This window comes from Leptodactylus fuscus, chromosome 10, assembly GCF_031893055.1.
Source record: "Leptodactylus fuscus isolate aLepFus1 chromosome 10, aLepFus1.hap2, whole genome shotgun sequence".
NCBI lineage: Eukaryota > Metazoa > Chordata > Amphibia > Anura > Leptodactylidae > Leptodactylus > Leptodactylus fuscus.
In genome coordinates, this window is record NC_134274.1 from 7,030,953 (window position 1) to 7,319,310 (window position 288,358).

General features: G+C 44.7%; 8 protein-coding genes and 1 long non-coding RNA gene across 11 annotated transcripts; 6 read left to right on the plus strand and 3 right to left on the minus strand.

Moving 5' to 3' along the window:
* The first annotated feature begins 7,070 nt into the window (after positions 1–7,070).
* On the plus strand, positions 7,071–10,757 carry TAPBPL (TAP binding protein like). The gene is made up of 6 exons (XM_075258610.1): positions 7,071–7,286; positions 7,792–8,019; positions 8,339–8,551; positions 8,794–9,099; positions 9,648–9,947; positions 10,361–10,757. Exons 1-6 carry the CDS (start codon positions 7,244–7,246, stop codon positions 10,480–10,482), a joined length of 1,212 nt encoding a protein of 403 aa, XP_075114711.1. The 5' UTR covers positions 7,071–7,243; the 3' UTR covers positions 10,483–10,757.
* Positions 10,758–17,830: 7,073 nt separating this feature from the next.
* Positions 17,831–20,377, minus strand: MRPL51 (mitochondrial ribosomal protein L51). The gene is given in 6 exon segments (XM_075258618.1): positions 17,831–18,000; positions 18,002–18,063; positions 18,417–18,521; positions 18,735–18,807; positions 18,883–18,909; positions 20,302–20,377. Coding segments are annotated over 4 exon segments (375 nt in total). The 5' UTR covers positions 18,883–18,909; positions 20,302–20,377; the 3' UTR covers positions 17,831–17,865.
* An 8,439-nt stretch (positions 20,378–28,816) lies between these two features.
* TNFRSF1A (TNF receptor superfamily member 1A) lies at positions 28,817–46,234 on the minus strand. Of its 2 annotated transcripts, XM_075288008.1 has the most exons (10): positions 45,956–46,234; positions 44,010–44,217; positions 38,337–38,465; positions 32,724–32,870; positions 32,505–32,586; positions 31,923–31,981; positions 30,807–30,962; positions 30,232–30,257; positions 29,899–30,061; positions 28,817–29,284 (listed from the first exon to the last, which is right to left on the minus strand). In XM_075288008.1, exons 1-10 carry the CDS (start codon positions 45,974–45,976, stop codon positions 28,998–29,000), a joined length of 1,278 nt encoding a protein of 425 aa, XP_075144109.1. In that variant the 5' UTR covers positions 45,977–46,234; the 3' UTR covers positions 28,817–28,997. The 2 variants fall into 2 exon arrangements, with proteins under 2 accessions (XP_075144109.1, XP_075144110.1); XM_075288009.1 differs by lacking the exons at positions 44,010–44,217; positions 45,956–46,234 and adding an exon at positions 40,028–40,338.
* A 9,088-nt stretch (positions 46,235–55,322) lies between these two features.
* Positions 55,323–122,201, minus strand: SCNN1A (sodium channel epithelial 1 subunit alpha). The gene is made up of 14 exons (XM_075258400.1): positions 122,190–122,201; positions 92,729–92,799; positions 86,513–86,821; positions 86,059–86,320; positions 82,693–82,883; positions 82,008–82,114; positions 71,876–72,039; positions 71,386–71,484; positions 69,239–69,356; positions 68,509–68,587; positions 64,224–64,281; positions 62,147–62,190; positions 60,162–60,237; positions 55,323–55,753 (listed from the first exon to the last, which is right to left on the minus strand). Exons 3-14 carry the CDS (start codon positions 86,818–86,820, stop codon positions 55,358–55,360), a joined length of 1,902 nt encoding a protein of 633 aa, XP_075114501.1. The 5' UTR covers position 86,821; positions 92,729–92,799; positions 122,190–122,201; the 3' UTR covers positions 55,323–55,357.
* On the plus strand, positions 105,039–134,576 carry LTBR (lymphotoxin beta receptor). The gene is made up of 8 exons (XM_075258401.1): positions 105,039–105,315; positions 121,869–121,950; positions 124,065–124,184; positions 124,677–124,850; positions 126,392–126,490; positions 126,936–126,955; positions 127,577–127,613; positions 131,397–134,576. Exons 1-8 carry the CDS (start codon positions 105,247–105,249, stop codon positions 131,558–131,560), a joined length of 765 nt encoding a protein of 254 aa, XP_075114502.1. The 5' UTR covers positions 105,039–105,246; the 3' UTR covers positions 131,561–134,576.
* Positions 134,577–158,174: 23,598 nt separating this feature from the next.
* Positions 158,175–191,338, plus strand: LOC142219303 (C-type lectin domain family 2 member D-like). Of its 2 annotated transcripts, XR_012717547.1 has the most exons (7): positions 158,175–158,243; positions 168,561–168,645; positions 169,506–169,595; positions 170,052–170,233; positions 170,638–170,744; positions 171,937–172,155; positions 190,478–191,338. XR_012717547.1 is itself a non-coding variant. In XM_075288257.1 (6 exons), the coding sequence occupies exons 1-6, from the start codon at positions 158,208–158,210 to the stop codon at positions 172,064–172,066; spliced, it is 630 nt and encodes a 209-aa protein (XP_075144358.1). In that variant the 5' UTR covers positions 158,175–158,207; the 3' UTR covers positions 172,067–173,956. The 2 variants fall into 2 exon arrangements, 1 of the variants encoding a protein (XP_075144358.1); XM_075288257.1 differs by lacking the exon at positions 190,478–191,338 and having other exon boundaries at positions 171,937–173,956.
* Positions 183,274–190,479, plus strand: LOC142219304 (C-type lectin domain family 2 member D-like). Its single transcript, XM_075288258.1, has 6 exons — positions 183,274–183,316; positions 186,075–186,141; positions 186,239–186,319; positions 186,902–187,077; positions 187,166–187,272; positions 190,272–190,479. The coding sequence occupies exons 1-6, from the start codon at positions 183,293–183,295 to the stop codon at positions 190,399–190,401; spliced, it is 585 nt and encodes a 194-aa protein (XP_075144359.1). The 5' UTR covers positions 183,274–183,292; the 3' UTR covers positions 190,402–190,479.
* An 8,971-nt stretch (positions 191,339–200,309) lies between the features above and the next one.
* Positions 200,310–208,461, plus strand: LOC142219286 (C-type lectin domain family 2 member B-like). The gene is made up of 6 exons (XM_075288235.1): positions 200,310–200,407; positions 201,167–201,223; positions 201,801–201,875; positions 204,223–204,377; positions 206,564–206,673; positions 207,324–208,461. The coding sequence occupies exons 1-6, from the start codon at positions 200,347–200,349 to the stop codon at positions 207,442–207,444; spliced, it is 579 nt and encodes a 192-aa protein (XP_075144336.1). The 5' UTR covers positions 200,310–200,346; the 3' UTR covers positions 207,445–208,461.
* Positions 208,462–242,088: 33,627 nt separating this feature from the next.
* Positions 242,089–248,167, plus strand: LOC142182839 (uncharacterized). The gene is made up of 3 exons (XR_012711751.1): positions 242,089–242,261; positions 242,441–242,497; positions 248,091–248,167. It is a non-coding gene; the product is annotated as an uncharacterized LOC142182839 (long non-coding RNA).
* The last annotated feature ends 40,191 nt before the right edge of the window (positions 248,168–288,358 follow it).

The following is a 288,358-nucleotide window of genomic DNA, read 5'->3' on the forward strand; positions in this document are numbered from 1 at the left end:
TCCTTATCAGAACAGGGAAGCATTGGGTCGGTGTTTGAATAAGATAACGTCTTCATGTGACTTTCTTCCAAGGAGTCATCGTAGGTTCTTTACAAAGGTCATTCCCTTCTGCTCCAGTCACTTCTGTATCCTTGGTATACATTGTTGGCCAAAAGTATTGGCGCCCCTGCACCTCTGTCAGATAATCCTCGCTGTCCCCCAGATAATGATTACAAGCACAAACTCTTTGGTAATATCTTCAGTTATTTTGCTTGCAATGAAAAAACACAAAAGAGAATGAAAAAAAAAGTCACATCATTGATCATTTTACACAAAACTCCAGAACTGGTGCAGACAGAAGTATTGGCGCCCTCAGCCTAATACTTGGCAGCACAACCTTTAGACACAATAACTGCGCACAACCGCTTCCACTAACCAGCAATGAGTTTCTTACAAGGCTCTGCTGGAATCTTAGACCCTTCTTCTTTGGCTCCTGCTCGCGGTCCCCCCTGAGATGTGAAGGGGGCCTTCTCCAAACTGCCACCAAGAGATCTCTCCCCCTCCCCCACAGGTGTTCTATGGGATTCAGGGCTGGACTCATTGCTGCCACTTTACAAGTCTCCAGGGCTTTCTCTCACCACCATTTTCTAGTGCTGACCTGAAGTGTGTTTTGGGTCCTTGTCCTGCTGGAAGAGCCCTGACCTCTGAGGGAGACCCGGCTTTCTCACACTGGGCCCTACATGATGCTGCACAATGTGTTGGTCGTCTTCAGACTTCATAATGCCATGCACACGGTCAAGCAGTCCAGTGCCAGAGGTAGCAAAGCAACCCCAAACATCAGGGACCTCCGCCATGTCTGACTGTAGGGGGCGTCTTCTTCTCTTTTTCCCTGTAATCTCTATGTTGAGGCCTTTTCCTACTTTTGTCTCCTCTGACCAGAGAACATTCTTCCAGAACGTTTTTGGCTTTCTCAGATAAGTTTTGGCAAACTCCAGCCTGGCTTCTGTCTCTGGGTAAGAAGTGGGGTCTTCCTGGGTCTCCTCCCATACAGTCCCTTCTCATTCAGACGCTGACACTGGATAGTACGGGGGTGACACTGTTGTACCCTCGGACTGCAGGGCAGCTTGGACTTGTTTGGATATTAGTCGAGGTTCTTTATCCGCCATCTGCACAATCTTGCGGTGAAATCTCTCGTCAATGTTTCTTTTGCGTCCACATCTAGGGAGGTTAGCCACAGTGCCATGGGCTTTACACTTCTGGATGACACTGCGCACGGTAGACACAGGAACATTCAGGTCTTTGGAGATGGACTTGTAGCCTTGAGATTGCTCAGGCTTCCTCACAATTTTGCTTCTCAAGTCCTCAGACAGTTCTTTGGTCTTCTTTCTTTCCTCCATGCTCAATGTGGTCACACAAGGGCACAGGACAGAGGTGGAGTCAACTTTAATCCATTTCAACTGGCTGCAAGTGTGATTTAGTTATTGCCACCACCTGTTAGGTGCCTCAGGTAAGTAACAGGTGCTGTTAATTACACACATTAGAGAAGCATCACATGATTTCTCAAACAGTGCCAATACTTTTGTCCACCCCCTTTTTTTATGTTTGCTGTGGAATTATATCCAATTTGGCTTTTTGACAAATCTTTTTGTGGTTTTTCCATTGAAGACAAATTAAATGAAGATAATACAAAAGAATTTGTGATTGCAATTATTATCTGGAATACAACGAGTATTATCTGACAGAATTGCAGGGGTGCCAATACCTGCTACCTGGATGCCTGCGTCCACTGTTACACCTCCCAATATTTAGGGTGCTCTTTGGGAATGAGTATTCCTATGAATGTCCTGTATAAGGGAGCACTTTTTTGTGGGTTACCATACTGCGACCAGTAGCTTAGATACACCTCCTTAACAGGCTTAGATACACGAGTCCAGCAGACAGTATTGCACATTAAGCTTACATACAGCCACTCAGCAGCAGTATCACAGATAACAGGCTTAGATACCCTAGTTTAGAAGACACTATCACACAATAAGCTTAGATACACCAGTGTAGCAGAGAGTATCTAATCCTATATGTGATATGTGGGCTCAGGAGACATTATATATCTCTATATACTATATTTCCATGTTTCAGGGGTTTATCCCCCCCCCCCCCCCCCAACACACACGGTGGCCCCTCATATACTGACGCCATTATAATGTGGTTCTATATAATGGAGCAGATAACACTGATGTGCAGGGGAGGTATCACTGCCCCATATTTCCGGTATAGGTGACACTACACACCCCCATAATAGTGCAAGACATCACAAGGAGCAGCGCTGAGGAGAAGGTTGAGGAAGGATTTGGCGCCATCTGCTGGATAAATGTGAGTTATCACCTTGTCAGTAAAAAGACCGCTCACACAGCTGAAGCCTTGTTACAATGTATCAGTATAATCTGCAACGAACCATCAGGACCAGATCAGGCTGAGGTTTCAGTACCCGAATATAATCAAGATGATGTGGATTCTTCACCCTCACATGAACTGCTGACTTCTTGGGTTGGGTGTCTGTCCCTGCTGATGACTCTCTGCACAGCATTAGGAAGATCTGAACATGGAATTCGCTGCAGGACAGAAGGAACATTCCTCAATGATAGTTTATTATGAATGGCTGGAGATAAAAACCGGTTCTAGAGAGAAGAGCTGCCGGCAGAACATTGGGACTATCACCCCCAACGTGTCACTTAGTAAGAGCTTGTCTACAGATATATAGCAGTGCACACCCACTGGATACATGATGGCCTAATCTGCTGATGTAGTGTGTGTGTGTGTGGGGGGTCTTTCGACTCTTCACTAATGGCAGATGTTACACCAGATAAGGATCAGGCACCTATATGGTCTACATGATATTTTAGGAAATGAGATTAGCACTCACTGTGGTAGAGCTGAACTTTTTAGCCCACTTGGCCACCAACCAGAATGTGACCCATGCCACAATTTATTAAAGAGTTCTCTGATGTTGACAATCTTTACTTGTTAGAAGATCCATTGATGGTAAATTGATCACAAAATGTTACAGTGACTATGGGAAAACCTGGAAGTAAATATCGAATGTCCCTGCAGCGCCTCCGCAGGGTGAATAAAGCATTACACAGTTCAAATGGGTTGTGTGGGTAAAGCAGGACAGGACCAGTCCTCCAAGGAAGAAGATGTTCTTTGATAGCCTGTCCTGAAGATTGGTCTGAGACTGACCAATGAGACACCCGCCGCCCAGCGGAATGAAGGGGGACAGGGGGCGCTCCTTGCTGCAGCTCCATTCTATTTGTTAGAACTGGAAGACCCCTTTAAGGTCCAGGGTCAGAACCTACATTTAGGTTTTCGAATCCAAGTGAAGCACGTCTTTTATTTTTGGCCAGTCATCAACTAAGGACATCCAACGGGACAACAATTCACAAAATAATTGGTGACTAAAGTAAAATATTTGAATTTGATCTAAAATTCCAATGACGTCCCCAACTCTCATTATTTGGTGTCTTCCTCATCTGCTATTCTGGATTTGCGATGTTGGGCTGATCCACCAAGTAGTAGAGGACCCTCCAGTAGGCCCCAATAATGGTCCAGCAGAAGGCCTTTATATCTAGCATTGGGCAGGAAGTGTTGTCATGAGGGCAGCGGAGATCGGCTGTAGGTTATGGAACATGAAATTAAAAATCAACGATGTCACCATATGGGAATATTTGGAAAAGTGTTTAATGTTGTTATAGGCGTTCCGTCACAAAAATGATTTATCCCCTTATTCGTTGAGGGTCCGACTGCTTGCCCTGGCTCCATTCACTTCAAAGGGAGTGGACCAGAAGAATGGAGACAAGGTCACCACTAGGGGGAGCTAATGGACATATTCATCATAGAGTTCACTGGGATATCCCAAACCCAGGAAGAGACTACTGTAGACAACTGTAACAAACCCTCATCTGTAAGACGTATTAGGCCTGTAAACTAGAATATAAGACAATGTTTGAAAAGTTTACAAAATAGCAAAATGTATCAATGAATGTTATATAGACCTCATTTACATAAATCCTGTGTAATATATGCGAGATCAGCGAGATGTCTTGTAAATCACACCATGTCACCGTATACTGTCACCTATAGATAATATCTAAATGACTCACGTCACAAAGTGGAAAATGCCTACAGCTCCCTGTAGCCGAATATACGTTCTGTAAGGGAGGAAATCCCCACATTGTAAAATCTAACTTTCATTTTCTAAATCTATCACCAGGGTTTCCAGTAACAGCAGCCATGTCATACGGAGTGTGGCCTGGAAAACATGGGGAATTCTCCAGTGCTACGGGACATAACTGCTATAATACTGCCCCCTATGTAGAACAGTATAATTACTATAATACTGCCCCCTATGTACAAGAATATAACTGCTATAATACTGCTCCTATGTACAAGAATATAACTACTATAATACTACTCCTATGTACAAGAATATAACTACTATAATACTACCTCCTATTTACAAGAATATAACTACTATAATACTGCCTCCTATGTACAAGAATACAACTACTATAATACTGCTCCTATGTACAAGAATATAACTACTATAATACTGCCCCCTATGTACAAGAATATAACTACTATATTACTACTACTATGTACAAGAATATAACTACTATAATACTACTCCTATGTACAAGAATATAACTACTATAATACTGCTCCTATGTACAAGAATATAACTACTATAATACTACTCCTATGTACAAGAATATAACTACTATAATACTACTCCTATGTACAAGAATATAACTACTATAATACTACTCCTATGTACAAGAATATAACTACTATAATACTACTCCTATGTGCAAGAATATAACTACTATAATACTACTCCTATGTACAAGAATATAACTACTATAATACTACTCCTATGTACAAGAATATAACTACTATAATACTACTCCTATGTACAAGAATATAACTACTATAATACTACTCCTATGTGCAAGAATATAACTACTATAATACTACTCCTATGTACAAGAATATAACTACTATAATACTACTCCTATGTACAAGTATATAACTACTATAATACTACTCCTATGTACAAGAATATAACTACTATAATACTACCTCCTATGTACAAGAATATAACTACTATAATACTGCCTCCTATGTACAAGAATGCAACTACTATAATACTACTCCTATGTACAAGAATATAACTACTATAATACTACCTCCTATGTACAAGAATATAACTGCTATAATACTGCTCCTATGTACAAGAATATAACTACTATAATACTACCTCCTATGTACAAGAATATAACTACTATAATACTACTCCTATGTACAAGAATATAACTACTATAATACTACTCCTATGTACAAGAATATAACTACTATAATACTGCCCCTATGTACAAGAATACAACTACTATAATACTACTCCTATGTACAAGAATATAACTACTATAATACTGCCTCCTATGTACAAGAATATAACTACTATAATACTGCTCCTATGTACAAGAATATAACTACTATAATACTGCCCCCTATGTACAAGAATATAACTACTATATTACTACTACTATGTACAAGAATATAACTACTATAATACTACTCCTATGTACAAGAATATAACTACTATAATACTGCTCCTATGTACAAGAATATAACTACTATAATACTACTCCTATGTACAAGAATATAACTACTATAATACTACTCCTATGTACAAGAATATAACTACTATAATACTACTCCTATGTACAAGAATATAACTACTATAATACTACCTCCTATGTACAAGAATATAACTACTATAATACTACTCCTATGTACAAGAATATATCTACTATAATACTACTCCTATGTACAAGAATATAACTACTATAATACTACCTCCTATGTACAAGAATATAACTACTATAATACTGCTCCTATGTACAAGAATATAACTACTATAATACTACTCCTATGTACAAGAATATAACTACTATAATACTACTCCTATGTACAAGAATATAACTACTATAATACTACTCCTATGTACAAGAATATAACTACTATAATACTACTCCTATGTACAAGAATATAACTACTATAATACTACTCCTATGTACAAGAATATAACTACTATAATACTACTCCTATGTACTAGAATATAACTACTATAATACTACCTCCTATGTACAAGAATATAACTACTATAATACTACTTCCTATGTACAAGAATATAACTACTATAATACTACCTCCTATGTACAAGAATATAACTACTATAATACTACTCCTATGTACAAGAATATAACTACTATAATACTACTCCTATGTACAAGAATATAACTACTATAATACTACTCCTATGTACAAGAATATAACTACTATAATACTACCTTCCATGTACAAGAATATAACTACTATAATACTGCCACCTATGTACAAGAATATAACTACTATAATACTGCCTCCTATGTACAAGAATATAACTACTATAATACTACTCCTATGTACAAGAATATAACTACTATAATACTACTCCTATGTACAAGAATATAACTACTATAATACTACTCCTATGTACAAGAATATAACTACTATAATACTGCTCCTATGTACAAGAATATAACTACTATAATACTACCTCCTATGTACAAGAATATAACTACTATAATACTGCTCCTATGTACAAGAATATAACTACTATAATACTACTCCTATGTACAAGAATATAACTGCTATAATACTACCTCCTATGTACAAGAATATAACTACTATAATACTACTCCTATGTACAAGAATATAACTACTATAATAGTACTCCTATGTACAAGAATATAACTACTATAATACTACTCCTATGTACAAGAATATAACTACTATAATACTGATCCTTTGAACTGTATTTTCTGTCCCTTTAAGAACCGCAGATTATTTCGCCCCTTTCCTCACAGTCTGTATATTATACCGCTCTTGCTGGCTTCTCTTCGGTATTATATACTGTAGCGTCATGTGATATCTTTCAAACTGAAAGTGAAAACTAAGCCTGTGAATTTGCCGTTCCCATCTGCAGACTGCTGTGTTTTGTGCTGTGTTGTGTATTTTATGTGTATATTCGGTGCAGCACTCGGTGTGTGTTGTGTATTCTTTATAGACATACATGTGGTGTGTAACTTGCTGCTGTGACTTTGTGTTGGTTTCTTGTTGTGAGTGATCTATAGGGCGGTATATTACTACGGGAAGGATTATCGATATGGAGGGACATTTATATCTGGAATTGATCCTGACTCTACACGGTGAGAAAAATTGCGGGGAAGGGGTTAGTTTACGGGGTGGGTGTATCCTGTTAGAAAAAGATGACTATGGCGATATTATGTTGTGCTCTTAAAGGGACACTAAACCTAAAATCTAATGCAGAGTAGACTATGAGCTATTGCTCTCTGTTATCAGCCGTTTCAGACAAAGGGGAAGCTGATTGTTTATTTTCAGTGCCATAACTGACAGGAAGTGTAACCTCGCCTCCGCCATTACTATGTGTCACATCTCCCGGGCTGACAACCTATAGTCGATCCTATTATACACCAGGACTGTTATAAGTTGCTGACATTAGGTGTACTGGCCCTTTAATAATTTACGCCATTACCTTTTATCACAATACGTCGTGGATTAATCACTTGGAATTAGCCCCATTACCCATGCTTAAGCTTTGAAAGCGGCTTTGGATGTGACTAGAGTATAAGATCATATTAGGAATAGATAACACTACTCACTAGTAACCTGGACAATGACTTTCTTTTTTAGGTATCATGGTGTGGGGTGCGGCTGTGCCCCAGACGCATCATACGGTAGACATTGTGCTCCCCTGTGACTACGCGCTGCTGGATTCTGGAATGGGGGGGCTCGGGTTTACAAGACAAAAAGTGACGCTGGCCCTGAAGAATGTGACGGTGATGGGAGAAGAGCCGACAGATGCCCCTCCAGATTATCAGCCTCCTGAGACCCCTGAAATGACTATCTTCGTCGCCACAGGTCACTATAGCATGGCCAGTACCTTCAGCTGTCACTAGAGGGAGCTCACTGCTGGCAAATTCATACCATAGAGTTTAATACAATCCGTACTCATCTGTATGCAATGAGCTCCCTCTAGTGGTGACTGTCATCAAGTCAGAAACAAAAATCCTATCCAGATACGTTGTGAAATGATTGCTTAAACATGGACAGTAAAGGGTTTTGGGGGAAGGGGGTGTAATATTGAAGGTTTAAAGATAACTCATCAATATCTGAATATGATGGGGGTCCTACCTTGGCCTAAAGTATTTACCAACGTGTCCCCTCTTCCTCCCCGCAGTGGACCTCGACCCCCTCTCATTTGCGGAACGCTTGCTGCACGCGGAGTGTGATGGAGAAGAGGTTGAGTGTGAGATCTCTCCGCTCTATTCCCAGTCATTTGCCGCTCACATCCGACTACCGGAGCTCAGCATCGCCATCATGGCCAAAGCAACCTTACCCATTGAAAATCCAGAAGAGCTGGCCAATGACCTGATAGTGGTGCCAATGACAGGTATGATGGCACTGCTGGGAAACTGGTGGCCAGTTGAGGGCCTGCACTAGGTCAATGGCCCCGTATAGTTATTTGACCTCAACGTTACTCATTACCAGGTGGCAGATGATGGTGTTGACCTCAAATGACCATGTCCCTACTGTCCTCCAGTCTCCTAGGCCCTCATGTCCTTCACCCTTGAGTCTTCATTCTTTACAGTTTCTCCACCACACCAAAACTCACATCATTGTCTCTCCCTTTAGTGGACCTTCTTGTATCGTCCTCCCCACCATCACAGAAGGCCTCGCTCTCCGAAGAAGTGACGTTAAATTGTGAAGTATGGGGTGACAAAGACGTTAATGTGGACTGGCATCTACAGAAGGATGGCACTGGGCACAGGTTAAACCTTGAGGAGTCCCGGATCACTCTACAACAGGAGACCCAGGAGAAGAAGGCAACCTCGTCTCTGTCTATACAGCAGCTCAATGTCCATGATGAGGGCACCTATATCTGTGTCGTGCTTTCAGGAAAGCACAGGGTACAGCAGATTCTCCAGCTGCAGATCCGAGGTAATTGACTATACACGGACTGGCGAGAACCATGAGGGCATTTGTGCCCGTGTCAAATATAGACATGCCAAGAGAAGGTCCACATGAGCCACAACATCCAGGAGCCATGTTTGTTTTGATCATCTTCTAGTTCTAGATACTTAGAGGGGGTTGTCATTGGGTATGTATGGTTCATGCCCAGCTACCGCCTGTCCACCGTTGTCTGGTCACCTCCTACTTGTTGGTGAATATTGTAGCTGAAGGACCAACCAAAACTGGGCCAAACTACAAACTAGTCCTCTGTCCTCATGTCCATGTGTCTCTTCAACTAACATCATTTGGGTATGTTAACAAGAAATAAGGGGCAAGTACATGGCAGCAGGACTGCAGGATTATACAGGGTTGTAGTCCGTAACCATTTTAGCATCTTTGGTGTGTAGTCCTATCATGTATGGTCCATGTATCTCCAATACTGTAACTAGGGTACATGGGCAGGCATGGTGCTCTACCAGATGCCCAGAACTCCTAAATTGGGGCCGATTTCACTGTTTTCACATGTTTCTCCTTAGAGCCTCCTCAAGTTACAGTTTCTGTGAGTGCAAACCCAAAGACCACCGTGACTTGCCGCACTGACCACTACTACCCGCTGGACGTGGAGGTGACCTGGCTTCTGAACGGATCCCCACTAACCCATATCTCCTCAATTACTTCAAGTCATCGCAAAAACCATGATGGGACCTACAGTGTGAGCAGCTTCCTTGAAGTGTCCGAACCTCAGCCCGGTGCCCTTCCTGATACCTACACGTGCGCCGTGTCACATGTCTCAGTGGCCGATCCAATAATGATTGAGGCCAAGGTTCTACCTGAACGTAAGTAAGGCCGGGGGGAGGGGGGCCATGCTGACTAAACTGGGGAAATAATCTAAATAACATGGTTGTCAGATACTGACTATGATATATACAATATTAAATGATACCCTCTCCATTGACCCCTTCACCGCTATCTTAGGTCCTCTCTGGAGGACCCGGCATGTCCACTTATTACATAGACAGTTTATTGGTGTTAGTGTAATACTTCATTTCTCCTGCGGTGGTGCTGTAGAGAAATTGAACAGCTGATCAGCGGATCAGTGGGATCGATCCCATGTGATCAGCTGTGATTGGAGGACCATTCTGCTAAAAAGAGATGGATGTAATGACTGAAGAAGAGTGAGGAATGAGTTATCTGGTGCAGATATAAGATGGAGGGTCGTAGAGTAACACTCTTGTTGTCTCTTCCACAGAAACCGATCAGACTCAAACAGGTCTGTCCATTGCCGTCCTCACTATCATCATCATCATCATCACGCTTGTTATCGTTGTACATATAAGACGTCAATGGAGAGAAAAGAAGAAAACGATGTAATGGCCGCCAGCCCATGTGAACTTATCCTATCTGTATATTTTGGGGAAAATAGGGGGTATCACCTTTAATAAGTCGTGTCTTAGGTTGGTACGTTCTGAGGACAATGAGACTGAAGATGGAGATAGTTGTGGACATCATTGGTAGGGGAGAAGTGTCTGTCCGATCACCAGAACCGGGGTGACACTAACCTATCTATCTGCAGGGCTGGGGTCACATGCTGGTTCTGGCGGCCCACTCCCTTTAAGTTGTGCTGGAAGGAGACAAGTATTCTCACAATTCCAGATGAGAAAGGAACCCTCCTAATGTCATTCTGACGTCTTTGTTATTTATCTGTTTTTGCAATTTTCTTTTATTTGTGTAGAACAACGTTATGCTTTTGGGAAACCATCAGTAAGCAGGATAAGTGCTGATCAAGGATCTTATTGTAGCCTTTGAATTTTTAATACGTAGTGTAACCCAGGAAGAAATACAGAGTCACTTTATCCCATCCCAAAATGTGAAAGTTTGGATGATTGTTCCTCAATCACGCAAAAACGGCTGAATGGATTTGAATAAAACTCGGAACATAAATAGCTTGTAACCTCGATTAAAATATAGGCTACTCTTTATCCCAGTAAATGACATGGCTTGGCGACTGTTATGAATTTATGTTCACATACTATATTACACTGCTTTTGCAGCAGCCTTATCTAAGCCGGGGCTGTTATCTCTCTGTGTAAACACTCAGCTAACCCTCAGTATTCACATATTTGCATATTATGTGATCTGCTCCAAGCAGTGCAGACAAACTGACATGGGCAAACACCTTTAATCCAAATTGGCAGTTTGTCAATTTTAGATATGTTGGAAAAAGAAAATCTAATTTGTCGCAAACAACAAGAGCTATGAAGGAGCCAGAAGTCACAGAGCTCTCCTCAAGCGGAGCTGAGGAGGATCATCGACGCCAACAACACTCTCATTATACGGCGTCCTAGCGAGCTGCTGAGATACCGGAACAATTACAGGCATGGTGCGAAGAACAACTACAGTGCAGGGGAAACTTGAGATCTGTCGAAACGCCAGAGCAGACGGATCATCAATGCCAGCAACACTCTCATTATATGGCGTCCCAGCGAGCTGCTGAGATGCCGAAACAATCACAGGCACAGTGCAAGGAACGAGTTCAGCAGCAGGACAGCTTGCGAGTTGCCAAAACGCCGGAACAGGCAAACCATCGACGGCAGCAATTTTCTGAATATAGGCGGATCATCGACGCCAACAACACGCAGACGAAGTCGCGGGCAGAGATTAGTAAAGAATGAAATCAGCAAGTCACTGGGATCAGGTAGCGTGCACCCCTGTGTTCTTAGGGAGTTAATACCTTTACTTGTATGACCAGGTTATGAGGTTTTTAATCTGAACGAGCCCAATTTTTTGCCCATCCTTAAACCCTTCTAGCCCTCCTATATACTGGTTACCAAGTGGAGGCCAGAACTGAGCCCTGTATTCACGATGGGGGGTGCAGGTCTCAATATAATATCTCCTATACTATCAGCTTGTGCAAATACCTAACTAAAAAACTTACAAAAACATCCCTATGAAACAAATCTCCCAACACAACTTGCTGATGGTTTCCAGGGAGTAACAGAAGATGTATAGATGTCGATCTTTAGTGTATATTTTTGAAAAATTAAAATATTAGTTTTTTTTTCATACATAAAATTGTCTTTATTTATTTACTTAAGTGGGAAATACTAAGATCACTGGTCACATCTTCATTTTATTATAAAGTCTTCATTTCGTTCATTGTATTTCACATGATCCTCCAGCAGGTGGCGCTGTGGTAATGGAACGTAATAGCAGGTGTCGGTTGTCAGCTGTCACGTTGGCGCCTGCTATGTCTGTGCAAATAGATTTCCCAAAAATGGGGCATAAAGCCGAGCAACTTCCTGAGCAGAGGTCAGAGGTAAGAGGAGGAGGCCTTGGCAGGTCCGGGTGTCACAGGGATCGGACTTCGCATTTCCCGGGGGACCAATAAGAGGGACGCAGAGTTTCCAGGTAAAGATGTCGCTGTCCGTCCGCTGCTCCTCAGGAGAGGTAATAGACTAGAAGGGAGACAATAACTGAACAAGTCTGTCTTAGTCAATACACATATTCCTAATGGAAGTACATCTCTCTTGTACTATTCCTCTGTTATTCCTCCATGGAAATGTATGAATAAGATGACAGAGGGTTAGCAGGCAGTCTCACGATAAAAGCACCGAATGGATAAAGTAAAAAACATGCCGACTGATAAGAAGAATGATGGCACACCGCATGTCCAGGAGGAATAACAGAGGAATGGCACTAAATGGTGTGATTTCATGGTGCTTAGTGGCGGAGTCCTACAACACGTCTGTGTAGCTAGCAGAGGAGGGGACTCTTGTACAGCAGATATTATATGTACTTATAGGGTGGTCACCCACATAGGAAGCGAGGTTGTTGCTAGTTAACTAAGACCGCCATGATTACTCACCACATATAATCACCAGCAGGGCTATACACATCAGTCCTAGGACTATCAGGACCTGGGGAGGAGAGGGTTAACAGTAGTCAAGGACTAAAGAGGACACAAACCATGACGTCAGCCATAAAGGATGTAATTGCTGCAAATAATGTGATTTGTAACTAAGGGAATGATGGTATCCATAGGACATACGTAGATGGTCCTGCAATATGGACCTATGGACCCTGGACCGTCAGAACTTTTTGGGGTACACACTATTTCAGGGGTACACACCTGGCTTTGCCTCCTTTCCATCTTCATGTAGTATTTACTGCTTTTGCATTTGACGTCCTCATGGATTTCCATTGCTGGGGTCTCGCTCTATAACTGGCCCCAGGATTCCTTGTACGATGGTCACGGCCTATCGGGGCAAACACAAAAACGACAGAGACTTTTTGGTAGACTTTAGGTCCCGGCAAGCTTTGGTCAGTCGGGTATTTTACTGAAACGTACACGTGGGCCAAGAGTGACCATATAATGTCCAGCTGTATATAGGCCTTCACTGTGACTAGGCCGGAGTGACGATATATCTGTATAATGGGGGAGGATTAGAGTTGTAGTCCTCTTGTAGTCCGCAGCAGGTTTTCTTAGACTCCCTAGTCGTCCCCTATCAGTCTCTGGCCATGTTTGCAGGTGAAGTCCATCTCTTTGTCTGCGGCCGGTTATATACACGGTGATGACATCATCCCTGAATCAGCATGGCTGTCATTAGCCAGTGTAATAAACTGCGCACTAAACGGTCCTTGAGATTTTTCAGGGTGAGTCAAGCTTCTTAGATGTCGTGGTCATTCTTGAGGGGTTACGTCTTGGTGCATTAATGGTTAATGATAGTTACAATCATAGTCCTAGAATATCTAGAACTAACAAGTGATCGTTCCTGAGATGGGACAGAGCAAGTCTCGATACAAGAGGATACAAGGTCGTCAATGAGACGACCACTGATTTCCAAATGACGAAGTCGACGTCGCTGCTCCTCATGTGAGGAAATAAACTGGAAGGGAAACAAGAAAATAGAAAAATGAAAACTAAAGAAGGTGATTATGGACATGAGAGATGCTCGGAGACACTAGGTCAGCGTCTTAAGGCTGCTGAGATTGCATAAAATGTTAAAATGACTCACTACATGTAATAAGGAGCAAAGCAATGCAAATCAGTCCCAAGAACAGCAGTATCTGCGGAGGAGAGAGAGATACATTGTATCAGCGACATGTGTGCTGCTATGAAGAAGATTCTATCTATGTCATATCTGAGATACGATTCGTTCAGCTCTGCTACATCACTTCAGGACTACAGCTTTCTTACACAACTGGTCCAGCTCTGCTACATCGCTACAGGACTACAGTGTTATTATACAGCTGGTGCAGCTCTGCTATCACAGACCTTGCTATATTTCCAACAGCATGTCCAGATCAGCTCTGCGGTGTTGTGCGCGTCTTGATTGTCAGATCCAAGATTGTCAGTGATGTCCACAGAGATAATTTTGTCGACATTTTCTTGCATAATCTTTACAACCTGCAGAACACGAAGATAGAAGTGGAGAGAGAGCTGAGATACAGATGATAGAGCTGAGATACAGCAGAGCAGGATGAGGTGATAGAGCTGAGATACAGATGATAGAGCTGAGATACAGCAGAGCAGGATGAGGTGATAGAGCTGAGATACAGATGATAGAGCTGAGATACAGCAGAGCAGGATGAGGTTAAAGAGCTGAGATACAGCCGAGCAGGATGAGGTGATAGAGCTGAGATACAGAAGAGCAGGATGAGGTGATAGAGCTGAGATACACGGAGCAGGATGAGGTGATAGAGCTGAGATACACGGAGCAGGATGAGGTGATAGAGCTGAGATACACGGAGCAGGATGAGGTGATAGAGCTGAGATACACGGAGCAGGATGAGGTGATAGAGCTGAGATACACGGAGCAGGATGAGGTGATAGAGCTGAGATACACGGAGCAGGATGAGGTGATAGAGCTGAGATACACGGAGCAGGATGAGGTGATAGAGCTGAGATACACGGAGCAGGATGAGGTGATAGAGCTGAGATACACAGAGCAGGATGAGGTGATATGACGGAGTAGGGAGGTAGCCGGTGATGTACAGGGTGGTATAGTAGAGTACGACTCTTGCATTGTAGACTTCTCTCGGGCTTCCCCTCCTCTCTGGAGCTCACTACCTCATTACATCTGACATTCTCCAAGCCTGTGAATAGTTTCTAGGGATCAGCAAACTGGTTTGCTATGAACTAATAGTAATAGTATGGCAGATGTCAAGGGGTTCATTCCTGAAAGGTAAATCTCCCTAGTTTTGCACCGGTATATTCCCCGCTCCTGTATTGGATAACCAGACATATGGAAGCTTATGGAAGGATATTGGGGTGGTCATGGCAGCCATAATAATAATGTATAGAATAAGTCACATCATCCACTTGTTCCTGTGTAAGACTCAGCCTTCGGTTGGTGACAATGTTCTGGGGATCTGTGGGGCTGGAACTGGAAGTGCTGGGGGGAGGGGCGGCAGGGGTCGACCTGGGGGATAAAGAATAGAGATGGGAGAATTCATACCAAATTCATTGTAAATTTCCAAAACACTTCTGGTCTTGGAGAATCGGAAACTTTTGGGAAGTGTGTAATATGATGTGCTGCAGCAGCTGAGGTGTGTATTATGATGTTCTGCAGCAGCTGAGGTGTGTATTATGAGGTTCTGCAGCAGCTGAGGTTTGTATTATGATTTTCTGCAGCAGCTGAGGTGTGTATTATGAGGTTCTGCAGCAGCTGAGGTGTGTATTATGATTTTCTGCAGCAGCTGAGATGTGTATTATGAGGTTCTGCAGCAGCTGAGGTTTGTATTATGATGTTCTGCAGCAGCTGAGGTGTGTATTATGAGGTGCTGCAGCAGCTGAGGTCTGTATTATGAGGTTCTGCAGCAGCTGAGGTCTGTATTATGAGGTTCTGCAGCAGCTGAGGTGTGTATTGTGAGGTTCTGCAGCAGCTGAGGTGTGCATTATGATTTTCTGCAGCAGCTGAGGTGTGTGTTATATTGTTGTGCAGCTTATGGATAGGATACACTGCAGCTGCTGAAGAACCTCTTTTAAAGACTGTGCTATATATGCCAATCAGTGGTTGCCGGAGAAGTGATCTGTGACTGATACTTGTGCGGGAGAGATAAGTGTTACGTGTGTGGCACCGCTTATCTCTATATAATCCCCATATTAATAAACCAGTGCTAACAATCCTGAATCTATAATGAAATGTACATCATATCTATCCCTGCAACACTGTAACATGGTGTCTTATATGCAAATGAATCCAATAAGTGAAAGCCCAACCCCCGGCCAATAAGGAAGGAATGACACACGACAAGCTCACACTATTGTCATCAAAGTCACCATAGCCCAGTGTAGAACTACAAGTCCCAGCATAACATAGGTAATAGGTATCACTCACATCTCCATGTCTGCAGGTGACGTCCTCTCTGTGCAGGGAGCTATATACATGGTGATGACGTCATCCCTATGAATGAATCAGGGCGGCCCCTCACTGCAGTGTCAGCGACGTCAGGGATGAGGCAGCAGCAAGGACAGTGAGGACGCCGGAAATCCATCTAATTGCAGGGTCTTACAGTGCACCCACCAATCCTTACCTCTGCAATGTAAACACATCCAAAATGTCAGGGTTCTGCAGCAGCTGAGGTGTATAATATGAGGTTCTGCAGCAGCTGAGATGTATAATATGAGGTTCTGCACTAGCTGAGGTGTGTATTGTGAGATTCTGCAGCAGCTGAGGTGTGTGTTATGATGTTCTGCAGCAGCTGAGGTGTGTGTTATGAGGTTCTGCAGCAGCTGAGGTGTGTATTATGATGTTCTGCAGCAGCTGAGGTGTGTGTTATGAGGTTCTGCAGCAGCTGAGGTGTGTATTATGATGTTCTGCAGCAGCTGTGGTGTGTATTATGATGTTCTGCAGCAGCTGTGGTGTGTTCTGCAGCAGTTGAAGTGCGTATTATGAGGTTCTGCAGCAGCTGAGGTGTATAATATAAGGTTCTGCAGCAGCTGAGGTGTATAATATGATGTTCTGCAGCAGCTGAGGTATTATGATGTTCTGCAGTAGCTGAGGTGTGTATTGTGAGGTTCTGCAGCAGCTGAGGTGTGTATTATGATGTTCTGCAGCAGCTGAGGTGTGTATTATGATGTTCTGCAGCAGCTGAGGTGTGTATTATGATGTTCTGCAGCAGCTGAGGTGTGTATTATGATGTTCTGCAGCAGCTGAGGTGCGTATTATGAGGTTCTGCAGCAGCTGAGGTGTGTATTGTGAGGTTCTGCAGCAGCTGAGGACTGTATTCAATTCCCCACTAGAGCAGGATGTTGCATTATACACTGCAGGGTTACCGGGCAGCACCAAATGTGAAGGGCAGGGGGGGGGGCATCTCTAATAAAGTGGCCATTCAGTGTGATAGGTTGCGATGGGTTAAGACAGTTTTGCTTTTAGACTATTTTAATAAATTTGCCCCAGGCTGTGCCATAACCAATACTGAATTGTAAATGGCCGCCAACAATCCCGGCCATCTAGTGATGCATTGTGTTTGTATGTTGGGTTTTGTACGGCAGGTCTCGTGTTTTCTCACGGATTTCCAATGCAGATCTGCAACTGTTCCAATACAGACATCCCCTTTAATTGGAACCTGTCGGGTACTTTGTGACCCCTGGGCAATTGGAGAGCTGAAGGCTACTGACCCCTGCCCTATGGCTTGATGGACATCTCAGTGGACACCACTGTATTTGTATTTTATGTTGAGTGACAGAACCGGACACATCACACCAGACCAAGAATTAGTGAAGAAATAGAATTTATTTGGCGCGCGGCGTCAGCGATGTTTCCCGTAGCGGTTGAACCTCCTGTACAGGAAATTGATCCTTTTGTTCAGTTTGTGTCTTTCGTCGAAGAACATGCGACTTCCGACCATCATCTTCTTCCTAATGCATCGCTGCAGCTCGTTCCCCCCGCCAGCCTCTGAGCCATGAGGGGCCGATGATCAGGTGCTTGGGGTGCGCTTTAAAGTCGCCTGTGTATAAAAAATACAGACACATTGGTCAAGATCAAGACGGAGGACATCTTCAGAGCGATGTTTAAAGTCTGACCCCCCTTCCATCCCCCCTTCTTATCCACTGCAATGAGTTACTCAGTGATACATTGTAATATTTTAGACACAAAACTTTGTAATGTATCTTACAGGAATGTTACACTTATAGTAAGGAGGGGGATGCAGCTGCAGTTTGCAGCTCTCTCTATGAATGTGACATCACATGCTGTGAGAGGGGAGAAGGAGCGGCCTACTGGCTCAGAGTACACAGCACACAGCTCTCAGAGTAGGCTATAGGTTGGCGATCACTGCTCTGAAAGCTTCACGCCACTCACCCAAAATCCCGATATTATCATAGACCCCAAACTGCGCCCTCTTCGGGTTCCAACGATCTGTATTCTTTGGCTCTGGTAAACCGGTCCGGGCAAGGCTGCAACTCCCTACAAGACAACAGGGACATGTTATAAGTGGTGACCAAATTTTAGGATGTAGAACAGAACCTAATATCTGAAAGGTGTTCCTGTAAGTGAGGGGAGCGGCGGCGGTCGTATACAGAGGGAACGTGCGCTGCTCAGGGACACATGCGGCCAATTATCCATATACAACACAGCCCCGCCCTCTTCTGGCCATTTTGGATTTTTAATAAAACTCACCTAGAGAGAAGGAGCGGGAAGCCTGAGCCACCAGGGGGCCCCTCCCCCAGAGCAGCCGCGTCACAGCCCACATCTGCAACCACACGAAGGGTTAATCCCGGTGATTGAGGACGGCAAATACTAAAGAAGATGGAACGGGAAGATTTACCTTCTTATCCCAAATGAGTGACCGGGCCTGAAAACCGAAATGGTAAAATATTAAAACACTGAAAAAATCCAACTGAGGATAAGAGTCCGTTCACACTACTGTTATATACATGCGTGCGTTACGGTCACCCGGTCACAGGATAGAAGGAAGCGTCCGCCATGTGGCTTATATTAGAGTCAATGGGATGGGACACAGGGGGAGGAGAGCAACGGACTGCAACACTCAAGAATCCAGAACCAAACACTAAAGCACGTCCATAATAAATAATCCCGACATACTGCTCTATTATTATTATCACTATTTCTGGGATGTTTTTTGACTATTTTTCCTTTATTTGCTGACTTGTTACATTTTCGTTACATTTTATTTTGATTGTTTTTGTTACTATTTTGTGTATTTTCCTCTCCTGTAATCATTCTGATGTGTTTGTGATCGCGTTTCCTCCTATTACTGCAGATCTTGGTTTTGGGGTTGTTATTGCTCTTGCACATTCACTCTTCCACAGACATGCAGGGGCACAGATTGTGGGAGAGCTGGGTATGGGCCACAATATATCCACGTGGTGACGTCACGCTCTCTTCTGCGAGAGTCTCCTCCATGTCTAATGGCGATGCCTTTCGCACGTTCCTTCCTATGTCCCCCATTACGGTACAAATCCTCCCGTCTCCGCTGTACGCAGCGCCTGCACACCGCCCGTCTGACTCTGCCAAATTTTCCCTTATTTGTTGCTGCGCTTCCTTGGCTTGGATCCTTTATTCTCTCTAGTTAGTGGCTTTATCTTTTGGGGTTGATCCGTATTATTGGTTTCATTGCAGGCGATTCCCTAATTATTCCTGTGCCCCTTCTCTAGGAGTTACGTGTGATGTCATAGGGGTCATCAATTTTATTATTCATTCATTTATATATAATGTGGCCACTTTGGCAGTACAGTCGGTGGCCCTCGCATATTATCTATCCAGGTCTCAGGGCTGCGCTCTAGGGGTGCAGAGGTGGCCGTCACTAGATCCCAAGGGGCCCCAAAGCTAAACTATGCGGCTATACACAGGGTACACGGTCACGGCCACATTACAGACTCTGCAGGGGCTTCATGTGAGGTCGTCCATTTTCATCTGACTATGTATCTGGTAATGTTTTTGGATATTCCTCCTTGTTCTTTGGTTTGGTGGTCTGCCTGTTCCCATTAATCTGGAGCATTATATTATTTATGATCCGCCCCTGGTGACTCTGTATACAGAAACAGAGTGGAACTACAAGCCCCAGCAAACATGACAGGTCACCACCTGCTGGCACTTGTAGTCCTACATTATATAACACCCGGCGGAGGCCCAGTCATGGCTGCCCATCGGGGTGAGAGGCCTCCCCGGCCGCCAGATCCGTCACACCCGCGCCCAGACATGAGCCACAAGCTGCCCCAGATACCTCCGTCTACTTCACAGGTCACCGGCTCCGCAAGGAAGTCGCCATCTTATCCTCCCAGGATGCAACGTGACCTCTAAACCACGCCCACAGCCCGGAGACGTCATGACATTGCGTCACGGCGGCCATTTTGTTGTAGACCATCAATAGAAAAGCAGCGCGGCAAATGAGAACTCTGACTCAGGTAAACCACGCCCCGTGACGCTGATTGGCTATTTGGTTTGGCTATGGCTATCCACGCCCCCTGTCATGTATTCTTGGTAGAGTAGTCACTATAATAGGTGGAGGTGTCTGTATATGTGATGTTATAGGGGGGCTCTGACCTGATCACTTTATTATAGATGGAGGATGGGGATAAAAGAAAAGGTCAGTGATAAGGGCGAGGCTGGATGTGCTGTAGGAGCCATGATGGAGAGCCCCTTGAAGAGCGCCTCTTATAATAGGACAGATTCACTTGGATTCCTGACCAAGAAACTGGTTACAAGTCTTACACATGGGTCTTCTGAATCTGTAACAGATGACTGCAAGCTCCTGACATTAGTATTGAGTAACCATAGCTGACCATTCACATAATGGAGGCAAAGAGCATCAGTCCCCTGCAGCCCATAAGCCAAACCATTGACCTCACAGCCCTGGGTATATATCTACAGACTATAGGATGGCCAGTGGCGTAACTAGGAATGGCGGGGCCCTGTGGAGAACTTTTGACATATGCCCCCCCCCCCCAACCGACGCCGAAGACCTTGACCGACCCCCTCCTCCGCACTCTATTATGTCCCTTAGTAAGACCTGCAAACAGTATTATGTCCATTAGTGTCCCCTGCACACAGTATTATCCCCCATAGTGTCCCCTGCACACAGTATTATGTCCCATAGTGGCCCCTGTACACAGTATTATGTCCCATAGTGTCCCCTGCACACAGTATTATCCCCCATAGTGTCCCCTGCACACAGTATTATGTCCCTTAGTAAGACCTGCAAACAGTATTATGTCCATTAGTGTCCCCTGCACACAGTATTATCCCCCATAGTGGCCCCTGTACACAGTATTATGTCCCATAGTGGCCCCTGCACACAGTATTATCCCCCATAGTGGCCCCTGCACAGTATTATCCCCCATAGTGGCCCCTGCACACAGTATTATCCCCCATAGTGGCCCCTGCACACAGTATTATGTCCCATAGTGGCCCCTGCACACAGTATTATCCCCCATAGTGTCCCCTGCACACAGTATTATCCCCCATAGTGGCCCCTGCACACAGTATTATCCCCCATAGTGGCCCCTGCACACAGTATTATCCCCCATAGTGGCCCCTGTACACAGTATTATGTCCCATAGTGGCCCCTGCACACAGTATTATCCCCCATAGTGGCCCCTGCACAGTATTATCCCCCATAGTGGCCCCTGCACACAGTATTATCCCCCATAGTGGCCCCTGCACACAGTATTATGTCCCATAGTGGCCCCTGCACACAGTATTATCCCCCATAGTGTCCCCTGCACACAGTATTATCCCCCATAGTGGCCCCTGCACACAGTATTATGTCCCATAGTGACCTCTGCACACAGTATTATCCCCCATAGTGGCCCCTGTACACAGTATTATCCCCCATAGTGGCCCCTGCACACTGTATTATGTCCCATAGTGGCCCCTGCAGACAGTATTATGTTCCATAGTGGCCTCTGCACACAGTATTATCCCCCATAGTGGCCTCTGCACACAGTATTATCCCCCATAGTGGCCCCTGCACACAGTATTATCCCCCATAGTGGCCCCTGCACACAGTATTATCCCCCATAGTGGCCCCTGCACACAGTATTATGCCCCATAGTGGCCCCTGCACACTGTATTATGTCCCATAGTGGCCCCTGCACACAGTATTATGCCCCATAGTGGCCCCTGTACACAGTATTATCCCCCATAGTGGCCCCTGCACACAGTATTATCCCCCATAGTGGCCCCTGCACACAGTATTATCCCCCATAGTGTCCCCTGCACACAGTATTATCCCCCATAGTGGCCCCTGCACACAGTATTATGTCCCATAGTGGCCCCTGCACACAGTATTATGCCCCATACTGGCCCCTGCACACAGTATTATGTCCCTTAGTGGCCCCTGCACACAGTATTATGTCCATTAGTGGCCCCTGCACACAGTATTGTACCCCATAGTGGCCCCTGCGCACAGTATTATGTCCCATAGTGGCCCCTGTACACAGTATTATGTCCCATAGTGGCCCCTGCACACAGTATTATCCCCCATAGTGTCCCCTGCACACAGTATTATCCCCCATAGTGGCCCCTGCACACAGTATTATGTCCCATAGTGGCCCCTGCACACAGTATTATCCCCCATAGTGTCCCCTGCACACAGTATTATCCCCCATAGTGGCCCCTGCACACAGTATTATGTCCCATAGTGGCCCCTGCACACAGTATTATGCCCCATACTGGCCCCTGCACACAGTATTATGTCCCTTAGTGGCCCCTGCACACAGTATTATGTCCATTAGTGGCCCCTGCACACAGTATTGTACCCCATAGTGGCCCCTGCACACAGTATTATGTCCCATAGTGGCCCCTGTACACAGTATTATGTCCCATAGTGGCCCCTGCACACAGTATTATCCCCCATAGTGTCCCCTGCACACAGTATTATCCCCCATAGTGGCCCCTGCACACAGTATTATGTCCCATAGTGGCCCCTGCACACAGTATTATGCCCCATAGTGTCCCCTGCACACAGTATTATCCCCCATAGTGGCCCCTGCACACAGTATTATCCCCCATAGTGGCCCCTGCACACAGTATTATGTCCCTTAGTGGCCCCTGCACACAGTATTGTACCCCATAGTGGCCCCTGCACACAGTATTGTACCCCATAGTAGCCCCTGCACACAGTATTATGTCCCATAGTGGCCCCTGCACACAGTATTATGCCCCATAGTGTCCCCTGCACACAGTATTATCCCCCATAGTGGCCCCTGCACACAGTATTATCCCCCATAGTGGCCCCTGCACACAGTATTATGTCCCTTAGTGGCCCCTGCACACAGTATTGTACCCCATAGTGGCCCCTGCACACAGTATTGTACCCCATAGTAGCCCCTGCACACAGTATTATGTCCCATAGTGGCCCCTGCACACAGTATTATCCCCCATAGTGGCCCCTGCACAGTATTATCCCCCATAGTGGCCCCTGCACACAGTATTATCCCCCATAGTGGCCCCTGCACACAGTATTATGTCCCATACTGGCCCCTGCACACAGTATTATCCCCCATAGTGGCTCCGGCACACAGTATTATGTCCCTTAGTGGCCCCTGCACACAGTATTATGTCCCTTAGTGGCCCCTGCACACAGTATTGTACCCCATAGTGGCCCCTGCACACAGTATTATGTCCCATAGTGGCCCCTGCACACAGTATTATCCCCCATAGTGGCCCCTGCACACAGTATTATGTCCCATAGTGGCCCCTGCACACAGTATTATCCCCCATAGTGGCCCCTGCACACAGTATTATGTCCCTTAGTGGCCCCTGCACACAGTATTATGTCCCTTAGTGGCCCCTGCACACAGTATTGTACCCCATAGTGGCCCCTGCACACAGTATTATGTCCCATAGTGGCCCCTGCACACAGTATTATCCCCCATAGTGGCCCCTGCACACAGTATTATGCCCCATAGTGGCCCCTGCACACTGTATTATGTCCCATAGTGGCCCCTGCACACAGTATTATGCCCAATAGTGGCCCCTGCACACAGTATTATGCCCCATAGTGGCCCCTGCACACAGTATTATGCCCCATAGTGGCCCCTGCACACAGTATTATCCCCCATAGTGGCCCCTGCACACAGTATTATGCCCCATAGTGGCCCCTGCACACAGTATTATGTCCCTTAGTGGCCCCTGCACACAGTATTGTACCCCATAGTGGCCCCTGCACACAGTATTATGTCCCACTGTGGACACCCATAAACAATTATTATACTCTGGGGTCTTTTTTGACCCCGGGGGAATAAAAAAATAAAAAATTACTGTTTCTTACCTGTCCCCGGCTCCTACGCTGTCTTCTCCGCTGCCGTCCTTCTTCTATGACGTCGGACGTCACATGACCCGGGAAGCAGGCCGGGTTCATGTGACGTCAGACAAGTAGGAAGGAGGCCTGGCAGGATCGTGGAGAGGTAAGTAAAAGTGTTTTTTACGTTCCCTTACCTCTCCCGGTCCGCTGATCATTATACTTGGGGGTCTGCAAAGACCCCTGAGTATAATGATAGTATCTGTGGGGCCCGCGGTGTCATTTACCGATCCCGGCCCAGCCAGGATTGGCAAGTAAATAGGGGCCGTAAATGGCCTATTAAAAAAATAAAAACAAAAAAAACGCAGCGGTAGTGGCTGTCACCGGGCCCTCTAATGGCCCGGGCCCTGTGGCAGCTGCCTCTGCTGCCTCTGCGGTAGTTATGGCGCTATATAAGTAAGCAAAATAATGATAATATTTAATAGTATAGAAAATCACCACTACAAAAATGTGTTGTCTTCTGAGCTTTGTTGGATCCTTCTGCAGGTGGTATATTCTAAGTGGCCACTTTATTAGAGACCCCTGCCCTAATGTTTGTCACTCCCCTATATGGACATTGGACATGTGACCCCCCCCCCCCCAGAGTGTAGCCTAGAAGAGGAGAATGTTAGGAATCGTTCTGATGAGTCGGCGAAGCACAAAAACTGCAGCCGATATAACAATGGAGTCCAAATAACTTGTCTGAACATAAAACTGACCGTTCCTTTACTGCAGCCTATAACTATAACTACAGACAGCTAGAGATAACCAAACCAAACAGGATGAACCAGATTCCACCCAGATTTTCTAAAAGTTTTTGGTTCAACCTGAAACCTTGAGGGTTTTTCACCTACAAACTGTGAAACTAATGTAAGAGTATAATAAATGCAGGCCCCAGGTGAGTGGGGACATATAAACAGTTATACCCACCTTCCCTCACCTCTCCTGGGCATCCCCGTGGTATTCAGCAGTCCCTTGGGGTCATCTTCTGGCCCCCTTGGTGATGTTACGCACCCCGGGGTCACATGGAGCACCCCAATGTTATACCGCTTTCATGCAAGGAGTCTGGAGGAAGACCTCAAGGAAGAGCTGGACGCCAGAGAGCTGAGGGAAGGTGAGTATAACTGTTTATCATATTTCCACACCCCCTCCACTTATTATACTCCGGGTCTGAAGAGACCCCACAATATAATAGTTTCACTTTCGGTTCATGATGATCTTGTTTGACCTTAAACAGATCTCTGGACCGAACCATCCGAACTTGAAATTAAACTAATCTTCAGAGGCTCGGCCATCTCTACAGACAACCAATGCCAGCACCAGGGATACAGAAAGACAAGACTGCAGGGGGCAAAAAAGTCACTGAGCTCTGGAGAAACATGGTCGGGTCAGATGGATCCAGATTTTGGTGGCACCATGCTAATGGAAGGGCAGAATGTGGTGCAACTTTCAGAAATCAATGAGCCTTTCTTGTAAGATGTCTGTAGTTCAGGCTGTAGAAAGTGAGTTATGGTGCAAGGAAGTTCTTCTGATACCGGTGTACACCACAATGAATTGCCGGTTCTGGCGGTCCAGTCCACTACTAGATGGGGTTTCTAATAAAGTGGCCATTCAGTACATTGGGAATACTCTCTGGTGGGTTCAGTCTAAATGTGCAGATTCTTAAAGTATAACTAAAGTTTCCAAAAACCTTTGACATAACATAGTGATGTGCCTGGAGTCACCAGCACCAATCAGCTCATTGCTTGAATTGTCCAACAAATTTTTATATTTCATTATTTAAAACTTTATTCATCCAGCCCTGCACTCCACAATTCTAGAATCAAAAAGTTCTTCAACGTCTTGGGTTGACTTTTTGTGACCTTTTACATTTTTCAGTGATTCACCTCACTTTTGGGTTTGCAATGAGCCCATCAGGCTGATGTTTGCCAATTTTATCAAATATGACTTTTTTAAAAAGTTGCAAAAATTGGTATAATTTCATAACATGTGGGTTAGAAGGGGGCAGGTGCAGCAGGTGAACTAGTATACAGACAACCCCTATGGGAAAAACATGTTGGAGCTGCACGGCTTCGGGCAGGTACAGGCTCAGGGGAACGGCTGGTCCTGCAGTCAGCAGATTGGTTTGGATTTGGGGACTCGGACCCACACTGATCTGCTATTATGGACCAAGCCTAAAATAGGTCACCGGTAGAAACATACTGGAAAATCTCTTTACTTAGGTGACCACTGGGATCTTTAAAGGCAACAAAATCTCTATTGTGGTGAATGGATTTTATCACGAGTGAATCCGTGCTTGGCCTTGTACCATTCGGATAAATGACGCTCACTCTTACGCTTGGACTGGTCAACCATAACAGCGGCCACTCTTCAGGCTTATCGAGGGGGATGCCATTACTTACCATTGGCCCGTAGACATATTGCAGTGCTAGTGCTCACATCAACACACTTTCGTAGGGCCAAAGGTATAATGGAGGCTGACTCGGGGTACCATGTACCTTTCATTTCCTTTGGTGTCATTAGAGTGGAATCGAACATTTGATATCATGTGACCCCCAATTGGAGATAACTATTCACCATTCATGGCAGCCCCATTGCTGTTCACCACAACCCTCTCCGTTGAGGTCTGTGGGAGTTACATAAAGCAAGTAGCGCCCACGTTTCCATTGATTTCTACGGGTACTGCTGCCTCAAATCAACTGGTGCGTGCGGGTCATGGGACCTTAGTTGTCACTGTCCCCAGAGGCGATACCCACACCTGTGTGCATTTCAACCCTTTAAAGGGACTCCACATGACCAAGGTCAGGACTTACAGAAACAGTTAGTGGTCACTGTTCTCATAGAGTTAGGTGTTGTGGAGACAGCACAGAACACCAAGCCGCACGATTTCCATAACTTTGTAGGTTACGGAAACTTTAACTTGCTGTGCTATGTTGTTTCCGTAATTCCGATTTACCTCTACGGAAATTGCCATGTGTTACGGTTCTGTGTGTATATATAAAAATAATAATGAACACAACCAGAACCGCTAAGCTGCAGAGCACTGCAGTGAGGTCCACAAGCCCAGATGGGCAGCCGTATGTCTGAATGGCTAACCACCAGTTAAACTGCACTGGCAGTGATGTTGTGTGGCATCAATGTGAACAGGCTGCAACAGACACTCTCCAGTTAACTTCACTGGGAGAGCGTGCCTGTGTATAGCAGTTGAGTGAAGTCAAATGAAGCCTTGCAAGAAGCACCTGCTAATTACAGCAGAGGAACCAGGCCCTAGCATATGCTTCACTCTGCTACACAATCAAGACTGCCGGGGGTTAACTTCACCCCTGGTCAGTCACACAACAAACTCCTAAACCTGCCAGGAGCTACACAGCAGTTAGACTAGGAATAGGTTGACTGATTCCAAACGGCTGAGCCAAGGAATTCTAACTGGATCCCTACTCAGCTCCTGCAGTTGACTGGAACCTGGCCCTAACCTCCTGTCTCAAAGTATTACAAGGCAAAGTGTGAGCACCGGGTGGGCGTCGGCTCACACTATTTAAAGGCTAGTCCCCGACCAACAGGGGCGGTGGCATGACATCACCGATCATGCTCAGTATGGCCAAAATGGGACTCTGAACAGACCCAAAATGTCTGAGCATGCTCAGTAGGGAGAGAATGGCACTTAGCCTCTGAGCGGCTCCAAAATGTCTGAGCATGCTCAGTGGGCCGAAAGCTGGACTTAGACTCCAGACACCTCACTGCACAACGCCGAGGGCGAGGTTTGGATTGGCCCACAGGTGGCGCTATGCGCTGGACGGGAAGCCTGCGGGAACCAATCCTAACACCGTGTAGAACAGATGCGTTCAGTCAACGTTTGTCTGTATCGGGGAAACAGGACTGGTCTATTTTGGGCCTACAGAAAAAAATGGCGGGTAATTGTTTAACTTTTCACCGTCATTCAGAGGCCTCCACCCTCCATGTAACATCACCCATTTATTTTATTGCGATTACCATTGGATAAAACTGGTAGAAACCTGGAGAATGTAGCTGCATATAAAAATAGACAACATCTAGAGCTTCAAAAATATCTAGAAATTCCTTTTTACAATGGTAAATCTTTAGAGGACAACCTATAAAGTAGTGGAAGATTCTCTTAGCTTCCTCCACATTGACGACATTTCCAGCCAACATTTTCGAAGGCTGTTTCAGTTTTTGGCTATCTTGAAGTCTCAAGGCTCCTCAATGGGAACTGGAATGTTTGGATATTCGGTGGAACCCAAGCGAATACTGAAAATGACAAAGTGGATTAAGGGTTGCCATCCATGTGGTCCAGGAGCTGGAGCTCCAAGTCAACATCAGACCAAGAATGTTCAGTTCGGTTCTGATCGATTGGGAATCCAGTTTGGTTCTTGTCCATTTGTGAGATCCACCCGAACAACAAGAGTATCTTGTACGTCGTCCTTTGTCTCCTTGTGACTTTGAGTTTCGCACTTCTACGACCTCAGTAGAAGTCTTCATTGAGCTTAGTAAGATTTTGGCCACAAAAATAAGAGTCTGGTGGAAATTTTTGAGATGACCATACATCAACCTATATGTCTGGTAAAGGAGCACAAATAACTGGTTGCTAGAGAATCTTATGTTGATACCTATCTATGAAGTCAAGCTTGTGCTAAAGTCTTTGGTCTCAAGTAGTCCTCAATCCTCTCTACGCATCCTCCCAAATTCATCTCTCGTAACACTTTGAACAACGAGTCCTTCACGTGTCCAGATGAAACGCCATTGTCGACCCAAAATGAGAGCATTGCGTACTGAGCTTCTTTGTAGTAATGTTTGTTGTCGTGAATACAGGTGTCGATGACATGCTCGATGACACCCAAGCGACGTATGAACTCCTTCCATCTCTCAACAGGAATACATTCAATGATTTTGTAGAGGACTTCTGTGCCTAGAGGTATAAAGAAGATGGAAAAAATTTAAGAATTTTTGGAAAGGACTAGAAATGATGTTGAGAACTGATCTACTTCTACAAAACCTTTGAGGGGTCCCATAAAAGATATATTAGAGAAACTCAATGCGTGAGCTCAGGGCTACAAAGAGCAGTTCCCAAAAATTTGGCCAAATCCTAAACATACACATTATTTTTATATATAAGGATACGTTTCCCACAGGTCCAGCAATCTTTTCTATCTTCTCTCTGAAAATACTTGAATTATATTTCTGGTTCAGTCCCCTTTCTGGTCTATTCTCTACCTTGAAAGCTTTTAGGATTTATAGATCTGCTCTAGCCCTTTTTGTAGGCCATTGTCTACCTGGATGGATGTCTCTCGTTGGACACTTTAATGGCACTTTAAGGGGTTGGATATTGACTGTCTTCCATGGAACATTGCCTGAACATGGACTCTCCTCACCAGAAGGACCTCCACGACAAGAACACTACCCTCTCAAAGCATTGTCTACCCCAAATTTTTTTTGCTCGACCTTTCCTATCCAAAGTTCTGTTCTCCGATTATGTAGGACCCGGACCCCTCCTACTATGTAGATACTTTTGTCTTTACTCACTATTTAGGCTCGGCGTGTTGGTTTGTAACATGATGTCCGGTAATGGAAGTGGAGAATTCTGAGCTCTATTTTGTTGTGTTGTTACATCTTCTACAATATAAACCGTGTGTCCCATGTGTCCTGGGAGAGTATCTAATTTACCCGGTGACATGGAGGACTCCATCTACGAAAGAAGAACAAAAAATTTTTTGATTTCTAAGTTTTAAATGCCATGTATGAACGTCACAAAAATAGCGGTACAAGGCCGAGGTCAGGGGTGGCAGAAACTAAGCAGCAAGTGTAACCAAAAGGCAAAATCGAAATATCTTATAAGGACCCGCAGGCTACACGTACCAGGGGAGTGCTCAGTGGGCCGCTTTCTGCAAAACAAAAAGAAAGCAAAAAAGTTACTAAATGCAATGTAATAAAACATCTATGACATGTCAAGAACCAATTGCAGTATCTGTAGCTACCTATGGAGGGGAAGTCACTTACATGGGACCTGAGAGCTCCATGTGGTTCCTGAGCTATCATTTGGGGGAGCACTGCATTAAAGGGATGGTCTCATGAAGGCAACGCCTCTCAACATGGGAAGAAGTGGTGATCGTCATGAGATTGACTTCTCATACTTGGCTAACAGCTAGACTTACATTTCACTACAGGGGCCTAGGCACCACTTTTCTGAAATTTACCGTTGCGTATAGAACAAACCAGTGATCTATAGAAGGATAAGACACAAGTAGAACACTACTGGTTGGCTGGGTGAGCGGTGGTTGTTGTAGCTCTTGGGGTCATGTGCCCCTCACAATAGAGACAGTGTAAGGAGTCTTAAGGGCAATGCTCCCTGGGAAAACTATGTAAATGAAGAAGAAGAAACCTGCCTCTCTAGTGCCACCTATAGGTAGCTATCAACGTCCAACCTACTGTACCTGGAACGGTGGGTGCAGCGAGAGGGCCTTTTTTCGGGCCACTTTTCTTGAAAGCGGAGATCAACTTCTGACGATGCTTGACAAGGATTACACCCACCAAAGCCAGGATGATGATCCCCATTGTCCCGGCTAGGACAGGCACAATTGGGTTGGTTTCTGAAATGGATATGAGAATATGTTTATATAATGTAACAGGTCTAATATACTGAGATAATGTCATAATATATGATATATTTATAGTGGTCAGTGTTCCATTTTTCTGATACAGAGCTCCAAATCCCCTGCATAGACGTACGGCTAAATAGTAAAATTCTGGCTACCTGCAGTTACCCCTAGGGGGAGCTGGCCACACACTGTGCTGTATATACATTATGAAATCTCAATAATAACACCATAGCAAATATATATAGACCTGACCTCCAGATCTGCTAGCTATGACTCTGCCCATGTCTCTGTGCTCCTTTATAGGCCCTGACATGGTATTATTCCACCTTGTGGCCCCCACATAATAAAAGATTCTCATTATTGCGGCCCCCACACAGTATAATGTCCCACTCATTATGGCCCCCTATTAGTATAATATTGTGCACCATATGGCCCATACAGTATCATGTCCCCTGCATGCGGCCTCCGCAGTATAATGTTCTTGCTCTTGGGGTACCCACAGTATAATGCTCACTTATTGTGGCCCATACAGAAGAGTGACCCCTCCACGTGGCCCACACAGAATAATGTCCCCCTCCCTGCTGCTCTAATATTAATTAAAAAACATCTCTCCGTTCCTCCACTGTCTACCCCCATACCTCTGCCAGGGGCTTCAGTAGTGATGTCACTATCAGCCCTGCTTGCTCCCAAGCTACTGGTAGTGGAAATAAGCTGCATGGTGAAGCAGGCAGCAGACAGCTTCCTGCTTCACCATTGTACTCAACACCTCCTCCAAACATTCCCCCCACCACCCAGGACAGTGGGACTGCACCTGAAATCCAGGACTGTCCCACTGAATCCAGGACATTTGGGAGGTATGAATGATATAATATTAGAGGCCCTTGTCAGTCCTGCTGGGGGTTGTAGTTTTGCACATCCAGACATGTCTTAGTAATAAATAGACCCATTTACCTTCTAGCTTTACGACTTTTACGGGGCACTGCTTCACACAGTCATCTCCTTTGTCGCACCTGAAATAACACGTCATCTTTACTTGCTACGATACAAACACAACAATTCCCATTCCCACACGCTATTCTTGTGTTTGGGAATTTGGAAAAACACATGTATGATTTTTTTCACCTGTCCATGTTAATTTTTTTTCTGTGGCATGTAAATGACCGGCTTCATCCTAACATTGGGAATTTTCTTGCTGCAGTACTACTTACTGTTACTAGGTGGCAGTATAAACCCAATATTTGTATCTATAGTCATAGCAGAATTTAAAGGCAATGTGAAAATAACCTTTTTCTTCACATTTATTTTCTTACTGTATTTTGGTTGTACTAGATCTTGCAATTTTCACTATGACCACTAAACCTAATAATAGACTGGCACTAGCCAATTCTGTTAAGGTATTCTTTGCCACAGTCACCATGCTGTAAAGCAGGTCACTAAATGCTGTGAACAGAGCAGAGGAGAACCTCTGGCAAGATGGCCGCCCCCATAATCATGGACAGAAAATAACCCCCGACACCTCATTGTAACACTTACTCATCACATGAGCGGCACTGATCTTCAGAGTCAAGATAAAAGTCGATGTTACATTTGCACACAGTGTTACGATCCGCTGTACCTGAAATTGTTCAGAGACAATGGTAAAAATCCTTTAATCTGTAATATGGATCTAATCTTAAAATCCTCCCCCCCCCTCCCGATCACCTAAAGTAAAAAAACAAACAATAAAAATGGAAATTTAGGTTTAATACTCACAGGGGTAGTGTTCAGTCCCGTTGTCACATCTGCTGCAATTCAGACAGGTAAATTTCCGTTCTTTACCAAACTTGTACTGACCAGCAGGACACCCACAGACGGTATCATTCTTACTGGTGCAGGGTCTTACTACAATTTGCCCAAATTCTGGAAGGAACATGATCACTCATTAATGTCAGGTCACTTTTCTTAGGGAACCTTCACACAATGTAACGCTCCGCTCATTCTAATCGTAAAAACACGTTCAGACAGAGCGTGTAAAAAGCAGCTCCCATTGACTTGATTAAGAGTCGGCATACGTGCGCTCCCCATTGAAATCAATGGGAGGCTTTTTTCCCTACGCTTTCAATGTATTACGTGCGTATGCCGGCTCCCATTCAAGTCAGTGGGAGCTGCTTTTTACGCGCTCATTCTGAACGTGTTTTTACGATCAGAATGAGCGCAGCGTTACATCGTGTGAAGGCTCCATTATGTAGATATGTTATAGACAAAGACATGGTAAAACAGTAGGTGTAGTATATAGAGGATCTGTCCTGTGTGGTGTAGTATATAGAGGATCTGTCCTGTGTGGTGTAGTATATAGAGGACCTGTCCTGTGTGGTGTAGTATATAGAGGATCTCTCCTGTGTGGTGTAGTATATAGAGGATCTGTCCTGTGTGGTGTAGTATATAGAGGACCTCTCCTGTGTGGTGTAGTATATAGAGGACCTGTCCTGTGTGGTGTAGTATATAGAGGACCTGTCCTGTGTGGTGTAGTATATAGAGGACCTGTCCTGTGTGGTGTAGTATATAGAGGACCTGTCCTGTGTGGTGTAGTATATAGAGGATCTCTCCTGTGTGGTGTAGTATATAGAGGATCTGTCCTGTGTGGTGTAGTATATAGAGGACCTCTCCTGTGTGGTGTAGTATATAGAGGATCTGTCCTGTGTGGTGTAGTATATAGAGGATCTGTCCTGTGTGGTGTAGTATATAGAGGACCTGTCCTGTGTGGTGTAGTATATAGAGGTTCTGTCCTGTGTGGTGTAGTATATAGAGGACCTCTCCTGTGTGGTGTAGTATATAGAGGATCTGTCCTGTGTGGTGTAGTATATAGAGGATCTGTCCTGTGTGGTGTAGTATATAGAGGATCTGTCCTGTGTGGTGTAGTATATAGAGGACCTGTGTGGTGTAGTATATAGAGGACCTGTCCTGTGTGGTGTAGTATATAGAGGACCTGTCCTGTGTGGTGTAGTATATAGAGGATCTGTCCTGTGTGGTGTAGTATATAGAGGACCTCTCCTGTGTGGTGTAGTATATAGAGGACCTGTCCTGTGTGATGTAGTATATAGAGGACCTGTCCTGTGTGGTGTAGTATATAGAGGATCTGTCCTGTGTGGTGTAGTATATAGAGGACCTGTCCTGTGTGGTGTAGTATATAGAGGACCTGTCCTGTGTGGTGTAGTATATAGAGGATCTGTCCTGTGTGGTGTAGTATATAGAAGGTCTCTCCTGTGTGGTGTAGTATATAGAGGATCTGTCCTGTGTGGTGTAGTATATAGAGGACCTGTCCTGTGTGGTGTAGTATATAGAGGATCTGTCCTGTGTGGTGTAGTATATAGAGGACCTGTCCTGTGTGGTGTAATATATAGAGGATCTGTCCTGTGTGGTGTAGTATATAGAGGATCTCTCCTGTGTGGTGTAGTATATAGAGGATCTGTCCTGTGTGGTGTAGTATATAGAGGACCTGTACTGTGTGGTGTAGTATATAGAGGACCTGTCCTGTGTGGTGTAGTATATAGAGGATCTGTCCTGTGTGGTGTAGTATATAGAGGATCTCTCCTGTGTGGTGTAGTATATAGAGGATCTGTCCTGTGTGGTGTAGTATATAGAGGATCTGTCCTGTGTGGTGTAGTATATAGAGGACCTGTCCTGTGTGGTGTAGTATATAGAGGACCTGTCCTGTGTGGTGTAGTATATAGAGGACCTGTCCTGTGTGGTGTAGTATATAGAAGACCTGTCCTGTGTGGTGTAGTATATAGAGGATCTGTCCTGTGTGGTGTAGTATATAGAGGATCTCTCCGGTGTGGTGTAGTATATAGAGGGTCTCTCCTGTGTGGTGTAGTATATAGAGGGTCTCTCCTGTGTGTTGTAGTATATAGAGGGTCTCTCCTGTGTGGTGTAGTATATAGAGGACCTGTCCTGTGTGGTGTAGTATATAGAGGACCTGTCCTGTGTGGTGTAGTATATAGAAGACCTGTCCTGTGTGGTGTAGTATATAGAGGACCTGTCCTGTGTGGTGTAGTATATAGAGGATCTGTCCTGTGTGGTGTAGTATATAGAGGATATGTCCTGTGTGGTGTAGTATATAGAGGACCTGTCCTGTGTGGTGTAGTATATAGAGGACCTGTCCTGTGTGGTGTAGTATATAGAGGATCTCTCCGGTGTGGTGTAGTATATAGAGGGTCTCTCCTGTGTGGTGTAGTATATAGAGGGTCTCTCCTGTGTGGTGTAGTATATAGAGGACCTGTCCTGTGTGGTGTAGTATATAGAGGATCTGTCCTGTGTGGTGTAGTATATAGAGGATTTGTCCTGTGTGGTGTAGTATATAGAGGATCTCTCCTGTGTGGTGTAGTATATAGAGGATCTGTCCTGTGTGGTGTAGTATATAGAGGACCTGTCCTGTGTGGTGTAGTATATAGAGGATCTGTCCTGTGTGGTGTAGTATATAGAGGATTTGTCCTGTGTGGTGTAGTATATAGAGGATCTCTCCTGTGTGGTGTAGTATATAGAGGATTTGTCCTGTGTGGTGTAGTATATAGAGGACCTGTCCTGTGTGGTGTAGTATATAGAGGACCTGTCCTGTGTGGTGTAGTATATAGAAGACCTGTCCTGTGTGGTGTAGTATATAGAGGACCTGTCCTGTGTGGTGTAGTATATAGAGGATCTGTCCTGTGTGGTGTAGTATATAGAGGACCTGTCCTGTGTGGTGTAGTATATAGAGGACCTGTCCTGTGTGGTGTAGTATATAGAGGATCTGTCCTGTGTGGTGTAGTATATAGAGGACCTGTCCTGTGTGGTGTAGTATATAGAAGACCTGTCCTGTGTGGTGTAGTATATAGAGGACCTGTCCTGTGTGGTGTAGTATATAGAGGATCTGTCCTGTGTGGTGTAGTATATAGAGGACCTGTCCTGTGTGGTGTAGTATATAGAGGACCTGTCCTGTGTCGTGTAGTATATAGAGGACCTGTCCTGTGTGGTGTAGTATATAGAAGACCTGTCCTGTGTGGTGTAGTATATAGAGGATCTGTCCTGTGTGGTGTAGTATATAGAGGATTTGTCCTGTGTGGTGTAGTATATAGAGGATCTCTCCTGTGTGGTGTAGTATATAGAGGATTTGTCCTGTGTGGTGTAGTATATAGAGGACCTGTCCTGTGTGGTGTAGTATATAGAGGACCTGTCCTGTGTGGTGTAGTATATAGAAGACCTGTCCTGTGTGGTGTAGTATATAGAGGACCTGTCCTGTGTGGTGTAGTATATAGAGGATCTGTCCTGTGTGGTGTAGTATATAGAGGATCTGTCCTGTGTGGTGTAGTATATAGAGGATTTGTCCTGTGTGGTGTAGTATATAGAGGATCTCTCCTGTGTGGTGTAGTATATAGAGGATCTGTCCTGTGTGGTGTAGTATATAGAGGACCTGTCCTGTGTGGTGTAGTATATAGAGGATCTGTCCTGTGTGGTGTAGTATATAGAGGATTTGTCCTGTGTGGTATAGTATATAGAGGATCTCTCCTGTGTGGTGTAGTATATAGAGGATTTGTCCTGTGTGGTGTAGTATATAGAGGACCTGTCCTGTGTGGTGTAGTATATAGAGGACCTGTCCTGTGTGGTGTAGTATATAGAAGACCTGTCCTGTGTGGTGTAGTATATAGAGGACCTGTCCTGTGTGGTGTAGTATATAGAGGATCTGTCCTGTGTGGTGTAGTATATAGAGGACCTGTCCTGTGTGGTGTAGTATATAGAGGACCTGTCCTGTGTGGTGTAGTATATAGAGGATCTGTCCTGTGTGGTGTAGTATATAGAGGACCTGTCCTGTGTGGTGTAGTATATAGAAGACCTGTCCTGTGTGGTGTAGTATATAGAGGACCTGTCCTGTGTGGTGTAGTATATAGAAGACCTGTCCTGTGTGGTGTAGTATATAGAGGACCTGTCCTGTGTGGTGTAGTATATAGAGGACCTGTCCTGTGTCGTGTAGTATATAGAGGACCTGTCCTGTGTGGTGTAGTATATAGAGGACCTGTCCTGTGTCGTGTAGTATATAGAGGACCTGTCCTGTGTGGTGTAGTATATAGAAGACCTGTCCTGTGTGGTGTAGTATATAGAGGATCTGTCCTGTGTGGTGTAGTATATAGAGGATTTGTCCTGTGTGGTGTAGTATATAGAGGATCTCTCCTGTGTGGTGTAGTATATAGAGGATTTGTCCTGTGTGGTGTAGTATATAGAGGACCTGTCCTGTGTGGTGTAGTATATAGAGGACCTGTCCTGTGTGGTGTAGTATATAGAAGACCTGTCCTGTGTGGTGTAGTATATAGAGGACCTGTCCTGTGTGGTGTAGTATATAGAGGATCTGTCCTGTGTGGTGTAGTATATAGAGGACCTGTCCTGTGTGGTGTAGTATATAGAAGACCTGTCCTGTGTGGTGTAGTATATAGAGGACCTGTCCTGTGTGGTGTAGTATATAGAGGATCTGTCCTGTGTGGTGTAGTATATAGAGGACCTGTCCTGTGTGGTGTAGTATATAGAGGACCTGTCCTGTGTCGTGTAGTATATAGAGGACCTGTCCTGTGTGGTGTAGTATATAGAGGACCTGTCCTGTACGGTGTAGTATATAGAGGATCTGTCCTGTGTGGTGTAGTATATAGAGGACCTGTCCTGTGTCGTGTAGTATATAGAGGACCTGTCCTGTGTGGTGTAGTATATAGAGGACCTGTCCTGTGTGGTGTAGTATATAGAGGATCTGTCCTGTGTGGTGTAGTATATAGAGGATCTGTCCTGTGTGGTGTAGTATATAGAGGATCTGTCCTGTGTGGTGTAGTATATAGAGGACCTGTCCTGTGTGGTGTAGTATATAGAGGACCTGTCCTGTGTGGTGTAGTATATAGAGGATCTGTCCTGTGTGGTGTAGTATATAGAGGACCTGTCCTGTGTGGTGTAGTATATAGAGGATCTGTCCTGTGTGGTGTAGTATATAGAGGACCTGTCCTGTGTGGTGTAGTATATAGAGGACCTGTCCTGTGTGGTGTAGTATATAGAGGACCTGTCCTGTGTGGTGTAGTATATAGAGGATCTGTCCTGTGTGGTGTAGTATATAGAGGACCTGTCCTGTGTGGTGTAGTATATAGAGGATCTGTCCTGTGTGGTGTAGTATATAGAGGACCTGTCCTGTGTGGTGTAGTATACAGAAGACCTGTCCTGTGCAGTGTAGTATACAGAGGACCTGTCCTGTGCGGTGTAGTATACAGAAGACCTGTCCTGTGCGGTGTAGTATACAGAGGACCTGTCCTGTGCGGTGTAGTATACAGAGGACCTGTCCTGTGCGGTGTAGTATACAGAGGACCCATACTCTCCTATACTTACGGGATAAGCAGTCTGAACATTCTGAGCAGGTTTTGAGGTTACTTGGACTCTTCTGATAGAATCCTACGTCACACGGTTTACATGTAGTTTTCATTCCAGCTTTAGAACAGTCGGTTTCCACCCTGAATCCTGTGGAGAGATCTTATAGGTTAGATGTCGGTCTGATGACGCAATCCTGTAATACACAGGTAGTCTTATATAACCTGCTCAGGAGAATCTATTAATATCTGCAGTTATATCCTGAGTGTGAATCATGACCATGACTTGTTCCCAATGACACTGCAGATCTCCTTTAGGCATAGGATATAAGGCGTATCCAGCTGATCTTAGTAGCTGTTTTCTAATTTGCATATTTGCTTATTGCTAACACTTCCTTATAACAAGAAGTTGCTCATTAATCAGTAAATGTAACATATCAGTAAGCACCTCAAAATCTCCTTCAAATTCCCCAGTGTGAACGTACCCCTAGGTTTCAGGATTCTCATCTCTTGGACAGGACAGTTACAAAGAGTGTCCCTTACTTTGGAGGACTCGTCCTGTCCTGCACAGACAGCCTACTGATTTATATGGCATGTAATACCTAATCCCCCCTGCGGGGGTGCTATAGTAAAATTCATCACTTACTGGGTTCCTCATAGATTAGAGGCGATCACTGGGGTTTCCAGTAGGGGGACACTTTCTGATCAGCTCATTGTATAGGGACCCTTCTAGTAAGTTGGGTAAGGGGTTGTCCAATGTGGAGAACCCCTTTAAAAAGGAATTATTGTCAGTCATAGGAAACCAAAGCTGGGAAGAAATAAGTAAGGACGAGAATACATGGTCAGTAAGAGACAATATCTAAACCCTGGTGGCCAATAGCTGAACATTGTGGCCGTCATTGACCCTGTAGGTGGGCCAGAGGGTGACAAGAAGGAGTTTGCATCCTCATCACAGGACAGCTCCACCCAAATACTTCATCCCTCTGCACGTATTAACGGTGCAAAAATAGTAGTGAGTGCTCCCGGCCCCTCTGCAGTGCCATATATGACCCATGATAGGTAGGGGCAAAGGTCTAACTCCTGGGCCCCAATGCAAAATGACCTACCTAGAATAGTGGCCCATTCTATGGAGCAGAGAGCCCATTGGGACCCATCAGTGTATGGATTTGCATTGGGGTTCAGAATCTAGTCTTTTTGTGAACCTCCTCCAGTTTTTAGGACAGGACCATTGTCCACCATAGTAGCCCTGTTTTTCTGTCACCCATTCACCTACACGTCTCTTCCTCTCCCTCAGTAACCATCAGAGGTCCCTCTTTTGGGTTTTAATTCCCTCCACCTGAAGAGCCCCGATCCTGTAGTTCATAGCCTGCTCAGGGGAGGAGCCAAAACTGGAGCATCTGATTGGCTGAGAGTGCTCAGATTTTTTTCATTTAAGGTCACAAAAAGTTTTAGTTTTGTGATTGGAGGATCAGGAGGGATTAATAACGGGGTGTCTGACAAATAAGAGCCCATGCTAAAATAGGGAACTACAAACAGGCAAGCTCAGGCAAGATGGCCGCCCCCATAATCATGGACAAAAAATGAAATTTAAAATTTTTACAATCGGAAAATAAAAACAAACTACAAAAAGAGTATAAATTTTACCGGTAGTAATAAAAAAAAAATTGTGACATTCCCTTTAAGGCGACCGCAGGAGATTTGAGATTCCCTGACCTGCTGTAAATGGATCCAGTGTTATATCCTGGCAGGAGCCGTTTACTCTGTAGCTCTGCCAGGTCCTAGTCGGCGACGTCCCGCTCATCTGGTTCAGGTGCGTCTTAGAGGACGGGCGTAGCCTAATATTAGGAGATCTTGGCAGGGGATCGTCTTCTCAAGCTTTAGCTCTTTCATTCATTGTCTTCTTGTTTTTATAGATTTGTGTTTGTTTTCTGTTCGTCTGCCTGGCGCGGTATCCGACGCCTCGGGGGCTACTCTCACAGGCTCCCTCCGCCCAATTCCCACCAATCTTGGCAATCCAGATGTATCCGGAGCCGGAACCAGGCATGTAAAAAAAACAACAAATTCCTCAGGTCCTCGGAGGTGCCAAGAAGATCTGTATGAGGAATATCAGGCAGCCGCGTCACACTTTCCACCCTGATAGTGCTGGTGGTTACACAGGCCCGGAGAGTCACTACTATGATGGTGCTGGTGGTTACGGGACCCAGAGAGTCACTACTATGATGGTGCTGGCTGTTACGGGGGCCCGGAGAGTCACTACTGTGATGGTGCTGGTGGTTACGGGGCCTGGAGAGTCACTACTATGATAGTGTTGGTGGTTACACAGGCCCGGAGAGTCACTACTATGATGGTGCTGGTGGTTACACAGGCCTGGAGAGTCACTACTATGATGGTGCTTGCTGTTACGGGGGCCCGTAGAGTCACTACTATGATGGTGCTGGTGGTTACACAGGCCTGGAGAGTCACTACTATGATGGTGCTTGCTGTTACGGGGGCCCGGAGAGTCACTACTATGATAGTGCTGGTGGTTACACAGGCCCGGGAGTCACTACTATGATGGTGCTGGTGGTTACACAGGCCCGGAGAGTCACTACTATGATGGTGCTGGTGGTTACACAGGCCTGGAGAGTCACTACTATGATGCTGCTGGTGGTTACACAGGCCTGGAGAGTCACTACTATGATAGTGCTGGTGGTTACACAGGCCCGGAGAGTCACTACTATGATGGTGCTGGTGGTTACACAGGCCCGGAGAGTCACTACTATGATGGTGCTTGCTGTTACGGGGGCCCGGAGAGTCACTACTATGATGGTGCTGGTGGTTACACAGGCCTGGAGAGTCACTACTATGATGGTGCTTGCTGTTACGGGGGCCCGGAGAGTCACTACTATGATGGTGCTGGTGGTTACGGGACCCGGAGAGTCACTACTATGATGGTGCTGGCTGTTACGGGGGCCCGGAGAGTCACTACTATGATGGTGCTGGCTGTTACACAGGCCTGGAGAGTCACTACTATGATAGTGCTGGTGGTTACACAGGCCCGGAGAGTCACTACTATGATGGTGCTGGTGGTTACACAGGCCTGGAGAGTCACTACTATGATGGTGCTTGCTGTTACGGGGGCCCGGAGAGTCACTACTATGATGGTGCTGGTGGTTACACAGGCCCGGGAGTCACTACTATGATGGTGCTGGTGGTTACACAGGCCCGGAGAGTCACTACTATGATGGTGCTGGTGGTTACACAGGCCCGGAGAGTCACTACTATGATGGTGCTGGTGGTTACACAGGCCCGGGAGTCACTACTATGATGGTGCTGGTGGTTACACAGGCCCGGAGAGTCACTACTATGATGGTGCTGGTGGTTACACAGGCCCGGAGAGTCACTACTATGATGGTGCTGGTGGTTACACAGGCCCGGGAGTCACTACTATGATGGTGCTGGTGGTTACACAGGCCCGGAGAGTCACTACTATGATGGTGCTTGCTGTTACGGGGGCCCGGAGAGTCACTACTATGATGGTGCTGGTGGTTACACAGGCCTGGAGAGTCACTACTATGATGGTGCTTGCTGTTACGGGGGCCCGGAGAGTCACTACTATGATGGTGCTGGCTGTTACGGGGGCCCGGGCAGTCACTTTTATAACGGCACTGTGGGTGTTATCGAGCACTGGCAGTCACTGCTATGTAGACACTGTGGTTGTTATGGGGGCGCTGCGGCTGCTGTTGTTATGGGGGTGCTGCGACTGTTAATATGGGGACACTGTTCCTGTCATTCTTTGGACCTTAGCCAGGAATTATGATGGTTATAGCCTTTAAGTGCAAAAATTCTGTCACCCGTATTGTGCCCTTTTGTTGTATGTGACACCTCAACACATCCATCTCCACCGTGACACAAAGACGCTTCTCAACCTTCAGTCCATGACTTTCATTTTACATTCTCGTCTCGGCTTTAGTCATCCTCATCTTCATCACACTGCCGACCTGGGTTAGCGGCCCATCGCTCTGCACAGAAGATGACTACAATGCTCTGAACCTCACGTATTAGCTGCTGAAGTGTGAAACCACAGACCTCAGCCTCCCCTGTGATCTTCTGTGCATGACTACTTTAATTGTGGTTGCACATCGAAGCCCATAGATTTGCAAGAGAAAATGGCATTGTGTGGGGTGTGATGATGGGGTGTGATGATGGGGGGTAGCCGAGTGAGCAGGAAGGACGTCTTACTGAAAAATGAGATCTTCTTTCTGGCCTGTTAGTAGCTGGAGAAACAATATTGTGTTGGTTCACCTAGCCTGGTTCCTCTGAGGTTCCTCATGTCCAGCTCCATGTTGAAAGCTGACCCCGAGCCGACATTCATCTGTCCAAGTGAAGTTTTGGTGTTACCATAACTGATTGGCGTACTTATAGAAAGCTGTGGTCTTATAACAAAGGTCCCTCTAGATGTTATCCACCATCCACCCCTGACAACGTCTTCCCATCTTTGTTCCCTCTTAATTCCTTGATGGATAATGGTGTCTCTGTCCAGTTTCTCCAATCCCCTGCCCAATTTTTTCCGTTCTCCTGCTTTCTGGTCTGTTGAAAGTAATAATACTGTGAAGGTCCACTTAACCGGACTCCTCTGGGGTTCCTCAGGCCCATCTCCATCTTAGTGTCTGAATCTGAGCCATCACTGTACTGGTCAAGTGAACGTTTGACGCTTTGGGTTGTATCTAGAGAAGTGAGGACCTCATAACAAATGTCCGTTTGGTTGTCTCCCAGACCAGGTCTTCCCATCTTCATTCTCTCTTGATTCCTTGATGGAAAAAAGAGCCTCTGCCCAATTTCTTCGATCCCCGGCCCAATTTTTCCAGCCCTTCATTAACATTTCAAGATGGTTCCCTCTTTCTATGGAGATGGAGAACAGGGCAGATCTCTTGTTGGTCTCGGTAGCAGACATGTTGTGGTCGTCTTGCGTGGTATGGTGGACACATGTTGAGATTCCCTTCACCCTCCCACCAATGTAATAATGGGATCCAAGGCTATTTGCTTGTGTGTCCATGATCATAATTAGTCGCAACGTAACTGGATTTTTTCCTGGTGATGTAACTTCTCCACTCCACCAAAATTTTACTGGTTGGAGTTTCCAATAGATCTTGGGGTTCCCTTGAGCTGACTTTTCTGAATTACCCAACTTTGTTGGCTCTTCTTCACTAGCATTGCATTTCCTTTGAAGATGGTGAATCCCATCGAAGAAAATTAGGCATGGGTCAAGCTCTTCTTGGTCTCGATTGTAGCTAAGGTCTTGGCTCCCGGAATGGAAGACGTCAACGCCGGTGGAGTGCACATGGTGCTGGTCCTGTGTGGACCATAGTCTACGAGATTTTCAATATCTCATGTATACAGTGCAGATTTCTGCCCCCATGAAATTTGAGTTCCTGTCCCCACTAAAATTTACAACTCACGCCAATTTTGTAGCAGATTTTTGGCCAATTTTCCGTAGGCATGGAACCAAAATTACATCTGTTAGAGAATCTTGGAAGAGATACTGACCAATACATGCAAACCAAGACAATCCCAACCTACTGGACTAAATTCTGATTGTCTTGGGTCCCTGAAAGGCTCAAATTTTACTGAAAGCTCCCTTGGGCTACCTTCCCCGTATTGTGACAACCTAGCGGCTTGGTCATCCATCCAAACATGTGCCGATACAAGTACTCACCCGCCAGACATTTGTTGCAGCAGTAATTTCTTCTCCTTGGCCTATATTCATCTTCTTTGCAGGTTACGGTTATGTTCGAGGTCTCAGATCTTTTCTGTCGGTGAGTCAATCCGGCGAATCCCACCGGTTCCCCCTTTTTTAGCAGAGCCGCCTGTATGGGAACGTCCAACGTGTGGCCTATGGTGGCCAAAAGCCAGAATACGGAGATCTGCAGAGTGGTAAGAAAAGGTCATGGTTGGTAAATCGTGAAATATTTAGTGTTGCGCTAAGGCCTCGTGTACACAACAATGACAAATGGCTGCGTGACGAAGTGTACAGAACAATGGAAGTCAATGGAAACATAAACATCTCTGTTGTTTTTATCCATTGAGTGAGATACATCTATGTATGATGTTACAATATGACCTTGCTTTTTTTTCTCAGGACAGCGCCACACCTGTCCACAGGTTATGGATGGAACTGCAGCCCAGAGACAACCCATGGACAGATGTGGTGCTGATCGTGGCAGAAAGCAGCCATGTTACAAATTGAGTCAATTCATTTGCAAAACCTCTCGAAATGTTGTATAAATGCCCACTGTGTGTATCTGTGTACATGGTCTGTCTGACTCTATGAAGCCACTGCTGCAGTGCCGCAGGGGGGGAGCCATAGTGCAGCCTCTGGTGTGTGCGACCAGTCTGTCAATCTGCTATTTCCCGTAATACAGGCGACATTCCTAATCCAGGAAACACATAGTTGTTCCTCTACTGCTGAGAGTGGCCTCACAAACTGGAATAACCTGACACGAACACGATTTAACTATTAGATGTGTACGGTAAAGATGTAGCAGAGCTGTATGTGTCATTATAGTAACTCTTGTGTATTGTCAGAGCAAAAGTCCACAGACAAATAAATGTATATGTCACAACACAGACTCGGCTCTGCTACATCGGTATGACTGTAAAGCATGCAATGGGCTTGAAAACATATAGATGTAGCAGAGCTGAATATGTCATCTGTCAGTGCATTATAATAGGTCAACATAGCTTTACTGCTGTCCTAGACGAAAGCACTGCTCATGTCGCTTATACCAAGAAGATTCAGCTCTGCTACATATGTCATTTAGGCCATGACTATGATTTTCCAAATGAGTTGCAGTTTCCATAATGAGATTTATAAATTACCGATGTAGCAGAGCTGGCCTGGTTACTTTAGTGTCATAGAGTCACCTGTAGTCATCTGGTAAGCCGCAGATAGTATATCAGGATATTACCAGAAATCGTGCAAAAACACAAACCCAGATCTGCTACATCTATAGACCACAGAGGATGTAGAAAGAAAAATACAAGTGAGATGTAGCAGAGCTGAAGGTGTTGCTTCCTGACCCTGTCACTATAGTGAATTGTCACTTGCTGTCATCTGGTAAGTGGTCAGATATTACCAGAAATTGTGTGAAAATACATACTCAGATCTAGAGATGTAGCAGAGCCGGGTTTGCTTTCTTTCTGTCAATTGCAATGTCGTCTGTATAAACCATAAAAACCTGAGCCATAACACAAACTCAGCTCTACCACATCAGTATATTATAGAGAATCCAGGGCGTACAGTGCAGATGTAGCAGAGCTGTATGTGTAACTCACCTGACAAATACTTCTAATGGCAGACTTAGATGTTCTACATTGACGGCCTCGGCTCTGCTACATCCGTATACTGAGTACTAGACCTAAATATTACCCCCCCACACCAAAGAATCGCCAAATAGTAAAGTATATTAGAGGGTAAAAGAGGAACTCCGGCACAAGGCGAGCGTATCATGTGTTATATACGGGGTAAGAGTTCGGTCCATGAGCAGGTTTTTGGGAGTTTTTTGTACCCAGGGATCCTTTCACCATCCCCATAGGCTTGTAATGTCGCCTTATGCGCCATGATACGGCGGCGATACGTAAACCCCCCCCCCCATTACTCACCGCCAGGAAGAGTCCGGTCATTTTTTCGTTATTTCCAGCGCACGGTCGGAACGGAAAAAGTAATCATTTTATCTAAGACTCCTGGACGAATACAATCCTAGGGCCACATCATACTGCGAGCTTCGGTCTCCGACAGTACGTGTCAGTGCGGTGCCTTTAACCCTTGACTATCCAGGACCCCCCCAACCTCATGTCCGATCCCAGAAGTCTGCCTGAGCCTCTCGGAGTCTCTGCCTTGTCCTGGTTCTCGCCTCTCCTCACGTCACGCTCTCTCCTCCCCGTCCTCTCGCTGGTGATCCCAGAAACAGAGAAAAAAGAGAAGTCTGCTGAGAAATCCAGGAAGTGACAAAAGTACAGAGTCACCGGGTGCGGGGGCGGAGGGGCGAGGAGCCGAGGCCAAGGGAGGATTGGTGGGGCCTCCAAAATATTGGCAGAGTCTCCAGAAAGAAGAGCCTAAAGAGAAGACGTCAAGAAACTCAAGAATTCTGTAAAAGCTTCAAGTTTATTGATGGTTAAAAATAGAAGTGCACAGGCTGCGGCCTACGAAATACGAGAGGACCTGATATATCCTGTGCAGCCCCCAAACATAATAGTCTGTCAATAGGCAGCCGTGCTTTACATAGTCAGTCATTAGTATATAGGGGGCAGCATATGACTGGCTCTATTAGGGGGCACTGTATGGCCCGCAGTACTATGGGGGCACTGTATGGCCCGCAGTACTATGGGGGCACTGTATGGCTCGCAGTACTATGGGGGCACTGTATGGCCTGCAGTACTATGGGGGCACTGTATGGCCCGCCGTGCTATGGGGGCACTGTATGGCCGCAGTACTATGGGGGCACTGTATGGCCTGCAGTGGTATGGGGGCACTGTATGGCCCGCTGTGCTATGGGGTCACTGTATGGCCCGCAGTACTATGGGGGCACTGTATGGCCCGCAGTACTATGGGGGCACTGTATGGCCCGCAGTACTATGGGGGCACTGTATGGTCCACAGTACTATGGGGGCACTGTATGGCTCACAGTACTATGGGGGCACTGTATGGCTCGCAGTACTATGGGGGCACTGTATGGCCTGCAGTACTATGGGGGCACTGTATGGCCCGCAGTACTATAGGGGCACTGTATGGCCCGCAGTACTATGGGGGCACTGTATGGCTCGCAGTACTATGGGGGCACTGTATGGCCCGCAGTACTATGGGGGCACTGTATGGTCCGCAGTACTATGGGGGCACTGTATGGCTCGCAGTACTATGGGGGCACTGTATGGCCTGCAGTACTATGGGGGCACTGTATGGTCCGCAGTACTATGGGGGCACTGTATGGCCTGCAGTACTATGGGGGCACTGTATGGTCCGCAGTGCTAAGGGGGCACTGTATGGTCCGCAGTGCTAAGGGGGCACTGTATAACCCGCAGTACTATGGGGGCACTGTATGGCTTGCAGTACTATGGGGGCACTATATGGCCTGCAGTACTATGGGGGCACTGTATAACCCGCAGTACTATGGGGGCACTGTATGGCCTGCAGTACTATGGGGGCACTGTATGGCCCGCGGTACTATGGGGGCACTGTATGGCCCGCAGTACTATGGGGGCACTGTATGGCCTGCAGTACTATGGGGGCACTGTATGGTCCACAGTACTATGGGGGCACTGTATGGCTCGCAGTACTATGGGGGCACTGTATGGCCTGCAGTACTATGGGGGCACTGTATGGCCCGCGGTACTATGGGGGCACTGTATGGTCCGCGGTACTATGGGGGCACTGTATGGCCCGCAGTACTATGGGGGCACTGTATGGTCCGCAGTGCTAAGGGGGCACTGTATGGCCCGCAGTACTATAGGGGCACTCTATGGCCCGCAGTACTATGGGGGCACTGTATGACCCGCAGCTATGGGGGCACTATATGGAGTGCAGTACTATGGGGGCACTGTATGGCCTGCAGTACTATGGGGGCACTGTATGGCCCACGGTACTATGAGGGCACTGTACGACTCGCAGTACTATGGGGGCACTGTATGGCCCGCAGTACTATGAGGGCACTGTACGACTCGCAGTACTATGGGGGCACTGTATGGCCTGCAGTACTATGAGGGCACTGTATGGCCTGCAGTACTATGAGGGCACTGTACGACTCGCAGTACTATGGGGGCACTGTATGGCCTGCAGTACTATGAGGGCACTGTACGACTCGCAGTACTATGGGGGCACTGTATGGCCTGCAGTACTATGAGGGCACTGTATGGCCTGCAGTACTATGAGGGCACTGTACGACTCGCAGTACTATGGGGGCACTGTATGGCCTGCAGTACTATGAGGGCACTGTATGGCCTGCAGTACTATGAGGGCACTGTACGACTCGCAGTACTATGGGGGCACTGTACGACTCGCAGTACTATGGGGGCACTGTATGGCCTGCAGTACTATGAGGGCACTGTATGGCCCGCAGTACTATGAGGGCACTGTACGACTCGCAGTACTATGGGGGCACTGTATGGCCTGCAGTACTATGGGGGCACTGTATGGTCCTTAGTGCTATGGGGGCACTCTGTGACTGTTAGGGGGCATTCACACGGAGTAACACTGGCGTTTACGAGTGCTCCCATTGAAGTGAATGGGAAGTGTTCAGCAGTCTGCCGTAACGCCGGTGTGTACGGCTGTGATACATGCCTGGCGTTACTCCGTGTGAATGCCCCTTAACAGTCACAGAGTGCCCGCATAGCACTAAGGACCATACAGTGCCCCCATAGTACTGCGGGCCATACAGTGCCCCCCGTGTGAATGCCCCCTTACTGGTATACAGGTAGTATTATGCCGCACTTTCATGGCATGGTTATGGATCCACCATGTGGTTGCTACTGTTATGGGGCACTTGATATGGGGAGCGCAATGTGGTTGGTACTACAATGGTTGACAGAGGCTTAAAGGGATCCCTTTTCCCTCCTGTGCCCAGTAGGCCTACATAACCACTCACATTGGCCTCAGTAGTCGCTGGCAAGGAACCGGTAACAGATCTGGGGGACGTCCCTGGTCAATGATGGGTCTCGGTGGTCATGTGAACAAAAATGGGAAAGGGTTTAGGACTGGACAAGGGAGCACCAGGGATAGGTGAGGAATATGTCTTATATGTTCTTTGTTTATATCCAACCCAGCTGTCCCTGAATTTGCTCTGAATCCTGGACAACCCCTACGAGTAAAGGCTCATGTCCGTCATTCTTGTCCCATCTTTACATTTTGGCAGTGTTTACATTTCACTTCTCTATCCGGGCCCAGACCGCCATGAAGACTTCTCCACTACACGTCTGTACACACAAGCTCCCCGTCATTCTCATCCCCTGTCAGTGCCCCTAACATAGTAATCATGTCCTCTTTTGCACCACAGCCTCCCCCACAGAATCCTACTATATCCTGTTGACCCACTTCTATTTTTTGCTATTAAAAGGTTAACTTTCTCCTTTCAGACAGTGGAAGGCTGTGTATCATAAATCTTCATTGTCTCTCTCCAGTGCACCAGAGGGCAGGGGTGATAAATGTAACCTATCACACTGTGTACTAGTTTGGAAACAATGTATCAGTCATATCCAGAGGGCTTCTTTATGGGGGTATGCCAATCTTTACAGAAATGGAGACCCTCAGCTCCTCCAGGTTCCTCTGCTCCTCCAGGTTCCTCAGCTCATCCTAAGAATTCTCTTGATATATAGAGAGGTTTTATTGATTCCAGAGGTGATTTGGTGCCCTTGGGAGTAGTACAGTCCTACAGCGTAGCCCCTCCAAGTTGTGAACTCCTGGACTACAACACCTAGAAATTTTTTTTTTTTTCTTCTCCAAAGTGATTTCTATGGTAAAGGACACAACATTTTGTCCCCGTCACTGGTCTCCACCACTTTTGTCCTTCTCTTACTTGCTATTTCCATGCAGCTCCTGCGTCCTCCACCTTCTTCGCGTCTCCCACTCACCCATCTGGGGCGACGCTTTTTGACTTGGGGGCAGTTTTGAGTCATGGAGGAGTCTTAGACCCACAGGAGTAATTCAGGTCATCCAGTTCATGATGGATCTCCTTAGTCGGGGTGGGGGTGGGGGGCAGCTTTGGCTTCTCTCCAGCGTTGGAAAGTGTTTTTGATCCACCTGTTCCGAGGAATAAGTCACATGTCGGGTCTTGCTCGGTTTTAGGATTCTAAGTTCTTGCACAATTCACAAGTATACGCAGATATTTACTACCAATCTCTTCAGGGGACCAGCCGCTGTTTTTAGTGGTTTTCTGTATAGGAAGAGACGATCAGATACGAGCTATCCTGATTTAGGATCTACCACCAACACCACATGAGAGAAACCCCGAAGATCAGAAAAAAAGAGACTGAAAATGCAAAACGCTTTATTATTCTCGTTACCTTGGAAGTCTTTGATACTAAATCTTCTATTGTGTCCGAACTCCGGAATCTTTCTGATTTCTGAAAGTCATTTCCTCCTGGTTTCAATCCAAAAGACCTTATCTTATCTTATCTTATCTTATCTTATCGTTTCTTATCTTATCGGGTTCTGTAACTTTCAAAAAAAGTGGCAATTTTTTTGTGTAACCTGTTTATTGTATGGGCCTTTAGAGTAAATGTGTCCTCTGACGTCTTATAAGAGATCGGCCGTGTTCAGGTTTGTAGAGGCACAGAAGACGTTGTATGGAACGGTCGGCACCTTCAAAGTCGTAGATCCAAGATGCCACCAGTAAACGCCTCTTGTTCTTGAGTTCTCTTTTTATAGCACAACTTTTGGACAATGATTACAGATCGGGCGCACACTTAAGATTACGGAAAACCTTGAAAAATGACATTAGAGGGGGAGTCGTGAGAAAGCTCCGGGGCCACTTCTGGTGGGAAACAAAGTGAACGAGTAAGAACTTAGATCCATGGACATGGGGAGAAATGTCCACTTGTTGGATCCCGACTTCATTGACTGATCCAGGGAGAAGCCTGTCTATTAAGCTGTCCCAGGGGTGAGAATCTGTAGAGGAGCCGGCCGGCAGACACGTCTCGCAACGCCTGATTCTTATTATTACCACGTTTTCTCTGAATTTTAGCTTTCAGAGTATGACATAGTTCTTGGTAAGGTGGCGACGTGTCCCTGCTTTGGTTAGGGCGGCATGAAACGAATGACAGGTTCTCTTTAATGAAGATCCAGCTCGTCATCTTAGAGGTTAATAAGGTTTATGTGAGCGCAACAAATATGGTTCTCGCTTTACCACCAGAGGTTTGTGGTGTCACCAAGATACGAGGGACAGCAAGAACTCGCTATGTGACATGTTCAACCACGTTTGAGGATTCTTCGGTTCCCACAGTCTCAGATGGTGCAGTACTGGACATGCTTGAAGTTTTTGGATTTTTTTTAAGTATGATTTTCACCTAGTAGAGCCATTTTGTGTAGGACTAGGTCATGGGTGTCTCATGGGGAGAGGTGGACATGAAAGCTGTCTACAAGCCCCTGAAACCAACACTCTGTTTCACTGGAGCTTTGGAATATGGGTTCTTAGAGGTTCTTAAAGGCTCATAGGTCCTGGTGCAAAAACTCAGCTTGGGCCCCCCTGTGCAACTTCTCCCCATGCCCATTAGCCATGCCCGAACATAGAGTTCAGCAGCATTCACATCCCCTTTTTTTCTAGGCTCAGACCACTATAAAGACTTATTTATAACACCTCTGTGCACTCAAGTTTCCCATTGCTCCCATCCAATCCTGCCCCACATAGTAGTCGTGCCCCTTTTTGCACCACAGCCTCCCCCCAGAGAATCCTTCCTTGCTCATAGGATGCTGATTAGCTGTTTTTTTTGCCATGAAAGGGTTATTTTCTCCTTTCTGACAGTGGAAGGCTGTGTATCATACATATTCTTACACCAGTGCACCCGAGGGCAGGGGGAATACATTTATCATGTACAGACTGGTATCAAAGGGAATCAGAGAGGAGAACAAGAAGTTTATATGACCCTAGTATGATGAGGGTGTACTGTGGACCCCCGCCTCCTGGGCCCAGTTTCAGCACCACCATTGATGATGGCTTACTCGTCCGTGGCCTGTTTTGCAGTAGGGGGAGGTTTCTGCTGCAGCAAGCAGCCTCCCAGCTAGAGAAGAAACAGTCCCCAACCCAATGAGACACCTAATGTGCTTGGAGCAGGAAGCAGTCAAGGCTCCTTTTAATAATGGGGTACAACATAATCCCCTAAATAGCAAACAGGGGTCAAGAAATCCCTCCCTGACAGCTTATAACGGACTGCTGCACAGTCTGTCCTATGACCAGGTCTCTATTCTGCTCACTTATCGGACACAGTTGCACCCGCTAAGCAATGTCAGGCTTAGCAATAACTCAGTTTGCAATATACAAGTTCTGGAAATCTTACAGTGACCCGCACAGCAGGAATATCCGCCATTTCCATATTAGCCTCACAACAAGCGGTTACATTTGTGCTGATCTGTCCGAGAGGTGAAAAGGAGGAAATGTCACTTGATTAGAAAGGAAGCCGCTCGCCCCCTCCCCCTGACCAGAGCGGGTCACAATGTACGCCAAAGGTTAAGATCCTCCGTGCCGCTACAATGTAATGTTTATGGAAGGAATTTGCTAGTCAGGATATATTCACATTAGAGCCCGGTAGGAGCCGAGAGAACATGAAGTCCTGAAAGACTAAAAATAAAAACTGCAATAAATAAAAGGAAGTGTCATTGGTCAGAAAACATGTATAGATATAAAGAGGTCGTCCTCGTAGATGTGCGGTATTATATAGTGCTGGAAAGTCAACCGGGTGCAGAATTCAGTGCGGTGTGCGGAGATATCGGCGTCATTATTGTCGGCACCAATATCTCAGCTCAGTGGGATGTGAAGAACGCCCCCTATGGAAGAATATAGAATACCGCACTTCTATGAGGGTGTGAAGGTCCTCTATAAAGAGACGTCAACACCGCAGTTTCTATCACAGTCTTTACTTGTACTTTGTAACTTTCCATTTCCTGTATTCACTGCAAAGATTCTACATAAGGGCAACTTGTAGCAAAAATCTTCATGGTATATATTCCGTATATTCTCTGCACTGGGCTAAGAGCTCCAGTAGGAGTCCAGGCGTCATGGGGCAGAGCGTTCACTGTAATCCATCGCTCTGCCTGGCCCTAAGGAGAACTGTGCAGCTATCTGATCAGGGAAGAGGAAGCTGAACTGGTGCAGGATGGTACTGGAGCCCACAGATTAACCCCTTCACTTCTCTAGACTACCAGGGACATTAGTCCCTTCACCACTCAACAATCAACAAGGATGTTAATATTATAGCCCCTTCCCTACCCTAGACCAGCAGGGATTTATCTATTAACTACATCCCTATCATAGAATAGCATAAATGTAACAACTAACACAATCACCACCACCCTAGACCACCAGGGATGTATCATAGACCAACATAAATGTAATAACACATTAACCACCACCCTAGACCACCAGGGATGTATCATAGTCCAACATAAATGTAACAACACATTCATGGCCACCCTAGACCACCAGGGATGTATCATAGACCAACATAAATGTAACAAGACATTAACCACCACCCTAGACCACCAGGGATGTATCATAATCCAACATAAATGTAACAACACATTCATGGCCACCCTAGACCACCAGGGATGTATCATAGACCAACATAAATGTAACAAGACATTAACCACCACCCTAGACCACCAGGGATGTATCATAGTCCAACATAAATGTAACAACACATTCATGGCCACCCTAGACCACCAGGGATGTATCATAGACCAACATAAATGTAACAAGACATTAACCACCACCCTAGACCACCAGGGATGTATCATAGTCCAACATAAATGTAACAACACATTCATCACCACCCTAGACCACCAGGGATCTATCTATTCACCTACATCACTATCATCGGTTACATAGAGAGATACTATAACATTAAATTACTCAAGACAAAGCTTTTTTTCCCAAATAAACGAATCCCAATTAGAAGTTTTTAATTTATATAATTTGCTCAGAAATATAAATCAAGGGAATCATTTACAGAATCAATGTCATAATTTTACTTTTCTCGTTAGGATATTATAGATTGTCCTACCACTGACCTTTATGATACATTACCCAGCCGTGTAGTAAAGGTGTGAATGGCCCCGTATATATATATATATATATACTGTATATACACAGCGTCAATGTTTTTCCTGTTTCTTTTATGTTCTAAACTCCAGGAAACTTCTCACGCTCATTGTTTTCTCTCTCTGGTCTCTTCCCGTCTCTGCAAATCTGATTCCCTTTTCCCATCCATCTGTCTGCACATTTTGTCTCCTGAGGCTGCTTTGTTGGTAGGATCTTACTAGACTGCTGCTAATGTAGAGCTAAGCACTGTCAGCCAATCAGATTTCTTCTTACATGTACGCCTCCTCCTCCCCTCTCACAGCATGCATCCTCACACACCGAGAAACACTGCAGCTTCATCTCCCTCCTCCATGTCATCTATTTACTTTTTCACTCTTAACACCTTTTTGGGTGCCTGATGAGAGTCCGGAATGTGGGGATGGTGAACTATAGGGGAAGATGTTGCTATCCATGATAACATATATGACAACATTTCATATATTCACATGGACTATTGATATTTTTCACCATTTTTGTGATTGTAGATTTAATACTATTTCCTCTACATGACTGTGGGGCGTCCATCTTTCCTGAGCTTCTCCTCTGCCATATTAACAGCATGTAATGATATGCTGTACAGCATAGTTATGGTCTGGAGTGGACAGTTTTCTAGACTTGTGACATCATCTATTGTCAGTAGTGATGTAATAATGGCTCAGTGGTGTTATCTTTTATTGTAATACTGTATGTGACGTAAATGAGGTGACTGCTGCAAAGACCTGTACAGAATTGTCAAGTATCAGTCTGTTATTAGGCTTAGTGACCAGAGTGAAAATTGCAGGATCATATATTTTTTTTAAATATAGATTTTTAAAAAAAGTAATCAAATCTTAAAAAAATATTCTTAACATAAAAACAGGTTTTCTGTTGATACGTTCCCTTTAATGATCAAAGTTTTTTCCACTTGATTGATCCCCTTTACGATAATGCAGTAAATTTATTTTTATTCTTATATAATGGATAACTTTCTGTAATACATTAGGCACACTCCTCCGCGCTATTTGCACTTGGCAGCTCTGCTATATAGTCTTGGCTTGTCTAAGTGAATTGCTTTCCGGCGACGTGATCTGAAGATAAATTTTTTCAAAAATTTGTTTTGGTCAAACTGTCAACCACAAAGTGAATTTAGGTCACGTTGTAGGACTACAGTCACCGTCTCTCTATTTTCCCACGTCCTGTTTAACCTTACAATTCTACTTGCACCCCCTGCTTTCCCCCCCTTGACTTATTCACCCCTCCATCCAACCTCTCCACGATACGAGACATGGCTACGAAGGCTGGAATTACGAGATGATCCACCTCCTATAGATCTCAAGTCCAGACTGTCGTAAGCCGGTGGAGGAGAGATATCAGCGACTACCCTAATTTGGGTCTGCGGCGGGACATTGTGTGGCATCTGGGGGTTTTGCTCTTCCCTATATGCAGAGGAGGGGTCAGGTGTCGGCGCTGTTCCGGTTTCTTCCATGGACTGACCACGTTTGGTGTAGTAACGATGAGCAAGGATGATTGCACCGATGGCGATGACATCGAAGAGCAACTCTACCATCTCCACCACGGACATCACCGAAGAGCCAAACCAAAGACTCCATTGGCTTCCCAACAACGATAAAAGCATCACCATCTGTGGGGGAAAGAAAGATGGAAGCCATTAGAATATCAAGATACTAGATGGACGTAGATTGTGTATAAATCATATGAAGATCTAGCTTTGGATTTCTGCTGGTGGATACTCCATATAGGGGAACAAGAGTCATTTCGAACTTGTTCGCTCCGAACCAAAAATCTTATATTATACTGTGGGTTCTCTTCAAGCGGAAACCCTGGGAAGGTGCAGAAACATAATAAACACTGATACTCATCGTATGACCTCTTCCAACCTCCTGGACTCAAGGCCCTGCGGAGGCCAGAAGATAACCATGAGGTTGTCCAGTCCAGTGAAGGAAGGTAAGTATCAGTGTTTTGCTCCTCTCCTGGGCCTCCACTTACTAGACTCTGGGGTCCAAAGAGTATTTCATGGATATCAAACCTGAAAAATTTTGGGTTCAGTCAAACCCAAAATTTGTGGAAATTTTTTAAAGAATTTTAAAGTGTAAAAAATTTTAAAGAATTTGCGAACCCCATTGCAAACATCTCTAGATAATACCTGTAAGGTAAGGCTACATCCAACATATTTGGACATACCCGATTTCCTGGAGAACCATTTTCAGGATCTTTGGGTGGTAACCCATTTGGCCAGTGGCATGGCAGGCATAAGCGAAGATTTTTTTGTCATGCAAAAGTCCAACTGGGCAACAGTTTTATACAATACTATCAATACCCGTGACTTCGTCCGCGGCCCCATTCCCCCTGTGCGGGAGAGACCTGCAGCATAGCCCCCGCGACCCCGGCTTCCAACCTTCCCCCCTTCTGGACCTCCAGCAGCACCACCAAATTCAATCCCCCATTCCCAAACACCCTGCCTTCCGCCCCGGACCTTCAGCAGCACCACCACCAAAATTGACTCCACCTCCCCTCCCGGACCTCTACCACCGGACCCCAGCCTCCGCCACCCAGCAGGGGACTCGCGTGCGCCTAGTGTCCTGAATGTGCTGTGCAGCACCTGCAATGATGCACGCCGCTCCACGCATAGGAGGCGGTTTAGTGTATTTCGCTCTGGGTTCCGCCTCCTCTTTACAACCCCTGGGGCCCCAGCGGACTCACCCATCCACACCACATGCTGGGCTTCACCAATGCCGGCACGTTCGGGACTTCGCATAAGCGCTGACATGTTCTTGCTTTAGCTCGGCGGCTGGCTTGAGCTGCTATAGCTCCGCCCCCTGTATCGTCCGCCCCAATAAGAGAACAGCAGGAAGGCCGTGTGGCCGGCTTGAGTCTGCACAGTTCCGCCCCCTCCATCGCTTGCTCCAATCAGATCAGTGCGCTGACCTCATCCCAGGTCCTTCAGCCTCCGCCAACCGTGATTTCGGTGCTCGCGGTTGGGCAAACCGGCAACCTACGGGGATGGTAAGGTGCCTATGTTTCCTTCTGGGCGCCATTCTAGGTATGTGCCAAATCTGACTGTAATCTGTTCGGTCGTATCACCGTGATTGAGGAACAAACATCCAAACTCACAAATATCCAAACACAAACTATTAGTAGGACTAGTAGGATTAAAAGACTCCTTACAAGTAGACCGCTTGAATTTTACTCCCCTTTTTAGGACATCTGTTCACATTAGGTAATTTTGAGGGTTCTATAGCCGCACTCCAGGACCTTTTGGCATTGCTGGTTTGCAGGTGACCGCGAGGCCAGTAATAAGGTAAATCACTGGTTACTCTTATGTGAAGCCATTGGCATCTCCGGCCTGGATTGTGGCTACTCCACTTGTGATGTTTTTGGAACCAAGAACAGTTTAGGATCGTAAAGGGTTTTCATTTCAAAAACTGCATTAAAAAACCTGATCATGTAAACCAAGACAGTCTTCGGTGATCAGGTCGTGTAGGGTTAGCACCACCCAATTTGACTGCCCTAGGCGGTAAGCTGAAGATCATAGGACAAGTCGCAATAAAACTCCCATATATCATGTAAAAAATATACGGTGACATCTCGTTCATGTCATCTCTACAGATCCTCAGGTCAGAAGTTACAAACAAACCAAAGCTTCCTGTAACCTTCCTCTGCGATCAGACCGATAATCATTAACCGGATTTTGCAACTTTTTGTAGAAAAATAAAACCTTCTTCCGTGATATTGGGTCATTTTATGAGGTTCCCTTACGTAGTGTGAACGATCTGGACTATAGAACCATCTGCATCTAGGTGGGTTCATACAAGAAGAACGTCTGTATGGATTATATGGGTACAGTAGTGGGGTCGAGCCGATCTTGAGTTTTCAGGATAGTTTTTAAAATCCGGTTTTCGATCATTTTCCAGTTGATCGTGAAATTTGCTCAATCGCCGATCGGGATCCGATCTTTCTCGATCGCTAAACCCTATTTATGATAAATACATGGATAGGGTTGAGCCGATCTTGAGATAACCTCCGACCTCGATCCCGCCGGAAAAGATCGGGATCAGAATTGCGATCATGATATTTACTCGATCGCTCTGAATCTGATCTTTTGCGATCCCGATGGCTCAACGCTATACAGTAGGCAAGTGTCTAGGGCCATATGGGTATAGGAAGTCCACCACTAGGATGAAGGGGGATGCTATACCATGTGAGGACCACATGGAGGCATGATACCCTATAGAAGCACTAAGGGGCATTATACTCTGTGGTCCCACAGAGAGACTGGCTGGGAATGGACAGGGCCAATGGGGACATGGGTGAGGTTAGCGTTGTGGCTCATCAAACACATATGTGCTGGGTTTGGTCTCTCTTTCTGTCGGACATTATAGCGATATCTTCAGTGGACTCTCGAGCTCTTCTGTCAAGGCCGGAAATCCTTATCACATGCCGATAGCGCGGTCATCACATGAGGAAAGCGAAGCTACGAAACATTAAAGCTCTGCAGCTTGTGGTTGCACAACAGTTTAATAAAAAGGAGAACCTGCCTGTAGACCGCAAACTGGTTGTGCAAGTCCAAGGCGCAGAGCTCACATCTCTTTATACGGCTATATAGGACTTTTTTTTTTTAGCACAGTACGTTCCTTATCAATGGGTCCTCTACGTTCAGTATGCTGCCCCCTGTCCTACCTCTGGGACCTAGACCTTATCTGATCCCTGACATCACCACGTATAGGAAAAGTGATCCTGCTCTCAGATAGGGCATCAGAAATCACCAGATGGGTCACTGTAAGGGATTAGTAGTATGGCCTATGTATATATTGGGCGGAGCTGCAGGGAGAGAACGAGCGAGACGGGTGTGGGATGCTGCAATATAAATAGCCAGTCGCTTCCTAGGTTCAGGGCGAGCAGGTTATACCACTTGCCATATGCAAAACATACTCAGTGTAGTATTATCTATGCAAATCCCAGGCCGGACTCTTCCCAGGGTTCTCTCTGGCCCATCTACACTTCCCACCTCTACTCTTTCCTCCTGTGTTACGACAAAAAAATTTATGCAAATAAACTGACGTCCTTACAGTTATGTCCTTAAAAGACCGGGAACTACCAAGAACAGCAAGGGCATGAGCATGTATGGATAACACAGATACAGTATGTGTTTGAAAACACCTCTTTACCCTTTTATTACCCTGTAATACTCAACTTGTAGGCTCTTGATTTTTAAGCACTCCACTTACTCTAATTTCAACCACTTACCCTCCACTTGTTCTACTTTTAACCACCTACATAAGGCAGACCATGAGATATACAAAACTGGTCCCGGACGAGCCCCCAACCACAACAAAATTGGTTTCCTCTTAGACTACAATGGAAAGTAATTCTTGTGCAGTAATTGCTCCCTCTAGCAACGTGTTCTTATGAGCAGTGTCGGATTGTTCTACGGATATGTCATAAATGTGTTTCACTGCCCCCCTATGCTGTGACCCTTTGGTGCTTCGGTGGGTCAATGAATTGTCTACAATACTATAATTTACATGTAAGAATTAGGGCCTTCATTATCTATACTCCATCAATACACATGCAATCCTTGCACTTTCGGTGATACATGGAGCAGGGCCACTTCGGAAAGTACCTTCAATTGTCTATTGTGTATAAACAAAGACAGTGTTTCCTCCAAAAATGTCTTTAATTAAGGTCAGAACAACAAGCGATGGCTCCGGTTTACATTCCTGTATCTGTATGTTGTCATACTGATCCACTTAGTTCATGAATAGAATGCCAGATTTACAGTGACGACTGACACAAACAGAAGCATATGCGTAAATTACAGAGGAGTATGCAATTTTGGTTTTGTAGAAAGCCAAGTGAAAACGCAACGCAAGTGCTGGGTCCATATGGCCAAACACAAATGCCATGTTACTGGCTGGCACAGCGCTGCCCAGCCTGTGTGCTGTATGTGCAGAGATATCCTCCCCTAGAAGTAATGCAGAGAATATTCCCTTACATAAAGTGGACTATGCATCAGTTTTATGGCCACTTACGTTAATGGTTGCAGATTCCTCGATGGTTTTGTAGTTCATCTCCTCAAAGTAAATGTTGAGTTTTGCTACTTCATTCCTGACAAAATGAATAAAGAACATTCACGCACTGCAGCAACAATTCAGAAACTTTTTTTTAATAAAGTTTTACTAACTTTTTAACAATATTTCCAGTATACCTTCATCATTTATGCATTTTTTTTTTTTAAATAGAATTATCGTGCAAAATGAACTCTGGCCACTAAGCCTAATAATAGACTAACAGTTTCCAATTCTGTAGGGGTTTTGTTTGCAGCAGTCTTCTCATTTAACCTCTATAGATAACACCACCAAGCCATCATTACATTCTCTACTTACAATAAATGAGATCTGTTATTATCTGTTCTCCTAAATCTTAGCTCACACCTGCCTGTAAGGCTACTGGCTGCAGCAGGGGCTCTCCCCCACTTCTCTACTGCAATAGTAAACCCTTAGTAAGTCATGCTCACATCATCGGGTGTAAATTTTTGTGCTGCACAGGCCAACTGAGCTGTCATCGATAGCCTAGCGTACCAGAATGACGGCCGGGAGAAGATCCTGACCCGTCTGTCCCACATTGCATACAGTTCAATAGAGCACAGTGCACAAGGCATCCTGTTTCCCTCACTGATCACATGCTCTCCAGGTTTTGTATTGTTGAGTCAGTATCGGGCTATTGTCACAGACTTTACATCTTAAAACTTCCAAAAATCTTGCCTGACCAGGTAAGAGTTAAACAAGTTGCGTAACCTTGTACCTACCCCCAAGCACTTTACCCACCTGCCCTTCCTAAAAATTTGTTTCCGTCACCCATAACACGTTTGCACAGGAGTTATCTGCGTGAACCCATGTACACCAAGGGTGGGGTTAGTTTGGCACAGCAAACAAGAGAAATCCCCCCCAGGAGAAAATGAGTAATAAATGGGTTAAAAAAATTGTCATTGCTCCAAATAACCTGAGAAACATTAACTGGTGCTAAAAGTGATTAAAGGAGTTTTCTGGTCCTGGGGGGTTCTCATGCTGATAAACGATCCTCAGGGTATGTCATCATCATTATAAGAGCTTATTCCTTCAGCACTTGGCTCCTGCACGGATCAGCTGTTGCCGAACTATACAGTGTATGGAGCCAGACGTAGGAGTCTTTCTATACAGTATAGTGACACTCCTTGAATGTGATCTGCCTGGACCGTTGTATTGGTTCCTGGAAAATCTCAGCACGTGGAACCGTAGTGGGGTCTCCATACACGCCTGCTTTCTCATTCGTGATAGGTTTATGATCTTCAAGGTTTTATGGACTTCGGAATAATCAATAAATACTTCCTCCTTCATAACATGAAGGTCTATATAACAATTATGCAGGGGCATTTTAATTTGATGATGTTACCCCAATAAGATGGACGTAACATCTCCAGAATCCTACGTGTAGAGCTGAGAAAGACTCATTCATTGCTGGTTGTTCTCAGGACTAAATATGATTCCTGATCTCTACTAGAAGACATCTTAAAAATATATTTCTTCTGCATGAAACCGTACGTTACATATACATTGAGAGTTCCATTGCTGAATGAGCCTCACTTAAGACCCGCCCATACACACAAGTGCGACCTTTTATTATGTACATGGGACATAATGATTCTTATCATTCCCTGAGGACCTGTACTGCACCAGAGGTGTCCAGCAGTGGATTTCTTCCAACTAACCACTAACATGCATGCTTGGCTGAACTGAACATGGTAGGACTGGACGTTATACTGTATCTGTCAGCCGAAACAAGCCAACAGCAGCCTAAGATGTATGATCACCGTAAGAATGCAAATATGGCAGGACCTTCTGCATTGTGAATTCTTTGGGTAAACAAGGTGCAAGTCCTGTCATTTCTCCTGCCTAGATCACTGCTTTGACCATCCAGCATGTGGCACAGTAGTGGGGTCTGCGTGCACGCCTTCCCTATCACTGTGGGGTTATCTTACCTCTTGGTTGTATTGGACTTCGACAGTGTTTGTAGCACCCAGTTCTGTAAAGGGAAACACTTTGGTTATTATAATACTAATAGAAAAGTTCTAGGATTAAAGGACAGTCAAACAGTAAATTGTATGTAAAGGATTTCTCCAGACTCCAGACCCTACAAGATTAGCTCATAGCCAAGAGCTCCAACAACACAACATATCAGGAGTCAGAAGTCTGAAAGATACCTCATGTGTAAGGAGACTTTTTGAATATCCAAAAATGGTTTTATTTATGTATTTGGCACCAAAATCTAGATGGTTGGGGTTTGTTATCCCTAGGAAGAAGGTCTTCTAGCTGTTGGCTACCTGGAGGTCGTGTGTTAGTTTACAGGAACACACTAATCACATGTCTATAGATGTGAAAGTTTGTGAGTTTGGATGTTTGTTCCTCAATCACGCAAAAACAGCTGAACGGATTTGCATGAAATTTGCCACATACATAGATAGGAACCCCGATTAAAACATAGGCTACTTTTTATCCTAGTAAATGATGTCACTACACGACCGCAGTGAAGAAATTTAGGTTCACACAAGACTAAAGGACCTGTGATGATGTCATCACAGGTCCTTGAGCCATTCTGATAGGATCATGCTAGGCAGTGGGCGGAGCTGCACGCTATTTGTGGGCGGGGCTATTGAGGATGAAGATGGACAGTGTGAAAACTGGAGTCTCATAGAAGATCAGGAGACTACAGAACGTGCAGGATGTGTGTGGGCAAGAGGAATATATAGGGTGTAGAGTTTCAGTGAGTAGGACGGGGAATGTGTTGTTCTGCCTCTGATGGGGGAGGGGGGAGAACTCTGGCACATTTCAGCAACATCCGTTCAGCCCTTTGTAACACAGAAGCTGCTCAGACAGTCACAGAACAAAACCCCTGAAATCACAATTGCCCGATGTAGCAGAGTTTAGGCAGCACTGTAGCATCCCTCTATAGGCTCTCCATATGCAAACATGTACATACAGCTGGGTATCCTACACATATGCAGCGATGTAGCAGAGTTGAGATGCAAGAGCAGGCTGATCGAACTGTGGCAAATTTCTGCAACATCCCTTCAGCCGTTTCCAACACAAAAGCTGCTCAGACACTGACATTAGAACACCCCTCTAATCCAAATGGCCAGATGTAGCAGAGCTTAGGCAGCGCTGTAGCACAGCTGAGTACGCTCTCCATATGCAGAGATGTACATACAACTGTGCTGCGCATATGCTGCGATGTAGCAGAGCCGAGCGCAGGAGCAGGCTGATCATCCACAACAGCAATTGGCTAAATATAAGCGGCTCAGCGCCAACACCAACCCGCAGACGAAGTTGCAGGCAGATGCTAGCAGGTTCATATAGGTCTGCATAGGAGCTGCAAACCTAAAACAAAGACCAGAGGCAAAATCAATTCCGCCTTTTTCTTTTGGTTAGATGACGCAGAATTGTAACATCCGCTGATATGATACATGGAATGAATGAACATTATTGGATATTGTCCGCCTCTCTTCCGCACTATCGGGTATTTTTTCCTGGCATAAATAGCTGAATAATTGCAAAAGTAACTTCATAAATTCCATCAAAACTGAAATACCATCAGATACAGCCGGGAAAGAACAAAGTGTGCTGAGTAAGATAAGCGTCAGGTCTGAGATAAGGAAGGAATTATTGGTAAGGATTTCTCACTCTGATGTCTCCACAACTCCTACACGGACTGCTACTCCTATCATGTCTAGATAACAGGTCCACATATCTTATATAGGATACATGGGGTGGATGATGTGGAACGTCCCTGTAGGGGGAACAATGTCAGAAGGATTTAGTGACACAGACGACCTGTCCTCTCTCCTCTCTATAACACCCGTCTCTCTTCTGCCCCCTAGGTCACACTTTAGTGTACTGTAGTGAAGTAATCTCATGGAGGTTCCAATGTTACTTAGTATCTGATGTGTCTGATCCTCCCTGCGATTATCTCATTGTATTTTTATGTAACACATTAAGCAGAATTAGGACAGTTTCCTTTCTTCTTTATTTAATTTCCTACGAAATCCCCAAGTGTCTCACCTCACTGACTTTACTCGGCCAACGGGAGTATCCGGCATTAAGCTGATAATCTGTGAGACTGGTAGAAAGAAAGAAAATGAGAAGATTAGAGACTTTCCCAGCAAAGACTGAAAACAAAACAGCAGAATTTATATTATAACCCATTTATTAAACGTTATGTCTATGACCACCAGCAGAATAGTGAGCGCAGCTCTGGAGTATAATACAGGATAAGTAATGTAATGTATGTACACAGTGACTGTACCAGCAGAATAGTGAGCGCAGCTCTGGAGTATAATACAGATAAGTAATGTAATGTATGTACACAGTGACTGTACCAGCAGAATAGTGAGCGCAGCTCTGGAGTATAATACAGGATAAGTAATGTAATGTATGTACACAGTGACTGCACCAGCAGAATAGTGAGCGCAGCTCTGGAGTATAATACAGGATAAGTAATGTAATGTATGTACACAGTGACTGTACCAGCAGAATAGTGAGCGCAGCTCTGGAGTATAATACAGGATAAGTAATGTATGTACACAGTGACTGCACCAGCAGAATAGTGAGCGCAGCTCTCGAGTATAATACAGGATAAGTAATGTAATGTATGTACACAGTGACTGCACCAGCAGAATAGTGAGCGCAGCTCTGGGGTATAATACAGGATAAGTAATGTAATGTATGTACACAGTGACTGCACCAGCAGAATAGTGAGCGCAGCTCTGGAGTATAATACAGGATAAGTAATGTATGTACACAGTGACTGTACCAGCAGAATAGTGAGCGCAGCTCTGGAGTATAATACAGGATAAGTAATGTAATGTATGTACTCCGTGACTGTACCAGCAGAATAGTGAGCGCAGCTCTGGAGTATAATACAGGATAAGTAATGTAATGTATGTACACAGTGACTGTACCAGCAGAATAGTGAGCGCAGCTCTGGAGTATAATACAGGATAAGTAATGTAATGTATGTACACAGTGACTGTACCAGCAGAATAGTGAGCGCAGCTCTGGAGTATAATACAGGATAAGTAATGTAATGTATGTACACAGTGACTGTACCAGCAGAATAGTGAGCGCAGCTCTGGAGTATAATACAGGATAAGTAATGTAATGTATGTACACAGTGACTGCACCAGCAGAATAGTGAGCGCAGCTCTGGAGTATAATACAGGATAAGTAATGTAATGTATGTACACAGTGACTGCACCAGCAGAATAGTGAGCGCAGCTCTGGAGTATAATACAGGATGTAACTCAGGATCAGTACACAGTGACTTACATTGTATATAGAATAATACCAGATATGCAGACACAAACTTTCCCTTTAATACACATTGATGACAGTATATAACGTTGTACCCAGCAGCAGATATACGGTATATTTTATACCCTAGAGATTCTACCACTCGGAGTTTGCCCGGGGGGGGGGGGTTGGCAGTGATCCGGTTGGTAACTCAGTGATTCATCGGTGAGGCTTTTGAAGAATTGTGTTATTTGGTCTGACCAAGCATTTCATTCTCTACACCTTCCTATCATGTGTCACCTCTGGGCTACATTGGGTGTTATTTTAATGTTATTTCTTAACAGTTTTCCTTGCTGCTCAGTCTGCGGTCCTGATCTCTCAGGAGATGTCTCAGCTACATCGTCCTCCAGGGCATTTACTTATTTGTTAAGTTACCTTGGTCAGTAAGGCCCAGTTCACATTCTGGTCCCTTCCCCACATGAAATATGCGAAGAGAAAACCAGGTAATATTCACCTAGAAAAGAACTTTCAGTGATAATATCGGATTGTAAACCTTGAGCAACACCTAGTGTCAGGCGGCTGCTGCCAAGCCAGATAACATCAGTGGTGATTGTGCAAGGAGGCGGGTTATCTTTATATTATATCCACCTGCACACGGTTCAGGATAACATGGAGGTGTAACATGTGACATATTGTACGTCCATCAAGGGGAAGGACGTAGAGGAAGGTCAGAGATTCTGCAGTTGTGGACACATAAGGAAGTAGATCTAATAAATTTTGATACTTGGGCAATACATTTATTGGCAGGGATTGTGCCGGATTAGAAAAATATGACTTTCAGCTAAAAACAGCGCCCCTCTGTCAGTATGGTTGTATTTGGTATTGCATCTCATCACAATATTGCAGTCAGCCATTAATTCATTACTTAGGCAAAGGGGATGTCCCGAGATTGACACTTATTATTATTCTTACCCAATGTAGTTGGAAAATTGCACAGCAGACAAGCCGTAAAGTGAGGAAATACTGGCATGTCAGGATTCTGTGATGTTTAGAGGCCAAAATACCATCTAAGGCTGGAAAAACTGCTAAATATACTGAAATGAAGGGGAAATAAGATGTGTCTGGTGGCGGAACAGTTGGGGGGTTCCTGCAGATTCTATATCTATTGTCTATATGAGTCCAGTACATGGGGACACACAAAACCTTGTAATATAAACATATATTTGCTGTATATCTTACATCTTATATATATCTTTGCCCTAACTGCAAAATTTAGAAAACCCACCAAAAAAAAAAATCAATCTAGAATGAAATGATAAATAGTACAGAAGAAGGAGGGGAGAGGAGGGGGATGCAGCTGAAGCTTATAGTGCAGCAGTAGGTCTCAAATATCCAAAACTTTTCAAAAAGAATTGTAGAAGTCGCCATATTCTGACACCCATAATTGGGAGGCTTCAATAGGGTCCTGGCAATGAATCACAGGCCCCGGATCTCATTCTAGAGGCCGGCGTTCCTCCCCACATTGGTATCCGCTGCCGGAATATGTCTGTCAACTTTGACCGAGACACCGCGGGCGGTGACCATAGTTAGATACCCAACGTCCGCCATAATAGTAGGGGTTAATAGAAAGGGTTGCTGTGAATAAAGCGCCTGTATTTTGGAGTGTCCGGTGCTCCTTTCGTTTCTATGGGGCTGCTGAATAATTTCAGTCCTGGATGCCCCATAGACATGATGGAGCAGCGGTCTCTTAGGTGCACCGGTCTCTTAGGTGCACCGGTACAGTTCTAAGCTACTAGACACATTATATCCCTTCTACAGACTTCTAGCTATACTTAACAGAGTTCTGTGCAGAGGAAGAGTTTAGGGTCTATGCAAACTTCCCATAAATGAGTCATAGGATAAGATTGCCCGACCCCATTGCGACACCACCAATGTCTCCGTATGGTTGAGACATCGAAGCTTCTCATTTCCTAGCAGTGAAGGTATTGCGTATGAAATGGAGAAGGAACTTGGTTAACCTACAATCGAAGTAGTCAAGGTACGTGCTCATGGACTGTCACCTATCAGTAGCAACGTCAGGGCCCCAAAATGGCTTAGAGAGTCCATAGATAGAGGTGTATTCAGAGGGGCCCCTTGTGGGTGGCAAAACCAATCTACATAATGATCAGGTCGGGTGATTTTTGCTATTCTTCTATGTATATATAATACTGCCTGACATAGAGTTTCCAAGAATACCATATAGAGAGAGTCCCTATATCATGCCCCATATGGGAAGTGCAGAGGTAGCGGATGCATTCTGATCCTGGTGGCCCTGCGCACCCATTCTGATCCTGGTGGCCCTGCGCACACATTCTGATCCTGGTGGCCCTGCGCACCCATTCTGATCCTAGTGGCCCTGCACACCCATTCTGATCCTGGTGGCCCTGCGCACCCATTCTGATCCTGGTGGCCCTGCGCACCCATTCTAATCCTGGTGGCCCTGCGCACCCATTCTGATCCTGGTGGTCCGGCGCACTATTCTGATCCTGGTGGCCCTGCGCACCCATTCTGATCCTGGTGGCCCTGCGCACACATTCTGATCCTGGTGGCCCTGCGCACACATTCTGATCCTGGTGGCCCTGCGCACCCATTCTGATCCTAGTGGCCCTGCACACCCATTCTGATCCTGGTGGCCCTGTGCATCCATTCTGATCCTGGTGGCCCTGCTCACCCATTCTGATCCTGGTGGCCCTGCGCACCCATTCTAATCCTGGTGGCCCTGCGCACCCATTCTGATCCTGGTGGCCCTGTGCACCCATTCTGATCCTGGTGGCCCTGCACACCCATTCTGATCCTGGTGGCCCTGCGCACCCATTCTGATCCTGGTGGCCCTGTGCACCCATTCTGATCCTGGTGGCCCTGCGCACCTAATGGCTTATATAGTAAAAGACATAGGTAAAATAAATGTCAGGGGCTTCAGGTTACACCCCCGAGAACAATGATGGGACTATATGCAAAATATGCAAACCCCCCGCAACTATGAGGACCACTCACACGAGGGGTTAATTCTACTTACTGACAAGGTTTACGGCACTTGGTGAAGCATCCCATCTCATTAGAACTGAATTCTTTATCCAGTTTGTAGTAACAGTGACCTGTCAGGATATTAAAAAATAGATCAATAAAAACTATTTTTATTACATGGAAAATACAACTGAGCGATCCCCTTTATCGCCCCCGCTGGTGGTAAGCGATACTGCAAGTATATTTTTTTATGACCATCTTGTTCTTGGTAGACCCGCCATGGTCAACTCTAAATTTCATGGGTTTTGATATAGGTTGTCCTAATAAGACCCATCTCCTGTCTGTCTCACTAGCCTGTGGTGCCCCAAATAATAGCCAAACTGTGCACCAAATAATGATGACCTAACTGCGCTAATACAGAGGCTTATCCTCTTCTAACCTGCTTGGTGATGGTTTCCATGCAGCCAAATGAGTTTTATATCCCAAACAAGTAACTACAACAAGTATAGAATGAATCTGTGTCACATCGGTGGAAATTTCCAGTTTCAGAGCCAATGTCTATAAAAGGGGCAGGGTCGCTTTGAATCTCAAATTTTTGACTTTGTAAATAAAAACATCCTAAGCAAAAAAAATAAAAAAAAAATCTCATCACATTTTGCGCAATTTACTGCAATAAATCTTAAATCAGGAACTGGGATTGTTTTGCAAGCGCCCTCTTGTTGTGGTGAGGGGCTATGTTCTCTATGTTCTGGTTTTGGCCCCGTACGCCGCCCTCCTCTTACCCCAGCTTATGTGCTTCTTATAATCGCAGTACTCCGCCCCTTCAGGAAGAGGATAAAAGGCGTAAGCGCAACCGCAGCGTTCCACCATGATGGCCTGAAAGCAGGAACGTACGCAGACCTAGAGCAAGAGGGGAAAGTGGCCGTTATCAGTGGGGCAGTCTTATGACAAAAAGTGCAAAGAAAAATTTCAAAAAGTTACAAATTTTTTATAGGACAAGTGCGGACCTTTGTTCTGTTCTACTTTTCAGAGATAACAATGGTTTGCGACATCGGAGAGGTTAAGCAGACCAGGGGTTCTCCGATCCTGGCATTATGTTGGTAGCTCGGCTATCGATGACCCCGGGGCCCGTGCAGTGACCACTTGGGCACAGATCGAGCGCAGTGACCTACATGTATGATAGTCTGCGGCAAGGCGCTGAAGCTGCTGGTGCCAGTAATGTATACTCATAGATGGCCGCAGGTCCTCAGTGTGCATGTAGATGTGAAGGTGCAGATGTCCAGTAAGCTATGAGTCTATAGAAGAGTGTGCATGTAGATGTGAGGGTGCAGATGTCCAGTAAGCTATGAGTCTATAGAAGAGTGTGCATGTAGATGTGAAGGTGCAGATGTCCAGTAAGCTATGAGTCTATAGAAGAGTGTGCATGTAGATGTGAGGGTGCAGATGCATGGAATGGTCACTCTGAATGCAGAAGTTTATGAACGTAGTGGAAACCCTCAAAAGTGAACTTAACGCCAAAAAGAGGAACCTGTCATCCTGCGTATATATGGGAAAGTGCACTTGTATAAACTCCGCACGATAGGGTATACGTACTCATGACGTATATACATTAAATATAGCTCCTTTGTGGGCTGTAGAACTTTCTGCTGATCTGTGCGGAACCAGCGAGTAATGTCACGTTTTCTGTAACTCTCCATGAAGCCAATATAGGTACAGTTTCATCTCCTATAGATAGTGCGCTGTGATCCCCTATAGAGCACTGTGATCCCCTATAGAGCACTGTGATCCCCTATAGTGTGCTGTGATCCCCTATAGATAGTGCGCTGTGATCCCCTATAGTGCGCTGTGATTGATTGTGATGGGACAATTCTTCATAAATCTACCCCTTTGTGTTTCAGTTCCTAGGAATCCGCTGCCTCTGCACAGAAACTGGGCCACCAGGATCAGAGTGCATCTGCTGCCTCTGCACAGAAAACTGGGCCTCCAGGATCAGGGTGCATCTGCTGTCTCTGCACAGAAAACTGGGCCACCAGGATCAGAGTGCATCCGCTGTCTCTGCACAGAAAACTGGGCCTCCAGGATCAGAGTGCATCTGCTGCCTCTGCACAGAAAACTGGGCCACCAGGATCAGGGTGCATCTGCTGTCTCTGCACAGAAAACTGGGCCACCAGGATCAGAGTGCATCTGCTGCCTCTGCACAGAAACTGGGCTGCCAGGATCAGAGTGCATCTGCTGCCTCTGCACAGAAACTGGACTACCAGGATCAGAGTGCAACCGCTGCCTCTGCACAGATAACTGGGCCACCAAGATCAGAGTGCATCTGCTGCCTCTGCACAGAAAACTGGGCCACCAGGATCAGAGTGCATCCGCTGCCTCTGCACAGAAACTGGGTCACCAGGATCAGAGTGCAACTGCTGCCTCTGCACAGATAACTGGGCCACCAGGATCAGAGTGCAACCGCTGCCTCTGCACAGATAACTGGGCCACCAAGATCTGAGTGCATCTGCTGCCTCTGCACAGAAACTGGGTCACCAGGATCAGAGTGCAACCGCTGCCTCTGCACAGATAACTGGGCCACCAAGATCTGAGTGCATCTGCTGCCTCTGCACAGAAACTGGGTCACCAGGATCAGAGTGCATCTGCTGCCTCTGCACAGATAACTGGGCCACCAGGATCAGAGTGCAACCGCTGCCTCTGCACAGAAACTGGGCAACTGGGATCAGAGTGCATCTGCTGCCTCTGCACAGATAACTGGGCCACCAGGATCAGAGTACATCCGCTGCCTCTGCACTTGAAGCAGGACACAGGGATTATCTCTTTTTGGTAATATATCATGATGAACTAACAAATAAATGATATTAGACAAAGTGGATATACATAAAATTGGAAATGTCTTTACAATCTTGATAGAATTTCCATATTATAATACCTGCTGGGTGTATTGACTGTTGAATAACCCCTTCACGTCCACATCGCTGCCGTCTTCGGAGCAGTCACTGTAGTCCCCACCAAGACGATTAATTGTTTCCTGTTGTTGATACAATAAATCTACAGTTACATCATATATGTATGATATAGATAAGATACGATAAATCTATACTGTACGGTATTCTGGCTGCTGATGGATCCATTATATGGCAGACCCAGGCTTTAATGGAGTCTTGTATCAATTTACTGAAAAACAATAGTGCAGCATACTAGACTACTTCTTATGCCATCACTGACAGAGTCTCCGGAGCACATGTGAACACTCCCTAATAATCTGGGGGCAGAGGATGGGCCGGAGTAGGACTAAGACCAGGCCCAAGTCTGACGGCCATTGCCAGACTAAGAAGATTTTACTGAAAATGAGATTTGACCTGTTAGGTTTCAGCTATTTCTTTTTATACATTGTAGATTGATTTTTGCATTTGACCTACTCTTTTCATGCCAATAGAAGTCTCCACACCAGGCTGGATGTTAAATCCGCCATCATCCATAAAAACTGGTTCATTTTGACCGTGGACCAGGACACGAGCGCCAGCTACAGTAGAGAGTAGTGGAATGTAATCGTGCTGCTCCGTGCGGAGAACAAGAGTCAGTCCTGAAACACAGATAAACACAATGAAATATACCACATATATGTCACATGTAGACTATATTATAGCAGATGTAATCTTGTACATAGGAGCAGTTTTATAGTAGTTATATTCTTGTACATAGGAGCAGTATTATAGTAGTTATATTCTTGTACATAGGAGCAGTATTATAGTAGTTATATTCTTGTACATAGCAGTAGTATTATAGTAGTTATATTCTTGTACATAGGAGTAGTATTATAGTAGTTATATTCTTGTACATAGGAGTAGTATTATAGTAGTTATATTCTTGTACATAGGAGTAGTATTATAGTAGTTATATTCTTGTACATAGGAGTAGTATTATAGTAGTTATATTCTTGTACATAGGAGGTAGTATTATAGTAGTTATATTCTTGTACATAGGAGTAGTATTATAGTTATTCTTGTACATAAGAGTAGTATTATAGTAGTTATATTCTTGTACATAGGAGTAGTATTATAGTAGTTATATTCTTGTACATAGGAGTAGTATTATAGTAGTTATATTCTTGTACATAGGAGTAGTATTATAGTAGTTATATTCTTGTACATAGGAGTAGTATTATAGTTATTCTTGTAAATAAGAGTAGTATTATAGTAGTTATATTCTTGTACATAGGAGCAGTATTATAGTAGTTATATTCTTGTACATAGGAGGTAGTATTATAGTAGTTATATTCTTGTACATAGGAGTAGTATTATTGTAGTTATATTCTTGTATGTAGGAGGTAGTATTATAGTAGTTATATTCTTGTACATAGGAGCAGTATTATAGTAGTTATATTCTTGTACATAGGAGCAGTATTATAGTAGTTATATTCTTGTACATAGGAGCAGTATTATAGTAGTTATATTCTTGTATATAGGAGTAGTATTATAGTAGTTATATTCTTGTACATAGGAGGTAGTATTATAGTAGTTATATTCTTGTACATAGGAGCAGTATTATAGTAGTTATATTCTTGTACATAGGAGCAGTATTATAGTAGTTATATTCTTGTACATAGGAGTAGTATTACAGTAGTTATATTCTTGTACATAGGAGTAGTATTACAGTAGTTATATTCTTGTACATAGGAGCAGTATTATAGTAGTTATATCCTTGTACATAGGAGCAGTATTATAGTAGTTATATTCTTGTACATAGGAGCAGTATTATAGTAGTTATATTCTTGTACATAGGAGTAGTATTACAGTAGTTATATTCTTGTACATAGGAGGTAGTATTATAGTAGTTATATTCTTGTACATAGGAGCAGTATTATAGTAGTTATATTCTTGTACATAGGAGCAGTATTATAGTAGTTATATTCTTGTACATAGGAGGTAATTTTTATTAGTAAAAACAAAACAAAAATACATTACATTCCAGCAGAATTAATAACTAATAATAATAATAATAATAATATAACATAAATCAGACATGTCTGTCAGATAACAAAAATGAGAATCACTTTAACTTAAGAGTCCATTGCTGGCAGGATAAAGAGGGGGAAAAAAAATAAATCCATAAATAAATGAACAGACTTATTTGCAGTGTTATCAGAGTATTCAGCAATCGATATATACATTTCTCCACAATTTTACATTATCAGACTTTTTTCTGACCTCCAGAGACTTTATCCACCTCAGTTCAGACATGATATATGTGACAGCGGTCATATGACGGAAGGGCTCTCTGTGTAGGGACACCTGGGTCCTTGTATGCCAGTGATAATATTTGATGACAGTAATAATAATATACAGGGTCTCCCGGTTAATGTCACCTATATTAGTTGGGATGCCATATACAATCTCGGGGTATTTGAGAGACTGTAATCGGGGAATTTTCAGCCTCCGGGATATTTCCTGCCAGATCTTTCGCCCTCCCCCGCACTCTGATATAAAATGTGCCATGGTCTCCTCCTGCTGACAACCTAATGGACATGCCCGATCTGTCACACTGAGATGTTTTAGGTTGCCTCTTACAAAAAGTTTCCCATGCAGAGATAGCCAGGCAATGTCAAAGAACTTTGCAGGGAGCCTCCGACCAGTGAGGAGCCTCAGACTATCCTGCAGGGTTATAGATGTGCAGTCCCTCAATGCTGGCTGGAGACAATAGAAGGTCTTACATACCCTGGTGTATAGATCTCTCCTGGTCTTACTCACCAGATAGGTCTTTTCAATACCCCATTTTTTCAGGCACCTTATGCCATAGTCCAGATACTGGGGGAGGTAGTCACGAGTCGATCGACCCCTCTTAAGGCTGCCGCCTCGCACCCAGGATTCTGCAAAAGGCAATATCCAGTCCCTGATACTATTTACCCACAGGGAGCTGTTATCTGAGTCCAGGCAACCAAAATTTACTTTTAGAAACATGGAGTCAAAAAACACCCTTGGATTTAACATATCCAGCCCACCCTGTCTCCTCTGTAGGTAGGTTATCCCTCTTTTTACTGGGTTCAACCTGTTCCCCCACAAAAGTTGGAAGAACAGGCTAAAGAGCCTAGTGGAGAAAGATTCTGGCAAAGGAAAGACAACAGAGACGTACAAGAAGACAGGGACCAGGTAAGTCTTCAACATTTTAACCCTTTCTCTATAGGTCAGCCTCCAGTTCTTCCATCGCTGAACCTTTGCATTTCCGGATTCCAACTTTTCTTCCCAATTTAGTCTGCAATTATCATCCCTCCCGAATTTCACCCCAAGGATCTTAATATAGGAGGAGGCCTGGGCAAACTGCGGCAGATCAAATGTAGGACCAGTATGACCCGTCCAGAGAGCTTGACTCTTCTCAAGGTTGACAAGAGACCCGGAGGCCCCTGAGTAACTTCTGATGGCCGCAGACAACATCTCCACCTCACGAGGCTCAGATATCACCACAGTCACATCATCCGCGTAGGCAACAACTCTCAGGGGCAAGCAGTGGGGGACCGGCGCCCCCTGAAAATCACACTCCTGCAGTGACCTAAGAAACGGGTCTATGGCAAACACATACAGTAATGGACTCAGTGGGCAACCTTGTCTCACCCCTGCCTCAACCCTGAAAGCATCACCCTGCCAACCATTAATCAGAGGAAAGCTCTCCGCCTCACGGTACAAAGTTCTCAGCCAATCCACAAATTGTCCCGGAATACCGTACTTTGTCAAAGTCGCCCATAGATACTCATGGTCTACTCTGTCAAAGGCCTTAGCCTGGTCAAGACTCACAACATATCTCCCACACCTCAGAGCTTTACATCTCTCAAACATCTCCCTTATCGAGATAACTGCTCCAGAGATGTTCCGCCCTTTAACTGTGCCAAACTGAGAGCCTGCCAACAGTGCCGGGGACAAACAAACTAATCTAGAGAACAGAATTTTTGCAAGAATCTTCCTATCGACATTCAAGAGGGCAATCGGCCTCCAGTTCTTGATGTCACTAGGCTCTTTACCTTTAGACAGCAGGATCAGGGAGGACACTCTCATGGATGGAGGCATCAGGTGGTTTTCTAGACTAGTTTTGTATACATCCACGAGAATTGGTGCCAAGAGGTCTCGGAATTTCTTATAGAACTCAGCTGTAATCCCATCTGGACCTGGTGCCTTCTTCAGATGTAACTTATCTATGGCCTCTTTCACCTCCTCCACTGTTAACTCTGCTGTCAAAGGAGAAAAGTCCAAATCATTAGTATCAGGACCTGGAGTTGCCTCCAAGAATTGAGCCACCTTCTCTCTATCCAAAACCTTCTTCTGAAACAAGTCAGCATAGTAAGTTCTCACCACCCCCAGGATACCCTCCCGAGACTCCTGTAAAACACCCTGGGAGTCAGTGAGACCTGTGACCGATTTATTTGCCACCCGCTCCCTGCAATTCTCAAAAGGATCCGGAGCCCCTAAGGACCCATAATCCCGTTCAAGAACCAGGGATGTATACCTGCGGTACTGATACTGACTGATCTCAGATTTCAGCCGGTCAATCTTCTGTTGGTTATCCCCGCCCGCCGAATAGAGTGACTCTAATTCTTTCCGCAGCCTGAGATACTGGCTATACTTACTCTTCCCCTTCTTAACTGACAGTCTCCTTAAGAGGGATCTGATCTCCTCCTTGACATCCTCCCACCAGTCTGCCATGTTATCATAAAACACCACTCTCTCAAGCTGGTTCTGAAATAGAGAGTGGACACAACTCCGGACACAGTCATCGTCCAAGAGGCTGGAATTGAGCTTCCATAGGCCTCTCCCAATATCAGGGCGTTTTGTGGAGCCCAAGCAAAAATACAAAGCCAGATGGTCAGAATAAGGGACTGTCTTTTCACTTTTCTCACTAACATGCTCAGCGGGACTGACCAGAGCTAAGTCTATCCGACTGCATCTACCAGCGCAGGAGTAAGTGAATTTTGGTTTCCTACCACCCTCAGTAAACACATCAGACAGACCAGCCTGGGAAATAATTCTGCTTAAGACCTTGCAGTCCCTGGTGAGAGGCCGACCAGTAGGTCTGTCACTGGATGACATGGTGGCATTGAAGTCCCCTGCCATGACTACCGGAACAGATGTAAACAAGTACTGCTTGACTTCATCAAACAGACGTGCCCTTTCCATCACCGACTGCGGTGGACCATAGATATTAATGAGTCGGAGCCTTCTGCCTCGGATGGTAACTTCTAAAACCAGGCACCTCCCCATCAGAACCTCAGTTAGTCTGTGTATGGTGACATCAGGGGTGTTAAACAGTATAGAAACCCCGGCATAAGGTTCCACAGCCAGAGACCAGAAGGACGGGCCAGATTTCCATTCTCTCTCTGCTTCTCGTATTAGTCCTAAAGTATTTAAACGGGTTTCTTGTAAGAAATAGACATCGGCATCAAGATATCTCAGATGTTCATACACTGCGTGTCTTGTCCTCCTTGCTCGGATGCTATTCACATTACTAGAGATAACTTTAAGATAGAAACCTGCCATCAGAACAACTAGGAATATGAGAAACAGAGAGATGGGCCCCATTGTCATAGGTCAGAGTCAGAGGTGTCCTGGTGACCAGCTGTTTCCATGTCTGATTCGGACTGCCCCTCATCTCGGTGGGGTCTCCTCTTAGTGGGGGGATCGCCCTCTGGCTCCTCCTCATACTCCGCCATCATTCGTGAGAGTTCTCTGTCTAGTTCTGCTTCTCCGTCTGACTCTGATAGGACACTAAATCTATTCCCCGTTGCAGTGACCTCGCCTGCACTACTTACTCTCATCTTTGTAGGCTTTTCTACTGTGGTCCACTCACCCTCAGGCTTACGGCTGGCTTTATCCTTCTTCCTCCTTTTATTATTGTTGGATGATCGGGCAGGAGAAGAGACGACCACTGAGGGTTGTACAACCTGCTCGACAACCTCCATGGTCGTCTCAATGGGACCTGACTCGGCCTGGTCTTGGGTGGTATCACCTGTATGTGGTTGAGGCTCCGCCTCCGTGACTACTGACCCTGACAATAGCGCCTCCTCCTCCTCCTGTATGTCATCAGCCGCTGCCAGCAAGTCCTCATCAGGGCTATCCTTACAGATGTTATGCCAGGCATCAGGACAATCTCTGTGGGGGTGACCGATCCTACCGCACAGGTTACACCTAATGCTTTGGCATGTGGCACTCACGTGGCCCATTTCATTACAGAGGCTACACTTTACCATGGAGCATACACTGGCCACATGGCCGGCCTTCCCACACTTGAAGCACCGGCGAGGCTGACCCGCATAGAAGCAGATCCCTTTTTCTCGGCCTATAAAGAACGAATTGGGCAGATGTTGGGTTATGTTGTTCTGCTGACGTAACTTCACCAGGACCCTCCACCCACCGGTCCAGACCCCGTCTTCATCCCTGTTCTTACTAAGATCGGACATGAGGTCACAATGCCTCCTGAGCCAGATGACTATGTCCTGAGGGGGAACGGCTTCATTCCAAAATACAATTGTGACAGAGGCTGTATCTGGCCTAGAGATGGGGATGAAACTGAACTTATCCCAACCTTCCGTATCTCTCAACCTGGTGAGATTGGCCCAGAACCGGTCCAGATCAGACATCAGCTTAAAACTAACATCGTACCCCTGGCGGTCAGGAAGGTTTATGACGGCCAGGATATCAGTCGGCACAAAGCCCATCTGGGTACATAGGAGCTCTCGGACCACAAACCTCCTATCCGGCAGATCCTCCTTGGCACCTCCGTGCCTAAACCTGACTACATTCCTCCTCCTGAAAGCCTGGCCTGTATAATTGGAGTTTGATGCAAAAGATGGAGCACCGCGGCTCCAGGCATTCCCTGAGGAGGTACGGCCGGATCCGCCATCTTGGCGTGTTTGTGGGCGCTGTGTGGGCTGCTGAGCACCTGTACCATGTGGTTCTGCTACTGTGCGAGTATCCAGAGGGGGAAAGTCCTGCACACTGGACTGTCCTGTGTCCGCCCCACCATCAACCTCTATGTCTGCAATATCACCAGACTCCAGAGACTGGACTGCAGAGGGGTCTGACGCCATAGATCGTGAAGGATCCCCCCCAGAAACACCTTCCCCTGCTGGGCCGTTATCACATACAGGAATATCCATAATATCAGGCACATTAGTCAGACAATCAGCGGCAGCAGAGTCCTGCACAGCAGAGTCCATATTAGTATTATAGTCAGCGGCAGCAGAGTCCTGCATAGCAGAGTCCATATTACCACTACAGTCAGCGGCAGCAGAGTCCTGCACAACAGAGTCCACAACCTGTAACCCCAAATATGTTACTCCCCCAGTACCTTCAGGTAAGAGTCCATAGTCCTGCTGCAATGACTTGTCTCCTGGGACTTGTGGTGTCTGCACAGCTGCTACTTCATTACCATTAGGCAGGGGTCCATGACCTGGTTGCAAAGTGCTGGTTGCTGGGACTTGTGGTGCCTTGCTGAGAACTGCTGCAGGTTTTTGCTGTTGCTGAACACTGGTCGCTTTCCCGTACAAATTCCCTTCCTTAAAAGGGAAACTTGCTGGCTGCAGAACTGGTTTTACATGGGACTGCTGGCTGCCACCTTGCAAGGGTTCAGACCCAGCTTTGGCACAAGGTGATGGTGACTTCTGGTATTCCTGGAACCGCTGCTGGTTTCTGTATGATTCTCCCACCGGTCCCATTTGCTCCAGTACAGTCTCGGTCTCCCGTACGTTCTCGGCGAGCTCTTTCGCCAGTGCGCTCAGCTTCCTGTCCAGTAACACCAGTTTCTCAGGGCATGCAGACTTTTTTAGATTATAGGCACATTCAATCTGTCTCTGCAGATATATTTTACTGGCCTTCAATGTCTCCAGTCGCTTGACCAGTGCTGGTATCTCATCTGCCAGGCGCAGTTCTGGTGCTCGCTCAGTAGCTGTGACAGTCTGTGCATTGTTGGAGAGCTTTGCAGGTTGGTTACCCCCAGTATGGCTTCTGGTTGGTGTAGCCTGTGATTTCTGACATGCTACGGCTGTTGTCACTGCCATGGGCCCACAATGTCCAGACTGGGGACTATGTCCCAGTTTATTTCCAGTGACTGTACTGCTGGTACCTTGAAGCTTCCCCGCTGGTCTCCCTTTGATCTCCTCCACTGCCTTCACTACATTTTTGTAGTTACCGCTTCCAGATCTTGTCCGCTCAGACCGTACCAATACAGACTGCTGCATGTTCTCCTGCATGGTCTGCTTCTCCAGGGATGTTCTCCTCTGTCTGCAGGAGGGTGGGGTGGACTGGACACCTGCAACCTGCAATGGAGTCTGCACAGGCTGCAAAGTTTGCTCCTTACATTCAACCATTTTGCTTGGTTGTTGCACCGTACTACTGCTTGCTTCCGTTACTTCTTCCTTTACAACTTTCTTCCCATCTTGGCTTGCTGCACTAGGACTGCTGACACACTGGACACGATTCCCATTACTGGGGACTTTAGGATTTCCATCCATTTTTTTAGTTGTCTGGGAATTGCTTCCCAGAGAAGGCCTTGGAGCCTGGGCCTTGGCAGGGGAACTTCCCCACCCAGGGTGGCCCCGCCCTGGGCTATCTCCAGACATCAGGAGCCTCAGGAGAGCTACAAAAACACGTCCTCACAGCTAGGAGGTAGTATTATAGTAGTTATATTCTTGTACATAGGAGTAGTATTATAGTAGTTATATTCTTGTACATAGGAGTAGTATTATAGTAGCTATATTCTTGTACATAGGAGCAGTATTATAGTAGTTATATTCTTGTAGATAGGAGCAGTATTATAGTAGTTATATTCTTGTACTTCGGAGTAGTATTATAGTAGTTATATTCTTGTACATAGGAGCAGTATTATAGTAGTTATATTCTTGTACATAGGAGGTAGTATTATAGTAGTTATATTCTTGTACATAGGAGTAGTATTATAGTAGTTATATTCTTGTACATAGGAGTAGTATTATAGTAGTTATATTCTTGTACATAGGAGGTAGTATTATAGTAGTTATATTCTTGTACATAGGAGTAGTATTATAGTAGTTATATTCTTGTACATAGGAGTAGTATTATAGTAGTTATATTCTTGTACATAGGAGTAGTATTATAGTAGTTATATTCTTGTACATAGGAGCAGTATTATAGTAGTTATATTCTTGTACATAGGAGTAGTATTATAGTAGTTATATTCTTGTACATAGGAGCAGTATTATAGTAGTTATATTCTTGTACATAGGAGTAGTATTATAGTAGTTATATTCTTGTACATAGGAGTAGTATTATAGTAGCTATATTCTTGTACATAGGAGCAGTATTATAGCAGTTATATTCTTGTACATAGGAGCAGTATTATAGTAGTTATATTCTTGTACATAGGAGTAGTATTATAGTAGCTATATTCTTGTACATAGGAGCAGTATTATAGTAGTTATATTCTTGTAGATAGGAGCAGTATTATAGTAGTTATATTCTTGTACTTCGGAGTAGTATTATAGTAGTTATATTCTTGTACATAGGAGCAGTATTATAGTAGTTATATTCTTGTACATAGGAGGTAGTATTATAGTAGTTATATTCTTGTACATAGGAGTAGTATTATAGTAGTTATATTCTTGTACATAGGAGTAGTATTATAGTAGTTATATTCTTGTACATAGGAGGTAGTATTATAGTAGTTATATTCTTGTACATAGGAGCAGTATTATAGTAGTTATATTCTTGTACATAGGAGCAGTATTATAGTAGTTATATTCTTGTACATAGGAGGTAGTATTATAGTAGTTATATTCTGTACATAGGAGCAGTATTATAGTAGTTAGATTCTTGTACATAGGAGCAGTATTATAGTAGTTATATTCTTGTACATAGGAACAGTATTATAGTAGTTAGATTCTTGTACATAGGAGCAGTATTATAGTAGTTATATTCTTGTACATAGGAGTAGTATTATAGTAGTTATATTCTTGTACATAGGAGGTAGTATTATAGTAGTTATATTCTGTACATAGGAGCAGTATTATAGTAGTTATATTCTTGTACATAGGAGGTAGTATTATAGTAGTTATAGTCTTGTACATAGGAGTAGTATTATAGTAGTTATATTCTTGTACATAGGAGGAGTAGTATTATAGTAGTTATATTCTTGTACATAGGAGCAGTATTATAGTAGTTATATTCTTGTACATAGTAGGTAGTATTATAGTAGTTATATTCTTGTACATAGGAGTAGTATTATAGTAGTTATATTCTTGTACATAGGAGTAGTATTATAGTAGTTATATTCTTGTACATAGGAGCAGTATTATAGTAGTTATATTCTTGTACATAGGAGTAGTATTATAGTAGTTATATTCTTGTACATAGGAGTAGTATTATAGTAGTTATAGTCTTGTACATAGGAGCAGTATTATAGTAGTTATATTCTTGTACATAGGAGCAGTATTATAGTAGTTATATTCTTGTACATAGGAGTAGTATTATAGTAGTTATAGTCTTGTACATAGGAGCAGTATTATAGTAGTTATATTCTTGTACAATGTTGACAAACCATTCTTCATCCCGGGCATAGAGGAGTTCCAAGATTCCCTTTCCGTACGGTTGTGGTTGAATGTGTAGCAGTTTCCGTAGATCGGGTGATGAAAGTGAGAGTAATTCCTGGTGGTAAGAAACAAAGTCTTATTTTGAGATTTCATGTTACTGGATTGTAGATCAGAGGTTACAGATTTGATATTACTTGTAACGTAATGAATGATCCCTTTTATTTGCTATACTGTATATATACTAGATGGAAGCAGAAATATGTCTTCGTGTGACCTTTACAATGATATAAGATAGTGAGACATCTCATCTTTTTTTCTAGTAAAGCTAGCACTATACTTTGTAGTGTATCTGTGGGAATTTGTGCCTATTCACCAATAAGATGGTTTGTCTGGATGGTCATGATGTTTGATGGGATCTTCTGGCCAATTCACCATTTAGGCATATGATGGGGTTGAAGACGGGACATAGTGAAGACCGCTTTGAGCTTTACATTACTCTAGCTGACTCTTGCCATTGTGCATACTGGTCTCTGCTACCAATGTTTTATGCACCTGCCTGCAATGAGTATGGCCAAAGCACCTGAACTCAAGAAAAGCAGGGGTCACATACTTTTGTCAATGTACATTGTCTGAAATCCTATCTTATTCCTTTTCTCTTCATTCCTCCTGATCATAGTTTATTCCGCTACTTACCCGTCGGTCAGGCAATGCTCCTCATTAAATCTGCAGACCAATATGAAGTTCTCCAGTTGTTCCGCGCTCACATCTCCTTGCATGGGGACTCTGGCCAGGATATTAATGTATCGAAAGCGATACCATTCCCGGATGGCGTCTACTCCTGAACTATAGGTCTTGTAGTAACAGTCTTCTCCTGTCTCATTACACTGGGGAAACATAACCGCATTAAGTATGGAAAATAAGCTTCAAGAGGTCAAAAACTTTGGCTTGACCCATCGATTCTTTTTACGTGTGGATGATTTGGCCAAATAAGCAAGTTTGGTTGTGATGGTTTCCAAATTGCATCACTAGGGAGATGACTTTGATCATCTTGCACTAGCAAGTGGGTAAACAAAAGTCACTCAGATCCTGGTCACTACATGTATGAGAAGATAACCTGACCACAATAAGGACATCATGGCTGGTTATCAGGAGGGGACACTACATGTATGAGAAGATAACCTGACCACAATAAGGACATCATGGCTGGTTATCAGGAGGACACTACATGTATGAGAAGATAACCTGACCACAATAAGGACATCATGGCTGGTTATCAGGAGGACACTACATGTATGAGAGGATAACCTGACCACAATAAGGACATCATGGCTGGTTATCAGGAGGACACTACATGTATGAGAAGATAACCTGACCACAATAAGGACATCATGGCTGGTTATCAGGAGGGGACACTACATGTATGAGAAGATAACCTGACCACAATAAGGACATCATGGCTGGTTATCAGGAGAGGACACTACATGTATGAGAAGATAACCTGACCACAATAAGGACATCATGGCTGGTTATCAGGAGGGGACACTACATGTATGAGAAGATAACCTGACCACAATAATGACATCATGGCTGGTTATCAGGAGGACACTACATGTATGAGAAGATAACCTGACCACAATAAGGACATCATGGCTGGTTATCAGGAGGACACTACATGTATGAGAACATAACCTGACCACAATAAGGACATCATGGCTGGTTATCAGGAGGGGACACTACATGTATGAGAAGATAACCTGACCACAATAAGGACATCATGGCTGGTTATCAGGAGGGGACACTACATGTATGAGAAGATAACCCGACCACAATAAGGACATCATGGCTGGTTATCAGGAGGACACTACATGTATGAGAAGATAACCTGACCACAATAAGGATATCATGGCTGGTTATCAGGAGGACACTACATGTATGAGAAGATAACCTGACCACAATAAGGATATCATGGCTGGTTATCAGGAGGACACTACATGTATGAGAAGATAACCTGACTACAATAAGGACATCATGGCTGGTTATCAGGAGGACACTACATGTATGAGAAGATAACCTGACCACAATAAGGACATCATAGCTGGTTATCAGGAGGACACTACATGTATGAGAAGATAACTCTACCACAATAAGGACATCATGGCTGGTTATCAGGAGGACACTACATGTATGAGAAGATAACCTGACCACAATACGGACATCATGGCAGGTTATCAGGAGGACACTACATGTATGAGAAGATGACCTGACCACAATAAGGACATCATGGCTGGTTATCAGGAGGACACTACATGTATGAGAAGATGACCTGACCACAATAAGGACATCATGGCTGGTTATCAGGAGGACACTACAGGTATGAGAAGATAACCTGACCACAATAAGGACATCATGGCTGGTTATCAGGAGGACACTACATGTATGAGAAGATAACCTGACCACAATAAGGACATCATGGCTGGTTATCAGGAGGACACTACATGTATGAGAAGATAACCTGACCACAATAAGGACATCATGGCTGGTTATCAGGAGGGGACACTACATGTATGAGAAGATAACCCAACCACAATAAGGACATCATGGCTGGTTATCAGGAGGACACTACATGTATGAGAAGATAACCTGACCACAATAAGGACATCATGGTTGGTTATCAGGAGGACACTACATGTATGAGAAGATAACCTGACCACAATAAGGACATCATAGCTGGTTATCAGGAGGACACTACATGTATGAGAAGATAACCTGACCACAATAAGGACATCATGGCTGGTTATCAGGAGGACACTACATGTATGAGAAGATAACCTGACCACAATAAGGACATCATGGCTGGTTATCAGGAGGACACTACATGTATGAGAAGATAACCTGACCACAATACGGACATCATGGCAGGTTATCAGGAGGACACTACATGTATGAGAAGATGACCTGACCACAATAAGGACATCATGGCTGGTTATCAGGAGGACACTACATGTATGAGAAGATGACCTGACCACAATAAGGACATCATGGCTGGTTATCAGGAGGACACTACATGTATGAGAAGATAACCTGACCACAATAAGGACATCATGGCTGGTTATCAGGAGGACACTACATGTATGAGAAGATAACCTGACCACAATAAGGACATCATGGCTGGTTATCAGGAGGACACTACATGTATGAGAAGATAACCTGACCACAATAAGGACATCATGGCTGGTTATCAGGAGGACACTACATGTATGAGAAGATAACCTGACCACAATAAGGACATCATGGCTGGTTATCAGGAGGACACTACATGTATGAGAAGATAACTTGACCACAATAAGGACATCATGGCTGGTTATCAGGAGGACACTACATGTATGAGAAGATAACCTGACCACAATAAGGACATCATGGCTGGTTATCAGGAGGGGACACTACATGTATGAGAAGATAACCCGACCACAATAAGGACATCATGGCTGGTTATCAGGAGGACACTACATGTATGAGAAGATAACCTGACCACAATAAGGACATCATGGCTGGTTATCAGGAGGACACTACATGTATGAGAAGATAACCTGACCACAATAAGGACATCATAGCTGGTTATCAGGAGGACACTACATGTATGAGAAGATAACTCTACCACAATAAGGACATCATGGCTGGTTATCAGGAGGACACTACATGTATGAGAAGATAACCCGACCACAATAAAGACATCATGGCTGGTTATCAGGAGGACACTACATGTATGAGAAGATAACCCGACCACAATAAGGACATCATGGCTGGTTATCAGGAGGACACTACATGTATGAGAAGTTAACCCGACCACAATAAGTTCATCATGCAAACCATTTAAAGTTCTGGTGGTCGCATCTATTGTCCACCAATCAAGACAAGATGTCACCACTAAGATGATTAGAGGAAATTATAAAACTTTGTAACACTTTTAATCACAAATGTTTGAAAAAATGTTTAATGGAATTATTTTTCTTTATCATTTAGTGGGTAAGTAATAGTCATAGTCACTCTATATAGTCTTACCAGCTTAAAACCAAAGTTCCAGGCCTGCCGTTTGACTTCCATGTCTTCACTGTCATTGACCACACTGCGGGCTTTCCTATGAAGTGTTTCTCCGATAGGCAACCTCTCAAGAGGGAACATAAACGGTTCTGTAGCTTCACGTCTCCTCCTACTTGTAGGAACCCTTCCTTGTACCCCGGAAACATTATACCCATATAGAGTGTATAGGGTTTCTTGGGTGTCTCTATCCAATATTTCCAGTTCATCCAGGATAGCCGGGTATCTAGGAAGGAAGAGTAACCCAAATAATATTAGTTCTGCTCAATTAATATCAATCATATCCTAAAATTTTCAGATTAGCCAGAAACCAAAGTTTATACCGAATTGAAATCATGCCAAATCGACGTTCTCATCTCTTTTATTATTATGTATGATCCTATTGTATCTATGGGTTGTCCTCTATCCGATTCCTCACCTGTACGGGTTCAGGGTACACACAGTCACCGCCGGGAAAGGCAACTTGTCTGAATTGATGTTTACGGTGATGCTCACTGGGTAGCTGAAATACTGTCCAAAGAGAAGCCCAAACTGCCAGTACATGAGACCGAAGGTGACCAGGAACAGGACCAGCCAAAAAGCCGTTTTCATGCGGTTGTTGCGGGAACATACCAGCCGGATGGCACCATGAATGGTCGTATTGTTGCAGAAGAACTCAAAGAGCTCCCGATAGGAGGAATAGAACTCGATGAGCCCTTCCTTCTTTTTTTTCACCTCTGAAGCCATCCTAGAATAAAATTACACAAAGTATGGAAATTTAGGAAAAATAAACATCGAGCACACGTCATATAACCCCATTCTACACCACCTCATGGTAGGACTGTAACATCCCGACCACCTGGTGAACTTGCTCTACTGACCTCGAGGTTATGACTTTGGACATTGTAGGATGAAACTCAATGGCATCCAATGGACTCATTGACCTATAATGGTCCATATTAAAGTAATCTTCACTATTGTTGCCATCATATGAAATGAAATTACATTCAAAGGCTCCAAAGTGAACATATTTGTAGATAACCATAGAACCGCAAGGTCAACAAAGTCAACTCAACCAACAGATTGTTGTAGTCCAGCACCGATGAAGAAACGTCTCACCAATAGCCAACCAACCTTGGTGAAAAGGTTGCCTTTCTATACTCACCCCCCCCCCCCCAAAAAGACAAACATTTCACAAATGATGTGCCCATTAAATAAGACGTAGCTAATGTAATAAGCATGCTGATCCCTGGATCATATCTCCAATCTAGATTTTAACCCTGGTGGTCGGCTCCTGAGAGTACCAGCCATTGCTGAATTTGTCATTCCATCTCTACCAGTATTCTGGTTGAAACTTTTTGCAACATTTTACCATTTTAGGCCAACCTGACATTCTCGTAAACGGGTGTGGGCGTGGCTTAGCAGAAGGGTGTAACCTCATACTGGCCAAGATATATACATAATTTATCCAACAAACTGGCGCCAATTCTAGGTCATTTCTATCTCAGCTCCTACCTAGAATAGATTAGAGTTTCTGGCACCCATACACCACTTTATACGCCTCCTCAAGGGCCACCACATTGATAATTCTGCCCCTTTATTTCACCAGTTATTGGGGGTCTCAGCATTCGGGGCCCCCTCTCTGATCAAAATTTCTATCAGTGATTGGATGCAGTGGTCACGTGTCAGGTTCAGAGACCAGCAGGGATGGGAAGTGTTGGAATGGGATCAGCGGTGGATTGGTAAGATAGTTACGGCCGTATTCAGTGCTGGACTTTATCTGGGTGACAACCCTTGTAGGAACGGTAATGGCAGCACAGTCTATGTCACCAGGCATGTTAGTAAACTTGGATGTCAGATAAAACGTTCCACGTGTTTAGAGGCGGAATCTTGCAGAGTAATACCGGTAAGTGGACGGGCGAGTTATTATTGATGAATCATCCACAAGTGACAACGTGTTCCCAGGGCAGCGAGAAGACAGAATGTGTTATTAGTTTATATATAGGCATAATATCAGCTCCGCTCTATGACGTGTGTCTGGTCCCTGCTCCAACAATACAAGCCCTGCCAGATAATAGACACATCCTCAGGTCCAGATACGTCAGTAACCGGCCATCACCTACTATGTGCCGCTTGTTATATGTGGCAGTGGGATCATTGGAACACAATTTGTTACTGTAACACTGCAACAATTCCAAAAATATTACACTCATATAAAACACAAAAGAACCATGGACAAATTCTTATGTATAGTATAACCAACACGAGTATTTCACCATCAGTCTATGGCACTATCCTACCATCGAGGAACATGATGGTTTTTTCCACTAGGACCTTGTGAATCATAAAGGGTGCAGTCACGTAACCATATACTCAGACCTTACTATTTTATGAATGAGAGATCAAAGCTGGAGTTCGAGGAATGACTCCTCTTCCTGGCCTAAGCAATGATCTCTCATCCATAGTAGAATTTGCAGATATTCCGGACCACAAGGACCTTGTCATAGGAAAGTTCCTGTACAATTCCTGTTCACTCTGGAGGACTCATATGAGGACTCAATGAGAACGGTGTAATACTTTATTTCCACTCCGGGGGTGCTGCAGGCAAAGTCAACACTTAGGATCCTACATTATAGAAAGAAGAACAAGTTCATTGGCACCAACAATAGGCCTGGTGACTGTCAATAAACACAAGCTGTAACTTTATCTAATTTCTATTGTATGTATCCAGATATCTGACTCCTAATACAGGTTTTGTACTTGTTGGGTGGACGCTTGCAAAACTCTATTGACAGTTCTCGTTCAAAGTCAATACGCAAGGTGTTGACAAGTCGATTATATGTGAAGATCATATCACTTCCTTATGATATCACATTACAGTTCTTCATGGTTGGAGATATATTTAGTGGCCTTTGCCAACAGGAGTGTTTCATATTACACCCATGAGCATGGAAACAAAAAATTATGAAGAAACCCTGTGTGGATACTGGAACATTATACTTGGCTCCAAAATCTAGAGGAACCCATGAATGCATGAGAGGAACATACTATGTTAGTAGTAGAGCACCAACTTCAACATATGAACTCCTGAAGTTGTTGCCACAAAAACATACAAACTTCTTGCAGAGGTTATCAGAAGAACATATAAATGGAGATGTTGTAGGAAGAACATGCAAACCTCATCAAGATCTAGATAGAACATGCAAACCCTATGGATATGTTGCCAGAAGACCCTACAAAACACCATGGATACATTGCCAGAAGAACATGGAAACATCATCAAGATATTGTAGATAGAACATACAAACTCCATGGATATGTTGTCAGAAGAACCTAAAAACTCCATCAACCAAGGATATCCAAACCATGAAATTGAGACCAACCACCACTGAACTTAGTGGCCCCATGTTGGAGATGAAGTCATTGGTGTTGTCATTGGTGCCTCAGAACATTGTTGGAGATTCCAACCCATGGAGGTGTTATAAAGAGGTCTTAGTGTATAAATGACTACAACCTTTTCTTCTTTTTTGAAGTTCATGAGACCCCCAAAGTTTAATCGTGATTCAGATCATGGGGACTTCATGGTCAGTATTTTGATATGAACAACAATTACTTTTTCCATGTAGACCTCTTTGCACAGTAAGTAACTACATGTGATGGAGGTAGCCACTGGCCATTTCCCAGGCTCACTAAAGTCCTTGGATTGGTCCCAGTTCAAAAATTTGCAAAATCTTCAAAGAGCTGGAATATTAGCCAACAAGGGTAAACATTGTCTCAACACGTGGGGCAGTGTGGGCTAGCGACGTAGAAGGAGCTCTACTGTAACCTTTTTATATGGGACATACATATGTCATCTAGATTACTGGTCACATGGTAGGTGAGGGCCCATTACAGAATTTGCAGGGAGCTTCAGGTTACGCCCTGTGCGTCCTATATTATATAATCTTCAAACTTCCCAGCTCACTGAACCAAATCTCCAGATTACACAGACACAGTTTTATCTCATGGAGGAATCTCATAAATACTCCTTTGTTGCCCGCTTTCCCATAGAGCACTGACTAGTCCAAAGGCTGGACCTACACTTACACTAAAGGGTCACAAACAATCCCGGCACGAGGACAGGAATGTTACAGGTGATTTCTCAATATTTCAGGTCTGCAACAAAACGTCAGCACAAAGGAGCTGAATCACCTTCTCTATAATGTTCTACAAGTGTAAAACTCGTCACCAGCTTAAAGGGAGTGCCCACAATTAGGATGAAGGATTTTTATTTTGGTATTGCAGGCCACCTCTGTCCACGTGAACCACCTTAAGATGTTTAACCATAGAAATTTTTAAGGTCATAACTGGAGGTCAACTATAGACACAAGGAACAACTGGCCATGCTGTATACAAGACAGAAAAGTAGCCAGAACCTAGTGATGTTGTCAGTGCAACAATCCAGGTGTTGCGGGGTTATGTTAGACCCCATGGCCATCCCTTATGCCGTCCAAGTATCTATCTATCTATCTATCTATCTATCTATCTATCTCCTATCTATCTATCTCCTATCTATCTATCTATCTATCTATCTATCTATCTATCTATCTATCATCTATCTATCTATCTATCTATCTATCTCCTATCTATCTATCTATCTATCTATCTATCTCCTATCTATCTATCTATCTATCTATCTATCTCCTATCTATCTATCTATCTATCTATCTATCTATCTATCTATCTATCTATCTATCTTTCCGGCCAATATACAGTATCAATCGATACAATTCTAATGTTACAAAAACATTCCCTCTAACCTGAATTCTTTCCTCCCTCCAATGAAGACTAACTCTTGATTCACATCTGTATCATACTATGCATTATATACCATAAAGACTCAAACTATTGGTGGGGTGAGTACTAATACATTTTAGGTCTTCAGGGAGTGGATTAGACCCCATGGCCTTCCCATGTCTTCCAAATATCTAATCTATCTATTTATTCTAATATTATAAAAACTTACCCTGTAACTTCCATCATTTCCTCCTAGCAGTGTAAAGTGCGGGTCTACTCTGCAGGATCTCAGCACTGGAGGTAGGTGGTAGAACGTAGTGATCATGGGGGCAAGTGATACTAAGGAGTAATACAAGTCTCAGGCTGAACAGCTGATAGCAGAAACTCCACCACAAAAGAAGCTTTATCTCCATTGTCCCTTTAAGGTGATCCATCACAATGATGGGTCCTGTTATCTGCCCTCCTACTGCCATCCAGTCCTTCTGGTTTCTGCTCATTGCTCAACAAGCAGACAAGAATTCTTCTCTAGTGCAATTGCAAATGCACAACAGTGATCCATTAAGAGATATGTACATACTCCGAATATGTGCTGTCACCCTGCCAAGCTTTCGGGTCTGAGAATGGGGGTGGGTAGAAATTCAGGGGGCAAATCTCCAGTTCCAGTATTTCACAATTTATTAACTCCTGAGTGTTGTTAAAGGCAGTACCTTTAAATAGAAGTTCCTGAGGATTCCGGTCATAAATATAGGATGTTTTATATTAGTTTTATGTATTTGCAAAAAGGATGAATCAATACAGCTGAGGGGTTGAGATGGGCCCCATAGCCACCCCTTATAAGTCACCAAATCTATATAGATGTCTCTATCTCATATATCTATGAGTAAGGGGAATGATCAAGGGGCAAATATAAATGGCATCCAAGTCAATAAATCAATATGTTTTTATATTAGTTTTATGTGTTTTAAAAAAAGTGTTAAATATAGTGGAAGGGTTTAGGTAGAGCCCATGGCCATCCCTCATCTGTCTCCATTCTATGTATTTATCTGTCTCTCATCAGTCTATTTATCTGTCTCAGTCTGTCTCTCATATCAATCTCTCATCTATCTATCTATCTATCTATCTATCTATCTATCTATCATCTATCTATCTATCTATCTATCTCCTGTCTATCTATCTATCATCTATCTATCTCCTATCTATCTATCTCCTATCTATCTATCTATCTATCTATCTATCTATCTATCTATCTATCTCCTATCTATCTATCTATCTATCTATCTATCTATCTATCTATCTATCTCCTATCTATCTATCATCTATCTATCTATCTATCTATCTATCTATCTATATCCTATCTATCTATCTATCTATCTATCTATCTATCCCATCTATCTATCTATCTATCTATCTATCTATCTATCTATCTATCAATCTCCTATCTATCTATCTATCTATCTATCTATCTATCTATCTATCTATCTCATGTCTATCTATCTATCTATCAATCTCCTATCTATCTATCTATCTATCTATCTATCTATCTATCTATCTATCTATCTATCAATCTCCTATCTATCTATCTATCTATCTATCTCCTATCTATCTATCTCTCATAGCTATTTATTTGTATCATATATTTGCAAACGTGGGGTAATATCAGCTACCCAACTTTTCAAGGTTCTGAATCCTGAATTAGTTCTGAAGTCACCATTGCATTATCACTCATGACCAGGAAAGCTGGGTGGGAACCATTAGGAATCGTGGTGGGGCAAACCAAGGTCAACTGGCTTTTCCAGATACATTTATAACCAGGATACACATGTGACTGTAGGAGACAACTTAGCGCCTTTTCGTGATATTTAGATGAGAAGTCACACACCTGAGCTCCTTGTCCTAGCGATTGTGCAGGAGATTTACTTCATTTCGGCAGTGTCCTCTGCTGCTCTGGTCCTGGTGTCTCCTTAGCAGATCCTTCTCCAGTCTGTGCACCTTGCAGTCTCTGCAGCTTCCTCCTCACCTGTTGGCTCTCTCGCTCCCTCTCTCGCTCCTGTCTCCTCCCCGGTAGTTCACCTGGACCAGGTAGAGATTGAACTGGTTTTTTTCCAGTTGTATCTGGCAGCCTGGCTGGTACCTGTAAACCTCCCAGTCCCTCCCTCCTGCTGCTCACCTGGAAAACATCCTATAAATAAGTGAGAGCTGCTGGAGACAGTAATAGGTCAGAGACTCTGCAGGACACTGATATATTATATGCAATGAGACATCTCATGTGGTTACTTATATCTAAGGTGCAGATGTAGCAGAGCTGACTGTGTTCACTAATGCAACATCAGCTTGGACAGAGACTATAACAATTATTTGGTCAAGGTAGTGAAATGTCTATATATTTTCAGATGTAGCAGAGCTATGTTTGTCAGGCCCCCTGTTTAGAAAACCCATTGAAAACACTTTAGTTAGAAATTCTGAGTTATTTGAGGACTTTCATGTAATAATCAACGAGTAGAGCGTCTACAAAGAGTGTCTCTTGCCTTGGAGGACCCGACACGTCCATGTATTATACAGACAATACACTTTAAACTGGAACTGTGTAATACTTTATTTCCCCTGGTGGTGGCACTGCAGAGAAATCGAACACTTGTTCCCTGATCCCCACTTTGGCTACAAGTTACAGCTGATGGTGCCCGCAGCAGCAAAAGCTTTTGGTTGAAGAAGCATCTAATAAAAGGGCATTGCCCATCATGAACTGTCCCTTTAAATGGTCCTGATTCCTCATATCCATGACAAACAAGAGTTAGGATTCAGTAACCAGGAATGCCACGTATCTGTCTTGATAGGTGACTTATAGATCACTTCTGCCAGGCGACATTCTCCAGTGCTGAGCTCTAACTGCAGAGACGTCCACAGGAAGAGATGGGTCCTTTAGCCTGGCACAGGAAGAGACGGGACCTTTAGACTGGCACAGCAAGACATGGGTCCTTTAGACTGGCACAGGAAGTGATGGGTCCTTTAGACTAGTACTGGAAGAGGTGGGTCCTTTAGACTGGCACAAAAAGAGATGGGTCCTTTAGACTGGCACAGAAAGAGATGGGTCCTTTAGACTAATACAGGAAGAGATGGGTCCTTTAGACTGGCATAGGAAGAGATGGGTCCTTTAGCCTGGCATAGGAAGAGATGGGTCCTTTAGCCTGGCACAGGAAGAGATGGGTCCTTTACCCTGGCACAGGAAGAGACGGATCCTTTATCCTGGCACAGGAAGAGATGGGTCCTTTAGCCTGACACAGGAAGAGATGGGTCCTTTAGCCTGACACAGGAAGAGATGGGTCCTTTACCCTGGCACAGGAAGAGACGGATCCTTTATCCTGGCACAGGAAGAGATGGATCCTTTATCCTGGCACAGGAAGAGATGGGTCCTTTAGCCTGACACAGGAAGTGATGGGTCCTTTAGCCTGGCACAGGAAGAGACGGGACCTTTAGACTGGCACAGCAAGACATGGGTCCTTTAGACTGGCACAGGAAGTGATGGGTCCTTTAGACTGGCACAGAAAGAGATGGGTCGTTTAGACTAGTACAGGAAGAGATGGGTCCTTTAGACTGGCATAGGAAGAGATGGGTCCTTTAGCCTGGCACAGGAAGAGATGGGTCCTTTACCCTGGCACAGGAAGAGACGGATCCTTTATCCTGGCACAGGAAGAGACGGATCCTTTATCCTGGCACAGGAAGAGATGGGTCCTTTAGCCTGGCACAGGAAGTGATGGGTCCTTTAGCCTGGCACAGGAAGAGATGGGTCCTTTACCCTGGCACAGGAAGAGATGGGTCCTTTACCCTGGCACAGGAAGAGATGGGTACTTTAGCCTGGCACAGGAAGAGACGGGTCCTTTATCCTGGCATAGGAAGAGATGGGTCCTTTAGCTTGGCACAGGAAAAGACGGGTCCTTTAGGGTGACATAGGAAGAGATGGGTCCTTTAGCCTGGCACAGGAAGAGACGGGTCCTTTATCCTGGCATAGGAAGAGATGGGTCCTTTAGCTTGGCACAGGAAGAGACGGGTCCTTTAGGGTGACATAGGAAGAGATGGGTCCTTTAGCCTGGCATATAAAGAGATGGGTCCTTTATCCTGGCACAGGAAGAGATGGGTCCTTTAGCCTGGCACAGGAAGAGATGGGTCCTTTAGCCTGGCACAGGAAGTGATGGGTCCTTTAGCCTGGCACAGGAAGAGATGGGTCCTTTAGCCTGGCACAGGAAGTGATGGGTCCTTTAGCCTGGCACAGGAAGAGACGGGACCTTTAGACTGGCACAGCAAGACATGGGTCCTTTAGACTGGCACAGGAAGTGATGGGTCCTTTAGACTAGTACTGGAAGAGGTGGGTCCTTTAGACTGGCACAAAAAGAGATGGGTCCTTTAGACTGGCACAGAAAGAGATGGGTCCTTTAGACTAATACAGGAAGAGATGGGTCCTTTAGACTGGCATAGGAAGAGATGGGTCCTTTAGCCTGGCATAGGAAGAGATGGGTCCTTTAGCCTGGCACAGGAAGAGATGGGTCCTTTACCCTGGCACAGGAAGAGACGGATCCTTTATCCTGGCACAGGAAGAGATGGGTCCTTTAGCCTGACACAGGAAGAGATGGGTCCTTTAGCCTGACACAGGAAGAGATGGGTCCTTTACCCTGGCACAGGAAGAGACGGATCCTTTATCCTGGCACAGGAAGAGATGGATCCTTTATCCTGGCACAGGAAGAGATGGGTCCTTTAGCCTGACACAGGAAGTGATGGGTCCTTTAGCCTGGCACAGGAAGAGACGGGACCTTTAGACTGGCACAGCAAGACATGGGTCCTTTAGACTGGCACAGGAAGTGATGGGTCCTTTAGACTGGCACAGAAAGAGATGGGTCGTTTAGACTAGTACAGGAAGAGATGGGTCCTTTAGACTGGCATAGGAAGAGATGGGTCCTTTAGCCTGGCACAGGAAGAGATGGGTCCTTTACCCTGGCACAGGAAGAGACGGATCCTTTATCCTGGCACAGGAAGAGACGGATCCTTTATCCTGGCACAGGAAGAGATGGGTCCTTTAGCCTGGCACAGGAAGTGATGGGTCCTTTAGCCTGGCACAGGAAGAGATGGGTCCTTTACCCTGGCACAGGAAGAGATGGGTCCTTTACCCTGGCACAGGAAGAGATGGGTACTTTAGCCTGGCACAGGAAGAGACGGGTCCTTTATCCTGGCATAGGAAGAGATGGGTCCTTTAGCTTGGCACAGGAAAAGACGGGTCCTTTAGGGTGACATAGGAAGAGATGGGTCCTTTAGCCTGGCACAGGAAGAGACGGGTCCTTTATCCTGGCATAGGAAGAGATGGGTCCTTTAGCTTGGCACAGGAAGAGACGGGTCCTTTAGGGTGACATAGGAAGAGATGGGTCCTTTAGCCTGGCATATAAAGAGATGGGTCCTTTATCCTGGCACAGGAAGAGATGGGTCCTTTAGCCTGGCACAGGAAGAGATGGGTCCTTTAGCCTGGCACAGGAAGTGATGGGTCCTTTAGCCTGGCACAGGAAGAGATGGGTCCTTTACCCTGGCACAGGAAGAGATGGGTCCTTTAGCCTGGCACAGGAAGAGACGGGTCCTTTATCCTGGCATAAAAAGAGATGGGTCCTTTAGCTTGGCACAGGAAGAGACGGGTCCTTTAGGGTGACATAGGAAGAGATGGGTCCTTTAGCCTGGCATATAAAGAGATGGGTCCTTTAGCCTGGCACAGGAAGAGATGGGTCCTTTAGCCTGGCACAGGAAGAGATGGGTCCTTTAGCCTGGCACAGGAAGAGATGGGTCCTTTAGGCTGGCATAGGAAGAGATGGGTCCTTTAGGCTGGCATAGGAAGAGATGGTCCTTTATCCTGGCACAGGAAGAGATGGGTCCTTTAGCCTGGCACAGGAAGAGATGGTCCTTTATCCTGGCACAGGAAGAGATGGGTCCTTTAGCCTGGCACAGGAAGAGAAGCTACATTTGTACCATTTTCTAATGGGTTTTGTTTTTAGGGCACTCGCTATGGCGTCACCTGTATGTTATAGGCAGGTACACTAATGGTGACACATAATGTATGGAGTTTTTGTTATGTTTTAACACTATAAAAAATCCAAACTTGTACAAAATTTTTTTTTTCTTGGACTCACTATATTTTGACACCTGTAACTGTGTTTTACTTTTTTTTTTAACCTGATTGAGGGAAAAGGGGTGAGTTGAACTTTTTGATTTGTTTTATTTTCTGATTTTTTTCTAATTAGTTTTTTTTCCTGTAAGGTTCTTGAACCCCAAGGATCTGATCAGTCATACAACACATGTATTGCAGTAGATTTGGACGTCTATAGAGCTCTATTATAGACTTCCTACCAGCCTGGAATAGAAGTGTATTGCAGACAGGTCTGGGAGTCTTCAATAGGTTCCCACCTGCCCAGGAAACGAATCTCTGCCCCCGGGCCTTGTTTCGGGGGATGGCCATCTCAGCCAAAATGGCCCCAGGTGCTTCCAGTCACTATTGTCCAAGACATCTAACTTGTTTATTCCCACAGGGAGACTTGCCAGCTATGGCGGCCGCTCAGCTCCTCCACATGACCACTTGTCTAACCCCTAAGGGCAGGAGGACTTGAGTTATTTCCCCCTCCGTTCCCTAGGCTTGTAGAACCTGTTTTGGATTTAGGTTCTTCCCACCCATTAAAGGGGTCTCTGGTGTCTCGAGATGCCCCATAACAGCCGTATAATCTGCAGCCCGATGGGACGTCACTCAACTGAATGCAACTATATAAGAATTGTAACCTGACAGATTTGACAATCAGGGGTTTGGAAATGTTTAGTGACAACCTGGGAACTAGAATATTGCCAATATACCTGATTTTTCAGGTCTGATCTCAATTTATTTTTGGGTCTGTATTTCCTTTAGTGTCTCCTTTGGGGTCTGCATCTATTTTTGGGTCTGGTGTCTTTATTCAGGTCCGTCTTGGGGGTTGAATTGTTTTTGGGATCTGGTCTGGGGTCTGTGTTTGTTGTGGGATCTGTATTTTTTATGGGCTTAGTTTAGGGTTCTGATTATTTTGGGATCATAAGCCAAGGGGTCTGAATTTATTTCTGGGTCTGTTGTACAATTTTATTTTGAGGACTGTTCTGCATTTTATTTGGGATTGGGGTCTTTGCATTTTTGAGATCCGGTTTGGTGGTCTATATTTATTCTCGAGTCTTATCTGTGGTCTGTATTTTTTGGAAGATCTGGATTTTTTTGAAGTTAGGATTGGGGGTCTGAATTTATAGGGGGGGTCAGTAATTATTCTAGGATGTGGTTTGGGACCTGAAATTTTTGATAGGTCTGAGTACACTGAATAGAAGGTCCGAATTCAATACAATTCAGTCCATGCCTAAAAAGCAAAAATACCTCCCACCAAAAATAAGGATTTTGTGAGATATTGGGGCATTAAGCACCATAAATCACCCCTTGTATCCAGCAGTTACCCCGGCCTTATATTCCCTGAGCAGGTAGGTGTGAATTTTTGCTCTAAAGTTCGGGCTACTGGCCAATCATTGTGGGAATGAACACAAGACCTCGATCCCACCAAAACAAATCGGGATCGGAATCCGATATTTTCTGAACCCTAGACCCGACATTTCATGTCACCCTTAGATCTTGCGTCAGTTTATGGGGTCACTTTCCACCCTCTATAAGGCCCTTTATACCCCTATAGATTACTGTACAGTCACAATAGGTCTTTTGGATTGGAGACTTGTAATCCCAGATCTTGATATTCCCGACCTATTACAAATCTTACATTACTCTTCCAATATATGAGACGACTCTAAGGATCCCCTGGAAGATGGACATATCTCCGACCAACACCTGCTTCAGATGGCGGACCCCGTGAGCAGACGTTACTCGCTGGCTGTGGCCTTCTAGGGCAACATTTGGCTAAAAACTACACAAAAACATCTATCTTTCTGCCATTTGACATCCTATGGAAGACCCCATAAATATTCAGATACCGCAGAGGGATTCGGTCTCCTCTGGTCTTGGCGCAGCGAGGAGGTCCATCCTCCAGATCTGGATCACTCCCACTCCTCACAATATATTTTTGGAAAAACGATCATTCATCATTCAGACGGTCCGGGTAGGGTCGTCCATTCTCCAAGAGTCTTAGAATGGGAAATTTTTTCGCAATATGGGAAAACTTTATGATAATAAAACTCCGAGAGTCCAAGATAAGATCAAAGCACAACAGCAAATCCCTGGCTGGTGCTGGGAAAGACAAGGCGCCGCTCCTATCTGATTCCTGGTCGGCATCACTCAGTGGAGCATCCAAAGACCCCCCCTCTTATATTAATCTTCCATCCATCAATACAAACAATATGCAGTCCTTGCACACAGACATCATAGTCACATATACACACTATACACTTTCTTGTATATATACGCACCACCTACCTACCGGCACATTTGCACTCTTATTACATGCAGATGGGCATCTTACACGGTGCAAGACGTTTCGGACAAGTAATAAGGGTTATAGTTTAGACTAGACAATATTGCATACAGATATACTGTATGTGTCTCTGTACAAGACATGAGCGATACCACAGCGCCCCCTATTGTTCATTTTTGGAAATGTGGATATTTGCAGCCGTTCCCATAGGCACACAGTAACTACAGCTCCGGTGGCTGTTATGGGGCCCATAGGGTATTAGGGCCAACAGGAAAACTGGTGTCAGCTTTAGGGTCTTCTCACTGCGTCTGTTTACCGTATGCATTGGAGAATCTCCCAGCGAATACAATAAATGGACCCAAAATAACCCCATATATTGCCATAGACCAAAACAGTGTTGGAACAATATGTCAGCTTTTGGTACAGGCTCAGTGGAAGGTCCAGGAGGCTCCAGAAAAAAGGGGCGACCTCCCAGAGTCCTTAAAGAGTGTGAAAATTTCCTGGCCCCCGACAGAATACTTTTGTGCCCCCCTGTCTCTTTCTTTTTTGCTCATTATGTGCCAGTAATGTCACAAAGAGTGCGTAACATGGGTTTGTCTCATCCCAAAAGGGGCACCCTACAAAGTTTCGGCCACACTCAGTTGTCTCCATGTGTGACCACTGCAAAATTAAAATGGGGGACATGGGGCCCGGTTTTAATGATTAGTGGGGTCCCAGAGGTGGCAGCCCCAGTGATCAGATACATATGACCTGCCTTACAATCTATTGGGGTTCCTTGACAACTAGATTGGGGAACACTGGATTGGCCTTCAGTACTTGGGGAGAGTTTTTGATTCAGCTCAGACATGGGCTGGTCCCGACACATTGTTTGGCATTGCAGATAGGTCCAGAGTCCCATCTTCCAGAAAAGACCCAATATTGTAAATGACATGTGGTAGGTTGGGTGGAAGGGGCTGGTGCAGATCTTCATCTGGAGCTCCAGTGAATGTGCTATGTTGCTCTTTATTTCTTCGAGTTTAGGATGTACCAAGAGACCAACTTCTACCTATCCAACATAAGGATCCTATAAAATCCTAGAAAACCCCTTTACGAGCCTGAGAAAACCTTATACCACAGTCCCCAGTGATCAACCTTATACAAAGCCCACTACCCAACCGGTATGTTTTTGGAATATAACTGGGGAACCTGGAGGAAACCCACACATCTGAGGACTCAAACCCAAGACTAGAGACATGACTTTAGGTGGTACAAAGGGTGTAGTCATATCTAGGTCCAGGAGCCTTAAGGGCCCATAAGGTGTCTCTTCCCAATATGACCAGTCCTATAAGCAATACATTATATTTGGGGTCTGGTACAGATTTAGCATTGGGGCCCAGAAGCTTCCAGTTGCTCCTCTGCGCGGGGCAGAACATTCACTTTATTTCTCTTCTGACTTGGATACTTTTTGTATTGATCCAAGTCAATACATTGCGTATACTTGGTCCCTTATATAAAATGGGTCACTAGGCTACCTAAAGGATAAGCCACCTCTTACCGAGTACTTTCCCATATTCGGGTGTGGACCGATGAGTGGCACGTCACACAGGTCACTCTTATTTGCTATCTTTAGTCCTGTCAGGAAGGAATCTCGAGAAACTTTCTTTCATTATGATCCATCTACGTCTTAGACACTTGGCCAGTGAAATTCAGACCACAAACAAGTTCTGGAACTTTGACCAATGCAGGAAATACTTTCAGCACAAGTTCCTTTCGTCTTCTCGGGAACAGACATCCCAGAGGAGCCTCTTACAAGAATCAGTGGAAAATTTCACAACAGAAGTCTCTCTCTGGAAATGAAGTCTTCTTCAAGATCAAAGGTCATTGGTGGAAAGGCGCCAATTTCCGGGCAAAAGTCCTATTGTGTATTACTGTAGGTTCTAAAACCCCCATACGTCCAAGATCCTATAGTCTCATCTCATCTATTGTCAGAGTACGGTGAGGTCCACGCAACCACTTTTGGTCTTGCTTGGCCAGTCACAGACATCCAGTAGGGTTGCGCTTCTCTCGACAGTTGGGTCATGGTGATGGCAACTTGTGGGTCGTGTTCATGTGACATGACCATTACTCATGTACTAGCACGACATTGTGAAGCCCTAACAAAATGGTGGACTCCATTGTGCATAAGTAGAGACTTCGGGACTGATGTACTGGTTAAATTACACTTACTGAGGTAGACAGACGAAACTGTTTGTTGCAAGACAGGTTTTTTATGAATTTTCCCAAAATTTTGTGGTGGACCAAACCTGAATTTTTTGAGGTTCACCTGGCATGAACCTTGGTCTCTTCAGGCCAGAGAGTATAATCGGAGGTCAGAGAAGATGTGTTAAAAATAAAAATTTCTTCACCTTTCCTCACCTTCATTGGGTGCTGGATCTTCGCAACCGTAGCCAATGTCTTCTTTATCACATAGTCATTGGGTAAGTCCGATGTGTGATGACTATGCATGGTGATCGGCATATTAAGGCTCTTGCTACAATGTGATTTTTTGTACGGTATAACTTTTTTCCATGGTGTGACCTAATTTAGAAGAAGTCACCAGGAGGCGCTGTCCTAAACTCATCAGCTGGTTGTCTTTCTGTGAAGTGGGGGGGGGGGGGTAGATCATGGAGGACAGATGTGGCAGTATACTTGTCCTGGACGAGGTGGTACTTACACCAGTTTTATGGAGTGTTGGGCCATGACGGTCACACGTCTCCCCTCCGGCCCGGCCATATTTTTTATGAAGTGCCATGATTTATGGATAAAAAGGCAGAGTTTTTGGCACAAAACTGTCCTGCACCATAAATGTGCTCCCCTGTATAATACAGTATGGCGGAAGTATTGTGGTATTTTTCATGTGGTATTTTGGAGAGGCCTTTGACACACCTCACAATTTTCAGAGAACAGAAGGAGAGACAAACCGTGTATCCTAATGCATGACACTTACATATGGTAATCCATGCCCCGAATCTCGTCACATCTGCTATGACCACACCCAGGCCCAGAGCCCCCACACGGTATAATGCCCTCCTCTGTGTAACATAGGCTGAATAAGCCTTCTTAGTGCCCCCACACAGCATACTGCCCCCCTAGTGCCCGCTCTCACAGTATAATGCCCTGTTAGTGCCCTCCATACAGTATAATATCCCCTGAATCCCCACCCTCAAAATATAATGTCCTTTTAGTATCTGACACACAGTATAATACCCCACTGCTGCCCCCATATAGTGTAATGCCCTCCTTTGTGTAACATACAGTGGGGCAAAAAAGTATTTAGTCAGTCACCAATAGTGCAAGTTCCACCACTTACAAAGATGAGAGGCGTCTGTAATTTACATCATAGGTAGACCTCAACTATGAGAGACAAAATGAGAAAACAAATCCAGAAAATCACATTGTCTGATTTTGTAAGAATTTATTTGCAAATTATGGTGGAAAATAAGTATTTGGTCAGTAACAAAATTTCATCTCAATACTTTGTTCTCTCTCCTTTGTTGGCAATGACAGAGGACAAACGTTTTCTGTAAGTCTTCACAAGGTTGGCACACACTGTTGTTAGTATGTTGGCCCATTCCTCCATGCAGATCTCCACTAGAGCACTGATGTTTTGGGGCTGTCGCTTGGCTACACGGACTTTCAACTCCCTCCAAAGGTTTTCTATAGGGTTGAGATCTGGAGACTGGCTAGGCCACTCCAGGACCTTGAAATGCTTCTTACAAAGCCACTCCTTCGTTGCCCTGGCGGTGTGCTTTGGATCATTGTCATGTTGAAAGACCCAGCCACGTTTCATCTTCAATGCCCTTGCTGATGGAAGGAGGTTTGCACTCAAAATCTCACGATACATGGCCCCATTCATTCTTTCATGTACCCGGATCAGTCGTCCTGGCCCCTTTGTAGAGAAACAGCCCCAAAGCATGATGTTTCCACCCCCATGCTTTACAGTAGGTATGGTGTTTGATGGATGCAACTCAGTATTCTTTTTCCTCCAAACACGAAAAGTTGTGTTTCTACCAAACAGTTCCAGTTTGATTTCATCAGACCATAGGACATTCTCCCAATACTCTTCTGGATCATCCAAATGCTCTCTAGCAAACTTCAGACGGGCCCGGACATGTACTGGCTTAAGCAGTGGGACACGTCTGGCACTGCAGGATCTGAGTCCCTGGCGGCGTAGTGTGTTACTGATGGTAGGCTTTGTTACATTGGTCCCAGCTCTCTGCAGTTCATTCACTAGGTCCCCCCGCGTGGTTCTGGGATTTTTGCTCACCGTTCTTGTGATCATTTTGACCCCACGGGGTGAGATTTTGCGTGGAGCCCCAGAGCGAGGGAGCTTATCAGTGGTCTTGTATGTCTTCCATTTTCTAATTATTGCTCCCACAGTTGATTTCTTCAATCCAAGCTGGTTGCCTATTGCAGATTCAGTCTTCCCAACCTGGTGCAGGGCTACAATTTTGTTTCTGGTGTCCTTTGACAGCTCTTTGGTCTTCACCATAGTGGAGTTTGGAGTCTGACTGTTTGAGGGTGTGCACAGGTGTCTTTTTTTACTGATAAGTTTAAACAGGTGCCATTACTACAGGTAATGAGTGGAGGAAAGAGGAGACTCTTAAAGAAGAAGTTACAGGTCTGTGAGAGCCAGAAATCTTGATTGTTTGTAGGTGACCAAATACTTATTTTCCACCATAATTTGCAAATAAATTCTTACAAAATCAGACAATGTGATTTTCTGGATTTGTTTTCTCATTTTGTCTCTCATAGTTGAGGTCTACCTATGATGTAAATTACAGACGCCTCTCATCTTTTTAAGTGGTGGAACTTGCACTATTGGTGACTGACTAAATACTTTTTTGCCCCACTGTATAATCAATAAGCCTCCTTAGTGCCCCATACAGTATACTGTCCCCAAACAGTATATTACCCCCAAGTATCCACTCACATAGTATAATGGCCCTTAGTGCCCCACACAGTATAATACCCTCCGAGTGGCCACTCACATAGTATAATGGCCCCACACAATATAATACCCTCCAAGTGGCCACTCACATAGTATAATTCCTCATTAGTGTCTCCCACACAGTATAATACCCTCCGAGTGGCCACTCACACAGTATAATACCCCCCACATGCCCGCCCACACAGTATAATGACTTGTTATTGTCCCCCACACAGTATAATACCTCACTACTGCCTCCACACAGTATAATGTGCAGTTCTCTCTGCAACCTGAGGACAGAGGGGGCGAGAGAAGGAAGTCCAGAACCGGCCCACAATCTGGGACATTTTGGAAATACGCTTTGGCCCCCACAGACACCAGATCCTATCACACCCTCTGCACCCCTTAGCTGTGCCCCTGCCTGTATATAATATATTGGGCTGTTATGTCGATTTTTGTACTTTTCATATTTTTGTCATTTTTTTGTTACATTTTTTGTCGCGATAAAGACTTTCTAAATAACTTTATTGATATGAGTGCACATTCAGCGCTGCCCCTGGGGGATTCTCCTCCCTCACAGCCAATCTATAGGACGTCATATACTGTATATACAGACGTGTTTGATAATCCGGCATGAATCTCCAGTTCTGTAGGACACGTGACAGTCTCAGACCTTTCCTTTAAGAGCTCCTCGTGGTCTCTGCCCCTCGCCCGCCTCCCGTGACTCACGCTCCAGCTTGTCACACACTTTACAGGAATAGCAGGAAGTTTTTGCCAAATTAAAAGTGACTATTGAAAGTAAAGCTGCCATTGGAGCGGAGGGGAGAGGATTTCCTGGAGACCCTGCCGGGAGCTCAGGAGGGATCAGCAAGATTTTTGTCGGATTTCTTAAAGTGATCCAGGTCTGGAGACTCTGGATTGGTGTCAGGTCGGGATTGTCAGGGGGTCACAAGGAGCCAGATCTTATACGGCAGAGCTGAGTATGTGAGGCTGCACACCTGGGTCATGGAGCTGCGCCCGCACAACCGCCTCGTCCTGCTCTACCTGGGAATTGTTCTGGGCAATGTCCTGCAGGTAAGAACTGGGTGACAATGTGTGCACCCCATGTGCCAGACTATGGGATACATCATGGTAGGGCGTCCAGGAGGTCGCCCTGTCACCCTCATACAGGCCGCTCTACAATAAGATGGGCTCCGTATCTAGAATATATAGGATATCCACTAATATGGTCAGGGGGCGCTGGAGCTTGGATCGGAGGGGACTGCAACTACATCTGGGGACAAAGCTTAGATACACTGGGCTGGAGATTAAATATAGAGACTATATAGAGAGAGAGTTTAGATACATCAAGGATTGCAGCAGGAGCTTAGATATAGGGGGATAGCGGCTATAAGGGAGATGTTTCTGGAGTACAACTGAAGCTTAGATACTGCAAACTACAATTGAAGCTTAGATACTGCAAATTAGAGGTGGAGATTAGATACTGAAAACTTCAACTAAAGCTTAGATACTGGCGACTACAAATGAAGCTTAGATACTGCAAACTACAACCGAAGCTTAGATACTGCAAATTACAACCGAAGTTTAGATACTGCAAACTACAGCTGGAGTTTAGATACTGGAAACTACAGCTGAAGCTTAGATACTGCAAACTAAAACTGGATTTTAGATATTGAAGATTACAGTTGAAGATTAGATATAAGAGTCTACAGCTGAAGATTAGATACAGGGGACTAGGAGACTGCAGCTGGAGCTTAGATACAGGGCACTATAACTGAAGATTAGATACGGAGGGCTGTAAGTAAAGATCTTAGGTTTTGGGAACTCCAGCAGGTGTTCAGGTCGGGCTTAGATCTAGGAGGAAGGCGTTTGTTTACTTGCAGATGTAGCAGAGCTGGATTAGTCATCTCTAGTTGATGGTTATTGTTTGCTGGACCTGCTGATTTTGTCACCTCCGGCGCCCTCGTGTATTTGGGGGTGTCCCCTGGTCTCCCATGATGACAGATCCAGCCTGACCTGTGTTTCTCTAGGAGATCAGTTCCCCAGTCTGGCAGTGACTTATCCCCCTCCTCATTGAGAACACTTGGTGAGCTGAGTGTGCATTTATATAGGGGGTGGGGGGGGAATAGCCGCAGCCCCCAGCACAATGGCCAGCACCAGACATTCACATGTGCGTGTAGTCGTGTCCGTGTAGCAGAGCTGACCGTGTAGTTACATCAGTACATACATATACACAATATTATATAGGGGCGCTCTGTAATAGACAGCACTATAAAGGGTTAATGGAGCGTATAGATGACATAAGGTAATGACTTGTGAATGGGAAACCTGAGAGGTTCAATATCTTTATTTGTTTATCCTGCGGTTTCAGATATGACGGTACAGTGACTTGTCATCTACATAGTGTCAGTGGATGCAGCAGAGCTGAGATTGTGGCTCGGCAGGTCTCGTAGTGTCAGGTCTGTCTCTTTACATAGGACTGCCGGGCGATCTTCTACTGTAGGACAGTACGCAAACAGCGCAGCACATCAATACATATATACATAGGTGGAGCTTGCAGGTGTTTACCCCGGCCGAGGCCTCACCTTTGACATAAATTCTACTTCCAGATATACGTAATCGATGTACGTGAAACATGATATATTCATTGTCACGCTTATCTGCTATTGTTCCTGAGTCAGGGTCATAAAAAGTATCAAACAGTATCCAGATAAGACGAGAGAAAAACATCAGACTGAACTGCTGTAGAAAGTCTATAAATACTGCCATATAGTGTAAAAATAATACCGCCATACAGTGTATAAAGAATACTGCCATACAGTGTATACAGAATATCGCCATAAAATGTATAACTACTACCACACAGTATATAACGAATACCACCATATTATATATAAAGAATACTGCCATACAGTGTATACAGAATATCGCCATAAAATGTATAACTACTACCATGCAGTATATAAAGAATACCACCATACAATATATAAAGAATACCACCATACAATATATAAAGCATACCACCATACAATATATAAAGAATACTGCCATACACTGTGTAAAGAATATTGCTATACAGTGTATAAACAATACTAACATATAGTATATAAAGAATATTACCATATAGTGTATAACGAAAACCATGATTTGGTGTATAAATAATACTGCCATATAGAGTGCAAGTAATACCATCATACAGTGTATTAATAATACTGTCAAACAGCGTATAAATACCACCATACAGTATATAAAGAAAACCACCATATGGTGTATAAAGAATGCATCCATAAAGTCTATATATGTATTAATAATACTATACAGTATATAAAGAATATTACCATATAGTGTATAAAGAAACCCACAATTTGGTATATAAATAATAATGCCATATAGAGTGTAAGTAATACCATCATACAGTGTATTAATAATACTGTCATATAGTGTATAAAACAGTATATAAAGACAACCACCATATGGTGTATAAATACAACCATAAGGTATATAAAGACTACATCCATAAAGTCTAGAAATAATACTACCATACAGTTTATAAAGAAATCCACCATATGGTGCATAAATAATACCGCCATATACAGTGTAAGTAATACCACCATCCACCATAGAGTATATAAAGAATACCGCCATACAGTGTATACAGAATAAATCCATAAAGTCTATAAATAATACTACCATGCAGTTTATAAAGAAATCCACAATATGGTGCATAAATAATACCACCATATACAGTGTAAGTAATACCACCACCCACCACACAGTATATAAAGAATACAACCATACAGTGTATAAATAATGCCGCTATACCATACAGTAGAGTTTAGAGCTGTTTTGGGAACCCGAATATTTTTGAGTTGTTCAGTGTAGAAGGATATACATTATAATATACGTAGTGTAGCGGTATGATTTAAAATATATTATTCAGAATACAGAATCAGGATATTCAGTGGCTTATACAATGCAAAACCCTGATCTGAATGGTTATAAAATGCAGAACCAAGATGTCTGCTGGCAATACAATGCAGAAGTCTAGTATGTGGTGGCTGCATAGTGCACACTGTTTATATCAATGGCGGTTATATATAATACACACCATGTCAGAGACCTTTCATGTAAAACTCCAATACTGAATCTGTGTATAATAAAAATCCTGAATTTATCTATACTAATGGCCGTGAAATACACAGCACAGATTTATGAGGTTCACACCTTGCGGAATCTGGATTGTATATGGCCATATAGTGCAGAATTCTGTAGTTTGGCAGCTATACAACATAGAACCAACAGCCCTCTGCATTACACACAAAAGAGATGGAAAACACTGCATACTCCATACAGTTTATAAATAATACAGACATACAATGTATAAATAACACCGCCATATATTATACAAGTAATACCACTATATAGTGTATAAACAATACTTCCCTGCACTGTATAAATAATACTGCCATACAATATGATACCACACAATAACAAATAAATACTACCGTACTATACTGTGCCAAGTATATACTACCATATTATTCTGTGCCAAGTACTACCGTACTATACTGTGCTAAGTAAATACTACCGTACTATTCTGTGCCAAATACTACCATGCTATACTGTGCCAAGTAAATACTACCATACTATTCTGTGCCAAGTACTAACGTACCACTCAATGCCAAATAAATACCTCCATCTTATGCAGTGCCAAATAAATATCCCCGTACCACACAGCACCAAGTAAATACCAATGTACTAGGTAATGCCGAGTGACCCAATTAAAAAAAAAACTCCCCTTATTATTTTTTGTCTTGGTTCTGAGATTTGGGACTATGATGCCTTACGGCCGGTATCTCCGAGCCTGGGTGCGGCAGGTCTTCTCATCTGCTCTCTGTTCGGAGGGACGTTACAATCAGTCACACCAGTTAGGAGGGTTGTCACATTTGTATTCTCCTGGAGAGGTGCGGATGAGGACGTGTCAGTCACAGTCGTGCGGATGGAATACATGGTGGACAAGCTCTTGGATATTTTGTAAATCTTTGCATTGTGCAGGGACCTGACATCGCTTATTTGCATATTGACTTGTACGGTATTATATCGTGAACTACACAATTATTGCATACGATGACTGGAGGTGGCGGCGCTAATGTATAAGACATTGTGCGATGAATGATGGCAGGATCAGATACATACTAGACAGGCCTGTACCTTGCTTACTGATGTTACAGCCCGTAGATCCTGCACCCTCGTAGGTCGGTGACGTCCCAGCTGGTCCCATAAAGTGCTGTCATCTGGTGGAGAGATTCATGGGGTACCCTGGTGTGTGGGGGGTGAGCATTATCCTGCTGATACCAGTTGTCCACCCTGACATGACAAGTGGCAGTGCCAGGATGTTCTGTACATATCACTGAGCTGTTCGTGTCCTCGTATCACTACTAGGGGTGACCGACTGACCTATGTCATGGCCCCCACATCAGCACACCAGCAGGGGGCAGTGTATCGCTCCACTGCACAGGCAGGAATGAAGCGCTCACCATGAGGCCTCCATACTCCAACCTGACCCGCATTAGATCCCAAGCAGATCCTGGATCCATCACTAGAGACGATACAGCGCCAGTCTGTACCGTGCAGGATTCTCGTACATGACATGACTGCAGGTGAAGGTGCCGGGGTCTGGCTGTCACGGGCAGGACAGGTAATGGATGCTGTGATACTAAATCCTTTGCTAAACACCTAAAACTGGTGCAGTCAGCGACAGGGGATGTAATGAAGGCGCCCCCTGTGTCTGGATATAGGACAAGAGAGCTGCCCGTGCTTGTTGGTGGATCCAATGGTCCTCTCCACTGGTGTTCTGTCTGTCTGTCCGCAGCCTGTTCACCACCACGACCCCATCACCTCCTAACAGCTAGGTCAGAATGGCCTACAAGATGGGCGGTTCACCCATCCTGCATCTCTGAGGTCTATGATCTACAACAATCCCTCACCAAGAAGTACACTACCCAAAAGTAGCCTATGAGAAAGCACTATTACAACCTCTCATGTCTAATGAGACCACACCTATAATCATTTACATATCTGCCTGAGACAGAACTGCAGGACAAGCTATATACAGTAGCACGTGCGGTATTATTTATATCAGTGAGTGTCTATGGTTGAGTAGAATTCCCTGCACATTGTCTCGGGGTAATAGACCGTGTCTTACGTTATTAAGAAGCTGTGGTTTCTTGGACTGGTGTCTTGTGTTCTGCTCCTTACACTGTGTCTTATTCATTGCTCCCTGTTTTACATAAGACTCAGTATAAGGAGTCGCAGTGTCTGACCCGAACTTAGTAACAAAGCCTCCAGCAATGGACGGCTGCCATCTATATACCATACCGGGAGACCCCAGCCCAGTGTGATGTAGCCCCTCTGTGATCTGCGCTATACCCCCCCCCCCCTTATATAATGCCGTCACTGTGCACTTATACATTTCTGAGGACAGGCAAGCCTGGAATAACCCAGGGGAATAACCAGGGCTTCTATCTGCAAAACACAAAGTTCCAAAGTTATCTCAGCAAGTCATATATGATAAATGCAACACTACGTATATATGGCGATATGTATGCTCCGCCACAATACGACCACCGGGCCGGGAGGAAACCTCCTCTGATGCTGGAGTCAGTATTGTAGTCCTAAGGCAGGGGTAGGGAACGTATCGCTCTCCTGCTGTTGCAAAACTACAACTCCCAGCATGCATACTGGCTCTGCTGTTCTTAGAACTCCCATGGAAGTGAATGGAGCATGCTGGGAGTTGTAGTTTGACAGCAGCTGGAGAGCTGAAGGTTCCCTACCCCTGTCCTAAGGGTCGGGCCATGACTATGTCACCTATGGCGGGCCCAGGTTATCCCCGTGTAACTAGAGGCCAGATTCGGATACTGACAACCCTTGGGCGAGCCACAAACAAATTCTAGTCTAGTTGTCAATCTTTCAGCCTCTCAGAACCAATAAAGCAGTGAAGAGACTCAACAGCGTTCCGTGGTCGTGTTGTCGCACCGTCCTGGACGAAACAAGGAAAGGGAAAGAGGAAGCGTCTCTTCTAGCGATCCTGTCCTGGACCGGGGTGGGGCGGTGGTAACAAATTGTGTGTATTTTGGAGCTAGATGGGCGGCATTCTCTGGGACCAAACAAGCAAATCACTGAGACCAGAAATAATCCAAAGCCGGAGATACAAAAGGTAGAAAGTGGCAACTGTAGCGAGTGATACGATAAAAGCCACAGCCGTTATAGGGTTAAAACGGTTTCCCGGGACTTTGATATCAATTCCGTTCAAAGGAACTTTTTTACCAGGTTCTGTTCTTTGGCCGTCCAATTCAAGGCAATGGGACTAGCTGCAATACCAAACGCAGCCACTACCAAAGGTATGGCGCTGTGTCTTGAGTTGGAGCCACCACAGAATAGGCCATTCATATTGACTCCCCATTTACACGCAGGTTTAGGTCATCCACACATACACCTGTGACTCGAGAAAGGAAGTTCCTTCTCCATCTTGGCCTGCCCATAGGCTCTATATGGCGGTATTAATTTGGCACTAAAGTGCTTGGGCTGTTGCAAACCTACAACTCGAGCTGGTTAGGACAGCCAGGAAGTTGTAGTATAGATTGTGTAATGTACTGTGTCGGCTGCACACGTTCAGCACAATGTTTGTGCACGATGTTTCAGCACTATTGATAAGAGCGGACACCCCGTCACCTAGCAATGCTGATGGTTTCCACTATATTTACTGCCAGGTATGCACTGCTATTCTGTAGGTGATTGGCTTTGTCCAACTACAAGTCCCAGCATGTGCGGCGCGGTCAGCTGAGGTCTTTCGGTTCCCAGCTTTGACATAACTTCTGAAATCTCAGTTATGTAGATGTGAAGAAGGAAGTTGCAGCACAGAGGGAATATTTCCCTCCCACGCCACTCGACACTTCACAATGCGGGAATTTCTTATATACATGTGAGCCGTCTGACGCAGCGTCCTTCTCCTTACTACTAAGTGCGGCTCCTTATAGGTTACTGCCACCAGAACCAGCATATCACCCCAGTCCTGCAGATAGATAGGTTACTGTCACCAGAACAAGCATATCACCCCAGCCCTGCAGATAGATAGGTTACTGTCACCAGAACCAGCATATCACCCCAGCCGTGCAGATAGATAGGTTACTGTCACCAGAACCAGCATATCACCCCAGCCCTGCAGATAGATAGGTTACTGTCACCAGACCCAGCATATCACCCCAGCCGTGCAGATAGATAGGTTACTGCCACCAGAACCAGCATATCACCCCAGCCCTGCAGATAGATAGGTTACTGTCACCAGAACCAGCATATCACCCCAGCCCTGCAGATAGATAGGTTACTGTCACCAGAACCAGCATATCACCCCAGCCCTGCAGATAGATAGGTTACTGTCACCAGAACCAGCATATCACCCCAGCCCTGCAGATAGATAGGTTACTGTCACCAGACCCAGCATATCACCCCAGCCGTGCAGATAGATAGGTTACTGCCACCAGAACCAGCATATCACCCCAGCCCTGCAGATAGATAGGTTACTGTCACCAGAACCAGCATATCACCCCAGCCCTGCAGATAGATAGGTTACTGTCACCAGACCCAGCATATCACCCCAGCCCTGCAGATAGATAGGTTACTGTCACCAGACCCAGCATATCACCCCAGCCGTGCAGATAGATAGGTTACTGCCACCAGAACCAGCATATCACCCCAGCCCTGCAGATAGATAGGTTACTGTCACCAGAACCAGCATATCCCCCCAGCCCTGCAGATAGATAGGTTACTGTCACCAGACCCAGCATATCACCCCAGCCCTGCAGATAGATAGGTTACTGTCACCAGAACCAGCATATGACCCCAGCCCTGCAGATAGATAGGTTACTGTCACCAGAACCAGCATATCCCCCCAGCCCTGCAGATAGATAGGTTACTGTCACCAGACCCAGCATATCACCCCAGTCCTGCGGATAGATAGGTTAGTGTCACCAGACCCAGCATATCACCCCAGCCCTGCAGATAGATAGGTTACTGCCACCAGAACCAGTATATCACCCCAGTCCTGCAGATAGATAGGTTACTGTCACCAGAACCAGCATATCACCCCAGCCCTGCAGATAGATAGGTTACTGCCACCAGACCCAGCATATCACCCCAGCCCTGCAGATAGATAGGTTACTGCCACCAGACCCAGCATATCACCCCAGCCCTGCAGATAGATAGGTTACTGCCACCAGAACCAGCATATCACCCCAGCCCTGCAGATAGATAGGTTACTGTCACCAGAACCAGCATATCACTCCAGCCCTGCAGATAGATAGGTTACTGTCACCAGACCCAGCATATCACCCCAGCCCTGCAGATAGATAGGTTACTGTCACCAGACCCAGCATATCACCCCAGCCCTGCAGATAGATAGGTTACTGTCACCAGACCCAGCATATCACCCCAGCCGTGCAGATAGATAGGTTACTGCCACCAGAACCAGCATATCACCCCAGCCCTGCAGATAGATAGGTTACTGTCACCAGAACCAGCATATCACCCCAGCCCTGCAGATAGATAGGTTACTGTCACCAGACCCAGCATATCACCCCAGCCCTGCAGATAGATAGGTTACTGTCACCAGACCCAGCATATCACCCCAGCCGTGCAGATAGATAGGTTACTGCCACCAGAACCAGCATATCACCCCAGCCCTGCAGATAGATAGGTTACTGTCACCAGAACCAGCATATCCCCCCAGCCCTGCAGATAGATAGGTTACTGTCACCAGAACCAGCATATCACCCCAGCCCTGCAGATAGATAGGTTACTGCCACCAGAACCAGTATATCACCCCAGTCCTGCAGATAGATAGGTTACTGTCACCAGAACCAGCATATCACCCCAGCCCTGCAGATAGATAGGTTACTGCCACCAGACCCAGCATATCACCCCAGCCCTGCAGATAGATAGGTTACTGCCACCAGACCCAGCATATCACCCCAGCCCTGCAGATAGATAGGTTACTGCCACCAGAACCAGCATATCACCCCAGCCCTGCAGATAGATAGGTTACTGTCACCAGAACCAGCATATCACTCCAGCCCTGCAGATAGATAGGTTACTGTCACCAGACCCAGCATATCACCCCAGCCCTGCAGATAGATAGGTTACTGTCACCAGACCCAGCATATCACCCCAGCCCTGCAGATAGATAGGTTACTGTCACCAGACCCAGCATATCACCCCAGCCGTGCAGATAGATAGGTTACTGCCACCAGAACCAGCATATCACCCCAGCCCTGCAGATAGATAGGTTACTGTCACCAGAACCAGCATATCACCCCAGCCCTGCAGATAGATAGGTTACTGTCACCAGACCCAGCATATCACCCCAGCCCTGCAGATAGATAGGTTACTGTCACCAGACCCAGCATATCACCCCAGCCGTGCAGATAGATAGGTTACTGCCACCAGAACCAGCATATCACCCCAGCCCTGCAGATAGATAGGTTACTGTCACCAGAACCAGCATATCCCCCCAGCCCTGCAGATAGATAGGTTACTGTCACCAGACCCAGCATATCACCCCAGCCCTGCAGATAGATAGGTTACTGTCACCAGAACCAGCATATGACCCCAGCCCTGCAGATAGATAGGTTACTGTCACCAGAACCAGCATATCCCCCCAGCCCTGCAGATAGATAGGTTACTGTCACCAGACCCAGCATATCACCCCAGTCCTGCGGATAGATAGGTTAGTGTCACCAGACCCAGCATATCACCCCAGCCCTGCAGATAGATAGGTTAGTGTCACCAGACCCAGCATATCACCCCAGCCCTGCAGATAGATAGGTTAGTGTCACCAGAACCAGCATATCACCCCAGCCCTGCAGATAGATAGGTTAGTGTAACCAGAACCAGCATATCACCCCAGCCCTGCAGATAGATAGGTTAGTGTAACCAGAACCAGCATATCACCCTAGTCCTGCAGATAGATAGGTTAGTGTCACCAGACCCAGCATATCACCCCAGCCCTGCAGATAGATAGGTTAGTGTCACCAGAACCAGCATATCACCCCAGCCCTGCAGATAGATAGGTTACTGTCACCAGAACCAGCATATCACCCCAGCCCTGCAGATAGATAGGTTAGTGTAACCAGAACCAGCATATCACCCCAGCCCTGCAGATAGATAGGTTACTGTCACCAGAACCAGCATATCACCCCAGCCCTGCAGATAGATAGGTTACTGTCACCAGACCCAGCATATCACCCCAGCCGTGCAGATAGATAGGTTACTGCCACCAGAACCAGCATATCACCCCAGCCCTGCAGATAGATAGGTTACTGTCACCAGACCCAGTATATCACCCCAGCCCTGCAGATAGATAGGTTACTGCCACCAGAACCAGCATATCACCAGGAGAATCAGGTGCCCTTAACCTATGTATCTGGGCTGGGGTGACATGCCGATTCTTGTGACAGACTCCCTATCAGTGAATGTGACCTGACTGTTCCCTCTGCACCCCGTATACTTATAATCCGCTTTTACTCCAGAGAACCCAGAATATACAGAACTGCATCCTCTGAACTGAAGGCTTCTGCAGAGAAGTCCATGTGATATGGAGGAGGAAGATTAATAGCAGGTTTCCTATCCATAGCTGGTATATAATATGTGCATACAGTGCACTTTGTGAACCAATGTGTATTAACCCACGACCTCCCATGATAAATTCCTCCGAAAACATCAAAATATTTTTTTTTTAAACTAAAAAACACTCTAAAGAGATGCAAAGAATTCAAGTCGGAGACTAAGATAAACATGGTCTTCCTTGGAGAAGTAGTGACAGTGCCGCTTGGCTCCGGTTCTGATTTATCACGGTCAGCGACTGGTAGAACATTTCCTGTTAAGGAAACAAAGCAGAAGTGTAATAAACAGATTACAGCAGATACATTATAATGACGGATTACTGACTGAGGCTGCAAAGGGTTGTATGAGAAAAACACGCTCACTATCTTTGAGAAACAGCGCCACACTAGTCCACAGGTTGTGTGTCGTACTGCAGTTTAGCTCCATTGATGTGAATTGGGCTGATACAAAACCAGACACAGGAATAAAACAATAGAAAAAATCTAGTTTATGATAAATTATATTATTTTGGGCTGCATTCAGCTACCACTAGGGGGAGCTATCTGTCTACCACCATTGACCTCACAGCAGACACGTGCCCTGCTATTGTCATAGGTGTGCTGTGCTTAGGCAGGACGAAGTAAAACTGGTCTAAGTAAAACTACCCGCCCATTATAAGAGTGAAGCTGTTACGGGCGTGTCTGACAACGAACTTGTAGTCTGGTGCCAAAGACCAGTAGAATTGTAAATGGCGTATAATCTAGACAGTGACTCAACTTCTTATATACAGAGTGCGCAGCTGTGTCCACTGTGTCGTAATAGAACTAGATGGGAGTGCAGAGACCCCAACCCATCTGATAATAAGGAGAAGTCATCAATATCTTTTGCCTTGAAAATACCTTTAATATTTTTTTTAACTTCTGTGACTGCGATAACATCGAATAGAATATTTCCTGTTTAGTACATAAGTGGCTCTAAAATGGCTGTCTACAGTTCTTCTGTCTCCTCAGGATGAAAAACAGATTTAATATCGTATTTATGCCGGGAAGACAATTTCCTGTTCTTATTCTTGTGCCCAGTTGTGCAATGTAATTGATATGGGAAGGGAAGCAACAACAATAATAGAACCTAACACTGTTCCTATATACAAGAAAATAGCCACTATAATACTACTCCTATGTACAAGAATATAACTACTATAATACTACTCCTATGTACAAGAATATAACTACTATAATACTACTCCTATGTACAAGAATATAACTACTATAATACTGCCCCCTATGTACAAGAATATAACTACTATAATACTACTACTATGTACAAGAATATAACTACTATAATACTACCTCCTATGTACAAGAATATAACTACTATAATACTACCTCCTATGTACAAGAATATAACTACTATAATACTACTCCTATGTACAAGAATATAACTACTATAATACTGCTCCTATGTACAAGAATATAACTACTATAATACTACTCCTATGTACAAGAATATAACTACTATAATACTACTCCTATGTACAAGAATATAACTACTATAATACTACCTCCTATGTACAAGAATATAACTACTATAATACTACTCCTATGTACAAGAATATAACTACTATAATACTACTCCTATGTACAAGAATATAACTACTATAATACTACTCCTATGTACAAGAATATAACTACTATAATACTACCTCCTATGTACAAGAATATAACTACTATAATACTACTCCTATGTACAAGAATATAACTACTATAATACTACCTACTATGTACAAGAATATAACTACTATAATACTACTCCTATGTACAAGAATATAACTACTATAATACTGCTCCTATATACAAGAATATAACTACTATAATACTACCTCCTATGTACAAGAATATAACTACTATAATACTACCTACTATGTACAAGAATATAACTACTATAATACTACCTACTATGTACAAGAATATAACTACTATAATAGTACTCCTATATACAAGAATATAACTACTATAATACTACTCCTATGTACAAGAATATAACTACTATAATACTACCTACTATGTACAAGAATATAACTACTATAATACTACTCCTATGTACAAGAATATAACTACTATAATACTACCTACTATATACAAGAATATAACTACTATAATACTGCTCCTATGTACAAGAGTATAACTACTATAATACTGCTCCTATGTACAAGAATATAACTACTATAATACTGCTCCTATGTACAAGAATATAACTACTATAATACTACCTCCTATGTACAAGAATATAACTACTATAATACTACTCCTATGTACAAGAATATAACTACTATAATACTACTCCTATGTACAAGAATATAACTACTATAATACTACTCCTATGTACAAGAATATAACTACTATAATACTACCTCCTATGTACAAGAATATAACTACTATAATACTGCTCCTATGTACAAGAATATAACTACTATAATACTACTCCTATGTACAAGAATATAACTACTATAATACTACCTACTATGTACAAGAATATAACTACTATAATACTACTCCTATGTACAAGAGTATAACTACTATAATACTGCTCCTATGTACAAGAATATAACTACTATAATACTACTCCTATGTACAAGAATATAATTACTATAATACTGCTCCTATGTACAAGAATATAACTACTATAATACTACTATGTACAAGAATATAACTACTATAATACTACTCCTATGTACAAGAATATATCTACTATAATACTACTCCTATGTACAAGAATATAACTACTATAATACTACCTCCTATGTACAAGAATATAACTACTATAATAGTACTCCTATGTACAAGAATATAACTACTATAATAGTACTCCTATGTACAAGAATATAACTACTATAATACTACCTACTATGTACAAGAATATAACTACTATAATACTACTCCTATGTACAAGAATATAACTACTATAAAAGTACTCCTATATACAAGAATATAACTACTATAATACTACCTCCTATGTACAAGAATATAACTACTATAATAGTACTCCTATGTACAAGAATATAACTACTATAATACTACCTACTATGTACAAGAATATAACTACTATAATACTACCTACTATGTACAAGAATATAACTACTATAATAGTACTCCTATGTACAAGAATATAACTACTATAATACTACCTACTATGTACAAGAATATAACTACTATAATACTACTCCTATGTACAAGAATATAACTACTATAATACTGCTCCTATATACAAGAATATAACTACTATAATACTACCTCCTATGTACAAGAATATAACTACTATAATAGTACTCCTATGTACAAGAATATAACTACTATAATACTACCTACTATGTACAAGAATATAACTACTATAATAGTACTCCTATATACAAGAATATAACTACTATAATACTACTCCTATGTACAAGAATATAACTACTATAATACTGCTCCTATGTACAAGAATATAACTACTATAATACTACTCCTATGTACAAGAATATAACTACTATAATACTACCTACTATGTACAAGAATAAACTACTATAATACTACTCCTATGTACAAGAGTATAACTACTATAATACTGCTCCTATGTACAAGAATATAACTTCTATAATACTGCTCCTATGTACAAGAATATAACTACTATAATGCTACCCCCTATGTACAAGAATATAACTACTATAATACTGCTCCTATGTACAAGAATATAACTACTATAATACTGCTCCTATGTACAAGAATATAACTATTATAATACTACCCCCTATGTACAAGAATATAACTGCTATAATACTACTCCTATGTACAAGAATATAACTACTATAATACTACCTCCTATGTACAAGAATATAACTACTATAATACTGCCCCTATGTACAAGAATATAACTACTATAATACTACTCCTATGTACAAGAATATAACTACTATAATACTGCTCCTATGTACAAGAATATAACTACTATAATACTACTCCTATGTACAAGAATATAACTACTATAATACTACTCCTATGTACAAGAATATAACTAGTATAACACATTCACAGACTAGGATACTAGGATAACATTATGGTGATGTCTATGTTATTCAGTATCAGGTTTGATGCTATTATGTAGGGGCTCTGGTGTATTTAATGGGATTAGGCAGCTGTACGGTATACGGGGTTTTTGGATTTTGGCTATTTGTTTTGCGTTCTATCCTGAGTCACAACATTTGGTGGGGGGATTCCTGGTTAACGGGAATCCTTGAGGTTCTTTGCACATTCTTGGTATGAGCTGTTGTTCTCCAGTGTACATATTGTACTTCAGGGTTTGGTCTGCACATGGTGAATCTCCAGCTATTGTAGTAATACACTCTGCAGGGTTTGCTGGGATTTGTAGTTTTGTTACTGCTGGAAAACCTCAGATTATAGATGACAAATATATTCCTTAACGTTTTCTGCAACCTTATGCATCACTAGCATTACCTGTGACTTTGTCCGCACCGCCTTCACTCCCTGCGCCAATCACCTCTTACACGGGCCCAAACTCCTCTGTCCACCCATCCGCCTTTCCCGCGCATGCGCGGCATCACCGAGCCAGTTTCCTCGCTGTACCACACCCAAGCCTGCCACTCCCATCAACGCACAGCATCCGGTGCCCGGCCGTGGCATGCAACAACGTCCCCTGCCAGTGCTACACATACCAACTCCCCCGGGTGGCCTCATTACTTATTTCCTCCCACCACCCCCATCCCCCTTAACGCCCCCCTCTCAAAGAACCCCCCCGGACTACTGCCTAACCCCCACCCCCAGAACCCCCTCCAAACCACCTTCCTCCCCCCACCCCCAAACCCACCAGCTTAGGGTCATCTGACTAAAATTGTCAAATTCTAGATGATACAGGTTCCTTATGATCTTAATGTATTGGTTCTTCCAAGATAAGCAGAAGTAGAGGTATTGGGCGCCGCTTTTCAATCCTGCCCCCAAGATGACTACTTTGTGTCTTATACCTCCAAAACTTAGACTCCACAGAGACATTTCCATTGTGTCCTTCCCTACCTTAGCTCTTGGTTGGACATGCTCAGATACGTGTCACCAGATGACCAGCTTTTCAAGACGACATGTCGATGTGGTCACCCAGTGGTTGTGTTAGGAATTACAGCCTGTCCAGAGTATCACTAGCGTTCAATGATAGATTGAATTTCTTGACCAAACCTGAGCTCAGGTAAGGACGGGCACATCTGTATGAAAGGTCATGTGATGTGCCCTGCAGGGGAATAGGATAGGGGGGTCCCAAATGGTCTTCACCTTGAGATATCTTCTCTGACTTTGTGCACCCTGGGGTCACCACTGAGGCCCAAACATGGCCTTTGACCCAGTGATGCTCAAAGAGGGGGGAAGAACGGACGCCCAGGAGAGGTGAGGGACGGGGAGAATTTGTTTCTTTAGTGCCGACCATGAGCCCAGTTTGGGACACAGTCCTGGGGGGGGTTTTCACACCCCAATGCTGTGGTCCCTTTACTGCAGGGTAATAACATCAGACCCCTGACCATATTAATATTATAGACTCGTAGCCCCTGTATACAATGTATCGGTCACTTCCTCTTCCCCAGACCTGTTTTGTTCTATGTGTTTCCTTCTCCTTATCGGCAGACTTCACAAGAAACGTGAATATTTCATGTCGGGTTATTCTGCCACGCCCGGAGCGCTGTGGGCAGAGTTGGGTGTGACTCTGCGTGAGAAATATTTGCATATTTGTATGACATGTGCAAAAAAAAAAAAAAAAACGTGCACATGAAAGTTCCTCTTCCTAATGTCATTATGTATCTGCATAGAGGGCTGGGGTTTCTGCATGCCCCACCACTAGGGGGCGCTCCTTACAAGCTGCTGTCCAATGATTCCTCTTATTGCACAAACCCGTGAATCAGATGATGAACTAATGTCAGGATTTATTATTATTTTATTCAGATTGTCGCTCAAGAAACTTCCTGCAATGGATATCAGTATCTAAGCGAGGAGCTGAACAGATGCTGCAGCCGCTGCCCGCCAGGTGAGGCGCTACAGGGGTCCTATAGGTGCTATATACAGAACCATAAGAAATCATGCCTTGTATGAATAGCTTTGTGCTATTTTATATTATTTTTAGACGTCGGGGGGGGGGGGGGGGGGGCGTTGGAGCCGGGGGGGGGGGGGGGGGCGGCATCCCCTTATGACACGCACAATCCGGGAGCGGAGAACCGATGGTGCCAGAGAATTCTTACTTCCTTCTGTGAAAGAGGAAATCTTCACTTCTTCTTGACTACTTTATGGGGAGGGGGCGGCGCGTTGGCCGCAGTTCTAGAAACTAAGAGTTCCTGAGAAAGAGGCAGTGAGCTAGAGATTGCTGAATCAGACCCTGCGCAATGGTAGGGAGCGCTGCGGTGAAGGTCGGGTCTACGTCATTGCGCTCTTATGGCATTAACCCCATAAGGGTCACTCTGACCAATGAACCATCTGGACCATAGGGATCACAACAGAAAGAGACCCCTCCCCTCCACCTTGAGATTTCCCCAGTGATAATATTGACTTGGTCTGATAGTTTTAGGGTCTCCATAAAGTATATATGATGTATACCCAAACGGGGTCAGAGGGGTATTCTGGCGCCTTTAGCAGATTTCCTTTACAGATCCCCTTTTGCTCTGCTAAGAATTCTGGGACAATGAATTCTCCTTGATTGAAAAAGGAAAACTTGCTATAGCGCCACCTCTTGGAGAGTAGATCCCAATAGATCAATGCTTGGTTTTCCAAAAACCTAGTGATATCAAAATAAAACATCACCTCGAAAAAAAAGGAAGAGGAACATATCTGCAAACAGCTGGTTAAGGGTTATTGGTTCTCATCTGTGCAAAGCAGGGTACAGGCAGAGGAGAGGTCCTAGAAGTGGGCGAAAGGTCCTAAACTTGGGTGAGGGGTCCTAGACAAGGGTGGGGGTCCTAGACGTGGGAGAAAGGTCCTAGACGTGGGTGAGAGGTCGTAGACATAGGTGAGAGGTCCTAGACGTAGGTGAGAGGTCCTAGACGTAGGTGAGAGGCCGTAGACGTGGGTGAGAGGCCGTAGACGTAGGTGAGAGGTCCTAGACGTAGGTGAGAGGCCGTAGACGTAGGTGAGAGGCCGTAGACGTGGGTGAGAGGCCGTAGACGTGGGTGAGAGGCCGTAGACGTGGGTGAGAGGTCCTAGACGTGGGTAAGAGGTCCTAGACGTAGGTGAGAGGTCCTAGACGTGGGAGAGAGGTCCTAGACATGGGTAAGAGCTCCTAGTCATGGGTGAGAGGTCCTAGACATGGGCAAAAGATCCTAAACGTGGAAGAGAGGTCCTAGACGTGGGCGAAAGATCCTAAACGTGGAAGAGAGGTCCTAGACGTGGAAGAGAGGTACTAGACATGGGTGAAAGGTCCTAGACATGGGAGAGAGGTCCTAGACATGGGAGAGAGGTCCTAGACATGGGAGAGAGGTCCTAGACATGGGAGAGAGGTCCTAGACATGGGAGAGAGGTCCTAGACATGGGAGAGAGGTCCTAGACATGGGTAAGAGCTCCTAGTCATCAGTGAGAGGTCCTAGACGTAGGCGAAAGATCCTAAACGTGGAAGAGAGGTCCTAGACATGGGTAAGAGGTCCTAGTCATGGGTGAGAGGTCCTAGATAAGGGTGAACGGTCCTAGATGTGGACTAGAGGTTCTTACTAATCCTGGGCTACCTTGTGGCCTTCACCAATGATCTTCTGCCATCTTCCAACCTCCTGGGTGATGTCTCAGGCCCCAGGAGTGAATTGGACCTCAGTGATCACATGGGGTGCACCAACATCAACAACACTTGTGTTACAGTGGCAAGATGTCTTCTCACCCCACATGACTGCTGAGAGCCAATCACAGCCCTCAGTGGTCCTCTGATGTCACCCAGAGACTAAAGAGAGCCCTAAGAGAGCGCCACTTGCCAAGTGGGAGCCCAGGGGAGGTGAGGGAAGGTGTCCATTGTATCTAGCAAGTCGCACCACATTTATCATATTGATTTGCAACATTTGATTAATCTCATTCAATATTTATACGACTTCCACTCTGTAGCCCCTCCTTCGTTTATGACTTGCACTTTCCGTACTTAATACTAAGCCTCGTCCCCCCTTTTCCCCGCAGGTCATCGCCTGATCTCTCGATGCACATCTTCATCCGACACTGTCTGCCAGTTATGTGGAAACGGCACTTACGCAGCAAATTGGAACTCTGCCAGGACCTGCAGAACGTGCTATCCCTGCAGTAAGAGATTCTCTAACCGGAAACAGGGTGGCCCAAATACACCATATAGTATTATAGGGGGTCGTCCGGAGAAGAATAAAGCAGCCTTATATTCTCATCCTGCACAACCCCTTTAGCAGTGGTAGGAACATTCACACGTGCACCACTAGGTGGTGCTCATTAGATACACTCTCAGTGAACTCTATAGTAAATCCACGTGCAGTGGGCGCCCTCTAGTGGGGGCTAAAAGAATTTTATAACTTAATTAACCTTTTAGAGTTTTAGAGGGGGTTTCCAGGCACTAGCGTCACCCCTAACCCCCTATGGGCCCCTGACATGGTATCAGATGCACAGTACTGACGATACATGACCTTCGGAGTGCTCCCTTTAATTCCACTATGGATCTACTTCCAGGTCTGCTTAGTCCTTGTGAGTACAGAGGAGCTGGTACATTAAGCAGTTCTCCTCTCCGCACCAATCTCAATTAACTCCTTCATTTCTTTTCTCTTGCAGGCAGGGGCTTAGTAGAAAAAGAGCCGTGTAATAGCACCAAGGACACAGTGTGCGGCTGTCCGCATGGGCAATCCTGTACCTTACGTAATGCCATGGACGAGTGTCTGATCTGTGCACCAAATCCTACAACTACGACTCCCACCACCGAGCCCCCGCCAACTGAACTACCACCAGGTGAGATCTTGTCTAGAACTATGGACTGGTTATGTTATATAAACTGTATACGGCAGTATTGTCTTGGCTCAATATGGCAGTATTATATAGAGTGTATATGGCAGTATTATGTAGACTGTATATGGCAGTATTACAGTATATAGAGTGTATATGGCAGTATTATGTAGACTGTATATGGCAGTATTACAGTATATAGAGTGTATATGGCAGTATTATGTAGACTGTATATGGCAGTATTACAGTATATAGAGTGTATATGGCAGTATTATGTAGACTGTATATGGAAGTATTATGTAGACTGTATATGGCAGTATTATGTAGAATGTATATGGCAGTATTATATAGACTGTATATGGCAGTATTATATAGACTGTATATGGCAGTATTATGTAGATTGTATATGGCATTATTGTCTTGGCTCTACATGGCAGTATTATGTAGACTGTATATGGCAGTATTATGTAGATTGTATATGGCAGTATTGTCTTGGCTCTATATGGCAGTATTATGTAGAATGTATACGGTAGTATTATGTAGATTGTATATGGCAGTATTGTCTTGGGTCAATATGGCAGTATTATGTAGAATGTATATGGCTGTATTATGTGGGCTGTATGTAGCAATACTGCTTTGATTCTATATAGCAACATTATATAGGCTGTATATGGCCGCATTGTCTTGGCTCTATGGCAGTATTATGTAGACTGTATATAGCAGTATTGTCTTGGCTCCATATACAGCATCTGTATCATGTTGGCTGTATATAGCAGCATTGATTCTATATGGCTATGGGCTGTATATAGCACTATTGTCTAGACTCTATATAGCAGCAATATGCAGGCTATATGTTGCTGTATTGTCTTGGCTATATATAGCTGTATGATGCAACCTGTATATAGCGCTATTGTTTTGGCTCTGTAAGGCGGAGTACAGTATATAGCTTAATGTCTAACACTATAAAGCCAGGAGCCCATTTCTTCTTGTTGCCCAGGGCCCCATTTTTTATAAATCCATCAGCAGTATCTTTTTGGTTTGGCGGTATTATTTACTGATCTGGAGAGTTTCTCACAGTAGCGCGGTGGTTTGCAATGTTGACTTGCAGCGCTGGGGTCTCGGCTTCCAAGAACAACATCTGATTGTATTTTGTATGTTCTCCCATGTTTGCGTGGGATTCCCCCCCACACTTCAATAACAGACTGATAGTATTGTCTCCAGTGTGTATGTGGGCGAGCAATGTAAATAACGCCATATGGAGCTGAACCTTCATCTCTACCATGTACAATGACGCAGCACCCCCTAGTGGCAGCCTGAGTACCACGCTCTGTCTCCATTAATTCTGAATTCCTGTAACATATATATACAAGACAGACTGTGAGTCCTGCTAATCAAACCCACTCATATACAGCCTGTGAGTCCTGTAGGCACTAGTAGATGCATTGATATAAAATATTATATAAAAATGAAGAACTCGCTGAGATTTATGGGAATGACTGGGGCCATAACTATAAATACTGAACGTGACTTTCACCTTTTCCTTGTAGATTCGAACATCACCTGGATAATTATTGGCGTGGTTCTCTTCGTGGTGGCGACTACGATCCTCATAATATGTCTTAAAACACCGCTGTTGAAGAGCTTTGGTGTGTATATTGTTTTAGATTCCTAGGTTTATGATGACGTCAGGGCTTTTATTATTTGGTATCTTTCTATACATTTCTCCAATTGTCCCATCTCTTCTTCTCGAATGTCAAAACCGTCTTAAGGATAAATGTAGAATACTGTAGAATCTCATCATTGCAACCAAATAGAGCCAGCCTGGTGATCCGTGATGGGATCTCATGCCCCCCCATTTGAATAGAGCGTGGTCGAGCATGCTCACTATCACTCCATTTAAACTCTATGAGATTGCAGAAAGTAAAATTGCAGAATAATCTTCCGAGATCAGACAAGATCGGGCGCGTTCAGGGTGGTTTGCAGAATCTTGATTCTCTCCCTAGCCATCGATGAATCTGTCGTGTTGTTATGTTCCAGCTTTGGTATTCCCAGGTTTCATGGATTTTCTCACTTTCTTTTTCTGTTTTGCAGGTCGTCTGATAAAAAACAAGGTGAGATTCTGTCCTCATGGTGTATAAGATTCTGTAGATGGGGCCTCGGAGATGGATATGGAGCTTTCATAAGATGTAATAAGTCACCAATCTATTCCATTCAGATAGCTACATAGTATATGGGGAGACATAATAGTAGGGGTGCAGAGGTAGCAGTCACATCCAGGCCCTGGGGCTTCAGGAGGTCCAAATGCCCCTTTGCTAACAGCTTTGGTGCACCAGATAAAATTCTGGTGGTTCTTCCTACAACAGCATCAAGAATATGGCCCGTAGTAGCCTTCACATGTGGGTGTGAGCACATAGGCCCATCCAGACCTTTCCAACACTGTTTGCCATATATGAAGATATTATGATACATATGATATTCTGTAACGCCGTACAGTATTTTGCACATGCCTCCAATTTTGTAAATTTCATACAAGTGACAAATTAGATGTCACACCACAGACATCCACTAGGGGCAAATATCTTTCACAGTTTGGAGAATACAAAGTAGTGGAATTGATGCGCTGTCGTAAACTTGGCCCCAAAGAGATTTTGGATTCTTCCCACTTTTACCCTTTTGCTCAGATTTCCGGCAGTTTGCATAATATATTGAAACACTTTCTTCTCCATTTATAGAGACCATCAGAATCGATTCCTCAGGTCGAGATACCAAGTAAGTCCTGAATGTTAGTCCCGCTGTGTGAGTGTCCGTGTCTACAACTATCCATTGTGAAGGTCCATCTTTTATTCATGCTCATAGTAATATCAGGGAGTGAAGACTCACTTGAAATTTTGCAAAGCCACTATACCCTTGATGGCGAACCTATGGCACGGGTGCTAGAGGTGGCACTCAGAGCCCTCTCTTTGGTCACCCATCTGAGGAACAGATTGTACTGTGTGGAGGCCACTGTGGAGCAGATTGTACTGTGTGGGGGCCACTGTGGAGGAGATTGTACTGTGTGGGGGTCACTGTGGAGTAGATTGTACTGTGTGGGGGCCACTGTGGAGCAGATTGTACTGTGTGGGGGCCACTGTGGAGCAGATTGTACTGTGTGGGGGCCACTGTGGAGCAGATTGTACTGTGGGGAGGCCACTGTGGAGTAGATTGTACTGTGTGGGGGCCACTGTGGAGCAGATTGTACTGTGTGGGGGTCACTGTGGAGTAGATTGTACTGTGTGGGGGCCACTGTGGGATAGATTGTACTGTGTGTGGGCTACTGTGGAGCAGATTGTACTGTGGGGGCCACTGTGGAGTAGATTATACTGTGTGGAGGCCACTGTGGAGTAGATTGTACTGTGTGGGGGTCACTGTGGAGTAGATTGTACTGTGTGGGGGTCACTGTGGAGCAGATTGTACTGTGTGGGGACCACTGTGGAGCAGATTGTACTGTGTGGGGGTCACTGTGGAGTAGATTGTACTGTGTGGGGGCCACTGTGGGATAGATTGTACTGTGTGTGGGCTACTGTGGAGCAGATTGTACTGTGGGGGCCACTGTGGAGTAGATTATACTGTGTGGAGGCCACTGTGGAGTAGATTGTACTGTGTGGGGGTCACTGTGGAGTAGATTGTACTGTGGGGGCCACTGTGGAGTAGATTGTACTGTGTGGGGACCACTGTGGAGCAGATTGTACTGTGTGGGGGTCACTGTGGAGTAGATTGTACTGTGTGGGGGCCACTGTGGGATAGATTGTACTGTGTGTGGGCTACTGTGGAGCAGATTGTACTGTGGGGGCCACTGTGGAGTAGATTATACTGTGTGGAGGCCACTGTGGAGTAGATTGTACTGTGTGGGGGTCACTGTGGAGTAGATTGTACTGTGTGGGGGTCACTGTGGAGCAGATTGTACTGTGTGGGGACCACTGTGGAGCAGATTGTACTGTGTGGGGGTCACTGTGGAGTAGATTGTACTGTGTGGGGGCCACTGTGGGATAGATTGTACTGTGTGTGGGCTACTGTGGAGCAGATTGTACTGTGGGGGCCACTGTGGAGTAGATTATACTGTGTGGAGGCCACTGTGGAGTAGATTGTACTGTGTGGGGGTCACTGTGGAGTAGATTGTACTGTGGGGGCCACTGTGGAGTAGATTGTACTGTGTGGGGGTCACTGTGGAGCAGATTGTACTGTGTGGGGACCACTGTGGAGTAGATTGTACTGTGTGGGGGTCACTGTGCAGCAGATTATACTGTGTGGCGGCCACTGTGGAGCTTATTGTACTGTGTGTGGGTCACTGTGGAGCAGATTGTACTGTTTGGGGGTCACTGTGGAGCAGATTGTACTGTGTTGGGGCCACTGTGGAGCAGATTGTACTGTGCGGGGGCCACAGTGGAGCAGATTATACTGTGTGGGGGTCACTGTGAAGCAGATTGGACTGTGTGGGGGTCACTGTGAAGCAGATTGGACTGTGTGGAGGTCACTGTGGAGTAGATTGTACTGTGTGTGGGCCACTGTGGAGCAGATTGTACTGTGTGGGGGTCACTGTGGAGTAGATTGTACTGTGTGGGGGTCACTGTGGAGTAGATTGTACTGTGTGTGGGCCACTGTGGAGCAGATTGTACTGTGTGGGGGTCACTGTGGAGTAGATTGTACTGTGTGTGGGCCACTGTGGAGCAGATTGTACTGTGTGGGGGCCACTGTGGAGGAGATTGTACTGTGTGGGGGTCACTGTGGAGTAGATTGTACTGTGTGGGGGCCACTGTGGAGCAGATTGTACTGTGTGGGGGCCACTGTGGAGCAGATTGTACTGTGTGGGGGCCACTGTGGAGCAGATTGTACTGTGGGGAGGCCACTGTGGAGTAGATTGTACTGTGTGGGGGCCACTGTGGAGCAGATTGTACTGTGTGGGGGTCACTGTGGAGTAGATTGTACTGTGTGGGGGCCACTGTGGGATAGATTGTACTGTGTGTGGGCTACTGTGGAGCAGATTGTACTGTGGGGGCCACTGTGGAGTAGATTATACTGTGTGGAGGCCACTGTGGAGTAGATTGTACTGTGTGGGGGTCACTGTGGAGTAGATTGTACTGTGTGGGGGTCACTGTGGAGCAGATTGTACTGTGTGGGGACCACTGTGGAGCAGATTGTACTGTGTGGGGGTCACTGTGGAGTAGATTGTACTGTGTGGGGGCCACTGTGGGATAGATTGTACTGTGTGTGGGCTACTGTGGAGCAGATTGTACTGTGGGGGCCACTGTGGAGTAGATTATACTGTGTGGAGGCCACTGTGGAGTAGATTGTACTGTGTGGGGGTCACTGTGGAGTAGATTGTACTGTGGGGGCCACTGTGGAGTAGATTGTACTGTGTGGGGGTCACTGTGGAGCAGATTGTACTGTGTGGGGACCACTGTGGAGTAGATTGTACTGTGTGGGGGTCACTGTGCAGCAGATTATACTGTGTGGCGGCCACTGTGGAGCTTATTGTACTGTGTGTGGGTCACTGTGGAGCAGATTGTACTGTTTGGGGGTCACTGTGGAGCAGATTGTACTGTGTTGGGGCCACTGTGGAGCAGATTGTACTGTGCGGGGGCCACAGTGGAGCAGATTATACTGTGTGGGGGTCACTGTGAAGCAGATTGGACTGTGTGGGGGTCACTGTGAAGCAGATTGGACTGTGTGGAGGTCACTGTGGAGTAGATTGTACTGTGTGTGGGCCACTGTGGAGCAGATTGTACTGTGTGGGGGTCACTGTGGAGTAGATTGTACTGTGTGTGGGCCACTGTGGAGCAGATTGTACTGTGTGGGGGTCACTGTGGAGTAGATTGTACTGTGTGTGGGCCACTGTGGAGCAGATTGTACTGTGTGGGGGTCACTGTGGAGTAGATTGTACTGTGTGTGGGCCACTGTGGAGCAGATTGTACTGTGTGGGGTCACTGTGAAGCAGATTGTACTGTATGGGGGTCACTGTGGAGAACAAAGCTCTATAAAATCCCCATTCGTATGACCATATTTTGCAGGTCTGTAATTGTATGCAATTGTAGATCCGCACATTATTAAGGTTGGCACTTTGGGATAAATTAGTTGGTTTTTGGTTGCAGTTTGGGCACTCGGTCTCTAAAAGGTTTGCCATCACTGCACTATACAGTCACCAAGTAACTCCATAGTAATAACAGTACAATACAACGTTAGGAGAACATGGCTGACGTTCCTCCATCTGATATAGCACCTGGTCGAGCATGATCCTGATGGGTGATGACAAACCAACACCTTTGAGGCTAAATTCATATCTGCACCAGTCTGTCCATCTGAAGTCGTGAACAATAAAGTCCTGCAAGCAGAGTCAAGTAGAAGACCACAAATACCCAATGGTCCCAGTTATAGTCCATGGGGTCAATATGCTCCCTTGTAGCATCTCCTTCGGTGGTGGAGTCTAGTGCAACCCCACAATTCTTTCGTCGTCCCTTTGTGTGCCTGTCCCTCCTTTGGAGGAGAGTGTCCCTTACTCACTTGTCTTTTCTTCTGCAGTCACTGTGGACTTTGAGGTGGTCGGCACAGTCAATGGAGGACCAGCATCCCCTCTTCTGATGGATGGGGAGATCAAAACGCCTTTGCAAGAGACAGAAGCTCTGAGTTTCCCCATCCAAGTAACTGATGACAAGGAAATTGGGGAATTCGCTTTATCCAAATGAGTGGAGCGACGTTTCATCTGTGATCTGCCAACTTTACCGCACACCATCTCTGCTCTGGGATATGTAACGTACAAGACTACATGATGGTATGGATTGGCCCCACTTCGATTGTACTAAGAAGGTCGACTTTCTCAGTCATCCTATCGTGGTCGTAATCTTGTCACGTTATGTCACCGAACTGGAAATGTTGCCCAGATAGTTGAAGACCCCAGAATGTAAGATGGTTGTACAGGGGTATGTTGGGTTCTTCAGGGAAATTATCAATCCTACATACAACATGAGCACTTTTATTTGCGTTTTAACCCTATTGTGTTCATCGCACACACGGGTCTGGACTGATTCCTATAAAACAAGCCAATAAATCCGTAGCCATAAGGAGACGCTCCCGAACTCTACTGTGATGCTGATAGTGGAGCCAACGTTTCTTGATATTTTTCTTGAGATCTGCAGGTTGAAGAAGGTCGACAGAGCTCGGAAACCTGCGTATCTCCATCTGCGAGGACACTACAACTCCCAACAGATGCTGGAGGTCAAGCTCGGCTGCTTGGCAGTCACTCACTGGTGCCACCACTGTGCCAGTTGTATTCAGGGATTGTGGGACGTTACACACTTATAGCCTTGATGACACGATATGGGTTCTATGGGATCGAGGTTTCACCTCATTGATCCTCATGTGAGGTTCTACCATCTTCTCGAAACATCTCTGTCCTAGGTAGGTGTCCACTAAAACTAAAGTTCTGAAGACAAACTATGGCTTTGGACACTTTGTCTTGAGCACCAATGGAAATTTTCACCTCGTTGGTTTCTGGAATGTTATCGAAGACATAGCATGGACATTACAGGAACCTTAAATGAAGATCTCCTGGGCACGTGTCCACCATAACCGAGGAGCTATGGACTTGGAGAACATCCTCAGGACTATTGATAGACTCATTCAATGCAACATCTTATGTCGGTGCTTAAAGAGCTGCCTGGAAGATCCATTGGACCAGTGTTAATAGTATCGGTGAGGGCTCCTGAAATATTTCCATGATAGTACAACCTTCTCTGGAGAGGTCCTCAACGTCAAACTGCTTGGACTCGCCATGTACAAGGGATGATGGTGGTCCTCAACAGCTAACAGGAGGGCATTCTAATCAATAAAATATAAGATTGCCCAAATGAGGCATTTAAGTAGATGCTTTCCAAATATTACCCAGTAATTTCCCCTGGAAATTTGATGGGGGCAACTGGATATTTGCAAGACCCGAACATGAGAAATGATAGAACTTGTGAAGCTTGTGCAGATTTCCAGTCGTCAGTTCCTGGACCCCAATATAACATAGGTAACCCCCCAATGAACAAGCCTTAATTGTAATATCGCTCCCTTCCATGGGGCAGAGGAATATTTGGGTCTCCTCATGTTCCAGGACCCGTCGCGCCACCCCGACCTCTACGTAAGCGATAGCTACAGCCTTAGTCATGACCTTTACTAGTTACTTAGCTTTCTGCTCCTAAAGACAACAAAATATCTGAATCTATCTGAATGTACGGGTCAAAGAACTTTTTGAATGTAAGGTCTATATGATGAACCATTGTCTCCTAGTCATCCATATATTGGTCTTTAGAAGACCAATTAAAGTAGAACTCCCCCCCCCCAGTAGAGGTAGCCGGCTCTCCCAACAAGTTAAGCATTAACATGGTTAGGTTTGTCCATCAATGTTATTCTGTAGAAATCCAGAAATTAAGCGTTGTCTAAGATTAGAAAAACATGTCTAAGATTTTGCTAAAACAGCGCCACACTTGCCTAAAGGTTGTTTTAGGTATTGCAGCTTAGTCCAATTTACTTGAGTAGAAAGGAGTTGCAATACCACACACAACCTGTAGACAGCTATGGCGCTGTTTGTGGAAGAAAGCGGTCATGTGGACAACCCCTTCAATGTCCTCACTGCGGCTCAGTCCCAATCATGTCAACTTAGGTGCAATACCAGGCACTGCGCTAGGTTCCGTAGACACTTGTAAAGAGGTGAGATCCGCAGCTCTTGCTCGTGGTAAAAATTAACTTTTATTTTTTCATTTTAAAAATGGTAAAGACACCATAACATACAGGTGAAAAAAGATAAGAAAGAACATGAAAGTGAAATAAAAAGCGCAGTGACTACATATTAGGCTGACTGACGCGTTTCGAGACACAAAAAAAGTCTCTTAATCATAGTCTTGTGAATGCCACGTCACATTGTCCTGCTGGTAGATGCCATCATCCTGAGGAAGAACAATTGGCATGTAGGGGTGAACATGGTCCGCAAGGATAGATGCATACTGGTGTTGCTCCATCGTGCCTTCCACAATGATGAGTGCACCCAGATGGCTGATGACACCTGCCTTCTGTGATTGGTTATTTAACGTTGACGTCAAAAGTAGGCGGTGGTCACATTAATATGCCTGGACTATGTAGAATAAACCAGCGTTACCGTCTGATCACTGAGGCCGATGGGATCGGCTGCTTTTTGTAAATCTTTTAGTCGTGTTGAGTCCAGCGCTCGGCTTTACCAGTTAATATTACGCTCTGCCACAAGATGGCGGTATACTACAGCAGGACACCCTTTCCAAAAAATATACCGCCAGGTTCGACCTCTAGTGGAGGAATTCAATACCACTTCACTATTGGATTTGGTTGCTTCAAATGAATCTCCACCAACAAAATCTAAAATTTTGTGCCGATTTTTTATTATTTTTTTAAATATATTTTAATATAGATGTGAGCTTGTTTTTTCCTGATACAAAGCTCCAAATCTGCACTGAGAAAACACGTAGCTAGAATTAGTCATGACAAAGCCGCCATATTTAACCCCCTAACAGTTACGTTAAAATTGCAAAAATACTCCAAAAATTTTAATTTTTTGTTTTTATCGCCTATATTGAATAAGGTTTAGGGTGTTTATAATGTAGAACAAATAACGTATTAGCGGTAATTTTATTTTAGGGCTTGTGGTGAAACCAATTCTGTGTTTTTGAGGGTTTTTTTTATTAACAGGGGGGGGGGGTTATTTAAATTTTTTTCTATAAAACATGTTAGGTGCTGCGGTCGGCATTGACTGCAGCATCTAAGGGATTAAATGGCAAGTATAGGTGAGGGGGGGAGGGGGTTTATATAATGAACGATAGTTCAAAACTCCATACATGGCAATACAGAAATTTTTATTTTATTGCATTTTGTTCTATAACTAAAAAATTTTTTGTATGAATATAGCTTAATATATTTTTTGCTCAGACCTTCGAGCGGCCGCCAATTCCCTTTTCTCATGTTCCTTCTTTCTGTACAATTTTTTTTAAATTGTATTTTATTTTTTAAGAAAAAAATAAAAACTTTTGTTGTAAATAAATTTCTTCCCAACGTCTTCAGAAAAGGCGGAGGTGGAGTTTGTACATGAAATATTTCTTTACCCCTCTAAAGACGCCGGCAAAAGGGGCAGCGAGATGGAAGAGGTTTAATAAGGGGGAAAAAATAAATAAATAAATAAATAAATAAATAAATAAACTTGACACCTGGTAACCCACTAATAAGTTATTGTCGGCAGCGGTATAACAAAGACCCCCAGAATCAGCAGAATAGGGGCGCCATTCCCCCATTTGGACTAACGGGGAGTGTAGGTGTGTTGTCACTCCATTCACTTTCTATAAGATTGTCAGAGACGGCCAAGTACAGATGGGGTATGAGACCCCAATTCGTAGCTGTCCCAGATATTTACCACCAGGAACTTTAAACTCGGACCAGTCCCTTTAAAGTGACAGTAACCAGCAGCAATGTTGTGTCTCAAGGAAACGGAAGATAAGAGCTGACAGCAGAGTCTGTGCCATTCCAGCAGGGGGCGTCGTAGTCACTCACTCTAGTAGTATCACATCACAGATGAAGGATTGGAGAGGAGTTTGTATTTTCTCCTTGTGTTTGCACAGGTTTCCTCCCAAATGCCAGAGACGTCCTTATAGGGGATTTAGACTGTGAGTCCGACATGGGACAATGAATGATGAGAATGTGGGTGGGCGCTATATAAGTATGGGGGGGGGCAGCGACCTCCATCTGCTAATATCTGGGGTGTAACTTCATTGCACTTCGAGGCAGCAAATCACAAGTGGAAAACACGGCTTGATTTATGGGACCCTGCAGGTTCAGGGGACACTAACCTATCTGCAGGTTACACACCTCAGCTGCTGCAGAACCTCATAACACACACCTCAGCTGCTGCAGAACATCATAATACGCACCTCAGCTGCTGCAGAACATCATAATACACACCTCAGCTGCGGCAGAACCTCATAACACACACCTCAGCTGCTGCAGAACCTCATAACACACACCTCAGCTGCTGCAGAACCTCATAACACACACCTCAGCTGCTGTAGAACCTCACAATACACATCTCAGCTGCTGCAGAACATCATAATACACACCTCAGCTGCTGCAGAACATCATAATACGCACCTCAGCTGCGGCAGAACCTCATAACACAGACCTCACCTGCTGCAGAACGTCAGAATACACACCTCAGCTGCTGCAGAACCTCAAAATACACACCTCAGCTGCTGCAGAACCTCATATTATACATCTCAGCTGCTGCAGAACCTCATAACACACACCTCAGCTGCTGCAGAACCTCAAAATACACACCTCAGCTGCTGCAGAACCTCATAACACACACCTCAGCTGCTGCAGAACCTCATAACACACACCTCAGCTGCTGCAGAACCTCATAACACACACCTCAGCTGCTGCAGAACTTGAGCTGCAGCAGAACCTCATAACACACACCTCAGCTGCTGCAGAACTTCATAATACACACCACAGCTGCTGCAGAACCTCATAATACACACCTCAGCTGCTGTAGAACTTCATAATACACACCACAGCTACTGCAGAACCTCATAACACACACCTCAGCTGCTGCAGAACATTCTTATACATACCTCAGCTGCTGCAGAACATTCTTATACATACCTCAGCTGCTGCAGAACATCATAACACACACCTCAGCTGCTGCAGAACCTCATAACACACACCTCAGCTGCTGCAGAACCTCATAATACACACCGCAGCTGCTGCAGAACCTCATAACACACACCTCACCTGCTGCAGAACGTCAGAATACACACCTCAGCTGCTGCAGAACTTCATAATACACACCTCAGCTGCTGCAGCACATCATAATACACACCTCAGCTGCTGCAGAACCTCATAATACACACCTCAGCTGCTGCAGAACATTCTTATACATACCTCAGCTGCTGCAGAACCTCATAATACACACCTCAGCTGCAGCAGAACCTCATAATACACACCTCAGCTGCTGCAGAACCTCATAACACACACCTCAGCTGCTGCAGAACCTCATAACACACACCTCAGCTGCTGCAGAACCTCATAACACACACCTCAGCTGCTGCAGAACCTCATAACACACACCACAGCTGCTGCAGAACCTCATAATACACACCTCAGCTGCTGCAGAACTTCATAATACACACCACAGCTGCTGCAGAACCTCATAATACACACCTCAGCTGCTGCAGAACTTCATAATACACACCTCAGCTGCTGCAGAACCTCATAATACACACCTCAGCTGCTGCAGAACCTCATAATACACACCTCAGCTGCTGCAGAACTTCATAATACACACCACAGCTGCTGCAGAACCTCATAATACACACCTCAGCTGCTGCAGGACCTCATAATACACACCTCAGCTGCTGCAGAACCTCATAATACACACCTCAGCTGCTGCAGAACATCATAACACACACCTCAGCTGCTGCAGAACCTCATAATACACACCTCAGCTGCTGCAGAACCTCATAATACACACCTCAGCTGCTGCAGAACATCATATTATACACCTCAGCTGCTGCAGAACATCATATTATACACCTCAGCTGCTGCAGAACCTCATAATACACACCTCAGCTGCTGCAGAACCTTATATTATACACCTCAGCTGCTGCAGAACCTCATAATACACACCTCACCTGCTGCAGAACCTCAAAATACACACCTCAGCTGCTGCAGAACCTCATAACACACCTCAGCTGCTGCAGAACCTCAAAATACACACCTCAGCTGCTGCAGAACCTCATAACACACCTCAGCTGCTGCAGAACCTCATAATACACACCTCAGCTGCTGCAGAACATTCTTATACATACCTCAGCTGCTGCAGAACCTCATAATACACACCACAGCTGCTGCAGAACTTCATAATACACACCTCAGCTGCTGCAGAACATCATAATACACACCTCAGCTGCTGCAGAACCTTATATTATACACCTCAGCTGCTGCAGAACCTCATAATACACACCTCAGCTGCTGCAGAACCTCATAACACACACCTCAGCTGCTGCAGAACCTCATAACACAGACCTCACCTGCTGCAGAACCTCAAAATACACACCTCAGCTGCTGCAGAACCTCATAACACACCTCAGCTGCTGCAGAACCTCAAAATACACACCTCAGCTGCTGCAGAACCTCATAACACACCTCAGCTGCTGCAGAACCTCATAATACACACCTCAGCTGCTGCAGAGCATTCTTATACATACCTCAGCTGCTGCAGAACCTCATAATACACACCTCAGCTGCTGCAGCACATCATAATGCACACCTCAGCTGCTGCAGAACTTCATAATACACACCACAGCTGCTGCAGAACACCATAATACACACCTCAGCTGCTGCAGAACATAATACACACCTCAGCTGCTGCAGAACCTCATAACACACACCTCAGCTGCTGCAGAACCTCACAATACACACCTCAGCTGCTGCAGAACCTCATAACACACACCTCAGCTGCTGCAGAACCTCATAACACACACCTCAGCTGCTGCAGAACTTCATAATACACACCACAGCTGCTGCAGAACACCATAATACACACCTCAGCTGCTGCAGAACATAACACACACCTCAGCTGCTGCAGAACCTCATAACACACACCTCAGCTGCTGCAGAACCTCATAACACACACCTCAGCTGCTGCAGAACCTCACAATACACACCTCAGCTGCTGCAGAACCTCATAACACACACCTCAGCTGCTGCAGAACCTCATAACACACACCTCAGCTGCTGCAGAACCTCACAATACACACCTCAGCTGCTGCAGAACCTCATAACACACACCTCAGCTGCTGCAGAACCTCATAATACACACCGCAGCTGCTGCAGAACCTCATAACACACACCTCACCTGCTGCAGAACGTCAGAATACACACCTCAGCTGCTGCAGAACTTCATAATACACACCTCAGCTGCTGCAGCACATCATAATACACACCTCAGCTGCTGCAGAACCTCATAATACACACCTCAGCTGCTGCAGAACATTCTTATACATACCTCAGCTGCTGCAGAACCTCATAATACACACCTCAGCTGCAGCAGAACCTCATAATACACACCTCAGCTGCTGCAGAACCTCATAACACACACCTCAGCTGCTGCAGAACCTCATAACACACACCTCAGCTGCTGCAGAACCTCATAACACACACCTCAGCTGCTGCAGAACCTCATAACACACACCACAGCTGCTGCAGAACCTCATAATACACACCTCAGCTGCTGCAGAACTTCATAATACACACCACAGCTGCTGCAGAACCTCATAATACACACCTCAGCTGCTGCAGAACTTCATAATACACACCTCAGCTGCTGCAGAACCTCATAATACACACCTCAGCTGCTGCAGAACCTCATAATACACACCTCAGCTGCTGCAGAACTTCATAATACACACCACAGCTGCTGCAGAACTTCATAATACACACCTCAGCTGCTGCAGGACCTCATAATACACACCTCAGCTGCTGCAGAACCTCATAATACACACCTCAGCTGCTGCAGAACATCATAACACACACCTCAGCTGCTGCAGAACCTCATAATACACACCTCAGCTGCTGCAGAACCTCATAATACACACCTCAGCTGCTGCAGAACATCATATTATACACCTCAGCTGCTGCAGAACATCATATTATACACCTCAGCTGCTGCAGAACCTCATAATACACACCTCAGCTGCTGCAGAACCTTATATTATACACCTCAGCTGCTGCAGAACCTCATAATACACACCTCACCTGCTGCAGAACCTCAAAATACACACCTCAGCTGCTGCAGAACCTCATAACACACCTCAGCTGCTGCAGAACCTCAAAATACACACCTCAGCTGCTGCAGAACCTCATAACACACCTCAGCTGCTGCAGAACCTCATAATACACACCTCAGCTGCTGCAGAACATTCTTATACATACCTCAGCTGCTGCAGAACCTCATAATACACACCACAGCTGCTGCAGAACTTCATAATACACACCTCAGCTGCTGCAGAACATCATAATACACACCTCAGCTGCTGCAGAACCTTATATTATACACCTCAGCTGCTGCAGAACCTCATAATACACACCTCAGCTGCTGCAGAACCTCATAACACACGCCTCAGCTGCTGCAGAACCTCATAACACAGACCTCACCTGCTGCAGAACCTCAAAATACACACCTCAGCTGCTGCAGAACCTCATAACACACCTCAGCTGCTGCAGAACCTCAAAATACACACCTCAGCTGCTGCAGAACCTCATAACACACCTCAGCTGCTGCAGAACCTCATAATACACACCTCAGCTGCTGCAGAGCATTCTTATACATACCTCAGCTGCTGCAGAACCTCATAATACACACCACAGCTGCTGCAGAACACCATAATACACACCTCAGCTGCTGCAGCACATCATAATGCACACCTCAGCTGCTGCAGAACTTCATAATACACACCTCAGCTGCTGCAGAACATCATAATACACACCTCAGCTGCTGCAGAACTTCATAATACACACCACAGCTGCTGCAGAACCTCATAATACACACCTCAGCTGCTGCAGAACTTCATAATACACACCTCAGCTGCTGCAGAACCTCATAATACACACCTCAGCTGCTGCAGAACCTCATAATACACACCTCAGCTGCTGCAGAACTTCATAATACACACCACAGCTGCTGCAGAACCTCATAATACACACCTCAGCTGCTGCAGGACCTCATAATACACACCTCAGCTGCTGCAGAACCTCATAATACACACCTCAGCTGCTGCAGAACATCATAGCACACACCTCAGCTGCTGCAGAACCTCATAATACACACCTCAGCTGCTGCAGAACCTCATAATACACACCTCAGCTGCTGCAGAACATCATATTATACACCTCAGCTGCTGCAGAACATCATATTATACACCTCAGCTGCTGCAGAACCTCATAATACACACCTCAGCTGCTGCAGAACCTTATATTATACACCTCAGCTGCTGCAGAACCTCATAATACACACCTCACCTGCTGCAGAACCTCAAAATACACACCTCAGCTGCTGCAGAACCTCATAACACACCTCAGCTGCTGCAGAACCTCAAAATACACACCTCAGCTGCTGCAGAACCTCATAACACACCTCAGCTGCTGCAGAACCTCATAATACACACCTCAGCTGCTGCAGAACATTCTTATACATACCTCAGCTGCTGCAGAACCTCATAATACACACCACAGCTGCTGCAGAACTTCATAATACACACCTCAGCTGCTGCAGAACATCATAATACACACCTCAGCTGCTGCAGAACCTTATATTATACACCTCAGCTGCTGCAGAACCTCATAATACACACCTCAGCTGCTGCAGAACCTCATAACACACGCCTCAGCTGCTGCAGAACCTCATAACACAGACCTCACCTGCTGCAGAACCTCAAAATACACACCTCAGCTGCTGCAGAACCTCATAACACACCTCAGCTGCTGCAGAACCTCAAAATACACACCTCAGCTGCTGCAGAACCTCATAACACACCTCAGCTGCTGCAGAACCTCATAATACACACCTCAGCTGCTGCAGAGCATTCTTATACATACCTCAGCTGCTGCAGAACCTCATAATACACACCACAGCTGCTGCAGAACACCATAATACACACCTCAGCTGCTGCAGCACATCATAATGCACACCTCAGCTGCTGCAGAACTTCATAATACACACCACAGCTGCTGCAGAACACCATAATACACACCTCAGCTGCTGCAGAACATAATACACACCTCAGCTGCTGCAGAACCTCATAATACACACCTCAGCTGCTGCAGAACCTCATAATACACACCTCAGCTGCTGCAGCACATCATAATACACACCTCAGCTGCTGCAGAACATCATAATACACACCTCAGCTGCTGCAGAACGTCATAATACACACCTCAGCTGCTGCAGAACGTCAGAATACACACCTCAGCTGCTGCAGAACCTCATAATACACACCTCAGCTGCTGCAGAACCTCATAATACACAGCTCAGCTGCTGCAGAACCTCATAATACACACCTCAGCTGCTGCAGAACACCATAATACACACCTCAGCTGCTGCAGAACATCATAATACACACCTCAGCTGCTGCAGAACCTCATAACACACCTTAGCTGCTGCAGTGAATACTGTATAGGATACGTATATGGGAATGGCGGCATCTCTGTGCTTGGAGTTCTGACCATAATCTGCTTGGAAATCCCCGGGATGGGTTTCCTGTTCGCTCATTGTTTCCCTATTAAGGAATTGGCAAAAAATAAATCAGTATTTAACAAAAATTTCCGGCCTCCTCCCTGTGCCAAATCTATATACTGAGAATCTGGTTACTCCCCGTACAGATCGGATTATAGTCTCCACATTCAGTGAGGCGCAGGAAGAGATCTCAAAGAAACAAAGGAAAGAGTGACAAATGACGGATGTCACAGAAAGGAGACAAAGCGTGTTCACAAGTCGTCCCAAAGTTTAGTTACACTTTAAGGCCCCACAAAAAAATTGTTGCAAAGACCGAGGTGGAAACACATCGCAGTTTTTTCCGCAGCTTTTTTTCATTGCGATCTCTAGTGGTGGAACCGAGTCACTGCAGCTTAACTTCAAGTGCATGGGAGCTGATGACCTGGTCTGACAGAGAACAGCGCTGTTTGCTTCCTGCTCCATTCTCTATGTATCAGTTTCAAGTGCTGATTTATGGAGTCTTGGGTCTTGGACTCCCCCACCAATGACTTTAGGATATTTGTAAGCTGGAAACCCCCCGAATAACATGGGATATGTTAAACATTTTTGCAATGTTAAGAATGAGAAACAGAAAGTCTTGTGGGATAAACATAAATGACGTGATTGAGAGCAGAGGTGCAGTGAAGGGGTCAGCACAGCACAGGAATACGACTGGAAATCCCATTCTGCAATGTCTGGTTAGGTGCTGCTTCTCCCTGCTCAGTGTGTATATACTATATACACAGCACTCACATGAACACAAGGACAATTACAGTACGAGGTGACCGAGCCCTGAGCATTGTATATACTGTATACACACATTGATATATAGGTCTTATATAGATGATATACAGATACAGATTTGGGGCACTGACCACAAGGAGACCCAGACATGACTCGATCTCATCACTAAAGGTTTTCGGAGACTCTTCCTACGTTGCCAATTCCTAGACGTTGGAAATAAAGCGCACCCGTCCATACTAGAATTGGTGAATTGTACTGACTCCTCTCCTATACAAAGAATGGGGGCGCTCCTGACCAAAGACACATCTCAAGGAGATACATCACTGGTGTCTGGAGTCCAGAAGGTTGCGGACCCCCAGTGCTACCAAACCACTTGACTATGGTCTTCAGGGCCCTCCGAGGTCATTGCCTCCTGGTATTGGTAGCAGCTGACCCCCAATGCACCAGGGCTTAGGCTGCAGAATAGTCAGAGACTAGGAGGTGATGAGAGCAAGCGGCATAATATAATATGGAGCCATCAGATATAGCATCTTGGCTTCCTTCTGCAGAATGCATCCCACTACTGGAACTCTCTCCATTACCTTCGGATGCCCGCCATTACAGAAACCGGTCGCCCAGGGCTAGGAAAGCACTAGCTAAGCTTCGACAGGCTCTGAATTGAAGAAACCTTCTACTCATTTTGGATTTCGTGAGTCACCGAATATACGTGTAACTTATATACCACTCCCAGAGACTAATTTTGTTTTCTCTAAGATGGCGACGCTTAAAGACCTTTTTGATCTCTACTTTAAGGAGATGACTTCGCCAGCTACGCAATATTCTTATCTCTTATAGATAAATTTCTTATATATTACTAAGTTTTTGACGCTTAAAACAATTTCTAGGTTGTTCGATTTTGTTTCTCTCTCTGGGACTTTGCTGATATAAGGTCACATATAGATGTGAAACCATATCGAACCTAATTTATAACAGAATCCTGTTGTTATATGAAAGTTGTCTTCTTTATCTTAACTTTCTATTCAGTAACCATTTAGCCCAAGTTCAATGATTTATTGCATTTAATTACATGTTTAGTGTGGAGGCGGAGGGTCATATTCCGATCAGGATTGACACTTCGCTCCTACCTAAATTCACTAAGTGAATTATACAATAGTTGTCATTAACCCCTTCCCGACATGCGCCGTAATAGTACGGCGCATGTCGGGTCTTTAACTATGGCGACTGCCCGGGAGCCGGGCGGCCGCCATAGCCGCTGGGTGTCTACTGCTTTAAGCAGTAGACAACCGGCTCTAATGCCTCCGATCGGTCCCCGGACTGATCAGAGGCATTAACCCCTCCGGCGCCGCCATTTTGGCCGGGATCGCCGGCTCCTGGAGCATGCTCCAGGGCTGACGTCCCATTGCCATGACAGCCAGGAGCCTTGTACAGGCTCCCAGGCTTGTCTGCAAATCCTCTCTTTTGCAGGCTGGTCTATGCAGCCTGCAAAAGAAAGGATGATTTTTTGCAATGCATTGCAATGCATTAGCATTGTAATGCATTGCATTAGTGATCAGACCCCCTGGGGTTCAACACCCCTAGGGGGTCTAATAAATGCAAAAAAAAAAATTAAAAAAAAAGTTTAAAAAAAATATAAAAAAATATAAAAAGTATCAAAAGTTCAAATCACCCCCCTTTCCCTAGAACACATATAAAAGTAGTTAAAAACTGTGAAACATATACATGTTAGGTATCCCCGCGTCCGAAATCGCCCGCTCTACAAATATATAAAATTATTTTTCCTGTTCGGTAAACGCCGTAGCGGGAAAAATAGTCGAAAGTGCCAAACCGCCGTTTTTTCACTGTTTTGATTCTGATAAAAATTTGAATAAAAAGTGATCAAAGCAATAGCATTTCCCGAAAATTGTAGAATTAAAAAGAACACCCGGCCCTGCAAAAAAAATGCCCTATGCATCCCCGTACGCTTACGTATAAAAAAGTTACGGCCGTCGGAATATGGCGACTTTTAGAAAAAAAATTTTTTAACACACTTTTGGAATTTTTTTTAGGGGTCAAAATGTAAATAAAACCATATAAATTTGGTATCCCTGGAACCGTACCGAAACACAGAATACAGGGGAAATGTCATTTTGGCTGCACAGTGAATGCCGTAAAACCAAAGCCCGTAAGAAAGTCGCAGAAATGCATTTTTTCTTCAAATCCACCTCATTCTGAATTTTTTTTCTGCTTCCCAGTACATTATATAGAATAATTAACGGTAGCATCATGAAGAAAAATTTGTTCCGCAAAAATTAAGACCTCGTATGGCTCTGGGAGCGGAGAAATAAAAAAGTTATGGGGTTTAGAAGGAGGGAGCCTTTGACAGCAGCGCCGGAGGGGTTAATGCCTCCGATCGGTCCGGGGACCGATCGGAGGCATTAGAGCCGGTTGTCTACTGCTTAAAGAAGTAGACACCCGGCGGCTATGACGGCCGCCCGGCTCCCGGGCGGTCGCCATAGTTACAGACCCCACACGCGCCGTACTATTACGGCGCATGTCGGGAAGGGGTTAAACCAGACGCCTCAATAGAAAACTCTCTTCTTCAACAGAAAGAGATGCAAGAATTTCTTGTGCAACTCTCGATCCCTAAAATCACAAAGGAAGCAGCTCAAGCCCAGTCAGGAAATTGCCGAAGTATTGTTCTCTTTCCCTTCAGGAAAATGTCCTGGACCGGATGGCTTCCCACTCACTTATTTTTCTAAATTCAAGACCCAGTTGTTACCTCACCTCACCTCTCTCTGTAATTACCTTCTCAATGGTGGACGAATGCATAGGCAAACCCAAGAGGCATATATATCCCTCATCCACAAACCCGGAAAGGACCCCTTAGAGTTTTCCAGTGATAGACCTATTTCGTTACTAAATTTAGATCTTAAAATTTGGGCAAAACTGTTAGCTTTAAGAATAAGACACAGACTCCCCTCTATCCTGAGCGACGAACAAGTGGGATTTGTGAAATCTAGAGAGGGCAAAGAAAATACTACCCGCATCTTACATGTACTTAAGTATCCATTACTCCTTCTCAGCGTAGACACTGAGAAGGCGTTTGACCGAGTTAACTGGAATTTTATGGCCGACACCTTAAAAAAATTCAATTTTCCCCCACAATTTGTATCTGCCATCTTCACATTATACGCCCAACCACATGCTCGACTAAAAGTTAACAACTCCTTATCCGATTATTTCAACATCACAAATGGCACACGCCAAGGATGCCCCCTATCCCCGTCACTTTTTGTACTTACCTTTGAAATCCTCCTCTTGGCTGTAAGAAAATCCGCAGATAATTGGTTTCGAACATTCAGACCTCAAAATCCAGTCTTTAGCCTTTGCTGATGATATACTATTTCTTATTTCTAATCCTGTCACAGGCTTACCAGCTCTCATGGACATCATTGCAAAATACAGTGCCATCTCTAATTATAAAATGAACGCCTCCAAATCAGAGATACTGAACATCTCCATCTCCTCAGAAACTGTGTCACGCCTTAAATCGAATTCACCTTTCTTATGGAAGACTGAGTCGATCAAATCTCTAGGAGTACACGTCACCCCAAAGATTGAGGATATTTACTTAGCTAATTTTACCCCTTTATTGAAAAATGTGAAAAAGCTGTTGACAGATTACGACTTCCCATTTATTTTGTGGATGGGCAGAAGAAATCTTTTGCAAACATACATAATTCTGAAAATATTGTATGCCTTACAAATGCTACCTATATCACTACCCCTCCCCCCCTTTTTCAGGACCATCAAAACACTTTTCACAAAATACCTTTGGAGAGGGAAACCCCGAGAATCGGATACGCCTTTCTCACCAGAAGTAAAAAAGCTGGTGGAATTGTTGCCCCTGATATTTTACTGTATTACCAAGCCATTCAACTGTCTGGATGGATGACATACATTAAACCACAACATCCTAACACTTTATCTAAGCTGGCAAAAATTCTCCATGGTGACTCATTGATTAAAATGCTGTGGCTACCTGACCAAAAAATGCTCAAAAACCCAGATTTTGACCCACTCTTTAACCCCTTCCCGCCGATGGCATTTTTTGATTTTCGTTTTTGACTCCCCTCCTTCTAAACCCCATAACTTTTTTATTTCTCCGCTCCCAGAGCCATATGAGGTCTTAATTTTTGCGGGACAAATTTTTCTTCATGATGCCACCATTAATTATTCTATATAATGTACTGGGAAGCTGGGAAAAAATTCAGAATGGGGTGGATTTGAAGAAAAAATGCATTTCTGCAACTTTCTTACGGGCTTTGGTTTTACGGCGTTCACTGTGCAGCCACAATGACATGTCCCCTATATTCTGTGTTTTGGTACGGTTCCAGGGATACCAAATTTATATGGTTTTATTTACATTTTGACCCCTAAAAAAAATTCCAAAACTGTGTTAAATTTTTTTCCTAAAAGTCGCCATATTCCAATGGCCGTAACTTTTTTATACGTAAGTGTACGGGGATGCATAGGGCGGTTTTTTTTTGCGGGGCCGGGTGTACTTTTTAGTTCTACCATTTTCGGGAAATGTTATTGCTTTGATCACTTTTTATTCAAATTTTTATCAGAATCAAAACAGTGAAAAAACGGCGGTTTGGCAATTTCGACTATTTTTCCCGCTACGGCGTTTACCGAACAGGAAAAATATTTTTATAGATTTGTAGAGCGGGCGATTTAGGACGCGGGGATACCTAACGTGTATATGTTTCACAGTTTTTAACTACTTTTATATGTGTTCTAGGGAAAGGGGGGTGATTTGAACTTTTAATACTTTTTATATTTTTTTTTTACTTTTTTTTTTTTTTTTTTTGCATTTATTAGACCCCCTAGGGGTGTTGAACCCCAGGGGGTCTGATCACTAATGCATTGCAAAAAATCATCCTTTCTTTTGCAGGCTGCATAGACCAGCCTGCAAAAGAGAGGATTTGCAGACAAGCCTGGGAGCCTTGTTCAGGCTCCTGGCTGTCATGGCAATGGGGGATCGGCCCTGGAGCATGCTCTAGGAGCCGGCGATCCCGGGCAAAATGGCGGCGCCTCCGGCGCCTTTGACCGCGGTGCCGGAGGGGTTAATGCCTCCGATTGGTCCGGGGACCGATCGGAGGCATTAGAGCCGGTTGTCTACTGCTTAAAGGCGCATGTCGGGAAGGGGTTAAAGGTCCTTGCGAGACCTGGCTTAAACACAAACATATACTAGCTCCCAATGTCTCTCCGATTGGACCAGCAGCTCTACTACCTTATTTTGCATACACAAAACTAAAGCCAAATTCTGAGTCATGGACTCATTTGAACCCATTAATGATGAGAGATCTTTTCGAAAAAAATAGTCATAAGTCATGGCAAGAGCTGAAAACCAACTTCCCCACTGCGAAAACAAACTTTTTACATGAGTTTCAATATAAATCTGCAATGTCAGCCTCAGGGTCAGTTCACACGTGAAAACCGCCTAGCTTATTTGTGCGAGGTAAAAAACCTCGAGGAGTTTTTTTGACGCTGTTTTTTGCATTCCACGCGGTTTTTGACGAGGTTTTTGACGCGGTTTTCGCTAGCGGTTTTCGCTAGGGTTTTTTTTTCCTATATGTGCTATAGAAACTGCAGGCGAAAACCGCGCGGTTTTTTGTGCAAAAAACCGCGCGGTTTTTTACCGCGCGGTTTTCGCCTCCCATTCACTTCTATGCAATTCTTCAGGCGTTTTCCGCCTGAAGAAAGGTCATGTCGCTTCTTCAGGCGGAAAACGCTAGAAGGAAAAAAAAAGCTAGTGGTCTACATAGACCACCATGTTAAAGGAGAGGTTTTTGAAGCGAATTCCGCTGTCAAAAACCTCCCCTTTGCCCACGTGTGAACTAGCCCTTAGTTAAGAAACTTCCACATCTCAGACCACTCACTATATTTGAAAAGCAATTGCTTTCTGATTTACCCTCCTCCAGAAAAATTTCCACCTGTAAAAATGTATTGTTAGAAACGAGAACGCAGTCTCTACCTTCCTTTCTGTATTCCTGGGAGAAAGATCTAAATGCTTCTTTTACCTTACAAGAAACAGAACACATACTTAGAAACTCCCACGGTTTCTCAACCTGTGTTCGCTTACAAGAAGTCCACTACAAAACTTTATCTCGCTGGTACAGAACCCCGCGCTGGCTAGCACAACATAAAGTAGCGAACATTGATTTGTGTTGGAGGTGCAAAACTCAGCCTGGAACACAGGTACATATCTGGTGGTCGTGTGAGCGTATCACCCAATTCTGGTCCTCAATCCAACAATACATTTTTTAAAGGTATGAGAAGAAAAATTGATTTGACGCCCAGTGAAATCCTTTTGTCTAAACCATCAGCGTCTTACAAGCCTGGAAAATCAAATTTAGTCACCTTACTGTTAGAGGCGGCAAAACCAATCTATTGGCTCCAGAAAGACATACCGCCCTTGCAACTCTGGGTAGAAAAATCCTTCCAAATAGCAAGATTTGAAGAACTAATCAGCTGGCGTGAATACAGACATGACGTATATGTATCTGCTCTCCGTGGTGGTCCTATCATGCTAAGAAATAGTCAGAATGATCCCTTTTTCTAAACGATCCTTTATTTCCCATTACTGTATTTCCCACACTTTCCCCCCCCCCCACCCACTTCTTTGTTTCTGCTACCTTTTCCCCATTACCCCTTCTCTTACACTTATTTTTAGTTCTAAGAAGCTTACACCTTTTGGCAAACTCTATTGACGCATTTACTAATGGATGTATGTTTATCTCATTCCTTCCGCCAATACTCATTAATACCGTCATTAGAAGAATGCACATCCTTATTCTGCAGAATGTTAACTGTTTTCTTGACATTTATATTTCTTCACTGTTGTGATTAATGTTCATATGTATATGTTGTAAAAAACATAAAAAATTCAATAAAATTAGAATAAAAAAAAAGAAGAAAGAGTTGGCAAGGGCACCAATACCAGAACCAGAGGAGAAAGCGGAGTCAGAACCTGAAATATCTGAGTCCCCCCCCTCCATCTGTCTCTGCTATCCTGTTTCTAACTTTGTTTTCTTTCAAAATCATATGATGTTTACTAGACATATTATATGTTATGACAACTCTAACAGGTCTTGGGTTACGACTTGTTGACCGATACACAATTTAATTCTCCTTAATGTTATAAAGGTGAAAGTTTGGATGTTTGTTACTCGATCACGAAAAAACGGCTGAACTGATTTGGATGAAATTTAGCCCATAGATAGATTGTAACCACGATTAACACATCGGCTACTTTTTATCCCTGTAAATGACATGGCTTCATGAATGTTATGAATTTATGTTCACATACTATATTACACTGCTCTTACACTGTTCTGATAACGCCAGGTCTTTTATCTCTCTATATAAACACACAGTCACTGAGTCCATTGTGTATAAGCATTTGCATATTATCTGATCTGCTCCAAGCAAATGGGAAAACCCCTTTAATCCAAATCGGCAGTTTGCTACTTTTAGACGTGCTGGGAAAAAGAAAATCTAATTTGTTGCAAAATTCTAAAACAACAAGAGCTAGTTTGCGTTTGAAACTGTAGAAATTGGGAGTTAATCTGATTGTCCGGGGTAGAGCATTCCAGAGAAGTGGTGCAGCTCGGGAGAAGTCTTGTATACGAGCGTGGGAGGTTCTGATAATAGAGGATGGAAGTGTTAGGTCATTGAGTGAGCAGAGAGCACGGGTTGGGCGATAGATAGAGATGAGGGAGGAAATGTAGGGAGGTGCGGCATTATGGAGAGCCTTGTGGGGGAGGGGGAGAACTTTATATTTTATTCTATAATGAATACTCAGCCAATGTAGCGACTGGCACAGACCAGAGGCATCGCTGTAGCGTCTAGCCTGATAGATGAGCCTGGCCGCTGCATTCAGAATAGATTGTAGAGGGGAGAGTTTAGTGAGGGGAAGACCGATTAGTAAGGAGTTACAGTAGTCAAGGCGAGAATGAATCAGAGAGACAATAAGTGTCTTTAGTGTATCTCTGGTGAGGAAAGGGTGTATTCTGGAGATGTTTTTGAGGTGGAGGTGACATGAACGTGCGAGTGATTCAATATGAGGGGTGAAGGATATGATTTCCCTCTCTCTTCTTCTGCAGACTCTGCCATATGTGCTCTCCTCCCTCTGTACACACAGACACAGCCTGTGCTGCTGTGTATAATATACAAAAGGACATGTCCATGGAGTACAAAAGTAACAGAATGGGAAAACAGATGAACTATAAGTCCAAAAAAGCTACCTGGAATTATTGGTAGTGTAGTAGTAGTAGGGGAGGCGCAGCTTAACGGTAGTGCCAGTAATCCCTGTGGTACAGAAAACAAAGCGTTACTAGCACTGCCTACACATCTAATGCAGTGAGATCAGAAGGGTTAATGTGCTGGCGCCCGTACATTAGTATTTTGTACTGATTTTCTTTGTTTTCTGCAGTGGGATGGTTTGGCTACATGGCAGGTAGATCTACAGTACTGTGCCAAAGTTTCAGGCAGGTGTACAAAGAATACTGCTAAGGCTACGTTCACATTTATACCCTTGCAGAGTATGCGGAAAATCAAGGACTTTTAGCTTAAAAATGACAAAACACCCAACAGACCACATTATAGTCAATGGGGTCCATGTGTGACCCATGTTTGTGGGGTCGGACTCGCCATTGTTCAGGTCCCTCAATGGACCCAAAGAACAGAATTGCAACACTAATGTTAGAATGAAGAAAAGAGAAATGTAAATCCCATCAATATTCGGTGTGACCTTTGCCCTTTATCAGTTCTTCTCGGTACAGGCAGACAGTTTTTGGCAGGGAGGTTGTTCCCGCCGCCATCTTGGAGAACTAAGCCCAGATCTTCTGTGGATGTTGCTTGCTCCAATTCGTCTGTCTCTTCATGTCACCCCAGACAGACTGGATGATGCTGAGATCAGGGCTATATATGCGGGGGTCGGATCATCACTTCCTCCATCCAAAGGTAAGAGACGAATAGCCTTTCTAAAGGCTATTCCGACGTGTTAACTAGAAAAAAATGTGTTTTAGTGGTAGAATCCCTTTAAGTATAGCCCTATGGAAAACCAAATCAAATCCGCTATTTATCGTAATTGGAGCATAATTCAGACTGACACCACTTTAGCAACTAGGGCAGAAAGAAAACCGCTAATCAGTTTCAGGCGTTGTAGAACCATAAAAGATACATTAGTATCAAGTCGTATGACATCTCAAACAAATCTTAACTGGTTAGATAAATTATGCCCAAAGGGAAATTTTTCATGCGGCAATTGTAAATATTGTCGCTATAATTTAAAAAAGAATATATTGTCATTTGGGAGAATTCAACATACGGTAAATCAATTTTGGAACTGCAAAACACAATTCGTGGTTTACGTAATTTACTGCCCATGCGGTTATTATTATATTGGCAAAACTATTAGACCCCTTTATGTTAGGTTCTGAGAACATTATAAGTCTATCCACACTAAAAAAAGGTTCTCCATGTCTAATACAACATATTCATGATTTGCATGATGGAGATGCAAATTGTTTGAGATTTGCTGGAATTGAAAAGGGGACCACAATAAATTATCGCTTCAATGTGAAGCGAAATGGATCTTACGGACCGATGCAACAGGTCCTCTGGGGTTAAATGATAGACTAGACATGGGAATTTTCTTGTGAATGGCCCCGTTTTTTCAGTCATCTAATTGTAAAAAATATTATTTTCTATCACTCTTTTAATATCCAATTATTTGGTTCTTTTTGATAATGTGTGAATATTGAATTTGTAAGCTCAAATTAGATGGTTTCAAGGTTTATCCATCATCCGAATTTTTTGCAGAATCTGTTATTAGTACATACCTTGTGGTCTGCGCTTCCAGTAATGAGGTAGTGCATCGGCAACGGGTTGTTGCGTCCAAATGCGCATGCGCATCGGCATTGTTCTGATTGGCCGGCGCCTTAGAAGGATAATTGAGGAAAACATACAGATGCTACGGATGTGTGCATGCGCATCGGCCCCGCTACGATTGGTTAGCTGTCTATTTATATGCAATTAATGAAGGCACTGTTCGTGCGCATCGGCCTAAAAAACCAGTACTGGCCGAGAATGCATATATGTGCATGCGCATCGGCTTTGCCATGATTGGTCAGCCGCTCGGCTTCGGATCCATATGCAGCCGATGTAGGCACTGCGCGTGCGCATCGGCCTAAAAGGTATTGGCCGAAAACGCCGTTTAATGGCTTGATTGGAGAATGTGGCCGAGGCACGTAGTGTGCATATGTATCGGCCGTTCAGCAGCTGTTTAAATATATATATAGCGGTTTCCATTCTGGTCCGCTAAACAAGGGAAAGAATTTAAAGTGACATTACTCCATTATCCTTATTGGTTGATTGGCAAGTCATCACAGGAGTTTTCTATATGCATAATTGTTCCTAAAGTATTTAAGCCTGTCTCTGTGTCTGTTTGTGATTGCATTCTGAGGCTTGAAAAAGCGCATGTAGTAGCGCGAAACGGCTGTTGCCTTTCTTGCCATTGATGCTGTACTTCCCTCCCTACAAGGACTACTTTTAAGATGTGATACCCTAATAAAGGAAATTCTTTTATGAAGTTGAGCCTCTGAGTGGTTGAGTGCCCTTCCTATTTTCTTCTCTGCAATTTGTTATTCAACGCTTTTTTCTGGTTGCTGAGCACCCCCACGGCTCTATATGAAAAAGGTTTAAGGCCTCTAATTTACCTCCAGCCTACCAGCCATTACGTTTACAGACCCAGCAGTGCCATCCTGCTTCTTTTCGCATTCCTCACAATTTTGCTTCTCAAGTCCTCAGACAGTTCTTTGGTCTTCTTTCTTTTCTCCATGCTCAATGTGGTCACACAAGGACACAGGACAGAGGTGGAGTCAACTTTAATCCATTTCAACTGGCTGCAAGTGTGATTTAGTTATTGCCAACACCTGTTAGGTGTCTCAGGTAAGTAACAGGTGCTATTAATTACACAAGTTAGAGAAGCATCACATGATTTTTCAAAGAGTGCCAATACTTTTGTCCACCCCTTTTTATGTTTGGTGTGGAATTATATCCAATTTGGCTTTTTGACAGTTCTTTTTGTGGTTTTCCTTTGAAGACAAATTAAATGAAGAAAATACCAAAGAATTTGTGATTGCAATCATTTTCTGGAAGAAACTGAGTATTATCTGACAGAATTGCAGGGGTGCTAATACTTTTGGTCAACACTGTAATAGTATATAAAATTAAATTTAGGAAGTAGCTAGTTTGATACCATATTTAGTAACAATGTCTCGGAGACCATGGCTGACCCATCACGTAGTGCAACCAAAATATGTTTCCTAACCCCTAGATAGATCAGCTCTATAAATAAGTATTGCAAGCTAAAAGCTAGTCTAAGTACTCGCAACCGAAACCATGAATAAGAGAACTATTAACAGATCATTCAAGCGTATTGTTAGGCACACAGAACAGTTCACAGAGGAATTTGTTTTTTTGCCCTCCCCATAGCACAGGTAAATTACCTGAGATCAGGGAAGGAGTGGGCCAAGCGACCCAGGGAGCCGAACGTTGCCTCTGACATAGGAGCAGACCGAGGGCGCGCTCTGTCTATTGCAACAATTTCTTGCTCCTGGAGGTTGATGTTTACGGGGTCAGATCGCCTACAGGTCACATACGGATGACCTATCCTATGATTGAGTCATCAGCACAAAATATCCATTTGGGGTGAGAAATCCCCTTTAGGACGAGGAAGCAAATCACAAAAAAAAACACTGCGAGAAAAAACCTCTGTTTTATTCACAATGATTCTACAACGGATATTAACGCGCTGCGATTAGACTGTTCTTTTAGGTTATGTTCACACGGTGGAAAATGGATTTGGCATGTGACTATACCGTGTGGCTAGCCAATGCAGTGCACCAGTATCCCTCTGCGGCACTCCGCTCTAGATTAGGCCTAATTGGGAGGGAGTCTCGCAACTGCCGACGCTGTGGCTGACTCAGCCGTAGGAAGAAGCGGCATGTCGCTATTTTCCCCACTACTAGCTAGCAGAAAAAAGAAGCGAGCGGCTCGCATTGAAGTCAATGGGAGCCGTTTTTGGCAGCGGATTTAGAGGCGGATACCGCGTCAAAATCTGCTGCCAAAAAACTCTGCGTGAGCGAGCCCTTAGGCCACCGAAATTTTGCAGGATTATTTTAATCAACATACGAATTGGTAAGGGGATTATATTTCGTGGGGTGTCCCTCTTGTCTTGAATATCGCCCCCCTATACTGTGCCGTTCTCCTCATATTTATTAGTTAATTGTCCTGTATTACTATTCCCCTTTCATGTTATTTCTATGCATTGTTGTTGCTGCCAGAATTTGCATGCTGCATGCCCATGTTCAGTATGTTTTAGGCAAGACTGTGAGAAGCAACCCCACACATGAATGGTTTCAGGATGCTTTACAGTTGGCATGAGACAAGACTGGTGGTAGCGCTCACCTCGTCTTCTCCCAATAAGCTGTTTTCCAGATGTCCCAAACAATTAAAAAGGGGATTCATCAGAGAAAATGACTTTCCCCCAGTCCTCAGCAGTCCACTCCCTGTACCTTCTGCAGAATATCAGTCTGTCCCTGATGTTTTTTCTGGAGAGAAGTGGCCTCTTTGCTGCCCTCCTTGAGACCAGGCCTTGCTCCAAGAGTCTCCGCCTCACAGTGCGTGCAGATGCACTCACACCTGCCTGCTGCCATTCCTGAGCAAGCTCTGCACTGCTGGTAGCCCGATCCCGCAGCTGAAACACTTTTAAGAGACGGTCCTGGCACTTGCTGGTCTTTCTTGGGCGCCCTGGAGCCTTTTTGCCAACAATGGACCCTCTCTCCTTGAAGTTCTTGATGATGCAATAAATTGGTGACTGAGGTGCAATCTTTCTAGCTGTGATACTCTTCCCTGTTAGGCCATTTTTGTGCAGTGCAATGATGACTGCACGTGTTTCTTTAGAGATAACCATGGTGAACAGAAGAAAAACAATGATGCCAAGCACCAGCCTCCTTTTACAGTGTCCAGTGGTGTCATTCTTACTTAATCATGACAGATTGATCTCCAGCCCTGTCCTCATCAACACCCACACCTGTGTTAATGGAGCAATCACTGAAACGATGTTAGCTGGTCCTTTTATGGCAGGGCTGCAATGATGTTGAAATGTGTTTTGGGGGATAAAGTTCATTTTCTAGGCAAATATTGACTTTGCAAGTAATTGCTGTTAAGCTGATCACTCTTTATAACATTCTGGAGTATATGCAAATTGCCATTAGGAAAACTGAAGCAGTAGACTTTGTAACAAGTAATATTTGTATCATTCTCAAAACTTTTGGCCATGACTGTACATTCAGGCAGTGTGCTGCTATTGAGATGTAGCGTCCCTGGCCGCATGCACTTGTCCACGCGTTGATGGTCAAGTGGAGCTTTGTGTAACTTAGAGCAGAACTTAGGGCCCGCCTGATGTTACGGGATACACGCTGGTGCAAGGCTCAACTCACCCAAAGGGCCAAAAACACTGCTGGTGAATTTTGTTCCGTTCCAAAGGACTCTGTGTTTAGATTTGGCTCAGTCGCAGCTCCAGAAGGCAAGGTTTCCTTTAGTGGCTCCATCTCAGCAGGATGATGATGGTGAAGCTTGGTTAAATCTGGTGTCGGAAGGGAAAGTGGTTTCTGATCTACATGTAAAGTACTGGAGCATGTTGTTTGGACTATTAACACCTGATCAGAACCCTGTAAAGTCCCATATTAGAGGACCATTACCGCTAGTAGTGGTTGCAGCCAATTCTCCCCCTTTGCGGTCCTCTAAGTAAAAGTTACCCCCAGGACTTACTGCCAAAATGTTATCAATTTCACAATCCAAATCAAGGTCAATGTCTGGGTCCTCAGTCCAATCCACTGCATCAATCCAACACAATGAGAGTGATGGTTCTGGAATCACTGTTATAGGGGCTAAGAATTTTAAAGGGCCTCAATCTCTGCTGGTAGCTCAGCTTAAGGGCCTGGAACGTAATTTGGAAGGGCTCATGTTAAGGGCCATAAAAGTGAATTTTGGAAGCTCTTACCACATCACAGACACACACACACACACACACACACAATGACAGGTCAGGGTGGGGAGTGAAGGATTTCCCATTGTCTATTCCATCTGTGGCTGTCATGGGGAACGTGATATAAAGGGGTGCTTGTTAATGTTTGTTGAGCTTAAATTGGGGTTTGTGTCCCTTCATTTGGGGAGTAAAGAAGGTTTCCAGGTATTTCCCACTTTGATAGAGGTTGTAGTGAGTGTGTATAGTGTGTAGTTGTTATGCTGTGATGTTGGGGTAATAGAGGGGCTTTGGTGTGTTAGATGCCCCCAGACATGCGCCCCCTGCTGTCCCAGTTACATTGCAGAGGTGTTGGTATCATTTCCTGGGGTGTCATAGTGGACTTGGTGACCCTCCTGAGGTGAATGGTGGGATCCCCTGAAACGAAGCATTTTCTCCTATAGACTATAATGGGGTTCCATATTCGTTCCCCTAGTCGAATATTGAGTGGCTATTTGTAACGAATAACGAACATCAAATATTTTACTGTTCGCTCATCTCTAATAAGGAGATATAATAATAAGTTTCAGGCGTCAGAATACGGAGACTCCAACGCTATAATCATAGTGACGCATAGAATACAGGTGACAGGTTTTTTTGGGGTGCTGGCAATCCCCGGAAAAATGGCGCTCGTGGTTCCAAAACTGCTGTCAACGCGTTGCGATCAGGCTGTTCTTTTAGTCCACTGACGTTTTTGGTGGAGACCGCGATGGGAGGCGTTTGGGAGAGGTTTTTTTTTTGTTTTTTTTCACCTTTCACAGAGGTGAGATAAAAAATGTAATCTGGACAATCCCTTTAAGGAAACCACCGCACCCCCTCAAGTTTTACCCTTCATGACTGTGCTCTGAGGGGTTAAAGAAGTGAGGAACTAAAGAAGAGTCTGAGCTTACAGATGACTAAGCCTGTGCTGTGATACTTGTAATATTGGCCCTCACACCCCGCAGGTCCTTACCCCGGACACTCATAGTATCACTGCAGGAGGTTTTGGTAACGTAATGAGGTCACATGACCCCGTGACATCACAGCATTTCCCATATGACTTAGGCCCCTCCCCACAGCTCTTACTATGTGAAGACAATTCTCCTCCCGGCTTCTCACTAACGGCTGCGGAGAGCGTCAGCGAGGAGGAGCGGAGAGCGCTGAGGAGATGCCGGAGGTCCGGGGACATGATCGGGACACTGAGGTGAGACTATTGCTGGGACTTGTGGTTCCCCTACATGGCAGACCTTCTCCTTATAGTAAGGCCTTGCTGGGACTTGTGGTTCCCCTACATGGCAGACCTTCTCCTTATAGTAAGGCCTTGCTGGGACTTGTGGTTCTCCTACATGGCAGACCTTCTCCTTATAGTAAGGCCTTGCTGGGACTTGTGGTTCCTCTACATGGCAGACCTTCTCCTTATAGTAAGGCCTTGCTGGGACTTGTGGTTCCTCTACATGGCAGACCTTCTCCTTATAGTAAGGCCTTGCTGGGACTTGTGGTTCTCCTACATGGCAGACCTTCTCCTTATAGTAAGGCCTTGCTGGGACTTGTGGTTCCCCTACATGGCAGACCTTCTCCTTATAGTAAGGCCTTGCTGGGACTTGTGGTTCTCCTACATGGCAGACCTTCTCCTTATAGTAAGGCCTTGCTGGGACTTGTGGTTCCTCTACATGGCAGACCTTCTCCTTATAGTAAGGCCTTGCTGGGACTTGTGGTTCCTCTACATGGCAGACCTTCTCCTTATAGTAAGGCCTTGCTGGGACTTGTGGTTCCTCTACATGGCAGACCTTCTCCTTATAGTAAGGCCTTGCTGGGACTTGTGGTTCCTCTACATGGCAGACCTTCTCCTTATAGTAAGGCCTTGCTGGGACTTGTGATTCCCCTACATGGCAGACCTTCTCCTTATAGTAAGGGGCTTGCTGGGACTTGTGATTCCCCTACATGGCAGACCTTCTCCTTATAGTAAGGGGCTTGCTGGGACTTGTGGTTCCCCTACATGGCAGACCTTCTCCTTATAGTAAGGGGCTTGCTGGGACTTGTGGTTCCTCTACATGGCAGACCTTCTCCTTATAGTAAGGGGCTTGCTGGGACTTGTGGTTCCTCTACATGGCAGACCTTCTCCTTATAGTAAGGTCTTGCTGGGACTTGTGGTTCTCCTACATGGCAGACCTTCTCCTTATAGTAAAGGGCTTGCTGGGACTTGTGGTTCCCCTACATGGCAGACCTTCTCCTTCTAGTAAGGCCTTGCTGGGACTTGTGGTTCGCCTACATGGCAGACCTTCTCCTTATAGTAAGGCCTTGCTGGGACTTGTGGTTCCCCTACATGGCAGACCTTCTCCTTCTAGTAAGGCCTTGCTGGGACTTGTGATTCCCCTACATGGCAGACCTTCTCCTTATAGTAAAGGGCTTGCTGGGACTTGTGGTTCCCCTACATGGCAGACCTTCTCCTTATAGTAAGGCCTTGCTGGGACTTGTGATTCCCCTACATGGCAGACCTTCTCCTTATAGTAAGGCCTTGCTGGGACTTGTGGTTCCTCTACATGGCAGACCTTCTCCTTCTAGTAAGGCCTTGCTGGGACTTGTGGTTCCCCTACATGGCAGACCTTCTCCTTATAATAAGGCCTTGCTGGGACTTGTGGTTCCTCTACATGGCAGACCTTCTCCTTATAGTAAGGCCTTGCTGGGACTTGTGGTTCCCCTACATGGCAGACCTTCTCCTTCTAGTAAGGCCTTGCTGGGACTTGTGGTTCCCCTACATGGCAGACCTTCTCCTTATAGTAAGGCCTTGCTGGGACTTGTGGTTCCCCTACATGGCAGACCTTCTCCTTATAGTAAGGCCTTGCTGGGACTTGTGATTCCCCTACATGGCAGACCTTCTCCTTATAGTAAGGGGCTTGCTGGGACTTGTGGTTCCCCTACATGGCAGACCTTCTCCTTCTAGTAAGGCCTTGCTGGGACTTGTGGTTCCCCTACATGGCAGACCTTCTCCTTATAGTAAGGCCTTGCTGGGACTTGTGGTTCTCCTACATGGCAGACCTTCTCCTTATAGTAAGGGCCTTGCTGGGACTTGTGGTTCCTCTACATGGCAGACCTTCTCCTTATAGTAAGGCCTTGCTGGGACTTGTGGTTCTCCTACATGGCAGACCTTCTCCTTATAGTAAGGCCTTGCTGGGACTTGTGGTTCCTCTACATGGCAGACCTTCTCCTTATAGTAAGGCCTTGCTGGGACTTGTGGTTCCTCTACATGGCAGACCTTCTCCTTATAGTAAGGCCTTGCTGGGACTTGTGGTTCCTCTACATGGCAGACCTTCTCCTTATAGTAAGGCCTTGCTGGGACTTGTGGTTCCTCTACATGGCAGACCTTCTCCTTATAGTAAGGCCTTGCTGGGACTTGTGATTCCCCTACATGGCAGACCTTCTCCTTATAGTAAGGGGCTTGCTGGGACTTGTGATTCCCCTACATGGCAGACCTTCTCCTTATAGTAAGGGGCTTGCTGGGACTTGTGGTTCCCCTACATGGCAGACCTTCTCCTTATAGTAAGGGGCTTGCTGGGACTTGTGGTTCCTCTACATGGCAGACCTTCTCCTTATAGTAAGGGGCTTGCTGGGACTTGTGGTTCCCCTACATGGCAGACCTTCTCCTTATAGTAAAGGGCTTGCTGGGACTTGTGGTTCCCCTACATGGCAGACCTTCTCCTTCTAGTAAGGCCTTGCTGGGACTTGTGGTTCGCCTACATGGCAGACCTTCTCCTTATAGTAAGGCCTTGCTGGGACTTGTGGTTCCCCTACATGGCAGACCTTCTCCTTCTAGTAAGGCCTTGCTGGGACTTGTGATTCCCCTACATGGCAGACCTTCTCCTTATAGTAAAGGGCTTGCTGGGACTTGTGGTTCCCCTACATGGCAGACCTTCTCCTTATAGTAAGGCCTTGCTGGGACTTGTGATTCCCCTACATGGCAGACCTTCTCCTTATAGTAAGGGGCTTGCTGGGACTTGTGATTCCCCTACATGGCAGACCTTCTCCTTATAGTAAGGCCTTGCTGGGACTTGTGGTTCCTCTACATGGCAGACCTTCTCCTTCTAGTAAGGCCTTGCTGGGACTTGTGGTTCCCCTACATGGCAGACCTTCTCCTTATAATAAGGCCTTGCTGGGACTTGTGGTTCCTCTACATGGCAGACCTTCTCCTTATAGTAAGGCCTTGCTGGGACTTGTGGTTCCCCTACATGGCAGACCTTCTCCTTCTAGTAAGGCCTTGCTGGGACTTGTGGTTCCCCTACATGGCAGACCTTCTCCTTATAGTAAGGCCTTGCTGGGACTTGTGGTTCCCCTACATGGCAGACCTTCTCCTTATAGTAAGGGGCTTGCTGGGACTTGTGGTTCCCCTACATGGCAGACCTTCTCCTTATAGTAAGGCCTTGCTGGGACTTGTGATTCCCCTACATGGCAGACCTTCTCCTTATAGTAAGGGGCTTGCTGGGACTTGTGGTTCCCCTACATGGCAGACCTTCTCCTTATAGTAAGGCCTTGCTGGGACTTGTGATTCCCCTACATGGCAGACCTTCTCCTTCTAGTAAGGCCTTGCTGGGACTTGTGGTTCCCCTACATGGCAGACCTTCTCCTTATAGTAAGGCCTTGCTGGGACTTGTGGTTCTCCTACATGGCAGACCTTCTCCTTATAGTAAGGCCTTGCTGGGACTTGTGGTTCTCCTACATGGCAGACCTTCTCCTTATAGTAAGGCCTTGCTGGGACTTGTGGTTCCCCTACATGGCAGACCTTCTCCTTCTAGTAAGGCCTTGCTGGGACTTGTGGTTCCCCTACATGGCAGACCTTCTCCTTATAGTAAGGCCTTGCTGGGACTTGTGGTTCCTCTACATGGCAGACCTTCTCCTTATAGTAAGGGGCTTGCTGGGACTTGTGGTTCCCCTACATGGCAGACCTTCTCCTTATAGTAAGGCCTTGCTGGGACTTGTGGTTCCTCTACATGGCAGACCTTCTCCTTATAGTAAGGGCCTTGCTGGGACTTGTGGTTCCTCTACATGGCAGACCTTCTCCTTATAGTAAGGCCTTGCTGGGACTTGTGGTTCCCCTACATGGCAGACCTTCTCCTTATAGTAAGGCCTTGCTGGGACTTGTGGTTCCTCTACATGGCAGACCTTCTCCTTATAGTAAGGCCTTGCTGGGACTTGTGGTTCCTCTACATGGCAGACCTTCTCCTTATAGTAAGGCCTTGCTGGGACTTGTGGTTCCCCTACATGGCAGACCTTCTCCTTATAGTAAGGCCTTGCTGGGACTTGTGGTTCCCCTACATGGCAGACCTTCTCCTTATAGTAAGGCCTTGCTGGGACTTGTGGTTCCTCTACATGGCAGACCTTCTCCTTATAGTAAGGCCTTGCTGGGACTTGTGGTTCCCCTACATGGCAGACCTTCTCCTTATAGTAAGGCCTTGCTGGGACTTGTGGTTCCCCTACATGGCAGACCTTCTCCTTATAGTAAGGTCTTGCTGGGACTTGTGGTTCCTCTACATGGCAGACCTTCTCCTTATAGTAAGGGGCTTGCTGGGACTTGTGGTTCCCCTACATGGCAGACCTTCTCCTTATAGTAAGGGGCTTGCTGGGACTTGTGGTTCCCCTACATGGCAGACCTTCTCCTTATAGTAAGGCCTTGCTGGGACTTGTGGTTCCCCTACATGGCAGACCTTCTCCTTATAGTAAGGCCTTGCTGGGACTTGTGGTTCCTCTACATGGCAGACCTTCTCCTTATAGTAAGGGCCTTGCTGGGACTTGTGGTTCCTCTACATGGTAGACCTTCTCCTTATAGTAAGGCCTTGCTGGGACTTGTGGTTCCCCTACATGGCAGACCTTCTCCTTATAGTAAGGCCTTGCTGGGACTTGTGGTTCCCCTACATGGCAGACCTTCTCCTTATAGTAAGGCCTTGCTGGGACTTGTGGTTCCCCTACATGGCAGACCTTCTCCTTATAGTAAGGCCTTGCTGGGACTTGTGGTTCCCCTACATGGCAGACCTTCTCCTTATAGTAAGGCCTTGCTGGGACTTGTGGTTCCTCTACATGGCAGACCTTCTCCTTATAGTAAGGCCTTGCTGGGACTTGTGGTTCCTCTACATGGCAGACCTTCTCCTTATAGTAAGGCCTTGCTGGGACTTGTGGTTCCCCTACATGGCAGACCTTCTCCTTATAGTAAGGGGCTTGCTGGGACTTGTGGTTCCCCTACATGGCAGACCTTCTCCTTATAGTAAGGCCTTGCTGGGACTTGTGGTTCCCCTACATGGCAGACCTTCTCCTTATAGTAAGGCCTTGCTGGGACTTGTGGTTCCTCTACATGGCAGACCTTCTCCTTATAGTAAGGGGCTTGCTGGGACTTGTGGTTCCCCTACATGGCAGACCTTCTCCTTATAGTAAGGCCTTGCTGGGACTTGTGGTTCCCCTACATGGCAGACCTTCTCCTTATAGTAAGGCCTTGCTGGGACTTGTGGTTCCCCTACATGGCAGACCTTCTCCTTATACTAAGGCCTTGCTGGGACTTGTGGTTCCCCTACATGGCAGACCTTCTCCTTATATGAAGGCCTTGCTGGGACTTGTGGTTCCCCTACATGGCAGACCTTCTCCTTATAGTAAGGGCCTTGCTGGGACTTGTGGTTCCTCTACATGGCAGACCTTCTCCTTATAGTAAGGCCTTGCTGGGACTTGTGGTTCTCTGCACAGCGGCCCTTCTGCTCCTCCCTATAGACGTCACTGATGTTGAGCCTCTGATACACCTGCAGCCGCTGTGTGGGGGACATCCTGGGACTTGTAGTTCTTTATGTTTACAGCTGCGCCATTCCTGACAGATGTTGTGGGCTTTACTGGCCGGGCTGGTGTCTGCGCCCCAAGTATCTGAGGGGGCCACTGGGCTGCGGGTGTGACCGAAATTTGTTGTTCTATGCTACAGGTGTGACCACAATCGGTTTATTTGATAGTGATGATGAATCCCAGGTAGTTTCCAAAATCCCATGTATGTGTTTGTGATTCCTCCTAGCCCAAAAACTCCCTGGGACAATACACGTGATAATATGTTGCCTCATTCTATGACATAACATGACGGTGTCTCCTGGATGTCTCATCATATTCCTGAAGGTTCGGTATTCTGTCACGTGATATCCGTAAGGCTATAGGTGCAGATACGGGTCTATGAGAACGCGGCACCGTCCGCACAAGGATGATCTGCGCCCCCCATAGCCTTGTACTGTCAGGGGAGAGGGGGCGTTAACCAGTAAGCCCCGCCCTCCTGACAGTGGGGAGATATTGGTGCTGAAACTACCGGCACCGATATCTACAGCACCGGGGCACCTACAGGGAATGGGTATATAATAGCGCACATCTGAGGACATGAAAGGTCCTCTTTAAGGCTTCCGTATACCGCTGCCATTCACTTGAATAGTAACAGAGCTGCTTCCGTCCATATACCCTGTATACTGCTTCCTGCAGCTGGATGAGCTGATCAGTGCGGGGTCTGGTTATTGGACCTATACCGATCAGATAGGTCATCAGTATCCTATACACACAGGGCCTTGGACAGCCCCTTCTAGTATGGACACCCGACCCATTAGACGTGTGCCGTGTGTTAAATATAAATGGACGTTGCAGTGATCGTGCATCTGAGCCCTGACACTTGGCAGTACTTGGTCGCGGCCTGTCGTGCAGAAATACAGATGGGTTCTTCTGCAATCGGTTATATCTGCAGCCTGATATCTTATTGCAAAAGACGAGAACGCGTTTTCAGGGTCACAAGCGATCACGCTCTAGCCGATAACCCGAACCTCTGCAATTGGTTTAACATCTATAGATCATACGTGTAAAGATGGATGTAAGCACTGTGCGGTCTGTACACGTCATCCGTTTACTGTTTGTCTATAAATGTGGTTGTAACATTTTTTTGTTTATTTTAGTTTAACCACTTCCTCGCCTCCAACGCACTATTGTCGGGTATTGACATATGGCGGCTGCTCAGCTCCTATATTATACAGCCGGATGCTACAGCTCAGTGTGTGTGTCTGTGTGTGGGGGAGGGGACGTTCCTCACAGCCCAGCGATTACGCCCACCGAAAAAGCCGTCAGCGTTATGATACCGCACATCTATGGGGACCTGACAGTGCCGTTTTAAGGCCTCAGTCACAGCCGACCGAGGAGCCATTTTTGCGGAGGCCGTGGGCACCGCCATATTCTGATAGATCGCCAGCACAAAGTGGGAGATGTCACTCAAGCGACGGGAAGCCATCAGGGTCAATTATGTAGAACGGAGAGTGAAGCCCCTCAGGACAGGACACCCCTAAAGTCGTTTTCGGCTAATCCCGACTCATGAGAACGGAGCGATGCAGAATAAGACAGACATCTTTGGAAAGTGTAGAAGCCGCCCTACAAGCTCCGGTCATTAGTTTTCCCGCTGACAGACTCCCTTTAATTCAGGAACTATCCTAAGAACGGAGACCAACGCACATGAGGACTATGGGACAACTACAGGAAATCTGCATTTTAGTGTCCATCTTAGGAGCTCCAAGTCCCGTCCAATGACTCACATCAGGAATCTATGGGCGTGCGTGTTCTGGTCATTAGATAATGTGGACAGCTGTCTGAATAAGTCCCTATAGACAGCAGCTGGTCCTGTTTATATGACTAGGCTGATAATATAATATAATCCTTTAATAGTTCCACAGTGGGGAAATTTCAAGATAAGATGTCACCCCATTTATAACTAGATCAGCAGATCCATACTCAGCAGTCGCTCTTTGGCCACAAACCAGAACAACATTTACATGTAAAACCACAAAACCGCCCTAATCTGACTAATCCACCCACCGAACAGATTCCTAGTATATTAGGTGTTGTAGTATCGGCGTGATAGTCCTCATGTCCTATATATATATATATATATATATATATATATATATATATATATATATATATATATATATATACTAGCCTCTGCCTGCGACTAAGTCTGCGGGTTGTCCGCTTATATTCAGCAAATTGCTGCCGTCGATCGTTTGCCTGCTCCGACGTTTCGGCAGCTCTTAAGCTGTCCTGCTGCTGAACTTGTCCCTCACACTGTGCCTGTGATTGTTCTCGCGGGGACACCCTATAATGAGCGTGTTGTTGGCGTCAATGATCTCTATCGGCTCCTCTTGAGGAGAACTCTGTGACTTCTGGCTCCTTCATAACGCTCGTTGTTTGCGACAAATTAGATTCTCTTTTTCCCGGCCTGTTTAATATTAGCAAACTGCCAATGTGGATGAAAGGTCTTTGTCCATGTCAGTGTGTCAGCACTGCCTGGAGCACATCAGATAATATGCAGATGTGTGAACACTGAGGGTTAGCGTGTGTTTACACCGAGAGATAACAACCCTGGCTTTCTCAGAACCTGAGATAAGAGCAGTGTAATATAGTACGTGAACATAAATTCATAACAGTTGTGAAGCCATGTCACTTACCGGGGTAAAAAGTAGCCGATGTGTTATTCGAGGTTACAATCTATCTATGTTTAGCCGTTTTTGCATGATTGAGGAACAACTATAATATTAGTAGTATAGTATAGTAAGTATAATAGGATTATAAGGCAGCCGGGGCAGCGCTCCCATCACACTCCCTTCTGTGGGATTGCAGCTGTTCCTACAAATATTTAACATGACCTCATATCCTTTTCCACAGCTGTGCTGGCGGGATTCCTAAAGACAGGGCACCCCATTGAGGACTGTATATTGTCTGCGGGGACATAGGTCCTGAATACTACCGTCCTCTACAACCACACTTTGTCCATGTACCGTCCCTTAGTACAGATCTGTAATCACTGATGGCGTACGGTCACATTAATGCCGTATTTTGTTTTAATGCCGTCTGTTTTTTGTGGTTTGGTCTCATCTATTCTATTAATGGAGTCCATAGAAAACCCGGATTGTACAGAGACATCCACGTGTCATCCATACCGTTTTCCGTGGATCGGCACTCTAATGCAGTCCTGTGGATGGGGCCGTAGTGTCCATATACTTCCCATTAGCAAAGTGTCCCCCTTAATGTTCTAGGAGTCTGAGGAATATGATAAACCTCGGTGGGTGGGTTAGTCCCAGGCAGGACTGTCTGTAACCTGCAAAGCGTATAACAGGCCCCGTTATACGCTCCGTGTCACCAGGATTAGTACAGATATCGGTGATCAGAATCACAAGGACGTCTCTAGGTGACCCCGAGCACATACGTGATCGCTGATACAATGCACGTCTTGTTATCTGACCACTTCCCTATCTCATGAATACATGGATTAGTCTGCTCATCGCAACCGCAAGTAAACAGAACTGACCATAAATAACTAAAATGCAGAACAGATGCATCACAACCCGGGCTACACTTAGGCCGGGTTCTCACGGTTTTTTTTTGGTCCAGAACCGATGCAAAATACAGGTAGCTGCGACTGGTTGGCGGTGCACTGTTGCCCACTCCGCTCTGGATTAGGCCCAAGGAATGGACCTAGTCAGGAGGGAGCGTCTTCAGTCGGATTCGCGAGGCGACTCGGCCTGAAGAAGCAGCATGTCTGGAACAAACGGCTCCCGGAACAAAAAACTGACCGGCTCCCATTGGTTTCAATGGGAGCCGACTTTTTGGTCAGGATTTTGAGGCGGATAAAAAAACCCGTGTGAGCCTTAAGGTATACTAACACTAGTTTTTTGCAACACGACCTATCCTCTGGCGGATTCCGGCTCAAAAAACGGGGCATGGATTTTTGATCCAGATTTTGATGCGGTGTTCAACATGGTCTTTCCCCCCACACCAAAAAAAGACATCAAAAACCACCAGCGATTTTTTTAAAATTTTTTCAAAGTGCTCTAAAAAACCCCAACCAATATGCTAATTAACCTCTCTGTCATGTGGGCGGTCTCAGACTATCTGCTCCAGTCCAAGACCACCCACCTGACAGTACCCGCAGCAATAGCTCTGAGATGGTGGGGGCTAGAGAACAATATTCAGCCGCGCCAGAATCCATCTATTGGAGGAGTCCTCTAATAGACCAGAAGAACAGAAACGTAGACATAGGTGTGAACATAGCCTAAACTAAGGCGCTTGACCTGTGCCAAGCTATCTGCTATATAGAGGTGAGACGGTCCCCGAAAGACACATGGCGGAACGCAGCTACAAACATTACAGAGACAATGCAGTACCGAAAACACTTGTGGTTTGTTTGGGGGCTTTTTTTTTTACAGCTTTTCTGCTTTGTATTGCAGTTTTGCTTCCCCCATATAAGTGCGTGGAAAACCTTCTGTGTTTCTATATCTAAAATTGTCATCCTGCATTTTCTGTGACATGGCAATGAGATCCACGGCTGATCACGCGGCCACATACAATACATACATGTAACATACACTAAGAGTACCAGCTGTGCCCTTGTAGACTGTGCGCTATTCCCTTGGCTGCGCCTCCTCCTGTATTCCCGGGCTCTCAGGGTTATTTGCATGGGATTTACAGGTTTCCTTGTCTCTTACAGGCTCAAAGTTTTACTCAGGAGATTCCCCCACCAGCATACAAGTATAAGATGCCGAAACTATCAGCCCTCCCAAGTCATGATAACGGTAAGTCCTATGTACTTGTCCCCTTGTCGTAATAAAACCGTCCTCAGTAAGTAAAAAAGTTATAAACGGGGAAATAGTCGCCTTATTATAAAGTAACCCCCCCCACCATAAAACTAAGGCAGAGACAAAAAGTACCCGACTTCTCCTCTGCTTTGTTAATTGAAAAATCCCAAGTAGTCAACAGAGTCTGATCATAAGACTAAAGGTCTAGAGGTAGTCACAGCTCAATCATGGTGGCCGCCATCTTGGCACATATATGTGAAGCTCTTGCCAATCACTTCTAAGGATGTTCCAAGAATAGCAGCGTACCTCACACATAAGTCGTATCCTAAATTTCAATGAGACGTTGCTGCAGTACTAAAACCCGCCATTATACATACAACATGGAAGGTGAACATTACCGGGAGCCGTGCTGTTATGTGACAGCTGATCTGTGGGGGGTCCTGAGTGTCGGACCCCTATAGATCTATCCCGAATTGCAGAAACTAAATGCCTTTTAATGTGCAGGAGGGATGTGGAGTCAGTGGCAGCCATACAGGCGCCCCATCTCCGACATTACCTATCAGTATATTCAGCACCTGAAAGACCAACAGGGAGAAAGTACCCAGGACCCCAGTGCTGCGCCTCAGAACATGACCACCACAGGGCTCTGGGGACCCCCATTTTAGTGAATAGGTGTTTGTGGGTGACCTCATAGAGCCGCCCCTTTAATCAGCAAACAGCAGTGACCGGACCTGTAGATGCCACAAACAATCCCCACGTTCAGTCCAATGTCTGTATGAAATCTAGAATGTTGCAGATTTTGGGGGTCGGGGTGCTGCCGTTCGGTTTGGAAGTGTAATGTTCGTTTTATTTTTCAGGAAAAACGATGAGGATTGTTCTGCTGACTGCGCTGGTCGCAACGTTCACTGCCCTATTGGTATGGATTGGTCTGCTTATTAGTGCTACAGGTGAGTCCCCGGTGTCCTATGTAATATAGGAAGACGCCATCATATAACATAATACAATAGGGGACTAGGAGTGATCGCCGGGATCGTGAGGTCGCCATCAGTCAAAGCGTCACCTGAGATTGCCGGGCCCAGGAGGACGTACTTTATACATATAATAATTCAGAATATTGAGCCAAAGTAAAGGAACTGTGTTCTGCTTTTATAGTTTACAATAATCCAGATTAAAAGACGACTTAGAACTAGTTAAAGGGGTTGTCCATTTTATATCAGTAGCCCCCGGCTACTATACAGGGACTGACAGGCATCAGATCATAAATAGATACACAACAAATAGATTTTTTGATACAAATACATCATCAACCACTGTAACTGTAACATGTTTTTTCTGTGTTTTTATTTTGGGATTTTCTCTACCTTTTCTATAGTGAGTCTGATCTCTGACCCCTTCCTTTTCAGGTAACTGTCCGGCCCCTCCGACCTCCCTCGCCCCTACCCCTGACCCCTGTGATGACGGCTGGATCTGGTATAGGAAGAAGTGTTATTACTTCTCCTCGGACATTAGTGAATGGGAGAAGAGCCAGGACTTCTGCTCCTCCAGGAACGCTTCTCTCGCCATTATAACCTCAAGAAACGAGCTAGTAGGTGCCCGAAGGGGGGCAGGGCTGATCCCTAGCCCCCAAATAGGTGTCACAATTTAACCCCTGCATCCACACCCATCCATAGAGCGAAGTGCATGTGCAGTTGGACGTATAACGCAGATTTTAGATTATGTCTTCACAATACATAGAGGAAAATCTGTGAATCTACAGTTTATGCAGATTCTTTTTACATCGTGTGTGCCCGCACCCCTTAAAGTTAGTGTACACATTCTAGCACCAGTTTGTGGATATTTATTAATAGGGGCTGTCCAGGACTATATCGATAACCGGCCTTTAGGATAGGACAGTGGGGGTCCGACACCTATCAATGTCCAGTCGATATGACGTTAATACACTGTAGTCGTTCTCATAGAAGTGACCATTTGATGGTTTTTGTTCTCTAGACCTTCATACTCCGATTTAAAGGGTCGCCCGATCACTGGATCGGACTCAAAAGGGAAAGCGATGGAGGACCGTGGGTATGGACGAACGGCACAGTCTTTGATGACATGTAAGTATGTGACGTCTGATACACGACCGTGTCAATACAGGTTATTGACGTGTGAGTTGGATATGCGTGAGGAATGAGGAACTGAAGCTGAACCTCCCTTCTGTATGACATCAGTGACATGGAGTTTCTGCTCAGTAATCCCCGCACGATCCCCTTCCCCCCCCCGCACTGTATATTCCCCAGTAAAGTACAGTGAGGATTATTGATTGCGCTATATGGATTCTTTATAGGGTATTTATTGGGTTTTTCTCATTGCAAAGGAATGGGGATGTTCATATTGGGTAATAGTGGAAGAAAAAAGAACAATAAGGAAGCAACGGTTTTTCCTGGAACTGATGGCGCAACCTTTGTGATAACATCTTATGTACAGACTTTCCTAACATGTAAATTCCTTGACACATATTTGGCTAATGGGGGTTATTTAGTTTTACCTTAGGATAGGTCATCCATATTAGATCTGTGGGGTCAGACAGCCGGAGCCCCCAGAGATTCCCGGTCCTGAGACAGTGCAAAGTGTCCTGCAGCGCCGCTCTATGGTCTTCAATACTGTAGTGCTATAACCTGTATATTACAGTTAACCCCTCGCACTAATAGATTTCTATCCCCTTATATATGGCATCTGATGACCCAGGCCAATATACAGATCTGACCACCCTTATACTGAATTAGAATATGTGTCTGTATTATGGTCCCAATTCCTGTCCCGATTGGGGGGTCTATTGACCCAAACTAGCAGCATTATAGGCTTTATGATGCCGAGGGTTGAGGTCAGGACACGAATTGCAGCAATAATACAGACATAGAAGGGAGTTAATGTCTCATGTAGGGACCCTCATCAGGGACAACCATAAGTCCTAACCGCGTGCAAGATCCAGATTGATCAGTCAGGACACTCGCTTTATAGTCTAACCCTTAAAGGCGCCGTTCCTCTTTGGAAACCTTCATCTCAGTCTGTCTAAAGTCACAGTCCACAAGCAAGACTAAGGAAACCAATGGCTACCTGATGTACCCCCATTATAGTCAGTGGGTGCCCTCGGGGATCCATTCTAGTCCATTCTGATCCTACCAGGCCTGTGAGGTTCTGACTCCGACTCCATTATTCCACAACCTATGACATCTGGATTCCTACAATACAATGGACTCGGCGTTGCAGATAAGATCGCCGTCTAACGTTGTCCCTCTTTACTTGCAGGTTCACCATTGTTGGTGTGTCGGATTGTGTCCTGGTGAACAGCGGCCGCATCTCCAGCGCTTCGTGTTACTCGGATAAACACTGGATCTGTAATAAACCCGACGCCTTCTCTCTGCAGCCTCATTTTTAATGGGAGACGCTATGAGACCCCGCACACAGATATCTGCAGATGCCTTCTTGCCCCCCTATATACAGGACCATGGCGGTATACACTTCCAGGTGTATACCACACGTAGGCTACACTGCACTGAGGAGTCCCAAACAGGACGAAATATTTGTGAGTGCCCAAAGGACAGAAACTTAGCGCTAGTGCAAACCTAAGTTTAGTGAAATAGCTTCGAAGGAGTCCACTCTAGATGTCTGTTACTGGTGGCCTCCTCGGGAAGCCGCCATTTTATCTTATTTATTTAGTGCCAATGTTCGCTGTATATACAGGAAGCCTCAATACAATCCTAGTAATGTGGGATTCCCAGTAAGACTTCTGGGATGTTGTCCTGTATCGGGACCGCTGTTACCTCAGCACCGACTATTGAGGGGAAATTTTTTTAAAAATACCTATAAAAATGCAAAAAAAATAAATAAAAAAAACCTTTTATAATCATATTATACATCTGCAGTCCACCATATACGTGCGACGCTGTGATGGTTTGGATCGTCCATGTTGCTGGTCAGCTGGATTGCAGGATCAATGATCCAATCTATACAACTGTTGTGATATGTAAAGGGGTTTTCCTGGGATAAATTAAATACTGAACATCGGCTGGAGGTATAATAGAAATAATACTTGCCAACCCCTGGTTTTTGGTTTGGTTGTTGAGTCCCCTGTTCCCATGGACTGCCCGGTTCTGGAGTACAGAGGGTCAGGAGACCACCGTGGCCAGTCACAGACCGATACTACCAACATGTGACCGCTGAGGCCAGTGATTGGCTGCATTGGTCACCTGATTGTGGCACGGAGGGAACGGGGGACAAACCGCCTGAAGCAAGGGGAGGTGGTTATATTTTGGTTCTCTTTAACTACGTCCTCACCGCCCAGGGTGCCTTCTATTTATTGTGGAAACCCCTTTGACCTGTGTTATATGTTAATATGTGGAGGTGTAAGACACTACTAGACCCCTCTGGCGGTAGCTTATCCTCATTGAAAACAAAGGATTAGGCATGTCGATATTCAGTATGTCTGATCTTCTTGCCCCCCATAGAGGCTGATCATCTAGTACATAATAGACGGTCGGCCATGTCCCCAGCAGGTTCAGCCATCTTTTATCGACAGTTGCAAGATAATGTAAGGAATTTACTTGTCTTCTAAGGATATCTCGCATCGGTCTGTATATAGTAGAATACACTGGGGGCCAGACTGGCATCATGGTACAGATATTATACAGGGTGAGACCTCCATGTTTGTCAGCACTTTAATGTCTGCTCTATAAGTATACGATGGTCCGTATGTACTAAGTATCCTATAATCCGGCAGCCATGGTGCAGACTTCTTATTCCCGTATTGGGAACTCATTATCAGGTGGTTTATCCCCCAGTAACCTGGACATGAGCTGTACAAGCTCTGGGGGGTCCGCAGTCAGCCATGGCAAGTAATGGATCATTGAACGCTGTGGAAGCGCTTCATCTACAAGTATCCAGATTACCCGGCGGTCACTGCGGCCTCTATAGTCCAGTTACACAAGGGGGAACGCCCCAGAATAAAGGGGTTTTACTCTGTGCTGTCTATAGGTTTGCTATGCACCGCCATATACACTATAGTGATCGGCGGCCGCTCCTTGCTGTAAAATTATAAAGTACAGGATCTGCATCGATCGACTTGTAGGGCCGACATTACAGATTGTCTTGTGAACGGGGTCTCCTAGTTGTCTCCTATTAAGAATGATGTGCTGAAGAATAACTTATGGACAGTATTTGTTATATGAGTTGTATCAGTCACCCGTCATCGGGAACAAATCAGAGATTTCATGTGAAAGTGAAAGTGTTGTATTTATTATTCATAGAATAAATAAAAGTTGACATTTTACATTTCATGTTGTCCCTGTTGATTTATTGTCTGTTTCTCCCATTGACCAATGTGTTTGCTAACGTATCAAAGTGAAAATGCAAGTGGAGCAAATTCTGAAAGATTCCCTGGAGCGATAGATGACCTCCTCCTGAGACCCCATGCACGTGACCGCGTGAGTTGTAATGTGCGGTCAAGGTTATGCGGAGTCACATCTGATGGTTTGTTCCGATGACGCTGTCTATAATAGGAGTTGTTTTTGTTATTTTTTGGTCTCTGGTAGGGATCCGCCTTGTGAAACTTGTTTACTTGAGCTATAAATGTACAGATAAGAGATGGAGATCTTAGGTAAACCCCAATGTAGCACGATGAATACATGTTTGCAGTTAGGGACTTGCCCAGGCGGCGTACTGAAGTTGTCTTCCATACCAATTAGTGGTTTTGTAATTATTACTTTGGCGGCTTGTCCACCACATGGTTAAAATAATTATTAGTTTAGGTTTATCACACACTATAATAGGCGTTTCCTATATGGCAGACGTGTGAGCCTTGTATAGGCTGCTGCCAGGGATGTTCACGATGGGTGGCAAACCCGTCCAATATGGTGGCACCCATGTGCTGACACTATCTCAGTCACTATTTACCAAGTCATCTAAATGGTGGACAGTCGTGATCGGTGCTGACACCAATTGTGGCAGTATAGGATCGGTGCCAACTGTATAATGCAGTCGACACCTCCTGTGTATAGCATTGGACCGCACTGGGAGACATTGGAGCACTGGCAACAAGTGTGTATGTTGTGGTTTTGTTATCTTGGACAACCCCTTTTGATCCCTATTTTTGGGTGCTTGGAGAATATTCACTGATGCACCAACGAACCGCCTGTGCTGGAAAATGTATAAAGCACCCATTGTACTCCTACTTTCATCAGAATCATGAATTCCATGTTGGCCTACATGGACGGTATCAGGCGCCAGGCTGCAACTTTCTCTTTGCCATTAGCTATGATCTCCAGTTTCCTCACTGTAGTCATCAGTTGAGTGGTCGGATGAGGAAGTCACATCAGATATAGCTGACACTTTTTATAGGTTGTTTACTCAGAAACAAGAAAAACGAGATTAAAATCTAGAGTAACCCACAAGTGGGATGAGATTTTATTTTTAACGAAGATTGCCGAAACCCAAGAGACATCCGGTATAATAATGTCATCAGCAGTGGAGTAACTACCGCCATAGCAGCAGAGGCCGCAAGGCCCGGGACATTAGGGGCCCGGTGACAGCCGTTACCGCTGCTATCATTATACTCAGGGGTCTTTTCGGGACATAATACTGTGTGCAGGGGCCACTGAGGGACATAATACTGTGTGCAGGGGCCACTGAGGGACATAATACTGTGTGCAGGGGCCACTAGGGGACATAATACTGTGTGCAGGGGCCACTATGGGACATAATACTGTGTGCAGGGGCCACTATGGGACATAATACTGTGTGCAGGGACCACTATGGGGCATAATACTGTGTGCAGGGACCACTATGGGGCATAATACTGTGTGCAGGGGCCACTATGGGACATAATACTGTGTGCAGGGGCCACTATGGGACATAATACTGTGTGCAGGGGCCACTATGGGGGATAATACTGTGTGCAGGGGTCACTATGGGGGATAATACTGTGTGCAGGGGCCACTATGGGACATAATACTGTGTGCAGGGGCCACTATGGGACATAATACTGTGTGCAGGGGCCACTATGGGGGATAATACTGTGTGCAGGGGCCACTATGGACATAATACTGTGTGCAGGGGCCACTATGGGACATAATACTGTGTGCAGGGGCCACTATGGGGGATAATACTGTGTGCAGGAAACACTATGGGACATAATACTGTGTGCAGGGGGCACTATGGGGGATAATACTGTGTGCAGGGGTCACTATGGGACATAATACTGTGTGCAGGGGCCACTAAGGGACATAATACTGTGTGCAGGGGCCACTATGGGACATAATACTGTGTGCAGGGGGCACTATGGGGGATAATACTGTGTGCAGGGGCCACTATGGGGGATAATACTGTGTGCAGGGGCCACTATGGACATAATACTGTGTGCAGGGGCCACTATGGGACATAATACTGTGTGCAGGGGCCACTATGGGGCATAATACTGTGTGCAGGGGCCACTATGGGACATTATACTGTGTGCAGGGGCCACTATGGGACATAATACTGTGTGCAGGGGCCACTATGGGACATAATACTGTGTGCAGGGGCCACTATGGGGGATAATACTGTGTGCAGGGGTCACTATGGGGGATAATACTGTGTGCAGGGGTCACTATGGGACATAATACTGTGTGCAGGAAACACTATGGGACATAATACTGTGTGCAGGGGGCACTATGGGGGATAATACTGTGTGCAGGGGCCACTATGGGGGATAATACTGTGTGCAGGGGCCACTATGGACATAATACTGTGTGCAGGGGCCACTATGGGACATAATACTGTGTGCAGGAAACACTATGGGACATAATACTGTGTGCAGGGGGCACTATGGGGGATAATACTGTGTGCAGGGGCCACTATGGGGGATAATACTGTGTGCAGGGGCCACTATGGACATAATACTGTGTGCAGGGGCCACTATGGGACATAATACTGTGTGCAGGGGCCACTATGGGGCATAATACTGTGTGCAGGGGCCACTATGGGGCATAATACTGTGTGCAGGGACCACTATGGGGCATAATAGAGCACGCAGGAACGCGTAGGAGGGGGTCGGTCGAAGTCTTCAGCGTCTGTCGGGGGAGGGGGCCCATGTCAAAAGTTTGGCACGGGGCCCCACCATTCCTAGTTACACCACTGATACTGACAACCAAGTCTGGATTGTACTAATTTGGCTGTGAGAAGAGAAGGGACCTAATGCTGAGCCCTGAAGAACCCCAACAGGGGGGCGAATAGGAGAGAAATGAGACATTGACTGTATCATCAGAAAAGAAGAAAACCAAGAGAGCAGTAGATCTAGTGGAACTTACTGAGAAGAAACTGAGACTTGTCAGAGCTATTTGTATACCAGATTGTGAGGGGATCGAGAAGAGCGATAGAGAGCAAATTACGCAAGACGGGTTGGTAGTAGAAATGGGTGTTTTTCACGAGAGAAGTTTTTCCAATATTCCTGGGGTGCGTCTGCTTGTTTTCTATATGATCCAAACTTGAAGTACTATTATACTCCTTGGTCTCTTCAGACCCCAAACCATAAGAATTGGGAGATTCGGAAACAAACTTTAATACTCTACTTCCCTTATAGTCATTTTTCGGTCCAGGACCTGGGGACCTTCGACACCTGCGATTTAGCCGTCGTCACATGCTTTAACGCAAAGGTCTTGACGTCAGTGGACCCCATGTGACTACTGACACGCCATGAATCTTGAACCTGTGAAAGATAGAAAGTATCGGAACATTGATAAAAGACTCCGACATAAAGGACCTACTGTAGAAGAAGAGTTCCCTAAAGAAACTCTGCACTCACTGCATCTACTTACTCCACAGCTCATGGTTAGAAATTCTTAAACTATTTCACATCACGATTCAGTGCTTCAAATTCTTTTCTACTTGTGCCTTCTATGGCACCCAGGGAATCCCAAGGGATGGCACACGGATTCCATTCAACTCTACGGAGCTTCATGGCGCATCGGCAGTCTCTTGTGCGTGAGATCTAGTTGGGGCTGCCGTAGCTTATCAGCATCCAATCCAAACTTAGAGCCGGTCCCTTTTTCTGCTTTGATAGTTTTTAATCTTCTGGTTCCATTGAATGTTACAACGTGTCTATGGGATTCCCTTCTAGTCAATAGAAAGAACCTCAAGACTGGTTGACCATTAGAATTTCCAGTCCACCTTGATTCATTAATGAGATGGAGATCAAGGCTGGACGTAGGAGGATCGTCATCCAGTTTATGAACATCTGTGGTTATCAGCTTGTCATTTAGAACCTTTATTGGGTTATTTCACTGGAATTCTTTCTTCCTAACTACATCAGGGAAGACAGGCTTGTACATTCCAGAGAGCGCCCTCTATTGGTTTGCAATACTGAGGCAAGCAGCTGACTTCCTAATTACATCATGGAAGACAGATTTGCATATTCTTCCCATGGTTCCTTGCGAAGTGGAGTGCTAAAGGCTTAACAAGTCTCCACACACCTATATGGTGGTCTCTCCCCAAGGAGTGACAATATCCCCTTAACCCTGTCTAAGCCTCTCACCTCTACCAGGTTATAGTCCTCTCTACATCGAGCTGATGAGATGCAAGTACATCGAAACGGCCGTCCTCAATCGAGAGACTATACCTGGTAATAATCCCAGCGTCATTGCAAAACAAAGGCCTCTTGGAAGGTCGAGCATGATGCAAAAGGGAGCAACCTTTATTGGGTTATTTCACTGGAGTTCTGTCTTCCTAACTACATCAGGGAAGACAGGCTTGTACATTCCAGTGAGCGCCCTCTATTGGTTTGCAATACTGAGGCAAGCAGCTGACTTCCTAATTACATCATGGAAGACAGATTTGCATATTCTTCCCATGGTCTCATTTAGAAGTATGATTATTCCCATTTTGGGGGTTACTAAATCTCTACCCCAACTATAAATAAACTGGTGTTAAGGTTTTCATACGATGCATTGAAATGGCGTCTTGTAGACCTTGTTGTTGCTTAATGGGGCCGATCAAGATAACTTTAGTGTCAACATGGCCTTAGATACTGTACATTGGCAATGAGACGTGTAATGTCACTGAGGTCTGTACAACCAAACCCACAACAGCACCATATTAGTTCCCAGTGATATATTACAATTATGTTACATTGTGTTATGTTATATTATTTTTATGCTGCAGTGACATCACTAAGTGACTAGGCCGGCACATTTTGTACCCATGCCACAAAGCATAGATGCCCCAAAAGGAGGTCATACACTCCAAAGAAGAGCTTTGTCTGAACTCACCTCTAGTACATAGCAAAGCTATCAGAACAATAATTACTATCAGCAGCAAAGCATAACAACAGGTTTTACAATGTGGACATCTGGGGATTTTCCTTGTATCTGCAATTAAAAACAAACAAAAATCACCTATACATGAGTCAGATATAAGGGTGGATTTAGAACAGGATTGTAGATTCCAGCACCAGATCCTGTGCCAAACTACAAGTGAAGAACTTACACTAGGTTCAAACCTGCATTTCGGTTTCGGAGGGACTGCTTGGGGACCTCAGGACCCCCCTGAATGGAAACCTAATATTAGGACGGGCCGGGGCCTTCACTGTGCTGCATGGAGGCTCTTGGTCTGCTCTGTGTCCAGCGCCGGAATGGCACGCCCTGACAATTCCCCAATGTGGGACTATTAAAGGATTATCTTATCTTGCCCCAGCTGCGGGAAGACTGGAGCCTCTGCTTGAGTCTGCGGAGGTTCCGGGTTCTCTCTAGTGACGGGACCAGTACTTCCAGGGTCAGGGAGGTCAACTGGTTTTTCGTTTTAGCTCCTCAGTGACTTCTCCCTGCCTTTTGTCTCCTGTCCCTGTTATACCTGATTGCCTTTGTACGTGTATGTCCCCGGCTTGCTTTACAGACATTCTTGATCTCCTGATTTGGCATCTTCCTGACCTCCTGTGCATGACCTTTGGCTTTCTCCTGAGCTTTATCTGGATCCTGATTTGGCTACTCCGCAAACCTCCTATGTATGACCCGGCTCTCCTGACTACACTTCTTCCTCTTCCTTCTGTTACCAGGTGACCTCCTGTGTACTGACTCTGCTTGATTGACTACCCTGCTTCGACCTCTGGATTAACAACTTGCCCTGCATGTCTTTTCTCCGTCCTGACCTGATCTCCTGAACTTCATCCAGGGTTTATATGGGTCCTAATTACTTAGGGCTTGCTGGGTGTGCGGCGCTCTTTGGGCAGCTGTGATTCTGAGTCCCGGATTTTACCAAGTCCAACTCCACCATCAGGAGTTCTGGTGACAAACTCCAGGGCCTGGTTCCGCTCAGGTTAGGAGAGCGTAGTGCAATCAGGACTGTTTTTGTCTCGGTGCCTGGAGATTCTAGTTGCCCAAGACTTACTGTGATTATTGTTGCATCAGGTTCCTAACACCTAATCCACTTAGAGTATACACTATAATGTGGTCCGCCCACTTTCCGCTTGAATAGGGCAAAAAATGTGGATAATAAAGTGCTGCAGGACTTCTCTGTATTTTTTAAGCGGATTCAGGGTCGGAAACCCCAAACGGATTACAAGTGCTGGTTTGAACCCAACCTTAGATCTCATATATATATAAATGATTTTGTCTGTTCTTTATGCACGACCAAATGACTGGACTGATATTCACCAAATTTGGCACACATGTACATCAGCTGTCAGGGAAGGTTTTAGATCAGGTCTGAGCTATTTAGCATGTACCGTTCCTGAGATACCCTATTCCCAAAAAATGACCTGCATTAGCCAATAGAATCCTGCAAGTCTTTCACTCATATTCCAACTGTCATACACACAGTCAAATGTCCCTTATCAGCCAATAGAAGCTCGCAGGCGCTTAGTCTCCACATGCACACAGCTATACGCCAGGTTTCAATAACACCCCAGCCATTTTTCTTCACTGCTGTAGGTCAGCTTTAAATGGGGCATGACACTGTTACACAAGGTCACATACACACAGCTTTACTCCAGGTTTCCATAACAACCAATCGCAGGTTTTTCACTGATATCCAAAATGAGATTCACATGATAACGTCACGCTTATGGACCAATGAAAACTTGCAGGTTCTTCAGTCTTGACATACACACAGCTTTACACCAGGTTTTTTTTTCCCGTAGCAACTAAGTTATTTATGACCTGGAGCAGTTTGCAGGTCCTTAAATATTCAGTTGAATGATGTTTATCAGCCGATATAACTTCATATTTCCATAACACAGCCATAAATAGACTGTACCCATACTGGACTGCCATACAATCTATCAAACTATTCATTCCTTCAAAAATGAAAACTGCAGTTGGACACAAGACTCCTATAGAGAAACGCATGGCTACTGCTCGAGCTAATGAAAACTCTCACCAGACCCGAGCCCATCTCCAATCTGACAAGACATGTTTTTTCAACACACACATAAATGACATAGAAAACAGACCAGGTCAAAGCGGGCCCATTCCAGGGGGCCACACGGTGGCTCAGTGGTTAGCATTGCAGCCTTGTAGCGCTGGAGTCCTGGTGTTCAAATCCCGCCAAGGGCAAAAAAACATCTGCAAGGAGTTTGTATGTTCTCCCCGTGTTTGCATGGTTTTCCATCCCATACTCCAAAGACATACTGATAGGGAAAAATGTACATTGTGAGCTCTATATGGGGCTCACAATCTACATAAAAAAATAAAAAAAAACTAGCCCATTCATATGGGGCCACTAGACAAAAAATGAAATGTACCCGTGCGAAGCCGGGTCCGTCATCTGGTAATACATAAATTAAAAATTCTAAATAAAAAAAAATTTAGGAAGAGATTACAAACATCAACATTTAATGTTACAAAGATATAGGTCATCATACACCCACGACCTCCATGTGTTGTGATTTGTGTGCGCCCTCCTGGTGCCTATCCCTGGCCAATACTCATACTGGAGGAGGGAGTTCATCCTATGGATCACGTCCTTCACTGCAGGCGAGTCAATACATTGAGACGGACAATTTCTCCAGACTTTATGTATTCTATATCCTTCACACCTTGTCCAATATTATATGGTTTATACACTATATACTCTGCACTACATGGGATACAAGATGAGCAGGTAGGGCAGGTGCAGAGATAACCCAGTGCACAAGACAAGGTCCCCGAACTAAGAGCCTAAATTGCACCTATATTAGGTTAGAATTCAGGTACAACCATTATATTACCGCCAATGCTTGTACGGTGTCTCGGTATAGTATATGGACCCCCCATCCTACCCCTTATAAGATCAGATACATACTGGTGTCTATTACATAAGGACGTAGAGTCTCTCCGGAGGAAATTCTCTGTGCAAAATGCAATAAGAAAGTAGCAGATCAGTCAGTCTGTGCGGCGTCAGGTCTCAGAAACATCAAGTACAACGTGTGGGTTTAGTAAATGAAAAAAAGGGAAGATCCCTTACTCTGTCTCCCGAAGTCATTGTTTGCTCTTCACGTGGACAGAACAAAGGAAACTGAAAGTGACGGTGCAGTTCATGTATAACAAGGCTGGGTAAGGACTGCTGAGGCTGAGCGGCTTCTTATTGTGGAAGTTACCAAGTATCAACAAAGCAAACAATGCCAGAATGACCGGGGTCTTCAAGATGAGCAAGTCAGATTTTTGGGTTTCTGCGGTTTTGCTTGTTTTTCACCCTATCAATGGATTTGTTGGCTAATTTTGCAGCCTCTACTATGGTACCTACATGTTTGGGCTTCGGTGTGACATGTAATCACTTACACTTCTCGGATGTATTTTGCCTGAGCGGTTTCGGTGATTTATACCGGTAAGAAATTCTTGTATTCTTTGTTCATTTGGCTGCTATTGTTCCTGTGTCATCTACTAGGGATGGGAGAGCCATTGAATAGAGGAGACGTTTGGTTAATGTCAGCGTCTCCCAGTTAGTTACAGAATATTGAGGTGCTGTGATATAGTATAGGCAGTGTCAGGGTGACAATTGGGGGATTCGGGTGTATATCGGGCTCTAACGTTCCATGTCGGAGCTTTGCAGTGGATGTGACATTGCAGGGATTGTCCTGTTGACTTTTCAGTCCGACTCTCTGCATCCTTCAGCACAGGGCGCTCCAGTGATTTTGGAGTTAATATTTTCCCCAGATTTATTGTATTTTCAGGTGTCGTTTTAGATCCACTGACTGCCAGTATTTGGGTCCAAACAGAGACGTATGAGTGTTTGTGGTTACACTATACACACACACACACACACACGTTTACACACAACACTTCTGTGTCAGCCCTCTCTGGTCTCTCCGGGGTATTTTGGGTATTCACAATAACAAACTTTATTGCATTTCATCCGTTGCCAACCCGATCCGGTAAGAGGTGACCTATGTCCAGCTCAGGGGTGAACCTAACCGCTCTGTATATGACTGGGGGGGGGGGGGCAGTATTCGTTTTTGATTGGCCGCTACTTATTGTATTATTCAGTAACCAAACACTGCGCAGCTTCCAATCTCTATAACAAGCTGTGCTGTGATTGGCTGCTGGGACAAAAACTAACTGTGTACTTTTAAAACAAATTCTGAGCAGGAACCAATAGGGGAGGAGATACTGGAAAGTAACTGATATGCTAACCACATGTGCTATGTATCGGAGTCAACGGAGGAATGAACAGCGAGGACTGCACGGAGGTAAGTGTGCACAAATACATATAGTATGTCCGATTATACAGCGAGGACTGCACGGAGGTAAGTGTGCACAAATACATATAGTATGTCCGATTATACAGCGAGGACTGCACGGAGGTAAGTGTGCACAAATACATATAGTATGTCCGGTTATACAGCGAGGACTGCACGGAGGTAAGTGTGCACAAATACATATAGTATGTCCGATTATACAGCGAGGACTGCACGGAGGTAAGTGTGCACAAATACATATAGTATGTCCGGTTATACAGCGAGGACTGCACGGAGGTAAGTGTGCACAAATACATATAGTATGTCCGATTATACAGCGAGGACTGCACGGAGGTAAGTGTGCACAAATACATATAGTATGTCCGGTTATACAGCGAGGACTGCACGGAGGTAAGTGTGCACAAATACATATAGTATGTCCGATTATACAGCGAGGACTGCACGGAGGTAAGTGTGCACAAATACATATAGTATGTCCGGTTATACAGCGAGGACTGCACGGAGGTAAGTGTGCACAAATACATATAGTATGTCCGATTATACAGCGAGGACTGCACGGAGGTAAGTGTGCACAAATACATATAGTATGTCCGATTATACAGCGAGGACTGCACGGAGGTAAGTGTGCACAAATACATATAGTATGTCCGGTTATACAGCGAGGACTGCACGGAGGTAAGTGTGCACAAATACATATAGTATGTCCGATTATACAGCGAGGACTGCACGGAGGTAAGTGTGCACAAATACATATAGTATGTCCGGTTATACAGCGAGGACTGCACGGAGGTAAGTGTGCACAAATACATATAGTATGTCCGATTATACAGCGAGGACTGCACGGAGGTAAGTGTGCACAAATACATATAGTATGTCCGATTATACAGCGAGGACTGCACGGAGGTAAGTGTGCACAAATACATATAGTATGTCCGATTATACAGCGAGGACTGCACGGAGGTAAGTGTGCACAAATACATATAGTATGTCCGGTTATACAGCGAGGACTGCACGGAGGTAAGTGTGCACAAATACATATAGTATGTCCGGTTATACAGCGAGGACTGCACGGAGGTAAGTGTGCACAAATACATATAGTATGTCCGATTATACAGCGAGGACTGCACGGAGGTAAGTGTGCACAAATACATATAGTATGTCCGGTTATACCGGGGGCTTCGATGCTGTAGACAGGTCGTGGTCTCTTCTCATAGACTTGGTGCAGCAGTCTTATGTCTGATGATACATGTTATTCTGCAACTTGTAGTCCTCCAGGTCTGTACTGTTCATAGAGCAGCAGTCTTATGTCTGGGGAATGCAGGTTATCCTGGGACTTGTAGTACTTTGTAGTTTATTGTACAACATAGAGCACAGCAGTTTTACGTTTGGTGGGGGATGCAGGTTATCCTGGGACATGTAGTTCTGTCCTGTATCACTGTAGATCACTGATGATTCGTCAATGCTTTTGCCTGGAAATCCCCCCCATTAGGCTGAAGCCCCAAATAGTGAAATGCAGCTAAAAAAAAACGTACGAAAAAAAATGCATCACTTTATCCTGCAGTGTTTTGCATTGTTTTTGCATTTTCGGAGCAGATTTTCAGGGAAAGCTCCTGCGTTTCCACTGGTGTAAATGATATTTTTCCCAAGCAGATATTTTTCTGCAAAGTTTGTATGGCATTTGCAAGAATCTCATTCACTTGCACAGGGGACAGGGGACAAGGTACATGAGGACTATAGGACAACTATTGTATGTCTGCATTTTAGTGTCGGAATTAACAACCCGTCCTGATCGTGGGTCCAATGACCCAAACAAGGACTCTATGGGGCTGTATGTTCAGGTCATTAGACCTGCAGCCATAATCCAGACACCTGAATAAGGCCGTACAATGCAGCAGCTGGTCCTGTTTATATGGTGAGGTTGCTAAAGATGTGAATCTGCTGTGTGTGTTATACATGAGGTCACACATAGCAGCAGCTCTGCAGATACAGAACATAACCGCTTCTGTTTTCTTGCAAAACTGCATGAAATTGCAGTAAAACCCCCCATACATGTATTTTTAGCTGACTGGGTTAACCCCTTATTCTTTTGCTTCCTCCCAGTACCTGCACACTTCTCCATCGTGGGCTCACACAGACCTCTCTCTTCCCCTACATCATGAGACTAATATTAGTATTCAGCGTATTTTTTGCAGCTGTTCATTAGTTTTCCATTAATTAGAAGCAGTGAAGCTCGTCTATGCGGCCATGATACAGTTGGGGTCCAGGCGCCGTGTCCCTATATAACCCTCATTGCTAATAGGTTACTCATTTTGCTTGTGCCGTTCTTAGGATTTGGAATAACAAGGACGTCCTTATGTGAACCTGGGCGTCTGTGACAAACTGCCAAAGCAATGTGTAAATGAGATAGTGCACAATGCTCTGCTGATATCAAATATACGACTTACTATCGCACACAAATTGTCTTTCCCATCATAAATGCAAAATTGTAACCGCCACAGCTAACAAACAGGTCAAAGGTAAATAAACCCGCACCCATATGTGGACATACGGCTCATGACCCGGGTGCACTCAGTCCTTCCTATGCAGCTTCAGATGTCCTGACTGATCTCACAGTCACATATAATGCAACCCTATAATACAGTCACTCCCGGCACAGTGACCTTGTATACCTTGGCTGCACCCCCATCTATATTACCAGGGATCTCATGGTTATTTGCATGTGATTTACAGGTTTCACTATCTCTTACAGGTGCAAAGCCTCACACACAATGGGATTTTGCCAAAATTATACAAGAGGTGTTGTGATGATGGTAAAGGTAAGTTTGGCCGCACAACAGTAGAGAAACCTACCTCTAAGGGTGGGGATCTGGGGGGGCTGGGATAATAGATTTTAATGTACATTTTATTTTTCAGCAAAATGGGCCCTTCTACTTGTGTCGGTCACAATATCCACTGCCCTACTGGTATTGATCATTCTGCTCGTTCAGGCTACAGGTGAGTCTCCATGTCCTAAGGAGGACGATATCAATGTTACTGTGACGTCAGGGCTTCATGCACACCATGGCGCACTATCCAAGGCCATGTGCAGGTTTAGATAACACCCCTGGCCGTATACATGGAGCCTGAGAATGATGCCGAGATCTTGCAAGGTCATTGGGCGTGCAAGTTTCTTGCATTTACCCTGTGACTGTGATAAGGAGGGGTAATGTGTAAGACAACGATAATGACCACAAGACATTACATAAGGAGGCAGGGCACACAAAAACATATATATACAGTATATACACACACACACAGTATATAGTATAAGTCCTGTATTTCAGCATCTGATGAACTTGATGCAGAACTTGTTTCTACAATATTATATGAAGCCTCTTTCTATCCGATAATTCAGAATATTAAGCTACTAAAGCCAATTCCTCTTATTCTGTACAAATAATTTCTTGCAAATCATCCTCTGATAATCCAGAAAGTCTGATAATCCAGAATAAGATTTATAATGGTAAATGTCCTATGCAAGTTTTTATATCTGGATATCTTTGTTGCATATATGTCATATGTCCCCTTCCTTTCCAGGTCACCGTCCGGCCCCTCCGACCACCCCTATCCCTGACCCCTGTGATGACGGCTGGATCTGGTATAGGAAGAAGTGTTATTACTTCTCCTCGAACATTAGTGAATGGGAGGAGAGCCAGGACTTCTGCTCCTCCAGGAACGCTTCTCTCGCCATGATAACCTCAAGACGGGAGCTGGTAGGTGCCCGTAGGGTAATGGGATAATCTTGTACCCGCTCTGGTCTGGGTGATGTCTCTGCTGATGGCGACGTCTTCTGTTCTCTAGGACTTCATTCTCCGATTTAAAGGGTCTCCTGATCACTGGATCGGACTGAGGAGGGAGAGAGATGGAGAACCCTGGATATGGACCAACGGCACGGCCTTCAGTAATCTGTAAGTGGGACTCATTGAGAGATGGGTTTTTGGAAGTGGCCACACACACGAGTAATATCAGCTTAATTCAATGACTTTGGCTGGGACAACTTATTAAAATCATAGGATAGGCCATCACGTTTAGATCAGTCAGGGTCTGATCGACAGATAAGCTCACACCTCCTCATGGGGGGAACCGTCCGCTGGTCCGTGTGTCTGGGCTATAACTTGTACCAACTGGGCACAGATTTCATTGGTCATATGCGCCAGTGAGCTAGTGTATCTATTATTAAATGTAGCAATTCCCATGAGCCTTGTACATTATATACCAGGTCTGGTCCATACACTATAGAGGCGGCTCGGGATTTGCAGCCCCATGCCCAGTCACTTGGATAAGAGCAGAGCTGCTGTTCCCTAGTATACGTCTTCCAGAAGCCAAACCAGTTGATCGGGGCGGGGATCGGGCATCCTCAGGATAGGTCATCTGTATCCATGACCTTTAGATCCTTGGTGCATTTTGTTCCATAACACGACATTGCATCACTTGTTGACTGCATTCTGCCGATTTCTGCTCCACCCCGGCCTCCAGGGACCTCTCTGATAAGGTTTCTGTTTTCTTTCTCAAGAGATGTTCTTTTCTAGAATGACTAGATCTCCTTCTATATGGGTCTGATGACTTGTATCGAAATACAGATCTTATCTCAACTGTTTCCCATCTGCCCCCAGTTACAGTAGGTGAGGTCTGTGATCACTACCGACATGGATTTCTCTGCATTTTGTAATAAATTGACATCCATGTGCCCGGGTATTACTCAGTACTGGCGGGGACTATTAACAAGCAATGGGTGTCTACTTTCATACTATACAGGCTTTGGGGTACAGAGTGGGTCAGGTTTGTTCTTGATATTTTGTAAATGCTGGCAACAAAGGGGTTAAAGCAGACAACACTATAAGCCGAAAGATGTCGTAAGGATGTTAAATAACGGTCTATTTTTTCTAGCGTTACATTTGGTTTCCTGTAAACATCTGTAAGGTTACACAGCCTATATCCTGGTCACAGCTCCCATCCTGAGCCTTGTACAGTCATGGCCAAAAGTTTTGAGAATGACACAAATCTCCTATTGTCACATGATCTGCTCCCTCTGGTTTCCATGTGTGTTTGTCAGATGTTTTTATCACATACAGAAATAGAATTGCAATCATATTCTGAGTAATAAAAGCTTATAGTGACAGTTAGAAGGAGTTAATGCAGCGTTGCAATATTTGCAGTGTTGCCCCTTCTTCTTCTTCAGGACCTCTGCAATTCTCCCTGGCATGATCTCAATCAACTTCTGGACCAAATCCTGACTGATAGCCGTCCATTCTTGCACAATCAATGCTTGCATTTTGTCAGAATTTGTAGGTTTTTGTTTGTCCAGCCGTCTCTTGATGATTGACCACAAGTTCTCAATGGGATTAAGATCTGGGGAGTTTCCAGGCCATGGACCCAAAATCTCTCTGTTTTGTTCCCTGAGCCATTTAGTTCTCCCCTTTGCTTTATGGCAAGGTGCTCCATCATGCTGGAAAAGGCATTGTTGATCGCCAAACTGCTCTTGGACGGTTGGGAGAAGTTGATCTTGGAGGACATTCTGGTCCCATTCTTTATTCATGGCTGTGTTTTTAGGCAAGACTGTGAGAGAGCCGATTCCCTTGGCTGAGAAGCCACCCCACACATGAATGGTTTCAGGAGGCTTTACAGTTGGCATGAGACAAGACTGGTGGTAGCGCTCACCTCGTCTTCTCCCAATAAGCTGTTTTCCAGATGTCCCAAACAATCGAAAAGGGGATTCATCAGAGAAAATGACTTTACCCCAGTCCTCAGCAGTCCACTCCCTGTACCTTCTGCAGAATATCAGTCTGTCCCTGATGTTTTTTCTGGAGAGAAGTGGCTTCTTTGCTGCCCTCCTTGAGACCAGGCCTTGCTCCAAGAGTCTCCGCCTCACAGTGTGTGCAGATACACTCACACCTGCCTGCTGCTATTCCTGAGCAAGCTCTGCACTGCTGGTAGCCCGATCCCGCAGCTGAAACACTTTTAAGAGACGGTCCTGGCGCTTGCTGGTCTTTCTTGGGCACCCTGGAGCCTTTTTGCCAACAATGGACCCTCTCTCCTTGAAGTTCTTGATGATGCTATAGATTGTTGACTGAGGTGCAATCTTTCTAGCTGCGATACTCTTCCCTGTTAGGCCATTTTTGTGCAGTGCAATGATGACTGCACGTGTTTCTTTAGAGATAACCATGGTTAACAGAAGAGAAACAATGATGCCAAGCACCAGCCTCCTTTTACAGTGTCCAGTGGTGTCATTCTTACTTAATCATGACAGATTGATCTCCAGCCCTGTCCTCATCAACACCCACACCTGTGTTACTGGAGAAATCACTGAAACGATGTTAGCTGGTCCTTTTAAGGCAGGGCTGCAATGATGTTGAAATGTGTTTTGGGGAATAAAGTTCATTTTCTAGGCAAATATTGACTTTGCAAGTAATTGTTGTTAAGCTGATCACTCTTTATAACATTCTGGAGTATATGCAAATTGCCATTAGGAAAACTGAAGCAGTAGACTTTGTAACAATTAATATTTGTATCATTCTCAAAACTTTTGGCCATGACTGTAGGACTTATGATGCCATAAGGACTGGTCATTTGACCCCAGACAGCGATAGTATAGACGTAGAAGGGAGGCCTTGTCTATCATGTATGGACCATCCTCATGGACTCCATGTATCCCAATGGTGCCTGCTGAGGATTGACCACTAAGGACACTCCCTTCCATTTGAGAAAGTTATGTAACCACAACTTATTCATATAGCAAAAGTCGTAGATAGCAATGGACACCTGATGGACCCCACTATAAGCAGAGGGTTCCCTCGAGATCCTTTGCTGTCCGTCAGATCCATCATTATGTATAGTCCGGTCTGTTCTGTGTCAGTATCCAATGGCCAAAGATCTATCCCCGTCTAACGTTGTCCCTCTTTACTTGCAGGTTCCCCATTGTCGGTGTGTCGGATTGTGTCCTGGTGAACAGCGGCCGCATCTCCAGCGCTTCGTGTTACTCGGATAAACACTGGATCTGTAATAAACCCGACGCCTTCTCTCCGCAGCCTCATTTTTAGTAGGAGACGCTATGAGACCCCGCACACAGATATCTGCAGATGCCTTCTTGCCCCTTTATATACAGGACAATGGCAGATATATACCACACGTAGGCTACACTGCACTGAGGAGTCCCAAAAAGGACGAAATATTTGTGAGCGCCCGAAGGACAGTGTTACGTACCCTTGAGATATAGGAGGCAATGGATTGTCTTGGATCTCTATTGGCCTGTCTAGTGAATCAGGTTTTGTCTATAGTGTATATAGCAACCCAAAAATTATTCCTTTGGGGAGACAAAGCAAAACCTAAGAAGCCTTTTGCAATCCTTGATGTTCATTCAGTGTAATGCATTTACAGAATGGCTCCATTACATGTAGATTATGTTTCTATTTGTATGTTTGCATTGGTCTGTATATAGGAGAATAATCCGGGGCCGGATGGGCATCATGGCTTGCAAACCCCTGTACGTGGTCAGATCGGTGTCTGGTCGTTCAGAGGTTTGTCAGCATTGTAATGTCGGCTCTATAAGTATGCAATGGTCCGTACGTACTAAGTATCCTATAATCCGGCAGCCATGGTGCAGACTCCTTATTCCCGTACTGGGAAGGCTTTATCAGGTGGTTTATCCCCCAGTAACCCGGACATGAGTTGTGCAAGCTCGGGGACAAGTAATGGATCATTGAACGCTGTGCAAGCGCTTCATCTACAAGTATCCAGATTACCCGGTGGTCACTGCGGCCTCTATAGTCCGGTTACACATGGGGGAACGCCCCAGAATAAAGGGGTTTTACTCTGTGCTGTCTATAGGTTTGCTGTAGAGCACCGCCATATACACTATAGTGATCGGCGGCCGCTCTGTGCACAATATCTGCATCGATCGACTTGTAGGGCCGACATTACAGATTGTGTGGTGTTACGGGGTCTCTTAGTTGTCTCCTAAGAATGACGTGCTGAAGAATGACAGTATTTGTTATGTAAGTTGTATCTGTCACCCGTCATTAGGAATAAACCGGAAAATAAAAAGATCAAAAAGTTTTACTGGTGCAAGAATTTTTTATGAAATAATATCAATTGTAAATTTCACTCACTGTCTAATATATTCCACCCATTGACCGGTCTCTTTATTAATCTTCAAGCCAGACACACAGGAGGGTTATTAACAATGTATCAAGTAAAAAATTGCAAAAAGTCTCAAAATGTTGAAAATAATACAGATTGAGGAAGATTCACTGGACCGGACGACCCTTTCCTCCTCCATGCACATGACAGAGTCAGTTTCCGATGTGGAGTCAAGTTTTCAGCAGTGAACTCAGTGTATTCCATGACGCGCTCACCACTATGGCGGCTTCCGATCTATTATTTTCCGATGACTATAGATCAGGTCCTATCCTGCTCCGGGTCAAACTTTGGCTTGGAAATGGTGGTTAGTAACGAAACGATTAGAAAACTGATTTCATGAGAGAAAATTCATTGCTGCTAAAGGCATCATCCGTGCGCTCAACTTCAACCCCTTACCCTGCAAAAATAGAAGGACATCTGGAAGAGCAGGACTGGACAAGGCACCAGACGTCTTCCAAACCTAGTATCTTATAGTATCTTCTGGCAGAAGAAGTGGGTAAAATGTAACACTGTAAAGAAATTCTCTGAATGCTGTTTCTCCATCTGATCATGGAAGAAAACGTTTTGGAAAACAATCTATTTGGACACTGAAACCTTCTCGGATCTAGAGGCGGATTCTTGGCCCACGTGGACAATGGGATTCCTTTATGAGAGACTTTAGTACTGGCTTGGTTACTCAGAACACAAACAGCCACATTGTTAGTGAAGACTAGACATGCTTGCCCGCAAGATATTATCGAAGCACCAACGTGCCGCCATCTTGTGATCTTTGAAATGGACTGTCCAACCCAAATGGAAGGCTTTGGTCGTTCTCGCTGCTGACTGCTGGTAGAAGAGATTTCCCATTTGCAGAGCTGGGTGCGACCTCTCCGCAGGTGCGAACCCTCTGCTGATTTATCCGTGCCTCGGCTCATGGAGCTTTTTTGATAGATGATTTTGGGCCAAATCAGGCCCTTTGGCTCTTTAGCTCCCAGCTTCAACAACGCAAGAGAGAGAGTCATTTGGGTAGAACGTATAATAAAGCCCAATCATTTTTCTACTGATTTTTGGTGCTCTGACATTTGCCAAAATCTCCTAGTATGTTAAGAATAGATCGAACATTTCTGAGCAACTTAAACACCATGAAGTCAAACTTTTGGAGGATTCTTCCATGGATCAAACTCCTCTGGGTTAAGTGATAGCTTTTAATGCAGGAGCCTACATGGGTTTTTTGCTCAAGATTCTACTTACAAGAGCGTGCAAATAATTGAATAGGACAGAAGAGATAGATTTGAGCCATAACCACAAGATAGTATCTGTGCTTGGAGTTTTATAGAAACCGAAGACCGAAATGGAAATCTAGATTCAATATCAGTTCCTTCTTCACTGGCACCTGCAATTCTCACAAATTGTCCGGTCTCTGAAGCTTGAGATTACCTATATGCACTATATGGAAGCCAAACTTACATTTATGATGGTAAACTGACAACTACATTCATCTTCTCGAAAACTTTACATTTGGGACTGTAGTTCTATCTGCAGTATGAGCCAACATCCCTTTAAGCCCTCTATGGTTTGGGGTTGGGGAGATTCACTGGCGCACCAAGGACTAGCCCAAGCTCGATACACTGTATACATGAGGCCAATGGTTCTTCTGAGCTAATCGTCTGGATATTTTTTAGGACTGGGCAATGAATCATTATTTCTCAACTTCAAAGACACACAGTTCTGGTTTTCATCAGAATTGTGAAATCGCGGTCAGCCGTTCCCCGAAACTTCGTTACCTTTGAAGATTAAGCAAGAGCAAGAAAATTGAGGTCAAAATTCAGAATCAGCCAAAGTCTAGATATTTTTAGGTAATTAACGCTCAGCACTAGGAGATGTCCTGTTGGGTGTCCTCAGCATAAAGAAGGTCCTGAAAGTCAAATCTGTGGATAGTAAATAGAGGAAGGGACCTAGGACTGAGCTCTACAGAACCCCAACAGTGAGGACACGCTGAAATACAGGAGGAAAACCAAGACAGGACAGTAACTGGAAGCCAAGAGTGGAGAATACGGAGGAAAAATTGGTGGTCTATTCCCCAACTTCCAAATTCCATAACTTTTTAATTTTTCCATCCACAGAGCCAGCGTCAGATTTTTTGGTACAACAAATTGTACTTCATAACTGTACCATTTATTATTCCGCACAATGTACTGGAAAGTAGAGAAAAAAAATTCAGAACGGGGTGAAATGAGAGGAAAACCGTATTTGTGTCCTTTACTTATAGGCTTTGTTTTATGGGTTCAGTGTGCGGTACAAATAACAGATCTAATTTACCAGTTTATGGCGTTCGCTGTACGAGATTAATATATTTTTATAGTTTGGGCATTTCAGATGTCGGGGTGATTGTATTTGTGATGGGACATTGGGGTGTGAGCTAAAAAAATGCAAATAACAGGAAATAGAAGAATAACAGATTAACACAAGAGCTGTACTGGACACTTCCGTCCGACCAGATAATAAAAGATCGGCAATGACGTAAATCCATCATAATGGCACTAAAAATAGAAGATAATACAAAATATCCGGCTCCAACAAAAGCCAAATACGACCTGGCAGAAAAACGTCTCCAGAAAATACCCAAGAAATCAGATTTAATGGGAAGGAAGGTGGGAAAACTCACTGTCAGGACCAGATAATGGATGAAGGGATACCAAAATACATAACTAGCCACTAAGAGGAAGGGAAGAGTCATTGACAAAGCTATAGGGGCTGCAGCTGTGGCAGGGGCCAAATGCCAGGGGGCCCAACAGGTCCCCTCCACACACTAAGGCAGATACAACTTCTTTGATCTCCTTTTGTCTAAGTAATGTAGATTTATTCCCCCTGCCCTCTGGTGCACTGGATTGAAACTATTTTAGATACACAGCCTTCCACTGTCAGAAAGGAGAAAATTAACTTTTTTTGTGAATGGTTGGAAATTTGCATGCACAGGCATGATGTGAACAAGTGTTCCTGGCCGTCTGGGCTCATATAAAAGGAAAATGTAAAAGCTGCTGAAGTGTACGGATATGAGAGCGGAAGGGAGGAGGCAATAATGGGAGGGTGTGAAGGATCTCGCCTCCGCCCAAGCCACTTTGACCCAGCCTCTGGCCTACCTGGCCTTGCCAAGGGCAAAACTGTGATCACCTTCTTACCTTTACCGTCCGCTCTCACCCTGCGAGAGGGACCAGGTCTTATAGGATAATATGGGATGAGCTTTCTAAAGTTTTATATTTATTAACCCAAGAGGGTCGATACTAGACAACCAACACACGTAGAGATATATGCCAGAGGATACAAGCTTGTACGGTTACAGAAAGATATGTTACAGTGCAGTAAGATAAGAATAAAAGAATAGAAACAGAATTATAATTGGGTCTCCGGAGTTCACCGCATGAAATCCAGGGCACAAGTCTTTAGAGTCCATAAGCCGTGAGAGTCCATAGGTAATCCTTAGTTGATAAGGGTTTGACTACCCCATTAGTAGAATAGTCCAGGGTGCATGGTATCTCCATAGGCAATAGAGTCCATAGTCCACGGGATTAGCTTCCACAGCATCACAGCAGTCCAGGAAGAACAACAAGAGCCTGGGGTCTTGTCATGTGTGATAATATATCTCCACTCAGCTCCTCCCACGGTGAGGTCAGCAAGGTGGGCAGCTCTCCCCCTCACCTTATACCAGTATGACTATATAACCTCGGAGTCAGGTTGTCTGCTAAAAGGTGATAGCAAGGCTCTCAGTGCACTGATCCCAGACACCCTCTGCTAAGAATAATGAAGTTAGCAGAAGCCTGACAATGCCGTGCCCAGGGTAAGACAAAGGGATGAGCAAGTTACCTCCAGGGGGTAATTAGGCTTGGACAATGGGACACTATCTCTGATATGCTAATCAATAGAGTAAAGTAGAGTAAATTAACAGGGCAAAAGTGAGAAGGCAGTGAAACAAACCATAACTCTGGGCCATTCATCACAGAGGGGGAGTGAGACAGGAAACAAAGAGGCCTTGAAGTGCGTCCAGCTGCCCGTATCTGTAACCTTTATAATAAATACTCTTTCTATAGGCGCACTTGAAGCACAAGCCTACACAATGCACATGTACGTTTGTATGACTGACTACTAACCACAGAGTCACTATGATGCTGCAAATAAACATGTGACCATGACGAAGTTAAAAAAAATAATGGCGGACACATCTGTGTAGGAAGAATATAAATAGCCACACACAAAGGAAACAAAACACCGGCTGTCGTGAGATCTTTGGTGTAACAACAATGGCTGAGCTTAGTGCGATATCTGAGTCTCAACTCTCCCATATCATAGACAGAAATACAACAGCGGGGGAAACAAAAGGTGCACAGTCTCCCCACCCCCTTGTTCCATCAAAGGTCTAAAAGAAAAATCCCCACCAGCTGTCGGAACGTCCATGTAGTATCCGAGCAGGTACAGAATAGCTGAGATACTAGAAATAGATTGCTGACAGTGCAGTTTGGGCATCATATTGGTTATCACTGGCAGTAGGGATCTGGCGGAACGATGGAGTTAGAGCATTGCACAAGAATTCGGGTGGAGTCACTTCCCTATTGGTCCCATTTTTCATGACACTTCCCTTTTTGTGTGTATCATGGCCCTTTTTTGTGATGTTGTCAAAGCCAAGCGCCATTACTCCGTCCTCCTCCTCCTTGACCTCTCCCTGTGACAGTTGACCACTCCCTCTTACCAGAAATTCTCTCATCCCTTGGTATCTCAGACCTGGCCCATTCCTGGATCTCCTCATACCTCTCTGACCGCACATTCAGCGTCTCCCACTCGCACACCACCTCCTCACCTCGCCCTCTCTCTGTAGGTGTCCCCCAGGGCTCCGTCCTAGGACCCCTCCTGTTCTCCATCTACACCCTTGGCCTGGGCCATCTCATAGAATCTCATGGCTTTCAGTACCATTGCTATGCTGATGACACCCAAATCTACATCTCTGGACCAGACATTACCTCCCTGCTGGCCAGAGTTCCAGATTGCTTAGCGGCCGTAGCCTCCTTCCTCTCCTCCCGCTTTCTCAAACTCAACATGGAGAAAACAGAGTTCATCATCTTCACCCCACCCTGCACGGCCTCCCTACCTAATCCATCTATCAAAGTTAATGGAACCCCACTTACCCCTGTCTCACAGGCCCGATGCCTTGGGGTAACCCTGGACTCTGACCTATCGTTCAAGTCGCACGTTCAAAACCTCAAAACCTTCTGCCGCCTCCAGCTCAAGAACATCAACCGAATCCGCTCCTTCCTCACCCCTGAAACTACCAAGATGCTCGTCCAGGCCCTCATAACCTCCCGCTTAGACTACTGCAACACCCTTCTCCATGGACTCCCGGCAAACACCCTCGCCCCCCTCCAGTCCACCTTAAACAGCACCATGGGATTAATATAATAATGTACAGCACTATGGGATTAATGGTGCTACATAAATAATATTAATAATAACATGCTGTCCACATACCTCTTTTTGGTACATGACTATACAGGAATGTTATGTAAAGACCTTGCAGATTTCCTCAGTCTTCCGCATGTTTGGGAGATTTATTCTGTTTTCGTAACATTCCAGTAATGTAAGATAAGATGTTCTATATCTCACAATCTACAGTAGTATCCAGAGCTTGTTCTGTTTATACAGAAATGGGTGTTTTTTTTTTTTGTAACAGATTTGTTTTTAATGCTCTGGGTGGTTGAAAGAAGAAAAAGGTCACAAGAAAAATCACATTGCAGAAATGATCCTCTCAAAACAAAAGCGAAGAATCTTGTGATTGTATCTGTCAGTCACTCCATTCTTCTCATACCGCATAGCTCAGTGGTTAGCACTAGAGATAAGTGAACGCCATTCGATCAAATATCATGGCATTAGATGTATTCGTTCACAATCAAATACCAGGCCGCATACGCAGTAAAAATTTGTGTCCCCTCCCACCTTCCCTGGCACGTTTTTTGCACCAATAACTGTGCAGGGGAGGTGAGACAGGAACTACGACAACGGAGGCAGTGAAAAAAATTGATAAAACCCATTGGCTGCCGAAATCATGTGACCTCCCAATTCATAAGAACGGCCACCGCTGTATTCGCCGTTTTAGCGGTCAAAGATAGGGAGAGAAAGAGATCTGCTGAGGGCTAGATAGCGATTAGCTTCAGATAGGCAGGGAAGAACTAAAGAAGAAAACCAACAGCTCTTCTCAGAACTATACACTGCAGGGACATCAGTCCAGCTTTCCCCGGACAGTGAAAACAGGGATATACAACAGATACAAGTTCATATATAGCAAAGAAACAGCTCTCATTGTTGGCTGTCTGCACACAGAATAGCCGGAATACACAACAGGGACTAGATCATATAGAGCTGGAAAAAGCCTTGAATTTTGGGGGGGCCTGAAAAATAGCAGCAATCCACTGCATTTCCAAGTTCATATACCTGATAAAAACCTTGCATTTCTTTGCTTCTTGACAAATTGCAGCAATTCCTTCATTTCCAAGTTCATATAGAGCTGGAAAACAGCTTTTCTTTGTGGTGTATAGATCATCAAAAAGGGAATAGTACATCCAAAATGTGCAAAGCTAGCGCAAGGAGATGGGGAAGAGGACGAGGACAGGGGCATGGAAATGCAGATGTTCAGCAAGGTTGCGCTCAACCAACATTGGAGGTCTTTTCCTGCCCTGCCACCAGCGTGCTTTCCGAAAGAGTCTTCAGAAATGACGGTGGCATAATTACAGATATGCGTAGATGGCTGTCATCTGACAGTGCTGACCGCCTGATGCTCATAAAAACGAACAGCCACTGGCTAGACCCATCATTTACATGTCCACCGGTGTCAAGCACCCCGACATGAAGTTGCATGTGTGTGCTCACCCTCTACAATTCCTCCTCCTCCTCATATTCCTCCTCCATCAGCGCTGCGCAATTCTGATCCTACTAGGATCAATCCACCCTGATACCCCCAACTCTGCGGGTTAGAGTGTCTACTCCTGCCAAGGGCCAAAATCTCTGCAGGTAGAGGCTGAAGTCACCTGAAGGGCCTCAATCTCTGCTGGAGCTCAGCTTAAGGGCCTGGAACTTCATTTGGAAGGGCTCATGTGAAGGGCCATAAAAGTGAATTTTGGAAGGTCTCCCCCCATCACACACATCCACAATGACAGGTCAGGGGGGGACTGAAGGATTTCCCATTGTCTATTCCATCTGTGGTTGTCATGGGGAACGTGATTTAAAGGGGGGCTTGGTAATGTTTGTTGGGCTTAAATTGGGGTTTGTGTCCATCCATTTGGGGAGTAAAGAAGGTTTCCAGGTATTTTCCCCACTTTGATAGAGGTTGTAGTGAGTGTGTATAGTGTGTAGTTGTTAGGCTGTGATAGTGGGGTAATAGAGGGTCTTTGGTGTGTTAGATGCCCCCAGACATGCGCCCCCTGCTGTCCCAGTTACATTGCAGAGGTGTTGGCATCATTTCCTGGGGTGTCATAGTGGACTTGGTGACTCTCCTGAGTGAATGGTGGGATCCCCTGTAACGAAGCATTTTCTCCCATAGACTATAATAGGGTTCCATATTCGTTCGAATAGTCCAATATTGAGATGCTATTGGGAACGAATAACGAACATCGAATATTTTACTGTTGGCTCATCTCTAGTTAGCACGCCTCATGGCTCAGTGGTTAGCATGCTTGCCTTGGAATGCTGCGATCCTGGGGATGACAATATCTACAAGGAATTTGTATGTTCTTTCTATATTTGTCTTGGTTTCTTCCTGTAACTCCAGTTCCTTTCACTCTCCAAAGTCCTCCTGATATGAATCTTATATTGTCAGCCCTATACAGGACAGCGAGTGATGAGAATGGGGGAAATTCATTAGACTATTACCATTACACCCATGTATGCCGGAAACCTGAGAGATAAATTCCCCGATGTCTGTGCAATGTTGCAGAATAAGAGATGGAAATTACTTTGTGAATCTCTGTCCAGCATCAAGAAGAAGTTTTGACATCAGTAAATTTCCTGAGCCGAAGTGAAATCGCACTTGTAGCACTTTCACTCGAGAGCGTGGGCAGAGGAAGAGATTGAGAAGACTGGTACGGGAATTGTGAAGGAGGGGAAATACATGAGACATTGCTTATCTGATAAGTGTAACAACCATTCCTTTCCCATCATAGCAAACACTTTCTCTCTCTGTTTCACTGTGAGACTCTGAATCTGTTGCTTGTGTGCTCATCCTGGTCCCTGTTCACATTAGCTGACATTTCTCAATAGGATAATACTCAGCCAAACACAGCGAGGATTCCCAATCCAGGATTGTGCGGCCACCGGATTACACCTCCTTGTCCTAATAAACCTCCACCTCCATTCCTCCTCATTTCCCAGCCCTCTGACTCTCCGATTTTCTAACACTATTTGGCACAGATCAATGGACCTTAGAGGGGAATGTCGCAGCGTGGACTCTGCAGCCAAATCGGCCACGGAATCGGCAGCAGGACAGAGCAGGACAGAGCAGGGCGCTTATTGTTTCGGTGTCCTGCTCCGATCTTTGTCTCCAATTGAAAACAATGAGAGGCAGAAACAGATCTGACTTTTTTCACTGATTTTGGGGTAGAATCCGCCTCTACGTCCGCTCCAGATTCCACCATGTGAACAAGCCCTAAGTCTCCAAATATCACTGTGTTTGCTGAATGTGAAACAGTAACTGACATAGCAGAGAGACAGATAAGCAGAAGAGGACGTACAGGAAAGAGACCAGAGGCGTTCCCAGCGTCTACAATCCTCCATGTGCCATAACAGCCCTGGGATCTCGGCATTAATAATACCCTATTAGGACCTTGGAAACCATGCGGAACAGCGAACGCAGAATTCCTGAACACGAGGTCCTAGCCAAGTATGAGAACCGAGGTGAGAATGACAAGACGTCTTAGAAGTGGTGATATTAGTTGTGTGTAATATTGTTATGATTAATAGGATCGGTGTAGACATTACGTTACATTACCTATTAATAGGATTGGTATACAGCGTTCCATCCCATTCTATCCATGTATAGTAACCTATATACCCCTGAGATCAGCTCCTCCCCGGCCCTATAGCTGACAGATCCGTCTGACGATCAGAAGCCTGAACTACAAGAACATCAGAAACATCCAGGACAGGACTGATGTGATCTGCTCCGGGGTCTCTGTATTCTCTCCCTCCATATAGAGATATACTATGTACTCTTCTACGACACGGAAATAACTCTGTCCCATAATAAACCTCCGCACTCGTCATATACTCCACCCCCCTCTGTTAACCCTTTGTGTCCTGCACAGTCTCAGCTACAGATACATGCATTTATCTCCTGGTTACTTTTATCCTTCTTTGTTATATTTTGTTTCCATAAAGAGGTTTTCCCATAGACGCCGTTTAGGGGATAACGTACAGATGATCGGGGGTCCGACCGCTCAGGATCTGGAGACCCCCAACTGATCTGGCACTCCCATTGAAGTGAATGGAGTCAGCGGTGACCGACCACAGATCCACCGATATCAATACACAAGTCACGGAAATGGAGGATATCACAGGAAGGAGAATGAAGCAGATGACCACATTTATTAATAACAAGTTGTCACATCGTTTCGTTACTTTGTAACACTTCTCCTACATGTTATGTTTTTGCAGATTCTACAGAGTGTGCGCTAAAGAAGATCCAGAATCGCCATAGATTATATCTAACAGGTAATATATACATGACACACATGTGCTTAACCTAAACTGGAGGCCGCACATCACTGCAGCACAATGGGGCGGTGGGATCACACTACTGATATTACAGACCGTTGCTCTTATCCGTCATAGGATCAGGGCAACGGACATAAATGGTAGTAGAGTAATGGACACAGGAGGAGACCTCTCCATTCGCATCCATACCCATTGACTCTGATGTAGGAGATGACTTGTCTTCTAGAATGTTTACTTCTGTAATAGTAAAGTTCTGCGCACACGACCTTCTAGAACATAAAAATATAACAGAAGGAATAAGATAGTGAAGAGAGTCTGTCGTGTGTTTTACATGGGGGTGAATGCAGATGGACACCAGGCGTCATATAATGTCCGTTGCTCTTATCCTGAGTATAATAACTGTAGTGTGAACCCTCCCTAAGCCTTTACCTGTGTGCACTGTCTGCAGATAAGGAGGATTATCTGTATCTTGGGTAAAACAAGAAGAAATGGCCGAGACATTGACATGTTACATACATGTGCAGCCCTGGTCTCCTCCCACATGACTATCAGTCTCTGGTTTTCTGTCCTGCAGCTCTTCTATCACTGAATATTGTTTTCGTGCTGACGATAATCGGACTGATGATGTTTTTCAACACCAAGTTATCTGGTAAGTATTAATATTCCATAGCCATTGGGGGCTTCACTTTACTGACCACCCCATATCAGGTATATCCGCAGTCTCCCCCCATCCTCTATATCCGCAGCCTCCCCCCTGTCCTCTATATCCGCAGCCTCCCCCCTGTCCTCTATATCCGCAGCCTCCCCCCTGTCCTCTATATCCGCAGCCTCCCCCCTGTCCTCTATATCCGCAGCCTCCCCCCTGTCCTCTATATCCGCAGCCTCCCCCCTGTCCTCTATATCCGCAGCCTCCCCCCTGTCCTCTATATCCGCAGCCTCCCCCCTGTCCTCTATATCCGCAGCCTCCCCCCTGTCCTCTATATCCGCAGCCTCCCCCCTGTCCTCTATATCCGCAGCCTCCCCCCTGTCCTCTATATCCGCAGCCTCCCCCCTGTCCTCTATATCCGCAGCCTCCCCCCTGTCCTCTATATCCGCAGCCTCCCCCCTGTCCTCTATATCCGCAGCCTCCCCCCTGTCCTCTATATCCGCAGCCTCCCCCCTGTCCTCTATATCCGCAGCCTCCCCCCTGTCCTCTATATCCGCAGCCTCCCCCCTGTCCTCTATATCCGCAGCCTCCCCCCTGTCCTCTATATCCGCAGCCTGCATGCACCACTTTTCTCTCTGCATTTTTTAACAGGTTTGGGGATGGAAACCCTGAACAGAGTTTAAGTGCAGGTGTGACCGCAGCCTTATTTGTTCATTTTTTGTGATCTTAGGAAACAATGGTTTGGAATTTTTACATTTTTCAAAAAAAAATAAAATAAATGTATATTTTTATAAATTTTCAGTTTTCTTTATATCTTCAACCAGTGATTAGCTCGCTTGTACCATAGACTAATACATCTGTACTGCTGGCTATAAACTATATGTGGCTAGTGAGGTCACAAGGCTCCCGGCTCTCAGAGATGGCTCCTGGGATCTTCATACAAATAATGAAGTAATTGTGAAAACCTAAAACGTATCGGAATGTCTCATATGCATAAAATTACTACAAAGCACAGTGCGGCTAGTGAGTGTAGCATTGCTACTAGCCATATATAAACAATATCCTCATGGTTATTGCAGCGGCCGCCATAGATTCCAGCATAGTGAATGAAATCCTTATAGGGTAATTAGGCTCCCATGTGTCACTAATGAAGCTCAGCTGCTAATCCTAAGACGTCTCTGAAACACAAGAACTTTGTCTAAGAAACACAGACGTGTCCATCTATCTAAGTGTAAATCAGTATTGGACACACGGGCGCCTTGGAGTCATCCCATACAGCCATAGCAAATATAGGGAATCACTGGATCTGGCTTAGGGTCGGCGAATCCCACATGGCAGGAGAAGTCCCACTATTACAGTGTCTCTGATATTCCACCCTCCATGTCTCATTAGAAGTCTGCTATAAATCATGGAGAGCTGAGGCTGAACTGCAATGATAGGCTGGAGAGAGATCCTAGAGCCATGAGGTAGCCACCGGCTAGTGACAGCACCTCTATGTCCTGAGCTCAGTGCTGGAATGACTACAAGGTGCGGCCGCCACCTGGGCTCTTCATATAGAAGTAGTCCCGCCCATCAGGGGGGCGTACCTAGTTGCTGGTTTAACAAATCAAGTTACGGCTAAGCAGCCCTGCCTACCTCCTAGGTCCGCCCCCTCAGGTTTCATCACTATGATGTCATCATGGGCGGAGTTTGCATCACATCCTTTATGTATAGGAAAATACAGTATAGTGCAAATAAATAGTCTCTACCTATAGAGAGGGAACTAGCAGCTATCTGATATAGGTGTCTGCATTCTACAAGGGAATATCATTGCCATCAGTCCTACTGGAGTCATACCGTACACTATATACCGTATATAGATGGATGGTTATTATTATTAGATTACTCCTATAAGTCCATACTTACAATACGTGGATGGTATAGTCCACACAACCATCTATAAGGCCCCACGTGGCTAAACACTGCGATTTGTCCGCAACAGAAACGGGGCTAAGGTCTGCGACCTAGGGCCTTAGCCCAAAACATGACAAAAACTCGATCACCGATATCGCTGTGATCGGGCTAACCCAAACAATAAGTTTGGCTGCAAAAGTGAATCCTGTAAAAATTAAAAACCCACAAGAAAATGTAAAATGCGCTTTCTCCAATTCCACCCCGTTCTGATTTTTCTTCCCATTACATTGTGCGGAATATTATACAGTACCATTCGGAAGTAGAATTTGTCACACAAAAAATAAGCCCTCGCCCAGTCATGTGACCGGTGAGATGGGTCAGACATCGAGCAATAACAGCTTTAGTGTCAGATATTTATAGGGGAATCGCTGTAAATGAGAATTTGTTACTTGTATAGATGGTGAGAACTGCGCTCAGTGTGATGATGACTGGATCCAGTACCGGGGAAAGTGTTACTACTACTCTACAACACAAGATACATGGAACAAGAGCCTGGAACACTGCAGGGAACGGAACGCAACATTGGCGCTTATAGATAACACAGAGGAACTGGTGAGTGATTGAAAATTTATATCTAATGTGAAATTTTTCCAGTAGACCATTCCTTCGAGAAGGCTCCCAAAAAATGGGAATATTTTTCCCGTACGGTGAACACCATAGCAGCGAAAAAAAAATTAAAAGTGTTTCACCTCTCATAAAAATGTTAATAAAAAATTACCAAAGCCATAGACATTCCCCAAAACAGTAAATCTAAAAAGTACATCTGGTTCTGCAAAAAAAGACACTCTATACATCACCATACACAAAAATGTAAAAAAGTTACAGATGTTACAATTTTGCAACTCTAATGAAATTTTCTTTTTTGCAAAGTTTTGGATTTTTTTAAGGGTTTAAAATAGAAATAAAATCATATAAATTTGATATCCCCAGAATTGTTCCAAAACATAAAATACAGGGGACACGTTAGTGAATCCCATGAAAATTAAACTCATAAGAAAGTTGCACAAATCTGTGAGTGGAGAAATAAAAAAGTTATGGGGTTTGGAAAACGGGGAGTCAAAAATGGAGATCAAAAATTGACAATTGGATGGAAATTTTGAAAAATATGCAACTTAAAAAGTTTGAAATGATCTGCAAATTAGTTCATCAATCTAATGGATCAGATCTTTGAGGTTGGTATCCGCCTTAATCCCAATCACAAACCCAACGAACGGCTCACCATTATTTGTTATCCTCAGAAGTCCATGCTGATAAAATGGCTGGTGCCTGAAAAACACAGAAGGTCCTGGACGTCTGGATCCAATTTGCAATAAATCTCCTAGATAAAAAGTTTTCATCAACAAATCCAAAAAGAAATTTTCAAAAAATATAACTTTTATTCTTTTAGTAAAAAGTCAATCCATGGGTTCAGTAGTGAAACACGCAAACATACCAACGCGTTTCAAGACAACACGTCTCTTACTCATGGCACAAGTCGTATTACTAAAGACATAGACTCTAAAAGCACAAAGGGTCACACCCCTTCGGATCACATGACAAAGAGTAACAAATGAGTTCATAACACGATCATATCAAAACATTCCAGCACCGAAACCGACATAAAACCACAAGTCAGTAAATACATCAATACATTTTTGAAATCCAAACAGAAAACACAATTTGGCATTCGCCTCAAAATCCGCCCCCTCACAATGGAGGTCTATGGAGACCGCTAGCGGTATGTTCCCGCTCACGGAAAAAAGAAGCGATCTGCCCTTTCTTCAGGCGCATTTTGCGGTTGATTCAGCTGCGGCGTCCACCTCGCGACAGCACCCTCCAGACCAGTCCCATTCATTTGGGCCTAATCCGGAGCGGAAAGCCGCGACAGCATGTCGTGCACTGCAACAGAATGTGCATACGCGAAATCCCCGTGTAAACTAACGCCCTAAAACAAGGCACATTCTGGACATTATGGAGCTTACAAATCAAACAGAAATTTCAAAAACATTTCCACAACCCATTTTTCAAAGGACTAGTTCGGTCGGCAGATTTAGGCTTGATTTTTGCAGGATGAGATGCACTTTTTAATGACACCATTTTGGGGGAGGCCAAAACTTATTGACTCATTTCTATTAACCTTCTGGGTAAAATTAAAAAAAAAAAACTCATCAAATCTGGAATTGCCTTTTAGCATTGAATTTTATTTTTTTTTTTATTTTTTTTTGCTGTAACCAATTTATGATTTATTTTTATTTGTTGCTAATTTTGCATTTAGGAACAAAAAAAAATCTGTTATTTTTGCATCAACATCTTCTGAAAGGCGTCACCTTTTATGTCTTCTGCTGACAGATCTGGTTGAGGGCTTATTCTTTGCGGGAGGGCCTGTGCTTTTAACTGGTACCATTTTGATCACTTTTTATTGAACATTTGAGGCAAGATGACAAAAAAAATCTAAATTTCCTGCAGTTTTCTACTATGTCCTGAAGCGAATAAAAAACGAATGGACATCCAATGGATCCCATTATAGATAATTGTGTCCTTTTGGCTCTGTATATGACCGCAGTTGTTGCAGTCTGCATATCCGTTGTTCTGATCCTCTGATCTAGTATAACCTACAGTATATTTTTTTCTTTACCAGAACCTCCCCTAATAAAGGCCATTTGTCTGTGCAAATTTGGTTGGTGGGCTCAAAGAGGTCTCACTGTGTGTGTATATATAATGGATATATAATAACCAGGATCTGTTTCTATCATTGTCAGGATTTTTTGCTGTGGTTTAAGAGCTCAAACAGTCACTGGATCGGTCTAAGCCGTACGGACGATAATACAACCTGGACTTGGGCGAATGGAACGTTATACAATGAAAGCCTGTAAGTCATATCTTATTTCTGTATACACACACTATATGTATATATATATATAGTCTTATAATACTCAGGACCCAAAGACAAAGCAAATATCAATGGATATATACATCAGCTTTTGTTTCCGATCATTAGAAATGTAGAATTTTCTTAAAGAGAACCTCCAGTTGTTTGTAGCCACCCCTCCATGGGGATTCATATGCAATTGGAATTTTTTCTCTAGCCCACACCATTCCTGAGCAATATCTGATAGTTGTGGTGCCTGATGTGCTATTCAGACTCTTTAATGCTAAGTGGGCGGGGTCAGGCAGGAGCAGATAGGGGGCGTGACTAAGAGCTCCAATCAGAGGCACACAATGTCAGAGCTCACAATCACGCCCCCTTTGTGCTCCCGCCTGACAGTACAGAGACAAAATAGCATATCAGTCACTAAGACTAATAGCATTGGTAGCTCAGTAAGGGTGGGGGAAGAGAAAATATTCCAACTGTGCCAGAATCAGTGGATCGGCACCTATTATAAAAGACAGCTGTGTTACCAGCGTCACCATTAAATCATTTACAGGACAGCAGATGATAACTTTGCTAAGTAGCTCACACTTGGGATAAAAGCATAATGTCGTGCCAACTCTCTGAACAAAAATGTTGTGTTTTTCCAGATTCAACATCACAAGATTGTCACCGAATTCAAGGAATACGGAACATGTTTTTGTGACTCATGGAGACATAAGAAGTCAGGAAGGAGCGTATGATCACAAGTGGATATGTACGAGGACGTAGTGATGGGTGGCGGAGTATTGGCACTGCAAGTGTCAGGACAATAATGAAGGATACAGTTATATGTATCCTAATACTGACATGATATGGCGAGTATAATAAGTGTGTATGTATGAGATTGCAGCAGGATATCGAAAGAAATCTGCATATGTATGAAGTATATACAGTATATATATATAGAGAGAGAGAGAGAGAGAAATCAACACTATACAATGTACTGCTGTATAGAGACATCTCTAGTATATACCAATACATTGTGTGCGTACAGTGTGGCTCTGTCATGGGGTCCTGGAAACCAGGAGACTCCTCTGTGAGATGTTTGTAGATGGCTTCACCTCCTATTATTTTGCACATATCACATACTGATGACCAGAGCCAGGTTTGACCCAAAAGAGGTAACAGAATGTTTTTTTTTTTACACCTCCCCTAATATGGTCTGAGATTTGAAGAGACATAACTTCAGCTGCATTTGCCTTAAAGAGCTAGAAATTGGATAGGTTCCTACATGCTGCAAGAGTGTCCTACACTATAATGTATAGATAGGTTCCTAGGAGCCCCAACAGTGCCATACACTATGTACAGTGTTGGCCAAAAGTCTTGGCCCCCCTGCAGTCCTGTCAGATAATCCTCGGTGTCCCCCGATAATGATTACAAGCACAAACTCTTTGGTAATATCTTCATTTATTTTGCTTGCAATGAAAAAACACAAAAGAGAATGAAAAAAAAGTCACATCATTGATCATTTTACACAAAACTCCAAATCCGGTGTGGACAGAAGTATTGGCGCCCTCAGCCTAATACTTGGTCGCACAACCTTTAGACACAATAACTGCGCACAACCGCTTCCGCTAACCAGCAATGAGTTTCTTACAAGGCTCTGCTGGAATCTTAGACCCTTCTTCTTTGGCTCCTGCTCCAGGTCCCCCCTGAGATGTGAAGGGGGCCTTCTCCAAACTGCCACCAAGAGATCTCTCCCCCTCCCCCACAGGTGTTCTATGGGATTCAGGGCTGGACTCATTGCTGCCACTTTACAAGTCTCCAGGGCTTTCTCTCACCACCATTTTCTAGTGCTGACCTGAAGTGTGTTTTGGGTCCTTGTCCTGCTGGAAGAGCCCTGACCTCTGAGGGAGACCCGGCTTTCTCACACTGGGCCCTACATGATGCTGCACAATGTGTTGGTCGTCTTCAGACTTCATAATGCCATGCACACGGTCAAGCAGTCCAGTGCCAGAGGCAGCAAAGCAACCCCAAACCATCAGGGACCTCCGCCATGTCTGACTGTAGGGGGCGTCTTCTTCTTTTTTTCCTGTAATCTCTATGTTGAGGCCTTTTCCTACTTTTGTCTCCTCTGACCAGAGAACATTCTTCCAGAACGGTTTTGGCTTTCTCAGGTAAGTTTTGGCAAACTCCAGCCTGGCTTCTGTCTGTGGGTAAGAAGTGGGGTCTTCCTGGGTCTCCTACCATACAGTCCCTTCTCATTCAGACGCTGACGCTGGATAGTACGGGGTGACACTGTTGTACCCTCGGACTGCAGGGCAGCTTGGACTTGTTTGGATGTTAGTCGAGGTTCTTTATCCGCCATCCGCACAATCTTGCGGTGAAATCTCTCGTCAATGTTTCTTTTGCGTCCACATCTAGGGAGGTTAGCCACAGGGCCATGGGCTTTACACTTCTGGATGACACTGCGCACGGTAGACACAGGAACATTCAGGTCTTTGGAGATGGACTTGTAGCCTTGAGATTGCTCAGGCTTCCTCACAATTTTGCTTCTCAAGTCCTCAGACAGTTCTTTGGTCTTCTTTCTTTTCTCCATGCTCAATGTGGTCACACAAGGACACAGGACAGAGGTGGAGTCAACTTTAATCCATTTGAACTGGCTGCAGGTGTGATTTAGTTACTGCCACCACCTGTTAGGTGCCTCATGTAAGTAACAGGTGCTGTTAATTACACTAATTAGAGAAGCATCACATGATTTTTCAAACAGTGCCAATACTTTTGTCCACCCCCTTTTTATGTTTGCTGTGGAATTCTATCCAATTTGGCTTTTTGATAATTCTTTTTGTGGTTTTCTATTGAAGACAAATTAAATGAAGATAATAATACCAAAGAATTTGTGATTGCAATCATTTTCTGGAAGAAACTGAGTATTATCTGACAGAATTGCAGGGGTGGCAATACTTTTGGCCAACACTGTATCATAGATATATATAGTCCTAGGAGCCCTGACAGTGTCATACACTATGTATTATAGATATATATAGTCCTAGGAGCCCTGACAGTGTCATACACTATGTATTATAGATATATATAGTCCTAGGAGCCCTGACAGTGTCATACACTATGTATTATAGATATATAGTCCTAGGAGCCCTGACAGTGTTATACACTATGTATTATAGGTGTATATATATAGTCCTAGGAGTCCTGACAGTGTCATACACTATGTATTATAGATATATAAATATAGTCCTAGGAGTCCTGACAGTGCCATACACTATGTATTATACTGTATATATATAGTCCTAGGAGCCCTGACAGTGTCATACACTATGTATTATAGATATATATAGTCATAGGAGCCCTGACAGTGTCATACACTATGTATTATAGATATATAGTCCTAGGAGCCCTGACAGTGTCATACACTATGTATTATAGATATATAGTCCTAGGATTCCTGACACTGTCATACACTATGTATTATAGATATATATATAGTCCTAGGAGCCCTGACAGTGTCATACACTATGTATTATAGATATATAGTCCTAGGATTCCTGACACTGTCATACACTATGTATTATAGATATATATATATAGTCCTAGGAGCCCTGACAGTGTCATACACTATGTATTATAGATATATATAGTCCTAGGAGCCCTGACAGTGTCATACACTATGTATTATAGATATATATAGTCATAGGAGCCCTGACAGTGTCATACACTATGTATTATAGATCTATATAGTCCTAGGAGCCCTGACAGTGTCATACACTATGTATTATAGATATATAGTCCTAGGATTCCTGACACTGTCATACACTATGTATTATAGATATATATATAGTCCTAGGAGTCCTGACAGTGTCATACAATATGTTTTAAGACAATTTAATGTGTGGTTCTTAGTGAACTTGTTTGACCCGAAGCAAATCATACTGAGGGGTTTTTCCCATCTCTCCTGTGGATTTCTCGCTGACAGTAATCTGAACTCCCAGTTATTGCTCAGGCTCTTTCTCTCTCTGAGTGTTTTCTAGACCGGGCTCCTAATACAATGCTGCACTTGTTGCTCAGACTCTGCGGGTATTCAGCGTATTATAATCATTATTACACATTGACCATAATAATATTCTTTTTGCAGTGTTCTTGCACGTCCCTCCTCTTATGTTCTGTATATGATGTATCTTCCTGTTATGTGTTATCAGTATATGACAGATATTCGGCAGTTTCAGTACCCACCACCAGAAAGGGGAAAGGTTAACCCACCAAGATAACCGATCCCAACAGTCTCCATCCTACAGCCATGAGTCATGGTATAACACGCTAGTCATGTATAATACCGCCTGATACAATGTAGTCACTGGAAATTCTAAGGCATGTGAATGTACGGTGTAATGTAGTATTGTACAGTATTTATGAGCCTTTTTTGATTATGTGCTTTTTTTGGCCTTGTATGCCCTGGCAAATTTTCCCCACCCACTTCTACTTTGGTTCTTCCCGTCAGTGTCTCATTGTGCCCTATAGTCGCCCTGACACTATGATGCCACATTATAACAAGTGATGTCACTACATTGTGCTGACTACAGACAGAGGGGCTGTACGGTGAAGCAGGGGGTAGCCAGGCTCGTGGCATGGTCGGGGGTCACTGTCCACGTCATATTTATGGACATTTACTCCGTGTAGGACAAGGAAGCCTCATCATGAATTAAGAGCGCCCTCCATGGGCAAGGGGAAGATATGCTGGTCTTGATGAATCCCTCCCAGAACCTTCAAAGACTGTATCATGTATAAAAGACTGTTGGTGTTACTAAGCTTAGATGCAGAAGCCCAGAGCTCAGCATCATGTACAGTAAGCTTTATACTCTGCTAACAGACACTAAGCTTAGATACATAACAGACAACGTACACATAATAGGCTTAGCTACGCTGCTCAGCCGCCATCAGTAGAGTTGCTAGGACAGGTGATGGGGACGCTGCAACAAGGAAACAATAAGTAACTGATTTTAGAGCCGAGTCCTCAGTGCACTTCCTTCTTCATTTTACAAGGCAATAGAGGAGGAAGTGCGCGGGAAGACAAACAGAGAGGGTTTAACCCATCAGTGACCAACCAAGAGACTTTCCCTGTCGTCAGTTGCATCAGAATGGTGCAGGGTCTCCCACTGTATAAAGCAGGCGCCCGGCCGGGTACTCACAGCTTGACCAAGATTGGAAAAGTCAACAGCAACCACGGCATGTAAAAGTTTTTTGGAGGGAGCGAGTTCCCTTCACTAGGCAATGGCGCCCCTGAGAATGTGATTGTAAAAATAAATCATAAAATAATGACATGACAAACGTATCTGCGACCTCTTGCTATTTATTTTCTAATTTCCTGGGTTATTTTTGCTTTCTTGGGATTTTTTTTGCATGCCCCGGTGTTTCCTTTTCAGACATTTTTCTACAGACTTCTGTGTGGGGGGAAAAAACGCAATTAAATAAAGCTTAAAAATAATGTGTGCAAAAAACGTGTTTGCATACATTTTTCTTTGCACTTTTGCAATGTACAGATCCATCTCATAGATTTCTGTAACAATCCTGCCATGTGCACGTGACCCTGTTTTTGTGTTTGGCACAGGCGGTGACTTGGTACTGGCCTGACGCACGTGTTATAGTCTCGTGTTTCGGTTATCTCTATGTGTTTCTGGGCTACGGTGCCGGCGTGAATAGACCTGTTGCTATATTATCAGTCTGATATCAGATTGGCCATGTTTGCTCTTATATACGTGGCTCGTACTGTATATTACTGTTAGTGTCGCATTTTGCTTCTTTATCAGCTTTTTATGTATTTACTCAATGTCTGGGGTTGGTTTTATAGATAAAATATCATATTTACTGTTCAGCGTCTGTTTTAGTTTCATTTACTAGATGCAAATGGTTTGGTAGAGCAAAAGTCCCTAAAAATACAAGGATCACATTAAGTCCCCAGTGAGAGAAGATGTTACAGGCAATTATTGGGAGTGGACCCTTGTACCAACACTGGCTACCAATAAGGACCCTGTCTGAAATTGCCGCCCCTCGCCCCATGTCTGTTTGCTTGTACATTGGATGTTTGGTCACTTTTGGCAGGACAATCTTTATTACAACATTTAACTTTACCCTGTGAACAAAGAGCAAACTATTTAAGTGTAAGGGAACGATTTACAAATACGCCTTCTGGTTACATATCTGATTCCAGTATCAAATATAGGGACCCTTGCCAGGTAACATGCACAAGGCGGAGCGGTCACAATACATGCCATGCTGCCAGTAACCCACACTTTAGGTTTATACTCTGTAATTTTGTGCACCAGTAATAGAACCGCGCTAGTCATCTTGGTTTATTGTCCCTTTTCTATGAAGCCTACAGGGCATTGACTCAAGGCTCTAGTGTAATACATTATTGCTGCCCCATTGCTTCTTTCCTGTTTACAACAGATATGATACAATGGTGGTGCAATCCATATACAGTATGATGCTTCTGATTTCACCACCTTCCTATAGTCTGTTATATCTTTAACGTCTTCAGTTCCACATCTTAACGTTCTTGTGCATCCACATCCAGGAACGTAATCTGGAGGTCATCATCCATGTAGTGCATAGAGAGGAGTGAACCCGTTCAGAACAAGCCAGGTTCATTACAAATTTTGCAAATGTTTTAGGTTAGCCAAACCCAAAATCTTTAGGGTTCGCCACCCACTGTCCTATCAGACCTCCGAGTATAATATGCAGAGGCCCAGGACAAAATAAAAATCACTGATACTCGTCTCTCTTACCTCTCCTGGACATCTGGACTTCTTTCTTGGCATCTGCTCTCCTACAGCCTCTCCCGGCATCTTCTCTAACATCATACACCTCGAGGCCACCACTGAGGCTTGTGACTGAGTCTAAGAAATCACATGGGGTGCAATGACATCGTAATGGTTTAACCCAAGCATCATGACAGCTGAAGCCTGTATTTGGGACTGTGAACCCAGGGAACATGACATTGGGGAAGATGCTGGAAGAGACCATTGGTGAAGACCACAGGAGAGGTGAAGCACCCAATGTACATTCCCATCCTCCCCAGGGACCTTGGAACGTGTCATATCTACTGACAACATAGTAAAAATTCTCCAGTAGAATAATAAAAACTCAAGTTTATATTAAATGTTAACGTATACATTGTAAAAGTCACACCTACGTAAAGCACAACACACGCAAGTCTGCACATGACTCTGCCTTCTGAGGGGCCCCCAATGCTCCCTTGTGATCCAAACCGTTCATGTCCTCAAGCAGTTTGTACATCACACAATACATTCTCTATGATCTGGTATATAAAAGAGTATTTTGCCAATTTTTCCTTGGGCAAGAAACATCATTGTCTACACCAAAGCCACCACTAGATGAATCCTTCTATCTCCAGGGCCCCTGGTGTCTATGCTAGATGGAAAACCCCCGTCATAGATTCGTTAGTCATTGTGTGTAACCAAGCCCTAAACATCGGGTTCCCCATTAGAATGTTTTTGTGTTTTTGCCTTTGTGAATTCTCTTTGACACACTTTATAGAGCTGATGGTCCTTATATGACGTGAATAGTCTCGTGACCTAAATTGTGACATTCTGAAATGATTTCTTACCACTTTCTGTTTTCCCACGGGTCTAACATTGTAATTTCGTGAGCGTCTGGTCATTATATATTCCCATCGGTAGGGCACTGTCACATGGACAATTTTGCTGTCTTTGAAAAAGAAATCCAGGACATAGATCCCCTGGGGCTTACTCACATGAAAGTGACCATGTAATATAAGAGTGAATGAGAGGAATCACATGTCCTTTTTGTTGATGGACAGAAAAAAACAGTCATTTAAAAATACTGATATGTTCTATGTTTGACTATTTTGACAGATACAGAATCCCAATAGAAATTAAGTGGTCAATTTTTAATAGACATAAAAACGGAGCTTAACCTACCTATCTGCAGGGCTGGGGTGATATGCTGGTTCTGGTGACAGTAACCTATCTATCTGCAGGGCTGGGGTGATATGCTGGGTCTGGTGACAGTAACCTATCTATCTGCAGGGCTGGGGTGATATGCTGGTTCTGGTGACACTATCCTATCTATCTGCAGGGCTGAGGTGATATGCTGGTTCTGGTGACAGTAACCTATCTATCTGCAGGGCTGGGGTGATATGCTGGGTCTGGTGACAGTAACCTATCTATCTGCAGGGCTGGGGTGATATGCTGGTTCTGGTGACACTATCCTATCTATCTGCAGGGCTGAGGTGATATGCTGGTTCTGGTGACAGTAACCTATCTATCTGCAGGGCTGGGGTGATATGCTGGGTCTGGTGACAGTAACCTATCTATCTGCAGGGCTGGGGTGATATGCTGGTTCTGGTGACAGTAACCTATCTATCTGCAGGGCTGAGGTGATATGCTGGTTCTGGTGACAGTAACCTATCTATCTGCAGGACTGGGGTGATATGCTGGTTCTGGTGACTGTAACCTATCTATCTGCAGGGCTGGGGTGATATACTGGTACTGGTGACACTAACCTATCTATCTGCAGGGCTGGGGTGATATGCTGGTTCTGGTGACAGTAACCTATCTATCTGCAGGGCTGGGGTGATATGCTGGTTCTGGTGACAGTAACCTATCTATCTGCAGGACTGGGGTGATATACTGGTTCTGGTGACAGTAACCTATCTATCTGCAGGGCTGGTGGGATATGCTGGGTCTGGTGACAGTAACCTATCTATCTGCAGGACTGGGGTGATATACTGGTTCTGGTGACAGTAACCTATCTATCTGCAGGGCTGGGGTGATATTCTGGTTCTGGTGACAGTAACCTATCTATCTGCAGGGCTGGGGTGATATGCTGGGTCTGGTGACACTAACCTATCTATCTGCAGGGCTGGGGTGATATGCTGGTTCTGGTGACAGTAACCTATCTATCTGCAGGGCTGGGGTGATATGTTGGGTCTGGTGACAGTAACCTATCTATCTGCAGGGCTGGGGTGATATGCTGGTTCTGGTGACAGTAACCTATCTATCTGCAGGGCTGGGGTGATATGCTGGGTCTGGTGACACTAAACTATCTATCTATAGGGCTGGGGTGATATGCTGGGTCTGGTGACACTAACCTATCTATCTGCAGCACTGGGGTGATATGCTGGTTCTGGTGACAGTAACCTATCTATCTGCAGGGCTGGGGTGATATGTTGGGTCTGGTGACAGTAACCTATCTATCTGCAGGGCTGGGGTGATATGCTGGTTCTGGTGACAGTAACCTATCTATCTGCAGGGCTGGGGTGATATGCTGGTTCTGGTGACAGTAACCTATCTATCTGCAGGGCTGGGGTGATATGCTGGTTCTGGTGACAGTAACCTATCTATCTGCAGGGCTGGGGTGATATACTGGTACTGGTGACACTAACCTATCTATCTGCAGGGCTGGGGTGATATGCTGGTTCTGGTGACAGTAACCTATCTATCTGCAGGGCTGGGGTGATATGCTGGTTCTGGTGACAGTAACCTATCTATCTGCAGGACTGGGGTGATATACTGGTTCTGGTGACAGTAACCTATCTATCTGCAGGGCTGGTGGGATATGCTGGGTCTGGTGACAGTAACCTATCTATCTGCAGGACTGGGGTGATATACTGGTTCTGGTGACAGTAACCTATCTATCTGCAGGGCTGGGGTGATATTCTGGTTCTGGTGACAGTAACCTATCTATCTGCAGGGCTGGGGTGATATGCTGGGTCTGGTGACACTAACCTATCTATCTGCAGGGCTGGGGTGATATGCTGGTTCTGGTGACAGTAACCTATCTATCTGCAGGGCTGGGGTGATATGTTGGGTCTGGTGACAGTAACCTATCTATCTGCAGGGCTGGGGTGATATGCTGGTTCTGGTGACAGTAACCTATCTATCTGCAGGGCTGGGGTGATATGCTGGGTCTGGTGACACTAAACTATCTATCTATAGGGCTGGGGTGATATGCTGGGTCTGGTGACACTAACCTATCTATCTGCAGCACTGGGGTGATATGCTGGTTCTGGTGACAGTAACCTATCTATCTGCAGGGCTGGGGTGATATGTTGGGTCTGGTGACAGTAACCTATCTATCTGCAGGGCTGGGGTGATATGCTGGTTCTGGTGACAGTAACCTATCTATCTGCAGGGCTGGGGTGATATGCTGGTTCTGGTGACAGTAACCTATCTATCTGCAGGGCTGGGGTGATATGCTGGTTCTGGTGACAGTAACCTATCTATCTGCAGGGCTGGGGTGATATGCTGGTTCTGGTGACAGTAACCTATCTATCTGCAGGGCTGGGGTGATATGCTGGTTCTGGTGTCACACTGCCTTTAATAATTTTTTAGTGCTGAGGGGCAACACGGTGGCTCAGTGGTTAGCACTACAACCTTGCAGAACTGCAGTTTTGGGTTTGAATCCTGCCAAGGACAAAACATCTGCAAGCAGTTTGTATGTTCTCTCCGTGTTTGCATGGATTTCCTCCCATACTTTAAAGACATACTGATAGGAAAAATGTACATTCTGAGCTCTATTTGGGACTCACAATCTACAATCTACTATGTTAGTGCCGTAGTCACAATTGACCACAGAAATACTGTATAATATAGAGTAGGGGTTGCTTGGAGAACGGTCATGGTGTTTGGGGAAGGATTTTTATCCCGCATTGGAGTACAGTGAGCGGTGTATGTCACAGCTGTGTAGAGCAAATAAATCAACATCAAAGGCACTGACAAACAGAGCCAAAGTTCCCATGAAACATAGTGGCCGCCTAAGGGTACTCCTAAGGCCAGAGTCTCCTCTGAAACGCTGTCTATTTCAGTTTTAAAAACCACAGACACCCGGTGGACCCAATTATAGTCATTGGGGTTCATCAGACGCCATTGTGAACCTAGAGTAACACAAACATGGGGTCACTAAAGGGCACTTGGTGTGCGGAGAATCCTATCGTAAGAGGTGGGAAAGGTAAGAAACGTCTCAGAAGTTACACAGCTGGGTCTCTTGCTTTGTCTCACGGATTGTTCCAGCATTAGTTCTCCTGGTTATTGTTGTTATACCGAGGCGAACGACAGAAAGCCGCCCCCCCCCCAGCTCCCACCCCCCTTGGAATGAGTGGGCGTGATGGAGGGAGCGGGGCTAAGTGAAGGGGGCGGAGCTTAGCGGTGTTTGCAGGCAGAGAGCAGGCACGGAGATGACCTGCTCTCTGCCTGAGCGTGAGGGGAGGCTGCTGGAGCAGCGCTGCTCCAGTGGCCTCCCCAATCCACCGCTCGGTGCTAAGCCAGTCCAAGACAGCTTGTCCTGGACTGGCTTAGGTAAGTAAAAATGTCGCCCTCCCTGGGGCCCTGGCATAGTGCCGCCTCATGGGAGGTGCAGCGCTGTATATATATATATAAAAAAACAATCCGGTCTGTCAGCAACTTGAATTGGATGGAAAATGTCCTTTTATTGGAAAAAGCAGTACATATGAATGAGTTTCTGTCTATCTGTCTGTCTGTTCTTTATGCGCGACCAAACGATTGGACCGATCTTCACCAAATTTGGCACACAGATACATCAGGTGTCTGGGAAGGTTTTAGACTGGGCCTCAACTCTCTCAGACATACCGTTCCTGAGAAACAGCTTTCCCAAAACAATGACCTGCATTAGCCAGTACAATACAATAACCTGCATGTCTTTCACTCATATTCCAACTGCAATACACACGGTCACGCCACATGTACAATGTACAACACTGATATCCAAACTGATAAACACACAGAGGATTAGATACACAGCACCACACGCCGGAGGATTAGATATGCGGCTCTGCACAGAGTACCACACATCAGAGCTTTACTCCAGATTTCCATAGCGATCCAGCCATTTTTCTTCACTGCTGTATGTCAGCTTTAAAGTGGCAGGGCACTGTGGATGACACTGTTACGCAAATTCACATTCACACAGCTTTACTCCAGGTCTATAAGAACTGATCGCAGGTTTTTCACTGATATCCAAACTTAGATCATGTGACGCTTATGGACAGAAACACAAAAGATATACAAAGTACACCAGTGCAAAACTGGACAATTGTTATGGGGCCACTACACAAACAAAAAATTAAATATACCCGTGCAAAGCCGCGTCCTCCTGCTAGTATATATATATACACTGCTGTTACTAGATAAACACAGTTCTTTCAGCATCCCCTTTCCGCCATGTCCTCTCTATATTTATCTTCTGCTTTCAATTTCTCTCTGACACTGGATAAAAGTATTCATTGAAGAATTCTCATAAGACTCGTGGTATGTGCATGTGTCATTTATTAGGTCAGGCCGCTTAAGTATGGAAATTTCTTGAGGTTTTCCAAACCTTATAAAGGCAGTACTGAGTGTACAGTCCTATGAAAAAGTTTAGGCACCCCTATTAATCTTAATCATTTTTAGTTCTAAATATTTTGGTGTTTGCACCAGCCATTTCAGTTTGATATATCTAATAACTGATGGACACAGTAATATTTCAGGATTGAAATGAGGTTTATTGTACTAACAGAAAATGCGCAATATGCATTAAACCAAAATTTGACCGGTGCAAAAGTATGGGCACCTCAACAGAAAAGTGACATTAATATTTAGTACATCCTCCTTTTGCAAAGATAACAGCCTCTAGTCGCTTCCTGTAGCTTTTAATCAGTTCCTGGATCCTGGATAAAGGTATTTTGGACAAACAATTCAAGTTCAGTTAAGTTAGATGGTCGCCGAGCATGGACAGCCCACTTCAAATCATCCCACAGATGTTCAATGATATTCAGGTCTGGGGACTGGGATGGCCATTCCAGAACATTGTAATTGTTCCTCTGCATGAATGCCTGAGGATTTGGAGCGGTGTTTTGGATCATTGTCTTGCTGAAATATCCATCCCCGGCGTAACTTCAACTTCGTCACTGATTCTTGAACATTATTCTCAAGAATCTGCTGATACTGAGTGGAATCCATGCGACCCTCAACTTTAACAAGATTCCCGATGCCGGCATTGGCCACACAGCCCCAAAGCATGATGGAACCTCCACCAAATCTTACAGTGGGTAGCATGTGTTTTTCTTGGAATGCTGTTTCTTTTTGGACGCCATGCATAACGCCTTTTTTTATAACCAAACAACTCAATTTTTGTTTCCAAAATGAAGCTGCCTTGTCCAAATGTGCTTTTGTATACCTCAGGCGACTCTGTTTGTGGCGTACGTGCAGAAACGGCTTCTTTCTCATCACTCTCCCATACAGCTTCTATTTGTGCAAAGTGCGCTGTATAGTTGACCGATGCACAGTGACACCATCTGCAGCAAGATGATGCTGCAGCTCTTTGGAGGTGGTCTGTGGATTGTCCTTGACTGTTCTCACCATTCTTCTTCTCTGCCTTTCTGATATTTTTCTTGGCCTGCCACTTCTGGGCTTAACAAGAACTGTCCCTGTGGTCTTCCATTTCCTTACTATGTTCCTCACAGTGGAAACTGACAGGTTAAATCTCTGAGACAACTTTTTGTATCCTTCCGCTGAACAACTATGTTGAACAATCTTTGTTTTCAGATCATTTGAGAGTTGTTTTGAGTAGCCCATGATGCCACTCTTCAGAGGAGATTCAAATAGTAGAACAACTTGCAATTGGCCACCTTAAATACCTTTTCTTATGATTGGATACATCTGGCTATGAAGTTCAAAGCTCACTGAGGTTACAAAACCAATTTTGTGCTTCAGTAAGTCAGTAAAAAGTAGTTAGGAGTATTCAAATCAATAAAATGATAAGGGTGCCCATACTTTTGCACCGGTCAAATTTTGGTTTAATGCATATTGCGCATTTTCTGTTAGTACAATAAACCTCATTTCAATCCTGAAATATTACTGTGTCCATCAGTTATTAGATATATCAAACTGAAATGGCTGTTGCAAACACCAAAATATTTAGAACTAAAAATGATTAAGATTAATAGGGGTGCCCAAACTTTTTCATAGGACTGTATATAGCGCTACATCTCACATGATAGGTTTAGATACACAGTGATGAGAATCACATTAAGGCTGACGCCCCACGTTGCGGAAAGGCGCCTTTCTTGTGTTGCCAATAATTGCTGCAGTAGACAAGAATGGCTATAGAAGGAATGGGAAATATCTTCAACCTTCTGCTCAGTCCACTCCTGGCCTTAAAGGGTCTGGCCAGGTAATTTTACATATAGCCCATCCTTAATATAGGTCACATATATTTGGTCAGTAGGTCTCCTCCTTAACCCTATTTATAACCTTTGTTACAGTCTTACTCTCCATTAGCTATGGGTGGCCTGATGGTCGTCTTATCCGTCTTATCCAATTCCCATCACACAGATGTTTTTACAATCATGAATGTTTCTGGAAATATTCACTTCTGATTTTTTGATGGACAAAAACATAGGCCTGTACATTTGACCCATAAAGATTTGTGGGTTCATTACACAGCCATTATTCACGGTCATGTCCCTATTTTAAAAAATACATTAATCTCACCCAATAATTCTAACAAATATCGGAACCATTTGGCCCACCCCCTGGATACAGGAGCCGAGCGGACTAGGGAGGGATACCGTCTATCACAGGCCTGAGCACTAACACAATGTAATAATGGCAATATAAAAACATAAGATAAATTCAGTATTGGGCAGGATACGACGTATAGGAGGTTAATCAAGGTGACTATAATCGGAGCCGCTCCCTTAACGTTCCCTCCATAAAGACTTCCTCTGAACGTGACTCGTATATAGACGTGGGCTGTGTCTTTGTGTTTTTATGCCTCAGTTTCTTGTTGTCTTTGGCTGGTTTAGATTATATTGTCTTTGTTACTCACTTTTTGGCTCTGACTCTAACTTTATTTCTTCCAAATTAAACTCCGACCCTGCTCTGACTCCTTCATATATCACTGGCCATGGCCAGACCGGAGCTCCTCTAATACAGGGACAAAGATAGTGATGGAATCCTAAGAAAGTAATTATGTAACAAACTAAACATCTAATTATCTGATATCAAAAACTTCATCACTGTTGATGTAGAACTTTTTTTTCCAACTCCAATTGGCTCCAACTCCACATTTGTTTGGTTGCTGTAGTTGCTACATTGTAACACTATTGTGCTCGGTTGCCACTTGTCCACATATTGGGTCACTCACAATGGCAGCGTCACTCCATGTCACAGATATCACATCCTATTACTGCTACATGTCATATATATTACTCCATAGACTTCAATGGATAAAACAACCTGATGTGTACATGAGGCCCTAAGTATCTATCTACGCCCTTCTCAGTAATGGGTTCCCACAGTACTTTCCAGGGCGGACACTGACAACAAAGGCTTTGTCTCGGCCCCCTCCCTGTAACATTATATATATATATATATATATATATATATATATATATATATATATATATAGGAGACCTGACACATAAACACTACTGACGCAATAGAAACATGATGATCTCCGGAGTGCGGCCTATTTTGTGTGATCTTTATTGAGGGTATGGCCGGTTCCTGTGGTTGACACCTTTATCCTGTGCAGTCTGTATTTTTGTTCTTTATATACAGTATATATATATATATATATATATATATATATATATATATATATATATATACAGTCCTATGAAAAAGTTTGTGCCCCCCTATTAATCTTAATCATTTTTAGTTCTAAATATTTTGGTGTTTGCACCAGCCATTTCAGTTTGATATATCTAATAACTGATGGACACAGTAATATTTCAGGATTGAAATGAGGTTTATTGTACTAACAGAAAATGTGCAATATGCATTAAACCAAAATTTGACCGGTGCAAAAGTATGGGCACCTCAACAGAAAAGTGACATTAATATTTAGTAGATCCTCCTTTTGCAAAGATAACAGCCTCTAGTCGCTTCCTGTAGCTTTTAATCAGTTCCTGGATCCTGGATAAAGGTATTTTGGACAAACAATTCAAGTTCAGTTAAGTTAGATGGTCGCCGAGCATGGACAGCCCGCTTCAAATCATCCCACAGATGTTCAATGATATTCAGGTCTGGGGACTGGGATGGCCATTCCAGAACATTGTAATTGTTCCTCTGCATGAATGCCTGAGGATTTGGAGCAGTGTTTTGGATCATTGTCTTGCTGAAATATCCATCCCCGGCGTAACTTCAACTTCGTCACTGATTCTTGAACATTATTCTCAAGAATCTGCTGATACTGAGTGGAATCCATGCGACCCTCAACTTTAACAAGATTCCCGATGCCGGCATTGGCTACACAGCCCCAAAGCATGATGGAACCTCCACCAAATTTTACAGTGGGTAGCATGTGTTTTTCTTGGAATGCTGTTTCTTTTTGGACGCCATGCATAACGCCTTTTTTTTTTATAACCAAACAACTCAATCTTTGTTTCCAAAATGAAGCTGCCTTGTCCAAATGTGCTTTTTCATACCTCAGGCAACTCTGTTTGTGGCGTACGTGCAGAACCGGCTTCTTTCTCATCACTCTCCCATACAGCTTCTCCTTGTGCAAAGTGCGCTGTATAGTTGACCGATGCACAGTGACACCATCTGCAGCAAGATGATGCTGCAGCTCTTTGGAGGTGGTCTGTGGATTGTCCTTGACTGTTCTCACCATTCTTCTTCTCTGCCTTTCTGATATTTTTCTTGGCCTGCCACTTCTGGGCTTAACAAGAACTGTCCCTGTGGTCTTCCATTTCCTTACTATGTTCCTCACAGTGGAAACTGACAGGTTAAATCTCTGAGACAACTTTTTGTATCTTTCCCCTGAACAACTATGTTGAACAATCTTTGTTTTCAGATCATTTGAGAGCGGGCTGTCCATGCTCGGCGACCATCAAACTTAACTGAACTTGAATTGTTTTGTAGAAAGAAATGGTCCAAAATACCTTCATCCAGGATCCAGGAACTGATTAAAAGCTACAGGAAGCGACTAGAGGCTGTTATCTTTGCAAAAGGAGGATCTACTAAATATTAATGTCACTTTTCTGTTGAGGTGCCCATACTTTTGCACCGGTCAAATTTTGGTTTAATGCATATTGCGCATTTTCTGTTAGTACAATAAACCTCATTTCAATCCTGAAATATTACTGTGTCCATCAGTTATTAGTTATATCAAACTGAAATGGCTGTTGCAAACACCAAAATATTTAGAACTAAAAATGATTAAGATTAATAGGGGTGCCCAAACTTTTTCATAGGACTGTATATACAATTGTTACTATTGTAATCATCTTGTCCTAGTGGCCTCTGCCGTGTTCGCTGGTATTCCCTGTATTACGAGGCCTCGAGCACGAGCCGGGTTTGTCTTGAATATCCCAAATTGTTTGGTTTTTAAAGAAACAAAAAAAATAGCCGCCACCACAGTATTATACACCTGGGGCTCTTCAGACCTCAGACTATATTAGGTGGCGGCAAAGAATATAAATGATGGTGCCGAGTAGACCAAGAGAGGGCACCTGACACCATGAGGAGGCCCAACAGAAACTTGAGACAACCCAAATCCGAAATAAAACAAGTCTTGGCAGTTTTACTCATCTCTGTGTAATAATAAAGCCAGCCCCATAGAACAGGGGCATGCAGTGAACTAGAGACATGGATTGAGGTGCTGGTTCCAATAAAGTGACTTTGAGTCGGGGCCAGCCAGGAATCTAAAAGTTCGGGTAAAACAAAACCCTAAAGCATGTGCGTTTCCAAAATTTCCCGGGTAACCCCTTTCATTAGTGTTATATATCCAGCTCATATTTGGCTCAGCAGCTCTGGTCCCCACTAAACTCCGTTTCCAGGTGTGTCCTAACACCCACAGAAGATGCTCCGAGATGCCCGTCCTGGTATAAGCCACAGACACATGTATAGGTGCCCCAACATGTACCATTGAAAAATAGATCTTATCCTGCAAAAAACAAACCCCATACAACTATATTAATGTACAACCAATATGAGCCACAGCCTTAGAGGATTAATAAGACTGTTGGACCGCTGTCACATGGTAATTTTTTGGGCAGTTTTGATATAATCAAGAAGCAGTTCAAAAGAAATAGGTTGAGTCAATCTTATATAGAAAAAAGCCCGCCAGATAAAGGCTGCGGTTACTTGGAGGTTAGCAGACCGCTCTGTCTGTATTAGGTATCATGTACACCACCAGATAGCTCAGGGTCTGGGTGTCTCCCTGAAAGGAAGTTTGGTGTAATAGTGAGAGAGGTGAGTAATAATAGTGAGAGAGGTGAGTAATAATAGTGATACATTTGATACATTGTAACTGTGTGAAACAACCCCGGAGAGCCCTGAGACAATATTTAAGTTTCCTTTTATGGCAAATTGAACCAAACTGTTCTGTTGAGCCGCGGCTGAAGATAGATTATATAGTGACACACAGTATATATGTATATATATATATATATCAATGTTTCTGTTTTTCACGTTTCATAGTTTTTTAGTAACACAGTGACTTTGTCTCGGTCCCCGTTGATTCTGTAACACATTAGTTAATAAATTCCATCTACCCCTTAATAAAATAAAGATCTTGGACACATCCGAGTATTGTTCTTGTCGCTACTTCCTCTATTTTGCTTCCTGTTCTGCATTTTGTTTTCATTTCTTCATAAAGGAAACAGAAAAAATTGTAAAATGCGGATCAATTATTTTTTGGTGCCGTGTAAGGTCGGACCACACCCTGCTCAGTCTATGGTGGAATGGTGCAAGGCCTAAACGTGAAGGGACACAAGCTGTGCAGCAGATCCCCGAACATTGTGGCCTGGACAGTGATGAGGTCTGGGCAGTGGACTGGCAGTGGTCTGGGGGGCTAACCATGGCAGATGGGCATGGCAGTTGAGTAAGACGTCCTCAGTTGAGGAAGGGTGATGGTGAGATTTGTCAGGCTGAGGCTAGGTTCACATCTGCGCTGGCCTCTCCGTCGTTTGGGTCCAACTGGGTCTCCCAAGTGACCGCCATTTTAATACAGCAGCAGGGACAGAGGGACAAACATTTCTTATTTCATTTTTTTACCTCTTCAAGCCTCTTCTCTGCCTCCATTGGGGTGGTCGGAAGGTTTTATGGACACTGGTGGGCTGGCAGCATGGTGGATGGCCCGCACACAGTATAATGTCCCATAGTAGCCCCTGTCACAATATAATGTACATAACGGTCCCTTCATATAGTATAATGACTCATAGTGGCCTATCCACAGTGTTATGACCCATAGTGGCCCCTCCACACAACATTGTGTCCTATAGTGGCCCCTATACACAGTTTAATAAACCATAGTGGCCCCTCCACATAGTATAATGTCCCATAGTAGCCCCTGTCACAATATAATGTACTATAACTGTCCCTCCACACAGTATAATGACTCATAGTGTTCCTCACGCCATGCCTGTGATTGTTCTGGCATATCAGCAGCTTGCTGGTACGCCATATAATGAGTGTGTTGTTGGTGTTGATGATCTGCCTGCTCCAGCGTTTCAGCAGCTCTGAAGTTGTCCTGCTGCTGAACTGTTCCTTGCGCCATGCCCGTGATTGTTCTGGCATCTCAGCAGCTCACTTGGACGCCATATAATGAGTGTGTTGTTGGTGTCGATGATCCGCCTGCTCTGGCGTTATGGTTGCTCTAAGAGCCACTTGATGCCGAGCTTGCTCAATCACCCTGAGCTCCGCTTGAGGAGATGTCTCTCACTTCTGGCTTCCTTCATAGCTCTCGTTGTTTGCCACAAATTAGATTTGCTTTTCCCCGGCATGATTAAAATTGGCAAACTGCCAGTTAGGATTAAAGGGGCTGCTTGGAGTAGATCAGCGGCTGCAAGAGCAGTTTAATATAGTATGTGAACATAAATTCACAACAGTCGTGATGCCATGTCATTTACCGGCCATGTGTTAATCCAGGTTACAAACTATCTATGTGCTAAATTTCATCCAAATCCATTCAGCGTGATTGAGGAACAAATATCCAAATCCACAAACATTCACTAATATTAGTAGGATAACAGGCATTTCCTAAATTTTCTTAGTCTCATAAAAAAACCCTTTAGAAACTTTACCTTGACTTCTTTCAATGGCTTTTGTTATGTGTAGTGAGTGAATCAGTGAGTGAATCAGCTGGTTGGATGGAAGTCCTGGCAGTACAAGAAACAACAGGAGGAAAGTCCGGGACACCGATACATTTATATTAGGCAATGAAAACCCCATACAACCACACACAGAAAATACTTTGGTTTTTTTTTGTGAAGATATTGCCTTAGGTCATAGTATCGTATCACTAAGTCATAGTCTGATATGTTGTCTGGGTAGATTATTGTTCTTATTATGGTTCCAACTGGCTCAGGTTCTCAACTTTACTCTTGTTTTTCCTTTGTTACATTATAGCTCTCGTCTTGTGTATAAAAAACTCCAATATCAATCAGAGGGCTTTTATAGCCCAAATCATCCTATATAACTGTTACGCTATACCTACTATATAAGGTCACATTCCACGGTGGAAAAAAAACAACCTTTGGCTCAGTTTTTGTTTTACAGGTGAAACAAGTTACGGTAAGTCAATGTGAAATTAAGAAACATTATCCAAACAGCGTCTAAACTGCAGGCAGCTTTGTTCCAACGCGATGCTAATGAATCCTAACTATACAAATAAAGGCTGTACTGTAAGTATATATAGTGTATTACTACCGTATGTAATTACACACCGTAGGGTAACTACACTCATTGCCAAAACATACCACACCCAGATAGATATGCTGTTTGGCTGCAAAGCTCATCCTGCAGAAATGTAAATGTTCACAGGTCTGAGTAGAATCTGGGTCTTACCACAAGAGGGCGTACAAGTGCTTCTCCCATAAAAAGCGATTAGAGGCTACTTTTGGGTAGTGTACCTCTTGGTGAGAGATCATTGACTTGTCTCTATGATGCACTCATATTTTTGCCCAGTTGACAGACTTTAAGCATTTGAGACTGGTGACACTATAGACATCCATTATGTGCAATTATGTGCAACTTTTTGTTGCATGACAAAGGTTACCGTATAGCCCTAGCTTTATTAAGATTCCTGTAAGTTACGCCAGTCCTTGTGAAAGTGGGCACAGAGTAAAGCTAGGGTTACATGGCAAAATGTCACCTGAGTCAGAGAAGCAGGAGGGTTGCTTCAACAAGTTCTGACCTAGCTGATAGGAATGTTGTAATCAATAGTTACGTAAGGACAAACACAATGATCAAGCCTTGAACGGCCCAGACAGATACAGATTCGATCTCATGACAAACAGGAGCAGGTCTCCGAGTTTCCTTGTCCACCATCCAGACGTTGCACCCCCTTTCGGTGCCTGAACCATTTCCAGGTGCTTACTAGAAGATTTGGTGTCACCTCCCATTATATGTTCTGTAATTGATTTGCAGCCACCTTTTGCCTTCATTTGCAGTTTTGTCATGAATGATAAACCTGACTGATATGGACTGGAATCGTACTGTCTTTTGTGATGATTCTTGGTCTTTTTTGGGACCTGACGATGGTTGGGTGGGAGTATGGAGGTCTTGTGTTGAGGGCTTCAATTCTGCCCATGCTTTGGTGTGATGATGTGGAGAGCCATCACTTACCTTAACTTTAATCCTTAGCATTGTATTGATCATGCCTGAATGCTCCAGACCAGCAAACTGCCCAAACCTCTGCTTGTATCACTTATTGTTAATCAATTACTCAAAGGAACTGGAGTGTACCTAGCCTCTCTGCTGCCTGAGGAGAGTTATAGAAAGCCCTCCTCCCCTCCAAAGGAGCACCCCTCCACGCTCCTGCTGCTCTGTACTTACCACGCAGTGTATTTTGGCCAGTACTTTCCAAAGATATTTCCATGTTATACAGTCAAATGGCTTAAAACTGCAGCATCCGAGTGGACACGGTTTAACTATGCACTGCAATGGAAGCTTCTTGTGTTGTATCTACAGAGATCACGTGGTTCATCTGCAACCTGTAGTTCATGAGTCTGTTCCTGCACTTATCATCATGGACCCTCCAACCATCACCAGGGCTCAGTGAACCGGTACCCTGCAGACCCCCCAGCACTGCACCAACTCAGGAGGTGGCTGGAGGAGACCATGAGAGTTCTAGCTACCTTCAACTACTACTCCCATCTTCCAGATTGCCTCCAAGGTTACTCTATTATCTAAAGAACAGACGGCTATAATCCATGTTCTCTGCAGTCAATGAATAACTAATGGATATAAATGTCAACTGATATCAGATAAAGTGTTTATACAGAGTCAATGAATGACAGGCTGAAACTAGATTGTAAATATATCTCTCACGTAACAACCTTCATCTTTAGTGATATTGGTTTATAGCAGTGTTTTTCAACCTTTACAAGCCAAGTACCCCCTAGTGAGAAGAATTTCTGACAGTGTAGTCCAAAAGGGGTGACGGGTTAGAAGTACAATGCACACGCTGCACTCAATGACCGTTGGCTATGGGATGAAATGTTGCAGACAGACGCCACATTGGACCCCATTATTAATGAGATGCGTGGGGTGTTGTGAGACTGATGTGACACTGGTATTGCAGCGTATAAAACATATACCATCCTATGTACCAAAAAACCTATATCCCAGCATACACCACCCATTGGAGGTTCTTAGGCTCAGGGCTTAGTACTATTACCTTGCCACACCGGACTGCCGTGATGTACCGTTTGTGCAGAGGCTGCAGCGATCACCTGACGCTTTTTGTGCAGAGGCTGCAGCGATCACCTGACGCTTTTTGTGCAGAGGCTGCAGCGATCACCTGACGCTTTTTGTGCAGAGGCTGCAGCGATCACCTGATGCTTTTTGTGCAGAGGCTGCAGCGATCACCTGATGCTTTTTGTGCAGAGGCTGCAGCGATCACCTGACGCTTTTTGTGCAGAGGCTGCAGCGATCACCTGACGCTTTTTGTGCAGAGGCTGCAGCGATCACCTGACGCTTTTTGTGCAGAGGCTGCAGCGATCACCTGACGCTTTTTGTGCAGAGGCTGCAGCGATCACCTGACGCTTTTTGTGCAGAGGCTGCAGCGATCACCTGACGCTTTTTGTGCAGAGGCTGCAGCGATCACCTGACGCTTTTTGTGCAGAAGCTGCAGCGATCACCTGACGCAAACAGTTCGGGGTCTGCAAATGGAAAACTGGAGCGGTCGCCACTGGAATTTTATTGTATCATTCTATTATACCGACATAACGCCAACATATTCTGCAACGCTTTATAGATATTATCACTGACCGCCAATCACTCACAATCTACATTCCCTATCAGTACGGCTTTAGAGTGTGGGAAGAAGCCGGAATACATGGCGTAAACCAGCGCAAACACGGGGAGGACAAATATAGTTTATATTTATGTTTTAACTTTACTTTGTTTTTTTTTATTTTAGGATCTAGTAGTATTTGGGTCCCTGGATTTCTAACCTATGATTTCTATTGGGGATGGAATTTCACTTTCAATTTTCGCCTCAGGCAGCAGAAAATTAGAAATTGCCCTGGTTAGGACATTTTGCATTTGTGGGCTTCTCTTTGCGCTTAGTTACCTTTTGTGTTGTGCGCATATTGTTATAGTAAATTTCCATCTATCTATGTATTCTGGGACTGTGTATTGTAAGGGCTAATCCCCACGGCTATGCAAACATCTCATTCTAACAAGCAGCTTAGACTATTTGGATTATTTTTACCTGACATTCAAATCTAGCTAAGCTTCAGGCCATGGTGCTTGGCATCTGCAGAATAACATTGCATTCGATCACGTATTATAAAACAACGAGGTGACATATGTCTAGGACAGCTTAATGGGAGGGGTTCTGAGCGTCCCCACCCTAGAGTTATAAAATTACTTTTTGGAATATATCCTTTTATATATATACTTTTCTAATACGTCCTATCAGAGAAAAATGCTTCTCTCTCCACTAATCAAACTGCTTTCCTTCCCCTCCCACTAATAGAACCAGTCTATAAAGAAGTCAATGGAGAGGAGAAGAGGGAGGAAAAGGTGCACATCCATCATACTATTGCTTTCTCAGTAGGATAACTCAGCTACATCTACTATACCTGGTGAGATAACACTACCTACTGTATGTACTAGCCAGCAGCCGTATATATGTGTGTATCTTCCCATCTCCGTCCAGGAGTCTCCCTATGTTAGAAAAATTTGACGCTGCAGCATGACATCACACAACAAAAGCCATTAACTACAATAGGAAAACATCAAGTTATACTTGGCTGCACCTGAACCTGGATCTCTTGTTAGCCTGACAGTCGCTTCCTCTCGGGGTACGGGGTCTATTAGTGACAACAGACTGAATGAAGGGAGGAGGAAAGGAGTCGAAAAATGAAGAAAGGAGCATTTTTCTTTAGTAAGATACAATGTATCGTGTATGTAACAAAATGTCGTATAACTGAAGATTCCTAAGTGTTTCCTCCACAGCTTTATAACACTTGACTTCCTGTATTGGAGACAAAGCCTAAGTGTCTTCAGAGAAAGCGCTGGATAATTTGGACACGTTGTGACTGGTGTTGGATAAACCTGGTAGAACTTGTCTTATAAATATTTGCAAAGTTCTCTCCACAGTTTAGTTACAGAACAAGAACTTCTCTTAAGACGTTAAAACATAACAGCCAGTCTTCCTCCCGTCTCCCGGGCTCCGGCACAGATTTCTGGCTTGAGTTATAGTAAATCTGGGGTCTCGGGGCATCCCCTCCCTGGCCCATTGTCTATTGTGGTGAGTGGGGCGCGTCACAGTGCACCAAAAATGGGCTGAGCTGACGCTAGGTTCACACCTGCGTTCATGTCTCTGTTCTATGGTTTCCGTCTTCTGCATGCCAGAAGACGGAAACCATAGACCGGGTCCTGCCGTGAGTGGTGGTGAGCGTTTTAGGCTCTCCGCCGCGAAACCGGATTTTTTTTATCCGGACACAGAGTACTGCATGTCCGACTCTGTGTCCGGATTATAAAACCCGGTTTCGTGGCGGAGAGTGCAAAACGCTCACCGCCGCTCACGGCCGGACAGCTTTCTCACCCATTCAAATGAATGGGTGAAAAAGTCTCTTGCAGGTTTCCGTCTCCTGCCTCTGTTTTAGGCAGGAAACAGAAACCTCAAGTACGGAGATAACGCAGATGTGAACGAGCCCTGAGCTGTATTTTTGGCCACTTTCCAAGTCTATACAGTTTAGTAAATGTGGTCCAGTGATTGCACTTGTAGAAAAGATTCTAAAAGTAGGAAAAACCCTTAAAGGGACACGACCACATATCCATCTCCTTCCACCATGTTACACAGCAATGCTATGGCCATATTTATGTAGCTCATAGATTTGAAGAAAACCAACTTTGAAGTTTTATGCAAAGGTGGCTATTGGTGCACCGGTCTTCAGCCCCCCGGAGCCCTGCTCTTGCCGTGTAGCCCTGCACCACCACATGCAGTGAGAGCTGATCCTCCAATGTCTAGCCTATGACCCCTCCTTATTGAGCACCAACCACAGAATCTCAGGGATGAAGTCTCGCTCCCAGTGATCCAAAGGCCTTATTTGTTCTTTTCAAACGTATTTTTCTTTAAACCTACAATAATAATAATAATCTCTGTGGCCTGCCCTATTGTGCGGTGAGGGCAGCTGAATGTGCTTGGGTGAGTAAAGAAAGAAAAATGACTTTGTCCTCTATAATAAAGATTCCAAAGTGCACACAAAGCATAACAGGTCCGGTTATTCAGGTTCAGAGTTTCGTACACAGTAAATGACAACCTGCCAACGGGAAAATATCATGTTTATTCCAGCACAAGACGCAGCGTGTCTAATCCCTGACTACATAGACAAGTCTCTCCTCCACCTCCTTATAATATTTACTATCCAAACATATAACACACATAACTATGCACATGGCGTGCAAAAGGTAGATATATGCTGCACAGTAAGAGCGTGTCCAGGAATAGAAGGGTTAATAGCTTATTTTTATTAATTAGGTGAATGAAGAAAAGAGAAAGTAAACCTGATGCTTCCCACTGGTGAAGAACTACAACTCCCAGCATACCTGCACAGGCTTAGATAGGTGGTGACATGCTGCGGTATAGTGATAGACCAGCTCACTGTCAGGTCTATGGGAGTTGTAGGTCACAATCTGATGAACTGGAGGTTGGAGATCCGGGCCAGGGCTGCTTTAGCCATAAGGGACCAGACCCTATAGGAGCAGAGGGCGCCCTGTCACTTTTAGGTGCACTTTATCTACTACCACTATCTAACTGAAAGTTCAGCATTGCATAAGGTCAGGACGTTCTGTGCGGGCTCAATGCTGGCACCACCATCTCTGTTTCTGGGCCGTCTGCCAGTTTCCTTCTCGTGTTGCTAGATTCTCGGATTGTACACTACAGTCCATTGCATTGGGGATCATAGCCAGCTGCGCATGCCCGGGCCACAAGAAAATGGCCGCTTACACCAGCTTACTATGTAAGCGGCCAATTTCTTGTGGCCCAGGCGTTCCTGAAGAAGATGGAGGTGGCGCTGAAGAATTCTCTGGCAGCATTGGGGACACCCCCAGTGCTGTTTGAGTGCTGAGGACCGCCCCCAGTGCTGCGAGAGAACTCATTTGCATACCGAAGAAAACCCGGATTTCTACAGAACGGCAGCGCGGAGAAGACATCTAAAGGTAGGAGAAGAATAGACTTTCTTAGGCAGAAAAAAAGGGTATACAATGATAGGATCCCTTTAATGTGTGATCTGTGGGGATCTGACACTCGACCCTGCACAGACATGCAGATATAATGCTGAGATGAGCTTTGTAGATCCTGATATGACCACTGTAAGGATCCCCAGTGGACGTGGGCTGAGTTGGTCAGTGGACAGTCTGCCATCGTGCACTAGATCCTGGTGGATACTACTTGTTCTCCTCTCCATTGAGCTCCACATTGCCCAGTGTTTGGCGCTGCCCCTGTTTGAGTCTGAAGAGGAGCCGAGGAGGTAAGAAAGGTGTGAATGTGAGTCCGTTCTGAGGTGGACTCTGTGACTTAAAGGGGTGTCTGGGCAGTTAAATTTACCATCCTTCCTCCGTTGTTGCCTACATGCTGAACCTGGGTTCAAGTCCTCTTGTGGGACAGGGAAAAAGTTGAATAATATAATAAAATAAACATATAAAAGTTTAAAAATCCAGCTTTAGATTAAAAACCCCCAAAACATAATCAAAAAAATTTACTTAAATGTTAGGTATCCCCATGGGCGTACGAGCCCCCAAAATCCAAGAACAGCGTAATTTATCCCCTACGGTGAACAGTGTAAATAAAATTATACCACTATGAACAAATGGACATATAAAAAGTAGTAAAAAAATTGCAATAAAAATGAATTAGAAACTCCTACACTCCACACATTGGTACCATAAAAAGTACAACTTGTCTTGCAAATAAAGAGCCCCGACCATTCTCCGTCAACAAAACAATATAATAATAATAATAATACATTTTATTTATATGTAAAACAATAAAAAGTTATAGGCCTCCGAACACGGTGACCCCAGAAAATTCTTCATTTTCATAAAGTGACGTTTTATTTGTAAAAGCAGTAAAACATAATAAAAACTAATATAAGTACGGTATATGGATTTTGGAAGGCAGGGGTACAAACTGCCCTGTGTCCTTAAAGGGTTAACCTTTAGTAAAAATTAGAAATTTGAGATTAAAGTGATGTTTTATTGGGAAAAAAATAGTAATTTTTCATTTTCATGTCCCAAAGTTAATATAATCTGTGGAACATCTGTGGGATTAAATTCCTTGTGGGGACTAGTTATCAAAATGGGGTCACATTTTGGGGGTTTCCACTGTTTTGGCACGTCTGGGGTTCTGCAAATGTCACATGGTACCTGAAAACTATTCCAGCAAACTCTATCCCTCAAAACCCAATTGGCGCTCTTTCCGTTCTGAGCGCTACCGTGTGCCGATACATCAGTGTACCAGCACATATGGGGTATTGTTGTGTTCAGACAAAATTGTGTAACACGATGTGGGGTGAAATTTATCAGGGAACTACTTGTGAAAAATTTGGGGCTAAAGTGATGTTTTATTATATATAAAAAAAGGAATTTTTAATTTTCAGGTCCCAATGGTAAAAAAAAATAAAAAAAATCTGTGAAACAGCTGTAGGGTCAAAGTGCTCACTATACCCCTTGATAAATTCCTTGAGGGGTTTAGTTTCCAAAATGGGTCTATTTGGGGAGATTTACACTCTTCTGGTACATCATGGTGTTTGACAATGATTCTAGTACAATCTTCCCTCCAGAATCCCAATAGTGTTCCTTCCGTTCTTTACCCTACTGTTTGCCCATATATCAGTTACATCCGCATGTGGGATATTTTCATACTTGGGAGAAATTACATAACAGATTGTGGAATAAATTTTCTTCTTTAACCCCTTGTGAATGTGTAAATTCTAGGATTAAATGAGTTTATAGTGACGGAAATTGAAATGTGTAAATTTCACCTTCATTTTAATTTCATTGCTGTGAAACGCTGAAAGGGTTAACAAACTTCCCAAATGCTGTTTTGAATTCTTTCAGGGGTGCAGTTTTTAGAATGGGGTGATTAATGGGGGTTTCTTTTAGAAAGACCTTTCAAGGCCCCTTCAGAACTGATCTGGTCCCTTAAAAAATGGATTTAGGAAACTTTCTTGAAAATTTGCAAATTAGATTTTTGACTTGTAAGTCTTACAATATCTGAAAAAAGTAAAGGCTGATTAAAGTTTGATGGCACCATAAAGCAGAGATATGGTCGATTATATTAACGAAATAAGTTGGTAGTCTGGCTATCTATATGAAAGACATGCAATTTCGAACTTTGAAAAGTGCATTTTTTCAAAAATTTTCACCAAATTTGATAATTTTTTCATAATCAAATATAAAACTTATCAACCAAAATTTACCAATGAGCAGTGTTCGGGAGTATTTAAAATACAAGTAATTAGAATGTATTTGTATTTAAAATATTTTTAGGAAGTATTTTACATATTTTAATTACTGTCTAAATTGAAATACCACAGGCATGAGAAGTTCAGTTTAAGGGTCGGCAAAATTTTGTACACCGTCACTGACAACGGCAGCAATTTCATTAAGGCGTTCAACGAATTTGGTGAAGAAAATCCCAGGTGTTCTGATTTCTGTGCCTCTGAAGACGTTGATTCGGAAGATGAAGATAGTGGCCGTGTCTAGGACTTACAAGGGCTGGACATTAACGAAATTCTTCAGCATGAAGATACAGACAATGAAGCACAAACGATGCCCTGGATGAAGGTGACGCCATTATCCTGCCTCCGCACTTAAGGGACCAGAGTCACACCTTGAACTTGCTTGGCACAACCGACGTCAAGAACGATTTACAAGCACTACAGGATCGGGTCAGTACAAAAAACTGTACCGGGCCACTTTTGCCAAATGCACGAAACTCTGGAATTTGGCATCTCGTAGTACCAAGACCTCAGACTTCATACACTCTGTCACTGGATTTTCCCTAAAACCGCCCAGTGAGACGAGATGGAACTCAACGTACGACGCTGTCTGTTTGATTTCTGAAAACGTGGAGCCCAAATTACACGAAATAATAACAGCCTTGAAACTTCCAGCTTTCAAGCCCAGTGAATTGGAGTTGCTACACCAGTATAAATCCATTATGGAGCCAGTGTTACGGTTCTGTGTGTGTATATATATATATATATATATATATAAATAATAAACTTTAATTAGAGAACCGCTAGTCTCCAGACACTGCAGAGAGGTCCACAGGCCCAGATGGGCGGCTGTGAGTCTGAACAGTGCGCTACCAGTTAAACTGCACTGGCAGTGATGTGGCGCGGTACACAATGTGAACAAGCTGCAACAACACCCTGCCAGTTAACCTCACTGGACAGGTGCACAGTTTAGATGAAACAGCAAGGCTGCCAAGGGTTAACCGTCACCCCAGGTCAGCAACAAAACATGCTCCTGCAACAGCTAGGAGTACACAAGAAGTTTGACAGTATAAAGAGGCTAACTCAGAGACCACACCTGCTGTCAACGCCTCAAGCTGGAACAGAGCCCACTGCTCCTAGTCTTGTGTAGGGCTGACAGTTCAGGATTTACTGGGTACTAACTACAGAGCAGATAGAGGCTAAAGAAACCCCACACAGAGGCCTAGTCTTCACACCTGCCTGGATACTGGAGCCTAGCCCTGATCTACTGTCATTAGCAAACTTCAGTCAAAGTAGGAGCCCGGGCGGGCGTCGGCTCACACTATTTAAAGGGAAGTCCCCGCCCAATAGGGGCGGTAGCCATGAACTCACTGCTCATGCTCAATAGGGAAGAAATGGCACTTAGCTTGTGAGCGGCACCAAAAAGTCTGAGCATGCTCAGTAGGCCGCAAGCTGGACTTACACTCCAGACACCTCACTACCCGAGGCCGAGGGCCAGAGTTAGATTGACCCGCAGGTGGCGCTGTGCGCTGAGAGTGGACCCTGCGGGACCCAATCCTAACCCAAGGGGTTTGGACCTATTACAATCAGAAAAGGAGTCATTCCTGCGGCTGCTTATGCCAACCATCTTGCAAATTCAGAAGAAATCGCTCGCACAAAAAAATAAAACAAACTCAAAACAAATTTCTAGTCGAAGCACTACTTTCGAATTTGAACACGCGCTTCTCGCAATTTCTTACGTTCAACGATGACAGTCGTCCATTCGTCGTTTCGGCCGTATCTCCCCCATCCTTCAAATTGAAATGGATTCCAGAAGAACACCGGGACCGAGATTTGGAAATAAACTTAAAGTTCTTTTTCCTTTTAGCCGGTGTTCAATTGTTCCATTTTTTGTTTTTATTAATTTTTTTGTTTAAATTTTTCAAGTATTTTAGAATTTTGTATTAAAAATACTTTCCTAAAGTATTTTCCCGAACACTGCCAATAACAAAAAGTACAGAAACATTCTCGGAATCGCTTTGATAAGGTAAAGTGTCTAGAAGTTATTATCACATAAAGTGACTCAAGTCAGGTTTATAAAGCGAGACCCGGTCCTTAAGGAAGTTTTTGGGTGTCCTTAAGGAGTTAAAGTAGGAGTCACAGAAGAGACGAGGTTCACGTCCTGCTTATAAGCTATGATGGACACAATATGAGCCCGATATGAACACAATATCTGTTTAATGTCTCCCACATGTTCCAGAATGATATACTTGTAACAAGTGGCGGAGTCTTAGTTTCATTTCTTCGAATTGACTCTTGGATTCGTTTCTGTTCTCTTGACATTTATTCCCTGAATGAATGTAATATCAGCTTTTATTTTCAGTCTCTCTGCTGTCTGAGATGACCTATAGAAGGATGCCCCCCACCCCAAAAAAAGATAACCCATCCAGCTATATATTTGGTTGCCTGATGGGGTTCAGATAAAAAAAAAATCACCTTATTTGACCCCGGCCTAGTATATCACCCCCTCTTTGTGCCCCCCTTTCTCTGATCCCCAACATCATATATAACCCCCTTATTGTATCCCCGACACACATGGTATACTGTATAACCCTCTTTTATAGCCCACCACATGGTATAGGACCGCCTTTTTGTGTCCCTTCACAGTATATGAATTCCTTCTTATGCTCCCCGACACTGTATCACCCCTTTTTTGCTTCTACACAGTATATGAGCCCTTTTACAGCTTGACTCCCTTTTATACACCCCCACACAATATATGACCTCTTTTTGTAGCCTACATACAGTATATGACCTCCTTTTTTACACCCCCCACTCACACAGTTTAGGACCCCCTTTTTATAGCCCCTATGTAACATATGACCCCTTTTTTACACCCCCCCCCCCCACTCACGCAGTTAGTTCCACTTTTTCTGTAGCTGATGCTGAAGATGCTATACTAGCGTCGTGGTGTACTTGGTTATGACCTAAGTGCAACGCCAACAAGAGGCGGTGGAGGATGGCCTGGACAGGTTGGCGTCCATTATGACAATGTTATATACATTGGAGGATGGGGGAGGCTTGAAAGCCAAAGAACACCATCCCAGCCATGAAGGATGATGGCGGAATCATGCTCTGGAGTTGCTTTACTGCCGGATGGACTGGATTATGGATAAAAGATTATGTGAAGATATTGAAGTGACATCTGAAGATATCAACCAGGACGTTACAGCTTGGGCGCAAATGGGCTTTCCAAATTGACAATGACCTCAAACATAATTCCAAAGTGGTGGCAATATGGCTCAGGGACCACAAAGTCTTGATCTCAATTCTATAGAAAATCTATGAGCAGAACTGAAAACAGTGTATGCGAGGAGGAGGATGAACCTAGGTCAGATACACCAGATCAATCTGGAGGAATGAGCCAAAATTCCAGCAACTTATTGTGAGAGGTCCATGGAAGTCCTTCCAAAATTGTTGACAATTTAAAGACAACGTTACCAATAGGGCTGATATAGACAAAGAGATGTCCTGGACAAACTGAAAAACGGGGTTCCAATTGTTCACCTATCAACATCTAACACATCCACAGGAGCTACTAGGGGTAGAAAAGATCGGCGTCAAACTACTGGGGTAAATGTCTGACCCCTGACACCCAAGGAAATAATTTAGAAACATATATAAGTAATCCTCAAAGGTAATGGTATTGCTATTGAAGCAATTTCCTAATACTCATCAGATACAAATGAAAGAAGCTATCTATAATTGTACTGGTCTGAGTCTAAGGTCACCCCGAGGTATTCACCAGAGCCAACCAAGGCAAGACGGACTTATCTGATCGGAAGTTGCAACCCAGGTTGCAACCCCAGAAGAACGTGCTAGAAAACAGGTGCACTTGCAAGCTAAAGACCAGATCCGAAACCCTACTATGGGCAATAAACAAGCCGGGTTCAAAGTCCAGGAGACTACGATAATAGCCAAATCGGAAGCAGAAGACCAGGCCACAGTCAAGTCCAGGAGGTCACAGATAAAGCCGAATCAGGCAACCAGGAGAGCAATCCGAAATCAGTAAATCAGAGAATCAGCAGGAAAGAGGGAAAGGTACTGAGAGTAAGTTCTGAGAACACCGGACCCATCCAACCAGACGGACTCCACACTGACTACCAGAAACAGGATGAAAGCTAATTGTTATACAGAACGTGTTCTCGCTGGCATAGGAGTCACATCGCTGCTGTTGTGGGACTTGCCCCCCCGTAGTACATTTGTTACTACAATCCAGTTACATTCAGGGACTCAAACGTTCCGTGATGTCTTCTGTGTTTGGAGTTGCAAATGTTTCTCATCTTTTAGATTTGGCTCAGACTGCAATGACATCTTATTCTAGTCAAGACTTGTATAATGTTTGGAGCACATATTTGGGTGCAGTTTTCTCACTCCTTCCCTGACAGCTCCCCAAAGTTCTGTATATCACAAATATTGGTGTTACAAATATAATTAGCCTCCCAAAAATTGCACAGAGATGGTGCGGCTATAATGACTCCTTATCACTTATAGTGCCCCCTTATAATAATGACCCCTTATCATTCATAGTGCCCCCTTATTATAATGACCCCTTATCACTTATAGTGCCCCCTTATTATAATGACTCCTTATCACTTATAGTGCCCCCTTATTATAATGACCCCTTATCACTTATAGTTCCCCCTTATTATAATGACTCCTTATCACTTATAGTGCCCCCTTATTATAATGACTCCTTATCACTTATAGTGCCCCCTTATTATAATGACTCCTTATCACTTATAGTGCCCCCTTATTATAATGACTCCTTATCACTTATAGTGCCCCCTTATTATAATGACCCCTTATCACTTATAGTACCCCTTATAATAATGACCCCTTATCACTCATAGTGTCCCTTTATAATAATGACCCCTTATCACCTATAATGCCCCCTTATTATAATGACTCCTTATCACTTATAATGCCCCTTATAATAATGACCCCTTATCACTTATAGTGCCCCCTTATAATAATGACCCCTTATCACTTATAGTGCCCCCTTATTATAATGACTCCTTATCACTTATAGTGCCCCTTATAATAATGACCCCTTATCACTTATAGTGCCCCCTTATAATAATGACCCCTTATCACTTATAGTGCCCCCTTATTATAATGACCCCTTATCACTCATAGTGCCCCCTTATAATAATGACCCCTTATCACTTATAGTGCCCCCTTATTATAATGACCCCTTATCACTTATAGTACCCCTTATAATAATGACCCCTTATCACTCATAGTGTCCCCTTATAATAATGACCCCTTATCACTTATAGTGCCCCCTTATTATAATGACTCCTTATCACTTATAGTGCATTTCATTTTATGTAGGGAATGTCTGGAACCCACTAAGGGAGTAGGCGTGTGGGGACACTAAGAGAAATTATACTGTGTGGTGCCACTATGGGGCCATTTTACAGTATGGTGGCGACCTAGAAGGAGGCAATATACATGGAGGCAATATACTATGTGGGGGTCACTAAGGAGCATTATAATGTGTGAGAGCCAGTAAGGCAGACATTATTCTGTATGGGAGCGACTAACAGACATATACTATATGCAGACATTAGGAGCAATATACTATATGGGGGCTACGAAGGGGGCATGATACTGTCAAACGACGTTAAGGGGGAACTATATTTGTGGGGACACTAATGGGGCATCATACTATGTAGGATCAATAAGGGGATATGCTGAGTGGGGGTCACTAAGGGGGCATTATCCTTGTCATCCTCGGTGGGCACTAATAGGGCATCATAATGTGTGGGGTCAATTAGTGAGCAGTGTACTGTTTTGGGGTAATAAGGGACAATTACAGTGTGTGGTGCACTTAGGGTGCATTAACCCAGATATGGTGCAAACTGTGTGGGGTTCACTAAGGGGACATTATACTGTGGGGACCATGAAGGGGGCATGAAACTGTAGATACATTTAGGGGTATTATACTACATCATCACTGTGTGTATCATTGTATGAAGCACAAAGGGACGAGATAGGAATGGGCACTGTCAAGGATACATAGGAAAGATTAGGATCAGGGCAAAAAAAACTAAAATCTGCTCCAGCACCCTGCATATAATGCCAGTATTGTCCCTCTATATGTCCCCTGAAAGTTATGAGCGCCCCACTGATGAAACCTTTGTACTGGTTGTATAAAATCAGCCCTGACCCTGCTATACATGACATATATCAGGTTATCCATTACATATATCACTGGTACTTATATAGTAAGTGTCACAGAGGAGAGAACCTGTCAGACAATGTTCATAAGTATGATAAAATGACGAGCTCAAATTCATGAGTTTTTTGTGCTTGCTTCAGGTTTTTTTCTCTCTTTACAGGGCTGTAGATCTGATTTGAGAGTCAAATTGGCTGCAAGCTCAGTTTCGTTTTCCTGTGTTTGACGTGTCATTATAGGAGTGCAAACTGAGCCTTCGAAACATAACAACCGATGTAGTTGATGCTGCCCACAGATTACTGTGACTGAGAAGGAGAATGTTACAGTCTTAGGAGAACAAAATCATCTGAAAAGCCATGGGGATATATAAAGAAGACCGAGATACAGAACTAGGGATCATGAATGGTAAAGCTGCTGAGATATCAGGTTTGTCTCTGTCTGTCCTTGGAGTCAGGTCTGTGCTCGGACTGTCTCGCCCTCAGTCCATGTCTTTTCCTCGCTGTCTCGCCCTCCTGTTCTCTCTCCTCTCAGCTCTGGACTTGCCTTGGTTACTTTCTTACAGTCCTTTATCTTCTCTACTTGTGACTCTTATTTCTTACTTGCAGGTTACTCAAACTACACACAGAAGAAGCCATGGTCACCAGCTACAACACAGAAAAAAGGTAATACATACATACATACATACATACATACATATCTACATACATACTTACATACATACACACATATATACATACTTACATATTTACATACATAAATACACACTTACATATCTACATACATAAATACACACATACATACACACATATATACATACTTACATACATACACACATATATACATACTTACATATTTACATACATAAATACACACATACACATACATGATACACATACCCCATTCTTTTTAGACTCTTTTAGGCTTACAGGAATATTACTCAACAGGATGACTTGTAGGATTTCCAGGATCTTCCACCACCAGGAGACCTCACTATATCCCACTTATCACTATATACACTATATCCCACATATCACTATATACACTATATCCCACATATCACTATATACACTATATCCCACTTATCACTATATACACTATATCCCACATATCACTATATACACTATATCCCACATATCACTATATACACTATATCCCACATATCACTATATACACTATATCCCACATATCACTATATACACTATATCCCATATATCACTATATACACTATATCCCACATATCACTATATACACTATATCCCACATATCACTATATACACTATATCCCACTTATCACTATATACACTATATCCCACATATCACTATATACACTATATCCCACATATCACTATATACACTATATCCCACATATCACTATATACACTATATCCCACATATCACTATATACACTATATCCCATATATCACTATATACACTATATCCCACATATCACTATATACACTATATCCCACATATCACTATATACACTATATCCCACATATCACTATATACACTATATCCCACATATCGCTATATACACTATATCCCACATATCGCTATATACACTATATCCCACATATCACTATATACACTATATCCCACATATCACTAGATACACTATATCCCATATATCACTATATACACTATATCCCACATATCACTATATACACTATATCCCACATATCACTATATACACTATATCCCACATATCACTATATACACTATATCCCACATATCACTATATACACTATATCCCACATATCACTATATACACTATATCCCACATATCACTATATACACTATATCCCACATATCACTATATACACTATATCCCACATATCACTATATACACTATATCCCACATATCACTATATACACTATATCCCACATATCGCTATATACACTATATCCCACATATCGCTATATACACTATATCCCACATATCGCTATATACACTATATCCCACATATCACTATATACACTATATCCCACATATCGCTATATACACTATATCCCACATATCACTCACCAGTCTTGAGCACTTTATAGCATAACTAACATTTATTACAACTTGGGATTTTCTGGCAGTTTTTGTGCCATTAATACATTGTTGTAACACTAACACATTGCGGCTCGGTTCTGTGACATCCTGCATTGCTGTTTTCTTTCCCGCGCTTCTCTATACAATGTATCTATATGTATCTCAGACAGAACTGCCCCAGACCTTCCCACCAGATACAAGCTGGCCGTGACCACACACCTCACAATCGACTTTTTTTTAACTTAAATTTTTGTTGAATTTTTCAGATTCATAAACAATAATACAACAGCAGGGCAGGTGCACATACAGACTAGCTCAATAATTTATAACACATCATCTATGCTACATTGTAAAGGAAGGGAACAGCAAAAAGCACAAGCAGTAACGACACAAAAACTAATGCAACAACATGATCACAAAGGAGAAGGCAGCGGGTGTAGGAGAAGTCTGATAACTTAAGACATGTCAGGACAAAAAGACAGGAGACACAAGAGAAGGAGGGGGATAGGGAACTTGAGGCTCCATCCAGGTTTAGCATTACGAGTTCTTATCATCCAGGGACCAGCCGCACAGCCTAAGAAATTCTGGGGTACACCCTGTGGCTAACTCAACGTGGCACATAACAACCAACACTGTGTGTGAAGTGTCTTACGTTGCGACACAAAACATCTAGGTCTTGGTTTACGCTGTAAGTAGAGACAGAATTAGTCTTATTGTGTCATTACTCCACCCCAGCCATACGGCCAGTAACATTATATCATAGAAGCCCCTATATACCTATTAGAAGCTCCGCACTACTGTATCTTTCTTCTTAGGGACCATACAGCCCTCTTTAGGGTTCTCCAGATGATTTAGCCACTCATCACTCAGTAATGCTGCTGCTCCTTATTAGCAGATGTTACTTTAAGGAGTAGAAATTCTATGTGGTGACTGCTCAGATCTACATCCTGCAAAACAAGTGACGGCGCCTTTCTGGCCCCTCCTGGTCTGACTTATAATTACAACAGTTTACCCTTAACCCGCTGTAACTGACATTGTGTTATATTTCCTGCTTTAGACTTGTTTTTTTGCATTTTTCCAATTTATTTATTTTTGAAATGCAGGAAAATGCATCTTAAAACCCCACGCATTTTACCACTATTGGTTTTGCACATTTTTATGGCTGGTTGCACATGAAATTTTTTTATGTTTTGCACATGAAATTTACAGAGCTCCAAGCTGAGAGTAACCTTTATCTTCCTTTTTCACTCTCTATTTCTCTGTATCTTCAAGAATCCTCTAACTAAGCAAACTAGCACTATGAATTAGCAACTATAAATCGAATGCAATGTCCTGTGCAGTATTTTGTTCCTTTTGTTTCTATTGTTAAGCATGGACAATGACTCAAGACCTGTGTGCACATGTGCCTATTACCATCCCCCCAGGAGCTAAGGACAGCATGTCTCACCATGTAGTATGGAGGAGAAACCTGCATGGATGTGTGGACTTCTTCTTTCAAGGAGATGATTTTTGGCATCTATTGCTGATGTGTGAAGATGCTACAGCTGACTGGTATTTCTTTCTATTACTGTGGACACGTGGGACTCTGTTACAGCCTGGGAACCATCACCCACCTAACCCATGAGTTTATGGAAGCTTGGCAAGAGAGCAGCACCCTGTCTACCTGGACGGCTTCAGACTTCTCTGGGCAGTAGAACACAGTGGTAAGAAGAAAGGAGGAGGAGGGCTGTGATGAAGGACATTTGGGGTATTTTTTGTGGTTAATGGACAATAGTGCTGATACAAGATACCGAACTGCTGAAGATCAGCTGTGAGCAGGAGATCTCACCACCTACCAAAGGAACTGCCACATGTTATCATGATAGCTGCATATGTCCCCCACCTCTGCAAAAACGTTTTTTTTTTTTGCCTGTTATATCTACATGCTGTGACCCCCCTCCTCGTGTCCTCCAACCACGGTCGGGCTGTATTATCAACATCACTTCACACAGAGAACTAAATGATCCTGCAGTGTGTCTGTGTTTCTTTCTTTTTTAGTTGCTATGATTCCTAGGATTTCTCTATCTGCCATGAGCTTGTGTGTGTTTTCTCTCTTGTTATATACTACTGTACCAGTGGCGTAACTAGGAATGACGGGGCCCCGTGGCGAACTTTTGACATGCCCCCCCCCCAACCGACACCGACGTTGAAGACCTCGACCGGCCCCCTCCTCCTCACCCTATTATGCCCCATAGTGGCCCCTGCACACAGTATTATCCCCCATAGTGGCCCCTGCACACAGTATTATCCCCCATAGTGGCCCCTGCATACAGTATTATCCCCCATAGTGGCCCCTGTACACAGTATTATCCCCCATAGTGGCTCCTGCACACAGTATTATCCCCCATAGTGGCCCCTGCACACAGGATTATCCCCCATAGTAACCCCTGCACACAGTATTATGTCCCATAGTGGCCCCTGCACACAGTATTATCCCCCATAGTGGCCTCTGCACACAGTATTATGTCCCATAGTGGCCCCTGCACACAGTATTATCCCCCATAGTGGCCCCTGCACACAGTATTATCCTCCATAGTGACCCCTGCACACAGTATTATTCCCCATAGTGGCCCCTGCACACAGTATTATCCCCCATAGTGGCCCCTGCACACAGTATTATCCCCCATAGTAACCCCTGCACACAGTATTATACCCCATAGTGGCCTCTGCACACAGTATTATGTCCCATAGTGGCTCCTGCACACAGTATTATGTCCCTTAGTGGCCCCTGCACACAGTATTATTCCCCATAGTGGCCCCTGCACACAGTATTATGTCCCATAGTGGCCCCTGCACACAGTATTATGTCCCATAGTGACCCCTGCACACAGTATTATGTCCCATAGTGGCCCCTGTACACAGTATTATGTCCCATAGTGGCCCCTGCACACAGTATTATCCCCCATACTGGCCCCTATACACAGTATTATCCCCCATAGTAACCCCTGCGCACAGTATTATACCCCATAGTGGCCCCTGCACACAGTATTATCCCCCATACTGGCCCCTATACACAGTATTATCCCCCATAGTGGCCCCTGCACACAGTATTATGCCCCATAGTGGTCCCTATACACAGTATTATCCCCCATAGTGGCCCCTGCACACAGTATTATCCCCCATAGTGGTCCCTATACACAGTATTATCCCCCATAGTGGCCCCTGCACACAGTATTATCCCCCATAGTGGCCCCAGCACACAGTATTATGCCCCAATAGTGGCCCCTGCACACAGTATTATGTCCCATAGTGGCCCCTGCACACAGTATTATCCCCCATAGTGGCCCCAGCACACAGTATTATGCCCCAATAGTGGCGCCTGCACACAGTATTATGCCCCATAGTGGTCCCTATACACAGTATTATCCCCCATAGTGGCCCCTGCACACAGTATTATCCCCCATAGTGGCTCCTGCACACAGTATTATCCCCCATAGTGGTCCCTGCACACAGTATTATCCCCTATAGTGGCCCCTGCACACAGTATTATCCCCCATAGTGGCCCCTGCACACACTATTATGTCCCTTACTGGCCCCTGAACACATTTATAAGCAGTTTTCTGACATAAGAAACTTGTAAAATGTTTGGGATCATAAAAACACTCTCTACAAGAAAAATCTGTATAAAAAATATTGTGTGCATCTTATATAATATAAATCTTATATAAAAATGACTGTACAGTCCACATGCCATAAACTAAGAAGCCACCTCTAGTGAACACGTCTTTTCTTTTTTGGGGAAATATTCTGGCTTGTCTATATTCCCATATGATGTCACTAGGTTTCGGGAAAACCAAACACTGGTCAACAAGGCGCTTACACACATAGGTGTATTGTAAATAGGGATAAGCAAGATGATTTGGAACACATTTTCCAAAAATTTCCGGTTTAGCCAAACACAAAGTTTTTGGGGTTCACCACCAACGAAACACAGACCCCATGAGGTTCACACAACGATAACTGTTAAAGAAAATTCACCTCTACTTGTCCGATTCCGGTTTGGCTTCCTCTGGGCAGAATAAACCTGGGGGCCTGAGATTGTCAGATTGTGTTTTATTGATGTATTTTACAATAGGGTTTTGCTTATAAAATTTGCGCTTCCAATAATCGCGCTGCAAAACAACAATTTCCCATAAGACACAAGCAGATGTTCAGTCTCCTCATTCTCTTTCGTGCAGAGCGTTGGGTGATTGTTGGTTTGCTCCTGGTGACAGTCGGACTGATCGCAGCGCTCATCACCATCACCCGTACTAAGGGTAAGTGTATCAATATGTTTCAAGTCATATCCAATATATCCAAAGGTTTTTTTTTTTTGAGCGATAGAGAACTTATCCATATACAATAGTCAAGCAAGGGTTGTGTGCTCTGCGTTATAAAAATGGCGCAAGTGCCGAATTTTAGATGTGTGATAGATATGGCAGATGGTATTTGGTTTTTGAAGCCAAGTTTGTTTCTGGGAATGCCTAAAGAGGATCTTCCACCACCAACTCCAGTTCTTGATATCCTTCAGTAGTCGCCCCTCCACCGATTCTGGCACAGTTGGGATTTTTTCTCTAACCCTCATCTTTCCTGATCATTTACAGCATTTATTGTCAGTATCCAATATGCTAATTAGGCTTTTTACTGTCATGAGGGCGGTCCTGAGCTTCAGCAGAGCCTGAGACCGCCCACCTGACACTAGAGAGCCTAATTTACATCTTGGGTGCTGAAACTAACAGAAATGATTCCCCGGGATTGGTGGAAGCTAAAGAGAAAATTCCAACTACCCCAGAATCAGTGAGGGAGGGGGGGGGGGGCTACTGTAGGAAGCAAAGAGTTAGAAGGTCCTCTTTAAGGTAGGTCAGGATCATTGTTTACAGCACCATATATGTGAATGTGACTGTACTTGGTACCGCAGTTCCACTCATAGTACCAGGTTCAGGTTTGGACGCAGCTCCATGCCCAATATAGATAGGACCAAGCACAGGCTTCAGCGGAGACCCCCAGCATGTGTGACGTTATGCACAGGCCACGGACCACTGGACACCCAGGAGAGGAGAGTATAAGTGCTTGGTATTTTTACTCATCTCTCCTGGGCAGGGCTTCTATTGGAAAGGGGTCTGGGGGCTCTTACTGTTAGCTATGTGTCTGGGCTGTGGTCCTACCTGGGCCAGTTCGACACTGGTTGAGAGATACTTATATTAATAAAGATACAATATACTTCTCTGTAGGTTCTGCATCAATTCATGATAAAGAATGTGAAAAGAAATCTCCATCTGTCTCCACACTAGGTAAGATAATATATGGAATAGATAATATTGTGTCATTGCATCATCATAGAAATCTTTAAAATCTAGTTGTGTGATGTCCTTGGTGGTAAACCCTGTACTGTGTTATCTATATTATCTTTATTGGGAATATCTCATGGACTTCATTTTAGTAATAATGTCCTAATAATGTTTTTCATCCCCTTAGTACCGCAGCAATGGTTAAGGGGATAAATAGTCGGGACTGGGGTTATTTTCAATCCTAGCTATTACGGCTAAGTGATGACATCCCCTGCCGATGGCACAAGCGCCACTCTTCAGCCTGCACGACCCTCCAGTGTAATGTATAAATGTTACACTGAGGACCTATCCATAGATGATTCAGGGTTTGGCCCTTGGACTTTGCACTAATCAGCTATTCTGGTAAACAGATGGATGAAGCTCTGCTCTTATTCAAGTGCAATTGCACAGCACCACCATTACAATGTACAGAACAAGAAGCTGTATACAGTGTACAGAGCCATATTCTGTAGTGGTGGAAATAGGTACTCCAGCTCTGCTCCCATACACATGAACAAGAGCAGAGCTGCATCCAGCTTTATACTTTGTATATGGCTTCTAGCAGGCAAATCAGCTGATCATTGTGGCGTCGGAGTTTCCGACTCCAACTGATCTGATACTGACGATCTATCTTGTGGGGAGATCATCAGCATCAATTTTGCCTGAGTCTCAGACAACTCCTGTAATGTCTTCACAAATAGCCATTTTCTAAATATCCCAACACCATTCATTGAGTGTAACCAGATACCCTCCAACAAAGATGAGATGCCTACGCCAGAGGCTGCCCATTATCCTCACTTAAAGGCGATAGCAACTTAGATCCCAGCACTCATCGAGGATGCAGCGATCCTTCTTTTCCTTGGGAGAGATATCCTAAGAGTACACAAGATATGCCATCAAATCAATGGCCCACACAATGCCCAATTAACCCAATGACTGGAGTCACTGGTAGTACAGCCCCTCCCCATCACAGGTAGGACAGTCCCTCCCCATCACAGGTAGGACAGTCCCTCCCCATCACAGGTAGTACAGCCCCTCCCCATCACAGGTAGTACAGCCCCTCCCTATCACAGGTAGTACAGCTCCCCCCTATCACAGGTAGTACAGTCCCTCCCTATCACAGGTAGTACAGCTCCCCCCTATCACAGGTAGTACAGCCCCTCCCTATCACAGGTAGTACAGCCCCTCCCTATCACAGGTAGTACAGCTCCCCCATATCACAGGTAGTACAGCCCCCTCCCCACCACTAACTAGCTTTAATTTTTTTATATATATATATATATATATATATATATATATATATATATATATATATATATATATATATATAAAAGGTCCTACAGATGATGTAACTATAAGCAAGAACCAGAACTGCGCTCCGTGTGATGATGACTGGATCTGGTACCGAGGGAAGTGTTACTACTTTTCTACAAAGCGTGATACATGGAACAACAGCCTGGAATACTGCAGAGAACAGAATGCAACATTGGCGCTTATAGATAACAGAGAGGAATACGTGAGTATCTAATAGTCTGTGTATAGAAACAATGTAACAGAGAATTAAATGAATTTTCTGTTTTTGAATGAAGTTTACAAAGTATATAAATAAAATCTGATGTAAAGTCTTCATGCTCTCTGTATTTTAATTTCTCAACTTCTACCAGCTGTCAGTAAATGAGAACCCGCCTAGTTACATTCAGTCAATATCCCGAGAAATAGCTCGTCCTGCTCTCAGAGATGTCCTGTGAGTGAAAAGGACTGATACATACTTTGTTTCTCCAAAAATAAGACAGTGTCATATATATTTTTTTTTCTATTAAAAAAGGGCTAGGGCTTATTTTTGGAGAAACGGTGTAATAACAAACCACCAGAGAGATGTGTGCAGCAGCTGCAGATGTCTTGAGCTCACAGAGCATTGTCTAGGCTGAATACATTTGTCTTTGAGAGCAGGTTGACAATATATACAGATGTAGGATCTGCCAACAGTGGAAAATAATGCCTGGACTGGGATCAATGGAGCATCATATGGTAAAAGTCTGCAAGTCACTCCATGGCCTCATGACCGCTGGTGCATTATGGTGACAGCACAGCAGCACATAGAGTAGTCTGGCCATTCTCATACTGTCCTCAGAGTGCCACTGGTCATGTTGGCCGCTGCTACATCTGGACAGGTTTGCTGCTTCTGTATTTGTTCTCATTCTCTGACAACAAACTTACATCACTGGGACTGTAGAATTATTTTAATCAACTTTCATAAAAGACATAATAGACATATATATCTCCATATGACATAATTTTTCTGCTTTTCAATACACTTTGTCCATTTGTTAACAAGCCTTTATCTACCTGCATTGAAAAGGTTCCTAGACATGAAAAAAATAAAAACAAATTCTGGCTCTCCGATTGCGGTGATACATTGTGGTGATACATTGCGGTGATACATTGCGGTGATACATTGCGGTGTTACATTGCTGTGTTACATTGCGGTGATACATTGCGGTGATACATTCTGGTGATACATTCTGGTGGTATATGGTGTTGGTATATTGTGGTGATACATTCTGGTGATACATTGCGGTGATACATTGTAGCAGTACGGAAAAAGCAAAAGGACTAAGGCTGAAGGGTTTAGAGAAATTTGAAAACATTTGATGTCTAAAATAAAGTCTATGTAATAACCCTGATCTTTACTATTGCAGGAGTTTCTGTTCCGGTTTAAGGGGTCAGACAATCACTGGATTGGACTAAGACGCACAGCTGATAATACAGGGTGGACCTGGATCAATGGGACAATATACAAGGAAGACCTGTAAGTTATGACTGGAGATAATGGCAGTATATATAGATATATATTTATATACATTTACACTAGTACTTGATGGTTGGTAGTATATTAAGAATATGAGGTCTCAGATGATTTACATATATAGCTCCCATTAATCTGTATAGAAGGGCTGCTTCTGGCTGTATACCTAGTATATGGTTTCCAGCAGCCATGACCCCAAATGATCTGGTCTTCAGTATTAAATCCCTTCAGATCCTAGACAACCCCTTTAATGCTTTAGGCACACTGTGACTTGGTAGCGGCACTATTTATTATAATTTTTTTGTACAGTACCTTAGGAGACATTTTAAGAAAGAGTGACGAGGAAAAAGCTTCCTTGCGGTGTCTGTCACCTACCTATGCACATACCTTTCCATGCTCTTTTGGGCAAGACAGTACACCTGTGGCTGGAATAGATTCTTGATTGTGTTTTCTGTCTGTATTCACCACTGGGCTTGTGTCACTGCCCCTGATATTTATTATCAGATGGACACTCAGTAGGACATTTGCCTTTCCAACCAATAAGAGTAGCTGAAGGTTGTTATAACAGAGTTGTATGGAGGTGTCCTGAGCGGTGCACTGGTAGACATGAAAATGAGGAGGTCAGAAGTGTGGCATGTGAATAAATCGGGTGCGTGGGCATGTGGAGATTGTCTAGCAGTTTCTAACACCGCCATGTTGTGTAGTTTGTATCTGGATAGGACAGGATGGAAGAATGCAGGTAAATCCAGACTCTAAGCAATATCTCTTCTTTTCTAGATTCACAATCAAAAGATCTTCATCTAAAAGTATTGAATATGTTTTCCTGAATCATGAAGTTGTGAATAGTCAGGAAGGGTTTTTCGACTATAAATGGATATGTAGCAAAACGTAGCAAGAAGACGGGTGAAAAAGGAAAAACATATTACAGACTTCTTATGCCTTATAATCCACTAGTGCCTTCTATTGCAAGCCCTTTAACATGGTTGTTTAACATTTGGAACATCGTCTGGGCTGACTGGGATAAGTGTAAAAGAAGAGAGTCATACTCACCTGTCCCGGGCACACCGTTGTCTTCTCCCAGTCCCCTTTCCTTTCTATGTCAGGGTTCATCAGACCAGAAGCTGTGAGACCCGCAGGACCGCTGAGACCAATCACTGACCTCAGCAGTCTCTAGAGAGGTTACAGTGATGTCACTCACATACATTACCCTATCAGAGACTGCTGAGGTCAGTGATTGGTCTCAGCGGTCCTGTGGGTCTCACGGCTTCCTGAGCTGCAAGCAACAGAAAGGGAATTGGGAATGGACAACAGAGTGCCAGGGACAGGTGAGCATGCTTTATTTTCTCCTTTTATGCCTTCTTCAGTCACTCCACAGATTGCTTCTTCAATATATCATAAATGTATCTATATCTATGTAAAGCTGTTAAGAGATTAAAGTTTTATTTATTTAAATCTTGCAGTTTTAACATTGACCACAGTATCTCCTATTAGACTACCTGTTCTGTAGAGATCACTGCTCACCAGCAGTGGTGTAACTAAAGTCTTGTAGGCCCTGATGCTTAATTTTGTCTGGGGCCCCCTACCACCTCCTTGATAGTATTGATTACGAGTGCTGCAGCGGTATCTCAGATACTTGAAAGGGGTACAGCTTAAGTGTCCACACTGCAGTTATCAAGAATGTGGTGAGTGAGCAGCAGAGCACGGAAACAAAACTGGGACCTGTCGGCTGTGGAAAACAGCTGATCTGCAGGGTCCTAACAATCTAAGAGACATAAGAGATCAGTGGGGGTCTAGCACTTGGAGCCCCTGCTGATCAAGTCTTTGAATTTACTGTGATGCTTTTTTGAGCTTTGTGATCCCATCACTATTTACCCTGCACAATATCTGTTTTATAATTACCAAACAATGTTATTACAGCCTGTAATAATAGTGCACGGCTACTATAAAACAAATGGCGTGCTATGTGAATAGTGATGGTGCCACACAAAGTATAATACGCTACATAGTGGCCTCCAGACAATACAATATGCTCCACAGTGGCCCCCACACAGTATAATATGCTCCACAGTGGCCCACACACAGTGCAATATGCTCCACAGTGGCCCCCCCCCCACAGTATAATATGATCCACAGTGGCCCACACACAGTACAATATGATCCACAGTGACTCCTACAAGGTATAAAATGCTCCCAGACACATCCTTATGCGGCAGTTATCGCCCTATATCTCTTTTAAATTTAAATATCAAAATTTGTGCAAAAATTCTGGCAACTAGAATAAAATCCCTTATTCCCAAACTTCTTAACTCAGAGCAAGCTGGATTCGTCCTTGGGCGGGAGGGAAAGGACAACTCCCATCGACTATTGCACGCCATCACACATGCTCGTAAAACAAACACGAAACTGGCGCTTTTGGGGTTAGACGCAGAAAAAGCGTTCGACCGTGTCAATTGGAATTTCATGGTTGCTGTTTTACGTAAATTTAGCTTTCCTCCGCTATTCATCACGGCAGTACTATTGCTATATGATCAACCGCAGGCCCGTCTTAAAATAAACAATACATTATCACCCTGCTTTAACATACGTAATGGAACGAGACAGGGATGCCCCCTATCCCCCTCATTGTTTATTTTGTCTCTCGAACCCTTGTTGCAAGCAGTCCGCGCCCACCCAACAATCTTAGGTATGAAAATTGGCCCTCACACGTTGCATGCAGCAGCATTTGCTGACGACATACTATTGTTAGTTACTAACCCTGAAAACGGTCTCCCAGCAATTCTGGACCTATTAGATACATATGGAAAAATATCTGGATACAAAATAAATTTGGAAAAATCCGGTTTTAAATATTAACATTCCTAAGTGTTACGGTTCTGTGTAAATATTTAAAAATAATATTTTTAAACGACAGACCCGCTAGTCTGCAAGGCACTGCAGCAAGGTCCACAGGCCCAGATGGGCGACTGTATGTCAGTACAGTGCACTACCAGTTAAACTGCACTGGCAGTGATGAGGCGCAGTCCTTAATGTGAATAAGCTGCAATAAAACCCGGCCAGTTAACCTCACTGGTAAGGTGCACCTGTACAGCTAACACAGCAAGGCTGCCAAGGGTTAACCGTCACCCCAGGTCAGCAACCTAACATGCTCCTGCAGCAGCTAGGAGAAACAAAGGAGGTATAGACAGTTTAAGAGGCTACCTCGGGGACCACACCTGCTGACAGCACCTCAGGCTGGAACAGAGTCCACGGCTCCTAGCCTTAGTGTGGGGCTGCCAGTTCAGGATTTACAGGTTCTAAACTACAGTACAGACAGAGGCCTATTCTACACCCTGCCTCAATGCTGGAGCCTAGCCCTGAACTACTGTCATTAACATGAAGCTGCGGCTGGTGGCGAAACGCGCGTCAGGCAGTTGAGTCTTATCCCAGGGACAGTAGCTGGAGCGGTTCCCCTTATTGGAGCTATTATATTTCAAACATGTCTGTAGGTATGTATTACTGAACCTATTTTCTGACCTTTATTACATGCTATATACAGTGAAGGGATACATTTATACACTTGTTGCTATTCCATGAGAGTGTGTATATACTGGGTCAGCTATTATTCATCTTGACTATTTTTTGCATTCCTACAACTTGTGATCTGATTGATCTCCTCAGGGGCCCTTCCGGCTACTGTTTCTCTTGGGGGGTTGTGGTATTTGTCCACTTAATTGTGGTGGACCTTCCCCTGTGTGTCTCCATGTGTCTTTTCATGTTATTAATTATAGTTGATTAATAAAATATTTTTGTATTTTATTGGATTGGTTCTATTCTTTTGGAGTTACAAAATGGCACTTAGTCTGTGAGCGGCTCCAAAATGTCTGAGCATGCTCAGTAGGGAAAAAACTGGACTTATACTCCAGTCGCCTCACTGCATGAGGCCGAGGGCGAGAGTCGGATTGACCCACAGGTGGCGCTGTGTGCCGTGATGGAAACCTGCAAGACCCGATCCTAACACAAAGCAGCAGGCTTAAATTCTTGAAACTACTTCCCCATTCACATGGACCAATAAATCTATAAAATACTTGGAAATACGCTTAGCTGCGGATCCGTCACATCTGTACCAGGAAAATTTTCACTCCCTTCTCAATGACATACGATCCAAACTGACTTTTTACAACGCTCTGCCCTTTTCATGGTTTGGTAGGCATAACATACTGCAAACCTATGCGCTACTAACCATTTTATACCGGTTACACATGGTCCCGATACGCTTACCTCCCCACTTCTTTAAATCCCTGAAACTTGTTCTCCAACTTCCTAGGCAAAAATAAGTGCTCTCGGATCCCCATTAAACTATTAATGAAAAAGAAATTAGCAGGAGGCATAGGGTTGCCCAATATTTCGGACTACTATAAGGCGGTTCAGCTTAAACGTTGGATTGAACTCTCCACCCCCAATCCCTCCATGATATATGATCTTTCACTGTCTACTTTTGGCCCTGAATCCCCTGCAGATCTCTGGTTACATGGATCTACAGGACATCGTTCCAAACAAATTGACCAACTTCTTCTTGGGGCATGTGAAACCTGGAGCTTCATAGGTAACTCTCTTGCTCCGGTCTATTCCCCTATGAAGCCCCTGGGGCTTATCCCCTACTGGTCCAATAAATCCAATACCACTTACAATGTTCTCTGGTCCCATTTGAGCCACCACACTTTCTTGGACATTATGGATGACCAGGCCTGCCCAGACGTAGATAAATTGTTACAACTGACCTCGACACTTCCACTAAATCTCTTACACTGACAACACTTACTCAGGAATTTCAATCACTGGAAGTCATTACATCCGATTCGCATAAATCTCACGCCCTTCGAGAAGACTATCTTGGCTAGAAACAAATTACTAAAGAAGACCTCTTATGTACTCTCGTCCCTGGTGAGTCCTCCTAAAGTCTACAAACCCGCTTTCCTTGCTTCATGGGAAATTGATCTTCAAATAACTCACACTGATGAACAAGTCAAACAGATTCTCTCGCATTCACATGGCTTCTCACCATGTGTCAGACTACAGGAGGCACACTATAAATTGCTTACCAGGTGGTACCGTACACCTCAGTGGTCACATTCCAAAAACTTATCTGACTCGGACTCATGTTGGCGATGTAAAACCCACACTGGATCTCTTTTACACATATGGTGGCAATGTCCCAACATTCAAAACTATTGGTCAGAGATTCAATCTATAATCAGACGCCTCATCTCTCCTGCTTTTGTACTGATAGGGACATCAATGGATCCCTCCGTATGTTGTAGAGGTCCTAATTAGAGATTAGATCGCAGGCCTGAAGAAGTCACACGCACACAGCTGATGGTGTACCAAGTGAATTCTAATTTTATTGTAAGAAAAAGGTAGTTTAAATACATTACAGACAAAGAGCTGGCTTGGCTATTCTAATCAGTACAACGTGATTGGTTATAGAGATATAAGACAAGCCTGGCACATGACTATTGCCTGAGGCTCATTATAATCTGCATCTCATTATAGCTTTCCAAACTGGGATGGACTTTCCCATGAAACAAAGAAGGATTCAAAATACTTATGTGTGAGCTAACATCCCAGACTGTCTATATGTGTATATCATGGCAAAAGAGATAAGATGACATGTTCCAACTTAATTAACAATGAGCTACATAGATTCTGTGTCTGTACACACTCTAAGTGACCTTCATATACCATAAAATATGACAAAGTACCCAGATACCATAAGATTAATACTTTTGTTGGTTATGTGTCCATACATCATGTAAAGGAGGTAAGAGATATACAAAGTCAGCTGCATCTTCTCAAAATGAGGCCCTTGAGAGATAAGGATTAGCAACCTATGCATTAACGTTCATTATCACATTCCTTAAAGTCTAACAAAGGGCCTCCTTGACTTAAGCACAAAAATACATACTTATACAGTTTATATGTGAAAGATTACAAGATGGCTGCCAAAATACAAGATTAGAGGATTTGACTCTCACAGTACTAACACCTGAAATGCTTATTCTCTCTATCCACATGCCGGAATATGAACCATCAAAAATGAATCTAATCTCTTTCCTCCTTTCTGCCGCGAACTCCATAATCCCTCTGAAATGGTTGAGTCCTGACCCGCCATCATTAGCGGAATGGATCAATAAGATACACCAAATAGCCCTTTTGAGGAGATGTTTTGAGGAGATGTCAAGCTGGAAAGCCAGAAAACACAGTAAATACCAAAAAATTTGGGCCCCCTGGAAAGATCTCAACTTATAAGACTACGCACCATTACGGTAGACTTGTGACTACGGTGGTTGGGCACCCCTCCCCCTTTTTTTCCCATTCTTTACCTATTCCCATGTATACTAGGGTAATGTGCTTTCACCTTATATTTTCCCCTCATAATTAGCCTTATGTTTTGCTAAGTGATCCACTCCCCCTATCATCTCCCCTCCCTTGTTACATCTGCCTTACCCCCCCACCACTCCTTTTTCTCTCTTCTTTATTCTGCCTCACCTCCTCTGCACTTCTTTCCCCCCTTGTATAACCCCCCCATGTATCTTACGATTTTGTATGTGAAGCCATACTAAAGTCCATTCTTGCATATTAGTAGGTTCTCCCTTGTCTTTAATGTTTCCCCTTGCATTAGCTCTTTACTTGAACCTACTTATTGTCTTGTATTCACTTTCCAGAATGTAAGTTAAATGTTTTTCATGTTTATCCTACTATATTATGTATTTTCTGTCTATCAACATTCACTATTATTCTCACTGTATGTTTGAAATTTGTTCAATAAAAGTATTATAAAAAAATAAAAAAAATGCTCCCAAGAGCCCCCCTAGAGTTGGTGCTAATATTATACGATGGGGTCTCCTATGGAGTCTCCTGGAATCTGTGTGAGGATATCTATCTTACTCTTATAAATGCTGCTCCTCCTATGTGCATCCTTGACTTTGGATATGGGATGTCCCTCACTCCTACCTAAAACCACCCAAACTACGGTAAATAATGACTTTGGAATAAATGCACAAAACACTTTATTTTGGTTGTAAAAATGGCCACAGCTTTATTAAACTCACAGAAGTAAAATAATGACAGAAGGAGTCAGGTGAAGTGCTAGACCATTGGGATTCACGAATACTGTGAGATCCCCAGCTGTCTGACATACAGCACCCGGCCAGACAGCAATAAATAAATAAAGGGGGCGGCACGCTCCGGCTTGCAATTCTAGCAGAGCCAGTACACTTTAAGGGCACCAACGACCCTGTGCTTAACCACTGTGCCCGCCTCTGGATGACGTTACTATTACGACATCCTTCAGGCTGGCCATTTCTAAAACTCAGCCTGTTCACCACCATGAGGTTTAACCTCCTCTATTAGTTAAAAAAAGTCTACAATAACTTGCCTGCAACTTCCACCGGACTCCTCAACCGCAAAAGTAAAGCTGTGACAGTTTATCAATGGACTATGTGACACGTAATACTTTATTACACACGACTGACTAAATAATGGCAAACCCCCGACTCACAAAGAGTCATCCTACAGCACTCAGGAGAGGAAAAACCCCCTGTGGAGGAAACCTCTAGGGAACCATGGCTGGAGGACTGCCCTTCCCTTGGGCCTAGAAGGATAATGCCCAACAATAACTCATCAGTCATCTCATAATTGAATATATAGAGCCAAATACACAATTACAGTAACAAAGCAATGATACAATAATACATTAGATAGGAAAATGTGAAAAAATAAAAATAAAAAACAAGTATAACATAGTGATGCAAAGAGGGCGGGAAATGCTTCATCCAGGTCTTGTGATGAGAAAGAGGATGAAGATGGAGGAGACAGGAAGTGACATCTATTCCTAACTCCTCCCTCCCTACAGTAACACACTGAGCACCATACACTAAAGCAGAACATACACAGATATATACTCCTACTACAGATATATACTCCTACACAGAACATACAGATATACACTCCTACAGCAGAACATACACAGATATACACTCCTACAGCTGTATATACACTAAAGCTGAATATACACCGATATATTCTTAAAGCTGACCCAGTCTGAATAAATCTACTCAACTACTGCACAAAGAAGAAACTGCAGGAGTTATTGGTTCCCCCATCCCAAAGTCATGTCCCCCTTTGCTGATGGCTCCGGGGGTGTCTTGACTTTGGATATGGGATGTCCCTCACTCCTACCTAAAACCACCCAAACTACGGTAAATAATGACTTTGGAATAAATGCACAAAACACTTTATTTTGGTTGTAAAAATGGCCACAGCTTTATTAAACTCACAGAAGTAAAATAATGACAGAAGGAGTCAGGTGAAGTGCTAGACCATTGGGATTCACGAATACTGTGAGATCCCCAGCTGTCTGACATACAGCACCCGGCCAGACAGCAATATATAAATAAAGGGGGGCAGCACGCTCCGGCTTGCAATTCTAGCAGAGCCAGTACACTTTAAGGGCACCAACGACCCTGTGCTTAACCACTGTGCCCGCCTCTGGATGACGTTACTATTACGACATCCTTCAGGCTGGCCATTTCTAAAGCTCAGCCTGTTCACCACCATGAGGTTTAACCTCCTCTATTAGTTAAAATAAGTCTACAATAACTTGCCTGCAACTTCCACCTGACTCCTCAACCGCCACAGAAGAGGCCATTTGACACCTTAAATGGACTCGACCGCCACCAAACTGAGTAGGAATGCACTAGCCTCTAGAAACCTTACATACTACAAGTCCCCATACTACCTGCCTGACAATACCAAGCCATGAATGTGGCTGAAAATGCAACAAAAGTGATCTGGCTGTAGTCAGAAACTAGTAAAGAGAAATAGACTGTAACACTGAAATTGCCATAAATCAGTATACATGGGGATACCGCCATACCACAAACATGTAATTGCCAACCATATATGCACAGAAGTACCTACATCCCACTTATGAGGTGTGAGGTTCCACTTATGGTGGTAACTGTATACACATGATATAGATGTATATACCATGTACAAGATAACACCTCTTCAAGGAATACCTCTCCCACTAAAAAATAGAACTGTCGATTTACATACATTGGCAACCCTATACCCACTGATACTGCAAGGAAAGACATAGAGAGTATAAAGAAGGGAAGAGAGAAGTACTTGTGGTGCTGTGGCTTCTCCAGATACTACAGCAACCCCAGGGCACTTACTGGAGTGAAATAACCCTCCATTGTTGTTTGATGGGTCACAACCACATTAACAGCAAAACAAGTCATTGACTGATACTTAGCATGATGAGAAGAAGCCCATGATCCGCTTGAGATACCGTAGTCTCTGAAGGCAGTGAGAAGGCTGTAATGTCATCTCTCAATCATTTTCAGAGCACTTGATGACCTTTACCCTTAGCCGCATGCACCGACCCAAGGGCACCAAGACTGAAAGTAGAAGCTGAAATTTTCGTCTTTGCTGGACATGGAACAGCACCATGCTGATGCTGCCCGTTCTGCAAGGAAGGGGATGGGGGGCATAGGCCTATATAACTCCTGCACACAGAGCATGGGGTTATCATGGTAAGCAGTGCTGGGCTCCATTCACTAGCTGGCTGCGATAGACACTGTACGGCACTGGCCGTATCACACTGTCAGCAACATGAAGAGAAACATGAGTTGGTCAATATAAGCGGTCATATATCTTCACTAAGAAAAGTACAAATCATCAGAAAAGGTCCGTGAAGCCATTAGATTTTTATTAAAACATGTTTTGTTTTTTTGTTTTTTTAATTTAAACATTTTAAATAAAATGTTTTTCTCTCCCTCCAGCCGCAACCAGCTCCAGCTCGGAGGGTCCTTGAAGCCATTAGATTTTTATTAAAACATGTTTTGTTTTTTTGTTTTTTTAATTTAAACATTTTAAATAAAATGTTTTTCTCTCCCTCCAGCCGCAACCAGCTCCAGCTCGGAGGGTCCTTGAAGCCATTAGATTTTTATTAAAACATGTTTTTTTTTGTTTTTTTTTAATTTAAACATTTTAAATAAAATGTTTTTCTCTACCTCCAGCCGCAACCAGCTCCAGCTCGGAGGGCTCAATTTAGTGCACAGGCATGTGAAAAATGACAGCCATGACCCTAGGGACTTACCCTAACAGGGTCTTCTTAAATTTAATTAGTTTGGCGTAACCAGGGGGTCTGTTACTCTGACGGTTATCCCTCCACACCCAGGGGGCCATACCTCCGATGGTCACCCCTGTACACCAGGGGGCCATACCTCCGATGGTTACCCTTCCACACTAGGGGGCCATACCTCCAATGGTCACCCCTCCCCACCAGGGGGGTCATACCTCCGATGGTTACCCCTGCACTGGGCTACACCCAAGGTGGTTGCCAAATAAAAGTAACTTCAAGGACCCAGTAAAAAACTTATTTAATGTCAATAGTACGAATTATGATGCACAACAATAGCTATAGTTTAGGATTACATTTAGTATTAAAAAAACCCATTAGTAAATAACTATATTACATTCTGTTATACACGTTTGAAGAAGTGGTAACCTCCCCCCCCCCAAAAAAAAAAAAAAAAAAAAAGCAAAACAACTTGTTAGTGTATCGCAAACCACCTGTTACATAGTGGCTTGGAAGCACTTGTATGCATCCCACTCCTAAGCAATCATGTCATTTAGGGTTACATAATAAGGCAAGGCCAGTGACAGTAACAAAGTACAACACTGGCCTAAAAATTGGAGCCCCAGACACACCAGGTCCTCTCTTCTACTCGTACTAGATCACTCAGCTAGTTAGACATTTGTGTACAGTATTGTACTTATGTTGGGACTATGCATGAAAATCCCTTTATATATATATATGTAACAGCATGAAATTAAAGGTGCTCTAAAAGAAACAATAACTTACATGGCTCACCCTAAATACTGTACAAGCAATAATACTAAGTCATACCAGCTCCAGAATAATCCAGAGTCGGTAATAAGGAAAGACCTAGCAGCTGAATTATACTGTTATAGGACCCCACTGAGAAATATCCCATCACATAGTATATACCATAGTAATGGGACCGGCTGCAGTGTATGATGTAACATAACATAATGGTGATCCATATACTTATCTGGATACAGACTGTAAATGCTCTTAAGACACCGGCTACATGAAGACTAAGAAATACAATAATCCGGTGCAGTATTTGTCTGATATCCATTGTCTAAGTGTGTTGGGCCCTAATACAGAGGTCATAAATAGAGCAGTAGGAATAACAACACAAGCAAAAATCTGTCTGCCAATCTGTTCCATCACACCAGATTACCCCCAGCCGCAAGCACTGGCTCAGGGGAAACTAACCACCATGTTCCCCACTGTTTACAATTTCAACCAGCTCCAAGAACCCCCCACCAATTATAAATGACCTGTATACAGTATGGCCAGTATATACAGTATGACCTGTATACAGTATAGCCAGTATATACAGTATGACCTGTATACAGTGTGGCCAGTATATACAGTATGACCTGTATACAGGCCTGAGAAAGTACATAGAAATGATCAACTTTAACTTATCCCCAGCATGGCCAGTATTAGCAGAGCTGGAGACATATACAGGGAGTATCAGTGCGGCCTCCATTACCCTCACCACACTGTACCAGGCTGTCTCTCTCTCACCACAGGACCTCCATTACATGTGTCCTCTCAGCTCCACCATAGACAGACCCTCAGTCCCCAGCACTCATGAACAGTCTGTATTATATAGTAGTATATAGGAGATATCAGCCATGTCTGCAGTGTCTATGGTAAATACATGTATGGACATGTGTGACTGTATATATCCTGAGGTAATATTGCAGTATATATATATATATATATATATATATATATATATATATATATATATATATATCAGCAGTGTCTATGGTAAATACATGTGTGGACATGTGTGACTGTATATATCCTGAGGTAATATTGCAGTATATATATATATATATATATATATATATATATATATATATATATATATATATATATATATATATCAGCAGTGTCTATGGTAAATACATGTGTGGACATGTGTGACTGTATATATCCTGAGGTAATATTGCAGTATATATATATATATATATATATATATATATATATATATATATATCTATCAGCAGTGTCTATGGTAAATACATGTGTGGACATGTGTCACTGTATATATCCTGAGGTAATATTGCAGTACATATACATACACATATATAAATATATACACACATATACACATCAGCAGTGTGCAGTAAATACATGAGGGGACGCTGTAGCTGTATATATGAAATTTCCCCAATGTGGGACTATTAAAGGATTATCTTATCCTGAGAAATATAGTAATATACATATGATATATCAGCCATGTCTCCAATGTGTTGTAACTACAGGAGGAGACTCAGCCATGTCTCCAGTGTGGTAAATACTGTACATGAGAGGACTCTGTGACTGCAGACATCTTGTGGTAATACTGCAGTATATACAGTATAGTTAGTGATACTACACTAGTAGTGCTGTGTAATGTGGTGACACCAGCGCTGTGTGAGGTGATAAACCCCAGTCTTATACTCCCTGATACAGCAGCCATGCTTCATCCAGGTCTTGTGATGAGAAAGAGGATGAAGATGGAGGAGACAGGAAGTGACATCTATTCCTAACTCCTCCCTCCCTATAGTAACACACTAAGCACCATACACTAAAGCAGAACATACACAGATATATACTCCTACTACAGATATATACTCCTACCCAGAACATACAGATATACACTCCTACAGCAGAACATACACAGATATATACTCCTACCAGAACATACAGATATACACTCCTACAGCAGAACATACACAGATATATACTCCTACACAGAACATACAGATATATACTCCTACCAGAACATACAGATATACACTCCTACAGCAGAACATACACAGATATATACTCCTACAGCTGTATATACACTAAAGCTGAATATACACCGATATATTCTTAAAGCTGACCCAGTCTGTATAAATCTACTCAACTACTGCACAAAGAAGAAACTGCAGGAGTTATTGGTTCCCCCATCCCAAAGTCATGTCCCCCTTTGCTGATGGCTCCGGGGGTGTCTAAATTATGTCAGCCCTAGGTGATGTCACCGCTTTGCGTGATAAGAGGGGGCAGTAATGGGGTGTAGCAGTCCATGGGGTCTCATCTTCCCTTCATTCGGTGGCTGGTGGACACATATTGGGCAGCGATCTCCACAGTGATCTCATCTTTTCCTACTAGGATGTAGAGTTTCCTCTTCTTGTCTGCAGATGTGAAGTCTGGGATGTGGGCAGAGAGTCTTTGGAAGTAGACGGCCCTCATTGCTGAGTATTTGGTGCAGTGTAGCAGGAAGTAAGTCTCGTCTTCTAGGGCCCCCTGGTCACAGTGCTGGCACAGTCTGTTTTCATATGGGCTCTGTGGCTTAGCCAGACTTGGTGGTGGTAAGAGCCAGGGCTGCTGCCCTGAATGTGCGCCTGGAATGATAGCGCCCTCTTCTGTATGGTGAGCCATAGGAGGAGCCTGCCCAGTTCTGCCCGGCATGCTATGTTGGAGATACTACAATGGACATGGAACATTTATTTGCAGAACTCCAGGTGGAAGGTCTCTGTTGACCTGGAATCCCACTTTGACTGGTCTCGGTGGGTGGCTGGGCCCCAAACCTCACTGCCATAGAGAAGAATCCACTGGCCTCCCATAGCTCCTAGTCTGCTAAACTTCATAGTTAATACCAACTGATGAAGTATGCGGGATCAGCCTGTCCACCCTGTATTCTCCTCCTGGCTCCCCTGACTCTTTGGTACTGAACAGAGAATGCACAGAAGAAGACAGACCAACTTCTTGACTCTCTTCCTGTAAGTTCTGCTGACTCCTGTACAGATGCATAACTAGCAAAGACTGGGCACCCCAGCAAACTTTTGACTTGGGCCTCCACCCTTGGCATAGTGCCCTTTTTCAGGCCCCACACAGTATAACGCCTCATTTATACACACTATAATATTCCAAAATGGCCTGCAAACAGTATAATGTCCCATAGAGGCCCTTCACACAATATAATATCTCACAGCGGCCAGTGCACAAAGTATCAGCTCCGTAGTTATGGGCAGGAGAATTTATTCCTCCTGCAACTGGGTATAAGAGTGAATTAGCCCACCCATCAAAAGAAACAGTGATCAGATGTCCCCAAAGGTCTATTATGGTCTTATGGGGACACAATGTAAAAAAATAAAGAAAGCGAAAACTGAAAAATTAAAAATGAAAGTAAAATTATTTTAAAAAATAATACCACAATAACACGTCCTTATTACAGGTTCCAGCCCGACCCCCTATGACACAATACAAAATAAAAATCACCGTAACAGAGAGAAAAAACTATTTTGTAAAGTTTTTTATTAGCAGTTTGTGCATATACTGTATATATATATATATATATATATATATATATACACACTCACCGGCCACTTTATTAGGTACACCTGTCCAACTGCTCATTAACACTTAATTTCTAATCAGCCAATCACATGGCGGCAACTCAGTGCATTTCGGCATGTAGACATGGTCAAGACAATCTCCTGCAGTTCAAACCGAGCATCAGTATGGGGAAGAAAGGTGATTTGAGTGCCTTTGAACGTGGCATGGTTGTTGGTGCCAGAAGGGCTGGTCTGAGTATTTCAGAAACTGCTGATCTACTGGGATTTTCACGCACAACCATCTCTAGGGTTTACAGAGAATGGTCCGAAAAAGAAAAAACATCCAGTGAGCGGCAGTTCTGTGGGCGGAAATGCGTTGTTGATGCCAGAGGTCAGAGGAGAATGGCCAGACTGGTTCGAGCTGATAGAAAGGCAACAGTGACTCAAATAGCCACCCGTTACAACCAAGGTAGCCAGAAGAGCATCTCTGAACGCCGCACAGTACGTCCAACTTTGAGGCTACAGATGGGCTACAGCAGCAGAAGACCACACCGGGTGCCACTCCTTTCAGCTAAGAACAGGAAACTGAGGCTACAATTTGCACAAGCTCATCGAAATTGGACAATTGAAGATTGGAAAAACGTTGCCTGGTCTGATGAGTCTCGATTTCTGCTGCGACATTCGGATGGTAGGGTCAGAATTTGGCGTCAACAACATGAAAGCATGGATCCATCCTGCCTTGTATCGGTAACGGTTCAGGCTGGTGGTGGTGGTGTCATGGTGTGGGGAATATTTTCTTGGCACTCTTTGGGCCCCTTGGTACCAATTGAGCATCGTTGCAACACCAAAGCCTACCTGAGTATTGTTGCTGACCATGTCCATCCCTTTATGACCACAATGTACCCAACATCTGATGGCTACTTTCAGCAGGATAATGCAATGCCATGTCATAAAGCTGGAATCATCTCAGACTGGTTTCTTGAACATGACAATGAGTTCACTGTACTCCAATGGCCTCCACAGTCACCAGATCTCAATCCAATAGAGGAGCATCTTTGGGATGTGGTGGAACGGGAGATTCGCATCATGGATGTGCAGCCGACAAATCTGCGGCAACTGTGTGATGCCATCATGTCAATATGGACCAAAATCTCTGAGGAATGCTTCCAGCACCTTGTTGAATCTATGCCACGAAGAATTGAGGCAGTTCTGAAGGCAAAAGGGGGTCCAACCCGTTACTAGCATGGTGTACCTAATAAAGTGGCCGGTGAGTGTATATATATATATATATATATATATATATATATATATATATATATATATAAATTTAAAAAAAATTATTTTTCGAATATAGATTTAAATTAAAAAAAAAAAGCAAAAGTAAAAACAAAACAAGAATAAAGCCCTGTGTGTCACCGAAAAAAGTCACAAAAATTACATGAATAATGTGTAAATAATAAAAATGTTATAGCCCTCAAAACCACACATACAATAAACCCAAAAATATGTCTGGTCCAGGACCACAAACATGCCCAGTACTGAAGTGGTTAATCTTTGATGATAGGAATATTATGACAGAATGGGGTTTAGTCTGGAGCTAGACCTTGCTGAGAGCGAGGAATGGTTTAACTTAATTATTTATGCTAATAAAATGGCTGCTCAGGCCAATAAAATCCATTTTGTTGTCATGTAGTTATTTAAGGTCTTCTGGAAACATGTAAGGAGTTGAACATACCCCATCAAACAAGTCTGCCTGCGAGTCCACCAGAGGCGACCTGATGTGCCAGATTTACCTACAGATAGCCTCAAGTGTTCTGGAGCTTTTCCCTGGAATCACCAATTTTGCTCCTTTAACCTTTGTTGCCATTTTTCAGCCGTAGATTGTGTCAGGGTTGTATAATTCCCAACAGGGGCGTAACTACCGGGGTAGCAGCTGCCAGAGGGCCCGAGATACTAGGGGGCCCGGTGACAGCTGCTACCGCTGCAGATTTTTTTGTTTAATAGGCCGTTACCTGCTGGTGTAACTCCAGCACATAACAGGCCCTATTTACTGCAGCGTCAGGGGCTGGCTGAAGATGGTGATGAGCTGCCTCCTCCACAGTCCATCTTTTAACAGTAGTAAAGTCAGCAATTGCTGCCTTTACTACTGCACCCAAACAGGGGCCGACTGCTGTCCGGGCCCCTGCTGCCTCCTGGCACTTGCATAGTGACAGTGGGCAGGAGAAACTTCTATCTCCTACCGCTGTCCCCTGGCCCTGTGCTGGCATCTATAGTAGTAGATTGAAGGACCTGAGACATGACGTCATCAAAGGTCCTTTAATCTACTAACATAGACTCAGTGTCTTTTGTGGGCAGAGCTACCCGGATGGTACAGGTCAGTGTACAATGGGGGGAATGTGTTGTAGGCTGTGAGTAGGAGGGGTACATGGGTGTGCAGGCTGTGTGTGAGAAAGGAAGGAGTGGGGGAGCAGACTTTCTCACACACAGCCTGCACATGGTGCAGAAACGGAGGGAGCTGACTTTGATGAACCCTTGGGTTTTGGAGATGGAACTCCATCAAGGGTCTCTGCTGCTCACACACCCTGCTCAACATACGGCATCTAGGGTTTCAGCGTGTGGTGACCTCGCACAACAGCCGGTACTTCAGGCAGATGTAGGCATTGCTGCATTTCCAGCAGCCGGTCAGCCACTACCTGCAGTCATGTTCATACCCAAGAGTCTGCCCCTCCTTCCTCCCAACTTGCCCAATCTTCCCAACAGAGTCATCCCACCCTTGCCCCCTCCCAGGATCTCTTTTCGGGTCCTTTTACTGTCTCTCTCTGTTGAACCACTTCCCGAATCCCAGGAGCTACCAGACGACTTTGTGTGTACTGATGCCGAAACACTGGAGCATCCGCCATCACCTGGCAATTTTGTGGTTGTGGACCTGCAACCAGTATTTTGCGTCCTCAGTGATGATGATGAGACACAGTTGCCATCAGGGCATGCTGTTGTCATGTGCGGTTTGCAGTAAGAGGAGAGTGAGCAATTGGAAGAGGAGTTGGTGGACGACGAGGTCACCAACCCTAAATGGACAGGGGTGATGTATAGCAGGGAAAGCAGTGTAGATGTGAAGGCAAGCTAAGCAGGAAAAAAGGTGGCTACAGGCAGAGGCATGTCCAGAGGTAGCAAGGCCAAAGATTTTCCATGTACTAGCCACTCATGCAAAACTCACCCATGTTGCCAGACTAATTCCTCCAACAGGCTAACAACTGACATCCGTTCCACACCCACCAGGTGCACACTCTCCAAGGTCTAGGATACGTTAATGGGACCCCCTGGCCAAACTACCGCCACTAAGGGGCCTAGTGTCACCAGGAGGGACAAGTATAGGTGCATGTTGAAAAAGATGTCCGGCAGCTCTCCGATAAAATATAACTTTTAATGAAAAAATGTCATAAAATAACAAAAAATTGACATAGCACAGAAAAAAAGAAAAATGAAAAACCCCCTAAAAACGCAGACGCGTTTCGGAACGAGATGTTCCTTCCTCAGAGCCGACGAGGTATTTTATATTTTATCCGATATTTTATCGGATATTTTATCGGAGAGCTGCCGGACATCTTTTTCTTCATGTTTATTGGATTACTAGACACTTTCGGAATAGAGTGTCTGTGCCGTGCACCCCGGACTTATTATACAGCCTATGGAACCAAGATATATATATGGGTGAGCTGAGCTTTCTTTTTTGATTTTTGTATAGGTGCATGTTGCGGGAGTACCTGGCCGACCCCAGCCCTGTCCTCTCCGATCCCTCTGCGCCCTACATTTAGTGGGTCTCCAAGTTGGATTTGTGGCTGGAACTTGCGCTCTACGCATTGGAGGTCCTTTCCTGCCTTGACGTCAGCGTGCTATCGGAAAATGTCTTCAGTGCAGCCGGTGGCATCATCACGGATAAGCACAGCCAGCTATCAGTGCTGACCGGCTGACACTTATCAAAATGAGCAGCCACTGGATAGACCCATATTTTCATTTCCAGCAGTGTCAAGCACCCTGACATGAAGTTTGATGTGTGTGCTCACCCTCTACAATTCTTCCTCCTCCTCATACTCCTCCACCATCAGCGTTGCACAATTCTGCTCCTACTAGGTTCAATTCACACTAATGCCCCCAAACTCTTCTGGTTAGAGGCTCAATCCACCCTGATTCCCCCAACTGTGCTGGTTAGAAGCTCATTATAAGTCATGCCAATTAACATACTGGCACAAATGGCTGACTTCATGTAACGTGGAGCGTGATCTGGCACGTCTACTCGTGTCAGCATTTTGCGCGCTCAAAAAGATTCCATTGAATTCAATGGGAGTTACGAGCGTATACACCGCGTTATTTTGCGCCCGTAATTTTGTTGGCGCAAAATTACGGGCACAAAATAACGCGGCGTATACGCTCGTAACTCCCATTGAAATCAATGGGATCTTTTTGAGCGCACAAAATGCTGACACGCGTAGACGTGCCAAATCACGCTCCACGTTACATCGTGTGAACGAACCCTTAGGTGCTACAGGCAGAGGCATGTCCAGAGGCAGCAAGACCAAAGATTTTCCATGTACTAGCCACTCATGCAAAACTCGCCCATGTTGCCAGACTAATTCCTCCAACAGGCTAACAACTGACATCCGGTCCACACCCACCAGGGGCTCACTCTCCAAGGTGTGGGACACGTTAATGGCACCCCCTGGCCAAAATACCGCCACTAAGGGGCCTAGTGTCACCAGGAGGGACAAGTATAGGCGCATGTTGCGAGACTTATGCGAGATCTCTCCGTGTCTTTGAGGAGTCCACCAAGAGGGTCAGCTTTGACAACGCATTACTGATTTTAACAATCCCGCTCCTGTGTGTGATGAAAGAATCCCTCATCACCATCAGGGATAACGCATTGTACGCTGAGGAGTCGGGCATAGGAGCAGAACCATTCCAGCAGGATAGTCAGTGCACACTCCTGTCTGCTTCACAGCATATATTGATGGAGGGAGAGGAGGATGACGAAGTGTCAGATGATCTCATTGTCACACAGGAGACTAGCGGCACCCCCTGGCCAAACTACTGCCACTGAGGGGCCTAGTGTCACCAGTTACATGACAAATTTAGTGCGGTTTGCACACTTTGCAAGTCTAAACTGAGTAGGGGCTCTGAAAAGATCAACCTTACCACCTTTTGCGTGCGCTGTTATTTGGAAGGCAAGCCCTCGGCTCAGTGCGAGAGAGCAAACCCAGGACAATTGTCTCTGACACACTGGGGAGTTCACCCTTAGGCTGTATTCACACTGAGTAACGCTGGTATTTTTTGTGCTTATTTTTGCACAGAGCGCCGCGTTAACGCCGCGTATATGCTGCGTTAACACCGGGCAACGCCACCACAAAATAGCGCAGCGTTAACGCGGCGTTAATGCGGCGCTACACGGCGCTATGTGCAAAAATTAGCACAAAAAACGCTAGCGTTACTCAGTGTGAATACAGCCTTATCCGCCCTTTTGGTCTGCACCATCAGGCGCCTCTTCCCAGCCACTCCCCATCTCCCAGGCGTTTCATTGCAGGCAGAAGTACAGCGCAAGCCACCCACATGCCCAAGCCTTTAACGGCCTCATCTAAAAACTGCTGTCCCTGGAGATGTTGGCGTTTATGCTTCTGGATACTCAGGCCTTCAGTCACCAGATGGCAACTGGGGTACCTCCCTATGCTGGGCCTAGCCGTCATTACTTCTCTTGGTGTGCTGTCCCCGCCTTGCGCCTGCACATGTCCCATAACATCAGTCGGGCCCAGAGCTCTGCGCTTTGCTGCGAGGTCCACTTGACCACCGATACATCGACAAGTGCCTGTGGTCAGGGATGCTGCTTATCTTTAATGACATGCCGGGTGAATGTAGTGGAGTCTGGGCCCGGGGTGCAAACTGGGGTGGCCTATCTCCTCTCCCAGCCCAAAATTCATGGCAAGGTTTCTCTGAAAGCCTACTCCACCCCAGCTACGAGCTGGAAATGCTGTAACACTGGCGTGGGGAAATGTCACCAGGCCGTGCTGAAGCTCATCAGCTTGGGGGACAGACAGCACACTGCCTCCGAGGTCAGGGATGCCATCCAGGATGATATGGCAATATGGTTTTCCCCGCTGCACCTGCACCCAGGCATGTTTACGTATGTGATAATGGCCAGAATCTGGTAGCAGATCTGGAGCTTGCCAGACTCAAACACGGTCCACACAAGGCCCACATGTTCAACTTGTTGGTGCAATGGTTCTTTGAAACCTACACCATTGTGCCTGATATACTGGTCAAAGTGCGGCCATTTTTGTAAGTGAGAAGTAGCCTCTGCTAGGCTGAAAATATTCAGAGCATACTCCTGTCATCTTCACACCGTTGGCTGGCGGAGGAAGACGAGGGGGTTGGAGTGGCATCTGATGTCCCTGTCCCACACGAGGCTTGAGGGTGCACTTCAGTGCATCCCATTGCTTCAGCACGGATGGTGTGAATGGGAGTGGAAAATGGAGGAAATGGAGAGTGACCCTTACAGTTGGGGGCAGCAAAGTCATGCCAAGTAACACACTGGCACACATGGCTGACTTCATGTTGGGTTGCCTTTCAAGAGACAAACGCATAGTTCACATCATGGAGAGCAAACAATACTGGATTGAACAAACAATTGGTTGAGCTGATATAGCCTGACTGAATTGCTGTCTCCCACTTAGCTTTGGGGGGTAGACCCTTGAAAATTGGATTGAGCTGATATAGCCTGATTGAATTTCTGTGTCTCCCACTTAGCTTTGGGGGTAGACCATTAAAACTGGATTGAGTGTACATAGCCGGACTGAATTTCGGTGTCTCCCACCTAGGTTTTGGGGGTACACAACCTGGATATCTAGATTGAGCGGACATAGATGGACCTAATTGCTCTGTATCCCTGTTTTGGGGTTACACACTGCCTGAAAAGCTGTTTTTGACGTATATAGCAAGAACTGCCTGCTGTGGATTCCTGCTATGTTTTTAGGGGGGACCCCAGAGAAAAGCTGGTTTGCACATATATAGCAACAAGTAACTGTTCTGTATCCCTGATTTCTACCGTCCGGGGAAAGCTGGACTGATGTCCCTACAGTGTATAGCTCTGAGAAGAGCTGTTGGTTTTCTTCTTTAGTTCTTCCCTGCCTATCTGAAGCTAATCTCTATCTAGCCCTCAGCAGATATGTTTCTCTCCCTATCTCTGACCGCAAAAATGGCGAATACGGCGGCGGCCGTTCTTATAATTGGGAGATCACATGTTTTCGGCAGCCAATGGGTTTTTTCAATTTTTTTCACTGCCTCCATTGTCGTAGTTCCTGTTCCACCTCCCCTGCACAGTTATTGGTGCAAAAAAACGCACCAGGGAAGGTGGGAGGGGACACGAATTTTTACTGCATATGCGGCCTGGTATTCGATTGTGAACAAATACCTCAAATGGCCTGATATTCGATCGAATACCTATTCAATCGAACGGTGTTCGCTCATCTCTAATAATTGTGCATAAAATATCCACAAACACACAATCCAATCTTTTGATCTGCGCTTACCATGAGGTTGTTAGTATACATATTGATCAAGGTATATAAGCCCATTAGCCACTTCATGGCGACCTCTTTATAGTGGGTCCCTACACTACTGGGTGTGGCGCTGAATGGCAACCTGGCACCATCACAACACAGTACCCACATAGAGAGTGACCCAGCAGTCCAGCAACACCCTTGCCACCAGGCTAAGTCCCCAGGCTCTGGGCCACATTTCCCTTTAGGTACCAGACCACAGCAATGGCAGACACGACACAGCACCATTATTGTGGTGCAGCTGATGCCAAAAGGGATGTAAAATGCTGATCTTAATACCTCTCTGTTCCTTTGGAACAGATAGTTGATAGCCGAAAGAGAATCAAGTAGTTTCTGCCATAGGGTCAATCTTAGCACTTGCCTAACTTTCTCCAGAGAAGGAAATGATATATCTGATTTATTTTGTTCCTTTTATTTTATTTTTTGTATTGGCTCACTAATATACTGTATATAGACCATGATATTAGCTCCTACCACAAACATTTACATTTTTATTCAACTTCATGTACAGTACATTACATATAGTAACAAGATCAGATCCGCACAGCTTTCTTCTGACATATCCATCTGTTTTCACTATTGCAGTTGTTCTGATAATAATCAGATTTAGTCATGGATACACAGTGTCCTGATGAAAGTGTCCTTATCTGGAACCTGAGAGAATAAAACAAGAATAAATGACCAGAAATCCATAGTTATAAGGAGAGGAGAGACCCAGGATCTCATCTGTACTGACAGTCACTGTAATAAACAGGGTGTAGTAGTGTCAGGAGTCACTTACAAGCTGCTGTTATAAGGTTCTCCATCTACCCATCTCCAGTCATCTCCATCATAGTGAAGTCCTATCCAGTATGTGTCCTCTACTCGCTGTCTGACAGATCTCTGTATAATCTCCTGTAACAATAAAGAACATTCATCATATGAGATATAGAACTAGATAAGATGATACAGAGACTGGAGCTGCTGTTACTGTTATCATGTCCTTATTAGAGATGAGCGAACAGTGTTCTATCGAACTCATGTTCGATCGGATATTAGGCTGTTCGGCATGTTCGAATCGAATCGAACACCGCGTGGTAAAGTGCGCCATTACTCGATTCCCCTCCCACCTTCCCTGGCGTCTTTTTTGCTCCAATAACAGCGCAGGGTAGGTGGGACAGGAACTACGACACCGGTGACGTTGAAAAAAGTAGGCAAAACCCATTGGCTGCCGAAAACATGTGACCTCTAATTTAAAAGAACAGCGACGCCCAGGTTCGCGTCATTCTGAGCTTGCAATTCACCGGGGACGGAGGTTTCCATCCATTTAGCTAGGGCTTAGATTCTGGGTAGGCAGGGACAGGCTAGGATAGGAAGGAGAAGACAACCAACAGCTCTTATAAGAGCTAAATTCCAGGGAGAAGCTTGTCAGTGTAACGTGGCACTGACGGGCTCAATCGCCGCAACCCAGCTTTCCCAGGATCCTGAATGGAATACACTGACAGTGTATTCCCGTATACCCCATATATACACCCCAAATCCCCGTTCCAATGGTGTGCGCCCCCCCCCCACCTTCACCTCAGAAATACCCTGCAAGTCCCCTAGCAATAGGATTGGGGCTATATACACCCACTATTTTTGCTACTGCCATATAGTGCCATTGTCTGACTGGTAATTCAAAGAATATATTGGGGTTACAAATACCCTCATTTCTTGCTACTGCCATATAGTGCCAGTTTCTGACTGGGAATTCAAAATGCGCAAGGCCCCCGGAAAGGGACGTGGACGCGGCCGTGGGCAAGGTCGGGGGAATGGTTCTGGGGAGCAAGGTAGCAGTGAAGCCACAGGGCGTCCCGTGCCTACTCCTGTGGGGCAGCAAGCATTGCGCCACTCCACAGTGCCAGGGTTGCTTGCCACATTAACTAAACTGCAGGGTACAAACCTTAGTAGGCCCGAGAACCAGGAACAGGTCTTGCAATGGCTGTCGGATAACGCTTACAGCACATTGTCCACCAGCCAGTCAGCCTCTGCCTCCTCTCCTCCTATTACCCAACAGTCTTGTCCTCCTTCCTCCCAAAATTCCCAAGCTTCACAGAACAATAGCCCCAACTGTCCCTGCTCCCCAGAGCTGTTCTCCGCTCCTTTCATTGTCCCTCAACCTGCCCCTCCACATTGCGATTCCACGAACCTAACAGAGGAGCATCTGTGTCCAGATGCTCAAACACTAGAGTCTCCTCCATCTCCGTTCGATTTGGTGGTGGATGACCAGCAACCCACCCTCATCGACGATGATGTGACGCAGTTGCCGTCAGGGCATCCAGTTGACCGGCGCATTGTGCGGGAGGAGAAGATGAGACAGGAGTTGGAAGAGGAAGTGGTGGATGATGAGGACACTGACCCGACCTGGACAGGGGGGATGTCAAGCGGGGAAAGTAGTGTGGATGTTGAGGCAGGTGCAGCACCAAAAAGGGTAGCTAGAGGCAGAGGCAGAGGTCAGCAGCTTAGGCGAAGCCAGGCCACACCCGGAATCTCCCAAGATGTTCCAGTTCGTACCCAGCCCCGAAAAACTCCCACCTCGAGGGCACGTTTCTCGAAGGTGTGGAGTTTTTTCAAGGAATGCGCCGAGGAAAGATATAGTGTTGTCTGCACAATTTGCCTCTCGAAATTGATTAGGGGCTCTGAGAAGAGCAACCTGTCCACCACTTCAATGCGCCGTCATTTGGAATCCAAGCACTGGAATCAGTGGCAGGCAGCAACGGCAGGACAAAGGCCGCCTGCCGTTCACGCCACTGCCACTGCCACTGCTGACTGTGCTGGCGATGCACTCCAGAGGACGAGCCAAGACACCACTTCATCTGCCTCCGCCACTTTGTTGACTTCTTCCTCATCCTCCCCTGTTCCTGTCTTATCTCCTTCTCCTGCACCATCAAAGGCACCATCAAGCGCTTCTTTACAACAACCCACCATCTCTCAGACATTGGAGCGGCGGCAGAAATACACTGCTAACCACCCACACGCGCAAGCCTTGAACGCCAACATCGCTAAACTGCTGGCCCAGGAGATGTTGGCGTTCCGGCTTGTTGAAACTCCCGCCTTCCTGGACCTGATGGCAACTGCGGCACCTCGCTATGCCGTCCCTAGCCGTCACTACTTCTCCCGGTGTGCCGTCCCCGCCTTGCACCAGCACGTGTCACCCAACATCAGGCGGGCCCTTAGTTCCGCGCTTTGCACAAAGGTCCACTTGACCACCGACGCGTGGACAAGTGCATGCGGACAGGGACGCTACATTTCACTGACGGCACACTGGGTGAATGTAGTTGAGGCTGGGACTGCTTCCCAAACTGGCCCGGTGTACCTCGTCTCCCCGCCTAACATTCCTGGCAGGGACACGAGAAGAACACCCCCCTCCTCCTCCACCGCCTCCTCCTCCGCCACCGCCTCCTCCTCCGCCACCGCCTCCTCCTCCGCTGTTAGATTGACCCCAGCTACGAGTTGGAAACGTTGCAGCACTGGCATTGGTAGACGTCAGCAGGCCGTGCTGAAGCTGATCAGCTTGGGGGACAGACAGCACACTGCCTCCGAGGTGAGGGATGCCCTCCTCAATGAGACGGCAATATGGTTTGAGCTGCTGCACCTGGGCCCAGGCATGGTCGTTTGTGATAACGGCCGGAACCTGGTAGCAGCTCTGGAGCTTGCCGGACTCCAACATGTTCCATGCCTGGCCCACGTCTTCAACCTAGTGGTGCAACGTTTCCTAAAGAGCTACCCCAATGTTCCAGAGCTACTGGTGAAAGTGCGGCGCATGTGCGCCCACTTTCGCAAGTCGACAGTAGCCGCTGCTAGCTTAAAATCTCTCCAGCAACGCCTGCATGTGCCACAACACCGGCTTTTGTGCGACGTCCACACACGCTGGAACTCAACGTTTCAGATGTTGAATAGAGTGGTTGAGCAGCAGAGACCTTTGATGGAATACCAGCTACAAAACCCTAGGGTGCCACAAAGTCAGCTGCCTCAGTTTCACATCCATGAGTGGCCATGCATGAGAGACCTTTGTGACATCCTACGGGTCTTTGAGGAGTCCACAAGGAGGGTGAGCTCTGAGGATGCGATGGTGAGCCTTACAATCCCGCTCTTGTGTGTTCTGAGAGAATCCCTGATTGACATCAGGGATAACTCAGATCACACAGAGGAGTCAGGGATAGCATCCGATCCATCACAGCTGGAGAGTAGGTCCACACATCTGTCCGCTTCATCGCGTTTAATGGAGGAGGAGGAAGAAGAGTTGTCCGATGATGTGATGGTGATACAGGAGGCTTCCGGGCAACTTCGAATCGTCCCATTGTTGCAGCGCGGATGGGTAGACATGGAGGATGAGGAGGAAATGGAGATTGAACTTTCCGGTGGGGCCAGAGGAGTCATGCCAACTAACACTGTGGCAGACATGGCTGAGTTCATGTTGGGGTGCTTTACAACCGACAAGCGTATAGTCAAAATCATGGAGGACAACCAGTACTGGATCTTTGCTATCCTTGACCCCCGGTATAAAAACAACATCTCGTCTTTTATTCCGGTAGAGGGGAGGGCCAATCGCATCAATGCTTGCCACAAGCAATTGGTGCAGAATATGATGGAGATGTTTCCAGCATGTGACGTTGGCGGCAGGGAGGGCAGTTCCTCCAGTAGGCGACCAAGTTCTCACCGGTCCACACAAACAAGGGGCACACTGTCTAAGGTCTGGGACACCTTGATGGCACCCCCTCGCCAAAGTGCCGCCACGGAGGGTCCTAGTGTCACCAGGCGTGAGAAGTATAGGCGCATGTTGCGGGAATACCTTTCCGACCACAGCCCTGTCCTCTCCGACCCCTCTGCGCCCTACACGTATTGGGTGTCGAAGTTGGACCTGTGGCTTGAACTTGCCCTATATGCCTTGGAGGTGCTGTCCTGTCCTACCGCCAGCGTCCTATCTGAGAGGGTGTTCAGTGCAGCCGGTGGCATCATCACTGACAAGCGCACCCGTCTGTCAGCTGAGAGTGCCGACCGGCTCACTTTGATAAAAATGAACCACCACTGGATAGAGCCTTCATTTTTGTGCCCACCTGTATAAAGCACCCCAACATGAAACTCCATGTCTGTGCTCAACCTCTCCAATTCCTCCGCATCCTCATACTCATCCACCATAAGCGTTGCACAATTCTGCTAATACTAGGCTCCCTCCACCCTGATTTCCCCCAACTCTGCTGGTTAGAGGCTCCCTCCACCCTGCTTTCCCACAACTCTGCTGGTTAGTGTCTCCCTCCACCCTGATTTCCCACAACTCTGCTGGTTAGAGGCTCCCTCCACCCTGATTTCCCCCAACTCTGCTGGTTAGAGGCTCCCTCCACCCTGATTTCCCCCAACTCTGCTGGTTAGAGGCTCCCTCCACCATGAATTGGTCCAAACTGGGGTTTTTAGAGGCTTCCTCCACCATGAATTGGTCCAAACTGGGGTTTTTAGAGGCTCCCTCCACCATGAATTGGTCCAAACTGGGTTTTTTAGAGGCTCCCTCCACCATGAATTGGTCCAAACTGGGCTGGTTAGAGGCTCTCTCCACCATGAATTCGCCCAAACTGGGCTGGTTAGAGGCTCCCTCCACCATGAATTGGTCCAAACTGGGGTTTTTAGAGGCTCCCTCCACCATGAATTGGTCCAAACTGGGGTTTTTAGAGGCTCCCTCCACCATGAATTGGTCCAAACTGGGGTTTTTAGAGGCTCCCTCCACCATGAATTTGCCCAAACTGGGCTGTTTAGAGGCTCCCTCCACCATGAATTGGTCCAAACTGGGGTTTTTAGAGGCTCCCTCCACCATGAATTGGTCCAAACTGGGGTTTTTAGAGGCTCCCTCCACCATGAATTGGTCCAAACTGGGGTTTTTAGAGGCTCCCTCCACCATGAATTGGTCCAAACTGGGGTTTTTAGAGGCTCCCTCCACCATGAATTGGTCCAAACTGGGGTTTTTAGAGGCTCCCTCCGCCATGAATTGGTCCAAACTGGTTTTTTTAGAGGCTCCCTCCACCATGAATTGGTCCAAACTGGGGTTTTTAGAGGCTCCCTCCACTATGAATTTGCCCCAACTCTGCTGGTTAGAGGCTCAATCCACCCTGATTTTCAAAACAAATGTTGGTGCCAACTAGAGATGAGCGAACACTAAAATGTTCGACATTCGAAATTCGATTCGAACAGCCGCTCAATGTTCGTGTGTTCGAACGGGTTTCGAACCCCATTATAGTCTATGGGGAACGGATACTCGTTAAGGGGGAAACCCAAATCCGTGTCTGGAGGGTCACCAAGTCCACTATGACACCCCAGGAAATGATGCCAACACCTCTGGAATGACACTGGGACAGCAGGGGAAGCATGTCTGGGGGCATCTAACACACCAAAGACCCTCTATTACCCCAACATCACAGCCTAACAACTACACACTTTACACACTCAAAAAAACCTCTATCAAAGTGGGAAAATACCTGGAAACCTTCTTTACTTCCAAAATGGATGGACACAAACCCCAATTTAAGCTCAACAAACAGTAACAACCACCCCTTTAAATCACGTTCCCCATGACAACCACAAATGGAATAGGCAATGGGAATTCCAAAAGCCCTCACCCTTAACTGTCATTTTGAGTGTGTGTGTGTGTGTGTGTGTGTGTGATGTGGTAAGACCTTCCAAAATTCACTTTTCTAGCACTTAACATGAGCCCTTCCAAACAAAGTTACAGGACCTTAAGCTGAGCTACCAGCAGAGATTGAGGCCCTTGGCATGAGTAGAGCCTTGCACCAGCAGTGCTTTTGGCACTTAGGGTGAGTTGAGCCTTGTACCAGCGTGTGTCCCTTAACATCAGGCGGGCCCTAAGTTCTGCGCTTTGCACAAAAGTTCCACATTAACTAGGCTGAATGGTACAAAGATTAGTAGGCCCGAGAACCAGGAACAGGTCTTGCAATGGCTGTCGGATAACGCTTAAAGCACATTGTCCACCAGCCAGTCAGCCTCTACCTCCTCTTACCCAACAGTCTTGTCCTCCTTCCACCCAAAATTCCCAATCTTCCCAGAACAATAACCCCAACAGTCCCTGCTCCCCAGAGCTGTTCTCCCTTCCTTTGACTGTACCGCAACCTGCCCCTCCATTTCGCGATTCCACGGACCTAACAGACGAGTATCTGTGTCCAGATGCTCAAACACTAGAGTCTCCTCCATTCCATCTCCGGTCGATTTGGTGGCGGATGACCAGCAACCCACCCTCATCGACGACGATGAGACGCAGTTGCTGTCAGGGCAGCCAGTTGACATGCGCATTGTGCAGGAGGAGGAGGCGAGACAGGAGTTGGAAGAGGAGGTGGTGGACGACGAGGACACCGACCCCACCTGGACAAGGCGAATGTCAAGCTGGGAAAGTAGTGTGGATGTTGAGGCAGGTGCAGCACCAAAAAGGGTAGCTAGAGGCAGAGACATGTCCAGAGGCAGAGGTCAGCTGCTTTGCCGAAGCCAGGCCAGACCCGGAATGTCCGAAGATGTTCCCTTTTGTACCCAGCCCAGAAAAACTCCCCCATCGAGGGCACGTTTCTTGAAGGTGTACAGTTTTTTCAAGGAATGCGCCGAGGACAGATATAGTGTCGTCTAAACAATTTGCCTCTCGAAATCGAGTAGGGGCCCTGAGAAGAGCAACCTGTCCACCACTTCAATGCACCGTCATTTGGAATCCAAGCAATGGAATCAGTGGCAGGCAGCAACGGGAGGACAAACATCGCCCGCCGTTCATGCCACTGCCTCTGCTCACAGTGCTGGCGATGCACTCCAGAGGACGAGCCAGGACATCACTTCATCTGCCTCCGCCACTTTGTTGACTTCTCCCTCACCCTCCCCTGTTTCTGTCTTATCTCCTTCTCCTGCACCATCAAAGGCACCATCAGGCGCTTCTTTACAGCAACCCACCATCTCTCAGACATTGGAGCGCCGGCAGAAATACACCGCTAACCACCCACCCACACAAGCCTAGAACGCCAACATCGTTAAACTGCTGGCCCAGGAGAGGTTGGCGTTCCGGCTTGTTGAAACTCCCGCCTTCCCGGACCTAATGGCAACTGTGGCACCTCACTATGCCGTCCCTAGCCGTCACAACTTCTCCCGGTGTGGCGTCCCCGCCTTGCACCAGCACGTGTCACTCAACATCAGGTGGGCCCTTAGTTCCGCGCTTTGCTGCAAGGTCCACTTGACCACCGACACTTGGACAAGCGCCTGTGGTCAGGGATGCTGCTTATCTTTAAGGACAGGCAGGGTGAATGTGGTGGAGTCTGGTCCCGGGGTGCAAACTGAGGTACCCTATCTCCTCTCCCAGGCCAAAATTCATGGCAGGAGTAGACTGAAACCCTACGATGCTGCAACCTCCACCCCAGCTACTAGCGGCAAACGCTAAAACACTGGTGTGGGGAGACGTCAGCAGGCGGTGCTGAAGCTCATCAGCTTGGGGGACAGACAGCACAGTGCCTCCGAGGTCAGGGATGCCATCCTGGCTGAGATGGCATTTTTTTTTCCCTGCTACACCTGGGGCCTGGCATTTTTGCGCCTGTGATAATGGCTGGAACCTGGTAGCGGCTCTGGAGCTTGCCAGCCTCCAACACGTTCCATGTTTGGCCCACGTCTAACCTAGTGGTGCAAAGTTTTTTGAAAACATACCCAAATGTACCGAAGCTACTGTTGAAAATGCGGCGCTTGTGCGCCCACTTTTGCAAGTGCACAGGAGTCGCTGCTAGCCTAAAAACACTCTAGCAAGGCCTACATCTGTTCAAACACAGGCTGTTGTCTGTCATTCACACACGCTGAAACCCTACAATACCATATCTTGAGCAGGGTGTGTGAGCTGTACAGACCTTTGATGGAGTTCCATCTACAAAACCCAAGGGTTCCTCAAAGTCAGCTCCCAAAGTTTCTGCACCATGAGTTTCCAGGGGTGGCAGAGTTATGGCTAGGGGCAGAGGCATGGATAGGGATGATGTCTAGGGGCAAAAGCAGTGTGGATGTGGAGGCAAGCTAAGCAGGAAAAACTGGGGGTACAAGCTAAGGCATGGACTGGGGTGATGTCTAGGGGCAAAAGCAGTGTGGATGTGGAGGCAAGCTAAGCAGGGAAAAAGGTGGCTAGAGGCAAAGGGATGTCCAGAGGCAGAAGACAGCTGCATGACAGAAGCTAGACCTGAGCCAGCAAGGCCCAAGATGCCCTCTTTTCTAGCTTCCTTAGAAAAATTCCCCCATCGAGGCCACGTTCCTCGCTGGGGGAGATCATTTCTAAATGTATAGGTCGAGGACAAACTGAGTGTGGTTTACACACTTTGCAATGCGACTCCCCATCTCCCAGGCCTTTCATTCCAGGCTAAAGTACAGCACAACCCACCCACATGCCCAAGTCTTCAACGGCCTCATCTCAAAAATTCTGGCCCAGGAGATGTTGGGGTCCCAGCTTGTGGACACTCTGCCCTTTTTGGGCCTGCTGGCTACTGCGCCACCTCACTGTGCCGTCCACACCAGCACTTTTCCCCAAACATGAGGCGGTCCCTAAGTTCAGCGCTTTGCCCAAAAGATCCACGTGACCAGCTACGAATGGAAAAGTGCATGCGGACAGGGAGACGTCAGCGGGCCGTGCTGAAGCTCATCAGCTTGGGGGCCAGACAGCACACTGCCTACAAAGTGAGTCATGCCATCCTCGATGAGACGGCAATGTTGTTTTTGCCACTGCACCTGGGCCCAGGCATGTTGTCATGTGTGATAATGGCCGTAACCTGGGATCGGCTCTGTAGCTTGGCAGCCTGCAACATATTCCATGCCTGGGCCACGTTTTTAACTCATTGCTGCTAATCTTTTGAAAAAGGTACCCCAATGTTCCTGAGCTACTGGTGAAAGTGTGGCGCTTGTGCGGATAGTTTTTAAAGTCTATAGTTGCCGCTGCTAGCCTCTATGCACTCCTACAACGCCTGTACCTGCTGGAACAACGGCTGTTGTGCGACGTCTCCACACTGCTGGCACTAAACATATCATGTGTTGAGCAGAGTGTGTGAGCAGCACAGACCTTTGATGTAGTTCCAACTCCAAAACCCTCGGGTTCGTCAAAGTCAACTCCCTCAGTTGCTCAACCATGAGTGGCCATGGGTGGCAGACTTATGTGAAATCCCATCCCATCCATTGCACTGGACACGAAACATTAGCATGCGCTCAGCACAACTTCGGATATGGCAGCTGCGTTAAGCAGGGTGCAGGGTACAACACAGACCAGGCCCGAGCACCAGGAACAGGTGTTAGAAATACTGCAGCATCCGCCATTTCCTTCCAATTTTGGGGTTTTGGACCCGCCACCGACTTGTCTGGACCTAAGTGGGGATCATGAGACACAGTTGCCATCAGGGCAAGCTGTGGTCATGTGCGGTTTGCAGTAAGGGGCCAGTGCGCAATTGGAAGAGGAGATGGTGGATGATGAGGCCACCGACCCCACATGGACAGGGGTGATGTCTAGGGGCTAAAGCAGTGTAGATGTAGAGGGAAGCTAAATCAACAAAAAACCTGGGTAGAAGCAAAGGCATAAACTAGGGTGATGTTTAGGGGCTAAAGCAGTGTAGATGTGGAGGGAAGCTAATTCAACAAAAAAAGAGGGTAGAAGCAAAGGCATAAACTGGGGTGATGTTTAGGGGCTAAAGCAGTGTAGAAGTGGAGGGAAGCTAATTCAACAAAAAAAAACAGGGTAGAAGCAAAGGCATAAACTGGGGTGATGTTTAGGGGCTAAAGCAGTGTAGATGTGGAGGGAAGCTAATTCAACAAAAAAAACAGGGTAGAAGCAAAGGCATAAACTGGGGTGATGTTTAGGGGTGAAAGCAGTGTAGATGTGGAGGGAAGCTAAGCAGCAAAAACAGTGGGTAGAAGCAAAGACATGCAAAACTCTACCCTGTTGGAAGACTTATTCCTAGGTCTGGAACACGTTAATGGCCCCCTGGACAAATTACTGCCACTCAGGGGCCTAGTGTCACCAGGAGGGACAAGTATAGGCGCATGTTGTGGGAATACCTGGCCGACACCAGCTCTGTCCTCTCCGATCCCTCTGTGCTCTACAGCCTACACTTATTTTCTCATCTTTTTTTCTGAACTGCACATCTCTTGCCTGCTTCCTTTGGGATCTTAGAAATGGTGGTCCACTTCCACAGATGGTAACTTCAATAGACAGTGTAACGGGAGTAGCTGAGGGATCGCTGTCTTAACCACTTTTTGGCACAAAATTAACTTCCAAAGCCAAATATGGTGCAAGTATATGATGCAAGGACACCTACACACCTATCTCTGACACATTGGGGAGTTCACCCTCATGCGCCCTTTTGGCCTGCACCATCATGCGCCTCTTCCCAGCCACTCCACATTTCCCAAGCTTTTCATTGCAGGCAGAAGTACAACACAACCCACCCCCATGCCCAAGCCTTTAACAGCCTCATCGATAAACTGCTGGCCCTGGAGATGTTGGTGTTTGTTTATGCTTCTGGAGACCCAGGCCTTCCGTCAGCAGATGGCAGCTGGGGCACCTCCCTATGCTGGGCCTAGCCGTTACTACTTCTCTTGGTGTGCTGTCCCTGCCTTGCGCCTGCATGTGTCCCATAACATCAGTCGGGCCCAGAGCTCTGCGCTTTGCTGCAAGGTCCACTTGACCACCGACACATGGACAAGCGCCTGTGGTCAGGGATGCTGCAGTGCTTATCTTTAATGACAGGCAGGGTGAATGTGGTGGAGTCTGGTCCCCGGTGCAAATTGGGGTGGCCTATCTCCTCTCCCAGGCCAAAATTCATGGCAGGAGTAGACTGAAACCCTACGATGCTGCAACCTCCACCCCAGCTACTAGCGGAAAACACTGTAACACTGGCGTGGGGAGATGTCAGCAGGCCGTGCTGAAACTGATCAGCTTGGGGGACAGACAGCACAGTGCCTCCGAGGTCAGGGATGCCATCCTGGCTGAGATGGCATTTTTTTTCCCTGCTACACCTGGGGCCTGGCATTTTTGCGCCTGTGATAATGGCTGGAACCTGGTAGCAGATCTGGAGCTTGCCAGACTCAAACACGGTCCACACATGGCCCACGTTTTCCAACTTGTTGGTGCCATGTTTCTTTGAAACCTACACCATTGTGCCTGATATACAGGTCAAAGTGGGGCCATTTTCATAAGTGAGAACTAGCCTCTGCTAGGCAGAAAACATTCAGAGCACACTCCTCTCATCTTCGCACCGTTGGCTGGCGGAGGAAGACGAGGGGGTTGGAGTGGCATCTGATGTCCCTGTCCCACACGAGGCTAGAGGGTGCACTTCAGTGCATCCCATTGCTTCACCACAAATGGTGTGAAGGGGAGTGGAAAATGGAGGAAATGGAGAGTGACCCTTACAGTTGGGGCCAGCAAAGGCATGCCAAGTAACACACTGGCACACATGGCTGACTTCATCTTGGGTTGCTTTTCAACACATATTTCACATCATGAAGAACAAATAATACTGGATTTTTACAAGCCTCGAACCCCGGTCTAGGTCTAATGTCTGTTCCTTTCTTATATTAGGGGAGAGGGAAAAAAAATTACTTCAGTGATACGTTTAGCGTACATAGACTGACTATTAATGTGTATCCCACTTAGTGTTGTTAGGGTTACACACCGTCACAACCTGGCTAAAGCTTCTATAGCTGTTAATAAAGTCAACATAACTTTACGGTATCCAAAAAGACAGCTGGTACCAACAGAGAGCAAGACAAATGTCAACCAAAGCTGTGAGCTCTGAACACCCACAGTGACTTTGGCGTCATCATCATTATAAGGGAGCGGGTGGTAATAAATAACTTGGCAGTGCCTAAAACCCAAAAAGCTTATACAACTATATTTACATTAAGATACACAAATGACACTTTTCAGTAGCATGTCATGAGACAAGCTGATAAGATCTTCCTTTGTGCAGTGCTATTTGAAAGTTAAACGCTGCCTTTATTTTAATTCTGGAGAAGGTGCAGACATTAGATTTAGAACATGTTGTCTTCATTGTCCAAATCCTCTATATAGGTAATGTGTTTTTCGGGCCGAGCTGTCTGGGAACGAGCTGGTGCAGCACTGACAGCCTGGGTGAATATGGCAAGAGCCTGAGATGTAGGGTGAATGAATCCCCAAATTATTTGGGGAATTTCCACTCAGAAACTGGCACTATATACCAGTAGCAAAAATTGTGGGTGTACGTAACCCCCATATATTCTTTGAATTCCCAGTCAGACAATGGCACTATATACCAGTAGCAAAAATTGTGGGTGCACGTAACCCCAATATATTCTTTGAATTACCAGTCAGAAACTGGCACTATATAGCAGTAGCAAAAATTGTGGGTGCACATAACCCCAATATATTCTTTGAATTCCCAGTCAGACAATGGCACTATATACCAGTAGTAAAAATTGTGGGTGCACGTAACCCCCATATATTCTTTGAATTCCCAGTCAGACAATGGCACTATATAGCAGTAGCAAAAATTGTGGGTGCACATAACCCCAATATATTCTTTGAATTCCCAGTCAGACAATGGCACTATATACCAGTAGTAAAAATTGTGGGTGCACGTAACCCCCATATATTCTTTGAATTCCCAGTCAGACAATGGCACTATATACCAGTAGCAAAAATTGTGGGTGTACATAAACCCAATATATTCTTTGAATTCCCAGTGAGACAATGGCACTATATACCAGTAGCAAAAATTGTGGGTGCACGTAACCCCAATATATTCTTTGAATTCCCAGTCAGACAATGGCACTATATACCAGTAGCAAAAATTGTGGGTGCACATAACCCCAATATATTCTTTGAATTCCCAGTCAGAAACTGGCACTATATAGCAGTAGCAAAAATTGTGGGTGTATATAGCCCCAATTCTATTGCTAGGGGACTTGCAGGGTATTTCTGAGGTGAAGGTGGGGGGGGCACACCGTTGGAACGGGGATTTGGGGTGTATATATGGGGTATACGGGAATACACTGTCAGTGTGTTCCATTCAGGATCCTGGGAAAGCTGGGTTGCGGTGATTGAGCCCATCAGTGGCACGTTACACTGACAAGCTTCTCCCTGGAATTGAAGTTATATGTAACCCCAATATATTCTTTGAATTCCCAGTGAGACAATGGCACTATATGGCAGTAACAAAAATAGTGGGTGTATATAGCCCCAATTCTATTGCTAGGGGACTTGCAGGGTATTTCTGGGGTGAAGGTGGGGGGGC

Bases quoted from the DNA above. Each gene is read 5' to 3' on its own strand.
- TAPBPL (XM_075258610.1), top strand. From the start codon at position 7,244: ATGGAGGGACATTTATATCTGGAATTGATCCTGACTCTACACG. The intron at 7,287-7,791 runs GTGAGAAAAATT...TTTCTTTTTTAG, and splicing joins ATTGATCCTGACTCTACACG to GTATCATGGTGTGGGGTGCG. The intron at 8,020-8,338 runs GTCACTATAGCA...TCCTCCCCGCAG, and splicing joins GACTATCTTCGTCGCCACAG to TGGACCTCGACCCCCTCTCA.
- TNFRSF1A (XM_075288008.1), bottom strand. From the start codon at position 45,976: ATGACCGGACTCTTCCTGGCG. The intron at 44,218-45,955 runs GTGAGTAATGGG...ACCACTCTGCAG, and splicing joins TGACCGGACTCTTCCTGGCG to ATCTCCGTATTCTGGCTTTT. The intron at 32,587-32,723 runs GTGAGTATTAAA...GAACAATTTCAG, and splicing joins CGGGACTGAACACTACCCCT to GTACAGCGGATCGTAACACT.
- SCNN1A (XM_075258400.1), bottom strand. From the start codon at position 86,820: ATGGCTTCAGAGGTGAAAAAAAAGAAGGAAGGGCTCATCGAGTTCTAT. The intron at 82,884-86,058 runs GTAAGACTATAT...ATGTTTCCCCAG, and splicing joins GGAACTTTGGTTTTAAGCTG to TGTAATGAGACAGGAGAAGA. The intron at 68,588-69,238 runs GTAAGAGGAGGG...ATATCCTGACAG, and splicing joins TAAGAAGCACATAAGCTGGG to GTCACTGTTACTACAAACTG.
- LTBR (XM_075258401.1), top strand. From the start codon at position 105,247: ATGGAGCTGCGCCCGCACAACCGCCTCGTCCTGCTCTACCTGGGAATT. The intron at 105,316-121,868 runs GTAAGAACTGGG...TATTTTATTCAG, and splicing joins TTCTGGGCAATGTCCTGCAG to ATTGTCGCTCAAGAAACTTC. The intron at 124,185-124,676 runs GTAAGAGATTCT...TTTCTCTTGCAG, and splicing joins CAGAACGTGCTATCCCTGCA to GCAGGGGCTTAGTAGAAAAA.
- LOC142219303 (XM_075288257.1), top strand. From the start codon at position 158,208: ATGCCGGAGGTCCGGGGACATGATCGGGACACTGAG. The intron at 170,234-170,637 runs GTAGGTGCCCGA...TTTGTTCTCTAG, and splicing joins TAACCTCAAGAAACGAGCTA to ACCTTCATACTCCGATTTAA. The intron at 170,745-171,936 runs GTAAGTATGTGA...CTTTACTTGCAG, and splicing joins GGCACAGTCTTTGATGACAT to GTTCACCATTGTTGGTGTGT.
- LOC142219304 (XM_075288258.1), top strand. From the start codon at position 183,293: ATGAACAGCGAGGACTGCACGGAG. The intron at 187,078-187,165 runs GTAGGTGCCCGT...TCTGTTCTCTAG, and splicing joins TAACCTCAAGACGGGAGCTG to GACTTCATTCTCCGATTTAA. The intron at 187,273-190,271 runs GTAAGTGGGACT...CTTTACTTGCAG, and splicing joins GGCACGGCCTTCAGTAATCT to GTTCCCCATTGTCGGTGTGT.
- LOC142219286 (XM_075288235.1), top strand. From the start codon at position 200,347: ATGCGGAACAGCGAACGCAGAATTCCTGAACACGAGGTCCTAGCCAAG. The intron at 201,224-201,800 runs GTAATATATACA...TCTGTCCTGCAG, and splicing joins CCATAGATTATATCTAACAG to CTCTTCTATCACTGAATATT. The intron at 206,674-207,323 runs GTAAGTCATATC...GTGTTTTTCCAG, and splicing joins ACGTTATACAATGAAAGCCT to ATTCAACATCACAAGATTGT.